This window comes from Cervus elaphus, chromosome 26 (genome assembly GCF_910594005.1).
Source record: "Cervus elaphus chromosome 26, mCerEla1.1, whole genome shotgun sequence".
Lineage (NCBI taxonomy): Eukaryota > Metazoa > Chordata > Mammalia > Artiodactyla > Cervidae > Cervus > Cervus elaphus.
Genome location: NC_057840.1, coordinates 26,673,878 through 26,954,222, shown reverse-complemented (window position 1 = coordinate 26,954,222; position 280,345 = coordinate 26,673,878). Strand labels below are relative to the sequence as shown.

General features: G+C 40.6%; 1 protein-coding gene across 5 annotated transcripts; it reads left to right on the top strand.

Annotated features, from left to right (window-relative positions):
* The first annotated feature begins 40,342 nt into the window (after positions 1-40,342).
* On the top strand, positions 40,343-246,488 carry HIVEP2 (HIVEP zinc finger 2). 5 transcript variants are annotated; one of them, XM_043888403.1, is made up of 11 exons: positions 41,052-41,181; positions 87,807-87,881; positions 155,207-155,319; positions 209,646-209,740; positions 218,605-218,649; positions 219,299-224,854; positions 226,785-226,939; positions 230,672-230,847; positions 235,558-235,659; positions 236,417-237,312; positions 243,999-246,488. In XM_043888403.1, exons 6-11 carry the CDS (start codon positions 219,686-219,688, stop codon positions 244,821-244,823), a joined length of 7,323 nt encoding a protein of 2,440 aa, XP_043744338.1. In that variant the 5' UTR covers positions 41,052-41,181; positions 87,807-87,881; positions 155,207-155,319; positions 209,646-209,740; positions 218,605-218,649; positions 219,299-219,685; the 3' UTR covers positions 244,824-246,488. The 5 variants fall into 5 exon arrangements, with proteins under 5 accessions (XP_043744341.1, XP_043744338.1, XP_043744339.1 ...); XM_043888406.1 differs by lacking the exons at positions 41,052-41,181; positions 87,807-87,881 and adding an exon at positions 40,343-40,716; XM_043888404.1 differs by lacking the exon at positions 87,807-87,881 and having other exon boundaries at positions 41,088-41,181.
* The last annotated feature ends 33,857 nt before the right edge of the window (positions 246,489-280,345 follow it).

Genomic DNA, 280,345 nt, shown 5'->3' with positions numbered 1-280,345 from the left:
AATGACAAGACAGAGGCGCTGCGGGCTGAAACCGTGCTCTCTCCCCATCTATTATGCTATGTTCAAAATAATTTTAAGGCTCCACAATTCATACTTCATAGAGCAATAAAAAGTAGCGGGAGTTCTAAAACAACCAGAACAGTTCTGGCTTTTCCTCACGCTTTTCAAATTTATCTCTCACCTCCATACTTCTGAGGTCCAGACACATTCTGTTGCTTTTTTTCCTCCTACTCTCTATCTCTCTTGGTAATTTCATCGTTGTTTTGCTTTCTGTTAACCTTTGCCCCTCCTTTTGCACTATCATTTAATTGGGTATCCGCTTGAGATGAACAGTGATTTCTTCTGGTTAAATCCAGCGGCCTTGCATCTCTGATTTAGTTGCCTTGTACTGGCCTTAACACTAATGACCGGCCTTAATGCTAATAACTTACCTTGCTATTTCATCTGTTCTTCTGTAGAAGCACTGATTTCCTCACATCTCTCACATACTTCCTCATTTTCACACGTGGTGTAGCTTCAAATAACAGTACCTCCTTATCTAAAATATCTTTTTTTTTTTTTTCCATTTATCTATGGTGAAACAGATCACCAGCCCAGGTTGGATGCATGAGACAAGTGCTCGGGCCTGGTGCACTGGGAAGACCCAGAGGAATCGGGTGGAGAGGGAGGTGGGAGGGGGGATCGGGATGGGGAATACATGTAAATCCATGGCTGATTCATGTCAGTGTATGACAAAAACCACTACAATATTGTACATATACACCATGGAATATTACTCAGCCATTAAAAAGAATACATTTTAATCAGTTCTAATGAGATGGATGAAACTGGAGCCCATTATGCGGAGTGAAGTAAGCCAGAAAGATAAAGACCATTACAACACATATATATGGAATTTAGAAAGATGGTAATGATAACCCTATATGCAAAATAAAATATCTTTATAACCACTTTTTATTTTCCCCTTTTCCAGGCACTAAAAAGAACTGAAAGTCTGCCTATTTTCCATTTTATTTGCCATGATGATTGTTAGGGATCTCCAGAGAAACAGAGCCAACAGGATAGACAGATAGACAGACAGATAAAAGAGATTTATTATAGGATTTGGCTTACATGACTATGGAGGCTGACGAGGCTCCCAACCCGCCGTCTGCAGGCAGAGGTACCAGGAGAGCAGGGGGTGTGATCAATCTGAGTCAGAAAGTCTGAGAAGCAGGGAGGCTGCTGCTATAAATCCTGAAGTCTGAAGGCCTGAGAACCAGGAGCTCCAATGTCTATGGGCAGGAAAAAATGGGTGTCCCAGTTCAAGAAGAGTCAGAGAATTCAGCCTACCTTTGCCTTTTTGCCCCGTTCACACTCTCGATGAATTGAAAGGTGCCTGCCTCCAGCACTGGTGAGGATGCATCTTTACTCAGCATTCCAAACCACATGCTGGTCTCTACCAGAAACACCTCACAGACCTACACAGAAATGTGTTGGCTATTACCTTGAATGCTTATAAGTCCTGTGGAAGTGGGGCCAGTGAGATACTTGAATTTTTGTCAATGTCACCGTTCTTCAGTTGAAAGCATTCAGTGGTGAACCCACCCTACTTCGCAGGAGAGATCTTCTCTTCCAGGATTTTGGCTGCAATTGAAAAAGTTTATGATCTTTTAGACTCTGCCATGTCTTCTTTTTGTGATACCTATTTTGTGATGCTACCTTTATGATTCCAAAGCAAAAGTCATGAATAATGTAAGCTACATACACAAAGTTTCAAAAAAATCAATAAAATACACAAACCAACACAGGAGAGAGGTAAGAGAAAAATAATTTATAATAGATTAGCATGAACTTCATTATGTAAATGATTAAGACTAAGCATTCTAGAAGATACAATAGTGTAGTCATGATTGCACCTAGGTACCAAACCAACTTGTGACAAACACAGAGGCAGATGGTTAGAGGTATGTTTATTTGGAGACTCACATAGCACACGTAAGTGGTGCTACTGTCAAAATGTGATCTTCAGAAATAGTGGTAAAGTCCAAACAATACAAAATACAATCTTTCCCATGAAAAAATAATAGTGTTGTTATATAAAATGGAATTAGCTTCTAGACTCAGATAATATTAAACAGGTTTTTAACTTATATGAATATTTTGTGGGACAATGATAAGTTATGTATGATGCTATTAATAGATTTTATTGTCTGGATTGTCTCATGTATTCCAGGACACCTAGTATTCCTGGACCCTGCCTACAGATCTAGTGAAAACCAGTAGCATATTCACTGTGGGGACAACCCAAAATTGTTCCTCCCCCCATTTATAAACTGCCACCAAGAAGATGAGAGCATTCCCATTGAGAATCACTGCTTTAAGTTATCCATCTGCCAGGGAATGTGAGCAGGGAGAAAGGCGGAGTATGTCATAATTATAATTTATTACACACCTACCAGGGTTTTCCAGGTGGCATTAGTGGTGAAGAACCCTCCTGCCAATGCAGGAGACCTGGGTTCAATCCCTGGGTTGGGATGAGCCCCTGGAAGAGGTCATGGCAACCCACTCTAGTATTCTTACCTGGAGAATCCCATGGACACAGAAGCCTGGAAGGCTACAGTCCATAGGGTCGCACAGAGTGGGACACCACCAAAGCAACTTAGAATGCACACATGCACACACCTACTAATGGCAGAAAGCAAAGAACTAAAGAGCTTCTTGATGAAGGTGAAAGAGGAGAGTGAAAAAACTGGCTTAAAACTCAACATTCAAAAGATAAAATCATAGCATCCAGGACCACTACTTCATGGCAAAGAGATGGGGGAAAGGTGGAAACAGTAGCAGATTTTATTTTCTTGGACTCAAAAGTCACTGCAGATGGTGATTGCAGCCACAAAATTAAAAGATGCTTGCTCCTTGGAAGAAAATCTATGACAAACCTAGAGAGCATATTAAAAAGCACAAACATCATTTTGCAGATGAAAGTCATAGCTATGATTTTTCTAGTAGTCATGTATGGATGTGAGAGTTAGACCATAAAGAAGGCTGAGCACCAAAAAATTGATGCTTTCACACTGTGTTGCTAGAGAAGACTCTTGAGAGTTCCTTGGACTGCAAAGAGATAGAAACAGTCAATCCTAAAGCAAATCAATCCTGAATATTCATTGGAAGGACTGATGCTGAAGCTGGTGCTCCAATACTGTGGCCACCTGATGTGAAGAGCTGACTCACTGGAAACAACTCTGATGCTGGAAAAGATTGAGGGCACGAGAAGAGGGCAACAGAGAATGCAATGGTTGGATGGCATCACGGACTCAATGGACGTAAGTTTGAACAAACTCCGGGAGATAGTGAAAGACAGGGAACCTGATGTGCTGCAGTCCATGGTGTTGCAAAGAGTTTGCAATCATTTCACAACTTGGTGACTGAAAAACAATGAACAGCAACAACACACCTACTAGGTTGCAATGTCTATGAAAGTATCTTACATGTTTTGAAGCTTTATCTTGAAAATCGATCTTTGAGGTAGGCACCCTGGAGAGGTTAAATGACTTACTCAAAAAGTCACACAGCTAAGAAGCAGTGATCTAAATGGAGCTTGGTTTCAATGCTGGTAGCATTCTTGGTGCTCTGGTTGTGCAGAAAACTAAGAAATGGTCAATATCACACACACAGCAGGAGAGGCCCCTTCATGGAAATTTCAAGGGGTTCCCAGCTGAGCCATGCCAGATGCATGAAAGCCCAGGCCAGGAGGAGAATGTCAATCAAGCTAGGCACAAGCTCCAGCTGAGTAAGGTCCTACCCACCGCTGTGCCGCAGAGTCTAAACCTTGGCCCAAGACCCAGCCCTGGAACAATGCTGCTCTCTGTGAGATTTTCCTTTTTTTCTTTCAAAAAAAAAAAAAAGATTAAATTACATTGTTTTCCTTCTTATAATAGAGATAATAGATGCTCATTGTAAAACGTTCCTACAATTCAGAGATCTATAAAACAGGAAGTGAAAATTCTATAATCTCATCCCTCAGAGATAATTGTTGCTACCCAAATGGTATACATCCTTTAGAACTTTTTGTCTAGAGTGTATAAAAACAGCAATTTTAAGTAAGATCACATCATACATAATATTTTAACTTACTATTTTTATTTAAAAATATATTGTGGTCCTTATCAATATGCAAGAAACAATCTCTTATTTTTAGTGGTTACATAATTTAGACTTGTTTACTCTTTCTTGAACTAGGTCCATAAGGAATCTTTGCTGAGGGAAAATAGACCACAAAAAGTAATTTTTAAAACTTTTCTGCTGTCACAAACAATGCTATAATGGGCATCACTGAGCATATATAACTTTGCACAAGGGTATAACTACTCCCACAGGATAAATTCCTAGAAATTGAATTGTCAAATTGCCCTCTAGAAGGCTCTACCAATTTACAATTATACTAGTGGTACATGAAAATCTCAATTCTCTACACCCCAGCAAATTCTAGTTGTTAACAATTTTTTTTCTACTGATTTTGGGAAATAGTGCGTGTTCCTTATTTTAAAAATATAGTTAAGTATATGAAAAACTAATAACCCTTGAAATCACACCCTTCAAGAATTTCTATTGAAATACTGAGTTGGCCAAAAATTTTGTTCATTTGTTGCATAAGATCTCATGGAAAAACTGGAACGAACTTGCGGCCAATGCAATATTTCACCATACCTCTGTAGTGTGTTGATAGGTGCTCCCACAAAGGTAGGTTCACCAGGACCTTGCTAATGTAACTTACTAATATATGGAGAAAGATATCTATAGAAGTACTTGTATTAGTCAGAGTTCCTCAGAGAAACAGAACTAGTGGGATATACAGGGAGATAGATAAGAGGAGACTTACAGGAACTGGCTCATGCAACTATGGAGTGCAAGGAGTCCCACAGTCTGGAACACCAAGCTGGTAGCATAATTCAGTCACAGGCTGTCGGCCTGAGAATCGGGAGAGCTGATGATGTAACCCCTACTCCAAAGCCCAAAGCCTCAGAATTACTTGGTCTGAAAGCTGGAGGACCAGAAGCCCTGCGTCATAGCAGGAGGTGTGAAAGTCCCATCTCCCTCTCTCTTTTTCAATCAGGATCTTTTCAGGCACATTTTCTCAATCTTCACAAGAACCACACAGGGTGATTGTCACACTTCCCCTGCCTTTTTGTTCTATGTGAGCCTTCAGTGGACTGGATTGGATTTGACTGTATTGAATGATGCCCATCCACACTGGGGAGGCAAGCCTTCTTTCTCAGTCTACTGATTCTCTTTCAGAAACACTCCCACAGACATATCCAGAAGTACTGTTTTACCAACTATCTGGGCATCCCTTTAGCCCAGTGAAGTTGACACAAAATATTAACCATCACAGGACCTTGTTCCTCTTCATGGTTGTATCAGTCCTTCATTCCCTTTTATTGTTGAATAATACTTAATTGCATGGATACACCACTTTTGTTTACCCATTCATCTACACTCAGATTGTTTCCATTTTGGGGTTATTATGGATAATACTGCTATAAACACACATGTACAAGTTATTGTATAGACATATGTTTTTGATTCATTTGGCTATATAAGTAAGAGTGGAATTGCTGAGTCATATGGTTATCCTATGTTTAAGTTTTTGAGGAACTGCCAAACTGTTTTCCACAGCAGCTGCACCATTTTACCTTCCCACTAGCAATTTATGAAGATTCCAATTTCTCCATATCCTCCCTAATACTTTTTTTAAAAAAATTTATCTTTTAAATTATGAAGTTATGATAACACATTTACAGGAGACTTGGAAAATAAAGAACAACGTTACACATCATTCCACTATATATTACAATAATTTTTAAAGTAGATAAACCTAGATTTTTAGTTGGAGTTTCAATATCAAACTCAGAAATTAATAGAATGAAAAGACAGAAAAGTAGAAGGATATAGTAGACCTGATAAGCACTATGAACCAATTCAACATAATTAAGATTTAATTATAGTTAGCCTAGTGGGTATGAAGTGGCATCTCGTTGTGGCTTTGACTTCTATTTCCTTAATGAATAATGTTTTGAGCACATAATCACTTATAATGCTTCAGAATAGTCCATTGTATGTATATACCCTGGTTTATTACATAATTTATTCAAGCAGTTTCCTACTGAGAGGCATGCAGAACTTTCCAAAATCTTTTCAGTATTATAAGCAATTTTGCAGTATATCTATTCACTTTGCCCAGTAAATAAAGTTCTTCCGTGTAAAGTCCTAGGATTAAGATTGCTAGTCAAAAAAGTGCTCATTTTTTATTTTAATATGTATTAACAAGTGGCTCTCCCGAATAGTTTCTGCTCATTTTCCAGTGGTGCCTCTTTTCCCACATGCTGGTTAACCATGTCGCAACTAAGCCACTGAGACTTGGTGCAGAAGAAATGTCATATTCCCTTATTTACTAAAAAATTTTTAAATTAGATTTGGTGGTCTATCCTCTTGACGTGAGAAAAGGGATTAGATTACAACCTTAACTGCAGATCTCCTCCAAGCCTCTTTTCCAATGAAGCCACAAGGTCTTGCAAAACCTGGGGATTCTTAAAACTACTCCAGTGCAGCAGAGAGCTTCCTGAAGCCTTCTGTCCATGAGGTTACAGTAGGCATGCTTATCCTCCAAGGCTCATGTCCCCTGGCATCTGATGACTCTGCTGTTTCCATGCCATACTTGGGGAGCTTTAAAAAGCTGTAAACCTAGAGCTGGTCCCCAGACTCCCCAGGCTGCTGCCCCTGGGAACGGCGTAAGCCCTGCTGCCCTCAGGACCTTTGAATCTCAACTTTCTTTTTCCCTGTAAATCACCCTCTGTCTTCCTCTGTCTCTGTCTCTCTCTTTCCACCTTCTCCCCACCTATCTATGAAACCAGACAATTTGGTCAATGAGTTCAGTTGTGTACAAATAAATGATAGGCAAAGCCAGGTAGATTTTGTCTGCCAAAGCTGGAAAAATCCATGAGGTAAGAAAACAGAAAGGCTGGAGGTAGAACATGCTTACAGGAAGAACAAACACAGATTATTCACTGTATTCTACTTCATTGTGTCTTTTTCTTCTCTGTTAATCTGATATACAAAAGTTGTTATTCTTTTCTTGGCTCATTCTTCTCTTGAGGTGTTTCTTGTCTTCCACATTGATTAGAAATCTTTTTAATCTTTGTGAACCTAATAGGTATTAGATTATATTTTACTTTGTTTGAACTTCTGTGTATTTTATTTAGTGACATTGGTTACCTTCTCCCATGTTTTTCTTCATTTATAAGTCTATTCTGTGAATCCCTTTTTCATTTTCTTTGCTTATTTCCTAATGAATGATTTTTTTCTTATTGATGTGTAAGCATTCTTTTTTTCTGAATTGGAGTAAGTTGATTTACAATGTTATGTTAGTTTCAGATGTACAGCAAAGTAAATCAATTATACATCTACACATATCCACTCTTTTTGTTAGATTCTTTTCCCATGGGCTCCCGTGGTAACTCCGACTGTAAAGAATCTGCCTGCAATGCAGGAGACCTGGGTTCGATCCCTGGGTTGGGAAGATCCCCTAGAGAAGGGAATGGCTACCCACTCCAGTATCCTGGCCTGGAGAATTCCATAGACAGAGGAGCCTGGCAGGCTACAGTCCATGGAGTCACAAAGAGTTGGACACAACTGAGCGACTTTCACTTTCCCATGTGTGGTCACTATTTATAACAAAACTATTCAACCTTCAAATGTATCACAAGTATTTCCTCTTAGTGTGTTATTTACTGGCCAAGTTTTCTATGATATTTAAATTTCTAATTTTATATAATCAGCTGTCAATATTTTCCTTTTCAGTTTTTGTATTTTTTTCCGAGTGTCACAATAGGCTTTTCTACACCATGAAAGATTTTTGTTTTGGTACTATATTTTGTTTTGGTGCTCTTGTATTTTATTCTTTATATTCTTTATTTGCATATTTAAACCATCTGGATTGTGGGTGCATTGTTTGAAGAAAGAATATAATTTTTTCCTATTTTGACTAGCAAATTCTTCCAAACTATTGATTAATCTGTCAGTCATTCACTGATTTGAATTGCTTCCTTTTCTTCATTATATTTTCTGATTATTATTGCTTATGTATATAGTTAATTCTACATATTTTCCTTATTTCTAACTATCTTACTGAATTTTAATGTTAAACTATCAGTTACTTCTTTGAGTTTTCTTTTTTTTATTTTCTTTGAGTTTTCTATATGTAAGAATACTAGAATCATCAAAGAGAGATTTAATATTTTTAGTCCTCATATAAACATCAATGAATTTATACAGTTTTCTTCATAGGAGTTTTAGGTATTTCTTGCTAAATTTAGTTCTTATTACTGTTGGGAATAGAGTATGTAGGTGAATGTGGGTCTGTGTGTCTTATTGCATAAGTAAGAGATCTTGAACAATATCAAATAATAGAGCTTTCTTTAAAATTTTTTGCTGCTAGTGAACATCCAGGTGGCACTGTGATAAAGAATTCATCTGCCAAGGCAGGAGACATGGGTTCAATCCCTGGGTTGGGAAGAAGCCCTGGAGGAGGAAATGGCAACCCTCTCCAGTATTCTTACCTGGAAAATCCCACAGACAGAGGAGCCTGGTGGGCTACAGTCCATGGGATCATAAAAGAGTGGATACAACTGAGCAACTGAACACACATGCATGCTAGTGAATGCACATTTAAAATATTTGAGAGAATTGTCAAGTTTCCCTCTTAAAATTTATATTCCCACTCAAGTATCTAAGACCTACTATCCATATTGAAAAAGAGTCATAATGTGTAATAATTCATCTGGGCATAAAATGAACATGGTCCTTGAAGCAGTAAATTAGATCCATCCTAGCAATAACCTGTCATATTTCTCTCCTATTCTTGCTTTCCCAGTGCACCAACTGTGGGCTCAAATTCTTTGCTTTGCTGCTGGCACTTTCTCCACTCAGCTCACAGCCTCCTATCTCGCCTCTATCTTGGCTCTAACTGAGCTGTTCCTCCCTCTTGTTTGGTTTGCTAACTCATCCCTACATGTAGGAGATGGAGTTGGCCTGGTAAGGCAGATACTGGCCAAGTGGAGCAGAATGTGTCAAAGACTGGGTTTCCCAGGGACTGGAGCTGGAACCCAGTTAAAGTCCAGAGGTTGAAAAGCAGAAGTTACTCTGTACAAACAAAACGAGGACCAAATGCAAACACTGGACTCGAGCTTTGAAACCCAGACACGGCTCACTGCTGAGCTTATCAGCCTCTCTCTGACTTGGACCTAGGAAGAAATCTTTGTGCTGATTTCAAAGCTTAAATGAAAATGAAAATGAGTGCCAAGTGAAGGTGTTACTATAATCATATATTAATATACGGTGAAAATTCATTTTTTTTCCTGAGTGAATGTGCAGAAATGGTATTCTAAGGCTGGTAGCATGACTTTGTTCTACAAAGTCTTCAGGGACCTAGACTATTTGCAGCTTTCCACTTGACCATGCCTTTTCCTCAAGAACCAAAATGGAACTTTAGTTATCAAATCCATGTTCCAAAAGTGGACTGAAAGAAAAGAAGGGTCAAAGAGGGGGTCTTTATGTTGGCCTAGGGCTTCCCTGGTGGCTCAGAGGTTAAAGCATCTGCCTGCAATGCGAGAGACCTGGGTTCGATCCCTGGGTTGGGAAGATCCCCTGGAGAAGGAAATGACAACCCACTTCAGTATTCTTGCCTGGAAAATCCCATGGACAGAGGAGCCTGGTAGGCTATACTCCACCGGGCAGCAAAGAGTCAGACATGACTGAGCGATTTTACTTTTCTTTCTTTTATGTTGGCCTAAGGTGCTGGCCAGGTTACTATATTCTGTTCATTAAGACAGCTGCCCCTGACATAGAGAATAGGATGGAGGGATGGACTGAGAGTTTGGGGTTAGCAGATAAAAACTATTGTATATAGAAAACAGAAGAAATTAACACAACATTGTAAATCAACTATACTTCAATTAAAAAAGAAAATAGATCACCTGCCCCCAATGAAGCTTCTTGAATGCTGGCCCAGGACACTTTCATTAGATTCATTTTCATTTGGTCAGAATTCAGTCACTTAACCACACCAAGGTGCAAGGGAGACTGAAAATGTAGACTTTATTCTGGGTGGCCATGTGCCAAGCTAGCAGTTCTATTACTGTGGAAGAGGAGAGGATGGATATTGATGAGGCGTTAGCAATTGTTGCCACAAAAGTCTACTACGTTAGGGAATGAATTAGGCCTCACGGCTTAACAGAGGAAGACAAACATGTAAATGAACAAATGTAATAAATTCTTATATTACAGCTGTAATTGGGTGAAGTATACAAGAGGAAGCTGGGGTACAAAGGACAAGTTGATCAGTTCTACCGGGAAGGGAGATGATGGGGAGGTTTTATAGAAGATGCTTCAACCAAGTCTTTGAAGTTTAGTAGGTTTTCACCAGGTGCTCTATAAGCTAGGATATTTGAAATTATAGGAGCAGCTTAAGCATAGAACAGAAAATTATGAGGTGCCTTCAAATATACGGAAGTGTTTCCATCTAGCTGATAAGTACAAGATAAATGGGTAGTACAGGTAAACATTAGTCTGGAGAACGAAGCAGGTCCAAAAAATGAATAGCCATGTATACCCTGCTTAAGAGTTTGGACTTTAATGTCTAAGTAATAGGGAGACTATATGAGTTATAGGAGTATGAAATCAGATCTGATAGTTATTTTGAAAAATAACTGGAAAGGAGTAGGACTGGATGAAAGCTGTACGGAGAATGTGTTGAGGAAGTCTTGTAGGTTCTTAGTATGGATGTCTAGATGTCTAGGGCATCACTTTCAGATTGTTCGAAGAAACAGAAACAGTCGGATGGTGGGGTGCTGGCTAGTCTGGAGTCGGTAGGGAAGACTGGCAGGCTAGACACTCTCAAGCAGGAGCTGAGCTGATGCTGCTATCTTCAGGCCTAATATCTTCTTCCCCAGGAAAGCCTCAATTTTGCTTTGCAACTGACTGGTGAGATTTACTCAGATTATAAAGATATTCTCCTTTACTTAAAGTCAACTGATTGTAGACGTTAAACACATCTACAGAATACTTTCTCAGCAAGACCTAGATTAGTGTTTATTGGATAACTGCGTACTCCAGCCTAGGCAAATCGACATGTAAAACATTATAGGGACTTCACGTTTGGTTTGGTGGCTAAGGCTCTGCGCTCCCAATGCGGGTGGCTCAGGTTCTATCCCTGGTCAGGGAACTATGTACCATATGCTTCAACTAAGGGTTTGTATACGGCAACTCAAGATTTCGCAAGCTGCAACTAAGACCCAGCATGGCCAAATACATAAATATTTTTTTAAAACCTGACCACTATGGATGGTGACATATTAATTGTATAGAGACTACAGGAGAAGCAAATTTGGTGGCTAATGAAAAAAAAAAAAAATCTGTTTGGTTTTGGATACTCTGAGACTCAGGAACCTACAGTCCCTCTAGTGGGAATGGAGATACCATAGGGCATTTGAGAAAATGTTCTCGATTAGCACTTTCGAGTAAGGTAGTTGAAACCACAAGTGTGGGTGAGACTCCACGGGATGAGTTCAAGGGGTCGGTCATGGAAGTGAGTTAAGGGGATGGGCCAGAGATTCAAGGCAGCAGGGAGTGGTGAGAACTACAGCAAATAATTAGCTATGCAGAAATGTTGGTCTAGAGTTGTCAAATACCTCTATGTTTTAAAAGAACCTGGAAAATCCAAATGAATAAGTGAAAAATTCTATTTTTAAATACTGTTTCTTAAATTTGCCTGAAATACTGTTGAGCCCAAATTGAACATATCTGTGGACTGTATCCAGTATGTAGGCTCCTACTTTGAGAATTCTGAAGAAGCGTGAAGCCAGAAAACAGTGGATAAAACTCTGGGAGCTCCAATACTTAAGGGTCAATATGAGAAGATGTCAACTGCTTGATGTAAGGAAGGTCTAAAATGAGGTTATAAAATATGACCATTGAAAGTCAGTTGGTGAATTAGCCTTGAATTGTTGTAATAGTAGAGTGGAAGTAAAAGTTGGATTATACATGTTGAAGAACATTGAGACTATTTTTTGGAGACCAGCCTCATAAGTATTTTTTTTTCATAGAAGCAAGTTAGTAACTCCTACCTCACTTTTAGCTTTTGAGAACGCAGTGTACATTTCTTGCTCTCTTCATGGGTCTGTGCTCAAACTGGGGGAAAATATGATTCTATGGTCCTCAAACACTTTGATCTTCCTGCTTCTTAGAGTTGAAGGGGTGCAAACAAAAACTATCAAATAAATGATAAGCATAATTTATTTCTACCAATTATGTTAAGTTTATGCAAAGCAATCAATAAAAAGAATACATTGTAACAATTTATGAACACTGCCCAGACAGAATCACTGCAACTTCACATATTCAGCAAAAGAATAAAATTTACACAAAACAGTCATTCTTCCTAAGACTCTCTAAGACCTCTAGAGAGGAAGCTCATCAAAGGCCAAGAAAGCTGAAGTTTGTAGCATCTATACTTGTCAACTGACAATTCAGTAATTAATCATCAGTCACACCTGTATTTTTGTATGTTCTAAAGCCAGAAAGATGAAAGAGTGTCCAATGCAATTGAAATTGTTTTTGCCTATGAATGGGGAAGAAATGCTGCTTTGTGTGTGTGTTTGTGTGTGTGTATACACATGAATGAAAAACTTTATTTCCTCATGGGTTTATGCCAATCAGCAGGACTCTGCAAGCTGCTTTCATGGTCCACTAACAAAGCTGCATTCTCAGCGTCAAGCTTAGATGGCAGTCAGAAGTAACTCTTCTCTGGAAATAAACGCAGAGTTTCTAGGGACTCACCCAAGCCAAAACGGGGGGGAGGGGGAAGCTTCCCATGTGAGTAGAAAGCTAAAGGAATGAAGAAAAGTCTGTTGCCCATAGATGTCTCCACCCTGTAACCAAAACCCCCTTTAAATTCCATGTGGACTGGACTGTGTGCTCAGTCATATCCGACTCTTTGCGACCCCATGGAGCCTGCCAGGCTCCTCTGTCCATGGAATTTTCCAGGCAAGAACACTAGAGTGGGTTGCCATTTCCTTCTCCAGGGGATTTTCCTGATCCAGGGATCAAACCTACGTCTCCTGCATTGGCAGGCAAATTCTTTACCACTAGGCCACTTGGGAGGCCCCCCTAAATTTCATGGGATTTCACTAACTGTAGATGAATATAGGTTAACAAGCTTAAAATGCAAAATCCCAGTCAGGAAAAAGCAATGATTCACACTTCGAGTTTGACTAGGTGGTTTTTCTGTTTATACTTCTTTGAGATCAGCAGATATGAGAAAATGTGAGTTTGATGGAAAAGGAAACTGGAGAAAAAACAGTGATCATCTTGGAATTGGGGAGACTTCAGAGGAGGCAGGGAGAAGTCAGTCAGCAGAGAAGACAGCAGACTCCTGGGGAGCAGGGAAGGGACGATCTGGGTAAGAATGAGAAGAGGGTTAGGAGACAGAGGATGAGAACCAAGAAACTGAAGTGAAATGCTGAGTAGTGAAAATGAATTTTATTTATGATCCATTGCCACGTGATTCTCTTTGTGATTAGGTGATGAAGTGCTTTTCCTGGTGGCGATTTAACTGGAGCTGCCTGGGTTGGGGTGGGGCAGAGTGAGGATGGGAGAGGAGACTGATTGATCCCAGCCAGAGAAGCTGGGCTAAAGTGAAAGTGAGGAAGAATCCAATTAAAATATCTCAAATTAATGAAGAGATAATGGTAGTTGAAGGATGAATTATCAGAGCACTTCCACAGAAGTCATTTCTTTTTTTAAATTTTATTTTTAAAATTTTATTTTTAATTGAAGGGTAATTGCTTTACAGTATTGTTTTGGTTTCTACCAAACTTCAACATGAATCAGCCGTAGGTTTATCATTTCTAACATCTTCACTGGCGAGGGATGTTTCTCAGATCTGATTTCTCCATTTGACTAAACTTAAATTAAAACTCTGTGTTGTTGCTATACAATTGTTCAGCCATGTTTGACTCTTTATGACCCTATGTACTGCAGCACGCCAGCCTTCCCTGTCCTTCACTGTCTTCTGGAGTTTGCTCAAACTCACGTCCATTGAGTCGATGATGGCATCCAACTATCTCATCCTCTGTTGCCCCCTTCTCCTGCTCTCAATCTTTCCCAGCATCAGGGTCTTTTCTAATAAGTCAGCTCTTCACATCAGGTGGCCAAGGTATTAGAGCTTCAGCTTCAATATCAGTCCTTCCAATGAATATTCATGACTGATTTGATCTCCTTGCACTCCAAGGGAGTCTCAAGAGTTTTCTCCAACACCACAGTTCAAAAGCATCAATTCTTGGGCACTCAGCATTCTTTTATGGTCCAACTCTCACATCCATACATTACAACTGGAAAAACCATAGCTTTGACTGTGTGACTCTGTGTATGTACATCCATTCATATAAATATAAATATATATATATATATAATTATGATAGCTACTACAATGTAATTGTACAATTACTCTTACTTGTAACTTGACTTTAATTTATCAGAGGTTATTTTTTATAGGTGACTATAGTTGTGTTAGTTCTTGGATTTGAAATGTATTTACTATAATTTTTATGTCAGGGAAGGAGTTGAAAACTGGTGCTCAATTATCTTTAATATCTTATATTCACATACAGATTTACAGTGCTTTTTTAAAAAGCTGAACAGTGAAAGGACATTTTAATCTTTCAATCTTTACAAATTCCCCGAGAAAGATATTAATATTTCTATTTTACTAAGAGAAAAAGAAACTGAGGATCAGATAAATTGAATAATTAGGTTGCCTAACCCCAAGTGCAAAGCTAGCCTCTGAGCCAAAAATCTGGGCACCGGTATGAGGATATCTTTTTTTTTTTTTTTTATCATTGACATAGTACAACATTTATTTGACTAGAAATAATTTTTTAACGATGAGAACAATTCGTAGACTTTTACAAATAAGCAGTTTTCTCCTTGATCACTGGTAGACTCAAGTCCATCAGGATATCTTTTTGTTGGGCTTCAGGATCATTCTCATCACTGTAGAAAGGGAAGAACGACTTCTCTCTCCACCCTGTTTGTGACTCTGTTTGAGCTATTTATTCCCATGAGATGTTCAGAGGGCACCCAGAGGCGGCAAGCAATTAGTAAATAGTCTTATTAAGGTAAACAAATACCATATAAAAGGCCCAGAATTTGATTAAAATTATAACTACTGGGACTTTCCTGGTGGTCCAGTGGTTGAAACTTCACCTTCCAATACAAGGGATGTGATTTCGGTCCCAGGAATGTAGCTAAGACCCCACACACCTTGTGGCCAAAAAAACAAAATGTTAAAAAAAAAAAAAAGAAGCAATATTGTAACACATTCAACAAGGACTTTAAAAATGGTCCACATCAAGAAAAATCTTCTAAAAGAATAAAATTATAACCATTTACTTGTAAAAGAGTAAAGTAGAACCCTAGATTTCTGACAAGTTGGCCATCCACATGTTTCTGTAGTACCTATGGCTGAGACCTGGCAAATCTTGTCTTCACATTTGTTGTGAAAGAGAAAATTCAGCTCACAGTCTTGCTTTGAAGATTCAGTAAAATCAAGTGAAGTAAAGAGTGTGACTAAATATGATAAAAATGGAAGAACTCTGTGTCAGATATGAAAACTTGAGGAGACCCATGATATTCTTACATTGCTGTTTCTCTTAAGCTTCTCAGGGCATGCTAAATTTTTGCAAAAAAAGTCAGGAGGTTTAGAAACCACACAGAGAAACATTCCTTGGAAAGAGGAACTCTTCAATGGTCTAAGATTACAGATCCTTGAATTGGAATGGTATGCAGTTGAGTTTTCCATTCACAGTTCCAGGAAAAAATGGGATTTTTTTCCCATTAAGAATACTGTTATTTAGTTATTTTGAAGTATACAGTACATACATGCTTTTTTCTAAAACCACTAGATTTCACAAGAAGCACACATTTGAGTATTTCAAACCTTCTTTGTTGACTTTAGATTAGACCTGAGACTCAACTGTAGAAAAAATTTCAAGTACAGAACAGAAGCACATCCATCATATGGCTCATAAAGTGCTTAAATTTACTATTTACTTCTTGAGAATGACTCAGCATTCATATTTACAATAACAAATGCTACACAAGACCTGCCAATAAATATTGGAAAGGCTGAATTTTCTAGATATAGTTCAGTAATTATTCTATCCTGAGGAAACTTTTCTTCAGTCTTGATATCAAAGAGAAAAGTGCTTTACAACTTTAAAAGAATCTTAATTAAATAAAAATTAATTAGAGCACTGCCCTTTAAATCAATATTCTTTTTGTTCTACCCAAGTGAGTTGCTTAAGTTCTCTAAACCTCCGTTTGCTAAGTTGTGTCCAACACTTTGGCGACCCCACGGATGGTAGCTTGACAGGCTCCTCTGTCCATGGGATTTCCCAGGCAAGAATACTGGAATTGGTTGCCATTTCCTTCTCCAGGCGATCTTCCTGACCCAGGGATCAAACTTGTGCCTCTTGCTTGGCAGGCGGATTCTTTACCACTGAGCCATCTGGGAAGGAATCTGGTAACAGCCCAACCAAAAGCACATTCAGTTGCAAAGAAAAATTACTCAGCTCAAAATGGCAAAAGGGGACAAAAAGAATGCATTGACCCTCCAGGATTAGCCTTGCATTGGTGTGTCTGGATTCTGGTTTAAATGTTGTCACTACTACAGACTAAAAGTTTCTGTCCGCCCCCCCAAAACTCATATGTTGAAATTTAACTCTCAAGGTGATGGTATTGGAGGTGCGGTTTGGGGGAGGTGATTAGGTCATGAAAATCAAGAGGTGACCTCATAAAAGAGACTGCAGAGAGCTCCCCTGCCCTTCCTTCCAAGTAAGGACACATCAAGGAAATGACGTCCATGAACCAGGAAGCAGGCTCTCACCAGACAGCAACTGGCCAGGCAACTTGATCTTGGACTTCCCATCCTCAAGAACTAAGAGAAAATTAATTTCTGTTGTTTATAAGCTACCCAGTTTATGGTATTCTGCTATAGCAGCCCAAATAGACCAAGAGACTATGCCAAGACTAATGCCTTGACTCTGCTTTCTCCTGCTAGACTCAATTCTCAGGCAGGTTCTCCTCATGGGGTGAGATGGCCTCCAACAACTCCAGCTTATATCCAGTGAACGTCAGAAACAGAAGGTCTGTTTCTCAATTGTTGCAACAGTTGTCAAATCATCCATTGGCAATGACTCTGATTAGTATGATTCGGATGTTGTGATTGTTTCTGAACCACTCCTTGCAATAAGGAGTTTTGAAGTGTTATTGGCCAGGCCTAGGCCATATGCCCTTCCCATAAATTAGAGGTAGAGCCAACTCCACCCAGCAGTTCCTCATAGAAAATCTGGATGGTATGATGACACGTGGAGAGAATAAATTAAGTGACGGTGATGATAACATAATATATGTACATAAGATATTTTGTAAACATAAGGATACTTATTGTGCCAGATGTTGATATCTCTAACAGACTATTTATTGTTCAATAACGACATTTAAGGTTTTGTAACTTGAAACATCTGAGTTCTACAATCTCTTAAAGTTCTGTTTCAATTTGCCAAATTCTCCCCTGTAATTATGGTGGCAAATTCTCATAGAGATGAGAAAGGAGGAAAGAACCACTAAGTAGTATTACTTTTTGCATAAGGATCTGAATTTCTCCAGAAGAATTAGCAAGCTTTTGGCATCCATGTAACAAAGTGTCTTAAATGAGTAGGAGAAAATAGTATGATCTTATTTTGCAGTTACAAAATACTGTAAATGATTCATTCTTTGATCAGTAAATCTGCGTGGAAGCATAAATGCTGATGATTAGTATTGTATATTTATTTATGCCCTTACCTGAAAACTAGCTGTCTGATTGTGAATTGTTGTAAAGACTGGCTAGATGGCGATCAATCCTCGTTCCCATTTCTAGGCAGACATAGGATCAGATTTAACAACCTCTTTGCATTGGGCTGAGACCACGTGACTCTGTTTATCAATGGAATGTGGGCAGAGGTGATTTAATCTGCTTCTAGGCCTAATCCTTAAAATATCTTGAGCAACTCTTCAGCCCTATCATCAAATGTGACACCCTCAGAAGCCATATCTCTAAGATAACCGATTTTTAAGATTGTAGGAGCCTGAATCATTGAGCTAGCAGGAGCTCTGACGAGGGGAAACCACTAGATCAACTTTGAAATGTTTCAAAAGACAGTGAATTTTTATCGTATTGAGTCTATGATTTGGAGTTTTTTCTTTCTTTCTTTTTTTTTTTTTTAACAACTAGCTTAATAGAATGAGCAAGTCTAGAAAAAAAAAGTCAGTGTCACTAATAATAACACTGCTTCATATCCAGCAAATTTATGTAGAGGTACATGAATTTACAATAGCAGCAATTGATTCAGCCTTCTCCAGACCTTAGAGGAAGCTTTCCTTGCCTTCTGTCTTCAGAATGAAAACAGCTGCAGAAATCATTACCAAATTTGACTCCTTTATTTATGCATTTTTTTAAGTCATAAAAATACTATGCACCAAGGTTTTGCCAAAAACTGACACTGCACCTACAAACTCTCAAATACAAAATATACAAATTGAATCCATTATCTTTCCCTATACCTTTGAAGGACATCATCATCTATCTAATCAGCCAGGCCCAAAATATAGGATCATTCTTGATTTTTATTTCTCCTTAACTGGGCCTTGTAGACCTTGTTGGTGGTGTTTAGCCGCTCAGTCATGTCTGACTCATTTGTGACCCCATGGGCTGTAGCCCATCAGGCTCCTCTGTCCACGGAATTCTCCAGTTAAGAATGCTGGAATGTGTACCCATTCCCTTCTCCTGGGGATCTTCCCAGACCCAGGGGGAGTCTCCAAGTCTCCTGCGTTGTAGGCAGATTCTTTACTGTCTGAGTCACCAAGGAAGCTCTCCATAATTCTCTAATCTGTATATTTCTCTCCCTTCTCATCACCACTCTTTGGAAACCTTTGTGACTTTGGATTAGACAAGGATTTCTTAGATATGACAAAGGCATTATCCATAAAAGAAGAAATGAAAACATTGAACTTCATCAAAAGAGAAAGAAAAACAAGCCAGAGATAGATAGAAAATATCTGTAAATCAGATAACTGATAAAAATTCTATCCAGAATATTTAAAGAACTCTCAAAACTCAACAATAAGAAATAATTCATTTTTTTGTAAATGGATCAAAGTTCTCAACACTTTACAGCTAATCAGCATATGAAATGATGCTCAGAGACATAATTCATTAGAGAAATGGAAGTTAAAACCACAATAGTGTGTCACTACAGACCTATTACAATGGTTAAAATTAAAGGACTGACCATACCCAGTGTTGTCAAGGATGTGGCAGAATAGCAATTCTCATAAACTGATAATGGGAATGTAAAATATTTGGAAAATATTTTGACAGTTTCTTAAGAAGGTAAATGTATACCAACCACACAATCCAGACATTTTAGTCCTAAGTATTTACTCAAGAGAAATAATATCATGTATTTCTTCCAAAACCTCTACATGAATGTTCATAGAAGCTTTATTTGTAATAAATCAAAAAGTGCAAACCATTTAAATGTCCATTAACAGGTGAATGGATAAAAATGAAAATACAATCAGCATTGACAAATAATGAACTACTGATGTATGTGACAACACAAAACAATGTTTATATCCATGGAAAATGCTTTACAGTTTGCTAACAGTCTGAATCTCCTAAATATATGATGCTGTGGACTGAATATATCCTTGTCAACATTCATGTTGAGGCTTAATTACGAATGTGGTGGTATTTGGAGGTAAGCATCTTTGGGAGGCAATCAGGTCAAGAGGGTAGAGCCTCTATGAATGGTATTAGTGCCTATATACGAAAAGACACAAAAAAGATGACCTCTCTCTCTGTCGCGTGAGGCTAAAGTAAGAAGGCATCCTTTGCAAACCAGGAACAGGATGGAGCCAGGAACTGATCTTGGACTTCCCAGCTTCCAAAACTGAAAATAAATTTCTGTTTTAAGTCATCCAATCTATGGAATTTTTGTTGCAGCAGCTAGAATTGATTAAGATATATGGATAGACTCATCTCATGATAATGTCACTGTCATTTTGTAATGCTTACACAGTCTAGACCAGGGGATGACAACCTCTCTAGATGAAGGGCTAGAGGGAAAATGTTTTAGGCTCAGAAGACCAGACTGTTGCTGTCACAGCTATTCAGCTCTGACCTTCCAGCACACAGGCAGCCACAGACAATACCTAAAGGAATGGGGGTGGCAGGGACCCCAAAAATCTTTATTTACAAAAACAGACAGTGAGTGGATTTGGCCCTCTGGTTTAGCACTGATGCGAGCCTTTGAAAGTTCCCCTTCCTTGATGGGCTGGGTCCTACTGGCTGTTTGCCTGACATTGATCCTGGGCGTCCAGAATGACATCAGTGGATCTCAGCCATCTCTGTGGTGCCAAGAAGCCTGACTTATCTGGGGACTTTTCCAGTGTCAGTGAACAGGTTCTTTATCTCACAAGATGCCAAAAGTCCATGAGAAGTACGGTGGGTTAAATGTGACTGCAGTTTTCTTTGTCACCACCATGGACTGCTCCTCTTGAATCTGAGCTGGCCATGTGACCACTTAGGCAGTAGAATGTGATGAAATTGATACTGTACCAGTTCTGTGCCTAAACCATAAGAGGACATAGGAATATTCTGATTTGGTAATTTGGGAGCCCTGAGTCACTATGTAAGTCACCTTTTTATCCTATGAAGACACCATAAGGTGAGATCACATGGTAAACACATGTGAAGAGCTAGAAGTCCTGAGACTGGATGGAGAGAGAGACACGCACAACCATCCTAGCATCCAAAGTTAAGTTCAGGTTTCATCCATCCCAATCGAGACATCAGAGTGGGGCGTCTGGGCTGTGCTAGCCAAGCCAAGCCACAGATAACTGCAGACTTAGCTAACATTATGTGGAACAGAACTGCCCAGATTATCCCAGTCAACCAAAATAATAAAATAAAAAGCTACTAAGTTTAATTAGCTGAAACAAGGGGATAAAAACACTGCATGGGACTTCCACCTGAATGAAAGAATTAGAGCAATTTAGTGACTCTTGAAGTGGATTCTGTAAGATGCCTATAGGTGTCCACAAAATAAGAGCATAAGCAATTCATGTTCAAATAAGATTGAAAACCACTTTGGGCATCAAAATTAAATGTTTTTTTTTTAATTGCAGAACTTCTCAGAGGTTTTTAAAGTGCGCATTTAATAATAAACACCATGAAACTCCAAGAGGAGGATGTAAAATCTCCCTGTGACTTTTTAAAGGCGTACTTATTCACATCCTGAGGGCTTCCCTAATAGCTCAGTTGGTAAAGAATCTGCATGCAATGGAGGAGACCCTGGTTTGATTCCTGGGTCGGGAAGATCCACTGGAGAAAGGATAGGCTACCCACTCCAGTATTCTTGGACTTCCCTTGTGGCACAGCTGGTAAAGAAACTGCCTGCAATGCGGAAGGCCTAGGTTTGTTCCCTGAGTTGGGAAGATCCCCTGGAGAAGGGAAAGACTACCCATTCCCCTATTCTGGCCTGGAGAATTCCATGGACAGTAAAGACCATGGTGTCGCAAAGAGTTGGACATGACTGAGCAACTTTCACTTTATTCACATCCTGAGGAAGAATTCCCAGAACATGTGACGTCTAAGCTGTGTCCTGACCAATAAAGACTGGACCATGCTGGACAAGATAGTCTCAGCTTATTTCCAGCTCCAAAATGTCATTATCTAGGTTCCATTATGCAATGGTCTCTTAGTGTTCTTAGAGCTCTAATACAAGCTCACAGTAGAGTGAGCTCATGGGGTTCCTGATGGATAGCCTCTTACACAGTCTTCACTGAGATCCACTCATTATCGACAAAGGCTTCTGCTTGAAGCCATTCTAATACTTTTGCCCTCCAATCTTAATCAATGCCTTGGAATGAAAATATGGTCACCTAGGATAGAAGATAAAACCCAAGTCATGATCTAAGGTGTGAGACCTCAGTAAAAACTTTATACAAACTAATTTTTCTCATTTGCTATCATATTTCAATGACTCAGATGGTAAAGAATCTGCCTGCAATGTGAGAGACCTGGGTTTGATCCCTGGATGGGGAAGATCCCCTGGAGAAGGGAATGGCAACCCACTCCAGTATTCTTGCCTGGAGAATTCCATGGACAGAGGCTACAGTTCATGTGGTTGCAAAGAGTTGGACATGACTGAGTGACGAACACTTTCACACTTTCAAAATAATATCTCTCCAATGACTCTGGTCCCTCAATTTGAAAATAGGCTCAATTGGCTTTTATTTTTTGAACAAATAAAACAAAGATGAAAACAGCATAATACTATCCAATCTCATTTACCTGTTAGGATATTCTCTTACCTGCTTTACTCAACATCTCAGCGCGGCGACTTCCCTGGTGGTCCAGTGGTTAAGAATCCTCCTTCCAATGCAGCAGATGTGAGTTAGACCCCTAGTGGGGAAATTAAGATCCTACACACCGCAGGCCAACTAAGGCCACAACTAGAGAGAAGGCTGTGCGCCACAAGGAAAGATCCTGCATGCTGCAATGATCCCAATGCAGCCAAAAAAAAAAAAAAAAAAATCTCACCACCAACTTTTTTGAGTTAGTTGTCCACACAGTTTGCATGTGTCTTCTCTCTTCCCATTTACTCCACAACCTACTACAATCTGGCCCTCTCATCTCATTTTCAGCTACTTTAAAAAATGGCACTTGTTCTCAGGTAAGTTCATCCAGTTTAAAGCTTTCAACTCTTACCTACTAGAGCAATGAGTGTTCATATTATCTATACTCCATATTATCTATAGTATATCTATCTATACTTCATATTATCTATACTCCACCACCTGCCCATACCAGAAGCCCAATGCTCACACTCCAAACCTATATTGTCAACTATCTATTTCTACCTGAATATCACACAGCTATAAAGAAACTTCTCCATCCCCAACAACCACATCAAACCTGTTCAAGTACTTATTCACTGATTCAACTAACATTTGCTGAGCATTACTCAGATGGTAAAGAATCTGCCTGCAGTGTAGGAGACCTGGGTCAGGAAGATCTCCTGGAAAAGGAAATGGCAACCCACTCCAGTATTCATGCCTGGAGAATTCCATGGACAGAGGAGCCTGGCAGGTTACAGTCCATGCAGAAGCAAAGAGTTGGACATGACTGAGTGACAACCACGCACATATTGTGAATGAGAAACTTTGCTGGATGTTAGATTCTGGCTATGATCAAGACTCTATTCCTGGGGAGCTTATAGTCCAGTGGTGGAGGCAGATAAATTGTGACTGTTGTTCACTCACTAAGTTGTGTTCCACTCTTCATGACCCCATGGACTGCAGCACACCAGCCTTCCCTGTCCTCTACTATCTTCCGGAGTTTGCTCAAGTTCATATCCATTGAGTTGGTGACACTATCTAACCATCTCATCCTCTGCCACCCTCTTCTCTTTTTGCTTGCAATCCTTCCTAGCATCAGGGTCTTTTCCAATGAATCCGCTCTTCACATTAGTTGGCCAAAGTACTGGAGGTTCAGTATCACTCCTTCCAATGAATACTGAGGGTTGATTTCCTTTAGAATTGACTGGTTTGATCTTCTTGCAGTTCAAGGGACTCTCAGGAGTCTTCTCCAGCACCGCAATTCAAAAGCATCAATTCTTTGACTCTCAGCCTTCTTTATGGTCCAATTCTCACATCCATATCTCACCACTGGAAAAACCATGGTTTTGACTAGACGGGCTTTTGTCAGCAAAGTGATGTCTTTGTTTTTTAATATGCTGTCCAGGTTTGTCATTCATAAATAACCAAGTTTTCCCCTTATAAGGAAAAACATGGTTTTCTATATGAGCATCAAGGAGGAACCCTTCATTCGGCTTGGAGGGTGATTGTGGGGGGTCTAGAGATGGGTGATATAAAGGCCTTCCAGGGATGAAAATAATTCTCATCTCTGAGGATAGATAGGGCAGATAAAGAAGAGAAGAGCAGCTATCCAGAGGAAGGATCTTGTAGGCAGAATTACAGGGAAGAGACTAAGTCACATACTCATGGAGCAGCAAGTCGTTCTGCATGGCTGGATCAGTGAATGATGGTGGTGAGAAGCCAGACAGGGCATTCAGGTGGAGGATTAACTGCCTTTACAGAACCCCAAATCACTGACTGCCTTGGTACTGTGCGGCAACTACATGTTTTGTGTTTGTGTTTTCCTTCTAGATGGAATATTTTAAACACACATGCATGCTTTTAATAAAGTTAAATAGGCTTCTATCCTGTGACCCAGCAATTCTACTCTCAGGTATTTACTCAAGAGAAAGGAAAACATATTATGTCCACACAAACACTTGTACAAGACTGTTCAAGGCAACCTTATTCATAATGGCCCTAAACTGGAAAGAACTCAAATGTCTGTCAATGGGAGAATGAATAAACAAATTGTGGTATGTTTATGTAATGGAATCATAGTCAGTCATAAAACAGAGCAAATTACCAAGACATACAACATGGTCGATTCTCAGAATCACTATGCTGAACAAAGTAAGACAGACACAGACCCCATTTATATAAAGTCCAAGAACAGACAACATATATTATGATGACAGAAATCAGAAAATGATTGCTCTGGGTGTCAGGGTGAATGGGAAAGGGAAAATTGATAGGAAAGAGACAAAGGGAATTTCCTGGGGTGATGGATACATTCTTCCTCCTGTTTTAGGTGGTGGTTACATGCGCTTATTGAAAACTCGCTGAGCTAAACACTATGATCTGTGCATTCTACTGAATGGTAATTATACTTCTATTTTTTAAAAAATGCAAACCAGACTAATTATTTCAAAAGTTTAAGAGTAACAACACTGTTTGCTCATAGAAAAGCTGCTCAAGTCTTGCAGTGTGGCTCATTACAATATAACGACACTAAAATAAAATTTCAAAAGTCTGGAAGAGAAATATAAATACAAACAAGGTGCCAAAAGTTTATCCAAACAGATGAAAAAGCATAAATACTTCATTTTACCTGAAATTTGATAGACGTTTTGGAAATTTTCAACTAAAAAAATCTGAGAAATCAATGACTTTTGATACGGACATACAGGAAGAGTACTTCTTTTGTCACCTATGAATTAATTTATTAAAGCACTGAGAAAAAAAATCCAGGTGAAAATTAATGGACTATAAAATAAAACTGAGTAATAAAATCAATAAAAATTCTTTTGTCATCAAGAAGTGAATTATAACAAAAACATTTTTCAGATAATAGAGAGAGTAATAATTCTTTAAGAAGAGACAGGTTTTAAAGAAGCTGTTTATTCTTTGAAAATCTAATGACTGAAGAGGAGTGAATCACTTGAACTCATTGGAAAAATATTTAAATGTCTTTCAAATTAGATACATAATACTGGCATTGTTGGAGTGGAAATCAAATTCACAATATACCATTGCAAAAAGGACATGAATGACTAGCTGATTCACAAGTGTCATCAACTGAAAGAGTATTTAAAATTATTCATTTATAGGAAAATTTGCAGTGCCTTGAAATCTTATAGCTCTTACAGTTTATTTAAGAAGGAAACTTGATTGAGATTTTTCTCTACTTGACAACAATTCTGAAAATTTACTTTTAATTATGACTAAGTTGTGAACCAGAAAGAAAACAAATTTTGATCAAGATTATTAGAGGAATGCATACCAGAGGAACTATTATTCTATTCTTTTGATGGGAAATGATTTCAAAAAATTCTTGTTGTGGTCAACAATATGCAACCAATATGTAGGACAAATAGAATTACAGATATGAATCACACAGTTAATTAAAAACAGTTTTTTTCCCTAGATTTTGTGATGGTTCTGGAATTTGTTGGAATTTTAAGACTTGTAATTTGTTGTGGCTTCTTTTCTCTCTGAAATACATATTCACTTTCATTCTTAATTTTGTATTTGTAATTATGGATTCCTGTCTTAAAATGCAGATCCAAAATTACACTAGCAGAACTCCCCAACCACACCTGGGTTCACTTGCTGTTTTTAGACTGTCTTATTCAAGGTCATGGGCTGTGATCTGTTTCTCTTTGTATTCCTGGCACAGTGCCTGATAAAAAGTAGGAGCATAACAAATATATGTGCAACTAAATGCAACAGGGCACATAAGCTGATAGCTTAGTATAAAGCAAAATATCAGTGATGAAGGGGGCACTGCAGATATATCAGATCCCAACCCACAGTGTCTCCAAGGAACAAATATCCTTTTACTTCTTGAAATAGTGGCCTGAAAGACTGAAATTCTAATTAGGTTTATTCAGTCCAGCCTTCCTACCACTTCACCCACCCCCCAAGTACTACTCAATTAAAATTAAAAATTGAATACAGGATTCTGTACATTGTCTTATCCCTAACTTCTTTTTTTTTTTTTTTTGTCTTATCCCTAACTTCTTTGTAAGGACATAAACTCAGTACCTTTCTGGTTTCGTAATGTTTGGGGAAAATATTACAAACAGGTAAGTAAGGTTTGAACCTTTGCTATAGATTCAACTGTATGTGTGTGTTTGAGTGCTCAGCTGTGTCTGACTCTTTGCAACCCTTTGGACTGCAGCCTGTCCAGCTCCTCTGTACATGGGATTTTTCAGGCAAGAATCCTGGGTAGGTTCCCATTTCCTTCTCCACTGGATCTTCCTTATCCAGAGATCAAACCTGAATCTCCTGTGTCTCCTGCATCGTGAGCAGATTCTTTACCTGCTGAGCCCTCAGGGAAGCCCAAATTCAACTATATACTGAATAATTTAGCTATCTAGTGTTGCGTAGCAAAACCCAATGAAAACAATTTTGTAACACGGTTAAAACGATAGACATTGTTAAGTCCCAGTATGATAGGTGGACTGAAGTTATTTGTTACTTCTCAACAATCAGAAATAGAAACGGTAGAATAACCAGCCTCTGGGTTTGCCTGAGAAGCTGTGCAGTCAGGCAGTACCACTGTTATTCCATTCCCACCAGATGTGATCCTATTTTTAAAGACTTCTGGGAAAGGGAGATTCCCTCACCTCCCTTAGCAACCCGTTCCGATGTTTAATAACACTTGCTACCAGGGGTGCTGGTTCCCTGAGCCTAACTGGAGTATTTTTAAGTTTCTATGTGTTGGTGTTTTTCCCTATTCCCATTTCCTCCTTCAGTATTTATTTTATCCCCTCCCTTCTTTGCCTTTTTTCCACTAATTTCCCCTGTAGATTTCTCTCTCTCTCTTTTTTTTTTTTTTTGCAAATAAAAGTGAAATTGAAAATTGCCAAAAACCTAAAATAAAAGCAAAGCAGGTAAAATATTAATTTAGATGTCACACATTCTTGGGATGAAAATGAGTTTTTGCTTAAACTTTATACAAGTACTACATAGGCATTTGATAGTCTCTGCATCTATCAGACACCTGTGAACTTGGCTGAGTTGGGGGCATATACCATTTTATTGAAACACATTACATTTTGGTAGCTTTGATCCCATGGAGTAGGAAATGGTAACCTGCTGCAGCATTCTTGCCGGGAAAATTCCATGTACAGAAGGAGCCTTGTGGGCTACAGTCCATGGGGTTGCAGAGTCAGACACAACTGAGCAACTAAACTCACACAACACAAACATTTAAACACATGTACAATTTTGTTTTGGTCTTTAGTCTCTTTTGAATGCTCTCCAAATTTCCATATTTTTCCTTTTGTTGATGAGCTCTGAACTGGATATGAAACTCTAAGGTTTGGCTAGTGCTAAGCATCTTGGGCAGAACACCTTTCATTTCTACCTTGTTAATTTACAGTTTTTACCTATGAATTTCATCAATACATGTAGTATGCAGCTGATCAATAGTGCTTAAACATCGAGCTGGCTGAGTCTCATAGGAAAGATGTGAACTGACAGATGTCAGGAAGATACTGTTGTTTTGAAATAGTTTGCATTATCTGATAACCTGACTACTTGAAATTCCACAGTCAGTGGTTTATTTGATTGCAACTGTTTCTCTGAGGGCTCATTGAAAAATGGAAGACTTCCTAGAATTGTAAGACTTTAATCAATTTAAACCAAGAAATCAGCACCTGACCAGAAACACTGGGTGTCTGGCAGATGACTGGAGTGGGGAGAAGAAGAGAGAAGGTGACCAAACCTCCCAGTTGACCCTGGACTGCCTTGGTTCATGCCAATCGCCAAGACTTATTTATTCACAGCTTCTTTCACTCTCAAATGTACAGTCACCTCTGTAGGGTCAACCAAAGGTGGGATATGGTTACTAAATGCATTTGTGAGGAGTCTGGGGCATAACTTTCAGAGAAGGCAATGGCACCCCACTCCAGTACTCTTGCCTGGAGAATCCCATGGACAGAGGAGCCTGGTAGGCTGCAGTCCATGAGGTTGCTAAGAGTCAGACACAACTGAGTGACTTCACTTTTACTTTTCACTTTCATGCATTGGAGAAGGAAATGGCAACCCACTCCAGTGTTCTTGCCTGGAGAATCCCCGGGACGGGGGAGCCTGGTGGGCTGCCGTCTATGGGGTCGCACAGAGTCAGACACAACTGAAGCGACTTAGCAGCAGCAGCAGCCGAAGCAACAGAGGGGCATGACTTTAGAGCCCTTAGCCCTGGACTTGAATCTCTTACCTGATGACTGGGTGATCACGGGAAGACTATTTAACCTCCCTCCACCTCAGCCTCCACATAGACCAACTAAGACTTAATATCAATTATCTTTTGGATACACCTAGTAATGAATGCTGCATACACTAGAATTGGAAACTCCTGTTTTTCCCAGGCTTGGCATTTCCACACTAGTCAAACCTACTAAGATAGATAGTACTCAAACCAAATTTTCAACTCTAGAGGCACTAGCTATCTTGCTTTTGCATTTCATTTCTAATCATTTTTCTAAATTTTACCTTCTTAACTGTTCTTTTATACATACCAAATAACTGATTACACTGATAATATGTACCATTGTGCTTAGCACTTTCACGTTCATCTATGTAATTGGCTGTGGTTCTATGTATGACTTCCCAGATGGTTCAGTGGGTAAAGAATCTGCCTGCAATGCAGGAAACACAGAAGACACGATTTGATCTCTGGGTCAGCAAGATCCTTTGGAGTGGGAAATGACAACCCACTACAGTATTCTTGCCTGGAGAATCCCATGGACAGAGGAGCCTGGCAGGCTACAGTCCATAGCGTCACAAAGAGACACGACTAAAGTGACTGAGCATGTACGCAAGCACTATGTGTGTTTACTGTGTCCTTCCTCCCTTATTTTAAGTTTCTTGAAAGCAGCAAAATTCATCTAGCCTTTTCCCAGAACCTAGGACAATATGAAGAACAATAAGGAACAGCCAGATTCGTGGGTTTCATTGAGTTAAAACCCTAGGCTATACAGCACTCTTAGCTTCAGCCTCAATTTTAGCTGAGGATGAAAAGCATGAAAATGATGACCATCTTGTAAATGGTGCCTAATAGCTTAAAAGAGGCCCAAATATTCTTAAAAAGTGTAGGGACTGCATCCTTCAAGATTGAGATTAAAAATAAAAACAGCTTTGATAGTGATAGCTTCTTTGCAACATAAGCTAAGAAAATGAGTCTGCCTGAAAAAGAGGAAACTTCTACAGAGTTTGAGCTGTGTCTACATGGTTCAGTGGGTTCTTAGCCTCCTCACTGGGCCTGCCAATCAGGACTCTTAGCAGAGAGCTTTTTTGGCAGACAAGCCCTGACTACTTGCAATGAGGCAGACATCACTGGGGCATCTCAGAGGCCAGACACCAGATGGTAATAATACATTTCAACTATTAGAAGTTTAGATCAGAAAGCTAAAGGTGAAGGCCTTATCTCATTTGTCAAATGATGTAATTCATTATTAAATCAGGACAAACCAGTTAACATCTGAAGTATAATTTTGGTTGCTATTTATAATGCACTCACCAGTTCATTTGCCTGAACCAGCTTATTTAATTGTGTGTAGCTTTTCACAAAAAGGTTAGGGTGACTGAGGAAATGACCTATGCAAATCACAGTTCAGATAAATCCAAACTTTTCTTCAAGTGCCAATGAAATGTTAGCATGTTTGAGTTATTTTATGAAATTATGTTTTATTTAAAATTATTTGAAGAGGAAACTCTCCAAGTAAATTTACTGAACTCTGACAATAAGTATAGAATTTTGGTGCTAGAGTTTTCTACAACGAAAGTACACACAAAAAGTACCCATTTTCAGACTCACAAAAAGAGAGGGTGGTGATAAGTGAGTCAATTAATTTTTTAAAACATTGTTACTAGATGAAAAAAAATTAAGATGCTAGCAGATCAGGGTATCTGTCCTGGAAAATCTCTACCAATGTTTCATTGAGAAGCAAGTAAGTTTAGTTTTGAAGAACCTTTAGAGGATAAAATCTTAGTAACTCTGGCATTGACTCTGGAAAGAAGAGATCATATAATCAACCAAACACTAAATGTTTTAGAACTACCACACTATTTACCAGTGGAGTTATCATCATCATTATCACCACCATGGCTAACATGTATGTGCCAGGCAATGTTCTAAGAATTTCTGTCAATTTATTTTATCCTCTCAAAAATTCTGTGAGGGAGGTGCTCTTACTATGCCCATTACGAAGATGAGGAAACTGATACCATATAGATAATAAGAATTATCAAGTATCAGAGTTAAAAGGAAACCTAGGGCTCACATTGTTCAACCCTCAGTTTACAAACTAGAATACTTAGACCCAAAGATTAATGTCTTGCTCAGAGTCATATAAAAATTTAGTGTCCAAGCCACAGATATTTATACAAATAACCAGCACATAGGAAGTGCTTGTTGTACGCCACTTACCTGTTGCAGTAACACTGAAATAAATACTATTGTCCCAATTTTGCGGGAGAATTTGCTCTCAATCAGGAAGAATCTTTCGGTTTGTTCCAGATAAAACAAAATCTCCATAATCATGGAAAATTCAATCATATAGCTTCATGCTTTCAGACATTTTGATATTTAAAATCATGCAAATTTTCTTCATTTCTGCTTTCATTTAGGCTTTTTTGGGAGTACATTTTCCAAACACTGTTATTAATACTTACATAAATGAACCTGGTGATGAAATGTCTTATGGAGAACTTCGACTCAAAGGTAAGTTATCTCGATTTTTTTCCCATCCTCAAATTTCACCCTGACCATGAAATTAATGTTTACCATCATGTATACTTCACAGTTTTTGCTTTTTAGTAACATCATGGTTAAAAAGGGATGTTTTAAAGGTGATCATTGGCTATTTGTTTTCAGTATATATCTGTTTCTACATAGTTGGATCAGTAAATATTAGAAATTCTTTTTAAAATGAGAAATATATAGCTTACTAAAGAGAAGATAAACGTGCATGTGTATAAGTATATAAATATATGTAACATATATATATATATATACCTGAGATTTTACATAATCATTTACTTTTTCTAATTACATGCACATGAAAATGTTGGTTTTCTAAGCTACCTAGCCAAATATCACATTTTTCTGTGTAAAGGGGAAAAATGGAAAACTTAGATTTTTAAGAGTAAAGTGAATTTGGGAGTTGCTTCATTAACACGGAGACGTGATTTGAACTTAAGTATCCACTAATAAGAGAAAGCTACCCTTAATAGATATTCAGAAGGCTATTATTTTTACTCATCTACTCTGATAACACAATGCATGTTCTGAGACAAGCTGGGGGTGGTAACCAAGGGCTTCATTTATCTGAAATTAGAAGTGCCCATAATGGGTTGGCAGGGCGCTGGGCAGCACTGTGTGTTTCCCAGTTCTCTCTAATTAGCCATAGAAAAATGTGAAGAACAGCACCCACATTATCCAAATTCTCTTTAGGATTTGCTACCTTAAAAACTATTTTCCTTTTGTTACATTCAACATGTATAATTAAGCTTTCACAAAGTCCTCTGCTTTGGAATTCTTTCCTCACTGACCTGCCATCCAGTTGCAAGTCATCTCTAGCAGCCACTACTTATTTACTGAAGGTTCTTTGTAGGAAAAGTTTTTACAGTTAATTAATAGAGTATATCAGATACATATTTCTAAACTCCAAGGTCTCCCCCCTTGTTCCAGTCACTTACCCCATAGAGGCATGTTACTCCGGCTCCTGGGTGCTTCCCTCACATTGTTTCTCAGGACTTTCTCGCTGAGTCCCCACCTCCCAAGTCCAGCCACTCTTGGACCAGTTCCTCTTGGTACTGAACTCCTTCTTGTCTCAGGGATTCTACACCTTCAGTTCTCTCTTCCTGGGGCTGTCTTTCCCTGCTCCTCAGTCAGTTCTCAGCCCAAATGGTACCTGGGCAGAGACTCCCCACCCCCATCCAACACTTCTCAACCTTACCTATCTATTGTCTATCAATTACCTTGATCCATGTTCATGACTTTTTTCATGATTTGGCCTATCTTGTTAACGTGCCTCTGATCAGGTCCCCAACCAGAATGTGAGCCCCACAGAGCCCAGAGGCCTCACCTGCTGTCTTTATTCCTGTGTCTCCTGCTACCAAACAGTGTGCACCACACAGGCACTCAATAATTAATTTTTGGAACAAAAAAATAGATAGAAGGATAGATGATAGATGTCTTTGCTCAAAAACTAATCTATGGAGATGGAAGTTAGAATGCTGATTACTTCAGGGGTCCATTCACTGGGAAGAGTCATAAGTGAGCATCTTGAAGTGTTAAAAATATTCTCCACTGTGGTCAGGGTTAGGGTTATACACACACACACACACCTATATATATGGGCTTCCCAGGTGGCTTAGTGGTATAGAAGCAGCCTGCCAATGCAGGAGACACAGGAGACATGAATTCCATCCCTGGGTCAGGAAGCTCTTCTGGAGAAGGAAATGGCAATCCATTCCAATATTCTTGCCTTAGAAATTCCACGGACAGAGAAACCTGGTGGGCTACAATCCATAGCGTTGCAAAAAGTCAGACATGACTTAAGCAACTGAGCACGTGTATCTATCTATCTATCCATATAGACTCACATATGCATATATGTTGGGCTTCCCTGGTGACTCAGACACTAAAGAATCCGCCCTCAATGCAGGAGACGTGGGGTTGGGAAGATCCTCTGCAGAAGGGAACAGCTACCCACTCCAGTATTCTGACCTGGAGAATTCCGTGCACAGAGGAGCCTGGCAGGCTAAAGTCCATGGGGTTGCCAAGAGGTGGACATGACTGAGTGACTAAGCACAACATATATATATATATATGCAAAAAGCAATGACACAATTTGTTCATTTTGTGTACCTAAATTTAAAAAATAATACTGACTGTTCTATCAGTCCTTCAAGGTCTGGTCTATGTGCATGGCATTCAGTAGCCCTGGTGCTTTGTTGGGCATCCCTAATATCCAGCACAGAATCTTTAATTGCTGGAAAGTAATAATTGCCTTAAAGAACAGATCTAAGATCAACATCAGAACAGGCTGCTTCCCCAAAGCACATACAGTTCTTTTGAATGTAGGTCTGTTTTAATCTGACCCTGTCTGTGTCATTATATGAGATTTTATTTAGCTAAGGCTGTGACATGGCTTGTATGCAGTGACCAGGAAAAGTAAGATAAAACACTAACTTCAAAATTCATTGTATTTATTCACCCCAATGCATAGTTGACACAGTCTCAGCTCATTGAGGATTCCACAATCTAGATTAGGAGAAATGATTAGAAAACAATGACAGGTAAAATAAGAGGGCACTCTGGGGACATGAAGAACGTCAGTTTGCTGGGACAGAGCCTTCTGACATATTCTTGTACATGGGTAAGAATGTCAATGGAAAATGACATACTAAATAAATACTCCTCCATAAAATTTTTTTAAAAGATATAAACCAAATATTTAGCTTTGTAATACTGCTATACCATATGAACATTCAATGAGAATGGTCTTACCTATATACACGGACTTTTCAAATAATTGAATCAATCCTCTTAGACACAAAATATTTAAAAAATGATTTTAATTTTCTCTCGTGGAAACCCTTCTAAATGGTCCTGGATGTCTTCCTTCCCTTACACAAAATGTATTGCTATGACACGCTTCCCTCCGTGGTTTGAGTTCATCAAGCATGTTGATGGTTGTGTAAGACCATCTCAGGGGGTACCCCCACACTGTGTTGTGAGCAACGCTACATCTTGGTGGATCCCTTTGCTGCACATCTATGTAATTTGAGAGTATTCTCCCTTGGGTTTCAGATAATAACCTCTACTAGCACATATTCTCTTTGACATAATGCTTTTTAACCTTATTTTACATAAAATTTCTAGATAAGGGCCTGAGTTACTACACAAGGTTTGTGACAACTATTTGACTTCTATTTCTCCTCTTAACTCAGATTCCAAGCTATAAAAAAGAGAGTTAGATCTGATCAGCAGATAGATTCAGAGTGGGTCAAGTCATTATTTTCAGAAATCACCAAAGTGTAAGGATTCAGATATCAATAAAAGACTTCATTGCACTTTCCTGGTGGCTCAGTGGTAAAGAATCTGCCTGCCAATGCAGGAGATGTGGGTTCAATCCCTGGTAGGACAGATCCTCTGGAGGAGGAAATGGCAACCCACTCCAGTATTCTTGCCTGTAAAACCCCATGGACAGAGGAGCCTGGTGGGCTACAGTCCTTGGGGTCCCAAAGAGTTGGACACAACTGAGTGACTGAAAAACAACAAACAACAAAAAGACTTCACTGGATAAATTCAAGAAAAATACTTTTTTTCCCTAACACGTCTTAAGGTTGATAATGGGAAACAGTTCTCATATCTGGGCATACAGCACAATGAATTTATATAGCATCGGTTTAACCCAAAGTCTCTGTCCCCTCATCCTTACCCATTATTTATCCATCCTCCCAAATATGTCCATTTCTTTAGAATTGGAAATTGAGGTTTTCTCCTAAGAAACTACTCATGAGCTTTTGAAGAATGCAATGGTCCTTAGTAGGCTCTCTCCCCTATTTTTCTCCTTTCTGCTGCCCTCCCCTCCTGTTTCCTCCCTTCAGGCCCTACTGGATTGTCAGGAGTTCAGAACTGTCAGAATCTGTGCTTAGAAGGGGATCTCCTTGGTGTTTGGATCAGGAAGTGGAGGCCTGGAGAGGGAAGGCAACTTTCCCTTGAGCTCAAGGTCAGAAGGGGACCTACACTCTAGACTGCTGGAGCCACCCACTTCCCTCCTGCCTGAGAAGCCCAGATCATCACGGCCCCCTTCATAGACCCTGAGCAGAGGCATATTCAGTGGGTACCAAAGACCTCGTTCTGCTTTGCCTGTCTCTCATTTCATATTTCTACACCCTTTCCCCCATAGCAGTCCTGCCCAAGCTTTGACCTCTTTGTCTTATCCCCCTCCTCATACCATATCCATCTTAGGCTTTATCAAGATAAATCAGTGTGAACCCTGAGCTAGCTGTCACTTTGGAAAGGCAATTTAATAAATAAATCTCTCATAAGAAGTTAATGACCTATTAAGAGCTTAGGATAGTAAGAGCTCACTACTTGTATCTGGCTTGTAATGGAAGATTTCGATAGATGCAAAGACTTAACCTCAAGTAATGACTGTTGAGTGAAGGAATTTCAGTTATAATTTATTTTGGAGTGGCAGGAGCTGATGGAAGAGAGTAGAATGGGAAAAGGCTAATGTGGGTTTCCCAGGTGGCGCTAGTGGGAAAGAATCCTCCTGCCAACATAAGAGACCAAAGAGATGTGGTTTGATCCCTGGGTCAGGAAGATCCCCTGGAGAAGAGAATGGCAACCCACTCCAGTATTCTTGCCTGGAGAAGACCATGGACAGAGGAGCCTGGCAGGTTACAGCCCATGGGGTTGCAAAGAGCTGGACACGATTGAGCGTCTGAGCACCAATGTGATGTGGGTAAATTATTAGTGAGGTATTAATCAAGTCTCTTTGTCCCTATATCTAAGGTGCATTTGGATTTCAGTAATCCTGGTACTGACTGTTTCCTAATCTGAGTTTTTGTTCTTTATTCTTCAAGAAGGTTTTCCACGAGAGGCCGCTGAAACCGTCTTCCTCAGGAAAAAGACCAGATGTGCATATTCCCTGAGTGCTCTCAAGAATGAAGAAGTTGGTCTTCTTAGCAGCATGGACTGCTGAAATGCACAGTACCCTTCCAGACACTGTGGTCAATGATTGGTTCTGGTGCAAGGACCTGACTATAAGGCTGCCTGAGCTATCTGGGAAGGTCTTTTCCTGCTGCAGTTGCTAACCTAGGAAAACAGTCATCTGGGACTGTGGCCAGCACACCACATAGTATCGGTCTGAAGAGGGAAATGAAACAGAGAGACAGAGAGCTGAGAGAGGGGAAATGACTGAACCAGGGTAACATCATCTGAGCCTCAGGGTCCCACTGAATTGGAATTTAGTCCTTGATATTCTAGTTGTGTGAATCAATGAAGTCCCTTTTATTAAGCTAGTTTGAGTTGAGGATTGCAACTTGCCCACAGCAAACGTCCTGATTAATAACATGGCCTTGCCTGCTTTATGTACAAATAGCTCCTGGTACCCAGTTCACCTGGGCGTATCAGTCACTGTGTTTTGTGGCAGTATGACTCAAGATTTAGAATGGATAAGTATAAAAAATTTATTAAAATGCAGATTCCTGGGTCCACAAAGATTCAGATTAAGTGGGATTGGGTGGCAACGCAATAAATGCCCTTTGTCAAGCTTTTTTTTTTTTTTTTCCTGAATGAGAGAAGTCCTTACAGTGGCCTGGGAGGCTGTTTAATTCACAGGCAGTTACATTCTGACTGTTTCTCTTAAGGTCCACAAACACTCCAGGCCTGCTCCTGCTCTTAGAACTTAATCTTAGCTGGTTTCTCTACCTGAAAAGTTCTTTACTCCAGATATGTCCACTGCTAAATCATTTCTTTCAAGCCTCAGCAGAAATGTCACTTCCCAGTGAGTCCATTCTGATCTTCCTATTTAATACTGAAACATGACACTTCTCACCCCACCCTTTACCCTATTTTTGTTTTTCCTTGTAATTCTTTTTATCTTCCAAAGTTCTCTACCATTTATGTATTAGGGCTGTTTTATATTCTGTTCCTCTCCCATCTCCTTCCCCCTTCACTAGAATACAAGTTCCAGGACAGCAGAGATCTTTCCTGTGTTCACTGATCCTAAGCGTCTTCAGCATGTAGGAAAGTGCTTTCAGGGACTTCTCTGGTGGTCCAGCTAAGACCCCTCTCTCCCAATGCAGGGGGTCCGGGTTTGATCCCTGGTTAGGGAACTAGATCCCACGTGCTGCAACTATGAACCAGTGCAGTGAAAGTTTAAAAAAAAAAAAAGCGCTTTCAGTTTGAAGTGATTTCTGACTCTGAAAAAAATACCCTACTGCCACGTGACATTATTTTACTTTCTTAATATCTCATAATCCAGATTACCAGATTTTCCTCTCCTTTGAACCTGAGAAGTAAGAAGAAAGACAAAGGAATGAAAAGAAAGTTTCTACCTTGTTGTGATGCTCCATGTGAGTGCCCAGTCAGGGTGAAGCTCTGGCCTAGCCAACCTCACTTACTATAGCACTTCTCGGGGCTGAGCGCACAGTTTACCCAGGCCAGTTTTGGTTTTGACTTTTGACTTTGAAGTTTTCTGGGCAGGGGAATTTTTCTGTTACCATGTTGCCCTTAAATAGAAGCAACTAGACAGACATGTTTTAGCAGTAGCGGCTGGAGACAGGGATGCTTTTACTTAAAGACAGTGATTCTTCTTACCAGAGGGGATGTCACCTAGTATATTCCTAAGTATTTTTACTTGTGCTTCAACTCAATTCAGGCTATCATCTTTAGTGTCTGATGATTTGGGGACAAAAGTTTGACTAGGGGTCCACTTAGGTCATCAAAACTGATGTCTATTTGCTTTAAAAAAAGTGAATAAACTAATTACATAAATATCCTAATATTCACATTATACCACTTAATCGAGTCCTTTAAAATAGACTTTTAAGATTTCAACTAACATTTATTCTTGTGAAGCAAAACACTGCTTGCTACTTTCCTTTTGCTTAGCTTCTGGGAGCTTGGGCAGCTGCTGTTGTGTGTGAAGGAAAATTGGATTCTTAAAGAAACTGCTTAATCTTCTCTATTAAGCAATTAAATAAAATGGGTTCTGGGAGTATGTAGCAGGTGGGTTTGGCAGTGAAAAATATCTTCAAAATCACGTTTTGCGTATTAAACGGATGTCTAAAAATGCAATGGCATACATATAAGAGAAAATGATGATCAGGAGTTTTTATTAAGTTCTTCAAGTTAAGTCAAGAAAGGCAGAACGATAAAGAACTTATACAATGAAAGGAGAAGCCGCTTCAGTGGAAGTAGGCCCTGAATTTAAATGAGCTCACTCTCAAAGGATACAGTGAAACTTTTTTCAAATCGTTTTTTTCTCCTTAAAAAAAATATATATCGATAAAAAATGTATCACTGCTTTACGGTCCAGAAGCGGCCTTCAGGGCCATGTTGCCCTTGCACCGGAACCTCAGAAATACACTGATTATACGTCGAAATGGAAAACAAAACAAAACAAAAACGAAACCGGCAGTGCTATTCTCGCAGTCATTAAAGGGGCTGTCCTATTAATGCACTCGCTTTTAATGAAAAGGGAAGGGAATATTTGATATGCCTTGACATTTGGTCCCTTTCCGCGAAATCTGAAACTTGAGACGCAAAACAGTCCGCAGTTGTCGGTGAAATACCTGCCTTAAAAGCAGAACCACAGTGAATGTATTTGGCCCGGAATTCCAGAGACTAATTTCCACCCCTCCCACGGAGTCACCTGCTCAGGGGGAACCCCGGCCAGAAATCCGGGTCGCGCCAGGTCAAATCTTGCGCGTCTCTTGTTTACTCCGCCCGGGGCAGGGCGGCGGCGCGGCCGCGGGGTGGGGAGGGCGGCTGGGGCCCGCGGCGCCCGGGCACCCGGCTCCGCTCGGCCGCTCGGGCGCCCAGGAGGGGCTGCGCGCGGTCCCCGCCGGGTCCGGAGACCACCCGGAGGAGGCGCTCGGGGCATCCGCCCGGCCCGACGGCCTCTCGCGGCTCTCCGGCCGCCGCGGCCTCCCGGGAACCTCCCCCTCGAGGGTGTACACGAGTCCACACAGGCAGGCTAGCGGCTCGAGGGAGCCCCGGTGTCCCCCGGGGTGTCGCCGGGCCGGGGAGGAAGCCCAGCGCCCCGGCGCCTGCTCGCCTGGGATTCCCCCGCCCCCTGGTCCGGCTCTCCCCGAGTTGCGTGTGATTTCAGTCGCGTCCCTTCCGAAGAAGGGACTCGGCCAGGCTGGGGGCGGCCGCTCGCCCCAGGTCCCAGCTCGGCCCACCAGGAAGCCGGCAGCTGCTCCCCGCGCCGCTGCCCCAGCCGATTTGAATACCCCGGCGGGGCGGGCCGCGTTCCCCGAACTGGGTGCGCCCAGGGCGCCCTGGTGAGTGACCTCAGGGAAGGCAGCTGGGGCATTTCGGGCGCCTGAAAAGTTCGTGCTTCCGCGGGGGGGCAAGTACTTCTAAAACACTTTGCAAAGCTCCAGAAACGCAGCCAGCAGCTACAGTCTGATTTTGTTTTTCTTGACCGATAACAGAAATGTGAGTAGCAGAGGCGGGATGAGGGAAAGGGATCAGAGGATGGAACCGGCCAGAATCGTCCAAGACAATACTCATTATTCTGTAATCCCGTGCGTGTTCAAGACCGGGAAACAGCATCTGGGAAATGGGGAAGATGGGGGTGGGGAAGAGGAGGTTTCCACATCCCTAAAGGAAATTCTCAGGCTCCCAGAGACGCCCAAGTTGGTTTTTTTTTTTCCTGCATGACAAGTAGAGACCAGCCCTCCGGGGGAGATCCCCGATCCGAGCGAGCGAGAGCGCGGCCGCGGTCTTCCCGCCCGGAGCGGCCGCGCGGGGGCCCGGCCCTGCCCTCGCGGTCGCTTCCCGGCCCCGTCGCCCCGCGAGCCGCTCAACCCTCTCCGCTCGCCGGCTCCAGACTGGTTTTTCTGGTTCAGCCTCCCTCCCTGGGACGCGCTGGGGGATCCGATGACGTCGCTGGCTGAGTCTCTCCCTCTTCCTCCCTCCCTCTCTCCGCCTCTCCCCCCCGCCCGCCCTGGCCGCGCACTCCTCCTAGTAACTTCTGTTCGGGGAGGCGCTGCCAGGAATAACCCGGTGCGTCCACAGACCGGGAGGGGAGGCGGCCGCTGCGGCTCCCGCACGCAGACGGCTGCGGCCCGGGCCTCGCGGCTCCCTCCCGAGCCCGGTGGCCCCTGCCCCGGGCCCATCTCCGTACAGTGTCAGAAAAATAAATAAAAGGAAAGAGGAGCCTGGGCAGGCGGTCGGGATCGCTTCCCTCCCTCCGCACCCGCCCTCCCTCTGTCCTTAAGGAAATGCTACCAGACACCCCCCACCAGACACGCTCAGCCTTGGCGAGGAGCGGCCGCCGCGGCAGCGAGAACAAGGGCACCAGTGGGGTTTCCTCCCCCTCCTCCTCTCCCTCCTCTTCCTCCTCCTTCTCTCCGTCCTCCTCCTCCTCCTTCTTCTCAGCGGTGACTTTCCAGGTGAGCGGCCGCCGCTGCTGCTGCTGCTGCGAGGATCCCCCTCGACCGCTCGGGCTCGGGCCGCCGCGTCGCGCCCTCCTCCGGCCCCTGTCACCCGGCGGCGGCCGGGAGCTGACAGCCGCCCGAGGGGCTAGCGGCCCGGGGGCGGGCGGCCGGCCGGAGGCGGGCTGGAGGTGAGGGGGTGGAGAGGAGGCGAGCGGGGCGCCGCCGAGCGCTGTCTCTGCCCGCCGGAGGAGGGTCTCCGCAGAAACATCTCCGGTGACTGTGGCACAAGTCTTGGCCAAGTTGTGTCTTGGACGTTGAGGCTCCCGGGAGCCCGGAGCAACTTGGAGGGTCTCCTGGCTCCTTAACCATATTCCTACACGTCTCGACTTTTGGGGGTTCTGGGTGCAGCCTTGGGGTGCGTGGAGGGCGGACCGACCGTTCGGGCGAGCAGAGCGGCGGGAATCTAGGTCCCTCGGCTCGGTAAGTGGCCTCGGCGCGGTGTTTTTTCCTGCCTCCTTTAGCACTGGGAGCTCGTTTCACTTTACACCGTAATCGCCGCCGCCGGACCCCTCTGGCCCCTCCCGGCGCGCGCCCCCGGCTCGGGACCGGCGTCCGGAGGGTGAGGGTCGGAGGGGGCGGGGATGGGGGAGACCTCGGGAGGGGGGGTCCGGCGCGTTGGGAAATGCGGGGAATACCCTGGCCGAGGATCTATGCAGATGAGGGGAGGCTGCTTTGCGTAATGTCCTGGGGGGAGGGGGCGGCGCGGGAGCGCTGGAGGCAGGAATGTGCCTGGTTACTAATGAGGGACGTGCACCGGCGCGCACCGCCCGGCCACCGCTGCGGCTGCCGCGGCCGCCGGCCGCCCGTCGTCAGGTAACGGGGGAGGGGGCCGCGCGGCGTGGGTCGGGGCCGGGGGCGGGCGGCGCGAGGGCCGGGCCGCCGGCCTGCGGCCGAGCGAGCGCAGCGGAGGAGCCGGCTGTTGGCATTTCGGCGACTCCTTTCTCCTCCCCAGCGGGGAAGGAAGGAAGGAAGGAGAGAAGGAAGGAAGCGAGGAAGGAGGGGACTGTCTCGATGGAAGGTTCAGGCGGAGGCGCCCTCGCCTCGCGGGTGCACCGGCCGCAGAGCGGCTCCCGGCGCGGCGGGCTGGCCGGGGGCGCGCGGAGACCGGTGGGGGCGTCTTGCATGCGTGTTCGTCTGTGCGTCTGCCCGGGGACCGGGAGAGGGACATGTGTGTTTGGGCTGTGCGCGGTGGGGAGCTGGGTCTGCGCCTTTATGTCTGTTCCCTGAAGTGGGTGGAACGTTGGCCCGTTCCGGGAATGTTCCATGACGTGGTGCAGCCACAGGAAGGGGGTTAACGAGGGGCTCTCTGCCGCGGCGGCTCTGCCGGCTGCTATCAAAGCAGACGTGCGGCTCTCCTCCTCCTCTCACCTCCCTGCACCCCTCCCCCCGCCTTTCCTTTCTGTGCGTCTGGTACTGCTAGGGGTGAGACAGGAAAACACTGCTGGGGGTGGGGGGGTGGGGTGGGGGGGTGATGTGTGTGTGTGTGTGTGTGTGTGTGTGTGTGTGTGGTGTCTGTCGTATTTGGTGGGGGAGACTCCAGATCTGCTTTGCCACCCCAGCTGTTATCACAGATCCGTGCGCTTTATACGCATGTGCCTCCCGCGTCCTGTCCCTCTTACATAACACATCCAGTGCAGCAGAGGACACGAGAAAATGCGACCCCAACCCTCCCAGCCCCAGTCGGGCGAAGGGGTAGAAGGTCAGGAAGTGGCCCTTGGTGTTGTCCTTCAGGGACGTGGCTCCGGTGGGGGGGACCGGAGAGGGGGCGGAGGGTTTTCTTCAAGTGGCTCCTCTCTGACTTGAAAGCATCTAAGTCGAAAGGACTGCAGGAACTAGTCCTCTCTAATGGGAAAGCTTTTACATGCCACGCCGAGGAGAAGTGGGTACTTTAACCGCAGGAGTGCAGAGAAGAGAGAGGGTCCTTAATAGAGACGCTCGCAGGAAATGGGCAGTCGTCTGTGCGGGGTAGGGGGCAGTAGGGATGGCTTCGAGGGGACCGCAGGAATCCCTTGATAGTAGATCGGTTTCACTGGAGGGTTTAGGACACCTGTAATGGTTGAGAATTCGCACAGGAAGCAGAGTGTGCAACTGACATTGCAAAAGCCCTATTCTCTGCACGGTTACTTGGGCCTAAAATGAACATAAAAAGGCTTGTTTCCGGTACTTTCATTATAATGGAAAATTTGAACTGATTTTCCTCCTTCCTTTTTTTGCCGTGTTAAAAATAATTCAGTTGACTTCCAAATTGTTATTGGTACTCTCCCCCACCCGCAAAGGCTAGACCTGGGTAAGGCACAAGAGAACGGTGTTTTTCTAGCATACCCCAGAGCCCTGGTCAAGGGCTATTGATTTTTCTCTTCAGTACAGTTGTTTCTTCTGTAGCGCATAATCAAGCCCAGAAATTACTTGAAATATTAATAAGATCCATTTTAATTAAGTTTGCTATGATCTGTCCTCCTAGAAAAAAGCAGTTTAACTTTATTAGAAACGTTTTCTCTAGTGATATAGTAATGTTTGGTGCTGTTTGTCTTTGAGGAAATCAAGTTATTTAAAATATTTGCACATATGTGTTATATGTACTTAAATATTTATTACATATATCATATATATAGCACATATACATTAGAATTTGCAAATGTCTTGTGCTTTTTCTCCGTATAACAGTGCCAAAGCAAAAATTTACCAAGAATATTGTATAATAAATAGACCGGTCTTGATTTTTAGGATACAGGCCAAATAATTTATCAAGACAGAAATGCCCTCCACTTGAGTAGAAAGGATATCATTTTCATTATTCAGACAAAATTCCTGTGGAACCCTAAGAAGTAATGTACCAGATGAAAACTGTGCATTTTTATTGTGAGGTGAAAGGGGTTTACCTGTATCTCCTTAATGACAGTGTGCTTCAAGTGTCATAACCCCTTTTGACCACTAGGTTTGAAATGCGGTATATTTCTTATATATAGGAAAATGTTGTATTACAGTGGTGAAGCTGTTAGAAAATTGTCTGAGTTTCTTGCTTTGAACATCGGTCAGGTATAAAACAAAATCTGCTTGTTGGCATCTATATTTCTGTGATGGTGATTGTATTTTATGTGGTTGACTTTATTAGAGACTGCTTTTATTTCTATAAGGGCATTTATGATTAAACCGATGTGAAATTAATTTGGGTGCAATTTGGGGCATGATAATTAATGATTCTACAAATTAAGATGTAACTGATTTTCAACTGGTTAGATCCTTGCAGCAGTCTCTGGAAAGATACCATTAGAGTAGTTAAACATGTTTATTTGTCTCTTAAACATGGAACATAAAAGTGAATTTACTGTGTATATTATCACGTAATGAGATCATGTTATTTGACTACATTGAAAGATTAGCCAGCAAAATTGATCAGGCTCCTTTTACATGAGATGTGTTGATAAATGTTCTTGTTACTATGAAAACAAAACAGAAACAACATGTTTGCAGGTGTTCCTTGTGGAATAATGGTACATGTGTCTGCTTGAGGTTTTGGGCCTTTGTCACTATTCAGAAAATCAGACTGAATCTTTTATGCTGATTCAATCTAAAATGAAGAATCTTTAAGAATTTGCCAATTTTTTTTTTAAAGCAGGGTTTATTTCAGCAGTAGCAGCTACAAATAACATGTATTCTTTCTGTGCTGGTTTTAGATTTTTGAGTTATTAGTACTTAGCTGAAATTAATCAGAAAGCTTCAGTATAGGAAAAGTAGTTTTAAAGACCTATAGAAGATGTTATTTGGTGAGGAATGTTATTTGGTGAGGAAAGTGTAATCCATTAAGATGGGGAATATTGATATCTGATGTGGTAAATATTATAATAAGGGGAAAGTGGCTAAGATCAACTGGATGGATGGTTGTGGATCAAACTAATCACCTATGTCTGTTAAACATGATTTTCACATTTTAGTCCATAGTCAGCCTCAGCAGTACCCTCTGTAGGTCTATGCACTGATCCTGTAGGTGGAGAAATGGTTCACAGTTTAAATTTCCACCTGAAGCTTCCAGTGGTATGCTTCTGGTTAATGTATTTATGTATCAATTCATTGTGAATCCATGTTTTGGCTAAAATTTGGTATGTAAGTATTGTGCCTTTTTAACTGATATTAGGGAAAGGAGCAGAGGTAGTTGGCTAAGTCAACTCAGTGGACTTCAGATTTCATAAGACTATGTGTATGGCTTTGCTGTAACCACAGAGGCAGAGCCTTCATTAATCTTGAGTAAAATTGCAGTGAATCTTCTTAAGTCAGGGAGTCAGTCTTCTCAATGTTTGAAGCTGTGGATGAACACAGAGGGTGGAGGGAAAATGGGAAAACTTTATGAAAATAATATTGTGCTTATTTGAAGGAAATTGTGTAAGTCATGTAATTTTCTACTTGTTCCTGGTTATTGATCACAATCAAAAGCATTGCTTTTTCTATACGCTGTTTATGACAAAGTTAATAAAAAGGGAGGTTATAGGTCAGTATTTGTAGCTATGAGATGGCTCTAAGTAATTTGGAAAAATATTTCAGCATTTCATCTATTGCTGTGAAGCAACACCAGGTCTTTATGTACAAGGGGAGGACACAGCTTACTTGATCTCTGAAAACCTTGGTTTCTGAGGTGGATCATGGTTACTAGCATTAATATAGACCTAGGACTATACTGTTTTAACAGCTGCATTTAGAATAGAATCAGAACTGCTTGATAATTTGTGTCATTATTGTTCTGGGTCAAATAATAAGCCACTAATCTTAACATATACTTTCATTGCCCATCACTTGACATGTGACATGTATTAACTGTGACGTGTGATCTTACAAGTGTCCATAACTAGATTTCCTAACAGCTACAAATTTGGAATCTAACCATTTGAGGTATTTGAGGAAAGTGCTTGCTTTGGAGAGAAGCAATGAATGAAGGGTTAGGCTCCAAATTTATAGCTTTGGAAAGAAGCAATGAAAGTGATGTTTGTGTGCCTGAAGACAGTTCTGGGCAGAAAGCAGGTGGGGTTTGACCTGCTCCTTTGGCCACAAGATGGTTGGATGTAAAGTCAGGAAGTATTCAGGGCCCTCCAGTGTCTTGCCTTATCACTCACTTAAAATCCCAGCCTTTTCTTTAGAGTATTATGACAGGTGCCCTGGTTGTCTTGATCAGTTGCAACTTATTCATCCATTCATTCAACAAGTATTTACTAGGAGTCAGACCTTGTGCTTGATACCAAAGGTATAATGATGAGCCAGATCAGAAAAGAAACTTGTAATCTGTTGGGGCTGACTGGTCCTAATCATTAGGTCTGTTACAAGTGCTATGGAAGAAACATAAAAGAAAGTGTAACAAGAGGTCTGTCACCCCTGTCTGGGAGTGAGGAGGCGATCTCTCTGAGGAGGTGATATTTCAGCTGAGACTGCAGAACAAATAAGAGGAGAAAAAGATATATATGGAGAGGGGAATATCCTTCAACGAAGGAACAATGCAAATGAGCCGAGGTGTTTTGAAGAGTTAGAAGCAGGCCAGTGGGGCTGGCGGGCAGGTAACAGGAGGGGTAATGCAAGATGAGTTCAGAATATGTGGGCAGGTTGACTACATGAATGATTATCTTTCTTGGCATAAATGGAGACTGTCCTTGGCAAATCCAGGCATATGATGACCCTACCATTGGCCGTGTTAGAGACTTTCATTGGAGAGGGAATCTGAGAGGCAGGGCCTAGAACCTGGAGAAGGCTTGTGTATAACCTGTGTCTTTTCATAGTACCTCATATAAATGACTCCCCTGGAAATTTGTTGTGATTTTATGTGCTGACTTCAGTTTGAGGGGGTTAGTTGTACGAAAACTAACAGATAATTTTTTTTTTTTTAAGGAATAAATAGTTTGTCTTAAAATATACTTGTCTGGGGCTCCAGTTAACTAAATTGACTGGCATCATTGTTTCAGTTAATGAATAACTGCAAATTCAAAAGTCTTTAGAAGGTCACTGTGTGAAGTAACCGATTAATCTTTAGAGCTCTGGATGAGCTGGATCTATATGATTCTAAATAGCTACTAAAACATTCATTTTGCCAGATAATTTGTCTACATGTTTGCAAACTTCAGAAAGTTTGGAGAAATTTGGATCTGATTTTTTTTTTTTTTGCTTTCTGTGTGATGAGTGGTCAGTGTAGTAGTTACAAGAGAATATGAAGACAAAGAGGTTCTTGAAATACAACATTCTTTTAGGTAGTCTTGGACTCATATTCCATTTTTTTCAGCTGTATCATTTAATAATTTGCTTCCTGTTTTAAAATTTATATAATGTAAAAAATTTTATTTAGGTGGTAGAAAGAGTCAGTATTTGTAGGTATTCCAAGCTTGGTCTGTGGAGTCATACTGGAGATCAGAATGAATAACTGAGAAATAGAAAGACAAAGATCCCTGACTGCAAGAATTTTACAGTCTAGAGAAGACAGATGGTTTCTAAGTACATTTTATTAAGCTTACAAGTGAAAGCAGTGTATGAATGGAGGCACTTTTTTTTTTCCCCAGCAGGGAAGATTTGAAAATTTTTTTGGGAGGATGTGATTTTTAATTGGGGCCTTGGAAGATTGGGTAGGATTTCAGTAAACAAAAGGGGAAGGGAAGGGCCCAGCATAATTTGATCTGGAGTCCTGGGGCAGAGTTAAAGTAATGGGAGAGAAAGAATAAGGTGAGCCTGGAAAGATACATTGGTTTCAGATCTGTGGGGCTCTATAGCCCTCCTGAAGCCGGACTTCACTTAGGTTTTTGAGCAGAGAAATGATGCTATGATGTATATGTTTTAGAAAGATGATAAGGGTATATAGGATGGATATCTTGGTAGCTGAGAGGCAGTAAAATTGTTGTAATGCTCCAAAGAGAAGTAACAAAGATTGACACTACTGCCTAACAATATGATTCTTTCATCCTGTTAATGGACATCTTAAAAGCACCTTGTAAAGTAGTAACGAGAGTGATTAAAATATTTTGATAAAAATGGCCCAATAGGTATGACAGATTGTCAGTTTGAACCACATTTTAAATACAGTACTGCATTATTATTTTAACCTACTGTAGAACTTTTTGCTCCAGAAAATACTCATAAATACTAATAGTTAAAGTTGACCAACTTATGAAAATGGTTATACTCAGAATTACAAGGTATTTATGTTTTTAGGTTTAAGTATTTAAGAAATGAATAGATGATTCATTTCATGGTTGATTAGAATACTGCTTTTTAAATTTTATTAATTTTTTGGCTGTACTGGGTCTTCTTTGCTGCACAGATCTTTCACTAGTTGTGCTAAGTAGGGGCTGCTTTCTAGTTATGGTGCATGGGCTTCTCATTGAGCTGGCTTTTCTCATTGCTCTTGGGTGCGAGGGCTCAGTAGTTGCGGCACAGGGGCCTCAGTAGTTGCGGCTCCTGGGCTCTAGAGCACAAGCCCAGTAATTGTGGCACGCAGGACATGGGCTCAGGTGCTCTGCAGCATGTGGGATCTTCCTGGACCAGGGATCAAACCCGTGTCTCCTGCATTGGCAGGAGGACTCCTTGCCACTGAACCACCAGGGGGGAAACCCTAAAATACTGCTTTTTCATTGATAACTATTACACCTAATTCACAGCAATACTGGACAGACAGCCTAGTGCAGTGCGCTTGAAAAGCAGTGTTGTTTTTTGTTTTTTTTCCTTCTTTGACAGATTTATTTGGTGGTTTTATTTTCTCTGAAAAAGAAAGCAGGAGCTCTCTGAAACTCATTATTTGCTCTATGCAGATTCACTACATTTCAGAAACTCAACAGAAAGATGGGACTTTTGAAACTAGGCAATAAGTAAATGTAGACACACCCTCATTTATATTTGCTTGGGGATCTGTAGGCATGCATATGTGTATGGGCATGTAAGCGCACAAACACGCTAATCTTAGAAAATCATATGTGTACAGTGAGAAGGAAGATTTGATACTTAGAATGCAGTGTAGTAATTCTCATCCTGATAGTTGCAGAGAGTCTTTCTTTTAAAATGGAGATTAGGTCTAATTCCATATAAAGAAGATTATAGGAAAGGTAATTTAAATTGTAAGTAGCTTTGTTCACTAAAATGCTAGATTCATTTGAAACAGTGTTTTATTTCTTTTGGAAGCCAGACAACTAGTTTAATAGTGTACATATGAAACACTAATTTGGTTTGTTAATTGGATGCAATTAAACTGAGGTTATTTTATACTGCTTAATTGTCTGAAAATTACATGCATTGCCATGCCTGTGTAATGTGAGGCAAAAACTGGGGGTTTAGTGGGAGCCAGGGCAGAGGACTTAAGGTCTAGTTGTGTCTTTGCAATTAACTTTCTGTGAAAACTTGGAAATGGGTCATTTTAAACTCTGGACTTGATTTGGAAATGGGAAAGATGGGAACAGATGGCTTCTAAAGGCTCTTCCAACTCATATTTTATCAGTTTATAAATTGTACTTTGTAGTTATAGAGAATGCAGCGTCATTATATTCTGTAATTATGGTATTACAAGGATGAACCAAACACTTAAAAAAATCAGCCCGGTGCCAATTTAGCAAATCCGTTAGAAGGAAGGGAATTTAGGTTTTAAGAGCACTTACTCTGTGCAGGCTTCAGCGCAGGCATGCTCCAGTAACAACCCTGAGAAGATTTGGTGTCTTTCTCCTCATGGTTACACTTAACGAAACTGAGAGTCAGAAAGGGTAAGTGGTTTTGCAAGGATGCTCTGATAGTTGGTGGTGAAGCTGGATCTGAACTCAGGGCCGTTTGGCTCCAACAACCTTTGGTCTTTTCACTATTCCACACTGCACAAGCTAGTGTTTGCACATCAGAATTATTTCAAAAATTTAAAGAAATCATCAATCATTTTGTCTCTTATCACATTGTTCTCCCCAGTAGTTTATGCATATCTACCGGTGGGATACCCAGTAGCCTAGGGGTTAAGAGCCTGGTGTGAGGGCAGCTATCCTTGTGGCTCAGCTGGTAAAGAATCCACTTGCAGTGTGGGAGACCTGGGTTCAATCCCTGGCTGGGACCGTCCCCTAGAGAAGGGAAAAGCTACCCACTGCAGTATTCTGGCCTGGAGAATTCCATGGACTATATAGTCCATGGGGTCTCAAAGAGTCGGACATGACTGAGCGACTTTCATTTCACTTCACTTCAGAACTGGGTGAATTCCAGTTCTACGACCAGCTTGGGGAATTTAGGAAGGCCAGCTAACCTCTTTGTGATTGCAAAATGAGAATGATAATCTCTGTTTAAGGGTCATTGTGAAATTTTTATGAGAATGTGGACACTGATGTCAATGAAAGTGAAAGTGTTAGTTGCTCAGTTGTGTCCAACTCTTTGCGACCCCATGGACCCACCAGGCTCCTCTCTCTATGGAATTCTCCAGGCAAGAATATTGGAGCTGATTGCCATTCCCTTTTCCACAACACTCAGGAAACACTTGATACCTCGTAGCTATGATTGGGGCTTCCCAGGTGGCTCAGTGGTAAAGCACCCTCCTGCTAATACAGGAGACACATGTTTGATCCCTGGGTTGGGAAGATACCCTAGAGGAGGAAGTGGCAACCCATTCCAGTATTCTTACCTGAATAATCCCATGAACAGAGGAGCCTAGGGGGGCTACAGTCCACGGGGTCGCAAAGAGTCAGACACAAATTAGTGACTGATCACACACACAGCAGGTAAGATTATTGTTAAGAAGGGGTCATGTGTTAGTTGTTCATCTGACTCGTTGCGACCCCATGAACTGTAGCCTCCTAGACTCCTCCATCCATGGGATTTTCCAGGCAAGAATACTGGAGTGGGTTGCCATTGCCTTCTCCAAAGAAGGGGTTAGATCAAAAGAAAAGACAATAAAATACTTAGACGTTTGATTGAAATGGTTTAAGAAGTGATGCCAGAAGACACTTGTTTCTCCATAGTTAACAAATGGAAATAGCAATTAAAATTTGGGATATTTCTCCTTTAACTCAGCTAGTGCTACACTAGTGGAGTGGACAAAATTCTGTGGTTCTCTGTGTATCATCCTTCTTGAGTTTTTGATCTAAAAATAGCCTTTGGGGTCAGAATTGCCCAACTTGAACTTCTACGTAAATTGCAAGAGCCAGAGAAACAGTGTTTACTCCTGGGGCCTTGGGCTTTCTTAGGAGACCAGCTAAAGTGTTTATGAGACTGCTGACTTTTAAACAAACATTTATTAATTCAGCAAAAATTTATTAGGCACCTACTCTGGAAAAAGTGGGGATTCATCAGTGAACAAAATAGTAAAAAAAAAAAAAATTCCTGTCCTCATGGCGCTTCTATTCTAGTGGACTAATTTAGAAACTGTTTATGGTGTATTCAGCAATTGTACTACTTTCTAGTGTTTTTAGGAATCTTTGCTTTTATATTGAGTCACTCCACCCAAATAACAGTTAAAGAAGCTTTGTAAAATCTTACTAAATCAGTAATGAAAACATCCCATTACATATATATATATATATATATATATATATATGGCTTCCCTGATAGCTCAGTTGGTAAAGAATCCACCTGCAATTCAGAAGACCCTGGTTCAATTCCTGAGTCAGGAAGATCTGCTGGAGAAGGGATAGGCTACCCACTCCAATATTCTTGGGCTTTCCTTGTGGTTCAGCTGGTAAACATGCAATGCGGGAGACCTGGGTTCAATCCCTGGGTTGGGACGATCCCCCAGAGAAGGGAAAGGCTACCCAGTCCAGTATTCTGGCCTGGAGAATTCCATGGACTATATAGTTCATGGGGTCACAAAGATTCGGACATGACTGAGGAGCTTTCACTTTCACTTTTTACACACACACACACACACACACACACACATATTTGTATTTCTAGTAAGGTAGCTGCTAGAAATATTTTTCATAGTAAGGTAGTTTTTGAAGAGGTACTGTTTGTATATAACTAAATATTATAGCACTAGATTTTTAAATGGAGAAGGAAATGGCAACCCACTCCAGTGTTCTTGCCTGGAGAATCCCAGGGACGGGGGAGCCTGGTGGGCTGCCATCTGTGGGGTCGCACAGAGTCGGACACGACTGAAGTGACTTAGCAGCTGCAGCAGCAGCTTTTTAAAAAAGTCCTCTTTAGCATTACAACACTTCATACTTGTAGAATCATGTCCTGGCTGTTTTTTTTTTTTTTTTAATGGGAAGGGGAAAAAAAATGGTTTAATTGTAAAACACTTTGATCAGTTTGTTAAAGTGATTACTACAAATAGTATTTGGATTTTTAATCTTGTTTTTATTTTGTTTAAGTGAATTTTTAAAATGTATTTTAAATCTTGTGTAAATGAATTTTTCACCTTTAACGTGATTTTTCTTATAAAATTTCTAATGGGTGAGGATGGTTTCCGCTTTCACAGAAGTGTGGTAGACACAAGACAAGGTGTGTAGTAGGTGCAGAGTAGATATCTGGTGAATGCTTAAAGTCCTCATTCTCAAGAAGCTTGCTGTCCTCATGGTGAGAACAGACCTTTGGCCCACTGTAAGCAAAGGGGTCATCAGAACCACATGAGGGATGAAATCTTGCTCCCACAGGCACGTCAGTCTGCTCACCCCTAACTGTTGCTTCAGCTTTTTTTGAAAGAAGTCCTCCAGGAAACAGCTCCCTCACCTCTCCACGCAGCAGTCACAAACACTTCTTGCAGCCATACTCAGCCTCTCCTCGGGTTCTGCACTTCCCGTTTGTTTTTATAGCAAGGGAACCGATGGAGTCATCTTGAGGTGGTTTTTTTTTCCTGCGGTCGGATAGAGAAGTTTAGTGTCAGGCCGGGATTCCTCTCTGCAGAACAGCTTTCTTCGGCCATATTTTGTTAGGGTGCTCTGAGGAGGAAAGTTGTATGGAGGTGGTCATGGCTCAGGGCGGTGGGGTTTGAGAAAGACTCGTTTCTTGGTGGGTCTGCTTGGATGAATTAGGCAGAAAAGAGGGAGGATATGCCTTTTCTCCACTGAAGACCCTTGCCCTGTGGAGGCAGGGGAAAATGAAGATGCTGGGGGTGAGGCTTTTCTTTTCACTTGGAGCTAGTGAGGAAATCTGTCTTTGCAGCTCAGCGGTGCCCCATGGGACAGTCCTAATGGCTGGCCCGGGCACTTGATGGACAGGTCATGGGAAGTTCAGCTTCTCTTTTATCCATGAAACAGTTAATCAGACTTTATTATTATTATTTTTTTTCTCCTGATGCTTCCATTTCGAACAATCCCCATTTCTCTAAGTGAGTGGAAAAAAGAATCCAGGGTTGGAAACATTCAATTAATTTTCTTGTCATTCAATGTGTTTGCCATGTGTCAAGGCTGTGTTGGGAGAGAGAGAGATCTGGGGGGTAAAAATGAGGATTTCAGGTTTCTTTTGTGCCCGTGTTGTGTGGATGTGCTCATTAGAGCTCACACCAGGGTTGCAGAGGACACCGGGAGTGCTAACAGTAAACCCTGACCCCACTAGTTCATTGCTTGCCTCATTATTGATTTTCAAAATGATTCAGGCCAAGTGGCTGTACCTCCGTTATATTTCATTGTTTCTTCATCTGTAAAAAATGAAGCATTGTTTATAGCACTGCCCTACCTCCTGGGAACAGAGCAGGGTAACACAAGAGAACTGGAGTGGCTATTTTTGGGATGTGAAGCAATACTAAGTTTCGAGAATAATTCAATTGTTGGGAAAAGTATCTGATGCACAGCAATACATTTGTGACAAGGGTTGGTAGAGTGTTCTTGAGATAATTGACTGCTATTGATGCAATTTATTACAGGCATATGTAATTGTTTTCAGAAAGATAATGGTCAGCAGCTCCACAGCTCAGTGGAATATCCCTAATGCATCTAAATTTGGGACGGGTCACAGATGAACATGTGTACCAAAATTTCGAGATAGTTATACCCATGTCAAGCAAAAGAAAAGGAATCCAAAGACATTTGGTTTTGAATTTATAGTCTGTTTACTTGTTCAGATGACCTCAGTGATATTCGCAATGAACTTGTTGCCCAAATTTAATCAAGTGTAGCTTTTCAAATGGGCCAAGTGGCTGAGAGTACTCAAAATGACCTTTGAAAATAAATCACCCGGCAGTATAGAATATAGCAAATAACTGGATGCTATGTGGAGATTAGATTTTTAATGGATAAACTCAAATTCATTCTGTCATCAGTTGATTTTTGTCCATGTTTGGTGAGAATTTACTAATGTCAAACCTGATGTCGTCTGAAAATAGTTATGCTTAATATTAGTAACTGATTTGGAAAAATTGTACATTCTAGCTAGTAATCCCAGGAGCTTATATTGTGAGGACATTATCCTGATAATTTGTCTTTCTTTTCCTATATTCTTCCGTTTCGTTATGTAGAATGGGAGCAATGAGAAGCAAAGAGAAGACATTTTGAAATTAAATAAGTTTTCCTGGCTTTGAAGCTTGCTATGATTATTTTAACCCTGCTTACAAAAGCAAACAGTGTCTAACAATATATTTAATGGTTGACATCTCCTTTAAGCCAACTGGTTTTGGTTTATGTTTCATAAAAGATTTTTATAATATGCCACACCGTTGTGTAAATCAAACTACTGTTCTTATGTCTGACATGTAAGTGTTTCTGAAAAGTGAGGCAGTGAGAGGGTTAGGCGTGGGGAATTGGATTTCTGAGACTCTTTTGGAATATGCAGATGGCCTGCTTCCTTGTTCAAAGGAACCTCTCCTAGCGCTGGTTTCTAGACAGGTCAGATCTTAGGTGTGAACAAGCTGCATCTTCAGTACTAGTTTAGCATTTTGTGGGTAATTTTGCCTCTTCCTGTCACTCTGATACCATGTGTAATACTGCAGTGATGACTTTTTTAGGGCATCCTTTAAAGTGTCTTAATTTGAATTATGCTGATTATCCTTAAGGGTAGGGTCTGATGTATTGATTTGTCCAGGGATGACAGAACACTTTGCAGTGTGAAGTTTTTCATTGAATTTCAGGCTTAGAGAAAACCATCAGAGGCATCATTTAATCCCCAACCGAATGAGGAGCAATCACTCAGGACAAATCACCAAGGACTGCCTGCATTCACTTTGTACACACAGCTCTTCCTTTCTCAGGGAGGCCTGTCCACTCTTAGACACTTCAGTTCATCAGTTGAGCCTTCTGCCGCTGTCTAGAGCAAGTTTGCTCATCGACTTGCATGACAATCATATCATTATTTAAAGATAGCGATCATGTTCACCCTAAGCCTTTTCTCCAGGCTAAATATCCCTGGTTCCTTCAATTAGACCTCTTATTATGTAGTTTTCATTTTTATTTTATTAATTTCTTTAGGGATCAGGCTGTTCGTGTCTGAAATTTACTTCAGGCTATTATTTTTTTATGAATCCTCAAAAAAATTACTTGTCTCCAGTTACTCTTCAGAATGTATCCTCTTGCCAGCTGGTTTAGAAACATTTTACAGAAAAGGTCTAGACATGCTTTTTGAGGCTTACAACTGGAAGAGAGCTGGAATGTCCAATAGTATAATACAAATCTATATTAACATGGATGATTATGGAGATCCTGGTATGTGTAAGATATATGGGAATATGAAATAAAGTATAAATAGAATATAAAATATAAAGAAGATGGACTGTTCTCATCATCAAAACTTTTTTTAAGTGAAATAAATTAAAAAATAATAATTAAGGTGAGCTTGGTCAGTGAAGGCAGGTTAGAAGTACAGGAGTTTTTAACAAGCAGATCCCTTACCTGTTGTTCTTTAAGACAAGCTCAAGAATTTCTTCTGTTAGTCACCAGTTCTATTAACTCTATGTGGCATGATTTCAAACTGTTCACACCTGTGGGACTGTCACTACAAGCAAGATAGTGAACATAGTCCTTACTGCCAAAAGTGTTCTCCTGCCTTTGTGAGGCATCATCAAAACTTGTCTAGTTTACTATATTGAGGAAAAGAACTGTGCAAAGGAAGCTATAATTAAAAGAGGCAGGTTGTGCATATATACGGAATTTAGAAAAACGGTATAGATGAACTTATTTGCAAAGCAGAAATAGAGACACAGACAGGAGGACAAATATATGGATAGCAAGGTGGGAAGGGGAGGTGGAATGGACTGGAAGAGTGGGATTGACATATATACAATACTGTGTATAAAAGAGATAACTAAAAAGAGCCTGCTGCAAGCACAGGGAACTCGACTCAGTGCTCTCTGGTGACCTAAGTGGGAAGGAAATCCAAAAAAGAGGGTGTTTATGTATAGCTGAATCACTTTCCTGTATAGCAGAAGCTAACACAACATTGTGGAGCCACTATAGTCCAATCAAAAATAAAATAACATTAAAAAATAAAATATTTATCACAAAAAGTAAAAAAAAGCAGGTTGAGTATCAAAAGTCAGGAATATATGAAATATTAAGGTGCAACATCACCCATGGGTGGGGTTATCGAGAGAGTTTCCTACGAGAATAAGTGCTATAGGTGGGCCTTGCTTTTGATAGGCACCAGCTTGAAAAGGGGGCTTCCCAGGTGGCGCTAGCGGCAAAGAACCCGCCTGCCAATGCAGGAGACATAAGAGACGTGCGTTCGATCCCTGGGTTGGGAAGATACCTTGAAGGAGGGCATGGCAACCCACTCCGATATTCTTGCCTGGAGAATCCCATGGACAGAGGAGAGTGGCAGGCTGCAGTCCATAGGCTCACAAAGAGTCGGACATGACTGAAGCGACTTAGCACACAACCTGAAAAGTGTCAAGGGTGCTTTCAGAGAAGCATCTGATTTGAGGAGAGCACAAAATGCATATGAATTGAATATTAGTGAAAAAGTTAGAAAGGTTAGGATACATCTTGTGAGGATTTGTATTTCAGCGTGAAGATATTGGACCTAAAACGGTAGATAGTAGGGGGCACACGTCTGTAATAGGTGGAGAGTTTGGTCCCTGGTCTGGGCATTTCCATGCAAACAAAGTTAGATGAAATGAAACAGTTGAAAGGCGTGTCTGTGAAAACTCCTATGCAGAAAATCCTGTTGCATTTATAATTAGTGTGAAGTATGTGTGTTTTGCATAGGAGATATATTGACTTTGAATTAGCATATTATTGTTTCTGTCTTTGTCCCAGGAACCCAGAAATCTCGAGGATACTGACTTTAATCATAAAAGTAAAGCAAATATATTGCTGGTGGACGCACTGCTATTCACACCTGTGCCAGTTATTCAAAACTTTTCTACTTCCCACTTTTTGGCCATAGAAATGACATACCATACACTGTTTAGCACAAATGGAGATCACTTTAACACAAAAAAACATTTTCTTTAATTTATTTATTGTTAGTTAAAAGTGGGGATATAAAATGTTGGGAGGTACTTCCATGCAGGTGTCTTACGTGTAAGAATGTTATTTAGATAGCAACTGAATGAGTTCTGTTGCATCTTAATCACAATTTTGAAAAATAGTCTTACTTTAGGTCTGGATGGTCTTTACTGTCCGTGAGAAAACTCTCTTCTTTTAATTTGCCTGCATGATTGCTTATTAATCCATCTAATAAATAGGAGAGAAGATAGGTACCTAGATGGTGGGCATATTTCATAGCACAAGAGGCTCTTTATGCAGAAGCGATGTATAAGACAATAACTGAAAGTTAATAAGTTACCAAAACAAAGGCTATCATTTCCTCGGTGGGCACTTTGACCGCGCAGCCCTGGTTATAACCACTGTGGAAAGTAGGCTATTTTAGATTTGACTCTAGTCATACTTTTAGTCTCTGGAGAAGTACACAGGAGTTTGTGAGGCACTAGGAGAGAATAAAAAATATGGTATCGTAATAAAATAATTTGTGCAGTTCATTAATTTTTAATCTCACTTTAGTGCATGTGGGAACGCTGATGTCTCAATAACACGCTTGATGGTAGGCCATGGGGGCACTTGCTATTATTTAGACTTTATTGAAGGCCAATTCTGAAATATTAAATATAGACAGAGGGTGGAAAAGGAGGGGGTGTTCTTAAGCGCTTAAGTGCTATACATAAATACGTTTCTATTGGAAGAAGACACTGACTTTTACCCAGAGCCTGAAGGGTATGAGGTGACATACCTCCTCTTGCTGTCGTCTAGAGCAGGGGTCCCTAGTCTCTGGGATCTAATGCCTGATGATCTGAGTTGGAACTGATGTAATAATAATAGAAATGTGTGTGTTAGTTGCTAAGTAGTGTCCGACTCTTTGCGACCCCATGGACTGGAGCCTGCAAGGCTCTTCTGTCCATGGACTTCTTTAGGCAAGAATACTGGAGTGGGTTGCCATTTCCTTCTCCAGGGGATCTTCCTGACCCAGGGATCAAACCCCTGTCTCCTGCATTGCAGGCAGATTTTGTACTGTCTCTGTCACCAGGGAGGCCCCCGGGGATAATAATAGAAATAAGTGCACAATAAATGTAATGCACTTGAGTCATCCTAAAACCATCCACCCCGGGGCCAGAGTTTTAGGGACCGCTGGTCTAGAGAGAATGAAACAGCTGGAGGCCAGGGCCTGCCTCAGGGACAGCTGCAGTTGCACTTTGTATGGTGATCCAGCCTCCAGTAGATCAAGGCACTCAGCATTTGTGCTGAGGACCATTTGATCAAGAGAAGGTTATAATTTGGGAGGTGGTTTGTAAGAAAAATAAATCATGGGACTTGGAAAAGTGGAAATAGAAAAACGGTTTGCTGCAACCAGATTGTGAAGCATGGAAGTAGGTAGGTTTTTCATGAAAGGTTTATTCATATTTGCAGGTGTGTATGTGTGTGTGTGTAAAATGCAGTTCTCCACATATTCCTGTAGTTTCCCGTTCACTCGGTGAGCCGTCTGTCATCCCTGTTGGACTATAGATGTTTCATTCTGAGCTGGACTCTGACCTAGGGAAGTTCTGGCTCTGGAGGAAGCATGCAGCCCAACACTGTGTCATGAAATAGGACATGACCAGGGAAGGAAGACTGTCCTGATGATCTGCTCACGGCATTTCTTAGGAGCCGGTTTTCTGGAAACACAGCAAATGACTGGCAGATGCTCATTTGAGAAGAAAGACTCAATATTGGATATTATGAGATAAGAATACAAACTTAGGAGGCTTGAGTACTTTTAGAGATGCCAGCTTGTGAGGCAAGTCAGTCTCTAATAGTCAAATTACATCAAAGACTAGTCAGAGTCTAAGAGAATGCAGAGCCTCTTGTGGTAGTGAATTGGGATCTCAGAAACATGGAGACCCAGATAATTACTGCCATAACTAACTACGACTCTCATATTGTCACTGAGCATCTAAGGGAAACCAATCCTGAATGAAATAATGAGTCTTTAAAAGAATAACTTGGGGAAATTCAAGTCTCGATTCTTTCCCTTGAATGAAGTGATAATACGTTTTATTAAGTTGGAATCATGCACACTCATAACATACTTAAAAGCACAAAATTGGAGCATTTAAATTTTTTTCCAGCACTTGTTAAAGAGAAAGTCTAAAATAGGCTATCCTGCAAAACATCCTTTCATCCTCACAGTTTACTTGTTCTCTTTCATAATGTAAAAGAGATGCATTTGAATATAGCACCAGGAACCTGAAGAATTCATAGTTTATTATGATGGTTTATATTTTCAATTATGTTTATTCATAAGTTGATTTATGTTTCTGCTCTCATACTGGTCTTCATATTATCAGTCTATACTAAATTTACAATAGTACTGATTTCCTCTATTCTGTAATTAGGATTATAAAACAGAATAGTTTTTAGTCGTCCTTCTCTTGTTCTCTCCAAGTGCCATCATCAGCAATTAAATATAAACCAGAGAGCATGAACTTTGAATAAAATCTTCAGTAAGCTTAGACAGTATTTGGGCAGTCATTTGCAGCTTGTGGAGTGTTAATTATATACCACTGACAGATGATTTGAAGGAATAAGTAAAAGTATGTTCTAATCAAAAACACAAGAATCACCCAGGAGACAGACAATCACAGCAGCATTTCCTAGAATTGAATACATTCGGAATCACTTTTACGATCAAAAATCCTTTGACAGAGCTTGGGAAGCCCAGGGAAGTTGTTTAAAAGTTGCTGTGTTCAGACTAAGTGAATACAAGCAGTAGGGTGGGATTATTTTCCAGGCCCTTCCCAGCACTTGTACGGAAGAGGTGTGGCTACTAAGCTAGCCCAGAGCATCCTATGTAGTACAGAAGGGGTTGTTTTAGTCTGGAGTTCAGAGTATGGGATGGGAAGGGTGCTATTTCTTTTCAAACAGATTGGAAGGAGTCCATCTGAGGTTCACACATGTATGCTAGTCCTGTGTTTTCTGAGCCGATTTCTTGATAAAATGGGGACAGGGATATATGTGAAGTAAATGTTAATAATGCCTGACTTCCCAGGTGGTTCAGTGATAAAGAATCCACCTATCAACACAGGAGACTTGGGAGACATGGGTTCGATGCCTGGGTCAGGAATTTCTCCTGCAGCAGGAAGTAGTAGCCACTCTAGTATTCTTGCCTGGAAAATCCCATGGACAGAGGAGCCTGGCAGGCTATGGTCCTTGGGGTCACAAAGAGATAGGACTGAGCACAAATGTTAACCTTAACAAGCTATGCTAGTTTCATGTTATTACATGATAAAATATCCCATTGTGTTATTTAGAGATTTAGAAAATAAAAGAACAGAGGTTCTCAGGGGCTTTGGATCACTTGGAGTGGAAGCCAAGGTTACCTTAAATACTGCCCTTAGGTAGTAAATGCTGGGAGAGGACAAGCAATATTTACCAGATTGTGAAGTCTTTTATATATGATTAAAATGTAAAAAAAAGAAAAAAAATTTTTAATTAGTAAATTAAAAAAAATGTAACTTCTGGGAGTTCCCCTGGCATGCAGTGATTAGGACTGTGCTCTCAGTGCCTTGGGCTCAGGTTCCGTTTGTGATCTGAGATCTAAGATCCTGGAGCAAGCTACACAGTGCTACCATCCCCACACCCCAAAGTAACTTCTTTATCAAGGAGAGGTAGACCTGAATGATGAACTTCTTGAAAGCTTCAAGATGATGATTTCTTTATAATTCTTCAGATGCATTTACTTGTGAATCGATAGGTTACAATGCACTGCACATTTTAAATATCATGCTTCTTTTAGCAATCTAGAGTTAATAGCAGACTTTATTTTTTAAGAGCACTTTTATGTTCACATCAAAATTGACTGGAAGAGAGATGTCCACATATTCCCTTGGCTTCCGTCTACCTCTTCCCCCTCCCCACCTCCCACCCCCACCCCCAGTAAGCCTCCTCCGCTGTTAAAGTCTTGCATAGAGTGTTACACCTGTTACAATCAACAAACCTACGTTGACATGTCACTGACACCCAAAGTCCATGTAAAGCCCTAAATATTTAAATGTCATGTCTTTTTGCGAGCCACTGCTTAGTTCAGATGTTAGAGACAGCGGCACAATGTGACATCTGGAACTTTGATTCACCAGGAGAAGAACAGAATCTATAATTTCTTAAGCTCATTTAGTTTTTATTAAAAAAAAAAGTGATTATACAGTACTTTATGGTCTCATTTTTAACCCTTATTAACCTTAAGCCACTGCTTCTCTAGAATTACACATGGTTATAGTCTGGTTTATGGTTTCTTAACTAAATGGAAGGCTGGAAATTTAGGATAAAGGAAACTTTTAAAAAATCACCGTTATTTTTATATGAATGGGTAATTTCAATTTTAAAACATTCTGGCCAAAATCCAGTGCCATTAAACTGGATAGGAACAAGACTGATTCTTAAGAGACTCTGAGTTTTTAAAATATTAGACATTTGAGATATGATAAATTAGGACCAAATAAGTAAAATGACTTTTATGTTGTGTAGCAGGTGTTTTAATAATGAAAATGTATAGAATAGGCTTTTAGAAACGTCTAAGGGGTGTCTTCTTGCCCCCTTTGACCTCACTGGAGCTATGCTGGAGAGAATGTCCTTTTTCCTCTCAGATCTGACAGTTAAGGAGTCCACGGACAGGAGATGGCAAAGGAGGAGAAAGCATAGTCTGAACAAGACTGAAATGCTTTTCACTTTTGATTGTTTAAAAATAATCCTAGGGGAGAAAAAGAGTCATCTTGGGGGAAATTTCGTTAAAAATTAAGCAGAGAAACTTGCCCTAGGAAAGTGCTTCCTCTGACACCTGGAAATCCACGCCTTTCCCCTCACCCCGGGGAAGAAGCCGGAGGAGGAGCGGCCGGGCCGGCCAGGCTGGCCCGGGCAGGCAGGCGGAAGAGCGGATCCTCGGGGCGACCCCCCCGGAGCCGGGGGTCCTTCCAGCGTCGGGGACCCCCGGGCCACTCGCCCGGGGAGGGGCTGAACTCGGGGCCCCCGGGGTCGCTGCCAAGCGAGGGAGGGTGAATGCCGTGACGTCTCCGCCGGCTTCAGCTGCACAACAGGAAATGCTCTCGGCCTCCCCCCTTCCTGCCCAGAGAAAGTGGGGCTCGGGCTCCCGCCGCGCCGGCCCAGACCTAGTTTCTGGGGCGCCCTGAGAAGGCACTGGCTTTTGCCAAGCCTCCCTCTGAGGAGCCTGCCGGGGGACTCCGTTGTGCTGGAAGGGCGGGGAGGTCGGGCATCACTGGCCTTGGGGAGAGCACGGCGCTTGCATCACAGAGAAGCCCTGTGGACCCAGGGACCCGAAGCCCTGGGGCGGAGAGTGCTGAATAATGCTGGCTGCAGAGGGCCTGAGCCGACTTGTTCATCGCCCTCACAGACTGTACCATCTCTCTTTTCACAAAGCCCTACAGGAAACCTCTCGTTTCACCCTGCTTCTAACTGTCACCTCTTTACTTTGTTGTGGAAGCAAAGATGTAATGTTTAGTGCAAAGCACGAGCATCCTGTCCTTACAAGACAACTCAGTATGCAAGATTTTAATCGTTGTTTTGTAGGTAGTGAAATCTGGTTTGAAAAAATGCTTATGATCTTGTGAATTGGGGAACAGTACTGTGGTCCTAGGTTTACAATGCTCAAATTACAGATGCTTCTTGTTGGTTTTTTCCCTCCACTGCTTTTCTTCAGTTTAAAAGGTTGAATCCAAGCAAATCCAGCTTTTTAAATAGCAGGTGTTTTACTTTGCATTAATGATCTTTCAAGTTGCATTTTAGAATCGATGTCTAGTATTAATAATCTGTTATTTAGTAACATGAATCTTAATGTGTTTTATATACTAATGAGCATGATAAAGAAGGGTAATATCAGCCGGGCAGTCATCATTGTGATTACTTCTCTGCTTGACTCATGAATAGGCTTTGTAATGGAAGATTGTTCTTTTGGCTCCACAGCCAAAATGCCAGAGTTCACTGGGAGGTCTGCTTAGGTTTCTTATATCAAAGACTTGACAGAGAAAGGATTTAACAGATGAAAATATGATTTAGTAGTTCATAGTAAACGTAGAAAATCACTCTAAATTGGGACATACACTGTTAACATGTTTAAGTTAAACTGACTTACAAGGCTAATGACTGACCTATGCTTTTATAATTGTTGCCAGAATATTTTCCTGTAAAAGGAGTCCCCACGGGGTCATTAGATGTGTATATAGTACAATGTCATTTCCCTTGAGATGCTTTCAGCTGATTTATGCAATAAGGAAACTGCAGAGTATTTGAGTACCCTTGGAAGAAGAGCGGTAGATTTCAACGTCATATCTTTTTTAGATAGCTCGTTGCTTTGACAGAATATAACATAAATATCCTCTTTTTGCCATGTGAACCTCATTCAAGTTGTTTTCATAGCAGTCTTCTTTGGTGGTGAGATGTGCGAAAATATTTGTGCAGAAATTCTCAATGACTCTCTAAAGGAAATAAAGTTAGAAGCTAAGAACAGAGGAGAAGTTGTGACTGTTCAGTTATATGCCAAAGAGAGTGGACTCCATTAAAATTTACTCTCAATAACTAAATGGGTTCAAGGGGCAAACGAGATGGTGTGAGAGAAAGTGTCGTGTAAAACTGAAACGCAATACATTAATGCAAGATTGGATTTTTATATGATTCTTTTTCCCTTCTCTCCCCAATAATAAAATTACACAGAAGAAATATTTGATATAACAAGGACAACTGTTAGACTGGAAATTAGTCTCAAACTTTTGTGGCCACAATATAGTTGGGTCCCCTACACCATGCTTATTTACTTTATAATAAGATTTAACAGCTTTAAAACCCAGCTTGGCCATTTACAGCACTGGTATTATGAATGTGTTTCTTTAGCAGTATTAATACAAGGATCAATTACTCCAGATCTGTATTAAAAATAATCCTCAGTTTTTTATGCAGCATCTCATTGGAGGTGCTAAGTTGGAACCTTAGACACATTAATTAAATCCCGTAACAACAAAGAGGTTAGCCTGCTGTTTTCTAAAAACCACTGTGTGAAGAACTCATATGGACTGTACATAGAATCTGAATTTTTATAATATTAACCCAAATCAACATGTCATCTGTAATTCTGATACAAACGTACAACTTGATTCATACAGGAGTTATAAATATATCTACTTTGGGGGATACATTCTACTTTTTTTGTGGCAGAAGAATTTTGTGCCTGTATAGTGATGAAAACTATAATTCTGAGTAGGGTGGGTAGAAGAATAAATTGTTTCTCAGCTGAGAAGGTTGTGCTTCTTGGAGGAATATCCTAGACCAAATGTGATCCATTATATCTCAGAATCATGATTTGAAATAGCTTGAAAAGTATTTTAAAATAATTGGTTTTCTACTGTATGCCTTTCCCAGTGAGTTTCACCAGCCAGGACAGAGTTTGTCTTGTCCCCACTGATTTCCTCAAGGCCTAGAGCAGTGCCCCACTCAGGGCAGATGCCCAGGGCACGGGTGTCCAGTGAAGATATTATGACGCTATCCTACCTCTCATGTTTTAGACACTGTCTGCTGTCCCTGGGTCCTAATTTCAGAGTCCTCTTTTTGTTCATTGGTTTGAATTCAGCGAATATGAGACAGTATTTGATTTTTTTTCAGTGAATTAAAAACACAGAGTGGATGCACAATAGGCATTTAGGAAGTTGAAAAACGTTGAAAGAAGCATGATGTTTAAGCAATATTGTCTTCCTGGGTGCTTTGTTTACTATTCTAATCATTTGCAGCTCTCCTTTTTCATCTAAGGAGAATCAGTTTTTTAAAAATGCTTATTGACCTATTGATTTACAAAAGAAGACATTTAGTGAAGCAAAAGATCAGTCCACTTAAATTTGAACCATTTTTATTAGCACTTATGGAAAAGGAAATGGCAGCCCACTCCAGGACTCTTGCCTGGAGAATTCCGTGGACCAAGGCGCCGGGCTACAGCCCATGGGGTCCGCAAAGAGTCAGACACAACTGAGTGACTATCACTCACTATTAGCACTTAACGCTATGGCGCTACATACCAGTTTGAGATCCAAAGATTCTCTGAGCTCTTAAACATAATTTCTCTTTGACCATTCGTTGCATAGTAGGATCTTTGATGTTGGGTTTGAACCTTTCTGGAAATGGGAATTGTGGATCAGAAGTCCATTGCTTTACTTTAAGTGTGCAGGATGGTGCCCAGCGTAGCATCTACGGGCTCCAGAGGACTAACTTTGTAGGTGGGCGAGTGATCTGTGTAGTCCCCAGGCCCCCGGCTTGGTTTAATGCTCTGTTGTCTTAAAATTCTCACTTATTGAACAAGGAACCTTGTATTTTTGTTTTGCACTGGGCTTTGCAAATTATGTAGCTGATCTCGGTGCTCAATAACTATTTATCACAAAATGAGTGACTTGACTACAGGATTTGGAAACTTAGATATTTTAATCCTGAAAGCATTGGCTTGGTGGTGAATTTTAGTTTCCCTGTCTGTCTGAAGTGCAGAGAATGAAAAACAGATTGGATTCCATCCAATAAACTATCTCAACTAGAATATTAAAAAAATATCTTCTCCAAAGTGTTCAGTATAACCTCTTGGTGGGGCTGAGCTAAGTAAAAGTTCTGATAGAATGTGGAAGATTGAAGCTCACATAATAGGAAATGTAATAAGTAGTATCATCTCTGTATTTTATTCTTTTCTTTATATTCTCAGCTATATTTTGATTTGTGTTTTTTAACTCAGCTTCTTTTTTTATTGTTTTGAAAGTAACTCTTTTTGTGGTTTTATTTATTTTTTATTTATTATTGTTATTATTATTTTTTGGCTGCACCACATGACATGTGGGATCTTAGTTCCCTGACCAGGCATGGAACCTGTGCCTGCTGCATTGGAAGTGCAGAGTCTCTATCCCTGGACTGCCAGGGATGTCCCAACTATTAACTTTTAATTATTTGTCCCTGTTATCAATGATGCAATTATTCATGAGTATTGATTTATTGATAATACTCAGTATGTTAGATATTGGGCAAAATTTATATTAAAACATGTTTCTTTGTTCTCTGGAGAGTATGAATGAGTATATAAAATAGTGGAAGAAGGTACATCTTAGTGGGAGGAGCATGCTGTGGTCATCTGGTCCTTCCTTTGCCTCCAGAAGCAAGTTGGTCTTAAAAAAAAAAATCTATATTTAAGGCTCTCCAGGGATGTAAATTTCATCATTTTTGTTGAGAGCCAGTTCTGTTGCTTAATCAGATTTATGGCTGGAAAAGAGGCAGCATAGAGCATGACCGGGAGTGGGGATTTCAGAGCTGGGCTGCCTGGCTTTGAATGTTGCCTCAGTGACTTTCTAGTTGAATGACTTTGGGAAAGGTGCCTCATGTTTCTTAGCCACAGTTTTTCTCACCTGTACAACAAGGATAATTCCTAAAATGGATCTCAGATGTTGTTCTAAGATTAAATGAATTAATATATGTAAAGTACTTGGTCTACAGGAGGAAATTTTTAAAAGTTTACTTATTTCCTTGTTTATTTAATGTTACTTACAGTATTATCAAATAATAACTGAAAGCTTACATTGATACCCTCAAAGACATCCTGATCTCTGAGGGAACTGACATAATCTAAGGGTGAGGATATTGTGGAATGAGTGTAAAAATAGAAGGAAGTAGAGGGTGATAAAGTCTAGAAGGATCCCTAAGCCATCCTTGGGGCAGGGGTGCAGGGCCTGTTCTCTCAGCTGCTCTTCCAGGGGTCAGTAGGTCACTAGAACAGTATGGGGAGGGTTTGAGAATGCATGGGGGAGGGTGGGGAATCCCAAATAGTTTAGTGTGGCTGGAGCTTCAAGGACAATTGGGAGACCATGAAAAACATGGTAGACATGTAAGCTGAGCCAGGCCATGAAAATGTGGACCGACTCAGGAGGGCAACCAGAAAAATCTCACTGTAGGAGGCAGGCTTTCCCCAAAGAGAGAGAGAGTGTCAGTACCAAAGGCTATGGACAGTCAAAGGAAGATAAAAACTCAAAAGTGATTTAATAACTAGGAGATGGCTGGTGTTTATTTTTGTCTATCGTTTGCTCTTTAGCGTGAATGACTATTTAAGCCCCTGCTATTGGTGAGTGTAGGGGAGACATTTAAATTAGACACAGACGTGTCTGACTTAAAGAGGATTAAATCCTTGAATTACCAAAAGAAGTTTTACAATATTTTTTTCTCTAATGTTTTCAAATTAGGATAAACCACAAGCTCATAGTTAGTTCATGGCCCCACTCCATTATCTTCAACTGGGAGAGGGCAGTAGAGCCTGTTTATCATTCTAACTTTAGAATCTGATCATGTTTTTAGTTTGTAGTAGTAACTAAAAAATAACAACAAAAAAAATGCTGAGTGCCAGGCACTTTTCTAGGCACTTTATATGTATTAATTTATATGTATTAATTTAATCTATTTCTCTATATCTTTGTCTCTTACAAGGCAGGGCTTTTAGTCTCATCATTTTATAGGTGATAAAACTGAAGGACAGAGAGATTAAGTATCTTGTCCAAGGTCACAAAGCTGGTGTGCTTTGGAGCTTCTGTTTAGCAGACAGTCTGAATTCAAACCTCAGACACCCCTTTATCCTGACTACCCCTCCTCTTCCTTACTGTAGCTCGTTACACAGTTTGCTGGATGCATGGGTGAATGAATGAATGAATTACTGAAAAGGATAGATTGATAATTACTTTTATTCAGGTTAGCCAATCTGACTAAAAAGTCTTTCTTCCTGTTAGTGGTAAGTTTCTTTTCTCTTTCTAAGGGAAGTTTATTCTTTCATTATTTCAAACAATAATCTGTCTGGGAGAGTCTTGGAAGTTTAAGATGTACTTGGGAATTTGTTTCTTGGTAGTTGGGGAATAGCCAAATGAGTTCTTCTCCTGGTGCTGGGTCTTGAAGTGGGGGGGTGTGTGTCTCAGTTTGTTAGCGGTGGTGATCCAAAATGTGATCGTGCTATCTGGGCCGTGCAAGACTGGAACTCCCCGGGAAGTGGTAGAACTGTGAGCCCCTGGCCCGAGGCCAGCTCCGAGTGCCCTGAGCTTTGGAAGTCAGGACTTTGGAGATACCAAGATAACTAAATGACAAATAAGTAGCAGAATGTGACAGAAGGGACATTATTCTTATGTTTGTGACTTTCTTTTTAGCTGTAGCTCTCTGACCTTATGTAGCAGTTATGCAAAATGGTCTATCATTCTTATCTTTGAAGATGAAATGAGTGTGAAAGGAAAACGTTTGCAGGACTTAACAGAAAATCTGACTCCTGTGTCTTTACAGTGAACAGAATAGTTTCATAGGATGAAACTTAATTTCCTACTATAGGAATACTTTTAAAAAGTTTATGTTTAAAGATACAAAAATGTGTTTGAAAGGTCTCTGATTTTTATCCAGAATAAAGAACATGTAGAGGGTTTTTTTCTGCAGGAGGGCATGGCAGCCCACTCCAGTATTCTTGCCTGGTGAATCCCACGGGCAGAGGGGCTTTGGCGGGCTAGAGTCCATGGGGTCACAAAGAGCTGGACACGACTGAAGAGACCTAGTATTCACGGGTTTTTTTAACTCCTGTGATTTCCTCTGTGAATAGATAATTCCTTCAGACATTTCTGCCTCCACTGAGGACCAAGATTCTTTGCTCTTTAACGTTACTGACCAGTGTGGAGCTGCCATACATTTATTGATAAGTTATTAATCGTAAGAATAGTCACTGTAAAATATGAAAGGAACAGAGTGAGAGCCATGACAAGGTATTGTTTTTTAAACTAAATATAATTATCCATATTTAAAAATGTAGCTTTACTATCCTTGCATAGATGATGGATATTGTGTTTTGTTTTCTAAAACTTAATAGGTTTGAACATGGAGTTTATTCATAGAAGGCAAATAAGAGGAAATTTATAAATTTGGGTCTTTGAATAGAATAGTAATAAACTTATCCATCCTATAAACTGCATTATGACATGTGTTTTATTAAGAGCAGTGTGACTTGAAAAAAAGACCTGTATGTGAGATTGTGAGATTACTGTGGACCTAGATTTACTTAGGAGATATTTGTAGATAGTTCCTGATTTGAGCTGCCACTAATAAAGTGCATCCCTGACCTCACCAGTGAGACTCTAGAAAGATTCACTTTTTGATTTTTTAAAGCACAATTATGAATCAACTCTTAAAACATAAAGCTCTGAAATAGCTGAATCAAAGCGCTGTCATCAGGAAGAGGATAGAGGATATTTATATATTTCACACAAAGTGCATTTAATACTATTATTTTCTAGTTTTCCTTTTATTTACTTTATTTAGATCTTTCCTCATGAAAAAAAAGAGTTGAGCTGAGTTACTTTATAATTTTTGAGTGTTCTTTTTGCTTGTGTTTTTATAACTTAAATTTTTTTTTTAAATATGGCAAATACACTAGAATTAAGAAATCCAGTGTAAGTGAATGAAAATGCCATTAAACTAGGTAGAATTTGGGATAGATCAGTGACTTGGAGTTAACAAAGACCTTTCAATCAAAGCAGAAGAACATGATTTAAAGATAAAGCAATCTAAATTGTATGACTTAAAAGTAAAATAATTTCTAAGGAATTGTATACCCTGAAGAAACACATGAATGTGTTAACTACAGATATATATATATATGTATTTTGAAATCATGGTAGGAATGATTTAATCTGAGACTTCAGGCTGTCTCAGTTAAACTGCTTTTATGCCATCATCGTTTTCGAAATTACTGAAACCTGTATGTGTCAGTTTGTTTTTACATCGCTTGGTCATGGGAAAAAACATTTTTGTAACTTCAGGCTCTTTCATTCATTTATTTCCCCCATACTTACAGTGTAAGAAGGTGTTAGTTCTCTAAAATTGAAAGAACATTGTGTTTATTGGTGAATAAGGACTTCTTATAGAGTGCTCTATTTTTGCAGCTGTGCTTCATGGTATCACGTTCCAAAGAGGTCAGCTGGGCATGACCTCATGGGCATGAATCTTGAGGAGACAATTCTGAAACAGCCACAGGCCTGCAGAGTTGAAAGGCAATGCAGAATGTCCCAGTGCTATAGTCGGGAGGCATCGAGTCTGTTAATGCTTTAGTAGTTTGTTTTTTAAGTAGCATCTAAATTCAAAACTGAATCCAAAGATAAGAGGATCAGGTAGGGTAAGACCCAGGAAGATGTAGCTAGTAGGAAGCAGGGTTTGTATCCCTGAAAACTCCCAGTACTGTTGCAGTTTTAATTCTGAGTTTGCTTAAGAGAAGAAATAAATAGGAAGGTGAAGAGGAGGGCAGAGGGGGTTGAAAGAAGAAGGTATTGAAAAGGGGAGGAGCGAGACTATTGTGATAGTTTCATTTCAGCACTAACAGTGTTCTTGCTAAAATTATAGAATAGTATGGTTTTCAGAATGTGCATGAAGCTGTTGGAGAAACAGAATTTATTTGATGTGCATTTATGTGCAGATATGATTATTTGGGGGATTTGCTTAGCGTTGTCCTTTGTACAGTCATGGGCAAGGTTTGAGGCTGCTGTTGGGTACACATGTCACTAGAAATTGTATATAAGACTCTCACTAAATGAAGTAAAATCTGAATTACTAACATTTCCCCATCATTTAGAAAAGATGTGCTACATTCTCTTTCATCATCACTGTTAACGAGAATGAAATGTGTCAGTTTGGAGTTCACATGCGTTCATACTTGTTGCCATCTGCTGTGGGGGACTGTTACATGGAAGCCATTTCAGCTGGCATTAGCTGTCCCTTCTCAGCACCACATCAAGACATGCACTCAGGAAATTTTAAGGAAAATGTTTTAATAGGGCTGGAGTGATAAGTCACTCATTTTGGTAATGTAACACCAGTACTTTATTTTTCTATTATTAAGCATATCTTATTTTTCATATAAAATAAATCGATAATCCTGGAGAAGGAAGAATTTGGCGGCAAAACTGAGACTGCTTCAACAGACAAAACCGTCACTTTCACTTACTCATATGTGGACAATTAGAATAAGCATATGAAAGAAGTTATCAGCTAATTAGATGTGAAATTTTTAGTGACATATATTAATTGTTGTTTATGGCAGCCTAAGTGTTAACAACCCTCTCCAGTATTCTTGCCTGGAAAATTCTATGGAGAGAGGAGCCTTGGTGGGCTACAGTCCATGGGGTTGGAAGAGTCGGACATGACTTAGCGACTAAACCATCACCAGCAGGTAGAGAGAGCAGCTTGAACATTGGCCCTATGATGGGTGGGATCAAGGGTCCCGTCAAAATCAACGGAGCACTGCCTTGGCTGGAGCACCTTCAAGAGCAGGGCAGGGAGAGTTGGTGGGGCCATTGTATGCAGAGCCTTAGTTTAAGATATTGGTCTTTATCCTAAGATAAAGAATGGAAAGCCTTAGAGGTTGTTTGAGCATGAAGATGAAAGGGTCAGATTTGCTTTATGAATATTACTCAGTCTGCTGCAGAACAAGTTAGAGGACACCTTGAATGGACCTGGAACTAGTTAACAGGCTGTTGCAGTAGGGAGTGTATTGTTACACTGGATTAATGTACTACAGTGGAGTGATGGAGATGGAGAATGGGGACAAGTGGGGAGATTTGAGAAATTTCCCGGGGGAGAAAGAGATCTGGTGGCAGTTTGGATATGGAGAATGAAGGAGGGGAAATAGACAAGAGTGAATCCTGTGTGAGGCGGCCATGCGCCCGAAGGAGCAGAGTTGCCATCCATTGGCATGCCAAGAGCCTGGTTTGAGGGAGCCATGGCTTTAGTTTTGGGATTTGTTGAGTTTAAAATGGCTTTGAGTTATCTAAGTGTGGAGTTGTAAGTAGCCAGTTGAACATCTGGATATAAAGGAGAGGATAGACAGGAGACAGAAATTTGGGAGCCATCAGTAGGTAGAGTGTAATTGAACTGGGGTAGATGAGAGGATATAAAGGAGGACATTTAGTAAGAAAACAAGTCCTGGGCGCCCCCCCCCCCCCCCCCGAGAAACCCTAATTTTTAAAGACCTGAAAGCAGAGGGTGAACCCACAGAGAAGATTAGAAAAGGCTGGTCAAAGTAGAAGGATAGCAGTGAAGAGACCCCAGTGTCACAGCCTCTTATGTGAGGAGAGATGTTAGTTTCCTGAATGTTAGTGATGAAGTAGCACAAACTAGGTGCCTGAAAATAGCAGGGATTTGTTTTCTCACAGCTCTGCGCATTAGAAGTCTGAAGTCAAGGTGTGAACAGGATTGGTTCCTTCTGAGGGCCAAGAGGAAGAATCTGGTCCATGCCCCCCTCCTAGCTTCTGGTCCAGGCCTCCTATCCTTGTGGGTCCTTGGCTGGTAGATACATCCCTGCAGTATCAGTCTCCATCTTCACATGATGTTCTCTCAATGCCTCTGTGTCTTCAAATGGCATCTTCTCATAAGACCACTAGTCATATTGGATTAGGGTCCCACTCTACTCCATTATCAACTCATCTTAACTAATTATATCTGTAACAACTCTATTTCCAAATATGGTTGCATTCTGAGATCCTGGGGTTCGAGCTTCAGCATCTTTTTTTTGGGTGGGGGTAGCAATTCAAATACAGACATAGGGACCCCATGTAAGAAATTACAGGGAAACAAGTGGCCATCAAGACAGAGTTCCCTTTCTTACATAATATTTTGGTACAGGTATTAGTCTGTCCAGTGAGGTCCAAGTAAAGTGAATATGGTAGCTGAGGTGAATGTGAGGCGGGGAATAGAAAGAAAGGGGGATAAGATGGGGAAAACTTCTTAGAAAAATGGAATTTAAAGTGAGCCTCGGCAGATGGGGTTTAGGATTTATATTTGTGGACAATTGAGAAAATCTGGGGGGAGAATTATTAGGGACAAAATCTGCACAAAATCTTGATCTAGAAAAATGTCCCCAGCCTTTAAAAAGTAGGGATCTGTTATAATAACATAGCATTGAAGAGCCATGCACGTAGCTGGTTCCCTTTCTATAAAGGGTGTTGGATGTTTTGTTTGTTGCGGGGAGTCCTGTGGCATGAGTAAGGCTGGGCTGTACTTTCAGTTGCTTTTGTCCACAGTTATTAAAACTTATGGAGAGAACTTACTATGTGCCAGGCACAGTGCCGAGTGCTTGTGTATTTAGTATTAGTCGTGTCTGGCTCTTTGCAACCTCATGGACTGTAGCCCACCAGCTTCCTCTGTCCATGGGATTTTCCTGGCAAGAATACTAGAGTGGGTTGCCATTTCTTCCTCCAGGGGATCTGCCTGACCCAGGGATTGAACTTGTACCTCCTGCATCTCCTGCATTGGCAGGTGAATTCTTTACCACTGAGCCACCTGGGAAGCCAAGGGTTGGGGATAAATTAGATTTTAGTGAGGTATTTCACTATGCCTTCCAACACCTCTGCACTGATCATCATTCTAACACATAGTTTTGGTTAATAATAGGAGGATTTTATCTTATGACTGCATTCATTTCTGGAGTCATAAATTTAATAATCATAACTAATAATAATTGCACAGCTTACTCAAGGCCAAGCACTATTCTCAATACTCAAACTACATTAAAGAATTGAAACTTTACCCAAACCCTATGAAGTAGGTTCTACAGTGCTTCATAGACATTAAGGTGCCATTACGTGTAAGATGGCATTTAATGTACCTCTAAGAAAGAACAGTAGAGCCTCCAATTAATTGAAAGATGCTCTTGATGATAGTAAGACTACAGTCTGGTTTCAGAAATGTTGAAATCATGAAATGTTTCAAATATGTTGAAATGACGGAGAATGTGGTGGATATCAAACTGGTTGGCACGTGGTGATCATTGTTAGTCGACAGCTGAGGACATGGAGCTCACCTCGGTGCGAGAAGGTAAATCGCTTGCCCAGGGTTGTACGCGGACATGCCGTGACCCCGGATTCTAATGCAGGGGGCTTCGCCATCTTGCTCCGTCACCTGTGCTGTGATCCCAGAGTCCAAGCACCTCCCCAGCGTCTTAGTTTCTAAGCTGAGAGCCCGGTCATGTTTCAGGGCCCCCGTCTGACCAAGTTTGGCGGCTGCTGTGACGGGAAAGGTGTGTGCAGAGGAGCAACTTGCTGCTGGTGATTTGATGAGTCAGGCATGAGGCGCCGAGTTTTCTTTTGGTTGGCCCCTTTTCATCCGCCTGAAACGTGAACAATGAAGAAAGGGCGTCATGGTGAGCAGTGGGGCCAGGGTTGAAGGTGAGCTTGGGGCAAGAGTGGGTGACTTTCTTGTGGAAAATGATGCGTCTCCGCGGGGTTTGAAGTTCCGTTTCCTCCACAGGCCACCTCAGCGCCCGCCTCAGCGCCCCCTTTCAGCGCTTATCTCGGATCTCTTTGGCCGTCATCACTGAAGCTCTCACTCTCCTGCCCACGTTCATTTCCTGTGACGTTACCTTTCCCCTGGCCTGAGGCGGCCTCGAGGGTACCTCTAGCTTCCATGGCTTGTGGGAAAGTGTCCCTGAGCTGACTGAAGAAAGAGAAGCGGCGTTAAAGTTGGCCAAATAAAGCCGTGAGTGGTGAAGTACAAATGGGGTGACTTTTCTCTTCCTTTGTAGTTTTTCTGTCTTCATAGACATATCCAGTGTGCCCTGATACATGGGTTTCCCCTTCGCCAACAGAGTTTTCAAAAATATCAGAGACCGTTTTTCGTTTGTTGTTGTTTTCAGTTGCTCAGTCGTGTCCGGCTCTTTGTGACCCCTGGACTGCAGCACGCCATTCTTCCCTGTCCTTCACCATCTCCTGGAGCTTGCTCAAACTCACGCCCGTGGTGATGCCATCCAACCATCTCATCCTCTGATATTGTTCATATGTTGTATAATTTGAAACTATCCAAATGATACCAGGACGGAAATTTACCTTTTTTATTTCAGTGGTCCAGAGAAAGTTGAGAAGGGGTCCTCATGTGAATCCCAAGGCTTGAGTGTTTGAAGATATTGTCATTGCATGAATGAGAATCAGATTGACACAAACTTTACTGAAGAAGCTTCTCCTAAGCTAACCGTCTGATTCCCATTGATCACCAGGAGCACTGGCCTTGTGTCCCCGCACAGGGGTCGGGACCAGTCTCTGTCTGCTGACTGATGATGCTGTGATAGGGTAGGTATTAGATAGCTCAGCACTTCTCTGACATATGTCAGCTAAGGACATTTTGGACCTACTCCTAAAAGAATCTCATTCTTCTCCTTCTAAATATGTGGCACAAGCAGCGTTTCCATCTAAGCAGTTACCTCTTGGTTCAATGATTACAAAACCGTACCGTGCTTTGGACTTCTTTCTTTCTTCCTTTCATATTTATATCATTATTCTCTGGATGTTTCCATTAGTATCATGTTCTACCTTGTTGCTGAGTTGCGTCTGGCTCTTTGTGACTCCATAGACTATAGCCTGCCAGGTTCCTCTGTTCATAGGATTTCCCAGGCAGGAATACTGGAGTGGGGTGCCATTTCCTTATCCAGGGGGGTCTTCTCGACCCAGGGATGCAACTCAGGGCTTCTGCATTGGCAGGCGGGTTATTTACCACTGAACTACCCGGGGAGCCGGTATTCTACCTAGTAATCTTTTAACTAAGAATATACCTTGTATTTATGGAACTCCTACTGAATTAGGTAGTGAGAGTGCTCACATGACTCCCATTGGTCTGGAGGAGCTTGCTGTAGGGAGGACGGTGTGCATATAACTATCAGGCTGTGATGAAAAGAGCCATGAAAAGAGAAGTGTGATGAGCAGAAGGAGCTGAGATGCCTGAGGAGGAAGCCGTGCGTTTCTACTCAAGAGACTTGGACATGCTTAGTGGAAGGGAACACAGTTTGGTCACTGGTGTCATCATATGTTTAGAAATAGCGGTAAATGACAATTGTTTATACTGAGATCTATAGCTGTATTTTGGGAGGCTTGGTACTCTAGGACCGTTGTGTTCAGTTGAAGTTTGCAGTGATGAAAAAACCCTGTATCAAGTGCTCGAACCTGGTGCACTGGGAAGACCCAGAGGAATCGGGTGGAGAGGGAGGGGGGAGGGGGGATCGGGATGGGGAATACGTGTAAATCTATTGCTGATTCATGTCAATGTATGACAAAACCCACTGAAAAAATAAATAAATAAATTAAAAAAAAAAAAAAAAGAAAAAACCCTGTATCTGCACTAACCATAGGGTGACTACTAACCCCATGTGGCTTTGGAGTACCCAAGAGACTGAGTGTTTAATTGTAGTTAATGTTAATTTTAATGTTAAACAGTCACCTGTGGTTGTCATATTGGACAGTATAGCCAGTGGAAAGATGTGTATCACTGACCCAGTATGGTGATTTGGAGTGGTTATTTTGATCACAAATCCAAGAGACTTTATTTTCAATATAATTTGTCATAAATGCTAGTGCTGCTGGAGCATCTTTGAGGATGCCAAAATATAGTGACTATTAAGAAAAATGAATGGTTAGTTAAATTAGTCACATACATACTTGTGCATACATGTATGCTCATATATGGCCATACGCACACAGGCACACACACATTTTTTTGGTGGCTTTTTGAAATGGAGGGAAGGAGAGATATAATGGGTTGACTGGCTTGCTGTTTTGAAGGATGTGATGAATTAATGACTCTCCTCCTTGGGGCAGTGTCAGGCCAGGCAGAGAATTGCTGATGGAAGAAAAGGACCAGCTCTGGAAAGAGCCTTGGCTGATTCTTAGTTTCCTCATCTGTAAATGGGGCATAAGAGTGCCTCCTCCGTCTGCCTCAAAAGATAATATATATTTATAAAAAGCTCATCTTCAAGGTTTCACCAAACAATGTCTGAGGTTTTTTAATAACCCTGCATCCAGGCATTTCTCTTTCTGTCTATGGCAACAGGAGATATGATAATAGGTATTTTCTTCTTGATCTTAAATGCCCTCTGGCAGCCTCCACACCTCTTCAGAGACTCGCGTTTGCAAAGCTCTCCTTTTCTTTTCTCCCGCCCGCTTGCCTTGGGAGTCCTCCGTTGTGAGTTCCAGTGATACTTGCTCAGTCCTGGACGGCCTCTTTCAGTGTCTTCTTGCCCACCGCACAGGGGGCTGCAGCCCACCCTCCCCCTCTGAATGCTTCGTGTGCCTATTTTAAAGCTTTTTCATTCGTCTGTTTTGTCTTCCTGGTTAGAATGGAAGCTTCCGGGGCAGCGACAGCTTTTAAACTTTATGTTTCAAACTTTTTGAACTTAATTTTATCCAGTGCTTGGCCGAGGGTGGCACTCAGTAAATGTTATAAGCTGATAGTGAAATAAGACTTGAGTCTCTAGGGCTCAGCCTGACATCTTCAATAAGCACTCTTTGATTATTTAGATCGGTGCTTTCAAGCTTTATCATGCTCAACAGGCTCCTAAGGTGCTTTTAAAAAGTTCAAGGTCTTAGGCTCTAAAAATATGATTCAGTACATCTGAGGAGGAAACCTGCATTTTTTTTTTTTTAAACCTGCATTTTAAGAAGCAAATCAGGTAACTTTGATGCAGGTGGTCTGAGGACCACTCTTTGGGAAACATAGTCTGTGTGTTATAATACCGTTTCTAAGTACTCTGCTTAAAGAAACCTTTTTCTGACAGCAGGTATATTTCTTTTAAGCAAAAATGTGGGGGTTTTAATGTTTTTAAAAACTCTATTTTTAAATGGAGGATAATTGCTTTACAATATTATATTGGTTTCAATATTGTATTGTATATGTTTCTGTCATACATTAACATGAATCAACGTCCCCTCTCTCTTGAGGGCTTTAAATGTTTTTGTAGTTTTTTTAGAAGGGCATGGGAGAAAAGGTGGGAAATTTTGTGGGTAGAACATTTGTTTTAACTGTCTTCTCAAATGTCTGCCTGGGTCAGTGAGATAATAGAAATATCACATCAGAAAGAACACCATAATTTCATCAAACCACAATGATATGAAACACTTATTAAGCCATCACTCGGAGCTTGTTTGTCCTTATTTTATCTCAGTTTTTACCGGCTCAATGATCCAGTCTTCTAGAAACGATTAGGAGCTGTACATTAGATGGGAGGAGAAGAGTGTCACTGGTAGAGAATGGCACGTTGATTGCAGAAGTGATAGCTGACAGCCTGAAAGTGAAGAAGGAAATAGACAAGCTATAGAAATCAGAAAGAAGATCTAAAAAGGCAACCAGAATGTAGGCCAGTGGGGAAGCCAAAGAGTGAAGGAGTAAGCAAATGCATGCATCTCGCTAGCTTAAGAAGGCGTTAACTGAGTTACTCCAGTTTATAGTAACTATTTGTTGATCTTTCTTCTTAGAATCAGAATTCTACCAGGGTTGAGACCATGCTTGTTCCATCTGGTACAGCATTTCCAGATAATGTATTCCTGGTCTTACAGGAGAGGCTCCGTGTGTGTGTGTGTGTGTGTGTGTGTGTGTGTAGCTATAAGTATAAAGAGACATTTGCTATAGTAATCTATACTTAGGATAATAACTCTAGTAAATCTGTATAAATAAATACATAGTTTTTCTGGGTGATCTGTGTTCGTGCCAATGATCCTGAAAGTTTCTTGGCTAGAAGTACTTTTAACCTTTTAGATATATAGTTAAAAAAAAAACCCAAAAACTCAAAAGCTTTTGGTATGTGAAGTCTTATTCTACATGCTTGGTATGTAATTCGTTCCCTAGCTCAGTCTTTATATTGTTGCTCTTTCCTCTGCCCAGTTCATATTTAAATTGTCTTGAAATGCATAGGGTTTATTTTTCGGATTATAAATGCTCATATTTGTAGATATATACTAAAATATTTTGAATCATCAACCAGTGTACACTATACCAATGCCACATGAGCACAACATATTTTTCAGAAATATTCAGATAGATTTCTGTATATAGATAGAAATCTGTATATACCATTTTGAAGATGTCTCTTTATATAGTTAATGCCACATCATATTTTATATGGCTAATCATCCTTTGATATATCATAATGGTTTCCTTGGAGCATGACACATCTATTAAAATAGATATGGTAGCATGCATACTAATTAAGAAAATGCATGTTATGTGCTAGGCAGAAATGTGGGCTCCATATAGTAGAGAAAATCATATTTAGATCCCTCTGAAATGGTACACCTGCTCTCCAGGTGTTTCAAATTTGCCTTTAAACTTGCTCTTTAGTAGATTTTTGTTAACTGAAGAAGGAGAATTATTTTTTGATACTATGTGAAACAGGTTAAATTGTGCTTAAATTGTGCTGGGTTACTTTGTATTTTGTTTCAAAACTGTGTTTTTGATTGGTTGTGTATAATTGAGAATTCATTTTCTTGGAAGGTTTTGTCTTATTGGTAGGAGAAAGAGGTGAGGAGGAGGTTCTCTTTTTCTGTGATACATGGTTGGTCTTAGACAAAATTTTGAAATAAGGAAAAGTGTGACTTTGATAATGACATCCTGCCACTTAGCACCCTCTCCAGACCAGTGAGCCCGAAGGCATCAGGTTATCACAGTTTAGTCCCACGTTTTCTGTGGCTATGTTCCTTTCCAGTCTAAACTACGCCCTCTAACATATCTAGTTTCTGAATCATCTGTCTCCACCCCATACAAATGTCCCAGCCAGTAGTTAAGTACCTGTCCTGATTTGGGCAATAGGCTTGGAACTGTATAGAAAGAAAGGGGAATTCTGTGCTATTTACATTTTCGGACATTATACATACAATCTAGGATTGGTTATGAGACGTACATGATTAACTCCTTATACTAGAAGACAGGATATACACAAATAAGAGACATAAACCAACTGAAAGTGCAAAGAAAAAGATTACAACCAATGGTGGGAACCAGGAAAGGTTTCACGGAAGACATGGACTTTGAAAAACTACTAGCGTCTTTAGAAGCAAAGTTGGGATTGGGAGATGGCATTCCATGCAGAGAGAGTGTTACAGATGAAAGGAGGAGCACCCCAAATGGCTGCCTACGTGTTGAATATTTTTAAACTTTTGAGGGCACTGCTGACATAGACTCTGGTATAAATGGTGCCCTCTCTAATTGTTCAGGCTTCCCTGGTGGCTCAGACGGTAAAGGATATGCCTGCCATGCGGGAGACATGGGTTCAATCCCTGGGTTGGGAAGATCCCCTGGAGAAGGGAATGACAATCCACTCCAGTATTCTTGTCTGGTGAATTCCTTGGACAAAGGAGCCTGGCAAGCCATGGTCCATGGGGTCACAAAGAGTTGGATACGTTCAGTATGGTGCCCGGGAGTGAAAGCCAGGAGTCAAGAAATGTGCAAGGATAAGATCAGAGAATCACAAGGAATATGATTCCTTATGGGCTGTCTTGTGATAGATCTTCCATTAAAGAGTGAAGTTGTTTTACCTCTTTCACTGTGAGTTTTAAAGACCTTAAAACTCCTAGTATCTTAGGCCTTATAACTCATAGTATCTCTAGCTCTGAGATACTGTGATTTCTCTAATTCAGTTGGTAAGAGGAGCTGAGGAAGATTTTTGAGCAATGGAGTAGCTTGAAATTTCAGAAGATGACTATATGCAAAGGGTGAAATGAACTGATAAGTTACTAGACTTGAGATGTGCATAAAGTAGTCCTACTTCTGTAAGGTCATCTGAGTGAAGTGAATCATACATTAAACTGGGGCTCTGTGGAGCCCACCCTCACTTTGACACCATCTTTACTTCTTCCCTATCACATCTAGACTTCGTTTCTTTGATCATATATGGCATCATTATTAATAACCTTTGCTGGACTTTCAACTTCTGTTTTTCTCTCACCATTTATGTCTCGTCTTGTCTCTCTGTGAATCACGTACTCTTTGCCTGTGCTTTTGGACGCAGACTTTTCTGGGTTGGTCCTGGGCTTGGACTCAGTCCAGTGAACTGCCTTAGTGGGCAACCTGTTGATCACAGCTGTTTGTTACTGGGTGTCGATTCCCTTCTTTAGCTCCAGCTCCGTGAATCAGGAGCCCAAGAAAGAGGGCTGTTATCATCAGGCTATTGGAATAGCCAAGTCATCAGGCTCAAACTGCAGGGTGTAGACATTCATTCATTCATTCATCAGATGTTTATCGAGTCATGTGGAGGGTAAGCACCGGCTTTGTGTGGCTTCCATGGTTAGTCCTGCTTTCATTCCTTTGACCCTTCTTCCCTTCCAATGCTCTAAGAAGTTTAAGATTTTTTTCACAACAGCTGAATCTCTCTGGGAGTATCAGCAAGACCTCTGGTAGTGTTAGAAGGCGACAGCCTGGGGACAGCAGCAGCTGGTTTTATTTTTGGTTTTCCTCAGTCAGGTGTTTGTAAGTTGAGAACTGCCTGTATTCAAACAACGTGATTTGGTAGCATGTCATGAACTCCTGTAGAAATAATGGATGTGGTACAGTTAAAAGGATAACAATGAACCATTCCTAACATCACAAGCTATACAGTAAATATTTAAATATCTAGGTGTGGATTAAAGGCTCAGAGGGCATGGATATGCTGTGGATCCTTCACAGTCTCATTTTGTATAAAATTTTGAGTCTTGCTTTGGGTATAGGGATCCGGCCATTGGTGAACTTGTCTGGGGGAGTAGTCATTGACTGGTGGTAGGTACTGACTGATGCATTTGGGAGATTTTATTTAGGGACTCATTAGATTAATGTGTGCATTTGTTCTTGTCAAGCTTTAAATTTTGTCCCACATGCACTGTTATGACACAAATAAATAAAAGACATAACTATCTGATCACCTTTTATAATCTGTTGATCTGGTTTTTATTTTTTCCTTGTATGCTCCTAATATTTGCTCAAATTCACACATTTGAAATGGTTATAATCATGATACTGATGTAGCCCTTATTTTCAAAACCATACACTTTGCATTTTGCTAATTTCTATACTCTTTTAATGGCCATATAATTTTGATTTATTTTAATAGTCACTGTTTTCTTAAAATTCTATTTCTGAATATTCACAATTTTATTTGTTGAAGCACTTGAATATTTTTATTATACATGATCCCTATTTCCCATTTTTATCATAGCTGTGCAAAAATGAAAATCTTGCCTGCATTGTTGTTTTGGTTTGTATTTCTTTAATAATTAATGAAGCTTCTTTATTAGTTATATTTCTTTTTCTGAATTGGTTTGTCCTATTTTCTAATTTATTTCCTAGTTTTTTTAAAAAATAAATTTTTATGAACTCTATATGTTACAAGTACTAATACTTGTCATTTTATACTTGGTTCTAATATTTTTGAGATTTAATTTTGTTTTGTTATTTTGTAAGTTTAACAATTTTAGCTTAGTTTTATCTGGTTTATCTACTTCTGATTAGTATTTGATGAATGTTTCAAAAATTATTTAAAAATTATACTCATAAAAATAATTTTTAAATAGTGCAGTTCTCTGCTTATTATTCATCTTGTTTCTTGGTCTACTGTCAAACCAATTGGATTCTTATAGACATGTATATTCTAGAATCATACAATGATCAGTAAGAGGGCATTTATCAGTTTTTATTTTTAATATTTAGAGGATCTAACAAATCATATTTCTTATATCTACAGATAAATGTAGATTTACAGACGAGTGTTTAGAAGGTAGATGAAAATTACATTTAAGACCTGAATATAGTGAAGCAGGCTGGTACATTAAGAAATATATTTAACTTCAGATTTTAATAGCAAAAATTATATCATATTTATAAAACACTTAAAAATACTCTGTTTGGAAATCAGTTTTTCCATGTTTTTTAGCACTTATGACACATTTTTCCAATGTCTTAATTTTAAAATTTAAATATAATTTCAGAAATGTTTCTTCAGATCATTGGTCCTTTGCGAGAATCACTTTATCAGTCTCTAAAAACTTTTTCCCCATTTTTATTTTTTGATTATTAATTAATTAATTTTCGGCTGCACTGCTCTCCATGCAGGATATTAGTTTCCCCAGTCAGTGACTGAACCTGGACCCTCAGCAGTGAGAGCTAACTTCTGGACCACCAGGGAATCCCCTAGTGGCCTCTTATTAATTATCCAAATTGTGCCTTGTTGTTATTATCCTTCTTTTGAGGCTCAGATCCTATTATGTAACTGGGGTATACTTTAGGATTTATAAAGCATTTCATCATTTCCTTTTCATTGGCTTAATTGATTTTGTATTCATTTAAAAATAATCTTAGTCATCTGGTAAATGTTTAGTTTATGGATAGTAGTTGAACAGTATGTTTCTCAACTGATTTAGAAATAGAAGTTCAATATAGCTCCCATTATTTCATACAAGGAGGAAGATTTTAAAAAGCGAATGAAAGGTTGTTTCCTTTAAGTAATTTAGAAGATAAATTTTTGTATCAAAAGTATTATATAATAAAAAAAAAAAACTTAGCGGAAATCTCACCCTATATGAAACGTGCACAAACCACTGCACCAACCTTAGGCAGGCAGAAACCAAAAGGAAGAAAGAATTCAGCCTTGAAGCCTGGGAAAAGGAGACCTCAAATACAATAAGTTAAAAAATAATAATAATGAAAAGGCAGAGAAATACTGCACAAATGAAGGAACAAACTAGAATCACAGAAGTTCAAATAAATGAAGAGGAAACAGGCAAACTACCTGGAAAAGAATTCAGAATAATGACAGAAAAGATGATCAAAAGCCTTGAAAACAGAATGGAGAAAATGCAGGAATCAATTAACAAAGACCTAGAAGAATTAAATAATAAACAGAGACGAACAACACAATTACTGAAATTAAAAATCTCTAGAAGGAATCAATAACATAATATCTGAAGCAGAAGAACAAATCAGTGAACTGGAAGATAAAATGGTGGAAATGACTCTTGAAGAGCAGAATAAAGTAAAAAGAATGAAAAGAACTGAGGATAGTCTCAGAGACCGCTGGGGCAATATCAAACACACCAACATTCAAATTATAGGGTAGGGGTCCCAGAAGAAGGAGAGAAAAAGAAAGAGTATGAGAAAATTTTTGAAGAGACTATAGTTGAAAATTTCCCCAAAATGGAAAAGGAAATAGTCAATCAAGTCCAAGAGGTGCAAAGAGTCCCATACAGGATAAACCCAAGGAGAAACATGCCAAGACACATACTAATCAAACAAAGATTAAACACAAAGAAAGAATATTAACAGCAGCAAGGGAGAAGCAACAAGTCACATACACGGGAAACCCCATACGTTTAACAGCTGATCTTTCTGCAGAAACTCTGCAGGCCAGAAGGGAATGGCAGGATATATATACTGAAAGGGAAAAATCTACAACCAAGATTACTCTACCCAGCACGATCTCATTCAAGATTGATGGAGAAATCAACAGCTTTTCAGACAAGCAAAAGTTAAGAGAATTCAGTATCACCAAACCAGCTTTACAACAAATGTTAAAGGGACTTATATAGTCAAGAAATGCAAGAGAAGAAAAAGATCTGCAAAATCAAACCCCAAACAGTTATGAAAATGGCAATAGGAACAACAACAACAACAAAGTATTATATAATAATGGGCAAACAAAATCATCAAAATAGTAATTCAGTCAGTTTTAATGTATCATGGAGGAGGAGTCATACCACTTGTGTGTTTATGACGTATCAGCCTACTCTTATCCTCAGTAGATATGAAAACCACAGTTTGCCCATGGTTACTTAATTGATAAATAATGGGGCAGGATGTGAAATCGAACCAATTCAATTAGGAAGACTAAAAATGAAGTTTGAGGCAAGTTAGGATTGACAGATGAGAACAAATGAATAGTAAATTATGCTTACAGAATATTGTAGGCTTGGTTTTTAATATCTTCAGTATTGGTAAAGATGTTCCTACTGTGGAACTTTCTTTTTCTTTTGCGGGATAAGAAAGGGCAATTTATCCTCTTTAATCACATGATCAGTTTCTTTGGGTTGTCTTATTTTCATTCACAAAGAGGATAGGAACTAATATCAATAGTGAGTTACTATGTAGATCTAAGTACACTAAAGGGAACTTTGTCAGTTCTGGTAGTGTTTGGAATGAAATGTGACATTCACATCTGATCCTGCACCTACTGTATTTTCTCATAGGTTTTACTTTTTCATTTTAAGTTTGCTGTCCCATTGCCCATGCTGAACAATAGGTTTACAGAAATATATCTATTATTGAAGGAAAGTATATGTGACACTGTGACTTTTGACTCCAGTATTATTTTCAGATGTTAATTACTAAGTTTTCCATGACATTATTTTTAAGGAGAATCAAAGGGATATTCTGGCATAAAAGGGATTGATAAATCATATTTGGGAATGATTAGTATAACAGATGGAAAACAAAAGTAGAACATGTGTCTTCGAACTCATCTCTCTAATTTCCTACTTCAGCATTTTGAGGTACTTGTCGAATATACCAGTTGAAATCCTGGCAGGGCGAATTGATATTGTAAGTCTAAAAACTGCGAGAAGCTCACATTTTGTATTGATATAAGTGCTTATATTTATATCTAGTCTTCAGAGCTTGTACATCTTGCTCCGTTCTTGCTTCTCTCCTCATTCCCCAGCAGCCAGCCGTCATCCTGTCTCCTTATTGTATAACAAAATGACCAATCAGTGAAAGAGATGCTCAGAGACTCATTTAAAGTATCAAATTGTCACAGAGATGTGCTTTAGTTTTGCCAATTTTTAAACTTTTTTGGTGGAATAATCAGCAAGAAAGCAAGAGAGGAGTGAAATAGATGAAAGAGAGAATGCTGTGAACTCTAAGAAGGTATTGTTGGTTGATAACACTGTCTTTGGTGCAGTGTTCTTGCTGGAGAATCCCAGGGATGGGGGAGCCTGGTGGGCTGCCGTCTATGGGGTCGCACAGAGTCAGACACGACTGAAGCGACTTAGCAGCAGCAGCAACAATATCTTGAAAAAGGACCCCCAAGGTGTGCCCCCATAGTTGAGATCTCTTTTGTTTTGTTCTCTTTATTGGTGTTGGATATCAGAATCAGTATGTGAGTAAATGGGAATCACTTGAGTCACCTGCCTGAGTATGGAGACTCCGTATGAGTGAAGTATCTCAGTCTTAGCACTCTATAAATGAAGCACTATTTTATTTCAGAATTTCTTGTATTTACTCTTGACAAGAATGCCCCTGAGCCTGTAAATTATTAGTATTGTTGGTACTAAGTGGCATAAATGAGAGATTGAGCTTATTAAATAATCATTTAAATTATATATTCAATCAATAGTAAGGGACGGTCTATCAAAAGTGTTTTCTGGCCTGAAAAAAATTATATTTTCACATCATTGTTTGAATCATCTTCAAAGGACAATTTGAAGCATTCATTCAGTGTACAGCACTTATAGTTCAGTGGCCCAAAGCCTTAAATCTTGTGCCTGGGTGGATGTTGTATTGTACATTAGTAATTCTGTAAATTATTTACAATAAAGAGGAAAACACAAGAGAAAAGATCTATCTGTGTGCTGCTCCCAGTTTTACAACAAGGGAATACTGTTAAATTTCCAAAGTAGCTCCAGTAGTTCAGTAGTTGAGATATTCCAACCCCTCTCCCCCTCCCCAACATCCTGTTTCATCACAAATGTTTATCATTTTATTCATCGGTTCTCCACCCGCCTTGTGGGCTGTTGTGGTTGCTGTCACCCAGCCAAGAGGCTGGGGAATGCCTGTCCACAAGCAGCCTGGGGCGTCTGGCTAGGGTGCTTACTAGGCCCTGGGACTGGCTAACATTGAACTGTCGGCAGTGTTGTGCCTTTGAGATCAATGTAGAGTCAGCCTATTTATATAATTACCAGGATCACCAATAACAGGCACGTTGTTGCTAGTCATAGTGAAAATATACATACTATTTGTGGCGAGGAAAAACCTGAGGTCTACAGCATTTGGAGATGTCATTCTGACGTGCTGTGGAAACATTAGAATTAAAGAAAAGGGAAAATGACTATTTAAACAAAATGACTACCTAAAAAGGCTAGTCTGTTTGAGTGCTTGGCTAATGGTTTTAAAGACTTGTCTGGGTTTCCTGAAAACTTCATTTGGTATTAATTGGGTGCCCACTTTTAAAAGATTTAATATAATCTACAGAATACAAATGCAATACGATATATAATAACAGCATAGCATACCATGGCTCCACTTGTTTCTGAAGGGATGGACATTTCCAAAGAGTATTGGGCCAGAAATTTTGTAGGCTGGAGTTATGGGTTTGGGAAGGAAGACTGCAGAAGGTGTCCTCCTTATTGCATTGTATTATCGGGTGTGTCCTGTCAACATAACTGGTCACCAGTGATGCTAACCTTGATCACTTAGTTAAGGGATAGTCTGCTAGGGTCTCCACTGTAAAGTTAGGACTTTTCTCTTTCTATATTCTGTTCATTGGAAGTCATCCCACTTTAAAGAGAGAATAATTAAGCTTGGAGGGAGGGAGTACCTATGTGATTTATTTATTTTTGATATGGAGGCATGGGTATTTATTTTATTTTTTGGGTTATCATCCAATGCCAATCACTGTTTATTTTGTTGCTGGCAAGCTGATTTTAAACTTTTAAAATCATATTTGCTTAGCCATCTGATATCCTGCGTACGTAGCTTGGTGCCACATTCATCACCTGACATTTTGGCCTCTCCCACCTCCACGTGTTTACATTCTTTCTTCAAACCAATAGATTTGGTTTTGCTGCTCTGGTTAGTACTTAAGGTCATTTTCATAGTCAAGTCTTAACGGGTGCACTGTGGAAGGAGAAGTCATAACACGAAACTTCTTGTCAGCAGATTGGCGAACTTACCTGAGAAACTGAGACTCAAGATTGTGAGGATGTGTGACTAGGACCGAAAGCAGATTTCCAGGTAGGAAATCAAAATGATTTTCTTGAACTCCTTGGCACTTGATTTTATAGAAGTCAAATCACCATTTCTTGTGAGATGCAAAACTCCAAAAGGAGGGGTGGCGTGAATGTTGAGGTTGCATTAGCAAATCATGTTGTGTTCCTCTTTTAGATTCTTTTATTTGAGTTTTACACAGTAAGGTAATAGCTGAGCTTTGAAATGAAATCCAAGGGGACCTTGCAGAAGGCTATCTATATTTACAAAATTTTTATTCATATGATTTTGATTGTTGAGGCCTATTGAGAAGTACCCATTGGAGTAGAAAGAACCTGATTTATCTTGTCAGAAAAAACAGCCACTGGTTACAGGAGGTTTTATATGTTTCATAGAATATTTACTAAATAAGTGTTGATTTCTAGTTTGCCTTTCTGATCAACTCCCCTAAGATGCAGTAAGGTCATAAACTCTGCTGGAAGGGTGGAGGACGCTCCCTGTCACATATGTGCTCTACTTTCTGCATGCTGAGCTGATAAAAGCAAGCATCAGTTTTTCAGCAGCTTCCATTGCAGCAATCTTACAAAGAGTAAGTTAAAAAAAAATCAAGTTCATGAGAACAGGAAGAGAAGCAACTGAAAATCAGGAATACAACCAGAGTTAACATCATGTAGTGATTCTTCCCTCTGCTGCTGGAAGTGTAAAAGCAGTGTGATGTCTCAGCTCCATGGCAACATGCAGAACCTGTTGTGTTGGAGGGTGTGTGTACACAAATGCATTCAAAGCATGGGCTTGGGAGTGAGTTTGGGGGAGGAGGGCTCCGGGGCCCAAGCCTCCAAGTCTTGCCCACGCATTTTTATGTGTGTATTATAATCAGGCCTTTGTGCAGGGAAGCCAGAGAGAAGTTCATGTCCGCCGCCCTCTGGTCTTTTACATGGTCTCGCTGCCTTCACCCACCTCCCTTCTCTCCTCAGAAAAGAAGCAAGAAAGGGCAATGAAAGAATGCTGCTGGAAGGGAAATGCTCCTCTCCCTTTCTCTTTTTCGGATGTCGACAGAGTTATTGCTTTTCTGTGTGTCTCTAGGGATCCTTGGCTGCTTCTGTCCACCGTCCTTTTCTAGGGAAAGCCTTTGAATCGCAGTCTTCACATGGGGGCTCGAGAAAGCTGTAATCGGCTTCCCCCCTGGTGGGGAGGGGTGCTTTCTGGCACAGCTGGTGTGCTGTCTTCTGCATAAGGACCCAGGGGCAGCGTGGAGTGATTGGTGAAGGAAGTCTCCCTGCCCACAGTTACTGGCGTCTGTCTCAACTCTGAAACTTCAAGTCCTTTCTCTCACTCATGCCTCACAGACACGCTCATCTCCATCAGTTCCCTACCCGCCCCCACTCCCCCCCTGCAACCTCCCCAGTCTCTTGGGGAGACTTGAAGAGGTAACTTCACAACTGAACTATTTCTCATATGTCCATGACCCTGCCCTGTGTTTCGGAAATGATAGAACAGTCTGGAAAAATGTTTATTTTTGCTTTGATTCAATTTAGCTGATCTGTGGGATAAGTCACATGCTCTGCTCTCTCTTGGTTAGGTCTGAGAATATTCTCTAATAAGCCTTAGACCACTTTTGTGCCACTTGAAATTTGAGGTCGAATTTGGATGGTTATCCACACTAGGTTCAGAAATTAGGGAATCCAGGTAACACCCTCTTCAATACAGATCTTTACTCTTTTCCTTTCGTTCCTGAGCATCATCATGAGCCCAGCATCATGGATAGCCCCGTGGGTTGTTTTTCAGCCACCCAGTTGTGTCCGACTGTTTGCGACCCCGTGGACTGCAGCACGCCAAGCTTCCCTGTGCTTCACTGACTCCTGGAGTTTGCTCAAACTCATGTCCATTGAGTCGGTGATGCCATCCAACCATCTCATCCTCTGTCATCCGCTTCTCCTCCTGTGGCGGTAGGAGGAATGAGGTCTGAGGATTTTATGTGCCTGAGGACTTGGCAGCAAAATGTTTTCAGCTTAGACTTTGGGCCACACTTATCACTTCTTCATACAAAGAAATAATCTATCTCCCCCATTATTTCTGCCTAGAACATTCTTTTTGGCTTTACTCTTAAAAATAAACGATCTTCAGCTCCAAAGACATATACTCACATAGCATCAGTTTAATTTATTAATTAACATATGCAACTGCTTTTGACTTACTTTTGTGTGCTGGCTTAAGCATGCAAAACAGAACAGGCATGTAACTGCCCCTGAGGAGCTAATGTTCTAGAAGGAAAGTGCAGACTGTAAAATATTCCAATAGGTGGTGAAATGGGCTGTAAGAGAAAGCGCACAAAACCTAGCTGTGACATAAAAAGGAATCAGTCAGCTCTGCAGGGGGCTTGACAGGGGAGGAAATGCCAGGGCTGCATCTTGTAAGCTGAATGGCAGTTTGCCTGGAAGACAGCACAAGGAAAGGCATTCCAGGAAGACAGAGCCCTGGCATGCGGAGACCCAAAGACATAAAACCAACAAGTAAAAAAAAATTAAAAAAAATAAAAAAAACAAAAAAACCAACAAGTAAATCTTCGTATGGCTGGACTACAGGGTATAGTGAGAGGAGGCGTGGATGTCACGAGGGAAGGATCTGGAAATTTTGGCAGGGACCAGCTCAAGGACGGTATGCCATGTTGCCATGTTGGAGCTTTATCCTGTAGGCAAGGAGGAGAGACACATTCAGATCTGCATTTTACCAGGAACCAGCATCACGAGAATGAATTAGAAGGACCCAAGCTTGGGTTGGAAGACATAGTTTGCAGACAGTTACAATAATCTTCAGGCTTCTCTGCTAGCTCAGATGGTAAAGAATCCGCCTGCAATGCAGGAACCCCGGTTTGATTGCTCCCTGGGTCGGGAAGACTCCCTGGAGGAAGGATAGGCTACCCACTCTCGTATTCTTGCCTGGAGAATCCTATGGACAGAGGAGCCTAGCGGGCCACAGTCCCCAGGGTCGCAAAGAATCGGACACAGTAAAGTGACTGAACATGCATGTGTAATCTTCAAAAGAAAGAAACTGAAGGCTTAAACTCATGCTGGGATGTTCAGAACAGTGAGCACATGTTGGACCCTCAAGCTTGGAAAACAGTGCTAGTCACCGAGCCAGCGTGAAGGATGAGGGAAAGGGAAGGCAGTTCTCAGGACTCTAGCTGGATTACCAGGTGAATAGTGATGGCATTGTGCAGGAAGAGGAAGACAGGAAGATGAACAGGCCTTTGAGAAAAGCAGTGACTATGGTCATGTGTGGTGTCTGGAAGGATACATGGTTTGGGGATCAGAGAGAATCTGAATTTCAATTTTACTTCTCTGCTTTATCACCTGTGTAGTTATAGGTAAGTTACATAACCCTCTGGGATCCTTAGTTTCCTGGTCTCTTAAATGGAGACAGTAGTTATTGACTTGAAGCCCTTTGGTGAGGGACAAAAGAGATAATCTATGTAAAGCTCCTGACTCAAGCCCATTCTTAAATAAAGGGTAGATTTTATTATCTCTGCTTTGTTCGGTAGGCTGTACACAGGAGGAGTGGGATGATAGATAGAGGTGGAGACCCAGAGAGCATTTTTATATAGATGTGAACTTGTTTATGTATGCTGACAAGAAAGAGCCACTGGAGAGAGAAAGGTTGGTGATGTAAACAAAAGATGACCAACGATTGAGTAGAATCCCGAGCAGCCAGAGTGCTCCCAGCTCTAGAAAGGATTGATTGGGGCAGAAGGAGTGGGGATAGGAAGGTCTGCTACTAAGTTTATGGGAAAAACTATACGTGGATGAAATTTCTCCTTGAAAAACTCATTATTTTCCTTAAAATGTATTATTTTTATTTCTATATAATTTTAAAGGTTGTACTCCACTTACAGTTATTACCGAATATTTGCTATATTCCCCGTGCTAGACAGTCCACCCTTGTAGCCCAACTTACAACGAATAGTTTGTACCTTCCATTTTCTTTGTGGTTTTTGTGAAGGAGAAGGCAAAGTCATTTGTCCATAAAAACTGGATGATAGTGAAGAAAACAGGGAACTGCCTCTAGAGGAAGCGTGAGCTGACCTGTGTGTTGGAGGTGATGATGTTCACCTGACCTGCAGAAAGCTCAGCGGAAGTAGCTGTGTCTCAGCAACTGATGTTCCTCAGCCACTCCAAGGAGGGGCTGCAGGACCCAAAGGGACCATGATCCAAAGGAGGGTTTGGGGTTGAGCACGCCCAAGGGCGCGGTGACAGAGGATGCTGGCAAGGGCAGGGGCACAGTGGTTCCCAGTGGGATCCAGACAGGATAGAGAAAGGAGCCTGGAGGAGGAGAGGAAGGAGCTGGGAGGAGAGAGGATGGGGAGGAAGAGGTCCTGAACTCCTGGAAGGGAGAGGCTGAGGAACTGGGGGTCTCTGTGAGGCTGGAAAACAATAGTGTGGGAATGTGACAGGTTAGGTGATGTGATGCGATTGACTAGAATACCTGTCCTATTGACCGCCTTGTAAGGTGTTGTGGAAAATGATCACTTAATTAAGCAAAGTGCATTGTTGTGTGTGAGATGCGCATTGAGCAAGGATTCCCCCTTTAAGGTGGGGGTGGGGCGCTCCTAGTCGCATGTGTGCATGTGTGTGCTCAGTCGTGTCTGACTCTTGGCAACTCCATGGCCTGTATAGCCCACCAGGCTCCTTAGTCTGTGGGATTTCTCAGGCAAGAATACTCGAGTGGGTTGCCATTTCCTTCATCAAGGGAATTTCCCAGCCCAGGGATTGAACCCTCTTGCATCTCCTGCATTGGCAGGCAGATTCTTTACCACTGACACCATTAGTCAATAAATATTTTTCATTAAGGAACTTCATTAAGTTTCGCTTGAGTATTTTCCCCCCATACCAGTCATTGGTTCTTAATTGGTTCAATAAAAATGATTTTAGATAGTGAGGGTAAATATAGGGACTCAAGTGTCAGGTTTTACACTTAAGTAAAATGCTGAAAATAAAGATTTATTGTGTCAACAATCTCCACCAATACAGGGTGGGCGTGTCATCTTAAGCACTTACATTGGGAGTCTTCATTTGATTCATTTGGAGTCCTCATTTGATTCAGCACTCACTTGTATTGTTCCCTCATAGCTACACATTGAAGTAAATAATAGAGTGTGCTAACATCTTTGATTCATCAATTCAGTTCAGTCGCTCAGTCGTGTCTGACTCTTTGTGACCCCATGGAGCACGCCAGGCCTCCCTGTCCATCATCAGCTCCTGGAGTTTACTCAGGCTCATGTTCATTGAGTCAGTGATGCCATCCAACCATCGCATCCTCTGTCGTCCCCTTCTCCTCCCACCTTCAGTCTTTCCCAGCATCAGACTCTTCACGTGAGTCAGTTCTTCGAATCAGGTTGCCAAAGTATTGGAGCTTCAGCTTCAGCATCAGTCCTTCCAGTGAATATTCAGAACTGATTTCCTTTAGGTTGGGCTGATTTGGATCTCCTTGCAGTCCAAGGGACTCTCAAGAGTCTTCTCCAACACCACAGTTCAAAAGCATCAATTTTTTGGCGCTCAGCTTTCTTTATAGTCCCACTCTCACATGCATACATGACTACTGGAAAAACCATAGCTTTGACTAGATGGACCTTTGTTGGCAAAGTAATGTCTCTGCTTTTTAATATACTGTCTAGGTTGGTCATAACTTTTCTTTCAAGGAGTAAGGATCTTTTAATTTCATGGCTGTGGTCACCATCTGCAGTGATTTTGGAGCCCCCCCAAAAATAGTGTCTGTCACTGTTTCCATTGTTTCCCCATCTATCTGCCAGGAAGTGTTGGGACCAGATGCCATGATCTTCGTTTTCTGAATGCTGAGTTTTAAGCCAACTTTTTCACTCTCCCCTTTCACTTTCATCAAGAGGCTCTTTAATTCTCCTTCACTTTCTGCCATAAAGGTGGTGTCATCTGCATCTCAGGTTATTGATATTTCTCCCAGCAATGTTTATTCCAGCTTGTGCTTCATCCAGTCTAGCATTTCTCATGATATACTCTGCATATAAATTAAATAAGCAGGGTGACAATGTACAGCCTTGATGTTCTCCTTTCCCGATTTGGAACCAGTCTGTTGTTCCATGTCCATTTGTAACTGTTGCTTCTTGACCTGCTTATTGTATGATGCTCTTAGCTGAAGTTTCAGTGATGTTTACATTTTCCTGAAACTAGCAAAGAGATTTTGCTAAATGAAAAAGGCTTCAATAGAAGGACTGTATCTAGGAAATGGCAGAGTGCAAATCCTATAATGTATTCCAGTATGTGTATGATTTACCAGGGCAGCTTGCTGAAAATGTAGACTTGGGGACCCACCTAAGAAGATAATGATGTCGGTTGTCTGCACAGTCAACTTTGAGAATCCTATGGGAGAGTTTCTAGTTTTGGAAGATGGCTACAGTACTGGGCAACACCCTAGGTCATGTGACAAGGAGAATACACAACAAGAAAGGGAAAGTAGAACAGAAAAAGATAAGGAGAAAATAAGATTGATGAGGGCAAGAAGAGAGATAAGAATTTAAATCCTGAAGAAGAAATCCCTCTACAAATTTCTGTGTTTCAAAAGATAGGTTTCAAAGGGTGATAGAATCACAATGATTTTAAGATTATAAGTGGAAAGCATTGTGAAGAATGCAAGATTATGTGGGGAAAAAAATGTCAAAAGATATTGTTCATGGAGAGCCAAACTGGTTACAAATTCCAACTTCCAAGTATTAAATGAAAATGTAGCAATAAATTTTAGTGTTCCAACAACCTTTTGAATAGTAATATGGTGGGTATATTACTTGGGGTAAATTTTGGTCATAGAACAGGATTGCTATTATAGACAATTAAATTGGATTCTTTTATTTTTCTCCTGTGAAGTGAAAGTCGCTTAGTTGTGTTGCTCTTTGCAACCCCATGGACTATACGGTCCATGGAATTCTCCAGGGCAGAACACTGGAGTGGGTAGCCTTTCCCTTCTCCAGGTGATCTTCCCAATCCAGGGATCGAACCCAGGTCTCCCACATTGCAGGCGGATTCTTTACCAGCTGAGCCACAAGGGAAGCCCATTTTTCTCCTGATTATCAGTGAATTACCAAGGACAACCGTCAGTCTCCAAGATGATGAGCACTGCTGCCTGGGGTTGTTGTGAAGATTACACGAGATCTGAACTCTGATTGCCAGAATTGCTGGGTTCAAGTTATTGCTCTGCAACTACCTAACTCTATGCCTTTGGGCAAGTTAATGTGGCTTAGTTTCTTTGACTGTAACATAGGATAATGATAGTGCCTACCTCTAGAAATGTTGCCAGGAATACATAAGTTAGTAAATGTAAAGCATTTAGGACAGTGCAAACCACATGGTAGATAGTCAACAAATGTTATTCTGAAACATAACATCTGTTGTCATTCTCTTGTTCAGAGCACCTACATTTTTTAAAAGGATTATTCAAAATAGGGATATACATATGATTTTATAAAGTAATATTATCTTGAGCTTTAGTCGATGAAATTATTGAACACCTATCCCTAAGACACTTCAAGTTCTATTGTGACAAGTAAAACATGACCCTGTACCCCAGCCACTCAGCCTTGGGAAGTTACCCTGTTGACTGGTTTTCTCTGTGCTATGTAACTATGTTTTATAGCATAAGTAAAAGGTAGTGCATGAAGGACAGAAGGGAATACTAATAATAGATCATACCTTAGTGTATTTCTCAGCATAGCAGATCATCCTGGTATTCTTCCAGAGACAGATATAGTAAAATGGACAGAACAGAGATAGGTCATCAGAAAAACTGGATATTCAAGTGCTAAGTATGCTATTTCCTGACTATGTGACTGTGAGCAGTTGACTTAACCTGTGTCTCCCTTTCTTCACCTAAGAAACCGGCACGTAACCACCTTGCTGAGTATCTTGATTCATTGAACCAGTGCTTGTGAACTATGAGATGTTGGGCATTTGTATTTTTGCATGATTTATATTATATAGAGCTTGTGGGTTTCTAAAGATCAATGGCTCAGAAACGACCACTTAGGATAATGTAGTTTTAATAGGATTACAGAGAACTTTATTATTCTCTGTAGAATTACCTGTAGATCAATAATAGATGGGTGACTTGCTGCAGAGATCAGATCCTGCTCCCTCCCAAAAAAAATCACAGCTGGAAGATGAAATGGGACAGAGAGGTTATGTGGCTGACCTAAGGGAATAGTTCACAAGCTGTGGAATAAGAACTGACCGGGAGGATCCTCCCCTCCTCTTTCCACACCGCTCCCCAACTATTTCTCAATTGGATGGAAGGAGTACAGGCTTTGAAGTCAGACCTGAGTTAAAATCCCTGCTGTGTCACTTACTAGTTATGACTCAGGCTGGTTACGAAACCTCTGAGCCTCACGTCCGTCATCGGCACAGGGGTTAGCATCACTTGCCTGGCAGAGTTGTGGGCAACAGAGATTACGTCTGCAAGCTACCTGCCCGACAGCTAGCTGATACGTTATTTTTCTCATGATTATACGTGGCCAGATTTCAGGGCAACTTGAATTACACCCTTGCTGAATAGGAATACTAATGCAACTAATAATAGCAACTGTTTAACTGAAGGGTTCCATGTGCCAGGCACACATCCAAGTACACTACGCCTATGAGTATCTTATTTAATCTTCAACCAGCCTGATGATGTGAGTATTACTGTTATTGCCACTGAGGCTCCAGACGTGTAGCTAACATGCCCAAGGTCACCCAGTGAGTTGGTGGGGGAGCAGGTTTCCAAACCTGTGCATTTGTGACTCTGGATCCCACTTTCCTCGTTACTGGATTATTCCTGTTCCTCACTGGCCAGTTTAGGGATGTGGGACAGAGAATGAAAGGACTAGTTGTTTCATGAGAATTGTTTTGAGTTGGGTGAGTATTTGCTTTCGCAGTCTTCATTCAGGTATAAACACTATTGGAAGAGACCAGCACTCACCTATCACGTAAATCACGTAAGTTGTGAGTGTGTTCTGAAGCTTTGTAGAGCGCCGCTTTCCTTCTTTGTACCTTTTATACTTGTCAGGATTGTCGTGAGCATTTAGGGGGATGATAACTGGAGAGCCCAGTCCTGGCAGACATCTGCAGCTCTAATCTCTGGGCCCCACTCCCTTCTTAAGTAGCAGTCTGGCACTGAGGACAGAGCCTTGGGGAATGCCTGCTATCTTTTTCTACATTAAGCCAATGGAGTTCTCTGTTATTCAGCACTCCCACGTTGAAATCCAATGATGTTATGTCACAGGACATTAACTACTGATCCCCTTGAAAGAGCAATAAAATATTTGCTCACATACCTTCTCGTTGAACATACTTCTGATCAACTACCTTGATCAGAATGTAAATCGCATTGGTCTTTTCATTGATTTGCATCCTGTGTCTGGATACGTGCATGCGGAGCGCAGTCCCTTTAAGAACCACTAGCCCTCAGCAAAAAATAACCTAGAGCAGCTCAGGTTACTGCTGGGCTCCAGAGACTCTTCAGGGGGTCAGGTTGCTTTTTTTCTCTGGCACCTGCCTCAGCAGGGATGTAGGAAGAAGTTGATTTATTCCAGCAGAGAAGTTCTGGGTGGATCTGGGCACTGGAGTCCTCACCTCCGACTTCTGGATGTGACCCTGTCTTCATGGTAGCAAGGTTTTGATTGGGCCATTTAAATGGAATTCAATTAAGTGACCCTGTCCTTGGACCTGGACATAGGAGCCTGTCTTTCCTATCAACTGTGGATTTTATATTGTTTCTTTGAAAAATGAAAATGACATCAAAACCCATCAGATGGGGATGCATCTCCCGTCCCCAAATCCAGTGAAGGGAGGTCATGGGAGGACACGCCCTTTTCTCCAGACGCCCTGGGCCTGCACGTGTCTGTCTCACCAGCCTTTCTTGAAAGGAATGTTTTTCCTGGCTGTCCACAAGCCCAGGGAACAAAGACTATACAGGGCCTAAGGCTCTGTAAAGATAAACGTACAAATGGCATGAACTCTCAATTGTGAAAAGGGAAAGCTCCTCGGAGGTGGTACAGTATGGGATGGGGCAAAGAACCAGCCAGGACTTAGACCATCTGGGGCTTGTCTCAGCCACGCTACTGAATTTGCTGAGTTGCAGAATAATAGAATTTTGTCAGTTAAGTGGTATCTGTGAGTGACTCACAGTCTTTACTTTTCCTAGAAGGAAAGTGTGGCTCAGAGCATTTGGGTGACTTACCTAACGTCACTCAGCTGCTTGGTAGTAGATCTCGACCTGCAGCCCAAGTACATATATCATTGCTCTTCATCGTGCTACACAGACATTGTAGAGTCAAGTTCTCTCCACGTCCCCATTTCCTTACCTGGAAAAGGGAATTCTCCTACCTGGCATGCCTTCTTTGTAAGGCTCTGCTAAATGATTGTGGATAGAAACACTGGTAAAAACTATTCAGTGGTATGTTTATACTGATATCAATTAAAAGTAAATTATAAAAAAAAAAGTAAATTATAGGGACTTCCCTGGTGGTCCAGTGGTTAAGACTTCACCTTCCAATGCAGGGGGTACAGATTCTATTTCTGGTTGGGAGCTAAGATCCCACATGACTCGTGGTCAAAAAGCCAGAACGTAAAAAAATAACAGAAGCAATATTGTTAACAAATTCGATAGACTTTAAAAATGGCCCACATCAAAAAATATTTTAAAAATAGTAAATCAAATATTTATATGTACACACATATATGATGATGAGATATATGTATGATGTGATACCTAATATTTTGTTAAAATTCTTCTTGTGGGAGATATTAACAAAAATCTGGATTCCTCTTTGGAAATTTGAAGCACCATGAATTTCCAGACATATGATAAAAGTTCTATACTTTGAGTTATTAACCTGACAGTTTTACCTACTAACATTACCATTACTTTACCTTTCTGAGAAATGGGAATAATAAAATTCTCTGGCTATCTTCAATTCAGTTCAGTCCAGTCGCTCAGTAGTGTCCTACTCTTTGTGACCCCATGGACTGCAGCACGCCGGGCCTCCCTGTCCATCACCAGCTCCCGGAGTTTACTCAAACTCATGTCCATTGAGTCGGTGATGCCATCTAACCATTGCATCCTCTGTCAGCCCCTTCTCCTCCTGCCATCAGTCTTTCCCAGCATCAGGGTCTTTTCAAGTGAGTCAGCTGTTCTCACCAGGTGGCCAAAGTATTGGAGCTTCAGCTTCAGCATCAGTCCTTCCAATGAATATTCAGGACTCATTTCCTTTAGGTTAGACTGGTTGGCTCTCCTTGCTGTCCAAGGGACTCTCAAGAGTCTTCTCCAACACCATAGTTCAAGCATCCATTCTTCGGTGCTCAGCTTTCTTTATAGTCCAACTCTCACATGCATACATGACTACTGGAAAAACCATAGCTTTGACTAGACGGACCTTTGTTGGCAAGGTAATGTCTCTGCTTTTTATTATGCTGTCTAGGTTGGTCATAACTTTTCTTCCAAGGAGCAAGCATCTTTTAATTTCATAGCTACAATCACCATCTGCAGTGATTTTGGAGCCCAAGAAAACAAAGTCTCCCACTGCTTCCCTTGTTTCCCCATCTATTTGCCATGAAGTGTTGGGACCAGATGCCATGATCTTCGTTTTCTGAATGTTGAGTTTTAAGCCAACTTTTTCACTCTCCCCTTTCACTTTTGTCAAGAGGCTCTTTAATTCTTCTTTGCTTTCTGGCTATCTTAAGTTGTCCTAAAGATAACTTTATGAATATATGTGAAAGTACTTCTTGAACTGTAAAGCACAGAAACAAATGATTATTGCCAAATATTGCTGAGGGCCACAAAGCCTGTCCAGAGAGCACATGAGGTATGTTCAAGGAGAAAAGTCATATATTCAAAAGCAGATTTCAACATTATCTGAACTTGGTGTCAGATAAAAACTTTATACATAATGATTGAGATGAATTAATAAGTATTTGTTGTAGCTTCCAAATGGAAGTGTAGTCATCCGTTAATTATTACTCTTTTCCCATAGATATTTACCCAGTTTGTCAAGACATCCATAGTGTCTCATATTTATAGAATATCAGCTACTGTAATAATATAGAAGGTAGAGATTTAAATGTTATTTATACAACTTTCTCAGTTACATGGTTTGCTCTAATATTTATGTCTGATTTATCTCATTTGATTATTAAAGAATATTTCTGAGTTATAATTAATATTATCATTATCTGATGAATTAGAGGCCAAAAGATTTTCCCAAGACCTCATGGAATGTGAATGGAAGAGCTGGGATTTGAAGCAATGTCTTCTGGTCCCAAATTCTGTGTACTTGTAACCTGTCTCCTTGTATTGTGTTGGGGGTTCTATTTTGTAGACTGTATATTTCATTGCTTTCTTTCATTGATACATTCATTCAGCATGAATACTCTGTGTGGCACTCTGTCATATTATCTCCTCCTCCAGGACTAAATTTCTTTGGAGAAAACAGTTTGTTATATGTCTGATTCCTTTAACTGAAGGTGAAGTAGTGACACGGATGCCTGAACCTTGCATAAATACTGATTTGAGTAGGGAAGGGAGGAGACAGGCCCTTAAATGGGGAAACACTGATGTCAGAGTCAAAATAAATCTTTGCTGTCCAGTAAAGTTGTCCTCTAGTGTTATAGGGGCTCAGTTGGTAAAGCGTCCTCCTGCAATGCAGGAGACCCCAGTTCGGTCTCTGAGTCAGTAAGATCCCCTAGAGAAGGAAATGGCAACCCATTCCAGTATTCTTGCCTGAGGAATTCCATGGACAGAGGAGCCTGGCGGGCTAAACTCCATGGGGTTGCAAAAGTCAGACACGACTTAGCAACTAAACCACCAGCACCACTAGTCTCACAGGGCTATTTACATTCAATTAAAATTAATTAATTAATTAAAAATTTTAAATCAGTTAATTTTAATCATTAATTAAAATTTAAAAATCAGTTCCTCAGTCACACTAACCACATTCCAAGTACCGATAGCCACCTAAGACTGATGGCCACTGTGTTGGACTGTACAGATATATAGATATGTGTTTGTCACTGATACAGGTAATTTTGGTGTCTGATATGTGTGTGTATAATTTCACACTGGAAATGAAATTGTTCTGGTATACATTTCTACCTGAGACATAATAATAGCTACCATGTACTGAGCACCTTCTCAATAAGCAGTAGGCACATAATCTATGTTACTTTATTTTATCCTCACACCATTTTTTATACTGGGAATCTAAGGCTCGAGAGGTTATGTAATTGCCTAAGATCAGTTTTCTTTGATTTCAAAGAGAACGCTCTTTTGCTCTCGTATGCTATCTTTCTACGTAGCCTAGTTGGATTACATCAGGAGTTAACATTCTCAATGCACTGTCTTATCATTCAGTCCACTTCAGTTCAGCAAGCGTGCCAGGCAGTCATTCCGTTGGGAGCAAGAGTGCAGCCCTGTCTCTGACCGTAGGGAGTTCAAGGCACATAGAGAGTTCAGGTCATAAAGAGTAATTATGGTAGTGAAGGGTGATCTGTGGCCCAAGACCGCATGATGCATCCAGGGGCCATTGAAGGGTTCTGTCCAGTGAGTGCCATAGTCAGATTTATATTTCGTAAACTCCACTGTAATCATGTAGAGCCTTGTTTGAGAGGAAAGGGCGAACCTATGATAGTTCTTGTATTATTTATTTGTAATCTTGTAAGATTTACCTAAGTGAAGGAATGTGGACGGCTAGAGAACTAAGGTCATAGCGGTGACGTTAGAAGATTGATGAGAGGGAAGCAACTTGGTAAAATTGTCAGGCTTCAGTGATTAAAGCTGAGGGTAAGGAGCAGTTAAAGACGATTCTCGTGTTTGGGTGCTTGGTGAATGTTTGGCCTCTTTAAAGTAAAGGAGATTTGCTATGTGGAAAAAGTTGTGCATGAGTGTGTGTGTGTATGAGCATGGATCCTTAAGTAGATGAACTGCAGGGTGGGAACGGGTGAAGATAATGACTTAATAGACCACAAGCCCATAAAATATCCAGAAAGCAGTGTTATTTGCCAAGTGGAAAAGTGTTAGTCACTCAGTTGTGTCCAACTCTTTGTGACCCCATGGACTGTAGCCCACCAGGCTCCTCTGTCCGTGGAATTCTCTAGGTACGAATACTGGAATGGGTTGCCATTCCCTTCCCTAGGCTGCTGTAAAGCAATGACATCTTTTAGGAATGTAATTTAAAAAATGAAAAATCAAACAGAATCCTGCCGTAATACTGAAACTAAAAGGGAAAACTTAACCTTCTGGCCTAAATATGATACATCTGTCCTAGGCGGGCACAGAATAGTGAACGAGGGATGTATTTTCCCATTTTTCTAAATAGTCACAACATGTAAAAGTATTTATCATCATGAGATTCCAATAGTAACATAGACAGTGGATTTAAGTATGGCTTCTAGGGATTCTCCTGTTGAAAAGGCAGGTTTTTGCCACATTTTCTTTGGTGTATGCCTCCCTTCTTTTTATATAATTAAATAATCTGTTTTTAATTTAGTGACCAGGTAATTATGTAATTTGACATTTCTGAAAGATAAAGGTTAGCAAGTATTCTCTAACATGGTTTTTAGCAGTCCTTAATTTTGAGCAGTGGTGTTTTAATTGTGTTGTAGCAGAAAATAACCTCATAGGTTTAAATAATTATAATGATAGCATAGGTTCCAATCTAGAGTAAGGAAGTTCCATTTTCTTAAAAAAAAAAAAAATCAATTGTTCTGCTGATAGTACATTTAACAGGTGTGGAATTACCAAAACCAGGAGTGCTGATGGAAATAATTTCTTCTGAAACTCAACCTGTAGTCTCTGGATTGATAGTCATGTCTGTGCAATTTGAAACAGTGTCTGCTTTGGAGATTAGCGTTGTTTTATAATTATCTGAGGCTCCTCGATTCAGACCTGACCAGCATAGACCACCATGACAGAAGGCTGTCAAATGTACGATGCCAGCTGAAACCTGATGACTTCTGGGTGCCTGGTTTTGTTTTGAGCTACTTAAAAGCAGGAGCTTATTAAAAAAAAAAAAAAAGCAGGAGCTTCTGTAAAATTTGTGAAACATCTTTGGTTTCCAGTCAGTTAACTTTAAGTATTTCTTTCTTCTCGGACACATGCCTCATTATCTTGTGTTTTAAATTTTTTTCCCCCAGTTTCTTAATGTTTTTTTCCTCTATTCATTTTCAAAATGAATCATAAAACCTTGTGAAATAAAACAGGCTCTAGATTTAATGTTTCATTATCCCACATCTTACGTTAGGAGTTAACTGCTCAACTGTTATGAATTAGGAACTTTGCCATCCTTCTATGAAGAGAGTGATGTGTGTGTTTCTTCAGAGCTGCTTAGTGGTGATCAACTAGAGGGCACCCGCGAACATTTCCATCTGAGTTCTGTAAACTAGGCCACATACTGTTAACACATATGCACAGGAGAGAAACGTGAATGCTTTGCGAAATCTCAGTACTAAAAATAATTTCCACCTGTATTTATAGCAGTGTTATCATACTTGACGAAAGTGATGTGGAACTTACCAGTACAGGAAGAAAAATGTCATCTTGTTACCATTCCTGGAGAGCTGCCCTCTAGAATTAAGCCCTTAAGTTTGTCCAGAGTTACAGCAATGCTGCTCACAGGTCTTTGCCAATTGCATGGGTTGGATAGTTAATACCATTAAGTATTGAGATATGGTCTATCACAGAGAAGTGTTCTGTGGCTAATAATCAACTGGGTAACAGTAAAAACCTGTCCACTAGTAGGAAAGATTGGTAATTAAGACTACCAAATAGGGCATGCAAGTAGGAAGTCTTCAGGTTCTGAGGCAGAATTTTGGGTTCTGTTAAATCCAGTTGCCATTATGGCTCTTTGTGTCAGCACAGTTGCTTAAATGAAACTGGAGAGGGAACATTTTTTAGATATCCAGATATTAAAATGTGCAAAAATCCAGCATTTTCTGATAGGAAAGCTATGTGAAAAGACCTTCCTTTGCAGGGTAACTGTGCATATGTTTGAGTGGGAGGAAAAAGAACAGATGATTTGAAAACTATTAAAATTGTTACACATGTAGAAAGTTATTTTCCTCCTCATAAAAAAAACCAGGATTTCAGTCTGAGTTAGCATCTTGTCACTTAATTAAAATATTTGCATATTGCATTTCATTGATCGATCAGTCGATTCATTCACTATTTTGGCAAACAGTAATATGCCTACTGTGTGTAAGATACTGCAGTAGGTGTATCTCATACATGGGAGATTTACTTCTGTAAATGATCAGACAATTCAGGAGAGATATAATTGCAATATGGTGTGCAGAATGTCCATTTCTTGGGTGAAACTGATAGTTAAGCTTAATTCTACTTAAAAGCACGTTTTAAAAGAAGATAACTGCAGAAATGCAGTCTGTGTCATTTTCCTACCATTTATTTGAAAAGCAGCTAATGTTCTTTTTCTCTGGATCGATTAAGTGTTAATGTTTGGGGAGCACGCTTTGAAAAAAAGAAGAATGGTTATAGGAAGGAGAACGTGACTAGGAGGAGAGGTTATGTGGCATTTTATAAGATAGTTGGTGGTGCTGTTTAATGCTTATAAAGTTGTGTTAAAATTGACTAAACAGCCTGTTATTGCAGGAGCTTATTTAAACCAGCGCTTTGTGGTTATGTCTGGTGAGGAAAGCTTAAACTTAAACTCTCTCCAGCCATTTAACTGCAGCACAGTGACTTCAGGTCTCTTGTAAGAAAGTCTAAATGTAGGCTGTTGAATAATCCCTTTGAGGGCCCTGTAACTATTTTTATGCCTGGATATGCGTCATCAGTGGGTATTTTCTCTGGTGACTCGCTTACATCAGGGCTCCTACCATACATTCTATCAGTGAGTGGCTTATGATTGATGGGAACCACGCTGTTGTTCAGCTTATCTGTGACCTCAGCGAACGGACAACAGGAATTTCCAGGCTGTGACATTCTCTGAATGCTTGAAGACAGGGGCTCACGGTGTTGATCCAGGCAGGTAGCAGTGATATTATTCACCAGCGGAGGATGGGAGGAGGGACAGGAGCAACAAGGGGAGGGAGAAGGAGGGGAAGGGAAGGGGAATTCCTTTTGTGAACGGAGGCAGTTCTGGCTCAGCCGGCTGCTTCATCCTCGCCTTCAGAGGCTGTGCCCTGTGGGGAAAGGTGCATTTCCTGAACCGGAGGAAGCGGACAGTCAGACCCTTGATGGAGGCACCCAGTGACTCCTTCGGGTTGGCTGGGGAAGCATTGAGTCCTCTTTCATGAGTTAAGATTTTGTTTTTCCCATCTTTTGGATTGATTCATGAGCCACTGGACTGCTCTGGTCCTGGATAGAAGTAGGGGCTTTGGATCGAAGGTGTGCCAGGGTTTGGGGTGATGCAGAGGAATCCAGTGCTGTCTATCACCTAGTAATGTTTGGAGGTGATTTGAAAAAGTTAACCTGCAGCTTGCATCGACAAGTTTTGGGGGAGTAGAGCCGTGCATCAGTGTATGTGTGTGGAAATGAATTATAACTGAATCCACAAAAATGTTTTCTCCTTTCGTTCCTTTCCCCCACCTCTTTTACACATGGTGAATAAGGTTTCTGAACCTAGAATGAGAGTTACCAGCATTTTTGCAGCTCCGTTTGCTTTCGGATAACCGTGTCCATCTCCTAAACTTTTTTCCTCCTGTCTGTCTTCCCATCTCCTCCTCTTCCTCATCCTGTTTTTTTCCTCACCCTCTCTTTCTCTCTGTGATGTTATTTTGTTTGTAAAAGCAGTTCCGGACCTTTTGCTGAGTTAAAGAAAACCAGGCTCTGCACAGATGAGTGAGGTGCACATGTGGATTCAAACCCATGCTGGTCTGCCCGTGTTTGCAGGCTGTCCTTTCAGTGCCCTTTTTTTTTTTAAGTGACAGTTAAACAAAATTACACTTTTTTAGTGTAATGCAATTGCATCATTAAAGCATTTATGCAAAATTGGTTTTCTGATCTTTTAAGACTATATTCATTATGGAAATATAACATTTATTGATTTGACTTTCTGAGTTTTATTCCCCCTTTCTTCCCCAAAACTGAAGCCACATCTCCTTAATGTAACAGATTACCAAGGTGACCATTCATGTCACTAGTTTCTTGACGGCTGGCCTCCTAGGAATCACATTCTGAGCTAGATCCTAGACACTGAAACAGGTGCTGTGTGGGGTAAAAAAAAAATCCTAATGGAAAAAAGAGATGTTTATTCTTGTCTTTTGTATCTCATCCAATGCTTCTGAGTGAGTGTGGACATGCATAATTACTTTGATAGTCTCAATTTCCAAATAGCTGTCCTACTGGTAAAAAATTATTCAACTGTCAAGTCATATTGTTTCAATTTTAAACATTGAAAATTCAGGTGACTGAAGGAGAAAGACAAAAGAAAACCACTGTAAACCTCATCTACCAAAAAAACCCACTTTTCTTTCAAAAAACTGCTTCTTGGATAAGCAGTGTGACTCATGACAAGCAATTTATAATTTGAAATTTGTGAAAGATTAAAATTCAGAACTCTAGGAATTTTGAGTCATTAGTAGTTGAATGAGTTAAGGCTTCATAATGTATCTCATTAGAAAGAAATCATTAAAATATTAATGAGATTCATTGTTTATATCACTGTACTGTCCCCAGGATCTGTTGGTGACTAGCTTTACTTTTATAAAAGTAGCATTATATGAAAAAGATAGTTGTTCGTTCAGATGCTGAGATTTTTGTTTTTGGCCCTCCATTGCAGGGGATGTTATTAAAAGCTGTAAAATTCTTCTCCGTCTCTTGAAAATGCATGTATGCTTTTATGTGGAGGAGTGTAAAAGAAGAACCAACATGTAGGAGGGTTATGCATTCTTCATTAAAAATATATTTCACAAAAGATTGTAGTTTGTGTGGGAGGGAAATAGCGGCTTGTCTGTTGATTGCATTGTGCTTATTCCGTGTGAGAACTATTTGAGTTTAGAAAGGATAACCTCATTTTGATAATCTGATGATGGCTTCTGCTTGAAGACGAGAATATAATTCCAAGGCTGCGTGCTAATGGGCCACAGTAATTATTCTCTTTTTGGCAGAGCTTAGCATGGAACCTACTTTGGTATTTTTATAACTATGTATGTACATCTTTTCTTCCAGATCTTTTCCTCTCCTCTCCATGTATGGAGCTTTTTGTACAAGACTGTGAAATTCCAAAGGGGTACTATCTAATATGCCAGTGTATGATGATGTGTAAACCTAAGTTAGAGCAATATCTTGCCTTGAAGTCTTTTTGATAAGCAGATCCTTGATTGTGAGCAGATTCTGCTGTATACTTGGTTTCTATGGAAACCCTTTTATTACTTATGGATGATCAGAACAACTTGAATACAGTAGGAGTGATTGGTGTGTTGGCTTGGGTCCATGCGGTTGATGGGGTTTTCTGGTTAATATGTGATCCTTTCACTGAGTTTCCTGTTATGTTGCAAGGGGATGATGCAAATAATGAAAACCCCACCTAAAACACTGAGGTGATATGATACTTAATTTTACCTTCTTATAGGTGTGTTACTCCAGTGTTACACAAGGAAAAGACGCTGTGAAACCCTCAAAAGTGTGTAAAATTAGAATAATACCTAAATGGAAGTGTGAGAACAATTGAATGACCCACATACATAGCTCATTCTGGGAGGATGTAGAAAGATTTCATTCGGTAAATGATTCTTTGACTTCTTACCTATATAATTCAGTATGTTAATCACATTGAAGGAACTGCTTAGTTTTATGAATTCTTCTTAATGATTTGCCAAGTTTAAAAGGCTTTGGATTTTACTGTCATCATTTTTACAGATGAGGACCCTGAGGTCTAGTGAACTGATGAGCTTTATACCCCAAGTTACACATTGTATTGACAGCCGCTAAGCGACAGGCTCTCCTGATTGGAAGCTTTCCTGCTGGGGCTTAGGAGCTGGAAGGCTCAGGTCTCCTAGGTGTGGTGTCAGGAGAGAGCTTGGTGACCCTGGGCCCAGTCCTCCTGCAGCCCTGACAAGTGTAACAGAACTGTGTTAATTAGGTAGGGCAATGTTTGCAGCTTTGAATGTCTTGTCTTGATTTTCCTGGAACAGAAGTTGCCAGTGTACGTCAGTGACCGCTGAGTGGATCCTGTCTGAGGTCCTCAGGTGTCTACAGCAAGGCACCATCACCCAGGTCAGCAGGTGGAGGTTCCTGTTGAATGGCAGCTCATAGAGCAGGATCAAGGAGCTCAGTGGTAGATGCAGAGATCACTGTGGACGACAGTGGATGGAGATAAATGTATTTTCTTGTGGAAATATTGTATTCTACTCTTTTTACTCTGTGTGGAAGAAGATCTATTTGCTATAAAAGGAAGAACCCAGAAGCTATATTTTTAGATACAAATGATGGAACTCAGGTCTAAGGATTTTCATCAAAGGCATTCTTCTAACTCACTAAAGTTAGGTGACACTGTCTGATTGCCTCCCAACTAAGGGATGGCTAGGAATGTCTTCTAAGAGCCCATGTAGGGGAATTCTTGCTGCCTGTTAAACAAGTTGCTGTCATTACCTACATTCACCTTCTCAGCATTCACTTCCTGCAGAATTTTGTCTAAAAATATCTCCCTTTCCAGGTATTTAGACTTTTTATTGGAGGTTTAAAAATTCTTGACATGGAGAGTTACAGGTATTTAAATACCTAATTGCCCGTAAGTGCCTCATTTTCTATAAAATTGCCGCCTAACTCCTGTGTGAACTAGGTAAGGTCATATTGAAAATAGTTTCTTTCTGTTATTTAGGTTAGTTTTATGTGAGTAGAGAGGTATTTGTAAGATCACATAGCATAATCCAATAAATAACTTATTTTCCTCCTGAGGGAATAAGTTTAAGAAAGACCAGGAGTCTATGGTACGAACCACGAGAAAGGCGTTTTAACCGTAACTCATAAGATAAAAAACCTCTGTCTTCGGAAACTTGAGTCTAATATGGGAAGAAAGTGGGATATGTCCCATACTTGATCCAGACAGAGTGCTGGACTCATCAAAGGTGACTGAGGTTTGAGTTCCAGGGGGTAGAGGAAGAGGAGGGGTCCTAACAACAGAAGGCAGACACATTGGGGTGAAGACATATTTGACTTTATAGAACTTCTCTGTCCAGTAAATGGGTGAGGAACCTGCCATTTTGACTGTGACTTTGAGTTGTACCCTGGCATTGATGGGAAAGAGAAATTAATGTGGGACCCAGTTGTAGGCTAAACTTTGCCTGGAGATGTCGTCAGAGTCAAAGCTATGTTGTCCTTACAGGTTTGACCAAATGGGGAAGTGGAGTGGGTCCATGTTCCCCATGTGTCATGAAGAACCAAAGCAAGCCTTTCTCTTTTACGTGGAAGACTGTCTTCAAGGGGGGGCACCAGGTGCCTCTGAAGGTGTAGAATCCTCGGGCCTCAGAGAGCCTGGACTTTGAAAGGCAATAATGATCCCTGAGAAGAGAGGCTTCTTTGTCATTAATGTAGGACACATTGGTGACTGTCTGGTGGCAGAGGCTTGCCTGTCCAGTCCCGCTTGAGGCTCAGCTGTCCCCACTGGGAGGGTTTGGTTCCTCGCTGACCTTTCTTCCTTCTCACTGGTCATTTTTTTTTTTTTTTTTTTTTTGGTAAGGCTTTACCTCCTGGAGCAGTGTTGAAGTTATGGGAATCTTGGCAAGAATGTTGAATTTGGGTTCTAATGAGGATAATTGTCTGAAATATCTTGATGTTCACCTATGTTGGTGGAAATGGATCCCCGTTGGACAGAGAACAAAATGGGACTATGAGAGATCTGACTTTAGTTCCCAGGGACATAGCCTTAAATGGAGGACAGGGAGAAAGACAGAATCTGGTAAAGAGGAGCAGTGAAGGGGGTAGGTGGAAGCCAAGAAAAAAAGTAATAGGAGAGATGGAGTATAGTGTTTCCGAATACTGTCAAAACTTGTTCATGGTATATTGTGGCTCAGCTGTGGGCTAAGTTGCTTCAGTTGTGTCTGACTCTTTGCAACCCCATGGACTCCTCTGTCCATGGGATTCTTCAGGCAAGAATCCTGGAGGGTGTTCTGTGTGCCAGGCCCTGTGGCTATAGAAGTGAACCAGACATCGCCCTTGTCCTCAAAGAAGTCATCAGAAGCCAGAGACCTCTGCCTGAGTGGCACTGTTGAATGACTTTTGCTGGTGTTTCAGTATAAGCCAGGGGGAGACAGAGAAAGCAGCCTCTGGGCTGAGTCAGGTTGGGAGAAGGGTAGGAGAGGGGAGACGGAGGGATGTGAGGAGAAGAGAGTGTTACTGAAATGTCTGACTCTGTAGTCCATGATTGCCCAAATAGCTGAAGTCCAATGGCCTGGCAAGGGTGAGATTAAGAGGCCAAAAGTCAACATGAGGGCAAAGAGGCTCCTCAGCATTTGGAAGGAAGTGCAAGACATTTAGAGAAACGAGTCTGGCATGAGCAAGTGCATGAGCAAGTGGAGATCTGAGTTTGAGATAAAGGAGAAAGAAGAAGGTCTGAAAGTGTTAAATCTGAGATGTTAGTGCAGGGCTGAAAAGGTTGAGTGACTGAGCTGATTTTAATGGCAACCACGGACTACCCGTCTATATTATTATTCTTGATGTTCAACCTTCATGTTCTTCCAGAAAAAAAAAAATCTCCTACTATATATTTCAGCTACCACTACTCTAGAATTGCTTTGCCACATCACACCTAGTCTACTATATGGCCTTTCAGGTGGTGCGTGCCTGTGTGATCAGTTGTGTCCAACTCTTTGTGACCCCCATGGAGTCTTCCAGACTCTTCTGTCCACGGGATTTTCCAGGCAAGAATACAGGGGTGGGTTGCCATTTCCTTCTCCAGTTTTAGGTGGAACTCCGACTCAAATGATTCTATCTGTGGTTCATTCCATGGTCCACTGCAAGGCTCATCTCCTTAAAATACCATTTTTAATGGGTTACTGTGAAGATCTGGAACCTTCACTAGCTGCCCATTGCCTGCAGTTTAAAGGATGCACCCCTCCATAAAATGAGAAATGTCCATTTTCACAAGACTTCATAATTGACCCAGGGCTTCATATACATAACCTTACTGAGTTTTTACAAAACCCATATGGTGGACAGGATAGATATTTCTCTCTTTCTAAATTTATAAATGACATAACAGAGGGTCAGACAGGTTAAAGACATGCCCAGAGTCACACAGTTCATGAATGGCAGAGCCAGGAATAGAAACCAGGGGCTTCTGAGTTCAAGTGCAAGGTGTTCTGTAGTATACCATGGCCTCACCTGGTCTGTGGAGCCCCATCTCCCTCCTAATCCTGTGATTTCTGTACTTCGGGTGGTGACGTGATTGGTGTGCTTTTACCAAGGCCTCTCGGCCTTCTTTCAGTCACTCTTCTATCTGCTGAGAACCGCTGAGAAGTTGTGATCTAGAGCTGTCGACGGAGGCACGTTTCATGGCTGATTTTCCCCTAGATTGGGACAAGTCTGTCTCCTGCCAGGACATCTGAGGAGGCCCAGAAAACACTCTGTACTCCCCTGATGTCACTCTCTGTGCCTGCTCGTCTCTTGGGACTTGGAGAGGCTTGTTTTGCAATGGTTTCTGGAGGGCTTTAGACCACTGGCAGGACCAACACTCTCTCCAAGAAGGTGTGGCTGAAGCATGCTTTCCTTTTTCACCCAGAGGAACTAATGGTCTAAAAACTTGTTTAAAAATATCTCCTTATTTGTTATATTAATGAATGTGTGTAGATTTGTTACCATTTAGACATAAATAGTTCCCGGGAAATGCTGTATACAGAAGGAGGTAAAGCTGTGCTTTTAACTATTTGTTAAAATCAAGACCGTTTGTGAGCAATGCAATGATTAATGAGACTGTGTTACCGTGGTTTTAGAGTACACTCAGTTTCCATCATTTTCTCATTGTACTGAAGCCAGTGTGATTTGGCTTTTCAAAGTTTGAGGAGGCAGTTTACTGTAGCAGAAGTTTAAATGACATAAAAAAATAGGCCTGACAATTGTCTAGAATATCAAGAATTGCCTCCACTCCTATAAAAATTGATGTAGGAAATAGGTGCACAAGGATTACTTAAATAATGTATTACAAGAGTGTTGCATTGCCTTGGGGCTTCACTTTAGGCCACACACACACACACACACACACACACACAGATCTGGCATCTGTTTGAAAATTGTGACCCTGAATCCTTTAACTTGGGTTTCCGTGATGAAGGGTGCATCTTTCCAATGACAAAAGCTTTGGAAGAATAGTTGCAATACTCTTTTGTAAAATAAAGTATTTTTATAATCTTCATTGTTTTTGACCCCCTTATAATAGTACATGCCTCCTGAGATGATAGTATACTTCTCAGGAGGCTGAGATATGTATTCAACTTCTTCTAGTGCTTTCCATATGTTGGCGTTAAGGGGCCAGTAAATGTATGGGGTGGTTTCCCTGGTGACTCAGATGGTAAAGAATCTGCCTGCCATGCAGGAGGCCCGGTTTCAATCCTTGGGTCAAGGAGATCCCCCTGGAGAAGAGAATGGCTACCCACCCCAGTATTCTTGCCTGGAGAATTCCATGGACAGAGGAGCCTGGTGGGATACAATCCATGAGGCCGCAAAGAGTCGGACGCAACTGAGTGACTAACACTTTTCAAAGGTACAGGGTAGGAATATGAAGGATTCAACTGCCAAACTCTGTATTTTTTTCCTTTACCTTCTTTAATTTTACCAAAGGTATTATGATATGCAGATATTGGATTGAAGTACAATTTGGACTTGGGTAGTAAAACGTTTTACAAGAATTTACAAGATATGTAAATTCTAAGTGGTGTCGAATGGAAATATTTCTGAAATGGAATTTGAATTCTGAACTCAATGTTGTGTTATTACCATCTGGGTAATTTTTTAAAGTTTTATTTATTAAGGTACTCATTGGAAATATTGATTTACATTGTGACCTTTTAATCTTAAGTCATTGGTTCTTCATTATAGTTAACTGGCCAGGTAATAAAAATTGAATGCTTAAAGAGGACATTCTTGGTTTAAAATAATTAGACATGTATGTACTGTTAGAGATTGTTAGCATACCTATTGGAATGTACAATAAGGTAAAAGATGGTTAGGAAGGCTTCTAAGTATTTGCAAAACTGAAAGAAGGCTGATTATAATATTTAATAAGAAGAACACAATATGGAAAATTGATATTTTGTAGATGTCTTTGTGCCTGTCTTTTCAAGTAGAGATGTCATGTGTCATATCCTGTAGTAGGATTTTTCAAAAGTGCCTACTTAGCCTTTCTGTATTTCACACAGTATTTTTCTCCTCCCTCGTTAAATGACTTTTGATTAGTGGCACTCAGCTGAAAGTCATTCTCACCTGCCCTGGTGCTGTTTATTCTTTAGAGCTGTGGCCCTTTCACCTCTGTTCTTGCCCCGCAGCGCACGCTCTCATCACACAGCAGCTGGAGACCAGGGCATCTTCCACCTCAAACTGATCTTGTACATGATCTGGTCAACTTTGCTAGCCCTCACCTATGTGTTGTGGTTCCCTGTAGCTCTACCTTCAGTCCATTTATCTTCTTTATCTAAGGTCTCTAGCAGATATCAATAGTTGCATGGTTTCAGATATCATCTGTACGTTGGTAATTTTCAAAGTTTTATATCTGTGAATGGGTCTTCTCCTAAGTTCCCAACTTAAATATTTCCTTAGTATGTGCCCTAGGCTGTCTGACGGACACATCCTAGTTAGGAAAGTCAGAAAGGAACTGTTGATGTCTGCCTGCAAAGCTCTGCTCCCCCACGTACTCAGGCAATTTCATTAAGTAGAGCTGCCGTGCCCACCATTGCTCTGATCCAGATTCCAGAATTCATCTCCTTCCATCTGGCCTCCCATTCACTGCAGCAAGTCCCTTGGTTCTCTCTCTCCAAAGTAAATGCTGAGGGAGAAATCTTCTTGCTATTTCCTCTGCCATAGTCTCAGTTCAAGACCCCAGCATCTGGCCTAGTCTGCTGCAAAAGCTCTTAGCTCACTTTCCAGCCTCTTATGTATAAATCATATAACACATTCCCTTGCCACAGATTCTCCAGTATATTTTCAACACCCTTAGATTAAAATGCAAGCTTCTCATTGTGTTCAGCAAAACTGCCATCCTGAGCACATCTGTTTCTACACTGCCCATTCCCTATCAGGCTCAACCTTTCAGCCTTCATTCTGTTCCTTGAACTTGCTAAGCTGTTCTCCTCTTGCACTTAGCTGTTTTCTCCTGCTTGGAATGCTGTTAACCCACATCCTCTGAATTATGGCTCCTTTTCCCTGCTCAAATCTCAATTCCAGCATTCCTTCTTTGGACAGGCCATCTGTGACCCAAGTTTGAGCAGTTTCTTCTCTCCATCTCCAATGCATCTTATAGCACACCATTGTGATAGAACTTATCAGAACCTGAAATGATCAATTTAATTGTTTTCGTGTGTTTTTTTTTTTTTTTTTGTCTGACTCTCCCCACTCTGGACTCCATGAAGTCAGTGACGTTTCCCCAAAGCCACTTTGCATCTCAGAGCCCAGTCAATAGCTCCTAGTGGCTGCTTAAAAGTTTTTGTGGGCTCATTCACCACCTTAAGTCCAGTTTCTTATTTATTAAATGAAGGCGTCAGGACAGGTGACCGCCAAACCTGTCCTACCCAGACAGTTTTAATTCTCATCGTGTCTCTAGTTCTCTGATGGAGTCCGCTTACCTCCTTAACATCCTGTGAATGGGCTGTGTTTATTCAGGTCTTCAGGCCATTGCTCCCTCTCTTCTCTCCTCAGGGTCCTTCCCCTCTTCTGGGCCTGCCAAATTCCTTAAGGATTTCGCTTCTTCTCCTTTTGTCTGTACCCTTCAGAGAGGAATGTAATCGTTTTGTGTCTGCATAGCTTGCCTTTTGCTACTTTATAACCTTAACTTTTGGACCCCATGGCAGCCACTACAGTGCTAGCCTATAGTGCATACTCAGTACATGCCTTATAACTCAGTAATGAGGGCATGGTGTCCCAAAACGTTGATTTCATAACAATAAGAATGTTTGAACTGTTCTACTAATTTACCTGAAACAAAAGAGATTTTAAAAAAGCAACCAAATAGGTGTATCTTTCTTAAGTCTGAACTGGAGAAAAAAAAATCTGAAAATGGGAAATTTAGGCTTATGATGAGGTGGAATTTTGCAAACATTTGTAAGCAATCTTACTAAAAAAGTTTTGAAAAAATATATAATCATAGATATTTGAAAAGAAAAATAAATGGGTTTTTTGGGTTTTTTTAAAAATTATTAGCTGAGGTTAAAGCTTGAGCTGGGTTTTTAAATTTGGTTTGGTTTGTTCAGGTATTAGGAATTTAGAGGCGCTCTATGAAAATATCCCGCCTACACATTTTGAATATCCATTTCCTGCTTATCTTCGGAACAGCTTGGTTCTTTTAATAGCAGACGGCTGAGTGGAGGGGAGCCATTTGTAGTGGGTAAATTTAAGTTCCGTGTGTGCTCCCATCCCAAGCAGAAGTCGTGCTGGCTGCTCAGAGGTTTGGTGCAAATGTGTTTGCTTTTTGCTGTCGTCCAGATCCTTGAAAACTCAGTATTGTGGAAGGATATTATCCATTGTTATGCAAGAAGAAGAATTACTGGTCAGATTTTTTTTTTTTTTAATTCTGAAGCTAGGAAACACCTCATCTATTCTTTTTATAAACGTGTTGATTTATTATGTTTTTTTTAGAGGCTGTTCTTCAGATTTCCACAGGCCAGGACAGGAAGAGCTAGTGCTGGGGAGAATCACAGGCTTCTTTCTTCATTTCATGTGTGAACCTAATGCTATACATTGATGTGTATACACAAATGGTAAATAGCTCTTAACCCAGAGTGGCTGGTAAATGTATGCTCAAATTTAAGAGTAATCATCTATTCCATTCAGGAATTAACTGTTTTCAAACAATTCAGTCAAATACACCGACAGTATTTTAAATTTATTTTTAATGATATAAATAGCACTTGGTAGCCCATGGTAATCAGTGTGTACATCAACTATTGGTGAAGAGCATTATTCTAGATAATGCCTGTGATTGGATTAATTCTCAGTCTATCCCAGAATTTGCTGTTTTGCATAAACGGCTTGTTTTCAAGGCATCCATTTCTTTTGGAAAAGTAGAGATGAGAAAAAAAAGTCTGCTTCTATAAATATCTTGTTTGGGATAAATAGCTATTTTTTTTTTTTCCTAGTGAATAATGCAAAGGATTTCCCAAAAGGTTGCTGTAGCTTTGCATGGGAGAACTGAGAGAATACTTGTTGGATGTACAGCTGAGTGTTGAAGGCAGGTGAATCTTATTCTGTTGTTCTTAGACAGCAGCCTCATGCGGGGTCCAAGCTGTGTGGTGTCTGGAAAAAGGTTTGCTATGTAAGGCTTTAGGATTGGCGTTGCAGATTCTTCCTTTTAGAGGAGCCTTGCTGATGTGAATGTTGGCAAGGTTGTGTCCTGTGGCTGCTGGTGTGACCCAGTTAGATCCCTCAGGAATTAATACCTACAGAAGCTGGGACTGGGGAGACTGAGAATTATAGAGAAAAGTAGATTCAGGGTACCTCAGTCAAAAAGGGTAGGAACCGTCAGGGTAATGCACTGAAAATGTAGCATGGGAAATTTATGCATCAGCATGAAAATCGCGTGGACAGAGGAGCCTGATGGGTCACAGTCCATGAGGTCACAAAGAGTCAGACACGACTAAGCGACTGAGCATGCACAAAGAAACACAATACTGTATGAAATATTACTGCAACCCTTCCAAATTGACCATAAAGGGGCTGACTTCAATTTTAGGGAAAGGGTAAATATTTAATTCAGACCTATGTGTTTAGGTAGGGCTTCCCTGATAGCTCAGTTGGTAAACAATCTGCCTGCAATGCAGGAGACCCTGGTTCAGTTCCTGGGTCAGGAAGATCCGCTGGAGAAGGGATAGGCTACCCATTCCAGTATTTTTGGGCTTCCCTGGTGCTTCAGCTGGTAAAGAATCCGCCTGTGGTGTGGGAGACCTGGGTTTGTTCCCTGAGTTGGGAAGATCCCCTGGAGAAGGGAAAGGCTACCTACTCCAGTATTCTGGCCTGGAGAATGTTGTTCTCCAGGAAAATACTGGAGAACAGTATTCTGGGTCGCAAAGAGTTGGACACAGGTGAGCGACTTTCACTTTATTTGTTAACATCTCTTTAGTTATGTTTTGGTAGGATAACTTGGACTTTTTCCATGTGTTTTCAGGTAGAGATGTAAATTCTCTTTAATTGATATCCTGTGATGTTCTGTTGTGACCCTTGGGAGGTCACTGGCTTGTCATCCTGATTCTTCAGCAGCTGGTGTTTCACCAAGTAGTAGTGTGATTTTCACCACCCGTTTGCTTGCACAAAATAAGAAGGCATCGTTTTGTATTGTAAAATACAGTTGGAAAGACTTTATGAAATCATAGTCCATTTTGATTAATTTTTACCAGCAACTGCCTGCAACTTGGGCTTTGTTCTTGGTTGGGTCATAACTGTTGAGGGAAGTTTGCTGCTTTTTGAACATGATTTCGAAGACTCATAGTTCCAGACCTTGGACATCTTTATGTTTTTCAGGTTCCACCATGCTTGGTCTAAAGCAGGTTAATTACTAAACTCTCAGTGAATAATTAACCATCTGACTTGTTCCCTGGTTATATACTCACTGGGTTAGAAATGATTTCCCAAACTACTAAAGATAAGAGAAGGCTATTCCTGGTTTCACAATGTCCCCATTGTTACTGGCTTGTGTGTATGTGTGAGACCCATCAGCTGATCCCTCACACTGGTCCAGCTACTCAATCAAACCACTTCCTGGGGTTTTCTCGGGTAATGGCAGTGATTCAGAAGATACCACAGTAGTTTTAGAGGACTGCTCCCTGTGTGTAACACTGGGCTGAATGACTAGGAGCTGTCAAATCCAAAAGGAGCATTTTTGTTGCGCCCACATTAAATCTGCCCTTTGCCTGGAGAATTCCATGGATGAAGGAACCTGGGGGGTACAGTCCATGGGGTTGCAAAGAGTTGGACATGACTGAATGACTAACACTTTCTTGCTTTTGCTCAAAGTTGCATTTCAGCTGAGATTAGGGTTACTTCTATGTGTGCTTTCAACAAGATATTTTTCTTTTTTAAAAATTTATTTTTTTAATTGAAGGATTATTGCTTTATAGAATTTTGTTGGTTTCTGCCAAACAACAACATGAATCCACCATAGATACACCTATGTCCTCTCCCTCATGAACCTTCGTCCCGTCTCCCTCCCCATCCCACCCCTCTTGATTGTTACAGAGCCTCTGTTTGAGTTCCCTGAGTCACATAGCAAATTCTCATTGGCTATCTATTTTATATATGGCAATGTAAGTTTCCATATTACTGTCTCCATACATACACTTATTTTTAAAGACTACTTATTTTATAGTAGTGAGTTAATGCCTAATTTCTATCAGTTAACCAGTTTGTGCCTTAGTTGAGTTCCATTATGTACCAAGTCACCCACTCCAGTATTCTTGCCTGGAGATTCCCAGGGATGGAGGAACCTGGTGGGCTGCCGTCTATGGGGTCGCACAGAGTCGGACACGACTGAAGTGACTTAGCAGCAGCAGCAGCATATGCCAAGTCCTATTGGAGGCTTTGGGGAGACAGGCAAATGTAAGTCATTTCTGGCAAGGTAGTCATTTGTACGCATTCAAGAGGATGTGATAATTGGCAGTGGGGAGGGGGCTGTGTGTATGAGCTCAGTTGTGTCCAACTCTTTGCAACCCCACGGACTGTAGCCTGCCAGGCTCCTCTGTCCATGGGATTTCTCAGGCAAGAATATTGGAGTGGGTTGCCATTTCCTTCTTCAGGGGATCTTCCTGTCCCAGGGATCAAACCCATGCTTCTTGCATCTCCGGCATTGGCACGTGGATTGGTTCCCACTGTGCCACCTGGGAAGCCCTCACAGTAGTTAGGGAGATAGATCAAAATGAAGAGGCCACAAAGGGTGTGAATGTAAGCATATTCAATTTTACTTTTATAAATACATGTTTCTGTGATTTTAGTTTGTGAATCTATCATAAATTGTGTTCCATAAGGTAAAGTTTGTATTTTTAGAATTTAATTTTGCAATGTAAAGTTGCATGGAAATTACTATCATAAAACCGTTGTTTTGTCTTCCTTAAATGAAAAATAAGAATTTTCAAAATTATCTTGAAATCAAAAGATATGTATTCTTTTCCAGCCCTTCAGAAGCTCCAGAATTGTACTTTTGACCTTGGAATAACCAGGGGCCTTGGAAAAATAAGATAGTAGTTCCCTCTTGTTAGTTATGCTGACCTTTGAATTGCCTTTTTCTTTTCTATTCTTGCAAATCTACCCTCATGTCTGGATGATCTAGATCTGTTGAGATAATACATATGGAAGCATTCTGTAAGCTGGGAGGTATTGTGAGTAAGCATGTATTATTATTATTGTTATCATTGTTACTGTTTTCATGTATTCACTGCATTGTCCCCCAAACACACCAGCAATTTACTTCTGCTGTATCAGAGATGATTGTGTCTCTCTCAATGGAGAAGCTACTTCCTGCTTGAACTTAAAATTTGGTTTGCTGGTGGGACCTTTGTTCTGTTGGTGTCCTGACAGAGTGTGAGATTGTCAGGGAAAAGAGGTGATGGGGAGGTTGATGAAGAGAAAAGATTCAGTCTATTTATGTCGATTGTGCATTATTTGGCTATCTGCACCCTGTGAGGTTTACTTTACAAAAACTCTCGTTGATTTTATAAATCAGTTTATTCTTAAAATGAGAGACTGTTCTTGGTAGTGGTCAAGAGTGCAGACTCTGGAGTTAAATTGTCGTGCTTCTTGTACTGGTTCCTTCATTTCCAGCTGGGTGAAAACTGGGCAAGCTTTTAAATCTCTTTGTGCCTGGGTTTTCTAAACTGTAAAATAGGGCTAATTTCATTACGTGGTAGGGCTGTTGGGAAGCTTAACTGGAATAATGCACCTGGATTAGATTATACATGTTAGTAATTTTACTTACTAACTGCTAGTTTATCAACACAGTGACCCCAAAAAGGCCTGGATTAAAGTTTGCACTCAATCATAGATTAAAGAAATAAACATTCTGTGTTGAAGTGATGATATGTACTGTCTCTTATACTCTTTCAGGCTCTATTTGATGGAGTTTGGGTTGAGTCTGATGCTCTGTCTCTTGAGAGGAAGAGAAAGGGCCAGGGAGGGGTGGTTAGAGCCGAGTATGCATGTGGAGGAACAGGAAGGAAGGTGTGGGGCTGGGGTAGCCCTTTCTGGACACAGGCCCACAGGCTTCACGGTGCTTGGCACCTTGCAGAGTCCTCTTATACACCTTGCTTTCCTTCAGTCCTCACAACAACCCCTGTTTTACAGAAATGGGAACCGTGCCTCGGAGATACTCCTTGACTGGCTCCCAGACAAGAAGTCAAGAGAGGGGCACAGCAGAACTCCTGGCCTTGGGTGGTGATGTCCTTCCTTCCAGGACATGGTCCTTCTCTGCTGTACACAAGGGTTTATGTTGATGGTAACCTTGGTGCTGAAGCCCAGAGGAGCTGTGGGTCACATGCCGATTGGAAGGGAAGGGTGTTTGTTGGTGGAGATCCGGCGGGGCGGTGGGGGTGCTCGTCCCGTGACCCTCAGGGCACTAACCTGCTGCTCTTTCGGGCTGGCCTGGCCCCTGCTGCTGGAGGGCGGGAAGCGACCCCAGGCTCTTCCTGGCCTCGAGTGAAGACTGTATCTCATTCCTCTGGAGGGCCATTTTGGATCAGTGTTCTGTGGGAGAATTTGTCAGTCTGTCTTTTTTGCTGGGAAGGAAGTACACCTACAGTCCACCCACTCAGTGGTCAGACACATGCGATGTGAGTTTAGTAGTATGAATACTGTTTAAGCCAGGCCTTTTTGGGGTCGCTGTGTTGATAAACTTGAAGTTAGTAAGTAAAATGACTAACATATATAATCCAAACCTTAGTCTGATTTATGTAAGTCTTCCCATTATGAGTTGATTCAACTGTACATTTTAAAATGTTGCTTGTTACATAATATGTATTTTGCTTTGGGGGAGGGGGATATTCTGAGATTAAACACAGCTTTAAGAGTTTGATTTTCTCCTTATCTTGGTTGTCCTATTTGTCATATTAAAAATCAAGTGATCAGAGAAAATTCAGTATAGTGCTTTGAAATTTTAAAAGCATTGAGAACAAATTAAAATTGGAAGAATTATTTTATGCATGGAATGAGTAGAGATTGAATTGATTTTAGGATTATGTTTGAATGCATTATTTCTATGAAGTCATTTTCTACTCTGAATGAGAAATTTGCATATAGTTAGTATAATATGTTTGTCAAAGAAATAATTTTTTAATGCATTAACATTTTAATTAGCCATAATACAATTGTCTTTTGTCTATATGCACTTTACTTTTTAAAGAAGTAGGTAACAGTGCATTTTTTTTCTTTTTTTTTTGTCTAGCAACAACTAGATCTTGGCTTTTCTAAACCACTAAACTTGGCTTTTCTAAACAACTAAACCAAGGTTTTCTCAACCTTGGCGCTGTTGACACTTGAGTCTGGACTGTGCTTTTTTGTGGGCAGGCTGTTCTGTGTGTTATAGGGGGTGTAGCAGCAGCCCCCGCTGCTCACTGATTGTATCCTGTCCACTATTCCCAGTCTTGACAATCAAAAATGTCTCCAGACATTGCCAAAGCTTCCTAAAAGAGCAGCCTCACCCCAACTGAGGACCACTTACCTGGGGTTTTCAGTATATGCTCAAATCTTCTATCTTACCTAAATCTACATCATTCAGTCATTTTGAGTAGATGTTCAGAATCACACCAAAAAAGGAGAAAATAATATAGTTATAGAAGCAACAGACTTCTATAATAAGATTTTTCTTCAATATGCATTGAAATGTTTTTTATTAACTCTCAGTTACCACGACGCATAGTTTACCAGAATTCCAGACGTTTGGATTAATATTCTGTCTCTTTGTTTTCTTTCAAAATAGATGTATTTTTTTTGATTCTGAATTAATTTGTAACAGTGACTTGATGATTTAGCTTCACATAACTGGAAATAATAGTGTAGTTTGCCATATATTAAATGCTTTCTCTGATAAGGACATTCTGTATGTTCCTCATGTACATACTGAAAGGCTTAATTACCTTTAGAGATGGGCATGTGTCTTAGTGAAGCACTTGTGCAAATGGTGCTGAAGTTAAGTTTCAGGAATCCCTTTATGGACTTTTTAGTAGCTATTTTAGCATAAGGAGGCAGATACACCTATAACTACTGTATTAACTACCGTAGGGATACAGACATTTTGCTCGGCCTGTGAATTACATGACTGCTTTTTAAAATGTGTTTTGTTAAGGACAGAGCATAGTTTTGTTCTTGTGAACCACGGACTGAAGCTTTTAGCCAGTCAGAGGAAGGAGTGGACTGCAGGATAAAGGAAGTATTTGTCCCGTTATTGTACTCCATGGCCTCTCGCCATCTTTGATAAAGGATTGAAGTGCTGTGCACCCAAAGTCTGCTACCCTCTTGACCCTTCATCAGTCACCGGCCGCACCGTGAGGTTAGTGAACTGTGGCTCGGGAGGATAACTATTGTTTAAGCATTGCGTAACTCTTGAAAACGGAAATTACTGACACAGCAGTCTTGCAAGGAGATGTCTTTCTAGTTTTAAGATTATAGACACATGTTTCCTTTCTCTTGCTAATTGCGCCAGTTAGAGGTATAAGATGATAATATATGAGACTTGAAGTAGGGTTATTCACATGGATGACCCTGAGGCTATTGAGTTTCTTTAAAAAACAAAACAAAACTAAAGAACATAAACAGACAGAAAGGGCCTAGCACAAAATTTCAAGAATTTCACGTGGGATCCTTCAATCCCTTAGGGTCCACTATTTATGTGTTGGTTACTGAAAGCATAAAGTAATTGATGGCACATACAAATCCTTTCATCGCATACCTTTTTTTTTTTTTTCTTACTAGCTCAGGAAAACTTTATAAGAGCTATATCCAGTATTCACAGCTTTATGTCATCTCATCTCTATATTTATGCCACATTCTTAAACAAGTCGAGTAATGTATCAGCTGCAGCTGTTGCTGACCAAAGCTGTCACAGAAGTGGGTGGGGGAAGAATCAGAGATGCGGTGTTCAGGTTCTGTCTTTCAAAAGCATATCTGTTGCAGTCAATCTGTGATGATAACAACTGGCTTGTAGAAGGCAGATAAAGCCAGATATTTGTTTTATCTTTGACCAAATGTACAGTAACTTGGATGCCATAGCGATAAATACCACTGATAGCTTAAGAAAAAAAAAAAAACTGGATATATACGATTTTCTGACTTGTACAATAGGAAATACTCATGAATGTGAAGTATTCATTAGTTCTGGCTGCAGCCTTTCTGTAAGATTATTAACATAAAGCTTGATATTTAATAACGTGCAAAATCTAAAAAGAGGACAAATGAAAAATCTATAATAGCAAATAAGTAAAATGTTTGTTTTTTGCTATAAGTGAGCAATGATGCTTTCTAATTAAATGTATTTTGATTCAAGTAAATATTTACACCAATTGCTAATTAGAAGAATGTTGATACCACACTTTACTAGAGCTGGTTAGGATACTGGACTTAGTATAGCCCTGTCCAAGATTTCTCTTAACCCGCTGGATCTCACCTGTCCCCATCTTCCATCATTCCCATTTTCCAGTTTAGTATGAGGTCAGAGAAGAGAACTATAAATCCTCATCAAAACATTGTAGTCAGATTTTTATCTTTTTTTCCACTTTTTTATAAGGACAGTTCAAGGGAAAGAGAAACGACCTTTTTAGCCGTTAGGAAGGGATAGCCATATGAGGCTGTCTCTCCTTGTTATTTAACCCTGTTGGGCTAAAATGAAATCCTAATATGGTCAAATCAATTAAGGGAGAGATTTACCTTAAAGATGGAAAGAAAGCCCTTTGTACAGCTTAACATATAGCTCTCACTCTCATTAACATCAGAATACACATTGCTTTTGAGATTGTCTCCATGTTTTCTAAGTACTTGATAGCATAGACGAATTCCTAAGGCTACGGGTGCCTTATGAAGACAGCCTCCTAGATATTATATAATATCTAATATATTTAATATGTAATTATATAATACTTTATTAATAATACTTAATATTATATAATATTAATACTTCATATCAAAGATTTGAATACACATGTGTATGTAATCACATACATATTCAAGATATGGATACTTGTACGTTGCACAAAGATAATAAAGGACTTAGCTCTTACCTAATTCTGAAAGAAAGCTTCACAGTGGAGATGGAATTTCAGGAACTCTTTATTGCTGGAAATCTCTGTGTGGCTGGGGGTTGGGGAAAAGGAAGTGAGTGCCGATGGTTATGCTCAGTGATTATTAATAGCTAACAGTTACTGAGTACTTACTCTGTGCCAGGAGGGCGTGCTTTATGTGTTCACTCACCCCTCGGGTATCCCTGGGGATTTGGTTCCAGGACCCCTGCAGATACCAACATTTGTGGATGCTCACGTCCCTTATATAAAATGATGTAGAATTTGCACATAACCTACACAGAGTCTCCTTTCTACTTTCAATCAGCTCTAGATTACATATAATACCTAGTACATTATAAATGCTAGGTAAATCGTAAATACAATGTAAATGCCATGTACATTGTTGCCATTGCATATCAAATTTATGTTTTACTTTTGGCAACTTTCTGGAGGTTTTTTTTTTTTTTTTCTGATTGTTAATCCTCCATTGGTTGACTGCCTGGGTGTAGAACCTACAGATATGAATGGCTAACTGTACTAACTTATTTAGTTCTCCAACAAGATTTTGAAACAGTTAGTCTTATCTCCACTTTCTAGATGAGGAAACTGAGGTACAAGGGGACTAGATAATGTGCTTAAGGTTCTAGCAGTAATAAGAGGCAGAACATGCCTCTTAACCAATGCACCCAACTGTCCATGTAGTTTAATTTCCACCATAGCCCTGCAAACGAGAGATTTTCCTTACTTTCCACATTGAAGAAATTGAAGCCCAGAGAGGTTACCTTTGTCAAAGTCGCTGGTGGCTAATGACAAAAGGATTGCTGGGCAGCATTGAGGGCAGGAGGAGAAGGGGGCGACAGAGGATGAGATGGTTGGATGAAATCACCGACTCAGTGGACATGAGTTTGAGCAAGCTCTGGGAGGTAGTGAAGGTGTGCTGCAGTCCACGGGGTTGCAAAGAGTCGGACACAACTTAGCGACTGAACAAGAACAAGAACTGACGCTCTCAAAGGTCTGTGCCTTTTCACTGCAAGAGGAGGCCTTCTTGGGAAGGGTCAGTGGCCTAGCTGACACCCTGCTGCTGCTGCTAAATCACTTCAGTCATGTCCGACTCTGTGCGACCCCATAGATGTCAGCCCACCAGTCTCCCCCGTCCCTGGGATTCTCCAGGCAAGAATGCTGGAGTGGGTTGCCATTTCCTCCTCCAATGCATGAAAGTGAAAAATGAAAGTGAAGTCTCTCAGTCGTGTCCAACTCTTAGTGACCCCATGGACTGCAGCCTACCAGGCTCCTCCGTCCATGGGATTTTCCAGGCAAGAGGACTGGAGTGGGGTGCCCTGCCACACACACACACACAAATACGGGAGGCCTTACTCCTTCCGGTAAAGACAGGTGAGGTTATAGAGAAGCCTGTGTAGGTTGTTGGTAACTCCTTGTATGGCCATAGAGTAGATGTACGCTGAAGCAGGAGACACCCCTCTGGCCCAGCTCTTCCAGAAATGGACTGCCTCTGTCATCTGCCTGGGGTGTGCTTCGTTTTGTTTGGGGTGCCTCTTTTCAGTATGCTGGGCTGTTCTGTTGCTGTTTATAAATCTTTTACGTGTGAACATTACAGAAGTAATTAAATTGTCATTATAATTTATAGTATGCCTGAAGTCAATCATCTAATTAAACTGCAAGAGAAGAGAGGTGGTAGCCTCATATGCATTTATTAAGTATTGCTGTATTAATTATTCAAGGATTTAGAACCAAGTGAAAGAGAAAACGAATGATAATACCAGTCTTTAAAAGTTTTCCTATTTCTGCTCTTCTCAGTTCAATAATTTGAGATTCTCACTAGTCAGTTCAGTTCAGTTCAGTCGCTCAGTCATGTCCGACTCTTTGCGACCCCATGAATCGCAGCACGTCAGGCCTCCCTGCCCATCACCAACTCCTGGAGTTTACTCAAACTCATGTCCATCGAGTCGGTGATGCCATCCAGCCATCTCATCCTCTGTCGTCCCCTTCTCCTCCTGCCCCCAATCCTTCCCAGCATTAGGGTCTTTTCCAATGAGTCAACTGTTCGCGTGAGGCGGCCAAAACATTGGCGTTTCAGCTTCAGCATCACTCCTTCCAATGAACACCCAGGACTAATCTCCTTTAGGATGGACCGGTTGGATCTCCTTGCAGTCCAAGGGACTCTCAAGAGTCTTCTCCAACAGCACAGTTCAAAAGCACCAATTCTTTGGCGCTCAGCTTTCTTCACTAGTTAGCATAACCCTAATGCCTTTGGGGAGGTAATTATTAATGAATTAGGATTTTTATGTCTTTCTCTCAGCCTTCTCTTATAATTCTCTGTGCAGCATTCATACATGCCACCCCGCATCCTAACTGAAGAAGCAATTAGAAATATAATAGAAAACAAAACTTAAATTCATGGGTTATATATAGTGGTCCAAGTTCTGTTTTGGATTATAAAAATTGGTAGCATTTTAGATACCTGGGATCATTTAGAGGAGATTTGATTTTACCAGAGCAATAGTGACTATTAAGATGCTTATTTTCTTATTAAGGAATTAAAAAAAAAAAAAACCACAGCAACAAAAACAAAACCGAATAGGGTATAATTAAACTCTTGCTGGAGGGAACAATTTTTGAAGAGTCTATCTTTCAATTCTAAGCTCTAGCTTATATATATGTATGTATATTTATTCCGTGAGGTGAGAATTGATAACTAGCATAGGTATCTCAGCCCCTTGGGAAGTTAATTGCAGTTTGTAATGGAATTGGCTGAATCTGTTCTTTTGGGATTTGGGTGTTCAGGAAAAGAACACTGAAAGACATGATCAGGTGTCATTTATGTGAGTGACATTGTAAATGTGGTGAATTTTGCCCTTTTCATTTTAAATTTTGGGGGGCTGAGATTGAACTGAAGGCTATAATTCCAAAAGAGCCAATCCTTAAGAAAAGGTGATCAAGAGCACAGTAAAGGCATTTAATTGACCTACGTGTTAGCAAATATATCTGCCTAGAAGTTACTTGGTTTTCCAACGACTCTTGGCTAAACAGAAATTAGTCATGTGTAAAGATTCACGTGTAAAGATTCACATGTAAAGATTACAGTTTCTTTGCCCCTCTATGTGCATATAAGAGATCCTCAACTTCTAAACAGTTTTCTTGGATAACATTTATATTCCTTTGCTGAGTCACAAAAGCTGAGTTGACCGGTAATGTACTTGAAGTATTAGTAACAAGAAGTTATAAACTGCGTATTGGTTTCTCTGCAAAAATGCATTCTGAGTGATATTGGGGATCACATATTGTCGGTCTGCTCTTGTGGGAACAGTGTCTCTCCTAGCGTTCTTGGTTGAAGAGATTGAGGAGGCTCCTTTGCTGACACTCTTGTAGGCTGGAAAATGGGGGAGAGAACCAGTAAAGTCCGTTTTTGGTTTCAGAGAGCAGGTAATTAGGGGGAGAGAAAGGCAAGAGTGATATCCCCAGTGTGTGTAGCGGAGGGGAAAGGAACCCCCCCTGCAGTCCTTTTGCTGGTTTAGCTGCTTCCTGGGTGGTCGTTCCAGGGCAAGAGCCAAAGGTGAATCGTGTACTTTAAATTTGAAAATTGCTAACACATATATATCCTTTTAAAACAGTCTTTGTTTATAGCGATATAAACATCTCTCCATACTGGAACAAAAACTGCATAAAATAATAAGAATGAGATTTAAATAAAGATTTTGTGTAAACATGTGTTTTAGGGATCTGTGGACTATAAATATTCCTTGAACCAATGCTCAGTGGAATGTGAGCTTTTGCATAGAAAGATAGGCATCTGATAAGATCCTAGCTCTTGTCCCAGAGTTTGATAAATTGCAGGCCCTCAAAATGTGTGACATGTAAAAGCACGGTTAGATGAAGGTAAATGTGAGTTATTGTGAAAACTTTGATTTGATATTTTTCATTTGCGTTAAATCCGGCATGACATTTACTGTTGAACTTGACCTCTTTGGGGAGAGACTTTCTAAACTTATTTCCTCTTTCCTTCTAAGAACTCAATTAAATCTTTAGAAGGATTCATAACTTGATATTTGCCATGTGCTATCTTTAGAAGTATTTTATATCTTATATGCTTTTAATTTACTTATTTTTTTGGCTGTGCTGGGTTTTCGGTGCCGCGTGGGCCTTTCTCAAGTTGCGCTGTGCGGGCTTCCCGTCGTAGAGGCTTCTCTTCTGGTGAGCATGGGCTGTCGGGCGCATGGGCTCCGTTGTGGTTTCCAGGCTCTAGAGCACAGACGCATAGGTGTGACTTCCAGGGCCAGTTGCTCTGCAGCACATGGAATCATCCCGGACCAGGGATCGAACCTGTGTTTCCTGCACCAGCAAACAAATTGTTTACCACTGAGCCACCAGGGAAGCCCCTTATATACTTTTTGATTCTTCAGAAAGCCGTATTTTAGGAAGAATTTTATACATAATAACCATTAATAGACATTAATAGTGTAAAGAAGTTAATTCATAATTTACAAAAAGACCTTAGGTTTTAAAATAAAAATTATGTCTGTGTTAATATCAGGAACAGTGACAAGGCTGAGGGAAAAAAAAAATTCTCCTGTAAACAATCTATAGTAGAATTCAGAGTTTATTTATCCTTTTATAATTCTGCTCTCTGAGGTTTCATGTTAAATTTTGTGGAACTATTTTATATATGGAGCTGTGGACAGAGAATTTATAAGAAAAATATAACCAAATCTATTTTTGTCATGTTTATATATTTCATTTACTACAGTAGCAAATCCTTTGTTCAATATAGTTAACTGTTGAAAGGATTAGAAATTATTTGAGGAAGAAGTGACATTTGTCCTTCACATGTGAAATCTAGTACCATAAATTTGTTTCACACTTTTCTTGTAATTATGTTAGACAGACACATTTCAATTATTAGTGTTTCGTTGTTATGAAGATTTATATAGTGGGAAAAGAGAACCTAGGGCTAGAAAAAGGTTCAGATATAAAATATTGATAACAGAGTCTTAACAGTGATTGCTGGACTGATATGCTTCCTTAACTTTATAATCCTAAAATTTTCTGAAAAAAATTTCAAGTAACACTATAAAAATTTAAATGCTGTTTCATTGTCGGTGGTAGTGGTTTTAATCATTACAGAAATCAATAGCTCTCAAACTATTCTCCCCGTCTTCCTGCAGCTGTCCATAATAGCCATCTGCTCTTGAAGGTGGGCTAAATTCTAGTCTCCAGGAAGGCTTCTCACACTGTCTGTCTTGCTTACTTACCATTTCTTTCTTAGGAGTCCACTTTGAAGTGGAATCCTTTTCTAAATAGAAGCTCCACACACTGAATTTTATCTACTTATACTTTGAAAGCGTGGGCCTGACAACTTAGAACCTAAGAAGACATGAAATTGTTCGGAAGAAAAAGACTAATTTCGAGAGTATTTATGGACAACTTGTAAAGAAAGCCAAAACAGATCTTATGTTTTTTGTAATATTAAAATTTTGACATCAGCCTGACTGCAAAATGTGTATGTCTTGTGTGTCACTGTATCTTTTTTATAAATTCCTGCTATTTGTGTGGTGCTATTCTACTTTATCCAAGAAACAACAATTTTGTTGATCTGACTGTTGCTCACAGTTCATCACTGTTACTGTGTTAGATATTTGGTTTACATGGGACATGGCCTTTCTTTTTTTTTTTTTTTTTTCCTATGTAGAAACTACAGTTTACTCATCTCAAGCCTGAAGTACATTTGTTAGAGCTCACCATTATTAGCGAATAGCTTCTTATAGATCAATCCTGTGAGTGTTACCACTGGGGAAGACATGGTCTGTCAGTGAATAGGGAAGGATTTTGCTGCTTCATAATATAATACAACAGTGATGGTGTTTCTCTCCAAACATACAGAAGCAGAGAGGCTTTGTTATTCTGGCCAACATTTGCCTTAATGAATGCACTTTAGCATTTGCACATGCTGCCTAAGCTGCCTTCGTTTGCCTCTTGTTGCTATTGACTCTGTTGGGGTGTTTTCCAGTTATCTGATGCGGGTACCCTCTAAGTAGATTTTTAACTTCTTTCAAAATCGATCCAGTTTTCTATGAAATGTTAATTGACTTCTATTTCTCTTTTATTTTTTCCACAGTTTAACAAAGCTTCTAGGAATTAAAGAGTATTTACTTCACTTTAAAAAGTCTATTTATTACTTAGACAAGTTGCAAATTTTGTTAGGAATAAGGCCTTCCACCAGGGCCAGTAGTGACAGTAACGGATAGCTTGCGGAACATTATATAATAGGAGTGAACACATATGTGGTTTTTTAAAATCTTGAAACGAGTGATAAGTGCTGTATGTTTGTTTCCCTCACATTAGGAGCTCATTTAAGTTTTTATCCTCTTGGTTCTTCTTAGTGGGATTCATGTGAATGAATCCCAAATGTAAAATAGGTACATTTAAGCATAATCGTGGCTCAGAATTTGTCTTATCCCTTTTACAGTTCAGAACAATTACAAGGTCTGAGAGGATCTTTATTCTCTTTGTTGAGTGTCTGCCTTTCTTTTAAAAGGAGAGTTTGGAGGAGCAGGGTGGTTGGGAGTGGGGGTATGTTTACACTTTCCCTATTGTGAAGTTTAACCCAAATGAAGATTTTTATTTTGGTTAGGATCCTTCCCTTTCAGTGACTTTCAAAGGATATTACCTCAACCTCTTGCCTAGCAGGACAGCAATAAACATTTTATTTTCAACTTCCTTAAAAAAAGAAAATTCTTTCTCTGCTCTTTGTTTTGACAAATTTGTGTGGATTAAGTCTCACTGCCTTGCAGTTGAGAGGATGCTGTTGGCTGTGAAAATGCTGCAGACTTTTCTGTTCATGACCAAAAGTTACAGAATCAGTAAAAGAAAAAATTATAGACAGAAATCTGTCTTTTACTCCTTTGAGTATTTCTACAGGGTCTACGTGGTCCCTGGCCCCAAGGTAGGCGGTCACAAGTGATTCATTTAACAACTCTCAGCCGATGTTTTTCTGAGCACCTGATACGTGCTGAGTGTTCAGCGGAGTTTCCACCTCCAGAAGCTCTGGGTTTAGAAGAAAGGCAGATGTAAATGAACTGCAGTGTAATAAGGGAGGGTTTCCACAGAGGCCAGCACAGAAGGGGGAGGTCACGAAGAGGGAAAGGGGCATTCATTCTGAGCCAATGTTAATCCACCGCTTGCTGTTTTCTAAGCACTATTCAAGGTGTCCGGGCTACAGGGAGACAAAACAATATTACCTCTCTTGAGAAGCTTCTGTCCTAGTGTGGGGACAGATGGAGTGATATACCAAGCTTCCTAGCATGTATGATGTGTGTGTGTGAGAGAGAGAGGTGAGGGATGGACTTAGGCGGGGAGAGGAGAAGGTCTGGGAGGAGGTGACATTGAGCGGGAATCTGACACATAAGGCAGAAGGAGCAGCTGCTCTTGTGATAGTGTGGGCTGCATACATACACTTGGACCTGTCCTTGAAAGAGAGGGGTGAACATTTCAAAATGAGGAAGAAGGGCAGCTTGAGATAAATGAGATAATGTGTCAGGCAGGACACGTGATGCTTTATGCCGTGTGCAGGCCAGCAGCTTCCATCTGTAGTCTTCAGCCAACCTGGAGGTGCCAGGTGCTGGGCAAGGCTGTAAACGGGGGGTGTTGCCCAAGCCTAGGCTGTGATCCCCTTTCCAGAGGGCTGCCTCCCTTCCTCTCTAGGTCCTGACCCTTTGTCTCAGCGCCTCCTCCCACCCCTGGGCCTTGGTACAGGGGAGGCCCTGGCTTGGAAACCATGAATGTGACCTAAAATTAAACCTGGAGCTATAATATATATAAGTGCCATGATTAGGTGTTTACAGCGCGGAATCTTCAACAATTAAAGAGAAAAGGTGTGGGTGGGGTTAAAAAATAGCAATACCCACACTCTGAAGTTTTTGAGAAAAACAGGAAACTAGTCTTTTCTAACCAGTGATGCCCAGAACTGGTTATTGCAGAGAGGGTTGTTTTTCTAATGCATTGTGGTCAGCGCAGCTGTGCCAGAAGTTGATTTCTGCTCATTATGACAGCCATCTGTGGATTTCTTTAGCTGACAAACCTATAGACAGGCAAGCATAATTATCAGTAGTAACCTGGTCATTATGGCCGAATGGTGCTTGGAAAACAATTTGCACAGGTCCTGAAAGCCTGTGAGAACATAGAAACTAAGAGCACTTGGCCACCATGCAGTTATTTCCGGGAGTTGTGAATGACCCAGACCTGTGAACCATACAATAGCTTATTGTAGAAAGACTGTTTGAATTCTGTCTATACTTGGATTTTTTAAAAACTTGACAGATGACATTGGATGGCAAGGGACATAATATTTTTTTCTAATGTGCTCGTTAACTCAAGCTCCCATTTTCTAACAGTGTTTTAGACCTCTTTATTTTTTGCTTGTATTTACTGGTTGGTGGCAGTTAGATATAATTTAAAAAGTAAAATCATTGAGGTCAAAGAGATGTCTCTTGTTCTCAGAATGTCACAAATGTATGCTTACTGCTGCGTTTGTGAAACAGGGAAAATGATTACAGAAGGGATTGTTTGAGCATTTATTGATTAGATTTGTGTTCTTTGGAATAAGGTGACATACTTATTATTTTAGAAGCAGATTGAAAGAGAGCAGTTCCCTTGACCTGTACTGTACACGGAAGACTAGGTTAGTACAGACTAGTCACTGAGGTTTCCCTTCACTTCCTGTGTGGGTTCAGTGTAATCGGGGAGCCCCTCTAAACCAGAGCACCCCCTTGTAGGCCATTTCTTTGTGCATGTGGAGATGTCATCTTTTTAAGGAGAAAGGGAGGGTGTTAAACTTCTGGAAGCGGAGTAATGGAACCTAGATTCGATCGCTCATTGCATTTTATGGTCGCCAAGTCAAGCATTTGGTCTGTGCGTTGAAGGATTTACGCTTGTCTGTTTGTATCAGACTTTACAGTTATCTCTTTAATAAGTAAATTACTCATGCTTCTCTCCGGTGAAGCTTGTTTGCAGAGCTTGATCCAGGCGGTGTGCCTGGGCTTAGCAATGCCCCCTGTCCAGCTGACTGCCCAGGCTGCTCCGGAAAAGGCGATCGTTACTGCTATTGATTTTTGTGGCATGCTGGTCCTGTCAGAGTTATTTGCAACGAAAGGGAAGTCAGCTCTTTGCATCTGCCTTTTTGCTTCACCACAAAGGTACTGTCTACCAAGGCTTCAGTCTCGGTGGCGGTGGCAGTAACAGGACTCCAGGGGGATCCTTGTCACTCCTCTCTCTGGGGTGGGGGGTGCCTGGGAGCAGTAGGTAGACTATGGGGGAGTGTGAAAGTCACCCTATTTTTAACCCCTTGCTAGCTGTTTCCTAATGTAATGGGGTGGGGGGAGGGAGTCCCTGCCATCTCCCCTCTCGCCAGCATGTGGCCAAAAGTAGTGAGACAACCGTTGTCAAGTACTCTCAAATGCACACGACAGATGTTTTTTTTAAAAGTATCGGCTCTTACTGAGAAAAACAAGATGACAAACGAGCCCAGCAAACAAACACGCTTTATCAGAAAGGCCTCCTATTTCAAACATATATTAAAATACTCGTTTTAAGTTGGGAAAACATAGCCCTGGGAAGTTGTGATCATGTTGAAACGGGAGAAAAATGGCTTTTTATTTCTTTCGTCTTCTCATCTCTCTCTCTAGCATGGTGCACTTTTAATTATGTATTCATATTCAGATTTTTTAAGAAAATCTTGAGAACTAGAAATATAATCTTTTGCTTTTCATACTTGGTGGAGCCTCAATCTCTCCTTGACGTTATTACTTTAAATAGCCTCACTAAGCATATGAACAGAAAAAAACACAGACTAGAAGTCTCAGGGGAGAGACTAGGGGAAACCATGTTCATTCTTGCAGTAGAACAGTGAATGAAAACAAGTTCAGTAGATCAGGCAGCAACGCTGAGCGGTTCCCTGGAACTAACTTGGGTGCCTACCAAAAGGTTATTAAGAAGTAAAGCATGTGTTTGCTAACTACTAAAGGGCCCTCAAACTCCTATTGCCGTGTCCCTCCCATTTTGTTTTCATTGGCGATGGTTCCGACAAAGACATGGTTAAAAACACACTGTACTCTTCTTCCTAATGAGAAAGTGGTGCTCGGAGGTGACGCGTTATCTGTGCGGGAGGCAGAGGCTGACGAGCTCAGTGGGTAATGATTAGTTCTTTTTCACTGTCCACACGTGGAGGCTGTCCCTTGATGTCTTAGCAACATCATCCCTAACACACGTGCACACTAAGTCACTTCAGTCGTGTCCGACTCTTTACCACCCTGCAGACTATAGCCTGCCAGGCTCGCCTGCCCATAGGATTCTTCAGGCAAGAATACTGGAGTAGGTTGCCATGCCCACCTCCAGGGGATCTTCCCGACCCAGGGATCGATCTTGCGTCTCCTGCATTGGGAGGTAGGTTCTTTACCACCAGCACCACCTGGGAAGGCCCCTTCCTAATATAGCTCTGAAATAAACAGAGACTCTCTCTGTCAAGCTTGGGGCCAAAAGATTTCTCTTGTGGGGACTGCTTACTGCTTGGGTGGTTCGTGTGCTTCTTGTTCACAGGCACCCCGCCTCTGGAGCCCTCACAGTGGAGGGTTTCACAAAGTGGCTTTACCTACTTTCTTTGGAGCAGCCCCCTCTTCTCATTACCATCTGGAGAGAAAACAATCATAGTGGTGAGAATCGAAAGGAAGGTTGGAGATGACTAAGTCAAACTCGCTTAGTTGAAGAGAAAGCCAGAAAGAGGCTGCGTTGCTTGCCCGGGTCATGGAACTCTTTGTGCCCTGATTTTTGGCTCTGTTTTCATCATGTTTCACATAGACAGCCCAGTGAGGCTTTTCCTGGGGGGGATGAGTGCTTTAATACTGGGGAGCTGTGAGCGTTTCAGGAAGTAGCTGATGCTCCTGGGCTGTCATCCGATGCTGGGGAGGAATACGGCTGCTGTTCCTGGAGATGCCTAAGAAGCCGGATGTGGCATTGGTGGCAGGGTTTACATTGACATAGGAGCTTGTACCATACACTGCTCTAGAAAACTGCAGTGTGATCAGGTGATATCTATCCCAAGTTTGTGCCAGACTCTTTCTGCCATCCTCTCTACATTTGGCTCTCTTACTCTTTTCTCTCTAATTGCTTCAGTGAAAAAACAAATGTCATGCTTCATAATGCTGAATAGCGCTGTTGAGTGTTTGCAGAATTTCTCTTAGTGGAAACTTAGTCTTCACACTGCAGTCTGAGTGATAGTGTAGTTGGCTGGATTTGTGTCATCATCACTTGCTTAAACACATCAGGGATGCAGTTCACAGGTAACAGAAGTTACCGCAGCACAAAGTTTAGAGGGTTTTTCAACTTTGGCGCTGTTGACATCAGAGTATGGATAATACTTGCTGTGAGCGGACTCTCCTGTGAGTTGTAGGCTATTTCCAGCATCCTGGCTTCTATCCACTAGATGATAATAGCCACTGCTCTCTGGTCACGATAACCAGAAAGAACCCAAGACATGGCCCCTCTGTGTACGAGGGTTGAGAACCTCTCTAGGCTAACAGTCTGAGGAGGACGGCTTATCTACCAGCCTGAAGCACATTGTCATGAACAACACACAGCTTGACTCTAAGAAGACAGTGTAAGAAAGTAAGGGCTGGGAGGGTTAAATTGCTAAATAATGAACATTCCATGTCAGTGACACAGTGAATAGCAACCTAAACCGGGGATTTCCCCTGCTGGCTGTGGCAGGAATTCCCTTTCTCTTCCTCTCACCCTCAATTGTAGGGAGCTCCCTTTTCAGGACTGCCCTTGCTTCCGATTCACTTATTTTCTGCGTCCTCCTTTCTCTTCCACTTTTCTGCCACATCTGTTGCCATCAGCAACTGGTCCGCCCCTGGAGCCTTTATGAAAGCCTAGAGCCACTGAGATCTTCCAATGACCTTGAGCCATCCCTCTGATGCCGGGGAACACATCTGGCTATTCTGTCTTCATTATTTACCTCTTTGCATTCTACTTAGATTTTCACAGCCTGTGTAGGGAACAGTGAGGAGCAGTTTTGTATCTAAGGACGCCAGTCTCCAGTGTGACTATTTTTTTCTGATAGAAGGTATGCCATATATGGTGAGCAGGCCCTAGAGTCCACTTATTACATTGCCTTAGGCTACTTCTCAATCAGGTTATATAAACTTTTGAAGGCTAGCCTGGAATGCCAACCACTGTTTGTGACACTAGTTACAAAGGGACACGTTCCAAATTTCAAATAGTAGGTTTCAAAGCAAATGTTCAGAACACAGTTTACTTTAAGTGGAACTGCTTTGACAGGCCGGAAGATGAGATGCAGTCATCCAACTTGCACCTGTTTTGAATACGTTCTTCCCCCTAAACCACAAAGAGACCCTTGGGGAGGTGGCTCAGACTCTCCCTTCCAACGGGACGGAACCTTCCCACCCTAAGTCCCAGACTTGGCAGGCAGACGAACTGCGCCAGCTAGGGTTTGCTTCTCTGATGTGGAAAAAATAGGCATCTGGCAATCTCCTTGGATTCCATTTGGACGTGCTCTTGTGTCTAAGCTCTGCCAAGTGTACTTAGGCTGCCAAAGTTTGCCAAAAGAGGAAAAGAAGAGCACCTTCATCTATGGGTTGAGATGCTAACTGAAGGAAATCAATAAGAAAGCAACTAGAATCTTAGCAAGCCTAGAAATGGAAAAGAAAGATATATGTTGTACCAAGTGATGTAAGTCAGACAGAGAAGGAGAAATATCGGATAACATCCCTTATGAGTGGCATCTAAAGAAAAATGGTACAAATGAACTTACTTACAAAACAGAAAGAAACTCAGAGAACGTACTTATGGTTCCTGGCGGGGAGGATGAGAGGAAAGGACAGTTAGGGAGTTTGGGATGGACGTGTACACAGTGCTGTGTTTGAAATGGATAATCAACAAGGACCTCCTGTATAGCACATGGAATTCTGTTCAATGTTATGTGGCCGCCTGGATGGGACGGCAGTTTGGGGGAGAATGGATACATGTATATGTGCGACTGAATCCCTTTAGTGTTCACCTGAAACTATCACGATATTGTCAATTTTGTCACAATACTGTACATGTAGGAAAGAGTCGCCTTACTCCTGGAGAAGGAAATGGCAATGCAAAATAAACAGTTTAATTAAAAAAGATATATGTTGTACAGGAATGCAATTACACTAAGAAGAATTTGGATAATTACAATATAAGTACAATAATGACCTTACTCTTTGTTTCTATATCAAAGGGTATACATAAGTGGGTATGTATGGGTAAACATAAGTGTTTACACTAAATTTGTTAAAGATAGGAATGCTATTCATTTTGGACAAGAAACATCCAATGGAAAAGATGGCAATTCCAAGACTTGAAAGGGTTTTCCAATTCTGATAATCATATGGGCTTTTTTCACTTTCCCTCTAAATTTGCCAAGTTGCACATATTAATATGTTATACTGAGTGATAAATCTATGCAACTAGAGTATGAGAATGGCGGCCAATGAAGTATCTGGGGAAGTTTCTAGACATCTATACTGGTGATTTTCAAGTTGGATTCAGGGTATCCGGGAACATATGGAAGTTTAAAATATATATATATATATAGATATATATCGATATTGATATAGATAGATAGATATAGATAGATATAGATATAGTTGTGGTGGATTTGACATGTGTCAGTTTTAATCACCCCTAAATTTGAGGCTTCAGATGGTGACAGGAGGGATGCTTAGATCCCAAATTTTAAATACTGTACATTTAGGAAAGAGTCGCCTTACTCCTGGAGAAGGAAATGGCAACCCACTCCAGTATTCTTGCCTGTAGAATTCCATGACAGAGGAGCCTGGCAGGGTATAGTCCATGGGGTTGCAAAGAGTTGGACACGACTGAGTGACTCTTACTCACTCACTGCCTTACTCCAATACTATTACATAGTGTCTTGATTACATAGCATGCCTTTTGTTAGGGATTTACCAGCAACAGTCTGTTTTCGGTGTCTTTCCATCACTAGCCCCTGAGTTCCTGGAGGATAAGAATCATGGCTTTGGGAGGACACAGTTTTTTGTTGAATGAGTAATTGAATAAATGAGGGGGAAAAATTCATCATGAACATTTTATAAGAAAAGCATAGTGCTTTTTCTGATAGAAAAATAAAATATAGACATTTTCCAATAATGAAGTTAAAACAAAATTGAAAAGAATGTCATGCTGTGACATTTTGTTTCCTTTTTGGAAATTTTGGCTTTTCTTTAAGAACAAAGAAATATTGTATTTTCTAGAGAAGGAGAGCATAGCATGCCCTCCAAAATTAATCTACTGGAACATGGGCATATAAAGTCCTCTAGACCCATCAATTTTAGTCATACTTTATAGTAATAAACACTTTTTAGTGCCAAAGTAAATTAGGACAATGATCTGGGTAAAAAAAATACTCTTGAGCTGTGTAAGAAAGATTTGGAGTTTGTTTCCAAATTTAGAGTAATGACCTTCATTCTGTACCTGAAAGCATTTCCATCATTGTCATATGTAGACCTGGTTGACCCACCTGAAACTCTTGTGACCATGTGATTCAGTAGTCCCAACATAGATAGTGAATAATCAGGAATGGTTCAGTATATTAAACTTTCTTTGATTTAGCACTTATGATCCACTTGCCAGATCAAAATCATAAGTGGAGCTGAGAATTAAGTGCAAGTAACTACAAGGTGGGCTTGCCTGGTGGCTCAGATGGTTAAGAATCCACCTGCAGCGTAGGAGACCTGGGTTCGATCCCCGTTTAAGGAAGATCCCCTGGAGACAGGAATGGCAACCCACTCCAGTATTCTTGCCTAGAGAATCCCCATGGACAGAGGAGCCTGGGGGGTATAATCCATGGGGTTGCAAAGAGTCAGATGCAGCTGAGCACACACACAATTACAAGGTACTTGGGTTTCTTCAACTTGAGAAATGTTTTATATTGCTACTATATATATCTTTTCAAGAGCCTTGGTTTCGAGTCAAGATTCCGTAGATTAAAAAGTCATTTTCAGCATTTACTATGAGGCCACGGACAAATTTCTTAAACTCTTGAATCCTTAAGCCCTCTGTGAGGGAGGTAATGATGGTACCTGCCTCATAAATAATTTAATGAGAAAATACACATGAATCACTTAGTACATTGATGGGATGCAAGGACTCAGTAAATGTTGATATAAAATGTTTATATTATTCTATGTGATGATTGTTTCAAACTCCATTACTATTTCTAGATCTTTTATTTTCTTAATGTTTTCAGTAGTGAGCCCAAATTCTTAAGTTTCTTTTTATGAAAGTCTGAGTCTAAACAGAGTCTAGACTGCCAAAACTGTCTGCTACATCGTATAAAGAAAAAAGGTAAAAAAAAAAAAAAAAAAGAAAGAAAAAAAAGACATAAGATAATGCTCAGTGTATGTGTGTGCTTCCATGTGAAAGAACCACAATCCTAAATCTTGCCAAACTGAGGGCAGGTGGATCCCAGTCTTTGCTGGGAGCCTAAATCCTATTATCAGGCCTTATTTATTTCAGGCCTGATAAAGATGCATCCTCTGGGTGATTTTTTTTTTCTCATCTCTTATTTAAAACATTTTAAACCAAGGGAGTTGGAAAGCTATAAATTAAACTTATAAAAGAAGTACAAAAGCGCTTCTATTATTTTTTTTATGTTTCCCAGAAATTGACTTTATAAGTCATTTCCAAAGTTCTAAAGAAATTTTCTTTCCTGACTTTTTTCATCACATGAATGAAACTGGGTTTTCAGTTACGGTCATGCCACAACACAAATCATCACATGGACACTCCTGTTTTTTACCTTGGTATAAGTTCTTGTTTACTCTTTTCAGGATTTCTTGGTCATGTAGTAACTTTCAGGGTGAGGACCAACCCCTGAGGGGCATGACCTCAGTCTGAGCAGGATGAGTTAGTCATGAGGTGCTAGGAGTATGGGATGCCAGTGGACCCTTGAGAGGATCCTTTCAGAAATCCTTCTGGTACACTCACTGGCAACTTTAAATCCTAAAACTGCCAGGTTTAGGAATTGCCTCCTTTTTGTCATGACCAATTTCTTTCATCTTGCGTACTTTAAATATGGTTTTGATATTTCCCAGTGGAAGTTGGTATTATTGCATGGAGTTAAAAATCTGTTTTAAAATAAGGGATTTAAGTGGATAGCCGATCTGTAAAGTTTTGTTCAGCTTTAAAAATCCTATGACCAAAGTTTACCTTTGCCTTTTAGTGGTTTTACTTTTAAAATGTCTCCAGTTTTGTGTAATTTCTTACTGATTCCTTTTGGTTCCCCAGAATATTATAAGTCATTAGTTAATTGTTGAGAATTTGAAATTTTACTTTCCCATGGTCAAGTTTTAACTGTCTCTCCACTGTGGCTGAAGTGTAATTCAGTAAAATCTTGTTAGAACACTTTTTCTTTTCAGGGCTATGGCTTTTAAATAGATCTCCCAACTTGAAAAATTAAGCATGTTCAAATATGTTACATTTTGGAAGTAAACAAACAAGCAAACTGAAACCAATAATCCTAAAGGATTTTCTACCTCCCAAGTTACCTGTCTCTCACCTGCATCACAGTTTTGACTACCTACTTTAGAAAGGAATCTCAATAACCTCTTAATTTTGAAATTCTGTGAACTCTTTCACTTATTTGTTCTATTTTTGATTTGTATTTGGCACTGTTTGTCATTTAATTGTTTCTCCACTTGGCTCTGTGATGCTGCTGACCTGATGCCCACCTCTGTCCTCATCCCCTTTCCCTACTCCCTAGTCTTTGTGGCTCTCCCCAAAGTACAGCCCCAAGGCCTCTTGTCTTTATAGCTTCCCAAATCTTTGACAAGGCCCATGGCTTCATGTTACCCTAGATACCGATGATGCTAATGGTCTTCCAAGCCGGGTTTCAGCTCCTGTATTCTTGTGGATTTTATATCTATATGTCCTGCTGTCTGCTTGGACATGTCTATCTGAAAATTCTTTTTCTTCTTTCTGGCCACTCCGTGTGGCATGTGGGATCTTAGTTCCCTGATCAGAGATCACACCTGCGCCCCTTGCATTGGAAGTGTGGGATTTTAACCACTGGGCTACCAAGAAAGTCCCTATCTGATTATTCCTAAGGCACCTCAAAACCTCAAACCTAGTTTGTTCTAAAACCAAATATACTGTTTCCTCCCAAACTTGGTTTTCTATTTGTCCGCCTGACAAGCTTCTGCTATTACTGCAGGCCATTTCAAGTGTCTTCTGTCTAAGCCCTTCTTTGACTCCGGCGCCTCACTCTCCTGTGGGTGCCGTTGTAACCTGGACTATGGCACTTTCCCTCCTACCTGCACATCAGGTATTTGTTGAGGCCAGAAAACACATGTGTGGACCTTTGGATGTAGCACAGCCCCCGGTGTGTGACAGCCACTGAGAAAATGGTTGCTGAGTATGTTAGCAGGTGACAGAAACTGCAAATTCTAGATACTGAAATAGGAAACAGTTTTTATGTCACCAGGCAGAATGGTTTGTAAGTGGTTGGATATTAAAAAGATATTTCCTTATAGTTTTATGGAAAATAAAACCTTGTTGATCAGCTGTAGCTCCTAGAACTAAAGGAGGAGAACAGAGGCCTTTATTTCCTTCCTACACTCATGGTCAACCAGGTATTTGGACTTGGCTTGAATGGAGACTCATCCATAGAGTCCTGGAAGCAGGTGTAGTTTTTTGAGTGGGTTTTCCAGCTATTTCAAAAGGCTTCTGAATGAACAGTGCAGAACTCAACTGTCTGCCTGGAGAACATTTAGGTGTAATTGTTTCCTAGATGCACTTCCTCTCCACTTACTCTTCATTCCTAAGTGGAGCTATGTGGGTCAGGATAAGGGGATGATATGTAGGCTTCTGTTTACTTAGGCAGAAGTAGTGAAAAATCATGATTTAATTTAGAGTGATGACCCCTGCTCCGGCTTCCCTGGTGGCTCAGCGGTAAAGAATCTGCCTGCAATGCAGGAAACTCCCGTTCCACCCCTGGGTTGGGAAGATCCCTTGGAGAAGTAAATGGCAACCCCCTCCAGTGTTCTTGCCTGGGGAATCCCATGGACAGAGGAGCCTGGCAGCTACCTCCATGTGGTTGCAAAAGAGTTGGACACGACTTAGCGACTGAACGACAACAGCTACCCCTGCTCCATCCTCCTTCTTTCCCCTCATACACACAGATAAGATTGTGTATCTGGGTGTGCTAGTCATACCCATTTAAAATCATCTCTAAATACACTAATATTATCCTTTGATACCAGTAGCTTTATCACATTGCCTTGAAGGAGTATTAGAAAAACAAAGTTTGCTATTGGAATCTTTGTATTACTGGGATCAACTTCTATCTAAATGGGACAGGTATTAATGGGTTAATCCATGTTCATTTTAAAACCAAGAGGTCCTAGCATTGAAGACTCATCTCTAACTGTCCTGTATTTAAGATTAAGTTCTCTGCACTCTGATACTGGACCACTGCAGAATTATGTTATGTAACTATTTCCCTTTTGGCATTCATAAAAACAAGAAATATGTCTCCAGAGGTCATCCCACATTCAGCAAAAATTTAAAATACACGAATAAAAATTCCATCTGGCTTCATAAATACTTCACATAGATTTGTCTTTTTGTTGTCTTTTGTAGCTTTATAACTGGTTTGGTAGTCTTTTATGAGGAACAACAAACAAAACATCCTGTTTTTATAATATCCAGCACAAATCCCAGTGGAATTATTACAGAAATAGCTAAGGTTCTTCCTATATCAGTTAGCAGTTTTTAAAAAATCTCCATTATTTAATGTTTCTCTTCGAAGTCTTAGAAGTGTAACTAAAACAAAATTGCTTTGTGTCCTCAGGCACCCAAGTCCTGCTAAGTGTTAATTGTCCAGAGTTTGTATATTGAGTTCCAAGATAATAAAAAGGAACCACTGCATCCCAATGGTTACCATTTTAAATTGCAAATATTTGTAAAACTCTTTTGGTTGTTTTTTTCCCCCTTCCATTCCACAGTTTCATCTTTTTTTGAAATTCCTCAGGATTAAGTTGAAGGGTTTGCTTATGTTCAAATAAGTTAAAATTGAATAGGGTTGTACTATGGCTTTAGGACTGGTAAAAGAGCCAGAGCGATGATTCAGAAGCTGAAAATAGCTCTGCATTTTATGCAATCAAGTAAAACTCTGTACCTTGGCCTTCCCCACACTGGATGAGCAAGGAGTTGGAAGTTATTCCACCCCCAGCATGCCACTAGGGGTGACTCGCTGGGCCCTGACGAACTACCGCCTTAGTGGAGCGTGTGTGGCTGGAAGGATCACCCTGATGTACAGGGTGGATTAGGGTTGAGTGACCTCAACTCGTATTCATTTCCTCTGGAGGAACACTCACAAGGCCCTGTGTGTTCTAAGGAGCATTTATGCAGTGCGGGTTCTCACAGAGACACCCAGTCACTCTTTGGCCCACAGGTGCCATGTTTCCTTGAAAGGGCTTCGGTTCATTCACAGCATCTATCCTGGTTCTGAGGAATCACATTTTAAGATTACAAAAGGGAGAGTAATGGATTGATTTTTCTTTACTCCCTTCCAGAGTTTTCTTTCTTACTTTGTTTTCTATATGTTTTTATGCAAAAATCTATGCAATAAAGTGAGGAGGAGAGAAGATAATTAATTCCTGAATGAACTCCCATTTTTGTTGAGTGTGCGTGCATGCGTGCTAAGTCATTTCAGTCGTGTCCGACTCTTTGTGACCCCATGGACTGTAGCCTGCCAGGCTCCTCTGTCCATGGGATTCTCCAGGCAATAATTCTGGAGTGGGTTGCCAGGCCCTCCACCAGGGGAATCTTCCCGACCCAGGAATTGAACCCATGTCTCTTATGTCTCCTGCATTAGCAGGCAGATTCTTTACCATTGAGCCACCATGGAGCAAGCTGGGTCAGCTTTTCTGGGTAGAACATTCTAGGACTGAGAGCTGAGTCATCTTTGTGACAGAGTTTGAAGCCTCACTGTAAGTTCTCGTTCTACTTACTCAAAATGAGACTCTATGCTGTGTCCTGTCAAATAAATAAAACCGTCAGGTTATAATTAACATGCGGTGCTCCTCTAATTAAACAGAATTGATGGGAAATATCTGGGAGGATATTAGCAATGGAACAGTGATGTTTGCATTTCAATGATCTTAATTACCCCTTAGACTTAATGCCCTGTTACGATGGACGGGAGAATGTCACATCTCACTTAGCCCTATTGTTTTAGACAGTGGCTGCAAGCTGAAAAGGACCAGAGTGCATTAACTTGCATTGTGGTGTCTGCTTTTGCAGACAGAAGGTTTGGGAATGTATATTCTTTTCTTTTCTCCCTTTCCTTTTTTTTTTTTTTTTCTCTTCAAAGGAAATTAAATCACATCCCTGACAGGAGAGGGTAAAATCTCTGAGCAGACCTCCCTGGTGCTTAGAATTCACAGACTCTACCCTGTCCCAGTTTGCTATTATCCTAAGGCAACACACTCCCCTGCTGCTCTTTGCGTCTTTGGCTGCTCGCCAGCCTCCCAGGGCGTCCAGCTTTGATGTAAGGAGCAGGCTGTCCTCAGGCCAGGCTGTTGTTGCTGCCCCGGCTTGGGCTTCATGCACCCACAGTGCCAGGAGGGACGACCTGTGTCTCACAGCACACATGTCGACAGCCCAAGTCATCACCAGGGGTTTCTAAGCCTCCGGAGGCAGAGGGGACTGCCTTGGTGTTGCCCCAAGTGGCTGCCCCCAGCTGCTCAGCTGGGCTCTGCCTCTGCCCGTCCTTGGGGGGGGCTTCTCTGCCCGCCCAGGGGAAGACACCAGCTCTGCCAGATCGGCTGTCAGTCTGCAGGGCCTCCTTGGCAAGGCTCAGGGGAACCGACCCGACGAGTTGAACAGCCTCCTCTGGGGACTGTGCGTCGACCTTCATTTGATCTAGGCCTGGCAGCCCGCTTAGGGACGACATCAGTTCCAGCTTGGGAAATCTCTTGTTCCCCGAATCTTTTCCACAGTGGTCGCAGGCTTGCAGTTAGAAGTCTGTGCTGCTGTAAAGTGAACTCTTAAAACCGCTGATAAATATGGGTGGGTGTTTCTAAAAGTGGGTGGACGCATCAACACAGAGCATTATAGGGAGAGATATGAGAGAAGAAAACGTGGGGCTGTGTCTTATGACTAAGCAAAAGGCCAGATCCACACCAGAAAGCGGGGGGTAGGGAAGAGAGCGAAGGAGAGGGAGAGGAGATGTCTCACTGAGGAACTGTCTTCAGAAGGGCCAGTTCGATTCAAAGAGAATTGAACACAACTGAAAGCAGACCATGTCTTGTGGTGGTTTAGAGGACATGGTACCTCGTACAGGGTCTTCACGGTATTAGTAACAGCATCTCCCAAAGAACGGGGGGGTTTCTTACTTTTATTCTAGTAAAATGCATTCCCGAAATAAACCTCATCGCCAGCCATTATTTATTTGTTTGTAATAAGTTTTGTCCTGTTCCAAGTACTTTTGTTTGTTTTCATAAATTCTTTTTCTAATGAGAATGTATTACATTTTCAGCAGCCAAGTATGAAAAAGATTATTAGCTCTTTTTTTTTTTTGCAGTAGATGGGGAGTGCTGCTTTCACGATCCCTGACCTAGTTAGGGGAGGACACCTGAAAGGGTTCAGAATAGAAAGAGGAAGAGATTTGTAGAAGATAAACCTCGTGATCTTATTAGGGCATGTCCGTTTGCCTTGTACTTAATGTTTTGCAGCCATTCATGGTTAACAGTCTCATAGTAATCTCTGTTTTTTTGTCCTTATGAGTGTATGCATATGTGGGTTAGGGTGGGGGATTAGGTAACCACTGGTGCATCCTGAACGTGTGTGTGTGTGTGTGTGTGTGTGTGTGTGTGTGCACGCTCAGATGCTCAGTCATGTCTGACTCTTTGCGACCCTGTGGACTGTAGCCCACCAGGTCCATGGGATTCTCCAGCAAGAATACTAGATTCAGTTGCCATGCCCTCCTCCAGGGCATCTTCCTGATTCAGGCATCAAATCCAGGGCCTTATTTAGCACAGCAGTAGTGATGAATATATCTTATCATGTTCAAGTTTATAGACTTTGAACTTGGAGAGTTTTGCCATAATCCATTACCTAAATTTCATCTTCCAGCAAGCACAGGGAAGTTTTATAGGACAGAAACATATAGGCACAGTAGTTGTAATTAAACCACAGTCACAGCTTTTAATGTTCACATGAAGTGTAGTATTTGCAAGTAGCCCACCTATCTTTTCTTACTCTTTATGATAAGGTGATAAGGTTGAAGGGCTTCCCATCCCGCTAGTGGTAAACAACCTGCCTGCCAATGCAAGAGATGTAAGAGATGCAGGTTCGATCCTTGGGTTGGGAATATTCCCTGGAGGAGTGCATGGCAACTCACTCCAGTATTCTTGCCTGGAGAATCCCCATGGACAGAAGAGCCTGGCAGGTTACAGTCTATATAGCCTTGCAAAGAGTCGGACTCAACTGAATCGACTTAGCATGCATGCACAATAAGGTTGATAGTGCCAAAGACAGAACTGGAACTTGATGAGAGTGTTGGCCTGCCTTGGGGCTAAAACACACTCTGCTTCTCTTTCAAATGCTTTCTTCCCTCCTACAGCTTACAGGTACCCTTGTCTCCCTACAATTTTCTTCAGTAAAAAAAGTGTAGAGTTCAAATTTCCATGTTTATACTGACCTTTGTAATCCTCTGTTCCTTTTCTGTTGGATCAATATATTCGACCTACTGGGGGTTGGTGAGAAAATCTCTTTAAGGAGATTTTTTTGGAAAAACCCAGAGCCCTCAGATATAATTCATTAATAATTTCATTCTGTTTCTGGGTATGTTTTCTTCCCATTGTCAGCCAGTGTGGGAGAAAAAGGAAGAATATTGCTGGAAGTGGGGGTGTTGTGTGGGTATGTGCCATCCAAAAGTATCTTCTAGGAGAAAAAAGTGTTTATTTTTATAATAAAAGTAGACTCTGAATAACAGGAAACACTCTGAATAACAGAAAACTATTAATTCTATTACAGTGAAAACTTCTATCCTAATGCTGTTAAAATCTTTCATTATTAAAGACATAGATTAATCAAAGGCATACATTACACAAGTATGTGTTTAGTCACTCAGTTGTGTCTGACTCTTTGTGACCCCATGGACTGTAGCCCACCAGGTGCCTCTGTCCATGGAATTCTCCAGGCAAGAACACTGGAGTGAGTTGCCATTCCCTTCTCCCGGGGATCCTTCCAACCCAGTGATCATACCTGGGTCTTCTGCATTATGGTCAGATTCTTACCATGTGAGCTACCAGGGAAGCCCAAATATATATACAAAAATGGTACCTTTGTGCTACCAGGCTTACACCTATCAAATGTCATTAATGACACATGATATTGCCAATGAAGAAAATTTAAGACTACAACAAGATTTCCTGTTGCTTTACTGTCCCAAAACAGCATTGTAAGTCCCAAGTGTACACATTTTAAACAAAGTCAGAAGTTCCCTAAACTTGGTTGAAAATGAATTCTGGTTAAAATTTCTAATGATGATATTTACAGCTGGAAAGCAAGTGATGTAGTTTTCTCTTATGGGAAGTCCAGGCACATAGCTCCCTTCTAGAATTTCCTTTTCTGGTCCCCGACTTTTTCTCTATCCACATCCTCCCAACCGCAGGCTCGACCGAGTCTACCTGGCTCTTTGAAACCCCTTGCCACTATTCCAGCCCTGTCTGATCTCTTCCTGTTTTCAGTTCCTGTTATTCTAGAATCATTACCACACTCTTTAGCATTTATCACTTAATTTTTTAAAAAATCGTTTCTTACGGGTTTCGTATAGAACTTTCCTGGTGGCTCAGACGGTAAAGCGTCTGCCTACAATGTGGGAGACCTGGGATTGATCCTTGGGTTGGGAAGATCCCCTGGAGAAGGAAATGGCAACCCACTCCAGTACTCTTGCCTGGAAAATCCCATGGACAGAGGAGTCCATGGGGTCGCAAAGAGTCGGACACGACTGAGCAACTTCACTTTCTTTCTTATGGGTTAGCTCAGGGCTCATCGTATGCAGTTGGTTATCTCCTCTAACACGTCCCATTGTTAGGTGCCCTGCAAACATTTGTAGTTGTTGATTATTATTTCTGTTGTCTGGCAGTCACTAAGCCATTGTGATTGACTAGAGCCTTGCTTCTTAAAGTATGGACCTCAGGCAAGTGTATCAGCATCTCCTGGGAACTTTAAGAAAGTTGGAGACCTGTAGAATCAGGGTCTGCATTTTAACAAGCTCCCCTGGTGATTCATATGCACCGTCAAGTGTTCATAGCCCTGTTGAAGAAGGTCCCTCTTTCTGGGTGTGGCAGCGTCCCCCATGGTCCTTCAACTAACTTTCCCTTTCTGTCACTGTTGTATTTAGGTATCTGGTTGTAACTGAATAGAAACTGCACACTCTTACTGTAACAATGAGGTTGTAAATATGGTCTTTACATGGAAACTGTAGCATTTAAAAGTGGCCGAAGGGCTCCGTTTACGTGTTCAGGACAGTATTTGTGTTCTGATTCCAGGCAGATGCTAGATCCAAATCATTAAAATTCCTTTAAAGGACCTCTTTTAAAATTCTCAAACTGAGGAGCAAGAAGTATGACTTCCTTTTCCTTAGTTACCTTTTTTTTTTTTTTTTACTTTGCACTTGAAGTGCTTACACCCACTCAGCTTGCTATTTTGAACTCTGGGAAAGAAAATTTGTGGGCATCTTGCAGTCTTTCAGGAAACAAGGCTCAGATTAAATATTTGCCACATTTTCTATGTGTTTTTTCTTCAGGAAAGTGGAGAAGCACATCATTCATGCTTTCACTCAATCTGACACAAAGTGTGACTTTCTAAGTGTGGATGGAAGATGGCTTCTGTCCTTATTTGCCTACCTTCACAAGACAGATGTTTCTGCCTTCTCCCCTCCCATTCCTTCTGTCCGTCCTTCTCCTCCTTTTTCACCATAGTATCTACAGTTCTAAATTTCATAATACATAAGACTTTTCAAGAAGATCTAGGTTTGTTAAGTCAAGGAAGATAGTGTGTGGATTTAATTATGATGTATTAATGTAACGATATAGGGACTATTCTCAGTCAAGTTTACATTTAAAATATTTTATTTAATTTAAGTCATTTACATTTCCCTTGTTTTTTTTTTTCCCCCTCTCTGTTTTAAACCAAACCTATTTCACAGAGAACAGAAATCAGAGATATTGGTCAAGGTGGCGGGACAAGAGGAGGGTATTTGGTAACCTCAGTCATTCAGCTTCATTTTAGATGAACTCAGGGCTTTGTCCTGTAAATATGCAAAGAAAATAAAGTGGTGGCTGGAGCTGTTATTTTGTGGTGCTTGTCTCGTTTACAGACAGGCTATTTTCATTTTTGTTGAGACAATTAAGATGTTTTATTTGAGATAGGACTTAAAATACTTGTCTTGTATTTCATCAGTGTTCACCTGCACGTACAGGGTATTATTCAGGGGACTTTGTGAGGAATTAATGCCGCTTAGTAGCTGGACTTGAGAATGAAATATTTCCAAGCAAGTGAAGTGGAAATGAGGAAAGACACAACAGGAAAAGACATGTAAATGCTTATTGAATATAAAGGTTGAAAGGTAGTAGGTAGAGAGGTGCATATAATATACTATGTTTTTTTTCACATGAGAAAACAAAATATTGAACAGATGTTTATATTTGTGATTCAACACAATTCTTTTCAGACTGTTAATGAGAATTGTTTGGGTATGGCTGAATATGGAGGGTGGAAAATGCACTAAAAGAATATAATCTAGGAAAATAGGTGAGGATTTCTTAACTATATGTGTTCACACAAGGAAATATCAAGTCATATTTGAAAAAAGGAGACTAGGGAATAGAATCTAGGCCTACTGTATATTCAAACATACTATGAAACAGTAACAATAATTAAAATTACCTAATGCACACACACACAAGTTCATGTAATAATGCACATGAAAACTATATTACTCAATGCCAATCACATAACACTTGCTAGGTCTGAACAAACATTCCCTTTTAAATATGTAGATCAAGGTAACAGATAGAGGAAGCCAGAAATGAAGCCATAATAATACAATCTATACATAAAATATAACATACCAACCTTAGTAAGCAGGATTGTGGGAGCCCAGGATTTGTCAAAAATCTTTGAATATATACCTCACACTGAGAATCCAAATACACGCCAGACATATTAACTAGTGAATATCCAAAAATAAACTTATAGGACAATTTGTAGAAAATTAATGTATTTATTATACTGAAGGCCATTTAAATTCATGCAAAAATTAGAACTTAAAAATAATCAAATTATATGAATAGAATTATATTAAATTTTATATTAAAGTTGAAACAGTAAAATTATCTTAAAATATGAGATGAATTATGATTGCCATTAAAATAGAAAGGTAACTCTGAAATGCCATTTTATATTAAATAAATCAAAAAAATTTAATCACATGCCATGGTGAGGAAGTTTGGTGAAAGAGGAATGCTCATATGTTGCTGGTGACTTTATAGGTCATTTCAATCTCTTCACATCCATGTGGCTTTTTTTTGAAGACCATAAAATATTCATGCTAAGTCACTTCAGTCGTGTCCGACTCTGTGCGATCCCACAGATGGCAGCCCACCAGGCTCCCCCGTCCCTGGGATTCTCCAGGCAAGAACAGTGGAGTGGGTTGCCATTTCCTTCTCCAATGCATGAAAGTGAAAAGTGAAAGTGAAGTCGCTCAGTCATGTCCGACTCTTAGCGACCCCATGGACCGCAGCCCACCAGGCTCCTCTGTCCATCGGATTTTCCAGGCAAGAGTACTGGAGTGGGGTGCCATTCATACCCTTTGATTTAATAATCATATTTTGCTAATATTATAAGGAAAACATTGTGTTTCTAGTGTTAAAAGTAAATGAGATATATGTATGGCCGAGTCCCTTCTGTCACCTGAAACTATCACAGCATCATTAATTGGCTATACCTCAATACAAAATGTTTTTGGGGTTAAAAAATAAATAAAAATTTTTTAAAAAAGCAAATGAGAATATTTGAAATACTCCCACATATAGGAATGATTAAGGAAATGGCTAAGTAAGTATGCAAACCCTGATGTCATGTCTGACTCGATAGACATGAGTTTGAGCAAGATCCGGGAGTTGGTGATGAGACAGGAAAGCCTGGCGTGCTGCAGTCCATGGGGTCACAAAGAGTCAGTCACGAATGAGCGACTGAACTGAACTGAACTGATGGAACATTATATGGCTGATGAAAATGTGAACTTTGTGACTTACGTGGAAATAAAGAATATGTTTATGAAATGTTAAATGAAAAATAGAATGCGTAATTATGCATGAGGTGCACGAGAGTGTTTTGAGAGCATCTTCGTGAAAATATGCTTTGTCGTTATTGTTTAGGTGCTAAGTCCTGTTCAATTCTTTTGGGACCCGATGGACAGTAGCCCGCCAGGCTCCTCTGTCAATGGGATTTCCCAGGCGAGAATACTGAAGCGGGTTGCATGGGGGCAAATAAATACTAGATTAGATTTTTTTTTTTTAAATGAATATGATTGTGTTTGTGTGGTAGGATTAAGGGTATTTCTCTGGTTAAAAACATCTTCAATGCTGTTATGTATTTATAAGGAAAAATAATATTTATGACCCAGTAAGGCAGCTGTGTTAATAACCCTGGCTGTCAGGACGCTGCTTTCTAAATGTTATTTTGGAGCTCTGCCAGAATATGCCCAAATATCTTGGGTATGCAAGAGTCTCAACGTATTCTCAGTCTCTCTGTTCTTCTTGGCCAGTTTTTTATTAAGTTTTCAAAGAAGTAGTTTGACTATAACTATGCTCAAGAGGGTGGTGTGACACCTGTGGTATTTGTGGGCCTGTTCTCACTCACTTTGCACCCACTGTCTTCCCTTCCTAAATTGAGAAGCGTCTTTAATGTCATTGGTGCTCAGTAAGCTCCTGGTCAAGATTATTGAACTTTTGCTTATGGAAGGCAAAGAAGCTCTGTGAAGGAAAGGGGAAAATGGTGGAAGAGTAGTCAGGAGACCTCCCTACCGGCTGTGGCCCAGGGCAAGTGTCTGCAGCCTTCTGGGCCTCAGCCTCATCCTCAACGCAAGGAGGATGCTCCAGGACCACCAATCCATAGTGCAGGGCTATGAAGACATTACAGTTCACAAACTTACTCCAAGGTGCCCTTCATTCTCCTCAAGGGTAGTTTTCCGTGCTCCTGAGAGAGTAGTTTACTGTGTTCACTGTGGCAACAGTTTGGACAGCTGAACTGTCCTTGGAGTAGCCTTGTCAATTCAGGGAGCATGGTTCCTGCCTGTTACATGGGGAACCATTCAGCCAGAGAAAGTTGCTCTGATCCAGCATTGTAGGTATGTGGATTTATTACACAAAAATGACTAAACTAGGCCAGTTGGTGACAGGCACAATCAAATATTAGCTAATGATAAATTACTCTATTGTTTAGACCACATACTTGACAGAAATACAAAGTTCAAATGTATTTAGATTTTCTGATGGAGCCCAAATACCTCTGACTGAGGTGGGGTCGTTTTTTTATTTTTGGTCTTGTTTTCCTTTTTTCTTAGTGTGGTAAGGCAGGGTATAAAAACAAAATGAGTGTAAGGAGGTGTAGATTCAACTGTTTTCATCAGGTTACAAAATTATTTTAGGTAGGTACTACCACATGCTGTAAGAATTATAGGGAATCAACCATCATCTCTCATTTGTTAGTCATTTCTAAGGAAATGAACATTTCTAAGGAATATTGTATCGTGGTTTGCAAACATGGGGCTCACTTGTTACACAGGCAACATATCTGTACCTTCTGTGTAAATTACAGCAATCATTTAACTAAATCATCCATACATATAATTAATATATTTTGTACTTACTGCTTTTGAAGCTTGATAGGGAGCACTCATGCTGAAAAATTCCTAAATCATTCAAAATCACTGACCACTCAGATAGTCCTAGTTAGTTTGAAACTAGAGCATACTTGCTATATTGTGAGCAAAAAACCTAAGTAAGATACTGGCTTGGTGGCCAACCACGAAATGATGCAAGAAGTGAAGCAAGAACTATACATAATTTAAGAAAACAATATTTCATCTAAATAATGAACAGAGCGATGGTAAATCTAGACAGTTGTACAGGTCAGTTTCACATTATGCATTGAAGCACCAATGAGGAAAGGATTTTTAGGATCTTCAAGTCATTCTGTATCATGATGGGCAGTGCCCTAGGTTTTTCCTAGAAAGTGACTAACCTAAATCACACTGTTTAGTCCGTATGATAGCACAAAACCATTGTGTAAGGACTCAGAGATGATAGGAAGCTAGCTGCTGAACATTGTTTAAAAGCACCTTTGTAACTAACTGTTTCATAAAGGGCCTGGAAAAGTACCAAAATATTTCACAGCTCTTAGATACTCAATGTGAAAATTATGTGCATTGTACCATTTTGCATTTCATTGTTTAGGTACTCTATTTGTTGGTCCAGTGTAATTAAAATAACCAAACTATTTGACATTTATCTTGTCATGGTTATGGCAAGAACCCTAGAATAATAATTAAGGCTATTTATCACCATTGATGAGGACCATATCCAAATGAGTTTCCTAGATGACTATTTCTTGAATAGCAGCAAGACTAGCATCTAGACATTGGTTGTCTTGGAAGTGAAAACATATTTCCCATGGCTACTGGGGATTTCTACTTAGTATTATTATTACTATTTGTCTTCTCCATTAGCAGGAACAATTTTGTTTTGTTTTGTTGGAGCATCTACCTTCAAATAGTGGGTAACAAATCTATTTAAACCTTTTTTTTTTTTTTAACAACTGAGGTAACTCAATTTTTCTGTTAACAATATGTGCAGTGGGACTCGGAGAGGGACAGTATGTGGTTAATTCCAAATTGCATTATAATTATATATTTATGACCTTGCAGTAGGTTTTAACTTTCACTAGAATATAGTTGTGTCTTATGTCCTAGAGCTTTAAAGTTACTTAATCTACCCTGGGGGGACCTGATTCAGAAGTAGCTAGAAGCTGTCCAATTTTCTCACTCTTCTGCCCAGCCTCCCAGATTCCCATTTATCTTAGGTTCTCGTCAGTTGAGATATAGCTTTGCCTTCTCTCAAAGTTTCTCTTGACGCTAAAATAGCAAGTTAATATTGAGCTTCAGAAAATACACATCTATGGATAAGATGAACAGAATTAACTGGTATTACTTATGAACCATAATTAAACTATTTATGGGTCTTTAGTAAACACTTTCTGTGGGAGACAAGGTATAACAGTCTAAGAATGATTTTTAAATTTATGCTAGTGGATTCTCCCAAATGATCTATCTGGGTATTCATTTATATTCCTCAAGAGAGATTGCCTATAAGTAGGACTTACCTGCTCTAAAGAACTGCAACCTCCACATTTTCATTGCATCAGTAAATTAATAAGAATCAATGAATAGAATTCCGAAGTAGGCAGTTACATCTTTTCCTCATCTCTAATTTTACATACCCTAACTGACATTATATAGTCATCACTCCCGTGTGCCAATCAGTAATGAAAATAAACTCTTCTGCTCTCACACATTGTTATTTTATTGCTTTTTCTGTGCCTGAACGTTCTTTTTATTTTGAAACTGGAAAATTTAATCTAGTTGCCAGATGCTTTTGTTGCCTTACAGTTTCAAGTAGCACAGTAACTTAGAATATATAATAATAATCATCTTGCTTTGATTTCCATGTTACTAATATATAGATCATATAATGCTCCTCTGGTTTAAATGCTATCCTTTGTTGTGTTTTTTTTCTCTTTCCTCAATAGGTGGAGTCTTTGAAGTTTTTAAAAGACAACAGTAATCGAATCTACTTGAAAAATTAAGTGAATTGATTTGTTTGGAACACTCTTTGACCGATTCTTTAACATTTAGCCACTGGGTAAGTTGAGTCAAGTATTTTCTATGTGGTTTGATTTCAAAATTATTGGAATGATCTCTCAAGACACATATTAAGCTTTATGTGAAATTCTGATGCTCATAATTTGAGGCCCTCAAAACCTGTGAAAGAGGTCTGGGATGCTCTCGAACTGAACCTCACCACATCAGCAGAACTATCCTGATGAGAAAGATGAGAAGATTAGAAAATGTTGTCATTTATAGTTTGAAACCAGATCCTTTGGTTTACTGTTCTAATGATTGTGTGCTTGTTGCAGTCTGCGGTAATGTGAGAACATCAGGTTTTACTTTTAGTGAGATATTATGTACTGTATAGTGTCAGATTCAGATCTAAGGTATCAGGCGGCAGTGTCCAACCCTTTGGGCTCCAGGGACTGGTTTGGTGGAAGACAGTGTTTACAGACTGAGGGCAGGGGGTGGTGGTTTCAGGATGATTCAAGAGCAGTAGGGTTTGAGCTCCTGTGAGAATTCAGTGCTGGTACTCATCTGACAGGATGCAGGGCTTAGGCGGTAATGCTAGTGATGGCGAGCAGCTATAAATACAGACGAAGCTTCGCTCACTTGCCTGCCCTCCACACACCTCCTGCCGTGTGGCCCGGGGATGGGGGGAGGGTGGTTGGGGTCCCCTGCTACAAGGAACATTTTCCCGACCCAGGGGTTGAAACTGTGTCTTCTGCATTGGCAGGCAGATTCTTTACTACTGCACCACCTGGGAAGCCCCTGAGTAAATTAGTAACTCTCCTCATTCTCATTTTGCAGAAGGCTTGGTTTCTGTGATAAGAATAGCAATTTGAAGGGCTTGCTTAATACAGCTTCTTTGTTGCACTGTGTTACTTCCGAATGCTCTTAAGGTACAGAATTCTTAACCAGGAAGAGTTTAGGCTTTTAGCAAATTTTGGGGCTGCCAAGCCAAAATTTAGTGGGAATAGGACTTTGGTTACTGTTAAGATGTCAGTATAGTAAAGCCTGCTCTGTCAAACAGATTTTTAAAGTCAGAAACCTAAACAATACTGGTTTTAGGGTTTGGTAATTTTTGTTTTAACCAGGCAAATGCTTACTTCCTTATACAGTAACAGAAAACGTGGAAAAATTTTTGTATTCCTAGTCCAGGTCACAAGATTTGAGTTTCTGAAATTCTATGTTTTATTCATGATTCTAAATTGTGCAGCTTGTTACTTAATTTTCCTCTGGATAAACTGAAGGTATTTAAAAATCTGTTGAATGATGGTAAATGAGAACAAAGTGTCTAACCATTCAGGGAACAGACTTAAAAACCAAACTAACAGTGTCTGCTTTACCTGTGGGCATCTTCAGATGTGATGGGTCAGATGGTTTTTCAGAGATACTGTCGAGTATGGTATAGGCATTGCTAACAATTGCTGTAGCTTTGTCTAGAATAATCTTCCTTTGGCAACGTCCCTGGAACTTTATTTGTTTGTATAGCTTTTGAGCATCCAGTGAGTGCAGAGATATTAAGTATGGAAACCCAGGGAACCTTTTGATGTGGCCTGAATGGGTTCATGGACCCAAGATTCATCTGTGACCAGTAATTTTTACTGTTATGGGCACGTGGTACTTTGGGAAATTTTTTAGGGTAACTCAGTGGACATGAATTTGAGCAAACTCTGGGAGATGGTGGAGGACAGGGGAGCCTTTCATGGGGTCACAGAGTCAGACACAAGTTAGTGACTGAACACCAACAACAAAGCAGATGAAAAACCCCTCAGGAAGAGAAATGGTAAAGAAGTTTCAAAAGCAAAACCTTAATTTCTTCAGTAGCCATGATGGAAGATGAAAATTGATACTCTGAACTACTCACTTAAATGTCTTTGTCTGCCACATTTCATTTTCCATCTGCTCACAGGGATTGACTTATACAATTATTCCCCAAGTACCCCAGAGTATAATGGTTAAATTTGGTTGGTGGGACCTAATTTAAATTATGTTTAGGAAACTGTTCTGTAAGTGCTTCGTGAGAATGGATGTTGGCCTTCCTGCTTATCTCACTATGAATTCTGAGCACCTTTGGTTAAGTCAGTCACTGTGTTTTAAAATAATTTTTCTTTTGAGTTACATAAGGACACAACTCAATTCATGAGGTTACATGAGGATTAAACTCTTGGCAGGTGGTAGAGACTCAGTAACTTGTAGTAATAATAACAATGGTGATTCACCGTGGTTAAGTCACAATCATGGTTTAAACGTAACAGTAATTGTATTTTATTAATCACATGACTGATTCTTTAGCCTGTCATTGTGGACATAGCTCATAGAGATGAGTACTTCTTCTCCATTAAACCAAATACTTGTTGAAATACTCCATAAAAACAAATACTTGTTTTGGTAAGAAACACATCATATGAAACTGGCCAGCTTTTTTCATGCCGTATGTGACATCATCAGCAAGTTGTCAATCACTTTATCTGTGAGCCTGGTCTTGTCCATTGACTCAAGCAATGATTTTTTTTTCAAATAATAAATTTTTAAAATGTGTCCATTTCCCCCCACTCCAAATTGCTAGTAATAGAAAACAGGGCAAATAAAAAGGGAAAGTTTGCATGATAAAATTTTACATGATAAAAAAAGAAAACTGTCATCATTAGGATCCTTTTATGGTATTTTTTGTAAAAAGATAAGAAATACAAATTACTTTATAATAATATGACTTTTCATGTCCTGCCATTGTCCTGCAAGTAGCCAGTGCTTTTGACTGATCTTGACCTTATTCATTTTCAGGTACTAGTAGCTGAACTATATAGACCTTTAAATCAAGTGCACAGAGTTATATGCTCTCATTGCATTGAATGCAGTTTTTTCAGAATTATGTAAGTAGTATGTCTTCTTTAAGCTGAGGAAAGATAAGACGGAGGGTGCAAATTGTTAGCATTCACCAGGTGTTATGCAGAGTCAGGTTTTTTGCTATAGCTGCTTCATCTCTGAAAAGTAAGAATAAAGGATTCTATATTCATTTGAGAAAATCGGATTTCAGAGAAGTAATTAATTTGTTGAGAATTCCATAGTTATGATAGTAATTTTAAGAGTCAGAAGTTTATCAAAATCTTACTTTGAATTAGAAAATCCAAACTATGTAATTCCATTTCCTGTAGAAATTGCTGTATTTTCTGATTTCCCCAGACTCGGTTTTCATCCATCCATCTGCTCCTTTATATGTTTTTATAGTTATTTTTGTCATTACTTATACCAATATGGAAAATAAAACGGAAGATTTTTAATCCATTTTATTTAGACACATTTTTCTTGGTGGCTCAGTTGGTAAAGAATCTGCTTGCAATGCAGGAGACCTGGGTTTGATCCCTGGATTGGATTGATCCTTTGGAGTAGGAAATGGCTACCCACGCCAGTATTCTTGCCTGGAAAATTGCATGGACAGAGGAGTCTGGTTGGCTACAGTCGATGGGGTCGCAGAGGGTCGTACATGACTGAGCGTGCATGCATATGCGTAAAGATTTGATGAAGTTTCAAATAAGTTTTGCTCTCTGTTCTCTGTGGTTTGATATAGCTTTTCCTGCTGTTACATATAATGCGGAGCAAACTTCATTGTGTTGTGACCTTCAAAATATTTACTTTAAATAGGGCCATTTTCATAGGTTTTTCAGATGCCGACAATTCTTCTGTTGGATCCTTTATGTTTTAAGTCAGCTGAAGAGAGTTTTACTAAACCAATATGAGACCTATGGATTTATAAGCTCTTCCACAGATTGTGATTTGTTTGGTCATTACAGTCTGTGTGAATGGAGCCCATTACTGTTAGCTTCTCGGGCTACAGGATTTCACTTTTTCAAAATTATCTTTTAACCTTTTGTGTAAAATTTCACTCTTCCTGCTTTGTTTTTCGAGCACGTCACTGGACTATGCCTAGATTCATTCATACATTCCCTTACCCTTCATTTTTTCATCATCAGCAAGATTAATTAAACTAGTAGTCTGAGCAGAGTACATTTTGTTCCTTGAACCTTCTGTAGCCATTTGAAGAACTGACTGAGGGTTGATTTTCTATCATTTCGTGGTACTCTCTCCTGCCTCTCCTTCCTGCCGCTTCCTTTAGCTTGCAGTGTAGGATGGCTGTGTGTGGCAGGACCCCTTCTCTTTTATTGGCCATGGAGAACCTGCACGATGGAACTGACTAATCATATGCCTTGTATCTAGGGTAACCTGAATAATTATTTGCGTAATGCTTTACAGTCTGCCAATGGCTTCCACGTTGGATGCTCTCACTTAAATCAAGAACTGTTGTGTGGCTACTCCTTACATTTAATTTTGTGTGTAAGGAAACGGAGGCTCTGGGGGTTGCAGTGGAATGATTTGCTCCAAGTCACAGCATTAGAGAGTCATAGGAGCAGGACTCAGCCCTGGTTCTCCCAACTGCAGACAGCATGTCATTCAATGCCAGGCCACCAGTCTGGTTGGCTGTGCTGTGCTGTGTGCTGGGCGTGTTCAAATACAAGAGCTTCATTGATATCATCTGTATATTCTGTTTAGCATGAAACATGTGAGTAGACGCCGTATTGGAGTTTGGGGGAAGAACCAGATCTCACAGCTTTAAGGAATCTTGAAGGCAATGCACCTTTACTTCCTTGATGATACTGTGAAATTCACCAATCACTCCCTTGCTCTGAGAATCTCACAGATTCCAGGCAGCATCCCTGCAGATCAAGAATGGCTTTTGGAATTCTGGTTCTCTTGGCAGTTATAGTTTCCACTGTGAATGACTAGATTGGGTGTTGGAGAGCATCACCCACTAGGGAGATCTTCATGCTTTATCTGTTCTCTCTGAAACTCCTTGTTGTTGTTGTTTGGTCATTCAGTGGTGTCCTACTCTTTTGCCATCCCATGGACTCTAGCCCATCAGGCTCCTCTGCCCATGGGGTTTCCCAGGCAAGAATATTGGAGTGGGTTGCCATTTCCTTCTCTAAGGGATCTTCCCAACCCAGGGATTGAAACTGCATCTCCTAATTCTCCTGCATTTCAGGCAGATTCTTTACTGCTGAACCAGCTGAGAAACCCTGGAGTCCCATTAATCCTTTGTATTCTTCTCCTGTCATGTTTTTGTATATATTTTTGTCTTTGCACTTTTTCGTAAAGTGATTCCTGTAGGATTTTTTATCACACCTGCCGCTCTGTAAGCTGCTTGAAGGGAAAGACTGCACCTTTATTTCATTGGTGTCCTCTTCAGTCTTGAAGATAGTGGTTGGAAAAAAACTAATAGATATTCCATAAATAAGTGTTGAATTTAATGAAAGCATTTGATTATGAGCTTTCATCTCGGATTCATTTTGGGAGCTTCAAATTGGTACCTGGGCACAGATTTAATTTTAATCATAGTAGGGAGATGAATTAGCAAGTCTTTGTGTGTGTGAGTTGCTCAGTCATGTCTGACTCTTTGCGACACCACGGCTGTAGCTTGCCAGACTCCTCTGTCATAGGATTCTCCAGGCAAGAATACTGGAGTGGGTTGCCATGCCCTTCTCCAGGGGATCTTCCCCAGCCAGGGATCGAACCTGGGTCTCCCTCATTTCAGGCAGATTCTTTACCATATGAGCCACCAGGAAAGCCCCTGAGCAGAGCCATAAACATATTTATATGCTTTGTAGGTGATCTTTTCAAATGCAAAAAAAATTGTCTTGAAGTAAAATAACAACACCCCCCACCACCCCCCTGCAAACAAAACAAAACTCCATACATTCTTCTACAAAGGTGCTTTATTGTCCCTGTCTTGACCATGAGAACAAAAATAATTGATCTCTGTGAAGACTTAATGAGATAAAATAGCAGTGGGCTCTGTTTGGAGGCTTCCTAGAAGGTACAGGTGTAGCTGTGCTGTGAGTGTGGAGCATGGCTGTCACAGGCTTAGCACTAAGGATGCCCATTCAACTTGGCCTGCGTTGCTGGGAAGCCCCTGAAAGTTTTTGAGCCAAAGAGTGATGTCATCAGAGCTGCACTTTGGGAAACTGAATCGGGCTGGATTGTGTTGGATGGCGTGGGGGTAGAGGTGAGGGTGGGGTGAGTGGATGCAAGAGTCCCTGAAAGCCTCTTAGGAGGCACTTAACATTAATTCACACAAGAAGCTGTCACCTCCTGTTATGCCCTTTCCCTCGCCTCCCACACGTACATCACAGATGAAAGCACTGTTAAGAAAACCTTAGTGAACACTTAAATCCCAAGTTCAAGGAATTCTCTCTTTTTTATTGTATCAAAGTATAGTTGATTTACAATATTGCCTTCATTTTGGGTGTACAGCATAGTGATTCAGTGTTTTTATTTTTATAGATTACACTCCATCCATCATGGCTATACTATCCTGCGCTGGAATTCTGACTTAACTTCCCCCAGTCTTTTCCTTAGCTTCTCACTTCTTGATTCTGCATCCTCATGCCTTTGTGGCTACTTTCAGCTCAAAGTATTTCCCTTAAGACTCTGCTGATGCCTCCACAAGTGACTACTTCTGAGAATTGTCCCTGGATTCCATACACCCAATGCCTGAGGGCACAGTGCCTAGACCTGTCCTATGAAAATTTGACAGTTGTACCCAAAGCACCTTCTTCGATCTGACTTTGTGCAGTGGAGGGTCAGATAGGTGTTGAGGGCCTGACTTGCAGTGACAGCAATACGGGTTGACAGGAAACAGACAAGATGAAAGAGAATGTGCAGGAGGCCCATATAGGGCTGCCTGATTGGATGTAGGAGGTGTGTGTGTGTGTGTGCACATGTGCTTCTGGGGGCGGGGAGCAGGAGGAAGCTGTCAGTGATGACACCGGGCTTTGAGAGTTTGAATAGGATTTTTAATAGAAAAAGGGAAGTGAATCCAGAAGCTGGCTTGGGCTGTAGGATGATGAATTTGTGTACCAGTTGAGTTTGAGATAAAAGTAGATAAAAAGCATGTATTTTCTACTACTTGACTTCTTTTTTCCCACGAGGATTTATAGCTGGAAACAGGAAATCATTGGAAGACTTGAGTCTTCTTCCTCTTTTTGCTGTTCTTCCAGCTCCTTAAATGTTTCCCAAGAGCTCAGGATGGTTTTAGGTTTTCTCAACCTTACCCCTGCCAAAATCCCCCACAAATTCACCTCTCCAAGAACATGTGTGCTTGTCAGAGTACTCACAGCAGCCAGAAGTGTGTCTTTCAGCCTCCTAAAATAAAAACATTTGGGAAAAATATAGCTGTCCTCTCCTTTTGACAAGCATGAACATTGTCACCTTACGACTTGCTGAAATAGCTCAGCAAAGGAACACTTTTGTGCAGGCTGGAAAATCAAGGGAATGCAAAAACACGGGCACTTCCTCTTTCCTTTGCTATGAGGCATAACGGAGACAGTCTAGTTCAGGGAAGCAGGGGCATTTTTACTTGAGCACTAAACTCGAAGAATTGTATTAGCCATTTGAATCAGTATGTATTAGCCTTTCAAATCAAAAGTCGTTCTCTAAATTGGTGGTATTTCTAACAATAACATCCTTAGGCTCTTAAATTTGGCGGTAGCAGAGAGCCAGCTGGTCCCAGTGTAATCCACTCCCATCCCCATCCACTGAGGAGTTTCTGAATTTCAGCAGAGATATTCTTGATTCAATCAGTTTAAAAGCATATAATGATCCTGTAATTATAATTTGTCATTTACCTTGTGTACTAATGATTAAAGCAAACATTTAATAACCAAAGGGCAGTAAATATATTTTAGATCTTGAGCCATAAAAAGATTTCCATTAACAGAATGTTTTTTGCACAAATAAATTATTCATTGACTGTAGCAGAGCTTGAGCCTGTCATCAGCCTTAAGTGGAAATTTTGAGAACACCAATCATCACAGACGCCAACACTAAGTTGGCTTGAGCCTCCATCCTTCTTACATGGAACCTGAACTTTTTTGGCTATTTATAAGAGCTTTAATTTGGTTAAATTCAATGAATATTTATGGCATTTCTGCCATATGCAATTCAGTGTTCTGGTGGTTGGAGGACTACAATGATGAGTAAGTCTGCATTTTAGTCTTTAAGTTGCTTGTACACCTAAAAGAGGGACAAAATTGGTACATACATGACTTGGATATAAGAAGGCTTAAATAGCAACCTCAGAAATGTATAAATAAAATTTGTTGCAAATTCAGGGGAGAAAGAAATCACATGCATTTTCTCATGGGAACGGGGAGGGAAGGGTTTGGAGATCAGGAAGTGTTCCCTGAGGAAGGCCTTTAAGATGGGCAGGGTTTTGACAGATGGAGAGAATTATAACCACATAGGCAAAGAGTTGGGATGTATAATGTGGATGTCACTGGAATGAAAAGTACCTTGGTATGTTTGGAACATAACATTGGTAAGTGAAGAGGAGACATGAAAGAAGAGGAAAGAGAGGTACCTAGAGATTTAGGGAGTATAGAAGGCTTTCAGTGAGTAATTAGCACATCAGTTTGGTAGACATTAAAGAACCACTTTTGAGCTAAGGAGTGATGTGATTGGATTATATTTTTGAAATATACCTCACCTCGTAAGTAAGAGGTAGAAAACCTGGAGGTCAACAAATTAAAGAGCCATTGAAATTGTCTCCATGAGAGATAATACATTTCTGAACTAAGTTGGTGGTAATAGGAATACAAAGGAGGGCACAGATGAGAGCGATGATACAATTATTTGTCTACAGGTTTGGCACATGATTGCCTACATGACGGGTAGAAAAGAGGAAGGAGTTTAAAATTCCATTCAACAACTTTAGGCAGTTTTTGAATCCAGTCAACATTTGTGGAAAACCAAAGTCATGTGCAAGACATTGTACTCTGTGCTAGAGTTGTGTAGTAAGGAAAATGAGAAAGCTCCTGTCTCTGAATGGCTGAAAATTTGGTTGGGGATATAAATGTGCTCAACCAAAATCCAAAGCAGATCATGATTAGTGTGATCACAGGAGATATGAGAGAGTGGTACTTGTGTTAATTTTGATGCTGGAAAAGTGGAGAAACATCTAGGGGAGAGGACACTTGGGCCTGGAAGATCCGGAAGAGGAATCCAAAATATTTTCGGTCTCAGAAACATAGTGGGAAAAACTAAGAGAGCCAAGTATGAAAGAAGCTGAGGGGGGAGATCCTTACAGGTAGAGGAGCTCTTACTTATTGCCCCTGGGATGTCAGATTCTGAGCTGGGAGCTCTGTGTTTAAGGAAGGAGCGTCCCACACTGCTCAGTGATGCGGAGCAGTAACAATGTTATCTAAGGAAGGGCCCCTGCATTCAGCAATTTAAGGATTAGGAGTGGTTTTTTGAAGAGGTTTCAGTTGGATAGAGATTAGCCTGGTGGCTCAGATGGTACAGAATCCGCTTGCAATGCAGGAGACCTGGGTTCAATCCGTGGGTTGGGAAGATGCCCTGGAGAAGGAAATGGCTCCCCACTCCAGTATTCTTGCCTGGAGAATCCCATGGACAGAGGAGTCTGATGCGCTACATACAGTCCATGGTCTCTTAAAGAGTCGGACATGACTGAGTGACTAACTCGGTTGAGTAGGGAAGGAAATACTCTAAAGGTTATTCCTAGTTTTGAAGCCCCAGTACTTTGGCCACCTGATGGGAAGAGCTGACTCATTGGAAAAGACCCTGAAGCTGGGAAAGATTGAGGGCAAGAGGAGATGGGAACAGCAGAGGAAGAGATGGTTAGATAGTATCACAGACTCAATGGACATGAGTTTGAGCAAACTCCAGGAGAAAGCAAAGGACAGGGAAGCCTGGCGTGCTGCTGTCCATAGGGTCTCAGAGAGTTGGACATGACTGAGCGACTGAACATCAACAGCAATCTTGAAGATAGAAGTAAACTCTAGACTGAGCTTTCCTCAGTGATTTATCCTTGACGGGTCAAGTTTACAGAAACAGTAGATCTGATTGCGCCAGGTGGTCTTCGAGGTACCCCCTCGAGAATGTGTTTGTTCTGAGCAGTTTAGTTGCTCAGTCGTTTCGACCCTTTGCAACCCCACGGACTATAGCTGGCCAGGCTCTGTCCATGGGATTCTCCAGGCAAGAATACTAGAGTGGGTTGCCATCCCCTTCTCCAGGGGATCTTCCCGACCCCGGGATGGAACCTGGGTCTTCCACACTGCAGGCAGATTCCTTACCATCTGAGCCACCTACTCCTGAGAAGTCTTTGCTCATTGTACATTGCAAGCGTCTTGAATTCCTAGATGATTTTCTCACAGGTTGGAGATTTCAACACTGACTCCCAGCCTCCCTCTTTCTCACTTCCTCCTTCCCACCCCTTCCCTTTAAGCACCCAGCTGGTTAGGGTGCGCATATTTGCCACACCCTTGGCCCAAGGTCAGGGAAGTCCTCGGGCTTTCCTTGGCGCTTTTCCCAAGTGGAAGGAGATTTCGACAGAGAACAATCCAGGGAAGTGCACGCACACATAGACACATACGCACACACACCAGTTCTTTTCCTGTCCTTCAAGATATTCATATGCCAGTAAACAGACAAAACAGACCGTCACTTACAGGCACGTTGTGTCACATTCATCCTGAGAAAACAGGGCAGGGATGCAGTCATCTAGTAGGAGGTAATGGGGACAGCATTTAGGAACAGTGATAGAACTTAGAGAAAAAAATTAAAGGAGTAACACATTACTATAGAATGTGAAGGGATGGCATTGTGTCAAGGTTATATTTAGTGGACTTTTAAAACATCAATTAATACAGTAAATTGAACACAATAAAAGAATTTTCGCAGAGGCGCTCATATTACTACAGAGGGGAATTTTAAATTGCATCAGGCCACCCTGTAATTTGAAAGGAACGAAAGGAGAGAATTTAAAAGGAGTCGTAGAGTTGAGCAAGACGCAATTGCTTCTTTACCCCTCAGATGGTGTGTGTTAATTATCACTCATTCATTCATTTATCCATTCACCCACTTGATCACTAAATCAATAAACATTTACCAATTTCCTATCGTGTCTTGAGCTGAGTGCTAGGAAATATAACTGAGCAGAGGGGGAAGAATGTAACATTTTAAATACAGTACATCCTTCTTATGGGAAACTAGGCAATAGAAGTTTTCCCTGTTTTATTAATATTAGTGTGTATTAGTCACTCAGTCGTGTCTGACTCTTTGTGACCGACCCCATGGACTGTAGCCCACCAGGCACCTCTGTCCATGGGATTCTCCAGGCAAGAATACTGGAGCAGGTTGCCATTTCCTTCTTCAGGGATCTTCCCAACCCAGGGATCAAACCTGGGTCTCCTGCATTGCAGGCGGATGCTTTACCGTCTGAGCCTCTAGGGAATCCCACCGCTTGATAGAAGCACATTTATGAGGTGAGTATTATATACTCCTGATTTTACTGCTCAAAGCTGACTTTCTGCCATTGCAAATCCTAAAATGGGTTCAACTTGCTAAAATACAGTAATCCAGCTTTATTAGATGAATGGTTATGGGACTCGTCAGAACTTCTAGAGAAACTGTTACGTGTTCTCATCAGACTTTACCTACTACAGGAAAATTGGACTTTCTTTTCCTTAAGAATTCAGTCAGCAGGATGATTAATCAGGCGGCTTTTCCTCTGTTTTATCAGAAGCCTTGGGCTAGACAGGGTCAATAAGCTTTTTTGTGTCTCCATAGAAATGTCCTCAGGGAATTCCTCCAAACGTAGGGTCACTATCTGCCTTCTGAGACTCGACAAGATCTTTGCAACCAGCAGTCACTGAGTCTGACTTAGACTGGTCTCCTCAGGCACAGTAAACTTGAGAATGTTAGTGATATGTTCCTTGCCAGCTAATTCTTTCTCTTTTTACTCTTTTTTATTACCCCTTCTTGCCTTATTTTAATAATTTTCTGCTCTTTTTCCAACTGGCAACTGTAGCTAATAGGTTTGTGTCTGGCAGGACTTGTTTTAATATCAGCTTGGTGATGCGTAAGAAAACAAGACCGTCATTTTCAGTATATATTCATGTTTTGAGGTCAGATATAGCATGGTGTCATGTTTTAAGTCTATTTTAAATGGTCAAAAATTTAAGGTGAACTAAGAAACCTGTGGCACTTTTGTCCCAGAACTCTTAATCTTGAGTTCTTTTGTTTCCAAGTAAAATAAAAAATATATATGTGTCATATTTCCTTAAATGGCAATAATTTTCATTATAAGCGGCAGCAATTTTTTATTACGTCAAAACAAAATTTTGAGTTTTTGCAGTTGATGAACATATTAACATAGATTTTTACAGAGATACTAAAATATTGTAATTAAACTATGTTAACTTGAAAGTTTTATTATACATACTTTAAGAATGCACTAACCCAAATTTGGAAGTATTTATTGACAAAAATAAAATGTTTATGTGGATTTCTTTTATTCTACAGAGAGAGAAAACAATTTCACTTTGGTATTATTTTCTAAATAGTATGCATTTATGCCTGCCTATACTGTTTTCTAAATCCGTGGCCATGGAGAGGACAGGAACTGGTCTGATGTGTGTACCTAGATCACTCATTCATTCACTCATTTATTCATTCATCCAGGATAGGGATGGATGGATGTTGATCAGTGACTAATATTTTCCATTTCAATAAATGCAAGTAAAGTAAATGTTTTTAACTGGAAAATATAGTATTAATGGAGAGTGGGGAATTACATGTCACACTCTAGGTTGTTGTAAGTGGATGGAAAACTGCCATCTGGTCAGGAAATACATAACAGCATCATTTTAATAAATTATTGATTAATTAAGTATGAAATTCTCTTTGATCATCTACAGGTAAAAGGGGTGTATTCTTTTCAAAATATCTAGAACTGTATACGTGCTTTTAAATTTATGTGCTGTGAACTTTTGCCAGTGGCAGGAACAAGACTTGAAATACTTAGTTATCAAGAAATTTTCTGCTATATTAAAAAAAAAAGAACATTAAAAGAATTAGAAAGATAAATATGTACCTGGTCCAGAGTCAATACTCAATAAATATATGTTATATAGAAAAAAAAAAGAAATTTTCTGCTAGTTACAGTAGAAGAGTTCAGAGCCCTCATCTAAGCTTTTATTCTTAAGCTGTTTAAACATATACCTAATGGAAATTTATCCTTAAGAATTTTATGATAAGACATTTTGTTTTACAGTTAGCTACAGATATTAAAAATTTTCTATATCAGACATTTTATATTTGTATTTTTTGACACAAATAAGATTGTCTTATACAGTATATGAGAAATAATATTTGTTCACTTGTGATTTTACTTAGAATTTAGAGGTGAGCCAGTGGACAAAGAAAACTTAATCTTTAATTAAAGATGTACATATTACTTTATTTTAAACATTGCTAGGATTATAATCACATTTTTAATGTGCCTCATTTTACATACATATGTTTGATGCAGTTTGGAAATCTGATAAAAATTTAAATTGAAATAAATTAATTCCATTTTAAGGTTGGCACTTTGAATTATTCTTCAGAACAGATGTAATTAGTTAACATTTTTCTGAAGCACACATTTTAAAATCTTTTTACTCATAATATCATTATCACTTAAACCCTCTTTTAGAAATCTTAGAGAATTATGTTTGGAAATGTTCTGTATAAATTCTGTAATGTCTATTATAAATAGATATCTTTGAGTTTGTACATTTAGTAATAATATACATAACTGATGAGAAGGATGACTCTTGGTAACTCTGTGATGGCTAAGTCTTATTTTGTAACATTATCAAAATCTTAATGAGTGATTTCTGAATTTAATAGTACTAACGTTACATGGCAACACATAAACAATATGTGGATAGTTAACTGTTGTAGGGGCTTCCCAGGTGGCCCTAGTGGTAAAGAATCCGCCTGCCAATGCAAGAGACACTAGAGATGCAGGTTCAGTCCCTGGGTTGGTAGTATCCCTTGGAGGAGCACATGGCAATCCATTCCAGTACTCTTGCCAGGAAAGTCCCATGGACAGAGGAACTTGGCAAGCTATGGTCCGTGGGGTCGCATCTAGTCAGACATGACTGACTCAGCACACATGTACACCTCACTGCGGTAGGTGGGGAACAGTGATTGGTTGGAAAATTCATCGGTTGCAATGTCAGGCAACTGTCGAGGTTCTTGCCCTGGGTCTCATAGACTATGGATCTTGTGCAAGTAATTCAACCTTCCCTTATTCCACTACCCACCCTCTTAATTTTTATATATATAATATAATTGCATATTCATATACATCTGCAAAACCTCTAAAAGTCTTCCTCTGTTTAAAATAATAATCTGTGAGATTCTAAAGAAGAGTTGGAAGGCAAAAACCCGGTGGCTTGCTTTCATGACAATCTTGAGGGAGGGTTGATTAGAAGCCAAGCTTGGTTTGGACATAAGTGCACGCAACCTGGGATTCGGCTATTGCCACCAATATTTGTGAGGCCTCCAGGGCCGGAGTTCAAATGGAGGCCCACGGGCTTTCTTCTTGGCTGAGTCAGTGGTTCTTTATTTGTAAAGAATGTGAATTTGCCGGGATTTTATCTGACCAGTTTAAGTTGTGGATTTGGTGAGAATAATTTTCTGGCTCCTTCTTGCTGTTTTGAGTAGTAATAATATCCTCATCAAATAATGAATTTGTAATGTCCTGTTAGTGAATTTTATATGGGTCATGCTTAGTAAAAGTTTGCTTACTGTAATTCATTGTTTCGGGCTTTATAAAGTTAAGCAGATTGACTTTGTCTAACCCCACACTTTGCAGTGTCACAGCCCACAAACCTTGGGGGCATTTGAACTCCTTTGATTGTAGACTGGAGCACAGAGATTGGGCACGAGATAAGGAAAAGCGTCTCCTGGGCCTAAAACAGCTGTAGTCCGGAGCTGGGACGTTTAAGGCTACAAGACAACTGGAATACCAGTGACAGAGGCACCCACGTAGTTGTTGGCACATTTCTTTTGTGTATTTGTGGTGTGGGGGCTTTCTGAGGCATGGGACCCAAGCCAGGAGCGCCTCCTGCCTTAAGATGTGGACTCTGCTATTGTTTCTGGGCATGAGCATCCTCTTGAGGGGCACCGTCTGCGGAGACAGCAGAGCACTTCCTTCCTGAGGACACTAGGGGGAGCTAGCGCAGGAAGGCGTAGCAGATGGTGCTGTGACTTGCTGTCAGGCTCCCCGTGGGCTTTTCTAAGTCCTTGCTGGCAACCAAGAAATACTTGGTTGGGACTTTTCAAGGGGACTGGAGGTCCTCTATGAGCAGGTGGGGCTGGAAAAGGAGCTGTGGCTAATTGGTGTTGATGCCACTTCATCTGTATATGCCTGTAGGCTGAGAGGGTCTGGAAGTGTTTGGGCAGCTCATTTCCAAGTCAGTTAAGTGCTCCCTTCACTTCCATAGGGATGGGGAGAGACACTTCTGTCCCATAAATTCGTTTTTCTCCACACATTTGGATAGGATCGTTCCATTTTCATTTTGTGAATATGCGCTGTGGAGGGAGCTAGCTCCTGTTGTGCCTGCTCAGTTGTATTGGACTTTTTGTGACTCCCAAGCTCCCGAAGGGAACTAGGGAAACAATTAAATCATTGATCCTAGGTCATTGGAATGATGAAGGGATTTATTATTTACCTAGATTGGGAACCTTAACCACAAATGGATAGAATTCAGAGGATCTGAGAAATTTGGTTGAGAAAAGAATTAAAACTTTATTTTCACAAACATCTAATGGAGTGTTGGCACTCCCTCCATTATTAATGTAGGCAACAGACAGTAAGTTTAGCAGTTTCTGTGACTTTGTCACCAGTAGAAGTCACAGATATTTTCATGTCACTTTACTTTATAGATAATATCTCACAGTATCTTTATAGTTGTGACTACTCAAAATGATGGTGAATATTATCCTGCACTGTATCCTGTTTCTGATTTTTAATAGTCACATATATTACTGTCAACAGATGTGTTTAAAGTTTTTTGAGGTAGTTGAATTTCATTTCAGTTGGTTTCCTTTATAGCTCTGTGTATTTTATTTGACGTAATTGGAAACACCGTGTTATGGAGGGATCCCCAGGCTTCATCAGGTTGTCCAGGGGGTTCATGGTGATGAGGGGGTTGAGAGGTTCTGATCTAGATAAAATCTCCTGTTTTACTGCCTTGGAGAGGGTAGTGAGTTACTTAAGGTTACCCGGAACAGGAATTAAAAGTAGTGTCCTTCCTGTTGTGTGTGGCCCCCTGGCAGCTCCATCCCCATCTTGGTGCCAGGGGAATGAATGCGCCTGAGTCTTATTCAGCAAGCCCTTTTATTATGATAGAGGCCAACTCGGCTTCCTTCTTTCTCTGTACTTCCCTGTTGTGTGGTGGCCTTCCCCTCACCTCTGACTTCCAAGCCTGCAGGTGATGGTGGGGAGGTATGGTCATTTCCAGCCGAGTGTGGCCGTGCTTAGCCCCGCAGCCCACATCACCACAAAGCATGTTGTCCCAAGACACCTGAGGAAGTCAACAGAAAGAGAAAATTCAGTCCTGATTGCTTGACCCCATTTTAGTGGCGGCATTTCAGGCGATGTTGATATCCGCCCCCCAGCAAGGGAAATCTTTCATCCAATCCAGTGGGCTTTGTTAAATTAATTAAGGAATTCTTGTCACATAGCTTCTTCCTCTTTTAGACTAACATAAGGCTGAAATATCAACAGAGAAATAGAGATTTAACTACTAATATTTATGTTTCACTTCCTAGTGCCATTTCTAAGCACTGTATTAGTCTCTTACCTATTCTAATGTTACTATGATTGTTCCTGTTTGACAGATGGGAAAACGAAGGCACGGGGAGGTTAGGTAATTTGCCAGAAGTTATTTTTCTGTCTCCTAAGTGGAGAGGGAATTCGAAAGAGGTTTTCTGGGTCCAGAGTCGCTGGTCTGGGCCGCGGTGCCATGTGTCCCGTTACTATCCCAGTGTCTCACCCCAGCATTGCCCAATCTCTTGTGTCCTTTGGTTTGGGGTTATTTTGATGCAGTTCTAGGAGGGACTCTTTGCAGTTTCTCAGAGCTGTCTCTGAAAGGTACTGTGTCATTTGGTTCCAAGACCATCCGGCTTTAATGCCTTGCTTCTGCGTATTCGGGCAATATGGAGAAGGAGAAACACATTCATGCTCAGAAGGTTTAGTGGTGCTACAAAATGCTTAACTTGGGTTGACTCTGTCTCCTTTTTAAGGATGTTGTCAGTGCTTTGATCTTTGCTTTTGAAGCCCTCTCATCAGCAACATTGGCAAACACACCTTTGAAAATTTGTATCTGAATTCTTTTATTTTGAAAAAAAAAAAAGTTTGTTAGTGTTTCTTTTCTTGAACACTAGTTGATGTTTTGCCAGCTAGTTAAACGTCTGCAAATCTGAGTGCTGGCTGAGAAGCTGAGCTTGCTGTAACCAGTTATCCCCAGATGGCCAGATTCCGTTGTGTACCACTTTTATAGATGCTCACTGGTTGCATACTTGGGGTTATGAGGTGTACTGTTCCACTTGTTTTTGCCAGCCATGCACAGCACATTATTTGATAGGTTGAGACAGATGGTATAGCTTAAGCTAAAATGATGAGGGAGGGAAGAAAATGAAAAAAAATAGGAAAAGGGCACTTGATTTTCTAACTCACATTTCAGAAGTGAATTTTAGTTTCTATGATTGACTAATAAATGCAGTGTTGCTCTAAGACTTGAATTCATTAACGTCTGTTTAAACAGATATAACTGAGTAATCGGCAGGAAGCAATGTTTTCCTTTTTGGATGCTGTCAGATTTTATGGGGTCTCCTCCAGATTTGAAAATGTTGGGCCATTGGAAGTGTCAAAAATAGATCTGGGTTCTTCAGACTAAGATATACCACCATCAGTACCAATCCAAACAGAAAAATCCCAAATCTTATTTTTAAACTGGAAAAAAAAAAGGGGGGGGTATATATAGCCTGTTGAAATAGCAGTGATAAGGACAATTAATCAGTTTTCATGCAGCTGCTTCCTGACATTTCTGCAAATTGTTGTGGAAAAATTAATGAAGGTTAGATCAGTAATGGTTTCAAGCTTGGCCAGTGGAAAGTATGACAGTGTTTCCATCAGCAATTAAGCTGGGCTGCTTTCTTTTTTCTATAGGGGAAGTGGTATGATGTGTGTTCTCCACAGGAAATGGAAAACGGCAGCTGAACTCTGAGCACAGGTATGGAGGAGCTCTCCGCGGCTGCTCCACCAGGCGCTCCTTCGTGGGCATGACCGACCCATTCACATTTTCTGCAGAAGCGCTTTGGTTCTGCCACCCTGAGACATCATTCCTGAAAACTGAGAATCGGGATTAGGGCATTTTCTTGAGCTGCCATTTTAAAAACCCACATAGGCTCTGCATCTAAACTTTGGGAACCAGAAAGTGGAACTTATGACAAACAGAAAGTGAAACTCACCTATCTAATTTTATTTTTCAAGCCAAAGGTAGTTCAGCACAAGCCCAGTTCACATCCTGTGTAACCCTATGGGATTTTCCCCAGTATTAGTTAAAAAATTTTCCCATAGGGTCACACAGGATGTGAATTAGAGTAAACACTTAACAAGCATGATGAAAAGGAAATTAGCTTTCTAAATGATCCTTTCACTGTTAACATCCTGAGTAGCTATTAGAAACATGGGAAAGGGTGGCTTCATGTCTCATTATCAAGTTGTTACATTATTAATAAACTATATTAATATTCTACTACAAGTGAAATGTATTTCTTAGTATATGAAACTAGATTTTACCTATATATTTTCCTCTTTGGAAAACATTAAAAAGCCTTGCAAAATGCTCTATGAATCTGAGGTTCTTAAGTTTTTGTGGGGTGAGGGTCACAGATCTCTTTTGGACTCTGAAGAAAACCTCCTGACCCTTTCTCCCAGAAAAATGCATATATTCAGAACATTTTACGTACAATTTTTAAAGTTTCACAGCTATCTTAAGTGAGCTTGGATGCCAGGATTTTTTTTTTTTTTTTTTTTAGTTCTAGTTTTATAAAGCTTTTTATGGACAGATAGAAAAATATAGTGAAAATGTTTATTCATTTCAAGTAAAGATTTTATAAGAGGCACTTTTTAAGAAATTTTAACTGTAGCAGTAATAATTCTTTTCTGTTTCCACCTGAAAAGTGTTTCCTTGCCCTTGGAAAGGAGTGCGTACATTGGACAGAACGTACAAAGCTGGCTTTGAAGCCTGCGGGGTGACACATTCCCAGGTGGCGCTAGTGGTAATGAGCCTGCCTGCCAATGTGGGAGACATAAGAGATGCCGGCTCAATCCCTGGGTCAGGAAGATGCCCTGGAGGAGGGCATGGCAACCCACTCCAGTATTCTTGCCTGAAGAATCCCATGGACGGAGGAGCCTGGTGGTCCATGGGGTTGCAAAGAGTCAGACATGACTGAAGCGACTTAGCACACCTGGGTGACATATTAGCAAGTGACCTGAGGTATCCTGCCTCAGCTTCATCATCTCTAAAAGGGTGGAAACAGGGATGACAAATAGTCCATTTGCAATATGTATCCCTCCCCTCCTCTTCTTTCCTTCTTCCTTTGAGAGGTAGCTTAAATGCAATTTCTGAAGGCAGATTTTCACTTTCCCCTCAGTGTTTCTCTAGTGCTTTGTAAATCTCGTCACTCTTAAAATTGTGTCGTCATTCACTGGTTACAGCTAAAGACGTGTGTTTTGAGACTCTTCTGTCTTATTAGCGTTGTTTTATGTCTGTGCATGCTGTGTCCAGCATAGTGCTTAAGACGTAAAAGCATTCCCTGTTTATTACGTTAGTAGTAATAGTATAATGCTTATTAGAAATAAAATAATTTGGACTTGGGCTTATAATTATATCATGTTTATGTGACTGCTAGTCATCACAGAAGAGAGGTCAAATGATCCATGTACAGCTTAACTGAAATTTAGGGAGAGAACAGAGCCTTGAATGGGAAGTATGTCTTTTCCAGTTTTGGCTACCTCCAGAGTGTATTCTAAACCGGAGCCAGAGTTTTCAATCAAGTCAGTCACCAGGTGATTGGGAAAAAAGAGACGTTATGACATTACTCAAATGTTTTTCTTATACATCATCTGACTCTCAGAAGAAAATGTGGGCTCCCAAAGCCTTAGTTTTAGAATTTTGTTTGTTTATTCAAACTTTATTATTTAGGATTTGGGGTTGAACAATAGCTTGAAGGACATCCCGATCTGACTTTCTTTGGATTAAGTCCTCACATGCCCTTGCTAATGCTTTTCAATTCAAATTGAACAAAAACGTCCTGCTCTTTGAGAAGCTGTCATTTGTCAACTCCCATCACTCCCATTTCTCTCTCTCTGTACATACACACACACACACACACACACACACGTATATCCTGCAACTGTTACAAATATATTAAAGACAACTTAAAATAAAAAAATTTATATCAGACCACATTGTCTTAATACTTGAATAACTCAGTAGCAGTCAGCTTCATTCTTTCTATATATGATGAATGGTTTCCAAGCAGTAAACTGTGATTTAGAGCCTTGGGCATAAAGAATGACTTCATGAGCCCTGGGAGGCTTGGAAGAGAGCAATGCCTAGTTGGCTGCTGGAAGTTTTGGAGCAAACCAGTGTGGAAAGACAGCAATGACTTAGGATGGAGAAGGAGAAGAGAGTGGAGAGGGAAGGAAAGATGAGGGAAGTAGGGGGTGATATCTGGTGGTCTGGGGAAGGGTTTTGATACAAAGAAAGAACCCTTAGTCCTAACCTTTAGAGTACTAAAAAACTGTGGGTAGAACACTGGCTGGGGCAGTGGATGAATCAGACCCAATGGAAGGAGCTTCAGAAATGGAACTGAGGATCCATTGAGGTGCCGGCGGTGCTGAGCTGAGGAATGAAAGGTTGTTGTAGTTGACACAGAATATGAACAGAGGCTTGTGCCTGTGAGATATAGATGTGCTCTGCTAAGTCGCTCAGTCATGTCCGACTCTGCAGCCCATGGACTGTAGCCCACCAGGCTCCTCTGTGCATGGGGATTCTCCAGGCAAAAATACTGGAGTGGGTTGCTATACCCTCCTCCAGGGGATCTTCCCAACCCAGGGATCAAACCCAGGTCCCCCACATTGCAGGCAGATTCCTTACCATCTGAGCCACCAGGGAAGCCCATGAGATATAGATAAAGAGTTGAATTTAGACTATAGGGGAGGACAGAATGTTTGTTGGATATGGACTGAATTGGGAGCAAATGCAGTTGAAGACTTTGCTAATAAATCATTGGCCATGAATTCTTGGCACTTGTGAGATGCACACCATTCCTTCACTGAAGCATTTTCACCTCCTGGAAAGCCTTGTCTCTGCCTGTCAGAATTTTCAAGCCCTTACTTAACTTCTACCAGCTGCATAAATATTTCTTTCACAACACTGGCTCATAGCAGTCACTCTTCTGCTAAGCTTATATAGAACTATTATAAATCCCATAGACTGTAGCCTGCCAGGCTCCTCTGTCCATGGGATTTTTTTAGGCAAGAATACTGGAGTAGGTTGCCATTTCCTCCTCCGGGGGCTCTTCCCAACCCAGGGACTGAACCCACGTCTCCTGGGTTTCCTGCATCGGCAGTCGGATTCTTTACCACTGGAGCCATCTTGGGAAGCCCACTGTAAATGCAGTGGCACTTAATTGACATTTAAAGCTTGAATTTAACTTTTCACCTCCATGTCCTGTCTCTTGAGTGAGCTTCTAAACTTGTATAAAATTTGATCGTGTAAAAAATATCTCTTCGGTGATCTAATATGAAGTCATGCCTCTAGCAAGAAGTCAATATACTTTTAAGAATTTTAAGAGATACTGAGCTTTTGTACACATAACCAATGCGCAGATTCTGTTGATTCTTCTTCCTAAACATCTCTTTGATCAGGGCCTCCATTCAATTCCACATGGTATGTCCTTGAGCTCTGACAGTAGCCTCTTGACTAGGGTCCTGGCCTTAAGCCCCACCCACCTCCCTTACACCCTCTGCCCTGCTTCCAATGCTATGTTTGTAGAAGAGAAATCTCCCTTCTGCTTTAAGATAAAGTTCAAAATCTTACCATATCATAAAGGTGCTTGATTATCTCTGCCAACTCTGTAATTCCTATATCGTTTCTCTCATCTCACTATAAAACCTCATGAAACTGATAATACTTCAGTAATACCCAAATGTACTCATTCCCAGAATATACCTCGTTTCTTCTTGCTTCTGTGCATTTATGGTTGTTATTTCCTTTCCATTTCCATAGATCCTTCGAGATATAAAGGTTGCCTGGGCTGTAGAGTTCTTTCTCACTCCCCTTTTCCCTCTTTTGTCACCCCCAGCACAGTTAGTGACCTTCTCACTTCGGCTCCCGTTGTGCTTTCTCCATCCTTGACACATATGGTATAAGATTATTTTCCACCTGCCTGACCCTAGACCATAAACTCTCCAAAGATTGTGTCTTATTTATCGTTATATTTCTAGTAACCACCATGGCCTGCTAGGCAGTCTATAAAGTAAAAAAGGAAAGGTTGTGAAGAGAAGCTGAGAAAGTTTTCTGTTATAGAATATCTGAACTGATAATGAGGCATCCAGATTTAAATGTCTTGTAGTTTATAAATTTTATTGCATTTAAATGGTTTAACAATATAATATTTATTACTACACTAGAGGGACAAATTTAAGAAAAATTAATTAAATATGTATATTACCCATGTGTAGAGCATAATGAAAATGTGAATGTGAATATTTTCAGAATCTAGAAGAGTTGACAACAAAAACTAGGAGAGAGAGATGAACCAAAAGATGGTCTGTTAGAAACTAGACCAGAAAAACAACATTAATCTTTCAAGTGAAATAAACTCTTCTAACAATTTTGATTGCATTAATATAATTGTCTACAATTATGAAAAAATAGTGGCCTGCCCATGAATTTTTATTATCACCACATATGCTAATATATGTGTAGCTGGTAAACTCAAACTAGTTATTTAAAACTATGAAGTTATTTATAAATTTTGATAGTACTCATTTCAGGTTTAGTAACAGTGACAGGTCTTATTAACGGTGGGTATAACCATCAACAGAAAGCTTATAAAGTGAGACAAGTCATAATGTCAAATACTTTTATTAATAGGCAAAATACCTTTCTTTTCACAGTGTTAAATAGATCTTCAACTGTATAGTGAATTTTGTCTCAGCCTCAAGACAACTGTCCTCATTTAACTCTCAGACACACTTTTGGAATTGTGGACTTTGAGTAGGGCTGAGTATTTTGTCTCTCTGTTTCATTTTGGATAGTTTCTATTACCATGTCTTCAAGTTCACTGTCCCTTCTTCTGGAATGTCTAATCTGCTACCCAGTGTATTTTCTCTTTCCGGTATTGAGATGGTCCTCTCTAGAGGTTCAAATTGGGCCTTTTAAAATATATCTTCCATATTGCTTCCACTTCACATATTCATTCTTTACTCTAGTTTCTTAAACATAGGGAATATAGTTAAAATAACTTCTAATGGCCTTTCTACTAATTCTGCCATCTGTGTCATTTCTGAGTCAGTTTTGATTCATTAATTTTTTGCCTTTTTATGGGTCAGATTTTCCTGTTTCTTTGCAGACTTGGTAATTTTTGATTGGATGCTAAAATTTTACCTTGTTGGGTACCAAAGACTTTTGTATTCCTAAAAATATCCTTGAGTTGTTTTTTTTTTTAATTATTATTAGATGTAGTTAAGATACCTGACAACAGTTTTATTTTTTCAGGTCTTGCTTTTAAGCTTTGTAAGGTAACCAGGGCAGAGTGTAGCTTAGGTTTAATTTTTTCCCTCCTATCAAAGCAAGACCCTTCTTAATACTCTAACTGATGCCTTGTAAACTATGAGGCTGCCCACTCTGGCTGTTGGAAACGGTCACTCTTCTTGGCCCTTTGTGACTACCGGGCACTGTTATCTCTAGTAGTTTCAGTGGTTTTTCTCCTGACTGTGGGTAGATTCCTCATATGCCTATGCTATTCAGTATTCACCTGAGCACTTTATCTACAGATCTTCCAAGTTCTATCTGTCCAGTGCTGTCCTTATCATGCCCTGTGATCCCTGAACACTTAGGTTCCTTGTACTTCAGGGAGACCACTGGTCTCTTTCTGAGTTTCCCTTCCCAACATGGTGAAAATGTTCTCCAAGGGGTCATCTGGGGTAAGGTTAGGGCTCATCTCACTTGTCTGCTTTCTCTCAAGGATCACTGTCCTTTGTAGCCAGTTGTTCAGTTTCTTAGAAGCTATCAGCATATGTGTGTACATGGTAAGTTGCTCAGTCGTGTCTGACTCTTTGTGACCCTGTGGACTGTAGCCCACCAGGCTCCTCTCTCCATGGGATTCTCCAGGCAAGAACACTGGAGTGGGTTGCCATGCCCTCCTCTAGGGAATCCTCCCAACCCAGGGGTCGAACACATGTCTCTTACATCTACCTGCATTGGCAGGTGGGTTCTTTACCACTACCACCCCCTGGAAAACCTTATCATCATATATTTATTGTTTATCTTTATAGTGCTTTACAAGCAGGAGAATAAATAAATCCAGTTCCTGCTACTTCATGTTGATCTGAGGTTGAGTCAAGGCCTATTTTAGTTATTATTTACTTATTGATATAATATTCATTAGCCTGAAGAATTCAAGGTGCTGTTAGATAATTGTTAAATATTTAACCCAATGTCCGCACCTAACATAGGGAGTTAAGACTGTGAAATCTGTGTTGGAAAATGTGTTAGGAGGTGTTTTCACAGCACGATGCAAAAGTACTGTTGGCTATTCCTTTTGAAACCTTTGATCCATTTTAAAATAAACTAAAAGTTGTGTGATTTAAATCCAGTTGTGAATTTGTGAGATTTCAAAATAATGTCTCTTTCTTCTCCTTATTCCCAACCTGACGTCCTTAAAAGTAGCCACATTGTGTGACGGGGGAGGAGGGGAAAGACTTGTGACAGGAATGAAATTTTAGCCACTGCACAAAATGATAGGGTTTAGAAGATGTAAATAGCGTGGTTTGGACCAATCCACCTACTTACTCCTATTTGTAAGAAGCCAGGTTTCTTAAATTGATCTTAAGTGGTCATTTTGCTTTCAGTAAACTCTCCGCATCTACAGTGGAAGAGAGTTCAGACGTGTTGCATTTTTCATGATTCGTCTTATAGTGCTTCTGAGGTCATTTTGCGGTGAAATGCTGTCAGATTGTCAGATCTCTCTCTCTCTCTCTCATACACACACACACTCACACACACGAAAATAGAGACATCTTCCAGAGAACTTCCTGATGTACTGTTCTTTGAATGTGATGACATTTGTTTACACAGGAAGCTAGACACTGGATTCTTTTCTTTGGAAACTGTTTCAGAAACACATTTCCACATTGTTTTTTCTCAATATGGCCTACATGTGAACTACTTACATATTTAATGTTTGGAAGACTGATGAAGAATTCCTGATATGAAGTGCCTTTATTGATCTACTTTAAATATTTAATGTTGAGAAAACATCCTCTTTCCTCCCCACTGATTTTTTTTTTTAATTCTCCTTGGCAAACTGTGACAGCAATCAGATTAGAGACAGGCCTTAAAACCTTACTTCTTATGACATGTCCTTCATGTTTTCCTGTCAACTCCATGTGGCCTCTATAGATTCTATTATATTTCCTTTGTCAGTTGAATCAAGATTCTTATTAGAAACATGGCAAATAATTCGTAGCCCCGAAGATATGGACTGTGTCTGCATGGGATTTATAGAAAGCAATTTTTATATATTCATTGAAAAAATTTATATCAACATTTATTTTCACCTGTCCTTTTGATGTAGTACTTAAAATTGCTGTCATTCTTGAATACTATCCAATTGTTGGGAACTCTGTTAGGTGACTTATATACATAAAGTCTAGTCCTCACTACAGCCTCCCAAGTGGGTACTATTATCCCCTTGGGAGACATGCAGGCATCAACTCAGAAGTGTAACTGATTTGTGCAAGACCACCTCCCTGGTAAGAAGCAGAGCTGATGTTAGGCTAAGTTTTAGTACTCTTAAGAGATTAAGCAACATCCCAGGCTTGTTAACAGTAGTGAGTATCAGCTCAGTTCAGTTCAGTTCAGTCGCTCAGTTGTGTCTGACTTTGCAACCCCATGAAGCGCAGCACTCCAGGCCTCCCTGTCCATCACCAGCTCCCAGAGTCCACCGAAACCCATGTCCATTGAGTCAATGATGCCATCCAACCATCTCATCCTCTGTTGTCCCCTTCTTCTCCTGCCCTCAGTCTTTCCCAGCATCAGGGTCTTTTCCAGTGAGTCATCTCTTCTCATCAGGTGGCCAAAGTATTGGAGTTTCAGCTTCAACATCAGTCCTTCCAATGAACACCCAGGACTGATCTCCTTTAGGATGGACTCCTTGGATCTCCTTGCACTCCAAGGGACTCTCAAGCGTCTTCTCCAACACCGCAATTCAAAAGCATCAATTCTTCTGTGCTCACCTTTATTTATAGTCCAACTCTCACATCCATACATGACTACTGAAAAAACCATAGCCTTGACTAGATGGACCTTTGTTGGCAAAGTAATGTCTCTGCTTTTTAATATGCTATCTAGGTTAGTCATAACTTTCCTTTCAAGGAGTAAGTGTGTTTTAATTTCATGGCTGCAATCACTATCTGCAGTGATTTTAGAGCCCAGAAAAATAAAGTCAGCCACTATTTCCACTGTTTCCCCATCTATTTCCCATGAAGTGATGGGACCGGATGCCATGATCTTAGTTTTCTGAATGTTGAGCTTTAAGCCAACTTTTTCACTCTCCTCTTTCACTTTCATCAAGAGGCTCTTTAATTCTTCTTCCCTTTCTGCCATAAGGGTGGTGTCATCTGCATATCTGAGGTTATTGATATTTCTCCCGGCAATCTTGATTCCAGCTTGTGCTTCCTCCAGCCCAGTGTTTCTCATGATGTACTCTGCATATAAGTTAAATAAGCATGGTGACAATATACAGCCTTGATGTTTCCTATTTGAAACCAGTCTGTTGTTCCATGTCCAGTTCTAACTGTTGCTTCCTGACCTGCATATAGATTTCTCAAGAGGCAGGTCAGGTAGTGAGTATACTTGGTAGATAAAAAATCAGAATGTTAACTAAATATTTCTAAAATAAAATATTATTCAGAAACTTTTATTGAGTGCCCAGTGTGTGTCAGATCCTGCTCTGCGGACAGTGGATTATGGAGGTGAGCAAAGCCTCTGCCTCTGGCCAGCGGAGAGACACAGGGAGCCGCCGTTACACAGTGGGGTGCGGTCTTGCTTCTGATGGTGTGTGCGCATGTGCCTGGGGAGCACAGAGACGCAGGGAGCACAGGTGGGGAGGGTGGTGGAGAGAGTGTTCTCAGAAAGGCTTCACGGAAGCCATGGTGCCCGAGTGGTGTCCTGAAGGAGAAGTAGAAGGCCACGACCTTGATTACCTCTAATGGAAATTAATTTCCAACTATAGATCTAACCTCTGTCTTCTGTAGTATTACTTGGAGTATTTAGGATGCTTTTTCTGATTTCTTTTTTTTTTTTCTTTTTGGAATCAGTAAGTTTTATTTACTAGGCATAATATGTTTTCAGAATTCTTAAGTTTTTATCAAATCTTAAATTTAAGATAATGATAGCTGTCCAGAAGAAAAAAATTAATGTAATAAGTGAGTGAAGTCGCTCAGTCGTGTCCGACTCTTTGCGACCCCATGGACTGTAGCCTACCAGGAACCTCAGTCCATAGGACTTTCCAGGCAAGAATACTGGAGTGGGTTGCCATTTCCTTCTCCAGAGGATCTTCCCGACCCAGGGATCAAACCCAGGTCTCCCGCATTGTAGGCAGACGCTTTACCCTCTGAGCCACCAGGGAAGCCCCAATGTAATAAGTGGAACCATATTAACGTTGATTTTAAATTAATAATTTTTGAAACTTCAAATTGTTGCTGGGGAAACAATTTAATTTGTGAGGGGAGAATATATTAGAATTAGGATGCTTTTTGTTTTAACATTGAGGGGAAATGCCACTCTTGTTATAACATTGTTTTTATGGAAAAAAATGAGATTTGATTTATATCGTTTCAACTTACAAGGACTTCCCAGGACTGCATTCAGCCCAGAGTTAGCCCCATACTTGTCTTTGGATGAAATGTGTGTCTTGCTTGTTTTCCTTCTAGCTGTCCCCTCAGTTCAGCCTCATGAGGCACTCTGCCTACAAGATATCTATATCTGGACACACAGGTTGCCCTCGATGCAAATTAAATATGGAGTGTACTCAGGGCATGCAAACTGAGTTTCATATTTGCTTAAATTAAACATGAAGGCAATATCAGCCTCAGTTGACCTTTCTAGCCTTCCCACTCTCAGTTCCTCTATACAAAACTACGAAGTACTAGCCAAATACTTTGCCCACCTCTAGGCTGTTGGTTCATTGTCTCATGTCCCTGGGCTACCCTCCTCTCTAATCTCTGCCTTTAAAAATCCTTCTAACTCTTCAAGTTCCATGTCTAATATCACCCTCCTTCATTTAGCCATTCATAATTATTTCAGCCATGAGTATATTTTTACTTCCCGTGGATTTTTCACGTACTACTTGTTCATAGGGCTTCCCAGGTGGCGCTGTTGGTAGAGAACCCACCTGCCAATGTGGGAGACATGAGAGAGGTGAGTTTGATACCTGGATCGGGGAGATCCCCTGGAGGACCCACTCCAGTATTCTTGACTGGAGAATCCCATGGACAAAGGAGTCTGGTGGGCTACAGTGCATGGCGTCACACAGAGTCAGACACAACCCAAGTGACTTAGCATGCACTTGGCATAGTCTAAGAGCTGGGACATTGCATTGGGATGTACCTATTTCCGGTGCCAGCTCCTTATTTACAACCTGTGTGACGCTAGACAAGTTACTTAACCAGTATAAACATCATCTATAAAATGGGATTAACACCACCTACCTCTGAGAATTGTTTTGATGATTAAATGTGATAATATATGTGCAAAGCTTAGCATAGGGTTATCTGTCATGTGGTATGTTTTTCAGAATGTGTTAGCAGTTTTTGCATCTCTCCTCTCAGAGTAAGTTCTGAGGTCGTCTTGTGTCTTATTTATCTTTGTGAATTCCTCTCCAAAGCCTGCCTTTACAAGAGAATGTCATAGTGTTTTGAATACAGCAAATATTCCATAAATATATTTTTGATAAGGAACTAAATGTGATTTTTAAATTGCAGAATTCACTGGCCAAGAAGGGATTTGTGAAAAAGTGACCTTAGGTTCTGGTTTGCCAAAGAAAATCTGGTCTCAAGTATTAAAAGTATCCCCTTTTGTGGTGATGATTTGGATTATAAATTTTATGGACACCCTATTTATGGAATATTTGCATTTTTGAATTGTCCATGGTACTTTTCCAACTGTGTTATTTTTTACATAGTTGTGTCTCTTAAAGGAGATTGAGGATGCACACCATTTCATATCTTATTTCTCCAAATATACTAAGGGCTTTGGGAGTTCTGACAGTGCAGTGGAACCAGGGCGAATCTACTGTGATCCAGTTCATGCTGTGGTCATATAGGTATTGACTGTGATCTAAATGCTGCTTTTTAAATGGAGATGTAAGCTAATGTGTAGATGTATTAGGCTATATATAAGTGGAGAATAGTCGTTCTAATCCGTGGTGGGAGGGCTGTTCACTAAACAGAATTTCTGCAGGGCTGAGATCACGTCTATTTGTTTCCTGACTATAGACTTAGCACCAGGCCCAGCACCCAAAACATGGTTATGTTCTCAATAAATATTTGTTGAATAAATGAATGAATGGTGAGGATCTTGGCACCCCACATGTTAGAGTTTCATGAGTCTCTACCATATTCCTTCCGGGTCCCTTGCAGATGGCAGAATATAGTATATATAGAGTCTGAAGTGCTCTGGTATGCCTACATATGAGCTCAGAAAGTTTATGAGAGGGTAAACTTAGGTCAGGAGACAGCTCGCCTTCTCAGACCTTCTCTGGAAACTGTTTCCATGTAGAGTTTGTTTGTTTTCTGAATAAGCTCCTTTTCTAGAAGAAAAGTGGAAGGTTTATTTTTGTAAGAGTCTGCCTACTTGATAAGAGAGCAGGTCCCTCTGCCTCTCTGCTCCTCTCCTCCAACACTGCAGAAGAGTGAGTTCCGTGGTACACAAGGTTCTTGATTAGGTGTAGAGAGATCTGACTTTTTCCCATTAGTCTCTCTGAGGCTTGCTGGAATCTCAGAGAATGTGGAGGAGGTGGAGGGCTCCTTTCAAAGGAATGTTGGCAGTAGTTGCTTCCCTTTCCCTCTTGGGGAGCACAGGCTTGTGTCCTCTGTGCTCAGGCAGCCAGGAGAAGTGGCCCAGGGTCACGGGCCATGTTGTCTCACTCCTCTGGTTCTTTGTTTCCCTGGAGATGCCTGCTGTCCCATGGAAATCCATATAATTGCCCTTCTGCTTACAGTTACCTGGTCACATATTCAAAGGGTAAGTTACTTCACAACATAGCATTACACAAAACAACATTCTGTTAGTGCAGTGTTAAGCAATTTGTTGAGTATGTGTTTTTGCTTTTTGGACATGGGCTGAAATTTTAGTGGTCGTACCCTATGGAGTCAAATGTAAAGGACTGATATCCTCCCATTCATCTTTTTTAAAATCTGTTTAACATATTAATCTAACACTTTTCCTGTACTGATTCTTTCAACCTTTTTCCAAGCTGAGGTGAAATGGCCTTATCCACAGACACATCCTTATTAGATTGCCCTGTTTTCTTAAAAGAACATCAACTTTGCTCTTCTTCCATTGGCCATCTGTCTTAATCATCTTGGACTGCTATAACAGAAATACTATAGGCTGGTATACACACCAGACGTTCATTTCTCATAGTTATGGAGGTGATGGAAAGTTCAGGATTAGGGTGCCAGCATTGTCAAATTCTCAGTGAAGACCATCTTCCTGGCTTACAGATGGCCATCTCCTCAGTATCCTCACACGATGGGGAGAGAGGGGATGCAAGCATCCTTGTGTCTCATCTTCTAAGGGCATTAATCCCAGCAGGAGAACTACATCCTCATGACCTAGTACCTTTCAAAGCCTCCACCTCCTAATGCTATCCCACTGGCAGTTAGGATTTCAACATATGGATTCTAGGAGTGTGGGGGAGACACATGCTCAGTCCAGGCAAGTGAAATTCACCTGAAATTCACCTTCATTCTTCAGCTGATTATTGAACACTACACTTCCTCTTGTCTTCACCAGGACACCCTGCTCATTTTCAGTATCTGCCTGGCCCTAAAGAGACTAGAATTGTGAACCCTGATATTCTAAAATGTATCCTGGGATGTCAGGCTAGAACAGGAGAGTGAGAACATGTTGTACATACCCTCCAAAACCCCAATCTTTTTCTTTTTTTGCTTTTTTACTCTTTTGGTCAAGACACATTTAGCATGAAGGATCTTAGTTCCACAGCCAGACTAGGGATCAAACCCCCTGAAGTGGACCTGTGGAATGTTAACCACTAGACCTCCAGAGAAGTGCCCCTAAACCCCAGTCTTTGTGGGACAGTAGATCTGGTTCAATACGAATGCAATTTTTTCTAATAGTGAATGAGGCTAGCCATGTGTAGTATTCATTTGTAATTATTCCCAATTTGTTTGAGTTCTTTCCCAATAAGATGTGGTTATTGAAGCTGTGAGCAAATTCTTCCCAGTAGAATTTATACATCTGGGTAAAAATAAACTGGTATCGTGCTTCTGTAATGTTTGAACTGGAGTTTGCTGTATTGTATCATTGTACATGCTTGCAAGCTTCATAAAATAATTAAAGGAGATTGTGAAACAGGTAAAAATAGCTTTTGATGTTCATGCTTAAGAGCTCCTTCAGCTTAGAAGTTGAAATGCTTTGGAGTTCAACAAAGGTTTATATGGAAATGAGAGAATTTGGCCCCTTTCCCAGTTCTTCTAGCCTCTCTTCCCTGAGGACTGTGGGTGCATGAAGAGGCAACATTCCCACACCCAGGGCACCCAGAAGAGAGGTTTCTACTCTGTGAATTAGGCAAGTGTACTTGGCCTTGATTATGGAAAAGGAAGAATTACTCCATAGTTTTCCCTCCTCCTTCTGCTCCATGTCCTGATATTTGCTTCACACCCATGGGTTAAAGGTGACTACTGAGTTTACTTTCAGTGCAGAAGGCTATCTTCTCTTCATGTTCCGAGTTAGTTTGTTACCGTGTGTGTGTGTACATGTGTGTGTGTGTGCATAGTTGTTGTTTTTGCCTCAGGATTGCTTACGGCTGTGCAAGATACAGACAGCAGTTGTTCTCCAGCTAATCCTCCCTCTTTGTGCCCATGTAGTGTAGGTGAAGTCTTTTTTTACCCTCTTCTTCAACTAATAATATGCCTTGCCTATGCAATTGTAATTATTTCTACACCATCTACAAAACCTATGTAATTTTTCTGTTAAAATATAGTCATAAGAATAGCAGAAATAAACCTATTTTGTGAGCTTGTATGGTCAGGCAGATTCCACTAAAGTAAAAGGATCCTCTGGACTGGCATCGCCCATAGCCTTTCATCACCTGAAAGTTCCCAGGGGTGATGCAGTGCTGGAATATACACCTAGTTTCCTATTGGAGCTTAAACTTATACTTGATAGATTTCTTTTAGCGAAAGTTAAATGCACTAGCGATTCTGACTTGGTCAAATATAGACTTTTAAAAAGTACTTTAAATACTACAGAGTTTTCTATGATGCCTTTAAAAGACCACACATTCATTCTTGCTGTTCTTAGTAACTTTACTTAAATGAAAACAAAAAAAATTTTTCAGTGTCTTTTTCATCTGTGCTTTTGGTCAACTTTTAAACTCAGTTGATTTTAAGACCAGTTAAAAGCAATAACGTGAGAGTTTTATGATGTAAAATCTAGCTTAGCTATGGAAACATGACGGGCCCTTACCTCAAAGTATTATAAAAATGTAAAATTCTGCAGCAAGTAAACTCTGTCACGTTCTATCTTTTCTTAATGTATCGCTAGTGAATTTTGTCTCTGTTTATGATTCTCTCCTCTTTGTAATATCTCCTTCTCGTGAGGTGGTTCTGTTTTGGGGAACTTTGGGCTTTGCTTGAGTGTGTCGTTCATGCATGAGGAGGCATCTCTGAAGTTTCTAGTATGAGTGTAGCAGAGAGTGACTGGCCCTTCTCCAAACCTGGGTCCTGTTCTTCCAGGGCGCACAGTTAGGCTTCATTTCCCAGCCTCTCGTGTAGTTAGAGGAGCCACGTGGCTGATGAGTTCTGGTGAGTGGAATGTGGGAGGACGTGCGGGGTGCTACATCCACGTCTGACTCATAAACCCTCCCATAGGTGACCCTCTGTTTTCCTGCTTTTGCCAGCTTGAGGCAGATAATCATGGTGGTCCTAGAGTCTTTGCTTCAGATGGCAAATCGTAAGGTTGAAGGAGCTTAGGTTCTTGAGTTGAAGGGAGCCAGCATCTGTGAGGGGCTTCCCTAGTGACCCAGACGGTAAAGAATCTGCCTGCAGTGCAGGAGACGTGGGTTCAATCCCTGGGTTGGGAAGATCCCCTGGAGAAGGGAATGGCAACCTATACCAATATTCTTGCCTGGAGAATTCCACGGACAGAAGAGCCTGGTGGGGTACAGTCCATGAGGTCGCGAAGAGTCGGACATGACCGAGCGGCTGACACACACCCCATCTCTTAGGATACCTATTTTAGATGGCTGCTGTGAGTGAGCCAGGATGCATTTAGTATTTCGTTTGTTACAGCATCCTTTAGTACATTAACAAATACAGATAGAATTCCTGCCTCCACGGCCCTCCTACGGTAGTCTGAGAGATGCACATGTCAAAACCATGGCACGGTGTGATGATCCATTAGTAGATGTCTGTCCTGTGGGGACCACAAAGGAGGGTTGGGGATACTTTCAGAAACACAGGACATCCTTAGATTTAAAGATGAATAGGAATAAGCCAGATGTGTCCCTAGATCCATGAAAGGTCATGACTTGAGTCATGACACAAGGCCTGTGATAGGGTCGTCTGCCAAACTATGACTGAGAAGTGCCATGAATTTAACTCTCATGTCTTCCGACAAATTAATTATTGCTTTCAAATGTATAGATTCATGTGGTTTTTAAAATAGCTAAGGAAGGCAGCAGGGTGGGAATTATGGTGTCCATTTTATAGGTGGGAAAACCAAGGCCCACTGATTTTAAGTGATTTATCTGAGGACACGTAAACAGGAGAGCTGAATTCATGGGCTGAGAGGTGCCATGAATGAGTGGAAATGTTTAGGGTTCTAGAGAAAAAGAGAATTAGCTTAAGATCCTGTGCCTGGTCTTTACCATCTGTGTGATGTTTGGTCTTACCTAACATTCTCAACTGTAAAAATGTGTTTCAGTGTTATCATGAAAATTCAATGAATTTGGATATTATAAAGTGTACAGGTGCTTGCTTTAACCCAGCATTCTTTTCATGTTATCATGAGACCTCTAGCCTGTGCCTCTCTGTACCCCTTGTTCCTGTTGTTTTTGATACTGGCCATTACTTGACCTCATCCATATGCAGGGAGGCCTCAGGGAAGACGCTCTCCATTCAGATCTGCAATGTGTGGCGGGACAGGCTGAGTAGCTGGGTGAGCCATCCTGGCCCCCCCTTCCCCATGCAGACTCTTAAATTCACAGTGTTCTCCATGCTGTGCATGGAGGAGGCTCCTGCCTTCCTTGATCTGTTCAAAATGTAGGGGTTGCTACATGATCGCCATTATCTAACCAGTCTTTGTCAAGCGAAGCCAGCATTCACCCATTAACACCAAGAGGCAGCAAAGAATAGAGTGAAGATGCCTCCAGCGCTGCTTTCTGGTACTATTTACATGGCCTGTCATTCGCAGGGAGAAACACTCCATTCTAAACAGGGATATTCCCAGTTTCAGCAAAGAGAACCAGTTCTTTATTTCCATAGACGTTAATACGTTCCATACGTTTTCAGGGATTCTTCCTCCTAGATCTTCCCAGTTTCCCCCCCACCTTTTCTTCTGCTTATCATCCCTCAAGATATTAAAAGGACGCCATTCCTAAGAGTTTTATCTTCCAGTTTCAAATGTTAATCTCCTTCAATAAATTGAAATCTTTCTCATCAGCTAGATATCCTAAGTGGAAAATGTGTTCTTTTGTAAATTTTCATATATACATTTACTCATGCTAATCAGCCTTGCATTTCATGTTCCTCAGCATATTGGTCATATATAAAAGTGAAGGGCAAATACTTTGAAACTTGAGGCGATTCACTTGGAATGGAAGCAGATTCTCACCGAGAAGCATAAATCAAATGAAGATGCCATCTGGCAGTCGGAGTCCTACCTTATTAAACTTGAATTCTGCATTTTGCACAGAGGTGCTTAATAAGTGTTAACAGTGACTAATATCATATCATGGATGTTAATTGAATGTTGATAAGTATCTCAAAATTGCAGGAATAGAGCCACACTTCAGCAGCTGAGCTCAGTGATGCCTCAGCTTCATGCCTCAGCTGTTTGGGAGCTTTAAGACGGTTTTTTCTCACCAGTCAAAGGCAGACGTTTTCGGGGGTTTTTGCTGCCACCCAGCTGTGCTGCAACCCAAGCCCTGAGTCTGAAGTTAAGGGAAAATCTGTGCTGCTGAATCTAATTTCTGATGGAGGTTCTTGGGCAACAGTAAGGTTTGAAACATACAGCGGTGAGGGTGGGGCGGGTGGAAGAGACTTTAGCCGTTTGACCTGCATTTGAAGTGAATTCATTATTCACTGGTGTTCAGTGATACGTGGATTTGGAGGTACAAGCTGAATTGGGCGGATTCCAAGCTACTCAGTGGTGCTGGGTCACTGTCAGGGGCCGGCCTGCGCAGGGACTCTTTGCTCCCCCTAACTGGATCTCAGTTCACAAAGGTCTCCCTGCTCTTTTTCTTTCAAACTAATTTCATTTGTTTATTTTATTTTTGGCTGTGCTGGGTCTTCGTTGCCGTGTGGGCTTTGCTCGAGTTGCAGCGAGCGGGGTCTGCTTTCATCATGGTGCCTGGGCTTCCCACTGCCGTGGTTGCTCTTGTTGCAGAGCGCGGGCCCTGGGGCGCGCGGGCTTCCCTCGTTGTGACGGGGGCTCGGTAGTTGCAGTTCCCAGGTTCTGGAGCACAGGCTTGGTAGCTGTGGGGCACAGGCTTAGTTGCTCCGTGGCATGCGGGATCCTCTCGGATCAGGGATCTAATCCACGTCTACTGCATTGGCAGGTGGATTCTCTACCACTGTGCCACTCGGGAAGCCCCTCTCTGCTTTCTGACATAACTTGTTTCTTCCTCCACCACCTGGGACTTTCATTACAGTTTCAGGTTGCATGCATAGAAGTTAGCTGCATAGCGTATCAATTCTATAGGGCTAGAGGGAACGGTGAATAGCAATGTGAACATCCAGTTTTTCTATGAAAAGATGATTCTCTCTGTCCCCTTTTCCTTAGTGTTTTAGCTTCTTGTGAAGGAATGGCTCTCTTTGAAATTGACAAGATGCATATCCACATTTGTTTTTCAGGAATACTTAGCTGTCCCTCGTGGGCAGCATTGAGGGCCTGAATGGCTTTCCTGTGACAAGCCAAGAAACGAACATTTGATGGCTAGCCCTTCTTCCATGTGTGTGTGTGTGTGTGTGTGTGTGTGTGCGTGTGTGTGTGTGTGTGTGTGAGAGAGAGAGAGAGAGAGAAATAGAAATTATTACAGCATTGGTTTTCTACTTAACAAGCTTTACTTTATGAAATACAATTTTTAAAAGTTTGCCTTTTGAATATTTACTTGTACTGAGACAATATATTCTCAGGCTGGGTACAGGCAAAATTAAATAACCATTTTCAACAAATTTGATACACTTGTTATTCATATAGCTCAAATAATAAAAATCAAGTATCTACTTTTATAAATAGAATGTCAGCCTATGTTTACAGCTGCAGGAAATTTAACTCTGCTAGTATATCAATAAGAATGCCAGTGCTTTATGAATGTTCATAAGTTTCAGATATTGTCTGGGAGTTTTATATATGGTATCTCATTTAATACTCACAACAATCTTCTCGTGTAAGGACTACTGTTAGCCCCATTTTACGTGAAGAAACAGATGTTAGGAGCATTAGTAATTGAATCAAGGTCTTGTAGCTGGTGGGTGTGTTACAATTGAGACCCAATTCTCCAGAATCCTTGGACTTCATCGTTCCAGTGCTGTCTTCATGGAGTCACCTGTGACATTGAGCCTCAGGAGCAGAATTACTTCATTTTTTTTTGTTCTGAACCTCCTTCCCACCTCCTACTCCATCTCACCCTTCTAGGTTGTCACAGAGGCCCGGTTTGAATTCCCTGAGTCAGACAGCAAATTCCCACTGGCTATCTATTTTACATATGGCAATATTTATGTTTCCTTGCTACTCTCTCCATTCATCCCACCCTCTCCTTCCCCCGCTCCCCATGTCCATAAGTCTGGTCTCTATGTCTGCATTTCCATGGCTGCCCTGCACATAGCTTTATCAGTACCATCTTTCTAGATTCCATTTGTATGTGTTAACATACGATATTTGTTTTTCTCTTTCTGACTTAACTTCATCGTGTATAATAGGCTCTAAGTTCATCCACTTCATTAGCACTGACTCAGATGCATTCTTTTTTATGGCTGAGTAATATTGCATTGTGTATATATATGTGTATATATATATATATATATATATATACCACAACTTCTCTATCTATTCATCTGCTGGTAGATATCTAGTTTGCTTCCATGTCCTAGTTATTCTAAATAGTTGTGCAGTGTACATTAGGGCACATGTGTCTTCAGTTACGGTTTTCTCAGGGTATATGCCCAGTATTGGGATTGTTGGGTCATATGGTAGTTTTAGTCCTAGTTTTTTAAGGAATCGCCATACCGTCTTCCATAGTGGCTGTATCAATTTACATTCCCACTAACGGTGCAAGATGGTTCCCTTTTCTGCACATCCTCTCCAGCATTTATCGTTGGTAGGTTTTTTTGATGATGTCCATTCTGACCCACTTTGATAAACTCAAAATGGATTAAAGACCTAAATGTAAGACCAGAAACTGTAAAATTCTTAGAGGAAAACACAGGCAGAACACTCTATGATATAAATCACAGCACAATCCTCTATGACCCACCTCCAAGAGTAATGGAAATAAAAGCAAAAATAAACGAGTGAGACCTAATTAAACTTAAAAGCTTTTACACAGCAAAGGAAACTATAAACAAGGTGAAAAGACAACCCTCAGAATGACAGCAAATAATAGCAAAACAACTGACAAAGTATTAATTTCCAAAACAGACAAGCAGCTCAGTCAGCTCAGTACTTCTTACTTTGAGAGAATGAATTGGGCAGAAAATTGCAACCCAGGTGAAGGACTACAACCTTCCTTGGCGTCATGCCTTCTTCACAGGCAGGCAGGTAGATCTAGGAAGCAAGAAACAGGAGCCCATGTGTTTTAACCTTACTATTTGTGTGGTGATTCCTTTGATAGCAAGGGACAACCTGGCTCAAATTCTCTACAGCAAAAATGGAAACATTACTGACTCATAATCCCCAGTCGTTCAGGGGTCGTGTGCTTTCAGGCTAGGCTTGATCCAGAGACTTGTGACGCCTCCAGGATATGGTTTCTTCTGTTGGGGTTTTTGGAATGCGCCTCTTCTGTATATCAGATTTGTCACTGGGCTCACTCCCTTCATGGTAGTGTCAATGACAGAAGAGATTCCTGACTTCCTCTCCTCACCACACAAATCAAAGGAGAAGATAATTTCTTGTGGCTTTTTAGGATGAAAATCTTCTTTTATGTTTGACAGGCGCTACCTGCTATTACCTAGAAGCTCAATTCATAATTACTTATAATACTTTTCTTGACATAATATCACCACATTAGAAACAAAAGGAAGGATTTTAGAGATGTGTGTACATGACATTTGCATACCAACCACATATGTACACAGCAGGAAAACTGTTATTCCAGAAGAATAGCTCTTTGTTTGCAATTTTGGATGACATTGCCTCCATTTACTGTCTAAATGATATGTGCCAATTTTCGCTTGAATTTCCTAATTGCTGTCTCCTTGAAGAAAGTATTTCAAATTTATCGCTTTTGATGAGTTACAACTACTTTCTTTGTCCCATGAAGGAAAGGGCTGTGAAACAATTTAGAACTAAATATTTTATTTTGATTTGGGTTCACTTGTGTAGGTCAAGTTTAACTAATGCCTAATAAAAATAAAAATACATAGTTCCCATCCAAAACTGTTAAGTATGGCTATTTTACACTATAACTTTATTTTATATCTCATGGAAATTAGACCACATTGCAATACAGTCATTTGAACTTTTCTTTGAGATGTTTTTGTCAGAGAAAATAAGCTGACAAGAATACAGAAACCCTCGATTTATAGCAAACCCTTGGTGAGGAAGCACTATTTATAAATATTTTCCATATGATGTACTTGTATTTTTTGGTTCCGAGTACTATGCCTATATTGTTTCTTTTCTCTTACTTTTTTTCTTATGAGTAAAGAGTTCCATTCTCTGTGCCCCTTTCTCCATGAGGAGAAAAGAAAGGAAGATCTATTTTATGAAACGGGTCATGGGAGCAGGTAATAAAATAAGGTTTTCCACAGGCATATTTATTACACTGTTCTTGCCCTCCTGTTCACTCATTTCTAAGTTCTGAGAAATGGATTGTATTATTAAAAATTTTGAAGAGAAAGGACCATAATAGTCAAAAGGGTCATGGTCCAAATATAGAAAAGCATCAAGGGTGAATAGGCCATGTGTCTTCAAGGGCAGAGCCCTGTCATTTTTATGGACGAGGCATCACTAAGCAGATGTACCTACTGAAGGGCTTTTAAGGGTATCAGTGGTCCCTACAGTTAAGAACACTATGATGCCGATATCTTATTTTTTCACGTGTCCCTTCCCATTTACTAAACTAAAGGTTGATGCTTACTGTAGACTGTGCCAGGCACAGATGAAATGATGCCAATTTTAGCTTCTGGGGTGAAGACGCTGCAGGGCCTGCAGGAGACAAACAGTAGCCCTCCCTCCAGGACACATCTTCCCACTGCAGCCCAGCAGGGCTCCCAGGTCTGAAGCCTTCCTGGCCTTTGCAAGTCCTTGTCATGGAGTCTCACACTGGGTGGATGCTGAAGTGACTTCCCATCAATGCATACAATGAGTGTAAATTGGTTGCTGGTGGATGTGTACAGAAGGCTTTGGCTGGTCTTTCTTAACCACAGAGTAGTCATATTAGTGTGGAGAAATATTGTATTTCTGATGCGTTACTGTGGGTTGACAGAACTTGCTCGGGGCCCTCAGGGAAATAGGAAGTATTAGTTAAGGCTCCAGCCTTTTAATTCCTTCTCTTTTTGTTTCTTGACCAACAAATCTGGTTTGCTCTGTGAGTATCTGGTGGCTCCAATGGTAAGGAATCTGCCTCCAATGTGGGAGACCTGGGATCAATCCCTGGGTTGGGAAGATCCCCTGGAGGAGGGAAATCCCATGGCGGCCATTTCCCATGGAGTGTAGAGAGTCGGACATGACTGAGCAACTAACCACACACACACACACACACACACACACACACACACTATTTGGTGACTTAAAATTGGCATGTCGATTGACATGTCACGTCATCTCAATTTTTGGGTCCCCAACTGAGTGGTATATAAATAGGGCCAGCACCTTTATGATTCCCATTTTATCTTATTATTTTTTTGCAGTACAAATTGACTTATATTCCCATTTTATATATGAGGAAATTCAAGCTCAGAGAAGGTAAGGGAACCACACCCAATGTCAGTCCATGGCAGAGGGGATCTTCAACCTGTGTCTCCTGCCCATGAATCTCATACATGCTTTCTGAAAACCTTTCTTTAAGCTGGCTTATAGCATCCTCTGTGGTCCACAGAAATAGCCTTATTCTAGGAGAGAGGAAGTAAGGTCACTCCTCACTGATTTGATTGTGTAATTTTGGAGAGATTGCTTTGACAACTACTTAACCTTTCTGAGCCTCTATTTCCACATGCTTTTCTCACATTATAAGGATATTATGAAGATGAAATGATAAGCTGTGAAAAAGAAAATAATAAACATACTCAAGGCATTATTAAAACATTTCTTCTCTATATTGCTAGTTATCAATTAAAAGAAATATTATAATCTACTTGTATACCCATGTTAAAACCAAAGAGCAGATGCTGCAATAAAATCAGTTCTGGCACCTAGTCTAAAGGCCCTTAATGAAATCAGAGAAAGCCTGATAAATGAGGCAATATGATAAAATATTTAATTTTATAATCTTTGTATATCTATTTGCTTAATTGTTTTTGCTTATTTTTCTCTACTTTCGTTTGTTTTAGTGAGAATCTGTGCTAGGGAAGAATTCTTAATAAGATTTCTAAACAAATTATTTTCCCTTCAGTGAAATATCAGAGAGAAGGAAAGTGAGATTCCAAATAACTTTAGTATATGTGGAGTCAATGAATAGTATGTGATGAAGACCATTCGTGGGTCTGCAGATTTTGGCAAACTACTTTAAAGCTGAAACCAAAGCATATTTTAAAAATGTATTCTAATTTTTTTCAGGGTGACTTATTGCTGGCTGCATTGTTTCAATTGTGTTCCTCAAATTATTTATATAGGTGTGAACAATATAGAAATCAAGCTAATATGCCCATATTGGATACTGGTCAATGTTGACTGAAACCCAAAATTATGGATACAAATACACATTCTCCAGCATTTGGATTTATTTGAAAACAAGGAGAAAATTAAATCACATATGATGGGCTAATCAAATCCTCACTGAAAATGGCTTTGGGATTCTAACTCATTGTTTAGAATTTTAGTAACATTTATGATAGATGATGCTTTTACCTTTAAAGTAGAAGTTGATTTGAGACTTGAAATGCTTTCTGATCAAATGGATTCTAAACTTGTTAAAGTACATGTGTTCAAATCTGATTTTGTACCCTATGGATGTTCAGCAAATAAAAAACATTCATCCAACCCTTTAATACTCTGCACAGGATCTGCGTGTAGGATCTGCCAGTGTAAGTTATCTGTGTCCAAGAATATGTCAGATGCATTTACCACGTCTGCTGCTGAGCCTTGACAGTAGCTGGAAATTTGACCATGTCTCAAAGATAATATAATTTGACCATATTATTTCCATATTATTCATATGCAATTTCTTAGAGAAGGAAAAACAATTAATGTTTTTCTTGAGTTGTGTTATATGTACCTTTTCAGTTGTATTTATGAAATCCTTTCTTTTCTTGGAATCAATACAGTTGGAGGCTGGAGGAAAGAAAAATATTTGGGGAGTTTCCACATTACTTTTTATGTTCCTGGAACCAGTTAGCTTTCAGAGTTGTACTGCCCAAACACTATTGAAATATACAAATAGATTCAATTTTGGAAACAGTTCCCAGCTACATTTATTATGTCTTTTGTAACAGTCCTCATTATTGAGGTGTGTGAGTGAGTGTGAGCATGAGCCAGTAGGAAACAAAGGTAGGACTAGTACTTGAAGCTAGAAATGACGTTAATGATCAAAATACATGTAAACAAAGCCTAGATACTTCCTAGAGAAAGGCCCCAAATTTAGATGTTAGCTTTCTAGCAGTCAACCTAAAAAGGGACACTAAATAAGCTTACAATGTAATCTATAAAGCCAGCTTTTAGGAAAAATAAAATTCTCCTTGATATTGATACCACATACATATCTCTGATGGATCCTCACTTTTAAAAGACAATTAAATATTGTAGACTGCACAGCTTCCTTTTAATTGCTAAATTAACTGAAATAGACACCTTGCTTTGTCCACAGTAGCACGCAATACATATTTTTGTTACCACTGAATTGGAAACCAAAACGTGGCATAGGATCATCATCACTTTTCTTTGATAAATTGATTAAAACACTGGGAAAAATCATCTCAATCACTAACAATATCATAAGAAATGAATATTCAGGCCATCAATAAATATATCCTTAATGTTAATGGGCTGAAGCACATCATGACTATTGCAGTATTCTGCTTTAGGTAGTGATTTATAGAATTACGAGATTTGATATCATTAGCTATTATATCCTCTTCCTCACAGGATCCCCCCTTAATCTTATTATCTTTCAAAAATCAATTTATTGAGTACCGACTGTGACAGACACCTGGATACAACAACCTTGATTGGGAGGAATTATTGTTTTCATTTTCTGAGAGAAGAAAGAAGTATCAAAAAGGTTGAATAAATTGTCCGATATTGTGCAGTTACAGGATTTAGATCCCTGACCTCCATCTCTTGCCTCTCCAGCTTGGCAGACGGATTCTTTGCCACTGCAGCACCTGGGAAGCCCTAGAACGAAGGCAGAGGTGTGAATTTCCTGAATTAAAATGCGGCGTTCTTTTCACTTGCACATTTTCTCTCTCATCCTAACACGGTTCAGGTTCTAATCCAGGCATGATCTTTCTTTTCCCCTGGTTTTCAGTGCTTCTCACATCTACATGTTTGGCATAAGTGTACATTGAATTAGAGCTTCCCAGGTGTCCCAGTGGTAAAGAATCCTCCTGCCAATGCAGGATTTGATCCCTGGGTCAGGAAGATCTCCTGGAGAAGGAAATGGCAACCCACTCCAGTATTCTTGCCTGAAAAATTACTTGGACTGAGGAGTCTAGCGGGCTACAGTCCATTGACTCACAAAGAGTCTGACGCGACTGAGCATGCATGCATGATAGAATCAGCATCAGACTTCACAGGTCTTTAGCAATTAAAATGACCACTCCAGTCAGTCCTGAGGCAGGAAAGAAAGAGTGAGAAACTGGAGAGACCATGTTAAATTAATATTTTATTGTTTGCATTTCAGTTAAAGAGATTTAAGCCTAACTCTTACTTTAGTTACTGTATTGAGATGAGATTCTTAACAAAAGATAAGGTGATCGGATGTTTAAAATTATTATTTGGTTAAAAAAATACACATTTCTGTTAACTTTTTTTCTATCTAAACTTTTAAATAACATCTAACTTCTCTGCACCTTGCAACATTTGCAAAAAATTTCTCTTTGTGGTTAGTAGATGAAAAAGTGCCAGAAATTCAGAAGCTAACCCTTTTTGAGGTTTGGGGATGCTCACCTTTGCCGAAGTCCACTTAGATCTGCCACTTAGTCCTGAGGTGTTTCTGTGTCCGCAATTATTGGATAGGGTGGTAGACTAACCAATTTCCCATCTGTGCTCCATGTCTGAGAGTTCATGAAGCTCTTTTTTATTCAGTAAGCAAGAAGAGTGTTTTCTCAGGTGCTGAGCACACACATGTGGCATATTCACAGTCATTCCTTATTTCATTCACTTATTCACATTTATTTATTCCTCCATTCACTCAACTGACAAATATCTGTTGACTTCCTACTCTGCCAGCTACTGTCTGTCCTATGTCCTGTGGGACATTCAAATGACTTTTTAACTTTCAATATATTTCATTGTGGTTGAATATATATAGTTAATTCAATAAAGTAAGGAATCTATATCCTAGATATTAACTAATAGTTCAGTCTTTTAAACTCAACATTTCTAAAATCAAAATAGATGAGTTTTCGTGTTTATAGTAAAAGATCTCCACAGCTATTCTTTTAAAGAAAAGATAAGAAATATATAAATTTTTAAAAATTGTTTTACATCTACTATTTATAGATAATGGCTTAAATAATTCATCATCTTTAGAGTTTTACTGAAAAATAAAAGAAATTTTTATATTTTATTTGATACAACTATAGTATTTAGATATATTTATCCAATACTTTGGCCACCTCATGTGAAGAACTGACTCATTGGAAAAGATCCTGATGCTGGGAAAGATTGAAGGTGGGAGGAGAAGGGGACGGCAGAGGATGAGATGGTTGGATGGCATCACCGACTCGATGGACTTGAGTTTGAGCAAGCTCTGGGGGTTGGTGATGACAGGGAGGGCTGGCATGCTGCAGTCCATAGGGTCACAAAGAGTTGGACACAACTGAGTGACTGATCTGAACTGATCAACTTAGATAAGTTTTGTGTATATTTTGGTGCAAAGTACTCTTTTTAAATAGCCTAATAAGAAATAGTGTTCTTAAGACTGTCAAATGATTAATTACTCAGGGAAAATAGCTGTTTAAAGTTGTTAAGCCCCTCAACAATTTCTAGCTCCTTCACGCCCATCAGATGACCAGTGCTCTACTTTTCTGAGTGAGTTAAGAACATCTTAAGGAAAATTCTCAGTTTCTTTTCTATCTAAAATGTTATTTTGCTTCATTATTTCTTCTTTTTCCTCCAGTCTAATTCAGAAAAGTTGGACTTCCCTGGAGGTGGTTAAGGTTCCATGTTCCCAGTGTAGGGGACATGGGTTCCATCTCTGATTGGGAAAGATCCTGCATGCTGCTTGGTGCGATCAAATAAATATAGAATAAATAAATAAAACAAAAGACTTCATTCTTTCTTCTAAAACTGATATTTTAATTGATGCCTTTGAGTTCCCTTTTCTTTCCCACTTTTCCAAGAGTTTATTCCCTAATTCTCTTATCACTTCTTTTTCCCTTTAGTTTCAAGTCTTCTTTATCTTACAAACTTCTCAAAATTGATTCTTTTTCAGGTTACACATTTGTAGTTTGTCCAGGAAGAGATGGAAAGAGATGAAATATGTGTGAATGTTCTGCAGTGTCTCTGTGATTGGGGTAGTCTGCTTGGAACTTCTGATGTCAGTCCCTGTCTACCAGAGTCCCCTTACCATCCCTCACATCCTTTCCTTCCCAGCCCTCTCTTCCATTACCTTGGTGTGCCAAATGTTCTAGTCAGACTGGCTATTTCTTCAACATCCCCTGGTCTTCTCTAATGCATAATGATGTGTACACATTAAATTCCTTTTCTCTGCATCTGTACTTAACCAAATCCTAGCATTCTTTTAAGACCTAAGAGAGTGTTTCCTAATTGCTGCATGACCAGTGTCTTGTTTCTGTACTCCCATAAGGCCATTTTATGCCTCTGTAGCTTTTACAACTTGTTTATGTGGTTTTCTCACACACTAGACAGCAAGCTCTTTGAAAGAAGGATTCTTGTCTTGTTTATCTTTGAATTCCACATATGTACATTATTTTGAATTCATACTCGATGTCATTGAAATTGATAAAAGTTAATAGATAAATGAGACAATAATATCTAGATTCAAACTTCATATGAAATTTGATTTCCAATATTATTTTATGTCATCACATTGGGATATATATGCTTTGGAAAGTGTGTCATATGATTGAGTGAATGAGCCAATAGATGAAATTCTGGAATTGTCTGACGGAGTTTGTCTATTAGGATATTATAGGCACCTGCTTGAAACTTGAACATTTTTCTAGCCTTAACCTTTGCAGGTGATGACATATTCCAGGATGAGGCTGAAAATATGAATGCCACCCAGAGATTATCAAACTGCCAGGGCAGTACCTGAATAACTCATAGCAAAGGATTATAAAGCTTTTCTGGTTACCTAACTTGAATAAAGGATTCCCTGGTGGCTCAGATGGTAAAGAGTCTGCCCGCAATGCTGGAGGCCCGAGTTCGATCCTTGGGTCCAGAAGATCGCCTGGAGAAAGAAATGGCAACCCCACTCCAGTATTCTTGCCTGGAAAATTCCATGGACAGAGGAGCCTGGCAGGCTACAGTCCATAGGATTGCAAAGAGTCAGACACGACTGAGCAACTGTGCGCGCTTCACTTGGATAAAGCGTGACTTCCGTTTGAACCACTTACCACTGTTGTCCTACCTGTTGTTCAAACCCTTCTTGATCATATATTTTGTTAAGCTCTGATAATAGCTGATATTCAGATTACTTGTCATTTCCTGACTTTATGTCTAATTCCAAACTCTTGAGGGTGGTACCCTGTTGTTTATTTTGTTCCGTTTGCCTCATCAGTCCTTGGACAGTGTGGAATCAAGATGTGAGGTTGTGTACCTTCACGCTGACGCATGAGTCCTCATGTCCCCATTGACTGTAAACATTTTCAAGAGAAACAGAATTATTTCAGCAACTCAGTAACAAACTGCACAGGGCTCATCTGATTAGGTTGTAAGATATGCCGTAGGCTTTGCCTTGATTTCTTCTTGAAGGACCTTTATTGTGTGTGGACCTAGGATATGGAGGCTGAAAACAATGTTTTCCATTGCATCTGAGAATCAGTTGTAGCGTGAATTTTGGAATGCCTTTCAGGTTTTCAGCTGTGCTTTCATTACTTTGGGTATTATTTCCATTGATGTGGGAGGCTCTTCCCTAAGAGAGAGATTTTCCTTCAGGCAAGGTCAGCTTGTTTATGCATACTTATGAATATAATGCATATTTTACCACTCTATGTCTCTGTTCTCTTTGTTTACAGAATCCAAAAATTAACGTTGGCTTTTCTTTATGCTAATCTTGGCACATCCAGGAGTAAAAGGAGATTTAGAGAAAGAGTTATGACCTTATTTAGATATACCAAAATTGTAACCAAACAGTAAACGTAAGTTCTGTAAAAGATGAAACTGGAGAAAACAATACCTTGAGGTGTGACTTCGTTATGTCATACTTCTCATTAGACTACACTAGTCAAATAGTCCTTCTTTGGCTTTATCTTTCAGGTATTTAGTTAAAGAATAAATATTTAAGATAACTTGTTAAGCAGTAGTTATTTCCCTGACATAATATTATTAAGGGATAGAATAGAGGGAATGGAAAAGAAGAAAAAGAAAATTTAAAGTGAGAATATAAATATAAAAATGTATCACATATGAGAAAACAAAAAAAAAATTAATTAATACAGAACATCTAATTGGCCATGCCCCTTTTCAAAAACAAAGCAGCAAAGAGCATTCTGCCAGCAAAGTAGTCCCATATTTCTATAGGCTCTGTTAGTGAAATTTCGGTTTTATGAACCAAAGGGCTTACCTCCATTAACTGTCAATTAAAGAGCTGTTCTTGCTTTGGGATAAAAATTGATAAACAGTTTAATGGAGCATTGGTTTTTAGCTACTGTAATTTTCTGTTCATTTAACTTATTAACTTTAAGGTATGGGTAGTAAATGTCATTGCTCATTCTAAGTTCAATATTACTTATTCCTCATTTTTATTCCTTTTTTTCATTTAATCAGTTTCTGCAGTGGGATCAGGTTAATAAACTTGTAACAAGATAGTAATATGGATAGTGAAAAATAGTTGACTTGAAAGGTTGAAGACCTAAGCTATATATAATCTAGATCATCATAATGACCTCTGAGTCCTTAAGCAAGTATTTTAACTTCTCTGGTTCTCAGCTTTTTTTCCCCTGTTATTTGGCTGAGGGATTCGATGATTTCCAAAATCTTTCACATTACTAAATACTCGCTATATTATTTAGAATAAGCTCAACAAATAATGGTGATAGAAGTGAATGATTATGTATTTGCTCCTAAAATAAGTTAGTCTGATGTCAAATATGTGGTCAAGAAAAAAGAAAAATCTCAGTTACAACCTTGGAAAACTTGACATGTGTTTAAGAATACATGTGGGGGAGAAGTTTGCATTGCCAACACCAGACAATCATAGCCCAGATGCAGAGTAAGGACCAGAGAACACTATACTATCCTGAATCATCAAAGAAAGATTAAATTATGTTCAGGAGACTGTAATTAACTCAAGGAGAAAGCTAATGTACTTTGGAAAATAACCACTAGCAGATGTTAAAACAAAAATTATTTCTCTGTGGTCTTTACCTAACCATAAGATTGTATTAACTAGAACATTTACCTTATTCCCTAAGCTTCCCCATGAACCAGACTTTCACCACAGTAAAATAAAATAGATGAAACTAGAGAGAAACAGGAATGGTAGAGCCTATGTTTTTATTTCATCTGATTATTTATCTCTAAATCTAACACTGGAAACTGCAAGTTTTTGTATGTTAGCATACATGCATGCTCAGTTGTGTCCAGCTCTTTGTGATCCCAGGGACTGTAGCCTACCACGCTCCTCTGTCCATGGGATTCTCCAGGCAAGAATACTGGACTGGGTTGTCATTTCCTTCTCCAGGGGATCTTCCCGACCCAGGGACTGAATCCACATCTGTTGAGTCTCCTGCGTTGGCAGGCAGATTCTTCCCCAGAGACCTCTGGGAACCCCATATTACTCTATGTGTGTGTGTTCAGTTGCTTAGTCATGTCAGACTCTTTGCCACCCCGTGAACTGTAGCCTGCCAGGCTTCTCTGTCCATGGGATTTCCCAGGCAAGAATACTGGAGTGGGTTGCCATTCCTTTCTCTGGGAGATCTTCCTGACCCAGGGGTTGAACTTGGGTCTCCTGCATTACAGGCAGATTCTTTACTGACTGAGCCACCAGCAAAGCCCATTAGCATGTATAGTTTTCTTTAAAGACTTTGTATCATTGTGTCTCTCAAGCCTTTTCTGCTTGTCTTGATAGGATTGGCCATTTCCTCTTTTGTGCTGTGCCCAGTACTGTGCTTATATTTTTGTCAAAGCACCTAGAACACTTTGCATCACTTATTTGTTCACAAAAGTTTCCCTTCTAGGCTCTGTAGAGTTTGCTTTTTCATTTATGTATTTTGTAAACTTAGCTCATTTTCTGATGAACATAGACACTCTATAAATGTCTAAAAGTGTCACAAAATAGTTCAGAAACCCTAATTAAGGAGGCTTAAGTTATAATCATTAATTCACAGGTACCTACTCTTTTGTGCTTTTAGTAGTTCTAATTCACACAATCCTTTTATTTTGTATCTTTCCTGTGCTCCAGCACTGACAACCTGCCGAGAAGTCCGAGAAGTGGTGCTCTCAGATCATTTTCGCCAGCAGTTTCCAGAACCAGCCCCCTAAACACAATGGCAGAGTAATCGAATTTTAACTGTCCCATCCTCCTTTTGTGAAAACTTCTTTTCCAGACACACTTTTCACTTTGCAAAGCCTTCTATGTAGTTGTCCCAGCAGTGAATTGTCCCTTGCTCCCAAATTAGCACTCTTTCCCGTTTATACTCTTTATCCCTTTTTCGTCTTTACATTCTGAACTCAGTTCCAACCTTTAGCTTCATATCATAACTGTTTCTAAAAATATGAGCTTATTATCAGTTTGTGTGTGTATCTGTCTTCCCAGCCTATATCTCTCATCTCTACCACCTCCCAGGTGCCTCTTATTTTGCCCCTCTAGACACTCCAAGTGGAACAGTGGCTCCATTCAAAGTTCTTTTTTGTAGCAAGGAGAAGCTGCTTCTTCTGGTACACATTTGGTACACTCTGATAAAGTATTTAAGCATACATTTATCTTTCAGTACTCTCCTCCCGTCTTTACCTACTACTTTTGAATCTCTTCTACTCCCTTCTATAAAATAAAAGAGGTGTGTATCTCTTTTCTACTACTGAATATATGAAGAGTGGTATTCCTTCTTTTAAACATTTCTTTTAACCAAGCAATATAAGGATCATATCTTGTTTCCAGGTCCTATTTGCCACTTCTTCCATAGAGTTGAAGCACATAATAATTGTTTTTAATTTTAACAGCTCTCATCTAAAGTGTAACTGGTATATCTTATTGGCTCTTCTACTAAAATTATGACCTAGTGTGTATGTGTTTAACCTCAGAAAAAAAGGTTGATAGCATTTGTGTTTGCATGAGAAGTTTGCCAATGAAGTGCTAACCATAGTAAACTATTAAACCATAACTTGTCTTAAAATAATTTGGAAGAATAGGGGAATGAAATACTAAGGAATCTTACCAGCAATGGACATTTTAGATATGTCTCCATGTCTGTCTATCTATCCATTAATACCTACCTACCTATCTAATCATAGCTCAACATGACCCTCACTTAGCTTAGTAATAATAACCTGTAAGCTTCCAAGAATAAATATGTCAAGGATGATTTTTTCTAAAAATAGGCTGAGAAACTACTGGATTAGAAACAATAATGTTCAAATTTTCCAAGTGTTTGTTACAAGTAGGCGACGGAAGTTTGGAAAATATTTTTAAGAAACTCTTCTGTAAGCCTGTAAATGACGAAAAATCAGTCTTTGTTAGTAAAGTGAAAGATAATTTTGCCTCATATTTAGGAAGGAATTTTAAATAACTTGGGGATATTTAACAAGATCCGTGAACACAATTTTCTGAAAACTTGTTAGTTTTATTGGATATTAATGTTTCATTGCAGAGTGGTTTCATATGAATCCAATAACCTAGAAGTAAAGCTTAAAAAATGAAAAATCTATCTTTACTGTATTCCATTGTTTAAAAAATATACTGTTTGAACTGCTAATTTCTAGGAAATACAAGCATAAGTTGTAATACTACATTCTCAGGAACTGTTTGAGGAAGTATTTTTCTTTCATTTCAAAGAAGATACTGAGGCACAAAAACTCAATTAAAATTAAGGCAAAAACAAATTTTTGAGATGGTTGTTTCTATTTTAATAGTAACAACAATTGCCTCCCTTGTAGAGGCCACTACTGATTCCAATTGCAACAAAATGATTTGTGCAAAATCTCCAAACTTGGTGTCCTATCTTTCATGTTATTATCATTTAGATCTTTGCTTTAAAATCACACTAATTACTTGGAAGTTTCTGTGAGGTAAAATAGCAGTACAATATTATGATCACTGCTTTTTTGTTCTTCAAGGGCAAACCAATCATTGAAGAGGTCATGCGTAGCAGTTCCATACGATAGAAACAATTTTCAAATCCTCTTAATGAGTGAAAAGAGCAATCTTCTATCATCTAACATTCCAGTTATATGTGCATATCATGAGACGACTGTTTCCTATTTCCCGTGGCCATAGTCCTGGAGAGTCAGACTGGAAAAATAGGGTCAGAACTGGGAACACTGCCCCTGACACATCTTGTCTGGAGGACTCACATGCTCCCTTTTGCTGGTGGAAGCTCTTGGTGGGAATGACGCTTTCTGGGTCAGGGGATGGCTGGGTGCTAGTGCACAGCTGCCAGATAGCTGGAAGGGGTAGGTGTCAGTGCCAGCGTTCTGAGGCTGAAGTTCTCCTTTTGTCTTTTAACCTTAGTTCAGTGGTCATGGGGTCGCCAATCACAGGTGGTCCCTGGATACCACAAGTTGCTGTTTCCTGTAAATAGCTGTATCTATAGAATCCTGGCCTATTTCTATCTTGGATGAGTTCGTCTCAGAGTGTGAATAGCTCAGTGATTTATTCTTTTTTATCTGAGAGATGCCATGCTTTAGCTTAGGTCATATTGCCAGTGTACAGGTTTGGTTTTTTTAGCACTTGAGCTTGATTTTCTTTTCAAAAGAGGTGCTCTTTGGTTTGTTAATATGGATATGGTTTATATATATAAATATATATGTATAATTTATAGGAGCTATAATATTGTTGTTGTTGTTCAGTTGCTAAGTTGTGTCCAAATTTTTGCAACTTGATGAACTGCAGCATGCCAGGCTGCCCTGTCTTTCACTATCTCCTGGAGTTTGCTCAAACTCTTGTCCATTGAGTCGATGATGCCAGCCAACCGTCTCATTCTCTATTGTCCCCTTCTCCTCCTGTCTTCAATATTTTCCAGCTTCAGGGTCTTTTCCAGTGAGTCTTCTCTTCGCATCAGCTGGTCAAAGTACTGGAGCTTCAGCTTCAGCATCAGTCCTTCCAATGAATATTCAAGGTTGATTTCCTTTAGGATTGACTGGTTTGATCTCCTTGTTGTCCAAGGGACTCTCAAGAGCCTTCTTCAACACCACAGTTCAAAAGCATCAATATATTTATTTAAGGATATATATACATATAAAATTATACCTTATATATATATGATACATAATATATATACTATAATTTAATGTGAAGAAAATGAAAGTGTTAGTCCTTCAACAGTGTCTGACTCCTTGTGATCCCATGGACTGTAGCCCACCAGGCTCTTCTGTCCATGGAATTCTCCAAGCAAGAATACTGGAGTGGGTAGCCATCCCCTTCTTCAAGGGATCTTCCCAACCCGGGGATTAACCAGATCTCCAATATTGCAAGCAGATTCTTTACCTTCTAAATCAGTAGGGAAGCCTTATTTTATATGTATATATGCATATACATACATACATATATGTGTGTATATATATATATATCTTTAAGGACCCCATCACTATTCCCTCAGTGTTTAATCAGTCATGCTCTTTGGCTTTGACGAAACTTTCAATTTTGAGAATGGTGGAGCTTGTCAAGAGTCATTTAAGTGCCAGAAAATGGTTGATTTGAGGCAAGAACAAAGTTTAGAAAGAAAATAAATCTAGCATTTGCTTAATAATTTGCCCTTTGCAGCAACAGAATCTTATCTGACCACCCACATTCATCTGGCTGCTGACGTGGTTCTTGCTTCAATTGCAGAAGCTATTTTTGCACCTTTTGTGTCTTTTGAGGAACCGAGTGGGCCTACGTGCTTATAATGATTCATGTTGCAAAGTGCACAGGGTGTCCTGAAGTGATATGCAAAGAGGAGGAGAAAATTAAAGCTAACTGCTTCCTTTAAGCATTTTGAACACTCACATGAAATTGTTCTGGATTAAGGCACATTTTAACTCTCATGTCTTGATGCTTTGGTCCTTTCTATGAGACATAACTTGTCTGGAAGAAAGAGCAATGGTTTTAAAAATGAACAAATATACAATGATTATCTATAGATATGTAGTGCTATTTTATATGGGCCTTTTTTACTGGGAGATAAACCATCTAAAGATGGTGACTGATTAATCTATTTGGATTATGTGCTTTGACTGATCTTCTATGCATTTTTTTTGGATCAGGCTTGAATAAATTAATTCTAAGTATGAGAAAGTTCCTTTCTTCGTTACTTTCCAGAGTTTGTTATGTCTCAGGATTTAACTTTGGTTGGTTTTGGCTTCCTATTTCAGAAATTAATTTTAGCATGGAACATAACATTGCTGAAATAAACTATAGAAAAGAATTTTCTATGAGGTTATCTGAGTCTTCATCCTAGGGAGTTTAGTTGCTAATGCACCAAAAGAAGTTTTGTGGGAATCAGCTTTAAGTCAGATTTGTATCATGGATTGCAGTGGCATAATTTCTAGTTCCAATACATTGTTTTAACTCTAGCATTATTTTCCACGTTGCTTGCTTCCACGTTTATTGAAACAGATAATTCTCTTTTAATGTAAGAACTTAGTCAAAAGATGTAAAGTATGTAAAGAGACAGGAAATTTTTTCTTGAAAGAAAAAAGGTCTTGAAGGATCCAGTTCCAAATTTTCTTTTCTCAAGGAGAGCATTTCTATGAGTAGTATGTTGGTTAAATTCACTACAAGGTTCATCATTTTAAAAAAATCTTGTTTATTTTTTAGATTCCCAGAAGTTGCGCATGTGTTCCTGTGGAGGGAGTTGGCATCGTGGAAAGCAAAGACGGCTGTGATGCACTTTTTTGATATGAGGATAACAGGTTAATAGCTGAAATTTATTATTTTATTCTATTATTTTTACATTTAACTTGAAGAGAAGTTTTAATTTACTGTGCACCCGTATGTGAATTGACTGTCATCCAGTCTAGGAAGAAACAATGTATATGCTATTTAGTGAGTGAAGGTTTTGTTTTGTTTTTCATAATAGCCCAGTTTTACTTATAATTTGCTTAATTGAAGCAGCTTCATTTAAGAGAATTTCTTTCTGGCAGAGTTTATTTTCATACGAAATTCTGTGTAGTAAAACCTAATAACTTTTGTTATAGAATGTGAAAACATTCCACCAGGAGAGCAAAATCACAATTGTAAAAAGTTTGCAAAAAGCTTATGACAAAATATTAAAATTAGTAAGCTGTAGTCATAAGTCATAAATACTTTGGACCAGATAGGCAAACTGTACAACTATCTGCGGTCATTGTAACCAGCATGCAAAAAGTATAGTTGAGTTTTCCATTAGGTTTGAAATGTCAAGTTAAATTTTAATGTATGTCAAACTAGAGGGCGATCATCACAATCTCTTTACTTTCTTCTCCAGAAGTTCTCTTAATTGCTTGGCAAGGTTTTATATAGTATAAAGTACCCTCCTCATATTGGCTGCTTGCTCCTTTTAGGGAGAACTAAGATGGGAATTTTGACTAATAAAAGAAGCATTTATAATGAATTTGGCTCTCAGAAAGGTGCCTTTTTTTAATCATCCTGTGGAAATAAGTCTGTATTCAGCTGGACTCTGGCGCTGCTCATGGTTTTTCGGTAGATCCTTTTTTCCTTCATCCGGTACTCATAGGTGGTAGTGACTTGTGGGTCCGTCTGTGTTAAAGCATCAGTGCTCTGAGATGGTCGTGTATTTCTTAAAATATTTTGCAGTTGATCTGTGACATTTTGAAAGCAAATACATGGAAATGGCCTCTAAATTTTTGTCCAGTAGTTATTATCAGAAGACATCTGTTTTATTTACAAGTGTAATTCCACCAATGTCTCGAAAAAGACCAAATCACCCTTTTAGTTTTTAAAAAATGGTCTATTATGAAATCATTGGAAGTAGAGAAGTAGTGTTTATTACCTGTCATTTTATACCATTATTATTTAGGATGTTATTATTTAATGCTCACTTGACTTTTGCCACCACTCAAGTAATGATTAATTTCCTGAGGTAAAGTTTTTTTTCTAAGATAGTGTTTTTCTAAGCAAAAGATCCCAGATTGACAACCCTGGGTACTGTAGGCCTTTATTCGTCTACAGAGCTGGGCTGCCCGGCTGCCAATCCCACCCAGCTGTTATCCTGAAGAGACCTCTGTGGAGGTCTATACGGGAGGCTGTTTCTGTGCCTTTCCTTTCAGGGCCTGTCTGAGGAAATTATTTAACTGGGTGCCAGATTTATTTGAGTGGGACTGAAGTATGGCCAAAGGAGTGGGCACACTTTTAGAAAAATGGCAACTCTTCCAAGTAATATCATTTTCTTTTCTTTTGCTCAGTTCCTTTAGTTCTGTTACCACTGAAACAGCATGCAGAAGGTAGTGTCTTTTTCAATATTACCCCACTCAGAAAAATGCACAGAGCCTGCAAGACAATGCCTGTCTTTCTTTACCAACCGAAGGACTCCTAGGGGCTAGAGCACCATCCACAGGAAACCCCAAAGTCACATCCTCCTGCAAATTATCCTGCTCCTTTCGGAGCACTCAAAGGCATGAGGGAAAAATTTCAATGTGAATGTGAAGCTGTGTTTGGAATACTGTTCCTTTGTTGGCAACGGGTGCCAAAAGTGAATTTGCGTGGGTTTGGTTACCATAAAAAGAAACCTCAGAGAACGAAATGATAACCGGCTATTTTCCTTCCATGTGAGGATTGCTCTAATATTACATTTTTAACACACCAATTGATTGGGGAAATTGGAGATACATTTTTAACACATAATTAGAGAATTTGAAAAATGAAATCAATCTATACAATCATTGAGAAGTAATGTCACTATAATTAACTATATTACTACTGATCTTCATAGCTCCAAGTAGATCTCTATTGAGGAAATTATACTCAAATTGCAGATATATACAGTGATACATTTTATGGTTTATAATAATATTCTGAGATACAAAGAAGATATTTCTCTATAAGAATTTTCATACATTTAATTAATACAACACAAGCTCAAGAATTTCTACCATTACTGGTAGATTTAGATGGCTAAGTAAAAGTATCCTTAAAAAGTATCACCAAAAAAAGACAAATGTCATTATTAAACTTCGAAAGCCTTATGGATTTTCAAGTGAATTTATTTTCCTAAGTGTAAGTTGAGGAGAGCAGCAAAGAGACTTTGAACACCAGAAAGACATTCCATGCAGGACCAGGAATAGATCCATGGTGCAAACCATTTGCATTGCAGAATTTTTTTCAGTCTCCAAGATAAAGCATCCAAAGACAAGAGATTAACGAAAAGAGTCCAAATGGTTCATGAATAGGATCAGTAAATTCCCAAAGGATCCATCACTCCTGTTTTCTCCCATCTACCTTTCTATGTGCCTCAGAAACTCCAAGAAGGAAAGTGGTCTTATGGATAGCAGTTAGTTGAAGGCTGTCCAAGGATGGGTTAGACAATTATATCCTCAGATATGTTTAAAATCTCATGTAAACAGTTCATGTGAAATAGGAGTGATTTCCAATTCCCTAATAATAGTCTAATTACACAAAATTGTGTAATAGTCCCTAATAAGCCTGTCACTGAAGTAAAAAGTTAGACATTATAGTTCAAAGGAATGTAGACCAGAAGAGGTCCCAAGTCCTACTGGGATCTTCAGTTCAGGCAGAAGGACAGAACCGCTTCTTGGACAGAGGTAGGGAGAATGATACTCAGTTTATCTAATTTATGATAAAATGGTAAGACATCTTAGGTGGGTTTCTCTTAGAAATTTAAAAGGAGGAGGTTTTCCTGACTGATTCAGGGAAGTCTGGTGGCTCAGTGGTAAAGAATCTGCCTGCGGTGCCGGAGACCCGGCTTCGATCCCTGGGGGAAGATGCCCTGGAGTAGGACATGGCAACCCACTCCAGTATTTGTGCCTGGAGAATTCTGTGGACAGAGGAGCCTTGTGGGCTATATAGCCCATGGGTCACAAAGAGTCAAGACATGAAGGAGCAACTAACAACACTTTCCTGACTGAAGCTATTTGCATAATTGAATCAATGTGTTTTTTTACCAGGATCCAAGTTGTGATTTTAAAACATTTTCTGGATAATAAATGCTATTGGAATATAGGATGTTCTTCTATTGGTATCAGCAAGATTGTTTTTTAAAAATAAAAAGTAGGTGTGACTTTTCCTGATTTGCCCTTTAAAATTTAAACCCATCAACAATTAAATAACTATTCCAGATAATTTTTTTCTGACCATTAATGTATTATTTCTGAATCTACTTTTGAATTTTGTGTAAATCACTTTTCTTCATCTTCTGGTCTGTTCTTTAATAGCAAAATATTATTAACTTTCCTTGAATTTTATTTGGTGCCTTTATTTTTATATATCCTTAGTGGATAAGAATTGTATATGTCTGGTTTAGGGTTTAATAAATGTAATTCTTTACTGTAAACCATAAAAATTAAATCTGATTTTAAAGGTTATTGCCTCATTGCTACACGAAAACACTATACTGTATTTAATTATTGAATATAGTATCCCAGTCCCATTTTTCATAAAATTTTATGTATGTGTTTAACTTGAAGTCCATGTGTTAAGCAAAATTATATATTCTATGAAAACTGAGAAATGGCAAGTGACCATATGCCTAATTTTCACTTGTGAGGTTCTTATTAATACTTTCTTAAAAGTAATGCTTTTCAAGGAACAAAGTAAAACAGTTGTATGTCATGAGACCCAATCATGGTCTCACAAAGGGCTGTCTTCATTAATACGTCAATATACAGATTTTAACATTGTTTAAATTGTGGATTTGTTTGAAATCCATACAGAACTCATATATTCTCTTAGGACTGTGAAAAATTCAAGCATTGGAAGTATTGGAGTCAAGTGAAAATACTTAGGAGAAAGCATTATTGCAGATGTATTTTTTCTGTTATGTTCAGTTGCTAAGTTGTGTCCGACTCTTTTTTTGACCCCATGGACTGAGCCTGGTGGCTTCTCTATCCATGGGATTTCCCAGGCAAGAATACTGGAGTGGGTTACCATTTCCTTCTCCAGGGGATCTTCCTCTCCCAGGGGTCAAACCCACATCTCCTGCATTGGCAGACAGATTCCTTGGCTCTGAGCCACCAGGGAAGCCCATGTTTTATTTTGCATTGTGATAAAACTGAACAGTTGAGCTGGGAGTAGGGGATGCCGGTTGGGGAGGTGAGACCCCCTTATGCTTGCTGCTGCTGCTGCTAAGTCGCTTCAGTCGTGTCCGACTCTGTGACCCCATGGACTGTAGCCGCCAGGCCCCTCTGTCCATGGACATTTTCCGGGTAAGAACACCAGAGTGGGTTGCCAAGCCCTCCTCCAGGGGATCTTCCCAAATCAGGAATTGAACCCGAGTCTCTTATGTCTCCTGCATTGGACATACTCATGGTAAAAAAAAAAAAAAGAAAGAAACAAAAGAAAGAAAGATTACCAGAAGTCATAAGGTTAAAGGTAGAAATCCCTTCCTTTGTCCTTTCTTTTGACCGCCTGGCTCCATTTCTGTGATTTAACTCATGTAAAAAGCTGTTTGGCATCCTTACAGAAATTTTCTGTTTATTGCCTGTTTCTCTTTTACACAAATGGGATTATAAAATACATTCTAGGTCACAATAAACTATTTTACATCCAATGTTACTACCTTCTGGATGAGCTTTTATATTAGTACTTATAGATACACTTAATTTTCTTTAAGTGGCTGAGTCCTATGACTGAGCCTTAATTGACCTACGTAATCCTTGTACATACATCTTTGTGCTCTTGTGTACATCTGTAAAGACACATTTCAAGAAATGGAATTTCTGGACCAAAGAACATGAGCTTTCTTACTATGATGAACACTGCTATATTGCCTATTAAGGAAACACGTCAGATATCATCATAATTGATATAACTGAACATTGAAGTTCTCAGAATTCTATGTGTACTATATTGGCCATTCCCTTATGGAAACTGAGTATTCACTTAATATCTAATAGTTTCTAAGTTGTCAAGTTTTCCTGAGCCATTCATAGTCATGCGGAAGACTCTTTCACTTTGCTGTCATTCAAATTTCCTAAAAAGGATATTTATTAAAAAATTTTTAAAATCTACAGGTTACATTTTAAAAACCCACTCTTCTCGACTTTTTAATATCTAAGGAATTAAAACCAAGCCTTTCTGATAAAAGTCTAAGATGTTTTAATATGTTAATCTTATATTTTAGAAAATATGACTCTGAAGTTTAAAAAATTTTTTTCTCCTTGAGTTATTTTTAGGCATAGTGACAATCAATATTATGTTTACTACTTGAGTATAGTGTTTTCTAAAGCAGTTACTTGCTGTATTTTTTAGAGCACATAATATGGTGTTATTTGCTGTTCAGTTGCTCAGTTGTGTCCAACTCTTTGTCACCCCATGGACTGCACCACACCAGGTTTCTCTGTCCTTCACCACCGCCCAGAGTTTGCTCACACTCGTGTCCATTGAGTTGGTGATGCCATTCAACCATCTCATCCTCTGTCATCCCCTTTTCCTCCTGCCTTAAGTCTTTCCCAGCATCAGGGTCTTTTCCAATGAGTTGGCCCATCACATCAGGTGGCAAGAGTCTTGGAGCTTCAGCATCAGTCCTTCCAGTGATTTTTAATTCAGAGTTGATTTCCTTTAGGATGGACTGGTTTGATCTCCTTCCTGTCCAAGGGGTTCTCAAGAGTCTTCTCCAACACCACAGTTCAAAGGCATCAATTCTTCCACGCTCAGCCTTCTTTATGGTCCAACTCTCATATCAGTACATGACTACTGGGAAAACCATAGCTTTGACTATACAGACCTTTGTCAGCAAAGTACTGTCTCTGCTTTTTAATATGCTGACTAGGTTTGTCATAGCCTTTCTTCCAAGGAGCAAGCATCTTTTAATTTCATGGCTGCAGTCACCATCCACATTGATTCTGGAGCCCAAGAAAATAGTCTGTCACTGTTTCCATTGTTTCCCCATCTATCTGCCATGAAGTGATAAGACCAGATGCCATGATCTTAGTTTTTTGAATGTTGAGTTTTAAGCCAACTTTTCACTCTCCTCTTTCACTTTCATCAAAAGGCTGTTTAGTTCCTCTTCGCTTTCTGCCATAAGGGCGGTGTCATCTGCATATCTGAGGTCATTGATACTTCTCCCCACAATCTTGATTCCAGCTTGTGCTTCAGACAGCCTGGCATTTCATATGATGTACTCTGCATATGAGTTAAATAAACAGGGTGACAATATACAGTCTTGATATACTCCGTTCCCAATTTGGAACCAGTCTGTTGTTCCATGTCAGGTTCCTACTGTTGCTTCTTGAGCTGCATACAGGTTTCTCAGGAAGCGGGTAAGGTGGTCTGGTATTCCCATCTCTTTAAGAATTTTCCACAGTTTGTTGTGATCCACACAGTCAAAGGATTAAGCGTAGTCAACAAAGCAGAAGTAGATGTTTTTCTGGAACTCTCTTGCTTTTTTTTATGACCCAACAGATGTTGGCAATTTAATCTCTGGTTCCTCTGCCTTTCTAAATCCAACTTGTACATCTGGAAACTCTCAGTTCACATACTGTTGAGGCCTAGCTTGGAGGATTTTGAGCATGACCTCGCTAGCATGTGAAACCAGTGCAACTGTGTGGTAGTTTGAACATTTTTTGGCATTGCGTTTCTTTGGGATTGGAATGAAAACAGCTTTTCCAGTCCTGTGGCCACTGCTGAGTTTTCCAAATTTGCTGGCATATTGAGTGCAGCATTTTCACAGCATCATCATTTAGGACTTGAAATAGCTCAGCTGGAAATCCATCACTAGCTTTGTTCATAGTGATGCTTCTTAAGGCCCACTTGACTTTGCACTCCAGGATGTCTGGCTGTAGGTGAGTGATCACACCATCATGGTTATTTGGGTCATTAAGATATTTTTTGTATAGTTCTTCTGTGTATTCTTACCACTACTTCTTAATATTTTCTGCTTCTGTTAGGTCCATACCATTTCTGTCCGCAATTGTGTCCATCTTCGCGTGAAATATTCCCTTGGTATCTCTGATTTTCTTGAAGAGATCTCTAGTCTTTCCCATTTTATTGTTTTCCTCTATTTCTTTGCATTGATCACTTAGGAAGGCTTTCTTATCTCTCCTTACTATTCTTTGGAACTCTGTATTCAGATGGGTATATCTTTCCTTTTCTCCTTTGCCTTTCGCTTCTCTTCCTTTTTCAGCTATTTGTAAGGTCTCCTCAGACAAACATTTTGCCTTTTTAGCATTTCTTTTTCCTGGGCATGGTTTTGATCACCACCTCCTGTACAATGTTTTGAACCTCCGTCCATAGTTCTTCAGGCATTCTGTCGATCAGATCTAATCCCTTGAATCTATTTGGCACTTTCACTGTATAATCATAAGGGATTTGATTTAGGTCACACTTGAATGGCTTAGTGGTTTTCCCCACTTTCTTCAATTAAGTCTGCACTTTGCAATAAGGAGTTCATGATCTGAGCCACAGTAAGCTCCCAGTCTTGTTTTTGCTGACTATATAGAGCTTCTTCATCTTCAACTGTAAAGATTATAATCAGTCTGATATCGGTATTGACCATCTGGTGATGTCCATGTGTAGAGTTGTCTCCTGTGTTGTTGCAAGAAGATGTTTGCTATGACCAATGTGTTCTCTTGGCAAAACCCTGTTAGCCTTTGCCCTGCTTCATTTTGTACTCCAAGGCCAAACTTGCCTTCCTCCAGGTATCTCTTGACTTCCTACTTTTGCATTCCAGTCCACTATGATGAAAAAGACATTTTTTTTTTTTTTTTGGTGTTAGTTCTAGAAGTTCTTATAGAACATTCAAGAAGGTTGAGTGGTCTTCATAGAACAGTTCAACTTCAGCTTCTTTGGCATTAGTGGTTGGGCATAGACTTTGATTACTATATCAAATGGTTTGCCTTGGGAATGAACCAAGATCATTCTTTCATTTTGAGATTGCAGAGACATTAGTTTGCCAACAAAGGTCCGTCTAGTCAAAGCTATGGTTTTTCTGGTAGTAGTATGGATATGAGAGTTGGACTCTAAAGAAAGCTGAGCACTGAAGAATTGATGCTCTTGAACTGTGGTGTTGGAGAAAACTCTTGAGAGTCCCTTGGACTGCAAGGAGATCCAACCAGTCCATCCTAAAGGAAATCAGTCCTGAATATTCATTGGAAAGACTGATGCTGAAGCTGAAACTCCAATACTTTGGCCACCTGATGCGAAGAGCTGACTCATTTGAAAAGATCCTGATGCTGGGAAAGATGGCTGGATGGCATCACCAACTCAATGGACATGAGTTTGAGTCAACTCCGGGAGTTGGTGATGGACAGGGAGGCCTGGCATGCTGCAGTCGATAGTGTCACAGAGAGTCGTACACTGAGTGACTGAGCGACTAAACTGCATTTTGCACTCTCTTGTTGACTATGAGGGCTACTCCATCTCTTCTATGGAATTCTTGCCCACAGTAGTAGATATAATGGTCATCTGAATTAAATTTGCCCATTCCTGTCCATTATAGTTCACTGATTCCTAAAATGTCAGTGTTCACTCTTGCCATCTCCTTATATTACACCTCATAACATTGTGAGATCTACATATAATGAATTTTAAACTGACATTTGTAATCAGCAATGGTGTAGTTTAATGGAACAACATTTCCTAACTGTATTTATTTTCTACCCAGGAAGCGTCAAGACAATCATGCCCATGAGAACTCTAAACCATTCAGGTAAACATTATATTTTTTAACTTTCCCCAAAATATGTTTTGTCATCCATATTATGAAGATTTTATAACTATTTTATTTAGATGCACTTTTCTGCCTTTTCCAAAGCTCTTGCAGCCAGCCTTAGTCTAATCAATGTTTTTAAGCTATAAAATATACTTATATTTTATGTTAACATTATATATAATACATATAACATTTTATGTTAACATTGTATTATATACTTGTAAATTATATCATATTATAATTTAACATATCTAAATAGAGAAATATGTAGTACACTTAGCATGTAAGTCATAAAACTTGGTTAGAAATAGGTCTAAATTTATTTTCATGAAGACTTTTAAAATTTTTATGATTTTATAAATAATATATATCAAAAGTTTTCCCTTAAATGCTCTTATTTTATCAAGATTAAGGGGGGTTTAAAAGGGTGACCAAAAGTTAAGAGATTTATGCTTATGACAATATGAAATTTGCAATTAATAACCTTTAATTGTGGAATTAGTATAACAGATATAAAAAGGATTTCTTGGAATAAACATATTTTCACTTTATCCAATTTCAGGCTGTATATTTAGGGTTGGTTTTAGTTTCTTACTTGATAACTGTTATTGACAATCTCTTTGTGTTTTGTTCTGTTTTATTTCAGACCATTTTGTCTTAGTGAAACTGACAGTTGAACTTTGCTCTAGGTGATGGGCAAAATTTCTCCTAGACTATTCATCATCCCAATTTCATCCTAGTTGAAAATATTCAAATGCCATAAGAAATCTTTATAGATTTGCACTTAGCTTTTGGATGGACATTTCTACAATGGAGAGAACTGTGTTATAGCCCCGGTCCAAGGACATTACCATCAAATGCCCACAGACTACGGGGTAGGTGTGGAAGGTTCCAAAGAGAAGGAGAACTCGGCAAGTTTGCAGACACCCTGGAACATGGAAGCAAGCAAGCTTTGAAAGGCACAGCTTTGAAGGCACTCCATGAGTCTGCACGGCTTTCAAGCAAACTAGCACTTGAGACCTTGTGTGACAAAATGGACACTGGGGACACAGCTCTAGGACAAAAAGCTACCTCAAGGTCTGGAGAAACTGATAAAGCATCAGGTAGATGGAGACAGGAACAATCAGCTGTTATTAAGATGAGCACTTTTGGCAGTCAAGAAGGACAGCGGCAACCACAAATTGATCCTGAGCATATCGGAAACACAGCATCAGCACAACTGTTTGGTTCTGGGAAACTGGCCTCACCTAGTGAAGTGGTCCAGCAAGTCACAGAGAAGCAATACCCACCACACCGTCCAAGTCCTTATTCATGCCAACATTCACTCTCTTTCCCTCAGCACTCGTTGCCACAGGGGGTCATGCACAGCAACAAGCCACACCAGAGCCTTGAAGGCCCTCCGTGGCTTTTCCCTGGCCCTTTGCCATCTGTTGCCTCTGAGGACCTATTTTCCTTTCCTATACACGGCCACAGTGGTGGTTATCCTAGAAAAAAGATTTCAAGTCTGAACCCTGCTTATAGCCAATACTCCCAGAAAAGTATCGAACAGTCCGAAGATGCTCACAAAAAAGAGCACAAACCCAAAAAGCCCGGCAAGTACATTTGCCCTTACTGCAGCAGGGCATGTGCCAAACCCAGCGTACTGAAAAAACACATCAGGTCCCATACCGGTGAGCGGCCATATCCATGTATACCTTGTGGTTTCTCTTTCAAGACGAAGAGCAATTTGTACAAGCACAGGAAGTCACATGCCCATGCAATTAAGGCAGGATTGGTCCCTTTCACAGAGTCAGCGGTATCAAAATTGGATCTAGAGGCCGGTTTTATTGATGTAGAAGCAGAAATACATTCGGACGGTGAACAGAGTACAGACACAGATGAGGAGAGTTCTTTGTTTGTTGAGGCTTCTGACAAAATGAGTCCTGGCCCACCCATTCCACTGGAAATGGCCAGCAGAGGTGGCTATCACGGGTCATTGGAAGAATCGCTGGGAGGCCCAATGAAGGTGCCGATTTTGATTATCCCCAAAAGCGGAATTCCTTTAACTAATGAAAGCTCTCAGTATATTGGCTCTGATATGTTACCAAATCCGTCTTTAAGTACTAAGGCTGATGACTCTCACACAGTTAAACAGAAACTTGCACTAAGACTGTCAGAGAAAAAAGGACAAGATTCTGAGCCATCTCTGAACCTTCTGAGCCCGCACAGTAAAGGAAGCACCGACTCTGGTTACTTTTCCCGCTCAGAAAGTGCAGAGCAGCAGATCAGCCCTCCAAACACAAACGCGAAGTCTTACGAAGAAATCATCTTTGGAAAATACTGTCGGCTTAGTCCAAGAAATACACTCAGTGTTACAACCACAAGTCAGGAGCGCGCCACGATGGGTAGGAAGGGCACCATGGACTCATTACCTCATGTCAACACCAGGTTAGATGTCAAGATGTTTGAAGATCCTGTTTCCCAGCTGATTCCAAGCAAGGCGGAAATTGATCCCAGCCAGACAGGCATGCTAAAATCCACCAAATTCAACAGTGAGTCAAGACAATCCCAAACGATTCCATCATCTATCAGGAATGAAGGAAAACTTTATCCAGCCAGTTTCCAAGGCGGCAGCCCAGTTCTCCTCGAAGCGCCAGTTGACTCTTCACCCCTTATTCGAAGCAACTCAATGCCAACTTCTTCAGCAACGAACTTAAGTCTTCCTCCTTCTTTGAGAGGAAGTCACTCATTTGATGAGCGGATGACTGGCTCCGATGATGTGTTCTACCCAGGAACGGTAGGCATACCACCGCAGCGCATGTTAAGGAGACAAGCGGCTTTTGAGCTGCCTTCAGTCCAGGAAGGGCACCTGGAGGGAGACCACCATGGCAGGGTGTCCAAAAGCATCACAGGTCCATCCTTGAAGGAAAAGAAATTGATTCCTGGGGACAGGGTCGGCTATGACTATGACGTCTGCCGCAAACCCTATAAGAAGTGGGAGGACTCTGAGACGACGAAGCAAAGCTACAGGGATGTTTCCTGCATCAGCCCCTTGAAACATGGCGGGGAGTATTTCATGGATCCCTCGGCGCCATCCCAGGGCGTGCCAACCATGTTTGGAACCACGTGTGAAACTCGAAAACGCCGGAAAGAAAAGAGCGTGGGGGACGAGGAGGACACCCCCATGATCTGCAGCAGCACGCCCTTGGGCATGGCGACTGCAGATTACGAGTCCAAGCTGCAGATGCAGGAAGGCGCGAGGAGTGGGTTCGGCCTGGCTGGACAGGAAAACCCTTCTCATGGGCACTCTGAGCGCTTTGACCTGTGTCGACCCCCGCTGCAATCTGGGAGTCCCTCTCTCGGGTCGGAGGAGTCACCCTTGGCGGCTGATCAGGACAAGCAATCGGACGGAGCGGGCAGGAAGCCTCCCGGAAATGTGATCTCTGTGATTCAGCACACCAACTCGCTGAGCCGCCCCAATTCCTTCGAGCGGTCCGAGTCCGCTGAACTCGCGGCCAGCGCCCAGGAGAAAGCCTCGTCACCCTCCGAGACGTGTGACAGTGAGATCTCCGAAGCCCCAGTGAGCCCGGAGTGGGCCCCGCCCGGGGAGGGCGCAGACGGCGGGGGGAAGCCGTCCCCGGCGCCGCAAGTCCCGCCGCCGCCGCCGCCGCCCTACCACGCGCCTCCCCGGCTCGTGCGCCAGCACAACATCCAGGTGCCGGAGATCCGCGTGACCGAGGAGCCGGACAAGCCGGAGAAGGAGAAGGAAACGCAGAGCAAAGAGCCGGAAAAGCCAGTGGAGGAGTTCCAGTGGCCCCAGAGAAGCGAGACCCTCTCCCAGCTTCCGGCCGAGAAGCTGCCGCCCAAGAAGAAGCGTCTGCGACTCGCGGACATGGAGCACTCCTCCGGGGAATCCAGCTTCGAGTCCACGGGCACCGGCCTCTCCCGCAGCCCCAGTCAAGAGAGTAACCTGTCCCACAGCTCCAGCTTCTCCATGTCTTTCGACCGAGAGGAGACCATGAAGCTTGTGGCGCCTCCCAAGCCAGATGAGTTCGGGAAGCATTCGGAGTTCTTGACCGTCCCCGCCGGTTCCTACTCACTGTCTGTCCCCGGCCACCACCACCACCAGAAGGAGATGCGACGCTGCTCATCTGAGCAGATGCCTTGTCCTCACCCCACGGAGGTCCCAGAAATTCGGAGCAAGTCATTTGATTATGGGAACCTGTCCCACGCGCCCGCAGCCGGGGCGTCAGCCGCCTCTGCGCTGTCCCCATCCCGGGAGAGGAAGAAGTGCTTTCTGGTGCGCCAGGCGTCCTTCAGCGGCTCTCCCGAGATCGCCCAGGGGGAGGCCGGTGCGGATCTGGGTGTCAAGCAGGAGCAGCTGGAGCATCTGCACGCCAGCCTCAGGTCCACGTGGCCCCACGCCGCGTGCTCCGTGCTCCCTCCCCTCCCTGCCGAGGACCCAGGGAAGCAGGTGGTGGGTCCCTGCCCCCAGCTGAGCTCAGGCCCCCTCCACCTGGCCCAGCAGCAGATCCTGCACCTGGACAGTCAGGAATCTCTGAGAAATCCCTTGATACAACCGACATCCTATATTGCAAGCAAGCACTTGTCCGAACAGCCACATTTGTTTCCCCATCAGGAGGCTCTCCCGTTTTCTCCAATCCAGAGCGGTTTGTTTCAGTTCCAGTATCCTACTGTCTGTATGGTTCACTTACCAGCCCAGCAGCCCCCCTGGTGGCAGGCGCACTTCCCCCATCCCCTTGCTCAGCACGCTCCGAAGAGCTATGGCAAGCCTTCTTTCCAGGCAGAAGTTCACCCCAGCTACCCCTTGGAGCCCTTGGCCGAACACACTGGAAAGAAATCCGCTGATTACACGCACACGAAAGATCAAACCTACCCGGGCTATTCAGGAACATCAGGGCTACCCTCAAAGAACCTCCTTCCAAAGTTTCCTTCCGGGGAGAGCACCAAGTCAACGGATACTCCCTCTGAGCAGGTTCTTCAGGAAGATTTCGCCTCAGCGAGCGCTGGGCCCTTGCAGTCCTTACCAGGAACAGTGGTTCCTGTTAGGATCCAGACGCACGTCCCATCCTATGGGAGTGTCATGTACACAAGCATTTCTCAGATGCTTGGGCAGAACAGTCCTGCCATTGTCATATGCAAAGTCGACGAGAATGTGACCCAAAGAACCCTGGTAACCAACGCGGCCATGCAAGGAATAGGATTTAACATTGCCCAGATGTTGGGGCAGCATGCAGGCTTGGAAAAATACCCCATCTGGAAAGTACCTCAGACCTTACCCCTTGGCTTGGAGTCCTCAATCCCCTTATGTTTACCTTCCACCTCTGACAGCGTGGCCACCCTGGGAGGCAGCAAACGTATGCTTTCTCCGGCCAGCAGCTTAGAACTCTTCATGGAAACGAAGCAGCAGAAAAGGGTCAAGGAAGAAAAGATGTATGGACAGATCGTGGAGGAGCTCAGTGCCGTGGAGCTGACCAACTCAGACATCAAGAAGGATCTCTCCCGCCCCCAGAAACCCCAGCTGGTTCGACAGGGCTGTGCTTCTGAGCCAAAGGATGGCTTGGCGTCAGGGTCTTCTTCCTTCTCCTCACTGTCCCCCTCCTCATCTCAAGACCATCCCTCTTCCAGCGTGCCCTCAAGGGAGCCTGGCTCCCGAGCATCCCCCCTGGGGCAGAAGTCGTCCAGTGGGCCCTCGGAAAGTAAAGAGTCCTCAGATGAGTTGGACATTGACGAGACAGCCTCTGATATTAGCATGAGCCCTCAGGCCTCCTCCTTGCCACCTGGGGACAGTCAGCTCGAAGAGCAAGGCAAGAGCCAGAAGCTGCCTGCTGGTGTGTTGGGCCCCAGGGCCTCGGGCCCCAGTGCGAAAGTGGCGAATTCAACTCTTCTTTTCACGGACGTGGTAGATTTCCAGCAGATTCTTCAGTTCCCCAGTCTGCGGACAACAACGACTGTGAGTTGGTGCTTCCTAAATTATACAAAACCCAATTATGTGCAGCAGGCCACCTTCAAATCCTCCGTTTATGCTTCATGGTGCATTAGTTCCTGTAACCCGAACCCATCCGGATTGAACACCAAGACCACGCTGGCTCTTCTGAGGTCCAAGCAAAAAATCACTGCAGAAATTTATACTCTGGCTGCTATGCACCGGCCTGGAACCGGCAAACTGACGTCGTCAAGTGCTTGGAAGCAGTTTGCTCAGGTAACAAACTTTGTTTCTGAAAGCCTTCTGTGTTGTGGATTTGATTGCTGAGCAGAATAAGGTAGTAAAGAATGTACAAACGAAAAGATACAAGTAAAGTGAAGGCCAAGGTGGGCGGAATCCTCTGTAGACAGGCCTTAGCCACTGACCGTGAACTTGGTTATGAGGGTCTTAGGACTGTCCCAAGCAGAAACTATCTCCCTGGCCAGGTGCTGAGAAATCGCACCACAAGGACTAATTCCTTAGAGTTCCTCCCACTTTCCGAATGACCTGGATTAGTGACCTAGGAAATCGACTTTTTGTTGATGTGAGGAATTCAGGAAATTGTGAAATGAGGACATAGAACATGGAGTGAGCACTAGAGAGGAAAGATCCGGAAGGTATCAATTACAAATTGGTTCTTGCCAAGGGCATTTATCATCTGCCTCTGCAGAGATTGCATCTGAATCCTGTGCTTCTGTAGCTGTTGACCTTTGACATGCCCTGAAGGGTATTCAGGGTAGAGAGTGAGGCACTCTGTACTCTAGGGAAACTGGTGGAACAGGTCTTTAGATAGATATTTTCAGGAACTGATTCCATGATTCCAATCCTTGTTGTTGTTCAGTCACTCAGTCGTGTCCAACTCTCTGCAACCCCGTGGACTGCAGCACACCAGGCTTCCCTGACCTTCACTACCCCCTGGAGTTTGCTCAAACTCTTGTTCATTGAGTCAATGATCCTATCCAACCGTCTTATCCTCTGTCACCCCGTTCTCCTCCGACCCTCAATCTTTCCTGGCATCAGGTCTTTCCCAAAGAGTAGTTTCCAATCCTTGCATCTCCTCTTATCTAGAAAAGTACTAAATCCCTTCATGGTGACGTCAGCTCCTCGTGACTGGCAGAAAACCTTTTGTAAGAAGAGTGCTTGATGGCATTGAACTCCCCCTTCACCAAAATCTTATATATTGACCTTCCCCCACTACCACTTGGGCTTCCCTGGTGTCTCAGAGGGTAAAGAATCCTCCTGCAATGCAGGAGACCTGGGTTTGATCCCTGGGCTAGGAAGATCCCCTGGAGGAGGGAATGGCAACCCACTCCTGTGTTCTTGCCTGGAGAATCCCATGGACAAAGGAGCCTGGCAGGCTGTAGTCCATGGGGTCGCAAAGAGACGGACACGACTGACCAACTCACACACACATACACTAACTCTTTGGAGCAGTTTCTCAGGGCTATCTAAAGTGCTATCTCCTGGGTTGCAGTCCTCATTTTGCCCCAAATAAAACTCAACTCACAACTCTCACATTATGCATCTTTTTTCAGTCGACGAAGGAGACTGCAGGATGTCAGAACTGAACTCTGCAAACTTCTGGGGGAGGGGTTTTTCCCATTGACTATACTTTTTACTAAAATTTATTTTATATTTATAATACATATTATTTCTCTCAACTCATTTTTCCAAGGATTACTGGGTTTGCTTCTGCATGAACAATTATTGCCTTACATGTAAAATTATAAAACTATTAATAAGGGCCATTTTGGAATTCATGCTAATAAAAAAGTAAATGGAGAATTTATGAAAATAAAATATATAAAATTTACAGTATATTTCAGTTACCATTTCTCTTTAATGACTTTTGAGAATATTTTGGAAATGCATAGAGATTGCTTGAATTGCTATTTCCAAAATAGCACTTGTTTTTAATGTTTTTATTAGTGTTGCATGGTATATGTGCTAGTGGGGTCTTGTTTTTAAAAGAATGTTGAATTTATTCTGTAGAAACTGTCATTCTTTTCTGATTTTATCCCCGTTGTCCCTTCTTTTATGTAGCCACCCTATGGCCTTTTAGTGTGGAATTTAGGCTAATTTCAGAGACCATGAAAGAGTGGAATATGTGGCCTTCCTCTGTGTTTTAGGGAATGCATACAAAATGATCCTCTCTTTTTTCCTGCAGATGAAACCTGATGCGTCCTTTTTATTTGGCAGCAAACTAGAAAGGAAACTAGTGGGAAGTATCTTAAAGGAAAGAGGGAAAGGAGATATTCATGGAGATAAGGATATTGGATCCAAGCAAACTGAGCCTATTCGAATTAAAATCTTTGAAGGAGGGTAAGGAAACATAAGTGCAAATGTCAACTATTCTGTTAGACATCAGAATAAATGGTCCTGAGTGTCTTTCCCTGGTGGCTCAGACGCTAAAGCGTCTATGCCTACAATGCGGGAGACCCGGGTTCGATCCCTGGGTCAGGAAGATCCTCTGGAGAAGGAAATGGCAACCCACTCCAGTACTCTTGCCTGGAAAATCCCATGGACGGAGAAGCATGGCAGGCTACAGTCCATGGGGTCGCAGAGAGTCGGACATGACTGAGCAACTTCACTTACTCACTTATCTGTGTGGAAAAATGTCATATCTCCTCTGGTCCAAAGCATAAAGCAAATTCTTTTTCTATACACATTTCTGAAGTCTGCTTGGTAATAGATAATGAGTTCATGCCCATGCTTTCATGACTTGCTTTTAATAAAAATGTCTTAATATATATGCTTTGAACTTCTGCCTTAAATTTTCATACCTCTAACTTAAATTGCTGGACTTTTGACGTCATCTAAGTTTGTTCATTCTTTCGTATTATTTTTACAACCACTTGTGTTACTAATGGACATGTTTTTATTTTGTGCTTACAAAAATGCAATCTTGCACACTCATGTATGTACCTGGAAACTAGTTGGTTTTATTGCTTTTATTATTACCTGAACTCCAGATGTATGGGATTTCACCAGTTCCTGCCCTACCCTCTTTTTGTTCCAGGACCCAAGCCAGAGCACCATCTTGCATTTAGTTGTCATGTTTCCCCAGCCTCCTCTGATCTGTGATAGTTTCTCTGTCTTTAGAAATTTCTTTTTAAGAATTCTGAGTTGCAGAAACTCAAATGAAAAGGTTCAGCGACTTTGTTATCTATCTAGTTAAGAAAAATTACATGTGTGTGTAATGTCAAGTTTTAGATTTTGATAGAAAAGTATCTTCAATCCAGTCACATTGGAGAAAAAGCCAAGATATTTGCTTTAAAATGTAAAAAATTTAAAGGACATTAACCACATTTGGGGATTGTCATGTAATTACCTTATCTCTACAGCAGATCTATAACTTACAACTTTCCATGAGCATGAATTTATTCTAATTATATTTGGAGGACAAAGTAATGTTTTCTCTTTGACTCTAAATTGTTAAATGGTTGGTAATAAAAGATACCAGTTCCTCACATAGACTTACCATTTGGAGATAGAATTTGGAAGCTGGTTCCCTCATAGGGTTGGCCCCCTTTGGGTGGATGCCTGAGTATTGTCACCACTGAAACCATAGTTGTTTGTCGTCATGAAGCTTGTCTCAGTATTTTTTGACATTTCTCATCTTTTAACACAAACAAGAGAAACAGAGATAATATCTTTCCTCAGAGACCAAGAAGTTCCTGTGACTGAGTCGACCCTTGTGTCCAGCAGTCTTCTTCAGAGCAGTGCACTTGTGCTAGACAAGCGAGACCTTCACAGGTCTGCGTGCTTTGGGGAGCTCATCTCCACTAACAAAAGATGCAAATGAAAAGCATATGTGAACATTTTATGACTGTGTTTTGATGATCCGAAAGGATTGTGCCGATATTTCATTTCCTCTTCCTTTCATTGTCTCTTTATGGGCTATATCTCATTCATTCCTTAATCTGTGATCCAACTTCTGCCTGGTGGTGACCAGTTGTTTATTCCAAGAAATGTGTTAAAACCTCTTTATTTTGCCATTGCAAAGGGATAACTTCCAAAAAAAAAAATCACTGACCAAATTTTTAAGTGTGTATGTTTCCTATATTGTCTAATTCATAGACCTAGTAATTTCATTGTTGTTGTTGTTTAGTTGCTAAGTCATGTCTGGCTCTTAGTGATCCCATGGACTGTAGCCCACCAGGCTCCTCTGTCCATGGGATTTCTTAGGCAAGGATACTAGAGTGGGTTGACATATTTTTTTCAAAAATCCATTAATTCTTATATCAAGTAGATTCATGGGTCTGCAAAACTTTTGAAGGGTAAATGTTTTATTTGTACAGATTTTTCTAATGCATTTATATTTTATACAGAACTTAATTTTCATTCTGGAAGCAAGTTAATCAGCTAAGGAATTAAAAATAGTATTATTTGAAAATAAAATGCATTTTCCATCAAGTATAATGATGCACCACAGGAAGCTTGAAGTACCCTTCCCTGAAGAGGAATTGCTGTCTATTAAATTATTTGTTTTATTCTGTAGTCCTTAGGTAGTTTCATCCAGTTTGGGGCAGAGAATAGTGGTATTAAAAGGTGACATATTGTGCAACTTTAGGTTCCTTTCTGCTTTATTACAAAAGACGATGAGATGAAAGATGAAGTTCAAAATAGCTTTGAAGAAAAAGTTGACTTTGGAAGTTCCTTGTAAAGGGGGAAAGATTTAAAGGACTAAAAATTATGTAAAATTGACTGTTGATATTTTTGATACTACTTAATTCTCACCTGGATTGGTACTGACTAAAAAATAGATAATGTTAAGATCAAATAGTATCCATAGCAGAGTTGATAGGATGGATTTTCTATCTTAAATATCCTGCAGTGGTTTGGACGAATGAAACTGAATTTGCTTTTATTCCTGATGATGGATTAGCTGGAACAAAATAGAGAAGTTTGCAGTGCTCTTAGAATATTTGAAAATAAACAAAAGAAAAAAAAAGACTAAATCTAAGGCCTTTAAGTCAGCCCACACTGAGTTAGGGCATTTGTAGGTCACTTTACCTTTGGAAGTTATAAAAAGAACCCTCACAAGAAATATCTTCGGTAGTAGACCCATAATTCTAGCCTGAGATTTAAGAGATAATGATATTCACTGAGTTATTCAGTAGAATGCCACTGTACGCTGTGATGGGGCATGTTGCTTTAAATTCTGAACAAAATGTGACTGATGGTGATCACTGGATAGGTTTTTTCCATGGATTATTACAGTGAATACCTAAGACTTTGTTCATCTTACTGATTTAATTAAACTGGATGACCTCAGACATCCTTTCAAACTTCTCTATAAATCCTCCCAGAAACAAAGGCAAATTTGATTGAAAAATAGAATCTCTAGTTTTCATTATGTAACGGTACCTTCCAGAAGCCACTTGAAATTTAGACTTCACTTCAGTACAGAATTACGGTCCTTGGGAAGAACAGATCAAATCTGTAGGCAACAGTTGGTGAGCTCAGCTCAGCCTGTGTAAGCTAGAAATTTCTGACTCTCGTGCCAGGATTGTAAAAATAGAGTAGAAACTTGCAGTGAAGAATTCTATAATCAGTTATATTTATTCTAGCAATTTAGAGGGGTATATGTGTTGTGCATGCACATCTTAGATGATGTAATGTTAACAAGTGATATGTGATGATTTAAGTATGCTAGTATAACTTTTTGGATGTTTCTTGGTATCCAAATCTGGAAGTAGTAAGGCCCACAGTGTTGCAACTCTTTGCAGCTTATATAAGCCCGTTTGAACTTCTGTACAGAGTCCATATAGTCACATTTCATAGAAGAGCCAACTCCGTTTTGAACTCCACATAGAAAAAAAATTCCTTTTATTTACAATGCCAAATCTGTTTCCAAGTTCTTTCAGGTACTGCATAGATTTCACTGGCTCTGTAGAAATAAAGTTGAATAATTGTAAAAGACCCATCTAAAATTTTGTCTCGCAAGTGATTAGCTTTTGGTTTTATATATAACATGTATGTGGAAACATGTTAGTATTTGGAATCATGTGAAGTATTTGGAAACACACTGAATTTTCCACTTTTTAACAGATATAAATCAAATGAAGACTATGTATATGTCAGAGGACGTGGACGTGGAAAGTACATTTGTGAAGAATGTGGGATTCGGTGTAAGAAACCAAGCATGCTCAAGAAGCATATCCGCACGCATACTGATGTCCGGCCTTATGTATGCAAGTTATGTAACTTTGCCTTCAAAACAAAAGGTACAGGTCTGATTTTTTTTTTTTTAAGAGGGAAAACTCTTTTTTTTCTTAATGGCTATTCCAGATTCTGAATACCATTTTGTAACTGTCATTGACAATTCGATGGTTTCTTTGTGAAAATGTGACACTCATGAAATGTGTTTTCTTTCTGTAAGTGGTCTGAGGATGTATGAGACAGTGAGGCTCCTTTTATGACTGAAGTAAGAGCTATAGACTTAGGTCCAGGCTAGTAGTCTCGAAGGAAGTGGCTAAGAATTGCCTGCATAGCTATTACTTCTTGTTGGAAATGTTATGTGGTCTAGAGAATCTTTGCACTGGTATTGAAATTCTGCAGGGAGACAACCCATTCTGGGGCATTAGAAAAGCAAGGCAGCAGCTGGGAAGCAAACATGTGCCCATGGTCAGTTTCAAGATTATTAATAATGCAGAGACCCACAGAGTCCCGGGTGGGCCCCTCCATCCACACTTGCATTAATTATGTATAGAAATTTGATCGCTTGTGTTCTGTGTATTTATGAGCTCAGAGACAATTTCTTACTCAGGCCACAGCTATTAATCTCATAAAACTAAGACTTGCCTTGAAATGATATTCTGTCTTTTAAAAATAAGTCTGTTTTTAACAGGTAGTCTTACCTGAAAATATTTTATACAAAAATGTTGCTTCAATCTTTTTTCTATCAGATTGTAGAATTATGAAAATGTTCATAAACCCAGTGTTTTCAGAATACAAGTAGTTGTGGAATAGAGGTGATTTGACTTCTATAGAAGTTTATTTTACTACATACTGTTAAAATATGCAGGAGACATGGGTTCAATCCCTAGATCAGGAAGATCCCCTGGAGGAGGAAATGGTAGCCCACTTCAGTATTCTTGCCAGGAAAATCCCATGGACAGAGAAGCCTGGTGGGCTACAGTCCATGGGGTCGCAGAGTCAGACGTGACTGAGCATACATAGATGCATGTGCACACGTAGAAATACTAATGAAACCCTATAGACACCCCACCACTAACCTTACACAAACATTTTCCGATGTTTTAACTTTAATTTGCATACTAATTAATCTGCTCCACTACCCATCAAGAAAAACAAATATCAAATAAAACTATCTTTGGTAGGGAAATATGTACCTACTTTCTTTTATACCCCAAACCCAAAATTGTCTTTATTGGTTTGTCAGAAATGTAAATGTGTTGCCTCTGAGCATATCTGTTTTTTCTTTATTAAAAAGATATTTATATTACAATTATGCCTCTTTGAAGCCACAAAAAGGGGGAGGGAATGTTCATTTGCATTTCAAAGGAGATAAACATGAGGTCCTTTAAATACCATCCACTTTTGCACAATCAAGCCTTTTATGTAGAACTTCAGTAAGAGACTCCCTAGGACATAAAAATATATAAACTTTGGTTTTAGGAAATAAAGCAGATCCACTGGTCATTACAACTGGTATTTCCTGGGCGTGTGAGTTGACTGTGGGCATAGCCTCCTGAAACTACCTGAAGAAATGTCACATGGCTAGATAGTTCTTTTTTATCATGTTAAATTTGGCTCTGAACCATTGTCTTGGAGTTTTAGCAGAAAATAACTTATGCTTGATCATTATCGGAGTTTCCTTGTAACCCTTTGGAAAAGTACAAATGTCTTAGGATCTTGAAAAGAGCAAATCATCCTGGGAAGCCCCTCACCAGTGTTCACTTCCAGCCAGCTGCTTGTCGTCACACCATCTGAGTACAGAATCAAAGTGCTCTTGTAGGACTGGTACCTCCTCTTTGCCTGTATCACTTCTCCAGGCACCCTTTCCTGCCATCCTGCTGCTTTCTCTTTGCTATAATTCTTCGGACATTCAAGACTTCAGTAAGCCAAAGTCAGGGCAGGGTCATTTCTGAGCCAGATTTCTAACTATAAACCTACCCTGAGGATGAGAGCCCAAAGCCTGAGTGCGTACTTGAAACAGGAAGAAAGAAAAATATAAGAGAAGAAGCACATATGAAGATCTATCTTGACTTAACTAACTTCCACATCTATCCACGTACACAGATTATTTGCACCCTTACAGAAGCAGATGATTTCCACTAATTTACAGGTTTTGAAATTCTTGATAATCATGCGCTGTGCTTTGTCTGACTCTTTGCGACCCCATGGACTGTAGCCCGCCAGGCTCCTTTGTCCATGGGGATTCTCCAGACAAGAATACTGGAGTGGGGTGCCATGCCCTCCTCCGGGGGATCTTCCCAACCGAGGTCTTCTGCATTACAGGCTGATTCTTTACCCTCTGAGCCACCAGTGAAGCCCAACAATACTGGAGTGGGTGACCTATCCCTTCTCCAGGGGATCTTCCCAACCCAGGAATCGAACCAGGTTCTCCTCCATTGCAAGTGGATTCTTTACCAGCTGAACTACCAGGGAAGCTCATGATAATTTGTCTATAAGAATTTTTGAGACCTTTAGAAAAATTAGAGGTATGATTTTTTGGTACATAAGAGCAATATGGGCCAGGAAGTATTTCCATGTTTGGAGTTACAAAAATAGCACATTAAATTTGTAGGAATATAAGCAATAAGCCAAATGTTAAGGATTCCCTGGTGGCTCAGATGGTAAAGAGTTTGCCTGAAATGTGGGAGACCCGAGTTCAATCCCTGCGGTCAGGAAAATTCCCTGGAGAAGGAAATGGCAACCCACTCCAGTATCCTTGCCTGGAAAACCCCATGGACGGAGGAACCTGGGGGGCTACAGTCCACAGGGTCGCAAAGAGTCAGACACAACTGAGTGACTTCATTTTCCCTAATTAAAAAATAAAGTAATATAAATAAAATAATAAACAACAGTGCCCCAGTTTAGAGTTGTGGCTCATATATTACATTAATAGTAAGCCAAAAACTCCTGCAAGAGGAACAAACTATTCCAGCAAGCTGGATTTCAGCAAGCTCAGCTGGTAAAGAATCTGCCTGTAATGCAGGAGACCCCAGTTTGATTCCTGGGTCAGGAAGTTCCCCTGGGGAGGGGATAGGCTACACACTCCAATATTTTGGGGCTTCCCTGGTGGCTCAGATTGTAAAGAATTCACCTGCCATGTGGGAGACCTGGGTTCAATCCCTGGTTTGGGAAGATCCCCTGGAGGAGAGCATGGCAACCCACTCCAGGATTTTTGCCTGGAGAATCCCCACGGAGAGAAGAGCCTGGTGGGCTACAGGCCATAGGGTCACAAAGAGTTGAACACGACTGAGCGACTAAACACAGCACAGCTGTGGAATTCCACATGATATGGAATTTTATATATATATATATATAATTTCATAGATCCTAAGTCAGAGGTGATTGATCAGTGTTTTCATAATCTCTCACATTCTGTTTAGAAATTATATAAATCTGTGGAAGCACATGGTCTTCCCAGGTGACGTAATGGTAAAGAACCCACCTGCCAATGCAGGAAGGAGATGCAGGTTTGAGCCCTGGGTCAGGAAGATCCCCCAGAGAAGGAAATGGCAACCCACTCCAGTATTTTTGCCTGGGAAATGCCATGGACAGAGGAGCTTGGAGGGCTGCAATCCATGGGGTCACAAAGAGTCGAACACAACTTATCGACTGAGCATGCACATGTAGAAACACACATATATATGTAATTAGGTACATGTGTAGTTATACAATCATCCCTCCTTATCCATGAACTCTGAACCTACAGATACAGAGGGCATCATACTATAGCATTTATACTACACATAAAGGACAGTTGTCTATAACTATTTGTGTATGGAAGATGCAAGAGTTTGGGCTTATGCTATGTCGCTTCAGTTGTGTTTGACACTTTGCGACCCTATGGACTGTAGCCCACCAGGCGCCTCTGTTCATGGGATCTTCCAGGCAAAAATATTGGTGTGGGTTGCCATTTCCTACTCCAGGGAATCTTCCCAACTCAGGGATCAAACCCCAGTCTGTTATGGCCCCTGCATTGGCAGGCATGTTTTTTATCACTAGCAACCTGGGAAGCCTATATCACCATCATAGTACATTCTTTGTTCTTAGAACAGTGGAAATTTCAAGATAAATAAGGAATTTTGCTGCTCTGGAACTTTAGAAGTTGCTGTCATAAACTCTGCTAATATATATCAGATGGATAGAAGCTAAATACTAAGATTAATGTTCCCAATAAGTAGTTAGCTAAGTATTTGTTTGGATCTTTGAATTCATTTACAGGATTGGCCCCAACATCGTTTTGTGTTTATTTTTTCTTCTGACAAGTGAGCATCCTGCCAGTTTAATCTATATCTGATTGATGATAGGAGGTCTGGGGTCCAGGGACGATGTTGATTACAATAGTTTACTCTAAAATTGCTCAGAGATGTGTGACCCAGCTTGTGTCACCCTGTTTATGTGGAGCCCAAGAAGGCAGACCCAACGGGGCCAAAGATATTGGATCCTCTCTCAGCCAGAAAAGTGTGGGATTCTGTCATACTTGAGTCTACACCTGAAATAATATGAGCCTAGACTTCCCCAGGTCTAGAACAAAGACGACCTGAGACTGGGCTGAAGCTGTTGGGGGTTCATATCTTCAGAAGCCAAATTGTTCCTCTTAGGTTTGAGGCAAGGAGCAGGGGGTAGAAACAAACTTGTGTTATTTCAAGTTGGTTCGTTTCACACTGAATTTTGGAGCAGTCATCACATTTTGGTAACCAATTAATTGCTCTTTTTTTTTTTTTGGCTGTATTTTCTAGGAAACTTAACGAAGCATATGAAATCTAAAGCACACATGAAGAAATGCCTGGAGTTGGGAGTCTCAATGACATCAGTCGATGACACCGAAACCGAGGAAGCAGGTATTCACACTTTGGTTGACTGACCTCTTTACTCTGCATGCTGGAGCTGTGCAGCCAAGGTGGTAAAATAAATATAGGTATAAAAAAAAAACTGATCACGTTTCATTTTACTAAATACTAAACATAGAAGAGAAGTCTGACGCATTGAATTGCTTGAGACCTAGCAAGAAGAAATCCATTTCAGTTCTGGCTGAAGAGGTAGAAATGCCTTAATGTGAAAATAATTCTATTATTAGAATAGAACCATAAAGGAAATCTAATTGCACTTAAGTTGTAATGGTGATTTAAATTTTATGATACTTTTTGGGAAATTTGAAAAGCATTTTAATGTCTTATTTTTTTGACCGAGAGGAAATCTAGTAGGAAAAAAAGTCCATCAATAACCTCAGTAGAAAATCTGGGGATCAGCTGGACCTCTTGACTTGTAGAGACAGGTTCTTGCTTTTCTTTTTCCTCTAATATCATCATTAACATTATGTACCCACTTATTGAGGGTTTTCGATGAGTGGAATGATGCCTGAGCTAAAAGTTCCTACTCTGGAGGCCATATTGTAGGTGGGAATGAAACCAGATAGCTACATAAAAAGATAAGAACCAGTGTCACAGAGGTAAGTGCTAATGTTATAGGCATTCAGAGATGACCATCTTTAGGGGCTGGAGGATCGAGGAAAGCTTTTGGAAAGAGATGGCATCTGAATTAGCTTCTAACCTTCTTGTCTGAATCTTGATGTTCACTCTCTTTGTTCAATTGCTTCAGAAACGATGGAAGATTTGCACAAAGCAAGTGAGAAGCATAGCATGTCCAGCATTTCAACTGATCATCAGTTCTCAGATGCCGAAGAATCGGACGGTGAAGATGGAGATGATAATGACGATGATGATGAAGACGATGATGACTTTGATGACCAAGGAGATTTGACACCAAAAACAAGATCAAGAAGCACCAGTCCCCAGCCTCCTAGATTCTCCTCCTTGCCTGTGAATGTTGGCGCTGTGCCCCACGGGGTTCCTTCCGATAGCTCCTTGGGGCATTCTTCATTGATCAGCTATTTGGTTACGTTGCCAAGTATTCAGGTTACTCAGCTGATGACACCAAGTGACTCATGTGAAGATACTCAGATGACAGAATACCAGAGGTTATTCCAGAGCAAAAGTACAGACTCAGAACCAGACAAAGACAGGTTAGACATCCCCAGTTGTATGGATGAAGAGTGCATGCTGTCTTCAGAGCCGGGCTCCTCCCCACAGGACTTCTCACCCTCCAGCCGCCATTCCTCACCAGGATATGATTCTTCACCCTGTCGAGATAATTCACCAAAGAGGTGTCTGATACCCAAAGGGGATTTGTCACCCAGAAGACATTTGTCACCTAGAAGAGATCTGTCACCCATGCGACATCTTTCACCAAGAAAGGAAGCCGCCTTGAGAAGAGAGATGTCGCAGAGAGATGTTTCGCCAAGAAGGCATCTGTCCCCAAGGAGGCCAGTGTCACCTGGGAAAGAAATCATGGCCAGGAGGGACCTCTCTCCCAGAAGAGAGAGAAGATACATGACCACCATAAGGGCAGCATCTCCCAGAAGGGCTTTATACCACAACCCACCGTTGTCCATGGGGCAGTATTTGCAAGCAGAGCCAATTGTATTGGGGCCTCCTGTAAGTATCCTTAGTTTTCTCTTTCTAATATATAAGCCCAAGCCTATTGGAGCCTCTTGATGACATACTGGTGTGAAATTTATGATGACATGGGTATCTCTCATGGGGAGGAGTGAACTTGGTTACTGAAAATAGCAGGAAGGCATTTTTATCACGTGCTATTGTCAATCTCACGGCTGTGGCGTTACCCCAAGTGTAGTATTGCATCAGAGAAGAGCATTTCAATCTGGTAATGACAGGTGAGACCTCTCTGAACGCTTTCTAAGTTTAACTCGTTATAGGCAGGAGTTGAAACCTTGGCATGAGTGGAAAAGGTAAAAAGTCTTTGGAATGACATGACTCCCTAGACAGACACTCTTAGGGATATTTAGGTGTCATTTATCTAACTCTCTACCAGGTGAAAATTCTGATTCAGGCATTAGCATTGACTCTCAATCCAAAAAAATGTTTTTTAAATAAACTAATTACTTTGCTGATAGTGAGGGGATGTGTGAAACCAGTCAGGGACCAGGAGAGGGGAGAATGAACCCCGTGGTATAAATGAAAGGCATGAACACGTATGCTTTTCTTGCTGGTCCCACCACCTCCTATTACCGAGAACCGTTGTTCAGTGATATCATGAGCTCACAGAGTGGGCAGTTGGAAGAGGTAAGGGAGAAAGCATCAGAGGAGATTTCTGTGGATGCCCTCATTATGGGTTAAGATAACAACAGTAGCGATCACGGATGAAATACGGGCAGTGGGGCTTAATGCACATCCATAGAAGAGGATCGGCCCTGCCTCTCTTCACCAACATGATAGATCTTGATATATTTTTCAACTCGTGTAAAATTAAAAAAAAAAAAAGAAAGAAGCAGGCACCTAGCATACCTAGCACAGACAGAGGAAGGATACCTCTGGAGTTTGGCTGCTTTCCATGTGTTTTTTGTTTCCTGGGCTCCATTCGTGGCCATTCTCTCTTTGCTCTGGATTTCCGTCACTGTCCTTCACAGCCAAGGAAGCACTACCAGCTATCAGCTCTGCCGTCTTCTCATGGCCCTAGTGGTCCTCTTCCCCTCTCTCATCATCTTTTCACCATCCTGAATTAGATGCTTAGATTCACATTTTTGAGCTTTAGGAAAACTCCCTGCTGCATTCTACTCTCCAGCCCCTAGGACCCTCTGTTTACAAGCCTGCCACCAGCATGGTCTTCAGGGTGCAATTACTGTAGAAACATGTATAGCAATCAAGACATAACTTAGCTGTTGAGCTAATAAATTAGCCAGCTAAGAAAAAGAAGGGCATTTCCACAGGTTTTTGTGTCTTAGTGGTACCAAGTAGCAAGGAGGGCTCTTCTTAAGTTCATGCTATTGCAAGATAAATAGAGTGAGAAATCCCTTTCATACCACATCTGGGGTGGAAAATGCCTTTTCTGGTATTTGTTGTTCAGTCACTAAGTTGTGTCTGACTCTTTGTGATCCCATGGATTGCAGCACCCCAGGCTTCCCTGTTCTTCACGATCTCCAGAGTTTGCTCAGACTCATGTCTGTTGAGTTGATGATGCCATCTCATCTTCTGTCATCCCCTTCTCCTCCTGCCCTCAGCCATTCCCAGCATTGGGGTCTTTTCCAATGAGTCAGCTCTTTGCATCAGGTGGCCAAAGGATTGGAGCTTCGGCTTCAGCATCAGTTCTTCCAGTGAATATTCAGGGTTGATTTCATTGACTGCTTTATCTCCTTGCAGTCCAAGGGACTCTCAAGAGTCTTCTCAGGCATCACAGTTCAAAAGCATCTGTTCTTTTGGCGCTCAGCCTTCTTTATAGTTCACCTCTCACATCTGTACATGACTATTTGAGGAACCATAGATTTGACTAGATGAACCTTTGTTGGCAAAGTGATGTCTCTGCTTTTTAATAATCTGTCTAGGTTTATCATAGCTTTTCTTCCAAGGAGCAAGCGTCTTTTAATTTCATGACTTCAGTCACCGTCTGCAGTGATTTTGGAGCCCATGAAAATAAAGTCTGTCACTGTTTCCATTTTTTCCCCATCTATTTGCCATGAGGTGATGGGACTGGATGCCATGACCTTACTTTTATGAATGTTGAGTATTAAGCCAGCTTTTTCACTCTCCTCTTTCACCTTCATCAAGAGGCTCTTTAGTTCCTCTTCACTTTTTGTCATTAAGGTGGTGTCATGTGCATATCTGAGGCTGGTGTTATTTCTCCTGGCAGTCTTGATTCCAGCCTGTGATTCATCTAGCCTGGCATTTCACATGATTTACTCTGTATATTAAATAAGCAGGGTGATAATTGTAGCCTTGACATACTCCTTTCCCAGTTTAAACAAGTCCATTGTTCCATGTCCGGTTTTAACTGTTGCTTCTTAATCTGCATACAGATTTCTCAGAAGGCAGGTAAAGTCGTCTGGTACTCCCATCTCTTGAAGAATTTTCCACAGTTTGTTGTCATCCACACAATCAAGGCTTTAGCATAGTCAATGAAGCAGAAGTAGATGTTTTTCTGGAATTCCCTTGTTTTTTCTATGATCCAACGGATGTTGGCAGTTTGATCTCTGGTTAGACCCAATGGTGCTGTGGAGTGTGTGAGCTGAGGCTCCCCCATTCTAATTTGCCTAGTGGGTCAAGACTGTGATATATGGGAGATATTGGAGTATACCCAGTCATCTGTAGGCATAAAAAATAATGCTTTGGTGCCAACACAGTACTGTTATTAAAAAATAATAGCAACTCACAGTCACTTTGGGCAAAGGAAGCAAAGAAGTGGACTTAAAGACTTCATCTAATTTTTGGATCTCTGCCCAGAAAGTTGTTGGGGAAAAGAGACTGATTTTATTAGTGATTAAATTTGTATTTTTTTTTCATACCAGTTCACCTGGATATTTAATGAAATTGTTGGACGTTACCATTTATGAAGCCCAAGTGTTGAGCTTTTGCTCTATTACCCAGTTTAATTCTCTGTAGACAGTTCTTAACATGCTACTTTGCTGATGTGATAGGAAAGAATAGCCCTTGGAATCCTTCCTAAAGCAGGGACGCTTGGTCTCAGACACTTCCCATTTGATGCTTTAGCACTCTGTTTTTGAGGGGCAGCAGAGACTTTTCGTCTTTCCATGATGTATGGACAAGATTCTCATTGTGAAAAAGAATCAATGATCCTTTAAGGAGAACTTCTGCTGACTGTTGTAGGAGATGAGTGCTTCCCTCTCTGAAGAATCTATACTGTTGTTCTTCAATCACTAAGTTGTGTCCAGCTCTCTGCGACCCCATGGATTGCAGCATGCCAGGTTTCCCTGTCCTTCACCATCTCCCAGAGCTTGCTCAAACTCGCATGTTCATTGAGCAGATGATGCTATTCGGCCATCTCATGTATGAACATATTAAATTGGAAAACCCTAAAGATTAATTATTTTTGGTGGAAATTCTGTTAGCAATACCTGTGGTTTCACATTGACTAAGCGCTCACAGGGTAGTAACTGGCATTGAAAGGACCTCATAGCCAAGCATGGCACACTCATTATCTGGTTCAGCCTGTAGTGGTAGGTTCCAGGGAGCAAGTTTGGAGGAGATGATATGCAGTCACTGAGATTCTAGAACCCTGCTATTTCTGCTCTAATGTCCTCTGGTTAGTTTTAATTTTAAGATAGATGATAGGTAGGTAGGTAGGTAGGTAGATGGATGGATAGATAAAGAGAAAAGGAAAGAAGGAAGGAAATAAAGAGAGGGAAGAAAGGAGGGAGGGAGGAAGGACAGAAGGAAGGAAGAGGAAGAGAGAAAAGAGTCTTTTATTTACTCATTCAGTAAATTTTTTTTGAGGGTTTAATCATATGTGGCTCAGTGATGATGATGGAAAAATTGTATGGTTTCTGGCCTCATCCTTTTAAAACAAGAATTGTTCCTTTTCCGTTTTTAAGGTTTTGGTAGATAAATAGCAAGGAGACAAAGAAAGTGTGTCCTGGTCCGCAGTGCAGAGCGTCCGTGAACACTGTCTAGCACAAGGGTCATGACTCGGTTCCATCCTTTGCTCTCTGTGTGGTCTTGAGCAAGTCACTTAACCTCTTGGCCAGTTTTTTTCATCTGTTTGTGGCAGCCAGGGAGGTGGGCCAAGTAGACTTCTGTCCTTGAAAGAACTTACCATTCAGCTGTAAGGAATGCAGTGAGCTAACAGCCTCCTGATGTTTGAACCTTCAGGATAGACCTCTGTTTTCAAGCCAAGGCCACATTCTCCCCTGTGCCCTCTATCGGTGGCTGAGCCTGGATCAGTTCCAGCTGACCCCCTGCTTCCTCTCCCTGTCACCGTCACATACCTTACATCCCACTCCCCCGGCACCAACCCCAGCCAGAACTCCTGTATCTCTACCTCCTTCTCATCCTTTGCTTCCAGAGGACCTACAGACACTGTTGAAAAGATGAGTTGGGCTAAATATCTGGTACATAGGATACAGATAGATATACACACACATATGCATACACTTCACACAACCCGCACAGGCATTCATTATTCATATTTCTGTGTCAAGATTTTTAAGTAAGGTGGGAGTTTATTCATATTAAAATGGTAAGGCTCAAATTGTAAAACAAGTTAAGGTTGCAAATGGAGTAAAAATTAAGAGTAGAAAAATCTTTTGGAGAGTTATTTGGAGGGTGAAGAAGGGGTGAGTCTGAGGACAAAGAATATGTGAAAGGCTTGGCAGTATTTGAAGCTATGGAAGTGGTTACGTGATAGGAATTGTACACTCGCTTCTGTGGTTGTAATCATTTAATGTCTGGTCAGTAAAAGTCTGAATATAACACTTGTATTCTTAACACAAAATGCTATTGGCTTTTGAACAGATTGAATACATCCTATTTTTAGAGGACACTTCATCACTCGCTTTGTTGGACTTGAGTCAGAGATCTTATGAAATAGGACAGCTCTGTCTTTGGCTGCCTCACAAACCCCCATTCTGATTAGGTATATACCGTGGACATCACAGAATAGCAACCAAAGGCAAGATGGAAAAAGAGCCAAGCTATGTTTTATTTCAGACTTTACATCTGTGATCATTGTGATCCAAAGAAGATTCATTAGGTTACATTCACAGGTGGTTATTGTAGGCATTATGATCTTCCACCTTACGTAGTGTTGGATGAAGTAAACATGCCTTTTTTATACCAGAGCAAATAAATACAAGTGGGATTTTTTGGTCGCATTTAATGATTTCTTTCTCATACCATAGAATTCTCCCCTTACGTAGCTTATGAGGTCCTTAGCTTATGAAGATTGATGTTTTCATGATTTCTCCTGCACTTTTAGCACAAGTCATTTGTTTTTGGCTTGAATAAGGTGAAGCCTAGAACAGGGTAAGGGCCAAGAATGGTACAGAGTAGCAGAAACGGTGGATAATTTATCATTCCTAACCTGGTCTCACAATCTAATTAGAACTGGATGAATCACTTATGGTATAGAGCATAACTTGCATTTTAGACCTGAAACATTCTTGAAACGATGGCACAGTGGTAAAGAATCTGCCTGCAATGCAGGAGACACAGGTTCAATCCCTGGGTTGGGAAGATCCTCTGGAGAAGGAAATGGCAACCCACTCTAGTGTTCTTGCCTGGAGAATCCCATGGACAGAGGAGCCTAGCGGGCTACAGTCCATGGGGTCGCAAAGAGTCAGACATGACTGAGTGACTGACCATGCATGCATTAAAAGGATGAATCTCGGTTAATTGAAGCTTCGCCATCTCATTTAAACCCGATAATCTCACAGCTAGGTTAGGTTTTGCTATAGAAACAATTCTACAAAATGGGTTCTCCGTTTTCAGGACTGGGACCATGAAATCTGGAATTCTGGCCCCAAACTTTAAACGTCCTAATTTATTAATTGCCAGGAAGCTATTTAAGTGGAAATAATAACATAGACAGAAAAATTAAAATATAGTCATTTCTGGTTCCCAGCCACAAAGTCGAATACGAATTATAACTATTTTAAATACTTAGCATTAACTACTTTGATGCACAGTTTCCGTACAAAATCTGACCTTGAATTACAGTTTGATGGAAATGCTGGTGCTAATCTTCTGCCTCGATGCCTCCTGAGCAGAAATCTATTTCTTTAGAGCAATGTCTTACACATTGGAGGGACCAGTTTGTGTATCACCACCATTTTGTCATCTGTTCTGTAGAAGACTAAAAAAGAAAAAAAAAAAGAGAGCTAATTTTCAAGCTTGTCACTCCATTTATATTCATCAACACTTAAGAAAAATATTAAAAATCTGCCCAGTATATAAACAGATGGTAATCGTTTAACTTTCTTTTGGATTTAAAAACTTGTTATTAGTGTTTTTTGGCTCAGTATAGTTTTTCTGGTAATTATCCATTATTTTCTTTTCATTCTGTCTTACAAAAAAAAGAGCTGGACAGCCCCTGTACCTAGTGGAAAACACACTGCAGGTTTTATCACATTCCTGTTTAACAACAAAAGCAACTTTTCACAGACCTACCTGCTTCATTCAAGAATCCTAAAAGACTGCAGAGCAAACCTCTTTTGTCTTGAGAAATGAAAGAGTGATAGAGAGATTAGGGAGTCTTCATGTGTTTTGAAGGAATGAGTGAGTGAGTGAATGAATGAATGAATGAATGAATCAGCTTGACCTAAACGTGAAGCACAGTGGGTCCTAAGTGTTGTCTCTCTGTGTCCCCGATGCAGAATTTAAGAAGAGGATTACCTCAGGTTCCTTACTTCAGTCTCTATGGAGACCAAGAAGGTGCTTATGAACATCCAGGCCCCAGCCTTTTCCCTGAGGGTCCCACTGACTATGTCTTCAGCCACCTTCCACTCCACTCTCAGCAGCAAGTGCGAGCTCCTATCCCCATGGTGCCAGTCGGTGGGATCCAAATGGTTCACTCCATCCCGCCGGCCCTTGCCGGTGTCCACCCCCCACCCACATTGCCTCTGCCAATGGAGGGCTCCGAGGAGAAGCGGGGCGCCTCGGGGGACTCCTTCGCCAAGGATCCCCACGCAGGTTCGAAGCCGCCTGGGAAGCGGTCGCCTCACGCTCCCCAGTCATCTGGTCCACCTAGCACGCCCTCCTCTCCGCGGCTGCTGATGAAACAGAGCACTTCAGAAGACAGCCTGAATGCCACCGAGCGGGAACAGGAGGAAAACATCCAGACTTGCACAAAAGCCATCGCCTCCCTCCGGATTGCCACAGAAGAGGCCGCTCTGCTGGGGGCAGATCAGTCAGCTCGGGGGCAGGCGCCTCATCAGAAACCCTTGGAAAGTGCACAGGCTAGCATTAGACACTTTAGTGGGCCTGAGCCAGGCCAGCCCTGTACCTCAGCCACCCACCCTGACTTGCATGATGGCGAAAAGGACAATTTTGGTACATCCCAGACTGCGTTCGCTCACTCCACGTTTTACAGCAAGAGTTGTCTGGATGACCAACAGTCAGGCTTTCAAGACAGCAAGGAATTACCTTCAAGCACAGAGGAAGGCAAGGAAGCGGCTTCAGAAAAGAGTCAACTACATTGATCTAAGATGCATGGAGACTTTCATTTCCACATTTTCCCATTTGTTTTTGTTTTCGTTTTTCTAGAAATAGAGGTAATCAAGTTTATAGCATGCCTGTCCTAAGTTACTGGTAGTTTGCTATTATATATACTTTTGTTATATCAGAAGAATTAGGTAAATTGACAAGTCATCATGAGCCTGACCAAAACAAAATTTGAAATTAACCTATTGGGTCTGGTACTTTTAAAATTGTACAGATGTTTGTGCCTTTTCTTTACTTTGCTTATATTCTTATAAGCATTTTTTAGCAGTAATTTGTACATATTTTAGAATTTGTGTATCTGCTTTGTAATAAATGTAATTTCTTTCCTTTTTTGGACACTTGGATCTAAATGATGTAAAGCAAAACAGCATCAATATATATGTGAGGTTGCACTAAAACATATTTTTATATGATTAAAACTGAACAGCTTTTATGTACAGCTCTGATTCTGTAATACTAATATTTATTTACTTTGTTTCATAAATTGTACATTTTTTCTTAATGTTGTGGATTGCTTTTCTATGTGAAGCATGGGGTTTACTGTTGCGTAACTAGAACAAAAAAAATGTATATTGTAAACAAGATATTTAAACTAGAGTATCTTATTCTGCACTTATGCATTAGTTAAAAAAAAAAAGATAAAGGATGTATCAGTCAGTTCTTAACTCTTGTAAATTTTTTTGTCTCTTGTTTGCTGGATTGACTATAACTTAAGTGCTGATTGTGATTTTAAACTGATAGTACCGTACAGCATTAAAGTAAACAATGTGCTATTGTGAGTTTTTTCAAAGCTTTATAAATCAGTTATAAATAATATTAAAAGTATTTGGTCTTATGTGAACATGTTGATCTATATACTCAACTAAAAATATGGGAAAACATTCCGCCCCATGTAAATATGTACAAGTGCATCACTGGTACAATTTTATGTAACTCAGTTGGACACTAGGTTGCCACAGGCCTATGCTAGGGTGTCTTTAAACATTAAAGTGACAAAGCACACAGGACTGTGTTGAGCTTGGTTATCGGCCGGCCCGGTGGCTTGGCAGGCGGTGCTGTGCGCTGCCCGTGGAGAAGACCTGGGCTTAGCAATCTCCTTGGTTCTTTGCTGCACGAGATGGTGACTGGAACTGAGGCCACTCCAGAGGGGTCGCGCTTGGACTGAGGTGGGTGTGGAAGCGGGGAAGGGCAGGGAGACCTGCTCCCCAGCCTTTTCTGTCAGCCAGTCTGCACGGTAACAGGGTTGACATCAGCTCTGGGGGAAGCCACTTGACCCTACTCCAGAAGGGAAGAGTGTCAGACCCCTGGCTATCTCAGGGGGAATGGAAAAGAGGCTTACCAGGGAAGGGAACTTGTGGGAGGATGCTGTCTTTTGTATATAACATTCAGAATGGGCTTTGGTTAGCGTTGACGATGGGCAGAGCCTTTGTTTGTAGGTTCCGAAGGGTGGAAGGAAGGGAAGGGGTACAACACATGGGCACACACACACACGTGTGTGCACGCACAGACACACACACACACACACAATCTGGGTTATCTTTGTGCTATATAGTGGATTATAATTCTGTGAAACCAAGTTTGTATATTGAATTACATTAAGGAGTGTTCTTTAAAAAGAGAAATAAATATACGATTACATGCTTGAGGTGTCTAGTTTTTATGTCTTGTTTGACATTTTGATTTCCCAATTTTGTTGCTGGAGAAATGTTGATGCTACCAACTTGCCATCTGTGCTTTTCATTCCTAGGCTCTGCCCGTTCCAGGCTGCGCAGAGTATGAATGCCTTGAACAAGTGAGAAGGCAGTCATCGGCTTCAGCGTGTCACCTGATTAGAACAGAGAGTGGTCAGCACAGTGTGCGTTCTAGAAATGGAGTCCTTAGAACCTGGACATGGGAATGGGTGTCTGAAAAGAGTCATGAAGAAATCAAATCATTATTTCCCCTCAGCTTCCCTCTCAGCATGCATGCATGTCTGAAATTCCACTACCCGGGAAACCTCCTGATTTTTGCTGAAATGACATAAAATATCCACAAATTGCAGTTCCTTTATTACAAAAGAGTACAATCTTTTAAATAATGGAAGTAGCTCATTAAAGGTCAAAATCTATCAGTATTTCCGTTCCAGAAATCTCAAATCGGCGGATTTACAACTTACCTATGATGTTTTATGAGCCAGGCTGTCTCTTTAAAACTGTGTTTTACAAAGGTGATTTAACGGCCACCACGACCAGCCTAGTATCCATCTCTCACGGAGAAGAATCCTTGAAACATTTAATTGCATAGGGTGATCTGTGTGTTTTACTCCTCACTGGTGTGTTGTGTGTGTGATCCCAGGTCAAATCAAATGCTCTGTTTCTTCCTCTGATTCATTGCATGTATTCACTTGCTCATAAAACAGTTTTTGAATGCCTACCATGAACTGGGTGCTATAATGCACATTTAGGGTGGATAAGAGTATTCCTGCCATCAAGGAGACCAAATAAAGAAAAGAGATGATATGTGAGTAACTGTGTGCAGTATGGTATTAGTGCTAAAATAATGGTACATTTGATGTATTTTGCAATGGCAAAGGATCAACCACCCTGCTGAGCATGGAAGGCGGGATGGAGCAGGCTTCTTTGCAGAGGTGGTCCTGGAGCGTTACCAACCAGGGCTCTTGGCCTTCTTTTTTTTTTTTTTTTTCATTTATTTTTATTAGTTGGAGGCTAATTACTTTACAATATTGTAGTGGTTTTTGTCATACATTGACTTGATTTAGCCATGGATTTACATGTATTCCCCATCCCAATCCCCCCTCCCACCTCCCAGGGCTCTTGGCCTTCTTAATGGATAGAAATTGCTGAGTTCAGACAAGAAATCCTGGCAAGGCTTCGTTGGGGGCGCCTGCTGCAGCGCAAGGAAGTGAGGTGAACCAACAGGTGCCTTTGCTTGCCCACTTGCTGAGGGGGAGCAAGCGGGTTCCTCGTACGAGGTGAGGGTAGGTGTGGGTCCAGGGGTCGGGCTGGAGTGGTGGCTAAGTTGGTTTGCCCACCCCTCCCGTGGTCATGTGCAGAGGGTGTGCCCAGTACTCTGCTTTGGCTCCCAACTCCCTGCTTTTGTCCCAGCTCTTCAGAAGTGGCCGTTGGGCTTCTTGGTCTTTTTGCACCTTGTTCTCCATAATTTGTCCCAACTGTCCGTGCAGTTATTTTTAGTCCTTTATAACGTCTTTGTATTTCGTTGCTTGAGGCGTTTGTTCAAGTGCAAGCACTGGAGCGAACCGTCCCAGGTCCCAGGTCTCATCCTATCTCAGAACAATTTATTGACTTATTCAATAGATAAACTTCATCATGGACACTGGGACACTGTTCTGTGTGCTAGGTGCACGGTACTACGCAAAACACAGCAGGTCCTTGCCTTCATGGAGTTTACATTCCAGTAGAGGTGGGGCATAAAATAAAGTGGAAAGTAGCATGTTAGATAATCATGATCATGCTGTGTAAGACTGAATGGAGAAGAAGCCAGGTGTAGCTGGCTGTCTGGGTCTATGACAGGGTGGATGTAGTTAAGCTGGAAAAGCAGGTCAAAACCCAAGATCCTAATCTAGCCCAAGGAGCTCAGATCTAGCCCTGTAAGCAATGAGGAGTGGAGCCAAGGGAAGATTGAAACAAGACAGTGGCATTGCCATTGTTAGTGTCTTTGTTATTATTTAGAAAAATATCAATGTGGCAGCAAGGAAAATAATCGAGTTGAGAGGGAGTGGGGGCAGGGAGACCAATTGGGACAATTATGAAGTCATGTTGTTTCCATGGAAATTGGGCAGCAACAATCCAAACAGACAATGGAAGTAGAAGGGACAGTTTTGCTTAATGAAGAGGAATTGATCATAACTAGTGACTGATTTGATGTCAGGGGGAGAGAGAGATGGAGGACCAAAAGATGACCAGAATTCTAACCAGGGCAGTGGAAAGAGGTGGTCTTGTTAACCAGGAAAAAGCCTGGATTTATAAGATATTTGGAGATGCAGGTAAGGAATTGAGCTTCCCACTACAGTTCATAAGGAATGTGGTCTCAAGAAAGGCCCACACTGGAGGCTGATTTGTCCCTTCTTGTCACTTAATGGTAGCTGAGCTCTGAACTGGATGAAATCCCTCAAGGTTTATGTGTTTGGAGAGCTAGAAAGAGGAAGTTTGAGGACTCTCATAGGAGAGAAGTTAAATTCGGGCATCAGGGCTTACTCTTCTTGTGGGACCCTATTTGTAAAGAGATGTGATCAGTTGCTCAGTCATGTCTGACTCTTTGTGACCCCATGAACTGTACCCCACCAGGCTCCTCTGTCCATGGGATTTTCCAGGCAAGAACACTGGAGTGTGTTCCCATTTCCTTCTCCAAGGTGTAAAGGGATGGACTGTAGTGTATTTCCCAATTCAACTCAAGCCCAGTCACACTGTCAGACCTGGTTATCAGAGAGTGTATACTGAGTCTCATAGCACAGCATAACATCTTCTCAAATTGTACTTGAGATGTGGCTGGTCCAAAGGGATAAGTGCTGTGAATATAAAGTACATGCCAGACTTTGAAGACATGGCAGAAGGAGGAGGCCAAATGTCTTTTACAGTTTTTAGTATGAGTAGCATCTTGACATGATTAGCATTTGGATATAGTAAGTTAAATAAATTGCTATTAAAATTGATGGCCCACATTTCCTTTTCTAAATGTTGGTCCAGAAAATTGAAAATTGCATATAAGTCTTATTGTGTTTCTGTTGGATGATGGTGAAGAGAAGAGAGATCTGAGGAGATAAAGAGAGGAGACTGAGCTTAGCTTGGAGGCTATTTCCATGGGAGATGATGGTAGCTTGAAATACTGTGGTAGTAGTCAGGATAGAGAAAAGCAGATAGATTTGAAATATGCAGAGGGACTAGAATTTACGGGAAGGGGGGTTTATTGGATATAGGCCTCTCAGAAAAGAGAAGAGTCACATATAATGCTCCATGGCTAGCTGGCTACTACTAGGTTAAACATGAAGCCTTTTCATTACAAGGTTAAATCCAGATAGGAGCAAGTTTGGGGGAGTAATGGGCAGTTACTGAGTTTGGTGACCCTGGTCTGAGTTTGGGGTCCCTGTGGGGCATCCATAAGGAAAGATTCAAGGAGTGACTGGATATGTGGGTCTTCTAATACGGTATCAAAAATAGTAATAATACCACCAATCATTTATTTAAACCTATCATATGTTCAGGAATATCTCCTTTAATCCTCACATTTATTCATGGATACGCTAAATATGCCACCTTCCCCCTTTTTTTTTTTGAAGTTTCTCTATATCAGGGGTTCACAGTCCTATTAAACCCAGTGCCACCCTCCTTTCCTGATACATGTTTTATCGTGCCCCTTTTATATAACATAATTGGCCTTTACATAACATTTCAAATTTTTCAATATAATATTCTAGCTGTATGTGAAGGGAGAAATGACAGGAATGTAATCTCTAAGGTAATTTTATTTATTCATTAGATAAATGCTGTTTAACTATTCTGGTTAAAGGTTACAGTAGAAGATCTAGTGACATTGTTTGGTACCTGCACCTCTACACAGATCACCAGGAATATGGCAGCTGCCAATGCAGGCTCAGACCAGTGCATCATGTTGGGGAGCTCATGGACCACAAGTCTTAACTGCCCAAAGGATATGATGTTCTGAAATGGTGAACAAGTCTTGGAAAATTCCAAACCAAACCAAACCCACATTTTTCTTGATGGTAGCTGCCTTCCTAGAACAAGTCATAGTTCTCCTCTAACATTTGCTTTAAACTTTGTTCCAAAGCAATTGACATGTTAAGGAACAATCTCAACATAGTACATTTGCTGATTATGCAGGACATTTTCAGCGAGAAACACTTGGCAGACCCAGAGAAGTGCTCTTCTTCTGAATGATTCTTGTTCAGGAGTACACACACACATACAAATTAACACACCAGACACAGACCAGTTACTTCATTTCACCACATCTGGACACGTAGTGAATGGGGCTGCGGCTTTCTATCCAGTTTCAGATAACCCTCCACCACTTCACAGTTACCCACAAATGTTGACTCCTCTGTTGCTCGCTTCCACTAGTGAACTTTAGGGTGTTTTTTTTTTCCCCCAGGACTTATTGTAGTTCTTGTATATTTCTTAACCATTTACCATGTACAAAACTATGCTACTACTTTTACCGGGATCCCATCTTTTTATTTATGTGTTGAATATAGTGTCCCTAACTGCATTTTCCTCATGAGCCCTGTGTTTTTTTTTTATTGCATGATTTTGCATAGCATGATGATTTTTAGAAACACATCTTATAGCAGAAACGACTTATTAAAGATCTATTCCATCCCCAATTTGTCTTTAAAATAAAACAGATTCTAGATTCATATAAATCATAAATCTAAATAGATCTTTCACTTTCATGAATGACTGCTCTGGGAAAAAGAAAAAAATGACTATCTCCTCTGGAGGGACATTAGCAAGTTGTCCAGAACTGTCCTACACGCTGCTGGGACCCCAGCATCCCAGAAGCTGGTCTACTAAATGTCAGTGTTACACTGCAGTCAAGATACCCTGCAATTATAGCAGCAATGGACAAGTCTTCATATATTTCTGAAAGGCACTGGGTGTTTATGTGTGTGATACTGCCCCAATTAAGAACCTTTGGTCTGTTTGAAGCTGGGGGAAATAAATAGAAATTCATCAGAAATGTACTTATTTATTCTAAAATTCTCATCCTCAATTTCACAGAATCAAACATTTTGAGTTTTATATCTGAAATGATTTTTCAAAGCATTTGACAGTTTCTAGAAGTCTATTCCGATTATAGTTGCAGACACGTAAATTCACCCATAGTGTGTTAAGAAGATTACTACTATTTAAGTATGATGCCAGGAAATTCCCTGGTGATCCAGTGGATTGGACTCTGCAGTTTCACTGCCAAGGGCCCGGGGTTAGAGCCCTAGTCAGGGAACTAAGATTCCACAAGCTACCTGGTGAAGACAAAAAAAAAAAAAATTATAGTCCTGAAAAAAGAAAAAAAGTTGTCAATAACTACTTTTTTTACTGCTTTGTGTTTGCTGTTACTAAAATGAGGAAGTTCAAATCCAAGTTAGACACATTATTGTCATCCATGCAGTCTCCCTGTTTCTATGTTTATTCAGTGTGATAACATAGATTTGTAAAATTTACCAACATGCAAACATTACTGTACATACATATCCTAAGGTCTTCAAATTGACCTCTACCTATAAACTCATAAAAGTAACAACATTTCTTTACTCTCTTCACAAACCAAGCTGAATGCTCAAAGCTGTTCCCAATACATCTGAGCATTTCTGCTGTTACCAGTTGAATTACATGCAGTTGAATTTAATCCCAAACCAGTTTATGCAAGTTTTATGGATTATTGAAGTTGCATAATTTAAATGTCCCATAAAACTATGAAGTATGAGTACAAAAAGGGAGAGTACTTACATCAATGACGACAAAGTTAAATGCTTTAGAAAGACTTAATAAAGATGAGTCACTAAAATTTGTCATTAACTTATGTGTGGTCGATACAACTATGAAAGAGTCAAAAAAGAAAATAAAAACTAAAAAATGATTCTGCCCTCCAACTGATTCTTGAATGTCTTTGAATTCTCATTCCCCTTTAAATGAAGTTGGAATTTTAGTTTATTATGGTTGGGTTGTACTTAAACTGCCTGATTAGATTTCCAACAACAGACTCATACTCAAAAGAAAGATGGTAAATTTTCATATGCTAAAAGATAAATGTATGAGCATTTTTAACTAAGTTAAAAGGAAATATTTAAAGGTATAATTATTAACTTTTATAATGCTTTGACTTTTTAAAATTAACCAATCAACTACTAGTTCTGGTTGCATTATATAAGACAACTTACTGTGTATTGCATTTCTAGAGTTTGGTGTAAGAGGACCAAACCACAAGAACCAATAATGGAGTATTCACAAATAGAGCAAATTATATAGATATAGATCATCATTTGTTTCTCTTTATAACACGGGGGGTCCAGGATAAAAAAAAAATAACATCTTTCATCTTTGAAAGTAAAAGTCTAAGGAAAAAAAAACAGTGTCTAAGGAAAAAGCAGAGTCTAAGGGAGATTCCATAATAAACACTTATTAACTGTTTTCTAACAACCTCTGTTTTCATATTAATCATTCTCTTTTCCCCAAGATGGACAGGAGAGATAAATTAACTGCACCCTTAATTTTAAAATGCAAACATCACCACAGAAACCTCCTTTTTGCATTCTTTATCCATGAGTGAGATCTCAGAATTAAAATATCTATTTTGAGGCCAACCGGTAACTATAAACTCCAGTGTAAACAAATCCTGCTTGGTGGGGAAAGATGGCAAGAATGAGCAGGAGTGGTATTTTGGAATGCCTGTTTCTTTCTTTCCAAACTTATACCAGGAAGACTAGCCAATTGTTTAGGTACACTATGTACCATTCAACATTTTGGACATGGACATGTTTAGGATAAGTTATACCAGAGTGATCCCTTTTCATTTTTATTTTCTGTGAAGTTTCAGGAAAAAATTTCTTTCTTTTTTTTTTTTTTCAGTCATATTAAATAAGGTGTCAAAACTCCCTAAGGAATGTAAACCTTGGAAAGTATGGAAGGCCCCAGAGCCAACCCTAAACGTCTCACCATCTCCCCTCCTCCCAAGAAAAGTACAGCATTGCTTCCAGATTTGGTGGACTCTGCACTGCGGGACCCTCCTGAGAAGGTGGAAGGAAGAGAGTCAGAGTTTGAAGAAACGGCACTTGTGGGGTATTTGTAAGACTCAAAATGTTAGTCCTACTCTCAGAAGGAATAGAAACAAGCCATCATCCTTGCCACCATCAAGCAAGATCTCTGTTAAATTGGGTGAAAAGTGAAAGCGTTAGTTACTCAATCGTGTCTGACTCTGTGATCCCATGGACTATAGCCCACCAGGCTCCTCTGTCCATGGAATTCTCTAGGCAAGAATATTGTAGTGGGTTGCCATCGCCTTCTCCAGGGCATCTTCCTGACCCAGGGATCCAACTCGGGTCTCTTGCATTGCAGGCAGATCCTTTACCATCTAAGGCACCAGGGAAGCCTGTGGTGGGGTTTCAAGGCACAGTTGTGTAACGTAGAAGTCTTACTGCTTGCCTCTGTGCATTTCTGTCTGACTCAAGATGTAGAACAGGGTTGACAGGATGAAGCACGTGAGTCTCCTCAGCTCCCTTCCAGATCTTGATGGATGTCAGCAGTCAGGCTTGTCCTTTTTCTCAAGAGGCAGCCTCTTGCAATGTCAGCAAGTTCAAATCTGTGCTTTGCTACTTCCTAGTTCTGTGGCCTCGGATAAGTTATGGGAGGCTAACTGCTGGAACAAAGAGCCCCCAAGTTTCAGGGGCTGCACGCACAAGTAGTCTATTTTAAACTCACAGAAAGTTTTCCAGATTAGCAAGTGGCTTTCCTTTAAGCAACGATTTAGGGTAAGCTTGGTAAACTAAGGTCTGTGACTGAATTTGGCCTGCTGCACATCTTTTGTACAACCAATTAGCTAAGAACAGTTCTTATATTTTCTTTCATTTTTTTCCAATCTTATTTATTTTAGACTGAAGGAAAATTGCTTCACAATATTGTTTTGGCCTCTGCCATATATCAGCATGAGTCAGTCATGTTTTTAAATTACCACATTTTAAGTGTTTATAGATGTAAATAGCTACATAATATCTGCAGTTCTGTGCTTCTTGGTCCTCAAAGGTATTCACTTTTTGGTATTTTACAGAAAAAGTCTGTTATTCCTCGATTTAGGGCCCAAAGCTCCATCTAACTCATGGCTTCACCATCTTCAACAGGAAGCTTCCAGAGCCCATTCATTACACAAGAAGGATGGATGGTACTTGGGAGAATTTAATGAGCCAGGCCGAGAAGTGCTGTGCGCCATTCCCCAGCCATGTTCTCGCAGCCAGAACTCAGACACTTGGCCACACCTAGCCTCAAAAGAGGCTGAAAAATGTAACCCAGCTGCCTAACCAGGAAGCAAAAGAGAGGAGATGGATATTAGTTGGCTAGTCTCTGCCACAGCATATTACTTAACTTCTCTATGTCTCTGATTCAGCTTGTGTGAAATGGGAATAATAAAATTTTAAAGAGAATTGAATGAACAGGCCCTGGAATAACACAAATGCTGTGTAAGCGTTTGCTATTATTTCTCTCTGCCTGCAGGTGAGAAATCTTGATTTCCTTCTAGACATCTACTGTCTGGAATATACAATCAATCACATCAATGTCCTATTGATCCATAATACTCTCAGATGTGTCCTCTTCTCTCATATGCCACTGTTTTAAAATGTAGTTTACTGTTATTAAGGTTCAGCAAGGCCAGAGGATCGGGAGACAATTGCCATTGAAAAGATTAGCTTGCTATACTCACAGAAGAGGGGCATCCCACTGCATGTGGAGGCCACACAGGGAAGCTCCAGGGTTTGTCAGGAGGCAGAGGAGAGAGGATTGAACATGGTGGAAGCCTTTATTGTGGTTTCCACTGGAAGGAATGGGCAAGGCAGCGTAAGCAGGTTTAGGATTAGCTAGTTGCAGAATCTCAGTGGGCCCTGGGGCTATCTGGTTGTATGGTACCCGGCCTTGGGGTGACTAGGGTAGGTGGATACTGGCCCAGACTGTAAGAGCTTGATTTCAAAAAAAAAAAAAAAAGACAATTGGGGACATTGGCTCTGAACAGTTTGGTTTTCATATAAAGCTATGCTTGAAGGCCAGTTGTTGACAATCTCTAGGAATTAGCTAGTCCTGGGAAGAGCAGCCCCCCCCAGGATCAACCAGCACCAGATGCCCAAGTATCAGAATATAGAAAGTGAAAAGACCTGGTTAACACAGCCTCTGTCTCAAACTGGATGGCTTGCAATGCTCTTCCATCTCTCTTACCCGTGTGAATAAGCCTCTCTCCCTCAGGCTGAGTGACCTTCTGAAAGCCTACATTGTACCACCGGACAGCTTAAAATGATGCAGGAGTTTCCCAATGCCCTTGGAAGGAAGGTCAAGGTCATTGTCACTGCCGTAGTGCCCTAGTGTGCAGACCCCTCTTCTGGTCTCTTCCCCTGGGCTCTGCTCGGGCAGACCGGCACATCCGTTTCCCCGGTGTTCCTGTTCCTCCATCTACTGGGCCTTTGCACCTGCTCTACTTTCTGCCCCTAAAGCTATTCCTTGCTCTGTGGCTTCCCCTCTGTCTCTATTCAATACGTACTTCAAATTTCATTCCAGATTCACTTCCTTAGAAAAATGCGTGATCTTCCAGACATATACATACATTGTGTGATTAATTTCTTGGGTGCAAAGTGGCAAAGTTGATAAATATTAACCTTTGGAATTTGACTAAATGGATTCAAATCCCACCTTCATCACCTCTCCCCTGTTGGACCTTAAATACGTTATTTAATCGCTCTAAACTCAGTTTCCCCTCTCATGGCATAGTGATAACAATAGGAACATTCTCCTGGGCTTCTTGGTAGGATTAAGATAATACATCTATAATGTTTAATCATCTCTAAGACTTAGACGTTTCATATTAAAATTTCCTATTAAGCCTCAGAATTCTTTGTAACCTACAGTTCTTGGCAGCCACTACCAATTAGTCAGGACTCAAATTGAGACCATTTTCATATCCCTGATTAAGAGAATGGTTTGTTAATTAGTATCAATCACTTCAGAAGGTTAATATAAGCTAATTAATAATTTAGATACTGTTATGGAAATGACATTTGCTCACCATGGGCACCAAAATGGTTTTTTTTTTTTGCTTATCTATCATGACATATAAATTATCCTTTTTTTTATTAACTGAGTTCTGCATATTGAGAATACAGAGAAAATAAACATAACATATGATGAGAACAAATATAAGGGCATCATTATTAACTTGCCTTTTCTCACTTTATGCAGATGAAATTTCATTTTGACCCTTGAATTCCTTCTAATAAAGTCTTACTTCTGTTAGGGTGAAAGAGTGAGGTGTGATGTATGTGTTCATGCTTGAGTTTGTGCTAAGTCGCTTCAGTCATGTCCAACTCTTTGCGACCCCATGGACTGGAGCCGGGGGTCTGTCCATGGGGATTCTGTAGGCAAGAATACTGGAGTGGGTTGCCATGCCCTCCTCCAGGGAATCTTTCTGACCCAGGGATCAAACCCATGTCTCATGCGGCCCCTGGATTGCAGGCGGATTCTTTACAGCCACCAGGGAAGCCTGAATGTATTCATATATCAGTACAAAGATTAGATTTGATCAACGGTTGCCCAGAGCTAGGAGTGAAGGAAAGGCCTAACTTCAAAGGGTCACGAAGGCATTTTTGGAGGAGACTGAGTGGTTCTATACCTTTATTGCCCTGCTGCTGGTGCTGTTTCTCATTTGTGTCTGACTCTTTTGTGACCCTATGGACTGTAGCCTGCCAGGCTCCTCTGACCATGGAATTTTCCCAGCAAGAATATTGGAAATGATTGCCATTTCCAATTGCAGAGAATCTTCTGGACCCAGGGATCGAAACTTTGTCTCTTGAACCTCCTGCACGGGCAGGTAGATTCTTTACCACTGTGCCACCCGGGAAGCCCATTGTTTATGGTAATGGTTATACAACTATTAAGACATGCATTTGTTAAAATTCGTGGTTTTATACATTAAAAAGGCAAATTTTACTCCATACAAATTATATCATAATTTTTTTAAAAAAGAAGGACTGGCTTGACATTTCAGTGTTTTCTTAAGCTTAGGAAATGTTAAACATCCCATTATGGAGGAGACCAAGAGTAGTATATTTGTTTCCTCACAAAATCATGATCCAATGATAATTTCAAATTTTAAAACTGACTACAAATACAAAATAGCTCGTTATAGGTAGGTAAGTGTTGTCCTTGCCATGGAGACAGTATGGGATGCTGCCTAGTGAGTAGCAGGGGGGTGAAATGCGCAGGACATAGCACCTAAAGAAGACCTCCCAGAGGCTGCACTTTTACCTAACTGCATGGAACTGGAAAAGTCTAGACTTTTTTGTAAAAACAGTGAGAACCCCTTTACATTGGTACAACTACTGCGATGTGAAGACTCGTAAGAAGGTGCAAACTGACTCATCACTAGGTGATCACTACACACAGAGTGCATGCTTTCAATACTGAAATGATTTACAGCCTGCTAATTAAAGCATGCTGAAATTGGAATTTTGCTTTTATTTTTGATGGGTAGAAGCAGGTTTTGTTATAATAGCTTGGCCCTTACCCCTAGGGAATGTATGGAGTGAATGCCTTCTACAGAAACACATGGCTTCTTGAGAAGTATGAATCATCAGTTGAACCATAGGTATGGGAAAAAAACCAAAACCCTCCCAAACTAAATCAAAATGTTAAAAGTTGGTACTTATCCTGAGGCAAATGCTGTCATTGTTATTTCTAAGGTTGTTTCTGTTCCATCAAGGAGACCTTACCTCTGACAATCATGAGCTCTTTTTCTGGTTAAAAATAAGAGATCTTTTTTAATGTTTGAAGGTGCAACATCAGCCCCCTCCCTTCTCAAATGTATGTCCCAGTGAGGTGCAATAAACAAGTAAAGGAGTGAGTAACCATGGTTCGGTTCAGAGAGAAAAGGGAAATAGAGCGACATGACTGAAGATGGGCTCCTTCAGGAAGAGGTACGCTGAGGAAGTGACATCTGATAAAAACACCTGAGCCATGAGAGGGTGTGGCCGTGTGAAGAGCGGGGAGGAGCTTTCAGGTGAAGAGTGTGCAAGTGTGAAGTTCTATGGAGAGCATGCACTGGAACTCTTTTTTTTTTATTAAAATTTTTAATTAAAAATTTTTTTAAATTGGAGGATGACTGCTTTACGTTGTGTTTACAATAGCTTCTGCTGGACAACAATGTGAATCAGCTGTATGTCTCCATATATCCCCTCCCACCTGAACCTCCTTCCGCCCCCCACCCCGTCCCACCCCTCTAGTTCATCACAGTACCGAGCTGAGTTCCCTGCAGCAGCTTCCTACTAGCTGTTGGTTTTACACGTGGTAATGTACTTATGCTTCAGCGCTACTCTCTCAATTTGCCCCACCTTCTCTTTCCCCTGCTGTGTCCGCAAGCCAGTTCTCTATGTCTGCATCTCTATTCTTGCCCTGCAAAGAGGTTCATCTGTGCCATTTTCTAGATTCCATATATATGAGTTAATAGACAATATTTTTCACTTTCTGACTTGGACTCCTCTAGAAGCTTCTAGGAGCTGCTTCCTGCCCAGAAGGCCAAGTGAGGAAAGTCAGATTCATCCTGAGTGCAAGGGAAACTATTTTGGACACAATTTCAAATTTACAGGAAATTCAGGTTAAGAAGTTCAAGGAATATGCATTTCACTCATTTATTATCGGCATTTTGCTCAATTTCCTTCCTTTATTATTGATTATCTCTCTCCTTCTCAAAAGCATTTTTTATTTGAAGTATTTGAGAGAAAATTTCATACATCATGGCTCTAAAATGCAGCAATGTGTATTTCCCAACAAAATGGCTATTCCCCGTTGTGAGGACTAATTTTAGGTGTCAACGTGACTCAGTCATGGGGTGCTCAGATATTTGATCAAACATGATTCTGGGTGTTTTTGGGACAGTGTTTTGCATGAGATTAATATTTAAGTTAACAGATGGCATAAAGCAAATGGCCCTCTCTAGTGTTGGTGGTCCTCATCCAATCAGTTAAGGCCTCTATAGAAAAGAAAATGACTGACTCTCCCCAGAGTAAGAGAGAAGTTTTCCTGCCTGATGGACTTTAAATTGGAACATTTTCCTGCTTTTAGACTCACACTGAACCATTGGTTCTCCCCGGGTCTTAAGCCTTTGGATTGGAACCTCATCAGCTCTTCTGGGTTTTCAGCTTGCTGACTTGCTCTACAGATCTTGGGAATTGCCAGCTTTCATAATTGTGTGAATAAATTCCTTATCTATTTATCAGCTATGTATCTCCTATTAGTTTTTTTTTTTCTGAAGAATCTTGACTAATTCTCCATACAGAAAAGACTCTGATGCTGGGAAAGATTGAGGGCAGGAGGAGAAGGGGACGACAGAGAATGAGATGGTTGGATGGCATCACAGACACAATGGACATGAGTCTGAGTAAACTCCGGGAGTTGGTGATGGACAGGGAGGCCTGGCATGCTGCAGTCCATGGGGTTGCAAAGAATCGGACACGACTGAGCGACTGAACTGAGCTGAACAACAAAATAGTTATCAACTTAAGTAAAGTTTAGCATTAATATAGTACATTTATCCTAACTACCATCTGTATTCCAACTGCATTAGTAAAGTCAGTGATAACATATTATTGCATATTTTCTCTTCCAATACAGAATCCAGTCTAGGATCACATATGTACTCAGTTTTTGCATCTTAATTCCTTTGATTTGTAACACTTCTTCAGCCTTTGTTCTGCTTTTATAACTACTGACAGGTTTGAAGCAGGCATTCTCCCAAACTCTGTCCTCATCCCTACCCCAACCACCCCTTTTTTAATAGATCAATCCCCATTTTGAGGCTTGTCTAACATTTCCTCATTATTAGATTCAGGTTAAACATTCTTAGCAGGAATGTCACAGAACTGATGCTGGCTCTTCTCAGAATATCCTATCTAAAGACACTCAATGTCCATCTGCCTTGTTCATGATATTAATTTTAATCACTCAGTCAAGGTGTTATCCAGTTTTCCGTTGTATAGTTATGTTTTCTGCTTGCTATTAACAAGCAATCATGCAGATATACTGATCCTTTTTTTTTTAATTATTTATTTTAACTGGAGGCTAATTACTTTACAATATGTAGTGGTTTTTGCCATACATTGACATGAATGTCAATGGGTGTATCCTTATCAAAATTTATTCCCTAGATTTATCCTTTCTTGATGATCCTTGCCTGAATTTCTTTTTACTGCAATGTTTTCAAAATGACGGTTTTCCATATCCAGAACTCATCTTACATTTATAGCATTCTACTGTTAGTAGAAGCCTCCCCGTCTCCTTTATTCCTTGATTCATGGTTTATCATCAGTATGGACTTGTGGATTCCTATTGTTTAATGGTTTATGGTTAATTACTGCACTGAATTATTTTATTATTTCTCAAATTGTCCCGGGGAAGTTCCTTCAAATTTTTCACTTTGTTCTTGTGACAAGTCTTTGTCATTTTGAGGCAACATTTCCTTAATCTTTCATGTAAAGAGAAAATTTGTATTTATTTCCCTTACCCAGTCCAGTAAACAATCATTTCTCTGAGATCCCTAATTCCTTTGCCTGGGGGTGGTGTCAGAAGTCAAGTTCTAGCTAGGAAATGTGATCGTTTTGCTACTGCGAGTGTCATTGCTCCCAAGGTTCTTTTAGCAGATAGAACCAGGAAATGTGTGTATTTGTCCAAATCCATGCATGCATACAATACATACATATATTCAAACACGAACACATTTTAGAAATCACAAGTCCGCATCAAAATCTCCAGATCTCCAGTTTCTCAAGATCTCTCCTGCCTTTATCAGGGTAATAATAAGAGGTCAAAATATCTTTCTATGTTTCTGCAGACAACTCCAGAGACAGTGTCCTCCAGGGCAAGCGTGGAAGCAGGGAGACCGATTAGGAGCCATCGCAGCAGATCAGGGAACAAATGATGGTGACTTGGACTAGGTTTAGGGAGGAATAGTCAGACTTCTAGCTATACATATATTTTAATTATTTATTTACGTTTGGCTGTGCTGGGTCTTCATTGCTGTGCAGGTTTTCTCTAGTTGTGGCAAGCGGTACACAGGCTTTTGTTGCAGTACACAGGCTTCTCAATGCGGTGGTTTCTCTTGTTGCAGAGCATGGGCACACTGGACTTCAGTAGTTGTGGCTCCCGGGCTTCAGATCACAGGATCAGTAGTTGGGACACATGGGCTTAGTTGTTCCATGGCATGTGGGATCTTCCCGGATCAAGGATCAAACCTGTGTCTCCTGCATTGGCAGAAGGATTCTTTACCGCTAAGCCACCAGAGAAGCCCCAGACTTCTTCTAAAGGTGTAGGTTGTGCTGTAAGGACGCACTGTGCCAGCAGAGAAATGGAAAGGAACCATGAATTACTCTGAGAGGTTTAATCTCAGCTGTGGATATGATTTAATAGGCTCAGCAGCATTGATCTGACACTTAAAGAGTAGAAAAATGGCCTTCATTAGTAGATCCATACAGGATGCGGAAGTGAGAACACATCTCTATGGCCAAAGAAGTCCCCTCAAACCTTGAGTCTATCATCAGTGGGAAGATATTTTAAAAAGCTAACATTAAAATACCTCCTTTACCCACTTCAGGAAAATGTTTGGAATACAGGAATCCTGGAGGGAGTTGCTGTGTGACAGGGAAATATGCTGATATTCCCAATATGAAGAAGTTCCACAAGCAAAGCAAGAAAACCAGCCTGCTTCCCAGATATTCCTTCAGTTTATTTTATTTTTTAATTTATTTTATTGCGGTAGTGGTAAAGAACCCACCTGCCAATGCAGGAGATGTAAGAGATGAGGGTTCAATTCCAGCACCGGGAAGATCCCCTGAAGGAGGGCATGGCAACCCACTCCAGTATTTTTGCTTGGAGAACCCCATGGACGGAGGAGCCTGGCAGGCTATAGTCCATAGCGTAGTAAAGAATTACACAAGAGGAAAGCGACATAGCACACACATACTAAAGCACTTAAGCACTTAACATGAGATTTACCATCTTCACAAATTCTAGTGAACAACAATACAGTATTGTGCCTTGGTACAATGTTATACAGCAGATTGCTAAATAATTCCATAACATCAGAACACACTCAGTGTACAATCCAAAGAGATTGCAAAGAAAGCAGATGTTGCATTGTCCACTGTTTCAACAGTTGTATCTCCTGAGTATGACAGTCCTGTGGGACCCAAGAACATATCCTCCAAGAACATAGCTATTTTCATTTCTTGTGTTTCCCTTCAAGCCACATTGACAAACACACAGGTTCTACAGTGAAGTCATCATTGCATGCTTTATGATATGTTTAACCCTCATTTTCTGCCTTTATATTTATTGAACACTGTTATAGAGGCACTTTAATTTTCTGAATATCCCGTTTGAGACATTTTGTGTCATCTTTTCATAATGTAGATACTCACTCCTGTCCCCATCCATCCTCCCAGCCCCGCCCCAACAATAACTCTCCAAAAAAAAGGTTCCCAGAATGCAATCATTCCAGCTCTTATCATCATGCTCTCCTTATTGCTTATACCCATCCTCGCTTCAGGGTGGGAATGTGTTTCAAGTCACAGAAAGAAAAATGATTAATAATTTATCTACTGATTCATTTGATCCTCTAACCAGACGCTGAGCTGTCAAATCTAAGCCTGCTTTCTTATCTGCAGAAGAAACCAAACACAGTTTGATCTGCTTCATTTACTGTGGGCACTGCTCCCATGAATGAAATTCCACAGCAATGGCCAGATAGGCACGTCAATGTCAGTTATCTCTACAAACACACCACAAGCCCAGGGAAGAATCCCAGCTATCCATGTTTCCCAGGTCCTGATAGGGAGTTCCAGTGGGTGATGACATCTGAAGAACGGCTTCTTGTCTGGTAGGTTTAGGACCGCCTACTCCTCCTCTCGTGCAAAATTCCAATGGTCTTTCCAAAACCCTCAACAGTGCAGAACCTTCTTATCTCTGAGCGCACTGGGGCCTGTGGAACCGGTACTTCCTGCGCTACAGGAAGAGGAAACTCAGCTCAGATGATTTATTAAAGATGTTTCATGCACAGCCTGTGCATCACTATGCCCCCTGATGTTCTACGTGGCTGTCGATCTCCTCTGCTTCCGGAAGCATTAAGGTCCAGGATGGACTCACCAAGAAAACATCAAGAGAGATTCTTTGGGTGTAAAACAGACGCTGACATATTGACCTTCCATCACTTGAGAACCCTGATCGGGGTTTACTGATAGGAGGAGGAAGTTGAGGCAAAGGAAACAACACAAAACTTAAAGCCAATTGTTTTAAAACTGCAAAGTCTGTGGGAATGGGAGTTCATACTTGTTTTCCCATTATAGCCTGTTCCTTGCATGCTCCCCTCAATGCCCTTCCTCAGGAGGTGATATGTTTATATATACTTCACGAGGCAAAGGATTTTAATATTTATTCTGAGAGAATTCTACCAAACAGATCAAAAATTGAACCTCTAAATTCAAGATATCACACATGCATGGGAATAAAGAATAAATTTCTCACACTGGAGGAAAGACTGCAACTTGCAACTCACAGCCACTTTTTCTCGGCATTTTGTTAGCAATTTCCTGGTAGCAGTTCTCAGCGAGGTGTTACCTGGAATTCTGCCAAATCAGTCTTACGCAATTTGTTACAATGACTGTAGGTCACAATCTTTAACTGTTGGCAGCTGTTCTGGGCTTGCCCTCACTTGAGGAGCTCCAGTTAATCCAGTTTGGTACAATTCTTTTCTGCTTAGTTCTCAAAGATCCTCTTATACACTCTCTGAACCAGAAAAGTTAGTGAGCATGAGCTCACCCAAACCAGCCCTCACAGTGCTGAGAGCATTGATTTCCAAGAGCTGAAGGAATCTTTCGAGAGCTCTTCACATATCTCTTTCCAGTCTCAAAAGAATTTTCAATGGATCTGTGAAAATAAAAGGAATGTAACAGATACCAACATACTGTCAAGCCTTAGCTGACCTGCTTCTGTAACTGCATATATTAGTCCATTTGTGCTGTGTGCTCAGTCGCTTTGGTTGTGTCCAGCTCTTTGCTGCCCCATGGACTGCAGCCCGCCAGGCTTCTCTGTCCCTGGGATTCTCCAGGCAAGAATACTGGAATGGGTTTCCATCTCCTGCTCCAGGCGATCTTTCCGACCCAGGGATCGAACCTGCGTGTCCTGCTGCTCCTGCACTGCAGGTGGAAGTTTTACTGCTGGGCCACCGGGGAAGCCATTATCTGCTTGGGGTGCTATAATTGTATATCATAGACTGAGTGGCTCAAACCACAGACACTTATTTCTCATGCTTCTGGAGGCTAGGATGTCCAAGATCAAGGTTCCAACTGATTCTGTTCCTGGTAAAAAGCCTCATCCAGGCTTGCAGAGGCTGTCTTCTCACTGTGTGTTTACAGTATCCGGTAGACCAAGAGCTCTGACATCTCCTCCTCTTCTTACAGAAGTCGCTAATCCCATCGTGAGAGCCCTACCCTCATGACTTTATCTAAACCTAAATATCTTCTAAAGGATCCATCTGCACATACCATCACATTGGGGCTCGTGTTTTGCCACATGAACTTTGAGGAAAACACAAACATTCAGTCCATGACATTGTATGAGTAGAAGAAAATAAATCCTGGAAGGAGCCTGGTTGAAAGCTGGATAAAATAACTTGACCAAAGAGGACCTGTCATCTGGGAAGGTAACCACCCTACGCACTTAGGGTTTCAAGAAGTTCAAGAGCAGTGGAATATTTTGTTGCTCCTGGCTAAGAAGGTGTTGGGAGTTTCCCCGACATCCAGGATATTCCAAGGCCCAGTGACAAAGTACGGCTTTTACTGTGGAAGCTGTTCTTGTGATTTAATGCCCTGGGGAAGCTTGGCCCATGAGGCATCTTTTAGAGTTGTGTCTGCCCATGTTTCAGAAGTGGAGGGCCAGAACAGGATCCTTGTCCTAGTCATCTGGGGCTTCTGGCTCTCTCTTCTGTTCAATGGACCAGTCCACTGACATGAGTTGTTGTTCAATTGCTCAGTTGTGTCCAACTCTTTGCAACCCCATGGACTGCAGCAGGTCAGCCTTCCCTGTCCTTCATCATCTCCTACAGTTTGCTCAAACTCATGTTCATTGATACCATCCAACCATCTCATCAGATTCCTATAGTCTCCATTTGCCTCACCCTTTGGGGATGAACTCAGTCTTCTGGCTGTAATGGTGCCTTTCCCTCCGGCCTCCTTGCTCCTCAGAGGATGCCCCTTTAAGCTCCGACTAATTTCATGGTCATTACCCAGACTATAAGTGGAGATTAAGAACAGCAGGAAAAAAAAATCCATCCATGAAGTTTCTGTCTTCCTGATTTAAGTGAAAGTGAAAGCTTTAGTCACTCAGTCATGTCCAACTCTTTGTGACCCCATAGACTGTAGCCCTCCAGGCTCCTCTGTCCATGGACTTCTCCAGCCAAGAATACTAAGTGGGTTGCCATCTTCTTCTCCAGGGGATCTTCCCAACCCAGGGATTGAACTCTAGTCTCCTGAATTGCAGGCAGATTCTTTAATGTCTGAGCCACCAGAGAAGTTAGAGGATGGTATGGCTGCACCCCAGGGAAGCTAAAGGGTGGTATGGTCACGCTGTGAAGATCAGTAGGTGGCAGGGGCAGAGAAAGAAGAAAGGCTTTCCTGACCGGTAATTGAACCTGGGCCATAGCAGTGAGAGTACTGAATCCTAACCAGTAGACCACCAGAGAGAGATTCACCTCCCAAAGGCCTCTCCTCCAAATTCCAACACATTAGTGCTGGTTTAAAAACAGGAGGGAAAGGGGCAGGGCACAACTTTTGATAGAACGACATAGCCCAAGGACCCAAAATAAACTGATTAGGATCAAATGGGTCCAAGATGGCAGACAAGTTGACTTTGACTAGACCCTGATCCTCAATCAGCAAACTAAATGAAACAATCAGAGGTGCCATGACAGTTCCAAGGCACCATCAAAAGACCAGAAAGTGAGCAGTGGCCCAGCTCCTGGAAATCTCCACCCCTTCTCCCACCCATCAGCCTATGAAATTTCAGTTCAGTTCAGTTGCTCAGTCATGTCTGACTCTTTGTGACTCCATGCACTGTAGCTTCCCTGTCCATCACCAATCACAGAGCCCATAAAAGCTAACCATGCCACATTTTCAAGGTCACCAGACTTGCCCTCTGCAATGGACCACACTGTTTGTGGAGTGTGCCTCTCTCAGAATCGGAATAAATCCACCTCTTACTTATCACTTTGTCTCTGAATTCTTTCTGTGATGAGACATCAAGAACCCGAGCTCCATCATGTCCTGAAACCAGGAACGGTGGGTTTTGTCTGAGTCCAAGTCCCAGCCCGAGGCAATGGTTTCAGTTTCAGTATATGAACTTGGGAAGGTGGCGGGGACACAAGCATTCATTCTATAGTGATGCTAATGGTGATGAATATACTTATTTGGGGAATTTATGGCCTGAATTTGTCCTTCTGGGGCCACGGGCCCTATGCAGTGCAGAAAAGGTCAGAGGTGGTCATAGAATAAGTTTCTTCCTGCCATGGCAAAGTCATCATCTGTTCCTCTTATGGAAGAGCCTGATAAAGATTTCTGAGAGCCTCGAATTACCCCAACTCATCTGGCACTCCTGGGAAGCCAAACTGTTCATATTTCCAACAGATTCCTTCTCCTCTGGGGGAAGAAAAAAAAACTAGTTTTCCTGCTAAAAATGAGTTTGGAGGTCCTTTTTCTACCATTATAGAACCCAATATGTTCAGTCCCTGCAGCTACAAACAGTTTATTTTGAAATCTGTTGTAGGATTATACTCTGCAGCAAAACTCACTCCAGCCTTTGGTTTCTCTTCACTTCCAGGCTTTCACGAAGAGAAAACAAAAAAACCCCAAAAAACTACCTTTAAATAGCGATATTATTGTTGCTCTTTTTGTTGATAGAAATAACAAGAACATCATGCAACAAGCAAAATATTTTTCACATTCACCTTCTTTGATATTCATGACAATTCTGTGAAGAAAGTAAAACAAATCCATCAGAAAACTCACTTTGTTTTCTCAGCATCTTCAAGTATTAAATCTTCATTTTCAGCTCTTTTCAATAATGTGCCATGTGGGACCATCAATGACATTTTGCTAAATCTTTCTGCTTTAGGACATTTGACCTTTGAATCTTTTTGTCTTTCCCATTCCCACTGAATTTGCCTTAATTAAAGCTGTCTTCCAACAGTCTCCAATAGGTCTTTTTAGCTCAGATCAAAACCAATTGTCACTCATGGCTCTCAAAATCCTGCTCAGCCTTCAATCTTATTTCCTCTTAGAGGTCTATCAAATTCCACCATCAGAATCAATGTCTCTGTTACAAACTCTCATTGTCCTTTACTTAAGGCTCTTCTCCTAATAATTTAAATCACAACTTCGTTGTCTACTTAACTGTTGACAAGCTCTTTCAGGACAAAGTTCTGATTTATTCAGGTGTGTAGTGCTCACCCCCTAGCCTAGACCTTCCTTTTGGTAGTACTTCACTCTTGAAAGAATGAAAAGAGGATGGCACTAAAGAGCTTTAAGACAGTCTATGAAATTTATTAACATCAGTTACTCTTATTGTATAATGCCCAGAACATTTTTTCAATGCTGGTTCTCAGCAAACAGTTTTTTTGTTTGTTTTGCACTAAGATAACTTTAACAGATCAAGTGACAGAAACTCTTTCTTGCCCGTCATTTCACATTGGCTCCTATGGAAATCTGCTTGTAAAATAAATATAGAATTCAAAAGGTCCCTGAACTTGAAAGAGATGTTTAGAAAGAAACAAGGAAGTTGAATCTGAATTGTGGACAATTTCATTCATGAACGTCCTCAAATTAAGCAAGCTGTGGTTAACTTGGAAAGTTCTCAAAGGTCAAACTTAGAATCAAGATTTGGAAACTGGGGTCAATGATAATAGGATAATGTAACTCCAATTAGTCAGGATAAAGAGAAATCTGTCTTTAAAACTGCGCATTAGAGAGCATAGGTTATTGTTATAAAGTTGTGTAGATGAAATTTTAAGAGGTGTTGACTTTAACAAAATCAAGTGAAGTATTACTTGATAATTGGCAAGGTATTACTTTATACTTGGTAGAGAAACTTATCAGGAAGACATCTTTAGGCTCTAATCTCTCCTCTGAACCTTACGATTATATGTCCAATTTACCTACTTGATACCTACAAGTGAATGCCTGAGAGACATCTTATATGTAACATGTGAAAGTGAAAGTTGCTCAGTTGTATCTGACTCTTTGTGACCCCATGGACTATACAATCCATGGAATTCTCTAGGCCAGGATACTGGAGTGGGTAGCCCTTCCCTTCTCCAGGGGATCTTCACAACCCAGGGATTGAACCCAGGTCTCCCGCATTGCAGGCTGATTCTTTACCAGCTGAGCCACAAAGGAAGCCCTATATTCCCCACAAGGGAAGCAAGCTCATTGTTAAATGCAAAAAAACACCCCTAAAAAGAGCATACACAGTGTCTTTCCTTTTGTATATGAAATAAGAGGAAAGAGCAAACGAAATAAGAATATATATGTTCTTTTATATATGCATACTTGCTCATTTTTTCAAAAATAAAGGAAAAAATAAATCAGCAATTTAAATGGTTAACTCTAGAAGTTCATGACAATGAAGTAGAAGGGCCTGGGATAGGAGTGAAATTTCTCTGATGATTTTGATTTTTGCACCATATAAATATTATATATTATCAAAATAAAACTGAATTAAGCATGGTGAAATAAGAGTAAACATTTAATATTACATTTTAAAAACTTACCTATATATCAAATTTGTAATGAAATCACATAGGAAAGATTAATCCAAATAATTCTGAACACCATGCTCTGGCTGTACATTTTACTGCTAATGATTTAAAGAAAAAAATAATTGGAAAAGAATCTCAAGCTTTATTAATTAGTTTTGTTGTGGCAATGGTTTTGATGGAATAATTATAAAGTTTTCTTTGTGTGTGCCGAGCTACTGAGTAAGTATATTAATGTTTTATGAACTGGGAGTCTCACTGTGATAAAAGACAGATATATACATGAGAATGATCAGTGCAGAGAATGCTGTTGGATTTGAATTCATGGTATCAGTATGAAGTAATAATTTTTAAAGTTATACAGATCCAAATATTATTATCCATTAATTACAAAGAAAAGAAGTTTCTTTTGAATAGAGGATTCTGGCAGAAAATACCTTAAACAAGTAATCAATTTAGTATCGAATCTGCTTGATGCTTTGCAATGAGAAGTATGCACCAACTTTGTAGTACTCTTGCCAAAAATTGTTAATATGAACCTAATCATGAGGAAATCATGGGACAAATGCAGAATGAGGGACATTCTCCAAAATAATTGTCTTGATTTAAAAAATGTCCGTATCAGGGGAGAATGAGGGAAGGGATAGCTAGGGGGTTTGGGATGGACATGTACACACTGCTATATTTAAAATGGATAACCAACAAGGTCCTACTGTATAGCACAGGGAAATTTGCTCAGTGTCACGTGGTAGCCTGGATGGGAGGGGAATTTGGGGGACAGTGGGTACATGTGTCTGTGTGGTTGAGTCTCTTTGCTGTCCACTTGAAACTATCACAAGGTTAATTGGTTATATCCCAAAAGGAACGGTAAAGTTTTTTTTTTTTTTAAAAGAAAGACAAGAATAAACAACTTTTTAAAAATACAGGGGAATGTTCTATATTAAGACACCAAAGAAATATGACAGTCAAAGGCAACGTGGGAAACTTGATTGGAAAACTGAGGCTACGAAAGTGTAAAAAACTCGGTCAAAGTCACAATATACTAAGAGGCAGAAAGAGGAGACCAAGCTGATTGTGTTCACCTCCAAAGCCTGGACACTCAACTTCTTGTCAATATTTACGGGTTTTCACAAGACCCCAACATTTAACTTGTTCAAAGCTGGGGAAGAAATAAACATCACTTTTTCAGAAGCTCTATTTTCACAATTCATCCTTCCATCTCCAACTGGTCACAAAACAACAGGTGTCTCAAATTTCAAAAAGCATGTTTGTCTTAGACCACAAAAGTGACAGCTGATTTACTCCATCCTAATGGGAAATTACAGATCAATAGAGGCACTCTTTATACCTAAAGATAGATCTGCAATATGGAGTCTCACTCTTGACCTCCAGGGCTCCAATCCTAGGCCCCTATCTTTTAGAGTCTAGGAAGGAAGTGAGTTAAAGTGAAGCAGAGAAGATAATAGCATAAGAAGTAGAACATTTAACAGGAACAAAATGTGTCTGTAACCCCTGTCTCCACATTTAGCTCAGCTACCATCCATCATTTGCCAAGGAAAGCATGAAAAGCATCATGTTTGTGTTGAAAGGAGGAAAATGTGAGTGGCATACTTGGTAGCAAGGCTTGGAAGTGGGAGGCAGTGAGGAGCTATATATTATACCTGGAACTCAGGCATACTGGTGCCAGCTTCAAAAATGGATTTGAGAATAAGAAAGAGCTAAAATTTTAACAGAATCTGGAGCCTTTTGAAGTGTGAATGAATGAAATGAGATGTGTGAACATGCACAGACCCGTCCTTCTGTTCATCCTAGGAAGCTCCCAGCCTGCAAATCCCCAGATACCCGCAGAGGAAGAGACCTTCCGAATGAGGACACACTCTGGGTTTCCCTGTAAGATCAGTGCAGGGCACTTAAGGATGTGTGGCAGCTTACTCTCTGGCCAGTTTTGGGTCTCTCAAGTGATGGGGCTTCCTTGGGTCCATGATGGAACAGCTTGTGCTGTCAGGGACATCTTTAGACCCTCACTGGCACCGTCACAGAGTGGATGTATCTGTGAAATGCACTTGGCTCGCTCTCTCTTCTTGATGTTTGCCTGTCGTTCTCAGCATTACTGAGGGAGCTCTGAAAAGCTGGAGCTGGCATCCTGGAAGCTTTTCCTGTGGGGGGCTTCGTTTGGACTAAATTTCCCTTTAGAATTTCATTTCCCAGGGGATGCAAATTGCAAGCCAAGTTGTTAGATGCAAAATCATCCCAGTTCTCCAAGATCTGAGCATTTTGAGTACTTCTGATGAGAACAAGTGCATGGAGTACAAATACAGCATATGGAGAACAAAGGCTCTGTGTGATCAGGAAATGGGAACATTCAATTCTTACATGTGCAGAGAGTGATCAAGATATTAATAATTGTGTTTCTTCACGAAATGCAACATCCTCAATTCTTGTTTCACATACCTCTCCTTTAATATAACATTTATATCTTAAGGCACTGAAGACAGTACTTTGAAATTTTGAATATGTTGTCCTGGAATTTCTCTCAAATAATTTCCTTTGTGCTCCAACTGTTTTCCTATTCAGATTTCTAACTACAGAAACACCAAGCCCTCCATTCACATTGTGCTTTCCTTAGAGATCATTGTGGAAACAGACCTTTGCCCTTAGTCCTAAGCATGTTAGTGATGAAGTTGGGACCAGACTTCCTAATTCTTGACTATTGGAATTATTCTCACACTGCCCCTTCTGCCTCGGAAGAGCTTTAATTCTCCCACTTCTCACATACACAGTACAAAGAGGCTTTCAGGAAGCTCCTGCCAGCTAAATGAAAACAGAAGTATCCAGGAGGTTGGACAAATTTCTAGTCCTCCTACCTCAGAACTCTAGTCTCCCTCCCTGGGGCAGAACTTCAGGCTGTCAGGCACCTCCTGGCGGAGTAGGACAGGAGAGGTTTACCAGAAGGCTGAGCGGTCCCAGCCTGAACTGAGTCAAGCAACCAGGACACATTATAGAATGGGCCACTCCACTCCCACATTTTTTGTTTGCTATTTAAACTCTAGATGATCATCAAGACACATCCTAACCATTAACACATGCATCAAGCGCACAAGTATCGTTTCTTTCCCCTTTCTCCTTGAGGTGAGATGAATGGAAAATGCATAGTTGGGTAATCAGGCAACTTCAGTAGTTCTAGTTCCAACTCCAGCTAAATAGCCCTGTGACTATGGGAGAAACTTTTCTTCTTTTATTTCATTATTTATTTTTAATTGAAGGATAATTTCTTTACAGTATTACAGTATTATTATTTACAGTATTATGTTGGTATTATTTACAGTATTATGTTGGTATTATTTACAGTATTATGTTGGTTTCTGCCAAATATGAATCAGTCCCTTCTTCTTGATTTATTCATTTGTAAAAACAAAGGGGGTTGAACTAAATATTTGGTTTTCAGAGCAGATATTTTTTGTAAAGTGAGAGCAACTTTTCTTCAAAAGCATGCTTACTACAAATGTCAATATATACATCTGGCACTGAGAAAGTGGCACTGTTATGGGGTTTTGGGGGATCCTGAGGCATTTCCTCATCTCCTCCACTAACCTTGAAAGGATTTTACAAAATCCCTGGGACATAAAGAAGAAAGTCTAAAATGTATGTACTGCGACTTCCCTAGTGGTCCAGTGGTTAAGCCTTTGCCTTTCAATGCAAGGGGTGCAGGTTCAACCCCCGGTTGGGGAGCTAAGATCACACGTGACTCACAGCCAAAAGGTGTGGTCACTCAGTGGTTTCTGATTCTTTGTGACCCCATGGACTGTAGCCAGCCAGACTCCTCTGTCCATGGGATGCTCCAGGCAAAAATACTGGAGTAGGTAGCAATTTCCTTCTCCAGAGGATCTTCCTGACCCAGGAATCAAACCTGGGTCTCCTGCATTGCAGGTGAATTCTTTACCATCTGAGCCACCAGGGAAGCCCATATGTACTAATTAGCTAGGGACTTTTCTACTGTATCATTCTCTGAGTAATATGCACATACATATGAACATGTACATACACGTGCTTGTATATAACATGCACACAGAGTTTGATGGGTCAGACATAAGAGGCAGTAGATAGAGGTTTACAGTCAGTCTAGGAGTGATTACGACTTGGACATGAGACACACTCATGGGGGTCTTGAACTGGTCTTGAACTCCCAGGTCTTGGGAGTTCACTTTGCGTGCTTCTAGAGACAGCCAGGCAGTGAACTGTCTGTAGAATTTGGTGACAGTCAGGTGCTCATTGGTCTGGAGTCCCATCAGGTTGTAGCAGGTGGCATCCCTGTGGTGGAGACCTCATGAGTGGGAGTCTAGGAACAAGGTCTTGGAGAAATTGATGAGGAAACAGGTTGAACACAGCTGGGGCTATTTAGGAGGTCCATGGTCATTAGATGTATTCAGTGTCCACTGAAACTACCCTAGGTCTCCTATATCCCAGATACATGTGTAATTTCCAAATAAGTTATACCATTTTTTACAATTAGAGACTGTAAAAGCAGCACATCTCTTCATTTCCTTTGGTTCTCCTGGATATCTCCATAACTGAATGCTTACCTGACAGACAGCCACTTAGCTCTCAACTGATATATTTTTCTCAAGATTTCATAGGATTTTTCTTTGCCCTAAAGAACGCGTAATCTTAATTCAGAGGTGGTTTCTAAAAAAATAAAGACAGTATTTGGGGTTAGACGTCTATTTTCTGAAAGCAAACATACTTAACTCTAAGAAGGAAAGCTTGCTGACTCTTAGACATTAGTATTTCCGGGGACTTCCTACCTCTCCGTGGAGAGGTCTGTAATCTCCCTTCTCTTGTCCAGAAAAGGAGAGGATTCGACTTTCATCCTATTTCTTAACTAAAATCCAAAGTCGCCTCAGGATTATTTCTTTCAGAACTTTGATATTAATCACACTTTGTAGTCTGCAGATGGACCATGGCATTCCTCTGATGAAACATTGATCGTTGGTATCACTCAGGTAAGTGAGATATTAGTCATGAGTGTCTAACACAGTGCCTGGCACCCATAAAAACAGCAACTAAACAAACCAACTGGCTTCAAGCCAATGACGGTCTTGGAGATTTGCTTCATTTAGGCTCCGGGTGAGTGAGTCAAAGTCGATTGCCTGCCAGGGATCAACTAGGTGGTGAGTTACCAGTGTGATTTGAATGGCTCTGACCTCCCAACAGCGATGCTGCCCAATGTGCCTGCTGTAGCCAGGGTTTTGGAGTGTCTGCCCTGGCATAGGGGTAGCGGTGTGTACCATTACTTTGGTATGCTCTCTCTGAATCCTTGTGAAGGTAGGAGGTTAATGAATGACTTCCTACTGGGATACTGTAGCACTAGGCTTCCATCAGTTACTGTAGAAGGACTGAGTGGGTTGGTATGAGTCAAGTGGGTTGAGTTGTTGAGGGGTGATGAATAAGATACATGGGCGAGTGCTGGATAAGGCAGAGGGCAAACTTGAATTCTCCTTGCTAATTCCTGGCCATTGCTTTGGCTCTTAGTCTTCATATTGCATGGAAGGAGCTGGCTGTGCTTCAAGTGTGTGTGTGTGTGTTTGTGTGTCTCTCAGTGGGGGAAGATAAGAAGAAAGGGCAGAGGTGACACCTAGCCTCAAATGGGGTGTAATTTAGGTGAGGAGACACAGGAGACAGCTGGTGTTATCTCTAAGCTTGCAGCCTGCTGTGGTTCATCTCTTGCCTGGTGTCAATTTTGGTTTGACCGTGGTACCAGCAGAATTTTTGGTGATAGAGGGTCATAATTTTATTTCACACTGTGAGGATTCCCTTTTAATAGAGAGATGGGTAGATGGGTATAGGTAAAGAAGAAAGTCTTATTTTCTGCATGGAAAAGATAAAGAATGTTGTATCCATGTGCTATTCCTTTTGAGAACAATAATGTGCAGTGATGCCTTACCCTACGGCGAAACACACACCAGCATGCTCCCTTCACCCCACCTTTCACATGAACTCCTGAAAAAGAGAAAGGTCAGTTCTCTGTCACAGCCTCTGGGAATCTACAGATATCATCATGCAGATAATAGCTGCATAAAATGGAGTTTTAAAGTCCCTCAGCATCAGAATGACCTTGGAACTGGGAGCTGGGAGCTCATAGAAATGCAAATCATCTTCCCAACCGTCCTGTATCGAAGGATGTTGCCCAGGAATCTGTGTTCTAAGAAAATCTTCAAAAGCTTCTTCTGTAAGATGAAGGCAGAGGAAACTGTTCTAAAACAGAGACAGCTGGCCAAGAATACAGCTGCCTCTTTTTGTTGATCAGTTCCTGCTATATAATTTTTAATCAAACCAATATTGTAAAGCAATCATCAGTCAATTAAAAATAAATAAATATAAAAAATCTAATTGCACTTAATGGGAATATTTGTCTCGTAACGGGAATATTTCATCCTTTTGTCTTTTAATGGGAATATTTAATCCTTTTGAAGTTAATGTAATAACTGATATATTTGTGTTTATATTAACTGCTACCTTACTATTACAGATTTTCTGTTATATCTACCTAGATTCCTTTTTATCCCCTTGTAATTCTTAATTTTTGGATGAATCAACTATGCTATGCAGTCCATTTTTCCTCTTCACAAAAACTTTTTAGTTGCATAGGCTTTGACTCTTCATTTAGTCTTTACACTAGAGATTACAACTTTATCCTTGACATATCAATGTCTAACAAAAATTAATATATTTATCACTTCTCCTATATAGAAAGTTTTATGACATTTAAACTCCAGTTGCTTCCTCCTGTTGTTCTTGCTGTTGTTTAGTCTCTCGGTCATGTCTGACTCTTTTGAGAACCCATGGTCTGTAGCCTGCCAGGCTTCTCTGTCTTCTTGGGATTTTCCAGGCAAGAAAACTGGAGTAGGTTGCCATTTCCTCCTCCAGGGGATTTTCCCAACCCTGGGATCAAACCTGCATCTCTGAATCTCGAGTCTCCTACACTGCAGGCAGATTCTTTACCACTGAGCCACTAAGGAAGTCCTTATTTCCTCTGACTTTTTGATTAGTATCCTCATGCACTTTAATTTTATGCATATTTAAAACTTTACAATATTATTGTTTGTTCAGCTAACATTTATTTATATTTGGCCAAATATTTGTCCTTTCCTTTGCTCATTATCCTTTTTGCATTTCCTCACATCAAAGTTGCAATGTTTTCCTTCTGTGTAAGCAATTCTTTAATATTTCCTTTATACAGAACTATTGTGACAAACTTTCTTGGTTTTTGTTTTTTTCTAGAAACTTACTTTTATTTATTTTGCATTTACTTCAGAAGTGTACCTCCACTGGTTATAGAATTTAAAATAAATCACTATTTTATACTAGCACTTTGAAGTTATCAGTACATTATATTCTGATTTCATGCTTCTGTTGAAAAGTCAGCTGTCAGTCTCATTGATACTCCTTTAAAAATAATATGTTTTATCTAGCTACTTTTAAGATACGCTATTTATTCTTTTTCTTTTGTCATGGTGACATAGGCTTTCCAGGTGGCTCAGAGGTAAAGAGTCCACCTGCAGTGCAGGTGACCTGGCTTGTATCCTTAGGTCAGGAAGATCCTCTGGAGAAAGAAATAGCAACCCAGCTCAGTCAGTATTCTTGCCTGGGAAGTCCCATGGAGATATATTTGCTGTTTAAACCATATTTTTGGCCTTGCCACTGCGGGATCTTAATTCCCTGACCAGGGATTGAACCCACGCCCTCAGCAGTGAAAATGCAGAATCCTAACCACCAAACTACCAAAGAATTCCCCATTTTAACCATTTTTAAGTGTACAGTTTATACAGTTCAGTGATATTAATGCATTCATGATGTTGTACATCTATCCCCACTATCTAGTTTGAAAACGTCTCCATTACCATTGTTATAGACTGAGTATTTGTTGAAAATTTGTAAGCTGAAACCCTTCCACACAATGTGATGGGATTAGAAGGTGAGGTCTTCAGAAGGTAATTTTAATCAGATGAAGTCATAGGGGTAGAATTCTCAGGGGTGGGGCTAATGCCTGTGTAACCGTCATGAGAGAGCTTGCTTCCTCCTTCGGCTCGCTCCCACGTGAGGAGACAATGCGAAGCTGACAGGATGCAACCTGGAAGAGACCTCCCACCAGAGTATGCTGACGGCTCAGACAGTAAAGGGTCCTCCTGCAATGTGGGAGACCTGGGTTCGATCCCTGAGTTGGGAAGATCCCCCAGAGGAAAGCATGGCCGCCCACTCCAGTCTTCTCGCCTGGAGAACCCCATGGGCAGGGGAGCCTGGTGGGCTACAGTCCATGTGGTCGCAAAGAGTCGGACACGACTGAGCAACTCATCTCAGCACGGCACCAGTCTTAAAGTACTTGCCTCCAGAACTGTGAGAAGTAAATTTCTATTTAAAAAATTACTTTATATTGGAATATGTCCTGACCTGTGCGTGTATGCCCAGTTGTGTCACCGTTCACCTCTTGTGTCTCCTGCATTGACAGGGGGATTCTTTACCAGCAGAGCCACCAGGAAAGCCCATTTTGGAGTATAATTGATTTACAATGTTTTGGTGACATTCTGCGTTCTATAAGCCAGCAAGTCTATGATATTTTCATTTTAGCAGCCTGAACTGACCAAGATAACTACAAACAAAACTCTGTACCCATCAAACAATAACTTTCCATTACACCCTCCCCCTCAGTCTCTGGTAACCTCTATGCTGCTTTCTGTCTCTATATTTTTGCCCATTCTAGATAATTCATATAGGTAGAGTCATACATTATTTATCCTTATAAGTACTTTAGTCATATAATATCTATCCTTTCACATAGCATAATGCTTTCAAAGTTTATACATGTTGTAGCATGTGTTAGAACTTGATTTCTTTTTATGACTGAATAATAATATTCCGTTGGATGGGTAGACCATGTTTTATTGGTCTAATTATCTGCTGATGAACATGGGTTGTTTTCATCCTTTAGCTATTGTGAATAATGTTGTAATAAATATCGGTGTACATGTTTGAGGCCCTGTTTTTCATTATTTTGTGTACATACCTAACAGGGAAATTGTTAAGTCATATGGTATTCTATGTTTAACTTCTTGAGAAACTGCCCAACTATTTTCCAAAATGGTGCACTATTATATACCCTCAGCTAGTAATACACAAGGGCTGCTGGCCTGAATTATGAGGTCATTGGTGTTTCTGTTCCTTAGCTTGTCTAAAGAAAGTGTTTTGACGGGATTTCCTTGTTTGCTAGGAGTACTTTTTTTTTAACATTGCCTTTTTCTTAATTAAGCATTTGTTGCATTGCTGTATTACTTCAAGTATTTTTCAGTTTTGAAACAGTTGGTTCTGGCGTTTCTGCTTGTTTTGATGGTTTTTTCAGGAATATGGGACCTTGGAGCTTCCTAATCCACTCTTTGGCTGACATCACTCCCAAGTAATACTTTTGTTTTTAACAATGTTGCTATAATGTGTCTTGGTATGGCTTTGTATGTATTTATTCTCTTTGGTATTAAAAAAAATTATTTATTTATTTGGCTACACCAGGTATTCATTGCAGTATGTGGCATCTTTGATCTTGGTTGCAGCATGTGGGATCTTTAGCTGCAACAGGCAAACTCTTAGTTACAGCATGTGGGATCTAGATCCCTGAACAGGGATTGAACCCTGGCCCTCTGCATTGGTAGCGTGTAGTCTTAGCCACTGGACCAACAGGGAAGTCTCAGTTCTCTTTGGTACTTATGATGTTTCTTGAATCTGTTCTCAATTCTTTTAATCAAGTTTTGAAAACACCACTTGTTGTTGTTGTTGTTTACTTGCTAAGTCGTGTCTGACTCTTTTGTGACCACATGGACTGTAGCCCTCCAGGCTCCTCTGTCCATGGGAATTCCCAGGTAAGAATACTGGATTGGGTTGCCATTTCCTTCTCCAGGGGATCTTCCTGACCCAGGGATAGAACCTACATCTTCTGCATCACCGGTGGATTCTTTACCACTGAGCCACCGGGGAAGCCCACTGAGCCAGTACACCTTCAAGTATTGTTTCTTTCTCATTATCACTCTCTCCTTGTCTCCTACATTTCATCAAGCTATATATTAAGCATTTTTCCTGTGCCCACATGTCTCTCATGGTCTGTATTAGTCCAAACTCTACAGAGTAACAGAACCAATGGAATATGTATAGGTACAGCGAAACACAGAGAACTGGTTCACGTGATTATGGAGTCTGGCAAGTCCAAAAGCTGCAGGGTAGGCCTGCAGGGCCAAGACTCCCAGAAAAGAGCACTGATGATACAATTCATGTCCAAGGACCATCAACAGGCAGAATGCATTCTTGCTTCGGGGAAGGTCAGTCTTTGTTCTACTGAGGCCTTCAACTGATTAAGTGATGCCCTCCCACGTTATAGAGGGCAAATTGCTTTACTCAAAGTCCTCTGATTTAGATATTAATCACACACACACACCCCCTCACAAAAACATCCAGGGTACTGACTGCTTAACCAAATATCTTGGCCTACCATAAAATTAACCATCACGTTTTCCTTTTAACATTTTCCATCCTATTTTGCTCTCTGTTAGCCTAGGTGGATTTCTTGCTGGCCTATTTTCCATCACTAATCCACTAGCTGCTGAGTCCCAACTGCTGTTAAATCCAGCCATTTATCTACTATTTAACTTCAAATATTATATTTTTTCTGCTCTATAATTTTCACTCGATTCTTTCTAAAATGCCAATAGAGAGCCAGAGACATAAAATTTTTTCCATCTCTGAATTATTTTTAAAGATAATATATTTACATTTGACTTTTTCTTTCTTAATTTTGTCACATTTAATTACATCTTTCAAAATCCAAGTATAATAACTTTGATAATTAAAATATTTGTGGGTCTGATTATATTACCTATTTTTTTAATCTTGG

Excerpts from the sequence above, each read along its gene's own strand:
- HIVEP2 (XM_043888406.1), top strand. The coding sequence starts at position 219,686 with ATGGACACTGGGGACACAGCTCTAGGACAAAAAGCTACCTCAAGGTCT. Across the intron at positions 230,848-235,557 it reads CTTTGCCTTCAAAACAAAAG|GAAACTTAACGAAGCATATG; the intron begins GTACAGGTCTGA and ends TGTATTTTCTAG. Across the intron at positions 235,660-236,416 it reads CACCGAAACCGAGGAAGCAG|AAACGATGGAAGATTTGCAC; the intron begins GTATTCACACTT and ends CAATTGCTTCAG.